The 242,562-nt window shown below is 47.8% G+C and overlaps 1 protein-coding gene across 2 annotated transcripts; it reads right to left on the bottom strand.

The window, feature by feature from the left end:
• Positions 1–11,857: 11,857 nt before the first annotated feature.
• On the bottom strand, positions 11,858–188,322 carry LOC144944286 (A disintegrin and metalloproteinase with thrombospondin motifs 9-like). 2 transcript variants are annotated; one of them, XM_078872311.1, is made up of 39 exons: positions 187,708–188,322; positions 181,755–182,140; positions 166,168–166,315; positions 123,032–123,384; positions 114,533–114,616; positions 113,507–113,631; positions 109,084–109,124; positions 103,462–103,567; positions 91,889–92,035; positions 87,054–87,195; positions 83,551–83,655; positions 79,045–79,190; positions 78,256–78,437; positions 75,527–75,663; positions 73,602–73,719; positions 72,048–72,143; positions 67,722–67,888; positions 65,039–65,168; positions 64,191–64,320; positions 60,676–60,949; positions 57,923–58,093; positions 56,984–57,148; positions 56,110–56,232; positions 54,373–54,474; positions 52,359–52,529; positions 50,918–51,235; positions 50,265–50,432; positions 47,593–47,775; positions 43,491–43,676; positions 30,627–30,797; positions 28,908–29,216; positions 28,394–28,523; positions 26,574–26,668; positions 25,748–25,842; positions 22,928–23,061; positions 22,152–22,243; positions 21,606–21,710; positions 20,402–20,525; positions 11,858–19,977 (listed from the first exon to the last, which is right to left on the bottom strand). In XM_078872311.1, the coding sequence occupies exons 1-38, from the start codon at positions 187,823–187,825 to the stop codon at positions 20,433–20,435; spliced, it is 5,946 nt and encodes a 1,981-aa protein (XP_078728437.1). In that variant the 5' UTR covers positions 187,826–188,322; the 3' UTR covers positions 11,858–19,977; positions 20,402–20,432. The 2 variants fall into 2 exon arrangements, with proteins under 2 accessions (XP_078728437.1, XP_078728438.1); XM_078872312.1 differs by lacking the exon at positions 47,593–47,775.
• Between the last annotated feature and the right edge of the window lie 54,240 nt (positions 188,323–242,562).

The following is a 242,562-nucleotide window of genomic DNA, read 5'->3' as shown; positions in this document are numbered from 1 at the left end:
CTTTGTCTTTGTCAAATCAATTTTGCAGCCGCAGCAGCGCATGCCAAACTTAGCGCTCTTTTCAGAGGTGTGCGCTGTGGACTGTTGATGCATCTGCTGGCCCCACAATTCCATCATCATCATCATCAGCGGGCCTTGGTCAATCCACTGCTGGATGAACGCCTCCCTAAGCAGCCGCAATCTCTCACGATCCCGCGATGTCACAATCCATCTAACGCATGCACACGCTCTGAATTCATGACTCCATCTCCTCCACGGCGGTGCGTGCCTGTGTTACATCACATTGTGCATGCGCATGTTGGTGGGTCACGTCGGTTTGTGAAGCTCACGAACTCCCTGGGACGTGAAGCGGCCAGGAGTTGGCAGTACAGCAAGTGGGTTTAGTTAGTTGTCCTTTCACCGCACCTCCGATGAGCACGGTTGGCTACGTACGGTGCCAATGAAGTTTTTACACACATCATATATCTTCTTGGTTCTTTCGGTAAAGTCACGTAGAATGGAAATAATAAACTAATAAAAATTAAACATCAAATAATTCTCACGACGTTTCGGCCACAACGCAAGCAGCCGTCCACAGGTGAAGAACAGGTCTGTCGAGAAGACAGTCAGACTCTGTTCTTCACCTGAGGACGGCTGCTTGCGTTGTGGCCGAAACGTCGTGAGAATTATTTTATAATGTTTTATTTTTATTATTTTATTATTTCCATTCTACGTGACTTTACCGAGAGAACCAAGAAGATGAATCCCTGCAGTCACGAAAGCTTTTAATCGAAAATTACACATCATATACTTGTGATGAACATGCAAACAAAACAACATGCTCTGTCAGTAGATGCATTGTCTTTGAAACTGATTGGTCCACACCAGACGGCTTCCTTTAGGCTTTAGAGCCTCGTCGAAAGCCGTGTTTTCTTTATTTGCATGTTCACCACGAGTCCGTGTAGTTCATGCAGACAGGATTCCTTGTACAAGGTTTCTGTTTGGTGTTTTAACCTCTAAACAACACCTGTTTTATTGCCAGAAAGGGTCAAACATTCTTATATTTACACACACAAACACATGTACGTGGTCGAGGACACATTCCATACATTGATTGGCAACTCAGTCGTTTCTCATGACCAGGTAAGTATGTCATGTTGAACTTCTTTTGCACCCTACGTAGCCAACCATGCTAATCGGAGGTGCGGGAACATCGGTCCTCATCCTGTTCACTCGCGCAGGCCCCAAGTCCGGGTAGCTTTCCTAGCAGCTTGAATTGTGTTGTTGGCCAGGAGTTAGGATGCGTGAATTATTGTTAGTGTATCTGTGTATAGTTATCAATTCTGCAGCATGTTATTGTAATAATTAGTGTCACGTGCATGTATATATACACACGCTCAATGTCTCTTAACGTGAGCTTTTGAATCGTAATCCTGCATAAACCGAGCTGTCACCATACTTAAGTTAAATGTATCGCTGTATATATAAAAAATATACATAGCTCTGTTGCAAGATAAATACATGTGCCTCACTGCAGCGCTTGCTGAGCTCGATAGATAATTTTTCGATTTAAAGCTTTCGTGACTGCAGGGATTCATATTCTTGGTTCTTTCGGTAAAGTCACGTAGAAGGGAAATAATAAAAATAAAACAATACCATTTTCACGACGTTTCGATTGCAACACAAGCAATCATCATCAGGTGTGAAAACCACAGGAACTTTTTTCAAAATTTATTGCCGTGGTTTTCACACCTGATGATTGTTTGTGTTGCAATCGAAACGTCGTGAGAATGTTATTGTTTAATTTTTATGATTTCCCTTCTACGTGACTTTACCGAAAGAACCAAGAATATAGATATATAATGTGTTTTGTGTATTGAGCTATTGTCTACAGAGGGGGCATTCGCCAATAGCATGTAGCATACCATATATATTTTGCTTCGCATCCTTGGCCCTGGCTGATGAGCCCGAGAAAGGACAAAACTGATCCACTGTTGGTACGTTTGCACGTTGAACTTCTTTCGCACCGCACGTAGCCAATCGTGCTAATCGGAGGTGTCCGGGAAGGACAACAGACTAAACACGCTTAAACAGATCCTGCTGGTTAGCAGGCGTCTGTGAGGTGAAGAGAGTAATAATATATTAAGTGGAGATACGGAGCAGAATGTGATTTATTTATCACTTCGTGTAAGCATCGTTGAGTTAAATCATGGACATGTGAATGTCCCGATACACAATGCATGATAAAAACAAATGAAGTGTTACAGCAGAAGTACGATTGCAGTGTTGTAAAAGGCACGTGCAGATCACAATGACCTTTGTTTTTGTACAAAGGTCAGTGGATGTTGGCTTGCTGGCGTTTGGCATCACTGAAGTTGTTGTCCTGCCCTGAAAGCTGACCCCAAAGCCAGCAAACTGTTAGTGCCAAATCGCAGGCCATGACTTCTTTCTCCACTAACAACAACACAACAGATGCATTCGTTGTGACGTGTGGCGCTTTAAACATCTGTCTGTATCTGCTCTCTCTCTCTGGCGTGGAGCAAGTAAACAATTCGATGTTAGCTTAGTTTCCAAAGCCATGGACTTTAAATAGATATTTCACAATACACTCTGATGTATGCACACAAATTATGCGATTGATTCCGCACAACTGTGAAGTGGAATTCAACGTCATGCTGTCCGCAGTGTCGTATTCATTGTCGCGCGGTACCCGAGAAATGTAACTGTGTTTTGGTGGTGTTCCAAAAGTGTTGTATCTTTCTACCAACAGAGGCCAGAGGATGAAGAGGTATCTTGGACGTAATGCCCAAGAGTTCCCCTGGTGCATTGACGCACGCCGCCTGCATTCATTATTTAGTCCACATTCTGTGCTATCGGTTGCGCCCCAGCTCGGTTGCATTGCAGCTGAATCGCTTGTACGTGTAAGTCTCTGCAACCGGTTTCGGGCGGTTGCATTGCCGGCTGCTTGCCAAATCTCTTCCGATAAATCCGTGCGTTTGCCATTAAACGGCGCGCGAACGGCGTCCGTGGAAAGCGACGTTTGCGTCGGAGAGGGAAAAGAGGCAGTCGATCTTTCCGACGCACATTTTACTGGAAGCGAGCAGCGTGTTGAATGATGCCACGCTCAAACGGATGAAGACAAACACATAAAATCGGTCATGAGAGTGCTTTTTGTTGTTGTTGTTGGCGAGTCCAGGTGACAAACTCGGGACGAGAGAGATTTCCGTTATTTTTCTTGGTTCTTTTGGTAAAGTCACGTAGAAGGGAAATAATAAAATAATAAAAATAAAACGTAGTGCAATTTTCTTTTAAAACATAATAAAATTCTATTTTATTATCTTTTATTATTTTATTATTTCCCTTCTACGTGACTTTACCGAAAGAACCAAGAATATGAATCCCTGCAGTCACGAAAGCTTTAAATCGAAAAATTTCCGTTCTTGTCAGAATATTGACCCGGTCACCTGCGATAAGTATGAAGGAATGTCTCATGACGCGCCAGCTATTTAAATAATGTACTGCTTCATTTCACATTTCCCAGTGGACGCGTGACGTTGGGTCAAAGTTGGCATGTGGTTGATACCGTTTGGTCCAACCAACGTTGGTTCATCGGCCCAACGTTTAAGGCGTTGATGTTTTTTTATTATTCTTCTTCAAGCGGTCTGCTCTGCGATTCCAGAGTCACGGAGTTGTATTGCGTGCTCATTCGCGGACTACTGTTGGATGTTACAGCTCGTGGCGTGGGAGCTTCATCGGAATGGACTTCAGCCACGTCGGACGTGTCCGTGCTGTGCAACTACTCGTTCAGATGTGGACAAAGCAGTTGCAAGGCGTGGATTTGCGTGCCGTCGTGATTTTGAGAGCGGTTTGGTTGCGCTGTAACAGGATAGCGTTTACTCCATTATACGGGCCTGAACATTAAACGTGTCGTGCCATTCGTTCTGTCGTGAATTAATTGTCGTGTTGCAACGCAAACTGATCGCTCGGCCGTAGAGAGATATATATGTCGTGCACAGCTTGCAAACGTTACGCTCTGCTACCTAAACGCTTTCCAATTAATGGTTAAATAAAATAAATACAAAGTACAACACGTTTTTTTTGTATTACTTGCTGCTCACGCTGCGATGCCACTGTGTGTTGCATACACATTTACCACTCTTCGAGTGCAGGCAGACGTGTGTTTGTGTGACACTTAAACGTTTATTTTGAGCGGTCTGCGCTGATGTTCACTTCTCAGCGTGCGTTCTCACGCGGGTGTTTTAGAGGCCTTGCCACAATTGACGTGGCGCCGTACATACTGCACACCGCTTGCCAACGCGGTGGCCTCGTGTATTTGCGTGCGGTTTTTTTTAAGCTCGTCTTGTTACTAAGCTGCATTAACAAACGGCCACATTTACGTAATGTAATTGGATCCAGTTTTAATGTTTGCATGATGTTATTCTTCTTGGTTCTTTCGGTAAAGTCACGTAGAAGGGAAATAATGAAATAATAAAAATAAAACATAATAAAATAATTCTCACGACGTTTCTTATTATTATTATTATGTTTTATCTTATTATTATATTTTATTATGTTTTATTTTTATTATTTTATTATTTCCCTTCTACGTGACTTTACCGAAAGAACCAAGCAGATGAATCCCTGCAGTCACGAAAGCTTTAAATCGAAACATGATGTTATTATTATGTTTGTCTTTAAGATGCTAATTTATTTCCCGTAAAATATATACCTTCGTGTGAATTGTTGTCTTGGGGCAGAGGGTTGCCATCTCCAACTGAAGCTATTCCGGATTTTTTTTTGTAATTGCATATTATTAAAATCTCCCGGATTGTTTTCAATGGTCAACGGGGGGGGGGGGGGGAGAACGATGCCAATTCCGATAGAGACTCGTGGCCAATCTGGTGGGAGAGTTGGCAACTGCACTTGGGCTTGCGAACAATGCCTTATCATGGCAGCGTGAGCTGGGTTGTGGGTTTTATCTTTTCCCACGGTTGAAGGGCACCAAGTCCGACAACCCGACTGACTGCCAATGCCACTCTCATCACCTGATCAAGCTCTCCAAATGAACTTTCGGGTTGTTCGGCGCGATGTCTCTGACTTTTCGCATCGCGTTACTGGCCGCGGTTTTTTTTTCCTTTAACTTCGCTTTCCTGAAGCAGCCTCCTAAAGTTTCAGCGAGCGCCGCCGCCCGAAGAAGAGGCCCCGCAGCAACGTGCAGCGAAACGTCGGACACCGCGCAAAACAACGCGCGGCACAACCCGGAGAGGCGTAACGGCACAAGCGCGGCAACACATGCAGTATTCATCTTATTGGTTCTTTCGGTAAAGTCACGTAGAAGGGAAATAATAAAATAATACAAATAAAACATAATAAAATAATTCTCACGACGTTTCGGCCACAACGCAAGCAGCCGTCCTCAGGTGAAGACCAGGTCTGTCGGGGAGACAGCGTCTCGTGACGTTTCGATTGCAACACAAGCGATCATCATCAGGTGTGAAAACCACAGCAAATGTTCTCACGTCGTGAGAATGTAATTGTTTTTTTTATTTTTATTATTTTATTATTTCCCTTCTACGTGACTTTACCGAAAGAACCAAGAAGATGAATCCCTGCAGTCACGAAAGCTTGAAATCGAAGCATGCAGTATTATTTGACTGAATTTGACAGATGTTATTGGGCCTAGAAAGCTAAGCAGGTACGGAACCTGGTTATTGGATTGGAGACTGCCTGAGGTTACCAGGTTGTTGTTGTTGTTGTTTGCTTTGTTTTCGAGGTGTGCACGTGGGTGACAGCATAGCAGTGAATGCTTGAATCTGTGTGGAGCTTTGTGTGCCCCGCCCTCGCCACATCTACTGGTGTGGCTTTTCACTGGGCACTCCACTCTCATAACACATCGAGTGAAACAAGGCATGGATGGTATTGGTCAAATATCCCAGTACAGGACGTTTGCTGCAACAAAAATAAGTATTATTGACAATCGTTGTGGTGTTCTTGAGGTAAGTAAATAAAAAAACAGGGCATTGTTATTCATGTATCTCCTGCTTCTGAGAGACAATGGTTATCCTCAATATGTCTTCAACGTTGCATCTTAATTTGCCTCTGCATACATACAGTCCTGCCCTGTTGCCGGTCCACTGTGGGATGAGGACACTCTCCATGCAGTTAATTTGACCGCGAGTAATCATGCCGCTCTGGGCGGGTTGGTGAATGTGGGAGGCATAGTACAGACGGGGGAGTGCTCTACATCAATGGACTGTATTTTTCTGCACTGCCCTTTGCTGCTCCGAACGTAGTCCCAGCCTGTAACACCGGTTTCATGCACGGCGGCCACCCATCCCAGCACGATGCAGGGGCAACGCCTGCATAGCTTCGGAGCTCTGACTAGAACGTTGCTCCGCATTCACGATGATTGAGTCATATTCAGCAAATGCTACAGGAACACAAACAATAATAATGTTGTAAATGACAAGGATAGTCACACTACTCACAAGGAAATTGCTGCCTGTTAGTGCCCATTGCAAAGGTGGTTCGCGTAGCGGAGATCCACGAATGAAACCAAGCGAATCGTGGACGACGCTACCCTACAGACATTTTCTGGCATGAAATGGCAAAGCTGTCAGTTTCAAAGGCAGCGAGTGACCTGGTGGGTCGGTGGGGTGTATTTTTCTTGGGGAAGGGGGGGATGCTCGCACACAAAAGGCTCGGTCCGTATGAGCTCTTGCACCAACATCTGGCCTGCTGGGCTCAATTGAGGATTTATTTTTAAAACCTCAACTCGAGCAGATTTGCAGAGCCAGGCTTGCTGCTCTCTTGTTCGTGAGACCGGAACACGGGAGCATCAGTTTGCTCGACCGAGCTTTAGTCGACATCGCTGTTGATAAACTCACACACGCATCCACGTATATGTGTATGCGTATATAATGATGTTATATTTATACGCAGTGTAGCGGTTAACGGCGCTGCGATACGAACCCGGCGACCCGAGTTTGATTCCCACTCACGGCCAATCAACACCAGTGACGGTTATCTGCAACCCGTCATGGGCCTCCCCGAGTTTAACTCGGTCTCAAGCAAGTACCTGCTGCGGTGCGAAATGAACATCGCCACCTTGAGAGACTAAAGCGGACTGGCCAAGTGCTGGCCACCCGAACCCCTAATTGTGGCGTGCCACGGCCATCAAGTGCTGCTGACTTAACGACACTCTGCTAAGGCTATACGGGGTATCTTTGTGGGAAGTAAGCGTGCTTTTTTGCAGTTGTTGACCGCGCTTTACATATTAAATGCCACATTATTTTCGATGCTCCAGTAAGCACATCATGCAAGAGTGATGGAAATTTCCGTGGCGGGCATATATAGCAGCTTGGCTGGAGGCGGAGAGACAAAGCAGTCGCTTATATAATGAGTGTTTGCAGCAGTTTTGGCAGCATGCCCTGCGTGTTTGCATTTCTCTTCACAGCTTGCTATGGCACTCCCTAATTGCACGGTATGAGCTTTAAACATTGCTAGTTACAGCACTGATGTCCTGAAAAAAAAAACACAAAACAATTACAGTTTATTATTCGAGTAATGAAGTCTTTGGGGGGTCAAAGCGCTTCGTGGTAAGTTTATCACACATTTCAGTGCGCCGCAATCGTGCGAGCCTTTGTCTATCACCGAGTGGTGGCGCAATGGTTAGCGCACTGCGCAGTGAAACCGAGCGACCTGAGTTCGATTTTTTCGGCCATAACGAAAGGTCAGCAGTGAGTTATATTTAACGGATCACCTTCACCTTGATAAAGGCATACAATATTGCTTGCATATTTAATATACAGATATATGCAAATGATACATACTGCATATGTGTACCAATTTTATACCGTATATGTAATATATACATTAATTATTTGTCTAGATATTTCGTACAATCTGTTATAAATGATAATTATATTAACCCAAAATTGTAGAAGTACTTGTGTTTGGTCAGTACATTACTATTGCAATGTCTCTTGGTAGACACTGCACTGCACGTCGATACCATTTGTATGGATTTGCAATAATTCCGATGGCAACAGACCAGACTTTCTGGCCAAGCTTGTTTGGTCTCCAGGAAACCCAAGGTCACCGCAGCTGCCCTAGTTTTGAATAAAAAATACGCGCGAGTGCTCGCAATTGATAGGGAGACCTGGCCAGCAGCCAGTTATAAGGCTGGGAAATACAGAGATGGAAATCAAGAGAGTCAGCATTTTTAGAGCTTTTTATGCGACGATATTTGAAGAGCTGGAATATGTTTTACTGTACTTATGTATTTTTTTCCCCTGGCTACTATGTTGCACTTTTATAAATGAAAGAAGAGGTAATGTATTCCTGCTTTTTATCATCATGTGCAGCAGCAGCAGCCAAGATCAGTCCACTCTGCTTGATGAAGGCCTTCCCAATCCACCGCCATTCTCCCACTATTTTGTGGGCTATTCGAGTTTGTTCTCCAATAAACTATGATTGCATTAAATTAATATTGCTCGTGTTTACACCATTGGAACCTCCTTTTCCAGTAGCAACATATGATAATTGTTTTTTTACCCTTTTATCTGCCAACAAAACTGATTTAGTCCAACACCATGTGAGACTAGGCTATAAGAAAAGCTGTCTCGGGTGTGGACCAATCAATTTCAAGGACAGTGCATACATTATCAGAGTTGTGTTTGTTGTTTGCATTCCGACCGCAGGTATTGTGGTCAATGCAAACATGACTCCTTGTAAAAAAAGGTGTCAGTTTTGTTGCAAGATAAAATGGTAAAAAAACAATTATCATTGCATATGGAGGCAAACGTTGAAGTAAGTGAGGGGGGATTCATAAGTTATATCCTGAGAACTAATATTCTGGAGGAGGTCAAGTTTGCCGAGACGTTGATGGTTTGGAATTGTGTTGAGTTGAGATACATAAGATGCAGGGAGAAGGACTGTGGAGATGAGAGACCCATATATATAGGGGCGCCACGGTGGCGAGATGTTAACAACCTCGCGAGGTATACAGGAGTTTGTGGGTTCGATGCCGACCAGAACGCTTGCATATTTGAAGTTTGCATGTCCTCCAAGTGGTCGCGTCGATTTTTCTCCGCGTCCTCCGGGTTTTCCCTCTACATTTTGAATCAACATCACGCGTTTCGATTATTTGGCTGCTGTACATTTCCACGTGATCAGCCACTTCGTTGAGCTATCGTTTGTGATGGCAAAGTCGTTTCTGAAAAATAGTTATATCGCTCGGTGGGCCTTACTTGGTGAAAAGAGCTTATAGCTCATCGGATTCCTCCAGTGTAAATAAATATTCAGATTATTTAAAAAAGTGTCGGTTTATACATTTATAGAGACCCATGGACTAACACAGCCCGACAAACTCACACAGATACCCACAGACTCGCATACAGACCCGCAGACTCGCATAGAGACCCGCAAAAAGGCATAGAGACCGGCAGATTCACGTAGGGCCCCGTAGACGAGGCGGTCTACGGGGATGCCACCGGTGCAGGGCAGGGAGGAGCAGAGGGAGCCTGCGGGATGAGGAGGGAGGATGGTGGTGGAACGTGATCTGAAGAGGCGCGCCATTTGAGTACACAGACAATGTGAACAGCCAACCCCGTGCAAGAATGAGAGTTTGGTCACGTGTGTTTCATCTTAGACTTAGATAACGGTAACATTTGTATGTGCAGTATTACACTATACAGTAACTGCAGTTAATAACAACAGCAACACAATACGTCCCTCTGCTATGTCAAGTCTGTAAAGGATATTATAAAACCGCATCGCCGTAGCAGAATAAGAGTGCGGAGCAGAACAGCACGAACGAGTTTCGAACAGCGCTGTTGTTGACCGATCACGACATCACTGCTGCTGTCACATTTGTCAAAGACAAGAGGACCACAATGCACTGCTAGTTTTGTTTTTGCGTAATGAGCAGCGGCTGTGTGATGTATTATGTCGCTGTTACACATTTGTGTGCCTGTTGTTTAAAAGCTCTCCGATGCGCTTTCAGGGGTTGCGCCGCGTGCCGCTTAACACGAAGTCCAACGTTTCGCAGCGCATGCTTGAGAGCTTCGTCAGAACGCCGCGTGGTTACAACCCCAAAGCCTCGGGCACCGGGGAGAGCCTTCAGGCACAAAACGCGAAACACCACCTACGCAGTTGTAAGGAAAGTAAAAAAAAGACAACCACATTGTAATGGGCATTTAATTAATTTTGTTTTATTGTTGTCTGCTGTCTTAATGGTTTTTTGTTTTTTTTGGCACGGTTTGAAAACACTTGCTGATTGCGGCGGCAGACATTAAGAGACTTATTGACGAGACTTTGGCTCTGCACGGCTTTTTTCTAATGCATCTGGAGACCGGATTAACGCATTTTTTTATCAAGTTACAAACAAAGCAACCATCTGCTTCTGATGCAAGTGACCTTCAGGAGTTTGAATGCGGCTCTCAGTTAATGTGTTCACATCAACGTCTGCAAATAAACTTAATGAATGGAGCTATATATATTGCTAATGCAGTGTGCGTATTTTGTCTATTTTTTTTCTCATCCCCAATTACAAGTGGCCCAATAATTGGTTTCAGTAGATTGTATGTATTCTTGGTTCTTTCGGTAAAGTCACGTAGAAGGGAAATAATAAAATAATAAAAATAAAACAATAAAATTCTCACGTTTCGATTGCAACACAAGCAATCATCATCAGGTGTGAAACCCACAACAAATTTTCTCACGTCGTGATAATTTAATTGTTTTATCTTTATTATTTTCCTTCTACATGACTTTACCGAAAGAACCAATAATATGAATCCCTGCAGTCACGAAAGCTTTAAATCAAAATTTAGATATTATGTCTTTCGCGCTTTGCGTGCGTGCATCACCCAATACACAAAACAATACGTTATTTATATATATAATAACGGCATTTATATATATACAGGGTTGCCCAAAAGTCAGGACACAGGGTTACATTCATTTCAACATCACATTCGGTTATTTAATTTATTTTATCAAATGTTCCAACTGACTGCCATTCATATTAATGCATGAATTATGTTGAAATTAATTCAGGACTTCTTTAAGTTACAGGTGTAATTGTTCATTCTAACACGATGGCATCTTTTCGAGACCATCAACTTACTACGGTTGAGAAACTGGTTTAATCTTCGGCGGGCTGAAACAACCATTTTATCTTTTATCGGAGGCACAAATGTTTCTCATCCTTCGGATCGATGTTCCCATCCCCTTTTATGACTGGGATCAACTGTGCTTATTCGGCCAATAGAGCTAATTCTAATCGTCCAGTGACAGGCATGTTGGTCAGTCAAAGGCTCCCATGTGCTCAAAGTTAGGTTCGCAGGGTGTGGAGGGGTGGAGTGGGTGGGGTGGGGTGTTAGCGGGGTGGGGGGTCGCGTGGGGTGGTGGGGGAGGGGTGGTGGTGGAGGGGGGTGGTCTTGACAAAGTCTTCATCTCGACGGGAACTGGAGGATGCAAAAGACCGAGAGTGGCTCCATATCTCCTGAGCGGTGGGGGCGAAGAGACAAAGACCCCCCGTGTAGCCTTAACACACTGTAGGGGCAAGTGCTGTTAGCGAGTAGAACCTATGAAGGCCGGAACGGCACCACGCCCGGCCGCCTTTGTCTCCCCAGTGGCGACGCTGAAACGCCACACCAGGTACAGCACTCAATTTGAGGCTGAGTCGACCGAGGAGAGACCCATGACCGGTTCAGATAACCATTACCGGTGGTGACCATGAGCGGGAATCGAACTGGGGCGGACCGGGGTTCGAGGCGCAGTGTGCGAACCACTGCACGACCGCACCCCAGCCCAGGGAACGAAGACACACACACAACCATGTAAAACAATCAGCCAAGGAGACACGATGACATGAGCGAATCACGTACGAACAGAGGCTTTATTTCGTCTTTTCACTTGAAGAAATGTAACACCAACACTGACACATAGCACCAGTTAAACAATTTGCTTCGTTTGCACCTAAATATTAAACATTGTCAAAATGGAGCACCCTTAAATGTCAGGAGGCGGGCACGGGCTACAAGTCGTAGCTTTTTCTGCCCCAAGCCTGCCCGTAGGGAAATATGAAATGTCATTTATTAATTTTCACAAGTAAAAAGTGAATACAAACATTTTAAAAAAAGACTCTTCACATTAAAAAAAAACTGAAATAATCACAAATAAAATTAAAATTCAATTACAAATTAAATGCAGGTAAGATACAGCATTTGATTAAAATTAAACTGGAAGGGTAGTATTATATTACACGGGAAACGCATATCTATTAAGCTCAATTCAGGGCCCCATGTTTATTTATCACAGGAGCCCTTTTTGTATAATATAACAATTTTTACATTGGAGAGTCGGACGGAGACGTGGGCATGAAATCATACCACACCCTGCATTTAATTTGCATGCAAATGCACTCTTCGCTGACTTATAATTTATAGATGATGAGCTGGACGAGGCTTGACAATGAAATTACAAGCTCGACAATTGACGTCGAGACATTTGGCCACGAGGCTGCATTACGCCCTCAAAATAAGTGAGCCAACGGGGAGCCGCCTCTGGCAGGGATCACTGGCGGTGAATATCAAGATCTGGGCCCTCTCCCCTTCGCCGATTCCCTCTCGATCAGAGATCATTCTCCCCGCGATGTGAATTAAACCATCGGACACTCCGTTCTCGCGCTCTCCTCTTCATCTATCCTCCTGGTGTACCCACAAAACGGAGGTTCCTTCAGTCGATCGAGAAGAGAAAGACGATTGTTCCTGGGGACAAGCGCCGCGGAAATCCGGAGACTGCCCGGAGAAGATGCTCTTTACTATTTGCATTGCTAACCCAACGATGGCGATCATCATCATCATCATACAACTCCGACGCATTGAACGTCAATGTCGCAAGGGCGCGACGGGTGTCAAGGGATAAGACGACGGCTCTTGTCGCTTTTGCCAAGGATCGGTCTCCCAGGAAAAGGTAGAAGTTGGATTGACGACGCCGCTGGGACAACTCGCGATGACTGCCGAAGGCAGAGACCCCGTGGTGAGCGAAGTCCATCTCACGGCCAAGCCTCGGGTCGCGGGAGGTTAGAAACTAAAACAAGAATCCACCTCCCTCTGCTTTATTACCCCTATTTAGCTTTACTCTCGACTTGCTAGATCATGGCCAAGGGGCGGAGCTGTTTTTACATGCTTGCAGATCACCGATTGAATTGTGTTACAGTAACGTCGGCCCTCTCCTGTTGTCAAAAAACGTGAATAAAGTATATACATATTTATACATAGAGAGCGGCACTTGGTGAACAGGAAGAGATTTTCAGGCATTTGTACAAACCGAAAACCATTGCGGTGGATTTAACATCATATACTTGAGCGGACTGCGCCATTTAACCGAGCTGAGCTTTGGCTTGAAAGTACAGGGGTGGGGAACGTCTTGGCAGGGCCAGACCAAATTGTTTAGCGGGCCTTATACGGCCCGCGAAACAATTTGGTCTGGCCCTGCCAAGGCAACCGCAGGCAGGACTCGAAATTCAATAAATCTAGGAGCAAACCTGGAAAATAAGTTGTGAGTAGCAACATCATCAATACCAGCTAACATCACACGCCTCACCAAAGAGAAGCAGTTCCAGCCATTGCATTAGGGGTGAGTTAATTAAATGTTTGATCAAATATAACGGGATAATTTTTAAGTTGATAATTTTGTATGGCCCGCAAATGATGTTATAAATATCCAAATGGCCCTTGGTAGATAAAAGGTTCCCCGCCCCTGTTTAAAACAACGGAAGGCGACAGAGAGAGGGGACTCTCACTCAGTATTGTCCGCTGATCAGACTCAGGCAGCTAAGTGTCCTAATTATCATAATTTACGTTTCCACAGGAATATCAAATCAACCAGAACAGCATTGCGAGCGGCCTTCTGCCTCCCAAAGGGGGCAAGTGTTCACGTACGTTTTTGGGGGGGGGGGTGGGTTTAAACCAGCGTGCCCCACCGAGTGATTGAAGGCACTTCAAGGATGATTCACGCTTCAATAAACAGACAAGTACAATGCTTAAACCGAAGGAGTCTGTCACGAGAGCACCCTCCACGCACTGCGTTCCTGACGGGCGGGGTAGTAGTTTACAGCGTGCCCCTGTGCCTTTTGAGCTTATCGACGAGAAACAACCCCGTGGTTGGAGTCAATGGAGCGGAACCCCAATTTTGAATCGCGATAGGAATGCGCTTCTGCAGAAGAGACGGAGACATTGTCTGGAGAAAGATGAAAGCGCAGAATAAAAGCACACGTGGCTTCGAAAAAGGGGCAATTATGGGATTGTGATGTGAAAATCGCGGTGACATGGCCATGCGGTACAGTAGCACATTCGCCCCTTGCTCGTGGTTCGAACCCTGGGGCGGCCCTGGTTAATAATACTGCAGGCGTTTAACTAAACATACCCCCACCCCGTCTGTCACTCAGCACTGCCTTCTCCTGGCCACCTTGCAGCCAGTCCCATACCTGCAACGCCTAGCAAGCTGCCAGCCAGGCTTAAGCCCTCCCTGACTTCTACAAGGCCTCACAAGGACGGATAAATTAGCGCGACGTGGCCACAGTAATTCCTCGCTCAATTCATCTTCAGCATTTGCTTGAATTGAGACGTTGGTTTGTGAGGACAACAGAAACTACTTTGCCAATGTATGTTTGCCAAATTAGCGTTAGTAGCACACAGTGCATGAATAACAATTTAATACAGACTGAATGCGTTATGTAACGTGTGTCAATGATGAGGCACGGCAGCTTCTTGACGGGAAATACAACCAACGCACCGTTGTCCCTTCGTAACTTTAAGTGCAAAAACAAATGACTGCTATAACTTATCATAACAATACTAAATGCACACTATGAAAGTGATTAATAATAAAGACAAATTTATAATATTACATATCTAACGTCGATTAGAGATCTTCAAAACATTGTTTTTGAAAAATCCCAGCACCGTACATCGGCTAAATTATATTTGCAAAGACAGTCTTCACTTGTAACAGCTGAGCTATTTCGCTTTACACATTATTAACTTTCTTTGAAAAAACACATCTCACTATCGTTTTATTTTTATTTATTTTAAAAGTGCAGCTAATTAACTTTTTTTTTAACCAAAGACAACCCCACCATTTAATACACCAGAAATTCAGAAAATGCACATATCATCGATGACGAACAAAACAGTCGACTTGTGCAACATTTGCCTGAACGTGAGAACGGGATCCAACGAAAGTTGTTGTAACAACAACAGACCCCCCCCCCCCAACAAAACCACAAGCACTGCGCGGCACCAGAGGGAAGTCAATACCTAGTCCAGCTCTGCACCCATTCACTGCTACGCGCGTGTGATTGCACCTCGCAGGACCCACCGCTGAATGGACCTTCACGGACGGGCTTGGAAGGCACGGTGGCTGTTCTGTTTGGTTTTGCGTGGGCGGGGAGGTGTTTGCCTCTCTTTATTTAATTCCAATTCCTTCCATTGATTGCTTTACCGACACCCCATGCCCCCCTCCACACAATGTAAAACTATGCTGTCATTTAAACGCTGCTGTTCTTTGCTGCTGCTGCTGCTGCTGTGATATTGCATTGGCAGTGCTGCACAGAAGCGCGGATTGCGACAAAAAACGCAACACAATTCGCCAATAACACCGCGGTCCCCTAAAAGGTAAATACATCTACATGATGTTCTGAAACGTAGCCTCTTAGAGCTGTTATTTACCTCGTTCATTTCAGTTAGCGTTCATAAATGTGATGTACGACTTGTTAAGGCTAAACCAAAGTTAAAATACGAACAAATCTATTAACATTTCGCCACGTAACTGGCAGTAATACACACAGCGATGCAGTGGCCTTAATCACCCAATTGCCGGTGGCATTTATCAGAGTGCTACGGTGTTGTGTTTTAACCATTACAAAGCGGTGGATATTGCAGCAAGTGAAGTCCATGCATGAATCCCGCCCTCCACGTACGCAACGGCCTAAACTCAAACCCTGGACGAGTCATCACTGTGCGTTAATTAAAGCTGGTGTGCTTTCGCGACCAATGTTTACAATTCATAATTGATTGTCGAATGAGATTGCTTGAGCTAAATGTGTGTCGTACACCCTCCTCCACCCGACACAGGAAATGAATAAAAACGTTCACGTGGAACAAACGTGCCAATGTATTGCCGCTTCACCACATCGGTAGTGTTGGAGAGAAATCCACAGCATTCAACAATTTGGCATGACGTCTCGCCGGTAGTCGCAGCCAGTGTCATCGATCAGTTGCCACAATTCTTACGTGATCCGACCCAAAAATCGATTATGAATCGGCGGCGCGCATAACCGACGGGACAGGTGAGAGTTACAGTACGCATTCTTACAGTACGCTTGCGTTTACACTCGAGCAGAGAGCCAGGTCTGCCGCTCTCCCACTGACACTCGTGCAGAGAGCCACAACAGGGCTTGAGGCGGTTTCCTAGCGAGGCAATCTCTAACACCCAGACAAACAAACAAAGTCAAGTCGGCGCGGTGCGTTCAGCTACTCAAATCCGTGATGAACACAGCCGAGGTACGCAAGTCAACACGGGGTAACTTGTTTCTTCTCACGGATGTTGCACACACAATTGAATTGCCACCCCCTTTAACGAGACGAGGTTTCATTTTTGCCATTCATCGCGAAGAATTTGCGCCGTGGACCTTCAAGAGTTTGTGACAGATCGAGCGGCGCTCAGGACAGAGCGGTGTAACGGCTGCCTGCTGCACGTTCCCAGGCGCCGGCATTTGAACATTTGAAATGCAGAGCTGCCACTCACCAGTCATCGCGTCATCTCCCGGCCAACAAAGTTGCACTTCGCCGCAGTTGGATATTGCCCTCGTCTTAAATCGCGCAAGCCACATTAGATTCGAATGTTTTGACAAGCATGGCTTGATCGCGGTCAGTGATTTGGATTACGTTACCATACAATGTTTAAAAATAACAGAACATTTAAACAAATAAACGAGTGAATTCGGCCGGTCGCCCAGAATCAATGAAACCCGTCTGCTGTGTCACAAAGCCTCCCCCCCCTAAATGGGCTGCTTCAACTTCCCATTTACGACCGCTGCCTGTTCTCATAGCAAGCAATAACGCAGCACCATGGGGGGGAAAAATACCATATAGAAGTACTCTGTGTGAACAGAAAGTATTCCATAAGCTTGTGCTTGGCTGCGCTAATTAAAACCCACACATTTTTTTATGACAGGCAAAGTGACCATTCAATCCGAAGCCACTGATATTACCAATAAAGCATCACCAGCTCGGACACTGAACGGGTAATTTCGGCCATTCTGCGCAGTGGTTCTCTCGAAATCCAATGATGTGAGGCACAGCCTATTCGTGCAATTTCATCAACGTTGATTTCAGTCACAATGTGCGTGCGCCACATGTAATGGTAGATGCGGCAGCACTAAACCACCGTGTATGATTCACTCTAAAGGCTTTGTCATTGGTTATTGTAAAAAAAAATCCAACGCGGACGGAGATATCACGGATCACATCTGATTAAAATACGCTTCACGCTTTACGTCGCTCTGTGCCTCTCGATGCCTCTCGGTGGCCCTAGCATTGTGTCACCTGCAACCCCGCATTTAATAGTTTAACCCACAATTATGCAAATCAAAAAATTCAATTTGCGGTGTAAGGGTCTCTGTTTTTTTTTACATCTCGTGAAGTCGCAACTTTCTCTTGCCCCCCCCCCCCCCCCCAGGGCTCAACACAGCCAATCTTTCAGGTCAACTAATCTTCTCCATTCGCTGACAAATTGGATAAAGGACGTTTGCACACGTTTCGACGCTTTTCATGCGAGAAGAATGTAATTTTGACCTGCATCATCGGGCGATGTACAACATCGGTTGCACAGCTGATTCGAGTCTAATGTCCACTCTGCTAGTCATAAAAAATATATATAATAACATATATTTCAAACAATCCGGCTCGAGGAGTTTGTGTTAATACTTGGAACTGTAAACCGTAAACTGATACGCAGAATGTATGGTTTGACTGCTCAGCATCAACCATAACATTGGCACTTAGATATAAACCAGGTTTACACACACACACACAGACACACACACACATACACACACACACACCCACACACCCACACACACACCCACACACCCACACACATACACACACACCCACGGACACACACACACCCACACACACACACAAACACAGACACACACACACACACACAGACACACACACACAGACACACACACACCCACAGTGGCAAAGGAGACAGTATTTATGGATTTCCGAACAAAAATAAAAGGCAAAAAAGGGAACGTCCAATATATATACAGTATGATTGTTATTAATTTGAATGCCTGACATAAAAGGGTAGGAGAATTTGGTACCGTCTGCACACCCACAGTACAATTTGGGTGTTTTCAGCGGAATGAGAAACCAGGTTTGAAAAGAAGTAACATTCGGCAACAGCAGATCATGAAAAGCACTGTCTGGTGTTTAATTTAATACCTTACGGCTGGCCTCTGCTAACCTTCGTTGTAAACACAGTTATCTGAATACATACACACACACAAAAAATCGAGTAAAAGGCAATAGGTAGTGTTGGTGAAGAGCTACTGAAACGACTGAGTTAATTCAAATAAAACTCAGTGGATTTCTTCAGGAAAATAAAATAAAAACCCACGAGCCGTTGGCAGTTTCAAACGCTGACAAAACATCCACAGTATCTTGTTATAGCTTAATATCTGTTAATATGATGGTAAGAAGACACAACACTACACTAGCGTTATTTATTTGTATCAAGCACCCTACTTTCAATAAAAATGTGCCACATCCACAATCTGAATATTGGTTAACTTGCCAAATGCAAAAAAAAGGCATGTTGCATTGATAGATAAATGAAATGTAAAGCAAGCAAAACTGACACACAAACAACAGTACAGCACCATTTGTTTGCAATCCAGGCCTTTGATCTTCACGTAGCAGCTGCACGATTGATAGACGCTCTAAGACCTTGCATGCTACGCATGTCTTATTGAATGTGAGTTCGCAATGGCTTGAAAAGTACAGGCCATTAAAATGTCTGCATAACGGAAGCATGACAAAAACGTTTTTTTTTTTTGCCACAATCGTATGAATGTTTAATATATATATAAAAAATATATCCCCTTTTGGTTGCGTAAGTTTTTTTTTTCAATTAGGAAAATGGCTCGCAAGCATTCGGAGCGTACTCCACCCCACATTGTGCTTGGCTTCGTTTGCATAAAAAAAAATCCGTTTTGTCAAATGCGAAGGCCCCACTTGGTTGGCTGGATTGTCCAGTTTGCTCGTAAAATTGTGCCACAAGCCTCGAGATTGGGCCAACACAGCCTGGCCGTGTCAATGTGGTAAATGAGTCTCGTAAAGAATAACTGGCAAAAGTGATAAAAAAAACCCCCAACTTGACGGAGAGAGACAGCCGCGTGCTTTTCGAGCATCAAGACGAGGCAATTTATCTGGCTTTGGTAAACAGCCCAAGTCTCAAACCGCGTGCGCACCTCCAATCGTTGCGTCAGATTCCTGCCCCCCCTACCGCCCCCGCTCAAAATTCTGAACAGAGACGTTTAATTATTAAATTATACCGAACAACAGCAGCCAACCTTACAAGGGAAGGCAATTAAATTTTACCTGTACAGATTAAAAAAACAAATAAAAGAGCACCGTATGAATACAAAGTCAAAATACGTCTGTGCGATAAGCGTTGGTATGTTACACTTGGGAGTATTTACACATGTACAGCTATAATTATTAATATTATATATATATATTTTTAAAGCTTACAATTGTTTCGTAAAAAAATATCAAAAGAAAATTACGACAACAAAACACATAAATAATTCAGCAAGAACCATTGCGTAGATTCACCAAAGGTCCCACTGTCGAGGTAGCATTGCTTCTGCAGGTGATTTTCTTTCCAGCTCAAGTTGCCACAGCTTCACTCCTGAAGACAACGAACAAAACAGAACAATCGGCCGCAGCTCATCGTTTGCGACTGATGCGGCCGGACCTCACAATACTCACCTTGCTCATTATAAAGACAAAGACACCCCCCTCTAGCCCCCCATTATGTACACATTTTTATTATTGTCTACCCAGTGCTGACATTTACGCGCCCTGAAACAATCGTTCTCAGGAGACAAATTATTTTGAAAAAAAAACGTTACGACATATTAAAAACATTCCTACAGAAGAGCAAGAAAAAGGAGGATATCAGAACTAAAGAGGACGAAACAAAGATCTAAACAAGAGGAGAAGAGAGGCAGAAGCGGGCGGGAGGCAGGAGCGGCGTTCCCCCTGCCAACTCGGAAGACAAGCGCTGTTTGTCGCCATTCATCTCGGTCGTTGGCTGGCAAGGCCCCACTCACCGTGGCCAGCAGTAGCAGGCCGGGCCGAGCGTCACGCTGCGACCCGTAGCCTGAGCCCCGTGCTGGAATGAGGGATGCACTTCCCACAGTAACCGCCACACCTGCCGTATATTTTCGTACCGTCCTGTCACAGGAGAGAGCGCGCAAACGGAGACAGCAAGAACCAGTGAGTACCTATCCGTCTGAAGACCCTTGCAAGAACACCACATTCAACAAAGACAAATATCTCTTCTATGGCCTTATCCTCTGTGTTAGAGAACAGGCTGCAAAAGGTGACATCACAGAACTACATCTGAGGTCCCTTCAAGAGACTGCTTTTTTATATATTTATACGCGCTCACTCGTGGATGCACTTTCTCACACACCGTGCTGCAAAGCAATGTTTGTGGGCTGGCAGTAAGACTGGCATTGTCAATTCTCAAGAGTTAGAATTCAGTTCCACAACCGGTACGACCTCAAAACACAGTGTGAAATCCGTACGGCACAACCGCGGAAAAAAGTGCATGGTAAAATTGACGAACAAAGAAAAAGATTCCCTGTGTAGCCTTAAAAGACTGTTGGGGCAAGTCCTGTTAGCCGTCATCTATTAGGGTCTGCATGGCACACGACGGGGAGGGTGGCCAACACCACGCCCGACCACCCTTGTCTACCCAGTGCTGCCATTTAAACGCTGAAATAGGTACCAATTTGAGGCTGAGTCTAGCAAGGGGGAGGTCTGGGACCAGTTCAGATATTCATCACTCGTTTTGTCAGTGGGGGAGAAATCGAACTTGGATGGCCAGGTTCGTAGCGCCAGTGCACTAACCACCGCACTCGCACTCCCCGCGCGCCACACGCACAGCGCACACAAACACCCAAACACACAGACCTGCGCACAGATCCGGTGGCAGAAGTCTCTACGTTCACCTCTGCGCAAGCCCCCCCCCCCCCATGTAGAGTGGGTGGCGTGGCCAGCACGGCACCCGGCTGCCTTCGTCCCCACCATCTCATGACGATGGCGGCAGCAGCGCGTGGCGGAAGCTCGAGAGGACGAATTCTCAAACACGCGGCCTTAGCCGGAACACCCCGCCCCCCACTACTGGGATGACGGAGCCCCGCGAAATCCTACACGCCACACGCCGCCTTGCTTGCTGCTGCCCGTGACGGTGGTCTGCGTGTCTGTGTCGCACGGGGGGGGGGGGGGTGCAGAGGCGGAGGAACTCGCCGGTGATCGGAGGACGTCGACGGTTGCGTAGTTTCCCTGCGACGCCCAGCGCGTCGCCTCCGACACCATGAGCCCCGTGCCCGACAGGTTGAGGCTGAAGCGGCCCTGCAACAAGAGTGACTTGCCATCGGCCGAGTGCTTGCGTAGCGAGCGGCGTACCGGGAATGGAGGCAGCAGGGACAATCGGGTCCTGTCACCTGGACAACTTTGTCTCCCCCAGTGCTCATGTCTAGACATTGCAGTAGGCACTCATGTAGAGCTCCGATGACCTTGGGGAGATTCAGGAGCGGGTTAGGCATTCGCGTTCGAAGTCTGCCGCGGCTGAGAATCGAACTCGGGTCTCCTGGGTCCGCAGGCGCAAGCGCGCGCCTCCAATTCAGCGCCACACACACATCGCGTACAAAAACCACTGCGCCACCGCTCCCTGTATACAACAACGACGCAGCGTAAGCGCGCGCGCTGTGTTCTCAGCCACCCGTCGGTCGGCCTGGACAACACCGGAGGCGAGCGTGCACGACGACTCCACGGGGTGCGCCGCCCCATTACCTGTGGGCAGCGGGCGGCGCTGTAGCAGTCCCCGGCCGTGGCAAAGGGCACGGGGCGTCCGTAAAGCGTCCGGGAGAACTGCAGATCGGTGGCTGTGGAAACACGGCAAGGGATGCGTGATCAGCCGGCGGTGGCCAACGGACGTTCCATTTACATCGTTGGCAGTATTCCCTCGTTGCTCGCGAGGGATACGTTCCGGAGACGCTCGTGAACGGCACATTTCACGGATAACGATATTGGCCTACGGAAGCCTATCGTTTCAAAGAATTGCCTTGAATAAATACATAAATAACACGTAAAAATTATCATAATCATACATCAGCTGTTATTATGAAGTGAGATCAGCTCGTGTGCATGTGCTAGGTAAGTTGTTGCAGTGTAGGGACGTGAGGGATCGGGAAGCCTGGGGAAGGCCTTGATTCAGCAGTGTAAAGATCAGCTGATGATAATAATGATGAAAGGTATTTAGGTTGCTTTGGCTCATGGGAAAAAGGAACACCCCCCCCCCCCCCACAATACCTCGTACGGTACACGCTGCACCAAAGTGCAAATCTGTGCGGATTAGCAATCTGATTTACGCACAACCGTCAACGTCCGAAAGCGCGACACGTGGCGTGATGGATCGACGCGGCGGTAGCGGCGGTGGTGGTGGTGGGGGAGGTTGAGCGGGCGACTTTGTTCCGCTCGTAGTCATCGTCGTCATCGTCGTCATCGTCATCGTCGTCGTCATCGTCGTCATCGTCGCGAGGGGACCGTTACGAACGCGGCGGGCGTACTGAGGATCTGCATGGTGCTGACGTCGAGGCGCACGCGGCTGAAGGCCGAGAAGCCGGCGGCCAGGTAGTCGTTGCGGCACGCGCAGTCCTCCCTGCGGCTGCCGTTGTAGGGGCACTCGTAGGGGTTGTGCAACCTGTGGGGGGGGGGGGGGGAGTGACGTGCCAGGAAGCGGCCGTTAGGGGGCCATCCATTGAGTTGGCAGGGGCCATGCAAGGAGTAGGTGCACAAAAATAAAAACTTGATCCCTCCCCCCCTCCCTGTACGCACGCATACTTTTTACACCCCCCCCCCCCCACCTGCGTACGTTCGCTTGATGCACCCCCCCCGCCCCGAATCCTATAGAACAGCCGAAATTTAATCCACGCAGAAACGATTAATAATATTAACGTGTTTAAGCATATTGTCCACCGCCAGCTGCATTAAATAATTAAAGTTGTGTACCTTGGCCACTTATTTTGCTGAGCCGCGTGATAGCTGCAGTCAGGTGGCAGACAAGTGACACCTCTCTCACAGTCTTACCTCTCTCACAGTCTTACCTCTCCCGTTAGTACTTGTCTGACAGCTGAAGAAACTGTGGCTTATTTAAAGGCCAATGTAGACAGATTGTTATTGAGCCTTCACCCCCCCCCCCCCGTTCCCTATGCGTACATTGTCAGTAGACCCCCCCCATATGCAAGCGTACGCATTTGGGTTAACCCTCCCTCCCCGCTCCATGCGTCAGTACTGAATGGATGGCCCCTTATTCGGTCGACCACCCCGATGACGATGACGCAGCGGTGCCACCGTACCAAGGGCCACAGGGGGGGCGGGCACGCGGGGGGGGGGGCATCTCGATGTGGGGTCGGAGGGGTTGGGAGGCGGGGGGGGGGCATCACCCGAATGTGTTGCCGGACTGTCTGAAACCAAGCAAGCAATCACGTGACCTCCCTTGCCAGTATCAAAATATAAGAATCGATTTTACCCTTTCTGGCAACGAAACAGGTGTGTTAAGACGTCAAAACTAGCACTGCTTGAGACTAGGCTCTAAAGATAGCTGTGTCTGGTGTGGCCCAATCAGTTTCAAAGATAACGCATATACTCGCAGAGCATGTTTTTTTTGTTGCATGTTCACCGCAAGTACGTGTGGTTAATGCAGACAGGATTCCTTGAAAAAGGTTTCTGTTTGGTGTTTTAACATCTTAACAACAACACCTGTTTCATTGCCAGAATGGGTTCAAACCTATTCTGAAACCAAGCAAGCAGTTTGGCGACTGGTGGCTCGCACAATTGGTGGGGGTAGTGCAACAGTAAGAGGGGAGAGTGGTGGGGGGCAGTCGGTGGGGGGCAGTCGGAGGGGGGGCAGAGGGAAACGGTGGCAGTCCCTAGCTATCGCCTTGCCCGCATTCTGCAGAGTGGCCTTGCAGAATGAGTAATGGTCCAATCTGTGTTTAGGAGGGCGGTTTTCAGTAGGGGACGGCTCGGCCCACTCAGGCCCATGCAGAAGGGACAAATGATATTTGTCAGCACTTTGCTGTACCGCCTTCTCCTGGCGATCAAGGGTATGGCATCTCGACGCGCACGGGGAAGGGAGTTTCACAACATCTGCGCGGTGATCTACCAACCCTCGCTGCCTCCACAGTGCTGGATTACAGGCAGCCACGTGTGTAGCCACCGCTGCTCGGCTGAATTTCAGCACACTGAACCTGGCCTCCTTAAGACGTGACCCAAAAAAAAGGAAAAACATCAAAGAGCTCGTATATTGCATTAAAAAAAACACATAAGAATAGCTTACACCCTTTCTGGCAATAAAACAGGTGTTAATTTGCTCAAACACCAAATGGAAACCTTTTGCAAGGAATCAAGTTCGCATTAACCACACGTACTTGTGGTGAACATGCAGACAAAACATGCTCTGATAATAGATGACATTGCCTTTGAAACTGATTTGAATACACCAGAGGCAGCTTTCTTTAGGGCCTTGTCTCTACCAGGGTCAGACCAGAGAGTGCTAAAAGGTGAACAGCACAAAGGAAATGCCACTATCAGGGCATTTATAGATCGGGGTGAGCAGCTACAAATATCAAAGTATGATAGTGGCAAAAACGGTTCCATCTTGTATATTGCGTTGTCATGATTCTGGGCCACAATTCAACGGTCTACAATGTTTCGCCTACATTCATTTTTTTTACCATCTAATTTTCATTGTTTGGCACACATTTCTATCGTTGTATTTACTCTGCTGACCTACGTGAAAAAAAAAAGCTTGTCATTTGCATCAGCTGTATAAAATCGATTCTCGTTTACACCATTCATGCATCACGAGCACGGAAATCAAATTTATATAAGTGAATTATGGCATCGTTACACAGCTACTTGACTTGATGCCCTGATTTGTCTGACTCCAGCTTAAAACGTCTTTAGTAAAGACTTAAAATTGACTTTCGAGTTCATAGCTGCAGCACTCTTGCAGACATCTTTGCAGTGTTGTATTGAAAGGTAGTCATAAAATATATTTAATTTCTCATTAACGAAGCTTCAAACTCACGGCAGGTGGCTTAGCGCACACGCACAGACAAAGTGTGTACCTCCCAAACCTGGAATCAATTACAGCTGTAATTGTGTCATTCGCAATGAAGTCCAATCATTATGTAATTGTAATTCCGGCTAACACTGCTGGCTGTAATTATAATCAATCCCAGGTCTGGTACCTACAAAACAAGATCTCGTTGTTTTTTTTGTGGTTAAGTCTTCATTTAATGGAGAAGGCACGGGCCACGCGGAGTTGACCGGGAATGGCCCCGCAGAAGGAACGAGTGGAGGCCGCACACGCAGCAACGCACCTGTATCCAAACACCTCCGAGTAGTTATCTGCCTCGCCGCTTGACAGCGTGATGTACTCCCTCGGACTGGCCGACTCCATGCCCCAGCAGTATATCTGAAGAAAAACAAAACCCAAGTCAATATGGCAATAGAGGAACGGCCAACCGGGGAGATGGAGCGATAAAACCAGGCCTGGTCCTGGGTGGATTATTGCATCGCAGGAGCATCAAAGGTGGCTTGGGACCCTCCATCAAGCAGTGAATAGACCATGGCTGATGATGATCGTGGCTTAAAAATCACAATGAAGTGCTTTCTCTTTTTCGCTTAGTATGGTTATACTTGCCTGGCACAAGCTTTTGATACGTCTTTAAAGTGAAATATTCCACCATAGTATGCAGAGAAAGATTCACTGCTGAGATTTTATACGTATTCTGTAACAGATGGATACACGGGAAATCAATACAATATCAGCAGACACGCCGGTTTGAGCTGATAAAACGGGCAAGTGCCTTAAAGTTGTCCCACGCACAGTGAATGGGGAGTGCAATTAGACCCAAGCTGCACGGAGTCCTTGCCGCCCCAGATGGTGAGCCGCGGATTACATTTCGTGGCCAGGTTCCCATCGCGACGGAATGCCTCGGTGATTTGCCCACGTCATTAGCGATGGATACGTCGGTGGGTTCTTGCAACAACAAAAAAATCTCACTAAAAAGGAACGCTCGCTTAAGATGACAACCGGTCCCCTCGGTATTCACGTACGCGCAGTGTTCAGGATTAATGAAGCGCGCAGACAAATTCAAGTTGTGCCGGTGTGTTGCCCGTCTTGCGACAAGGTAAATTGTGTACCTTCACGTCTCTGCCACCGATGCTAATGAGGTACTCCCCGTCATCCTTAGCCCCGTGCAGGATCTGTACGTGAGCACAGCTTGAAGCCTTCTCGCCTACACACAGACATAATGGTGAATTGTGTTAGCCGCCTGTGCCAGAGACACACATGCGACGCACACGCAAACACAACGGTTTAACACGCAGTAGGCTTTCACGACCAATATCAACCATAAGATATTTTTTTGGGTTAGATCGCGTAAATATATAAATGTGTCGTTAAAACCCGCCACCACCTGACACAGCCAACTAGTAAGGGTTGACACGTAAACAGAACATGCCAATTCGTTACTAGGACAGCACACCGGTGATTATGCAAGTTTTAATTACTGGAGAAACGTCGTACTCAGATTGAAAATGTTGTGGCTTAGCTCTCCAACACACCGATGTGCTGTACTATTGACGAATTGGCCACGTTCTGTTTACGTGACAACCCTTACTAGTTGGCTCTGTCGGGTGGTGGCGGGTTTTAACAACACATTTATATATTTACACGATCTAACCCAAAAAAAACTGCATTATGGACAAACACAACAGCTGCCACACTCCACTCTCACAGTGACATCGATGCAGCTCTTTTGCCAGGCTAGGTGAAAATTTGACACACGCACATATAGGATATGCACAATTTGCACAAGGTCAATCTCTACAGCCGTACGGAATGTTTGGGCAAACACTCTTAGTGAACACCTCTTTCAGGCCAACATTGCACGCGATGGGTGGTGTGAACAGCACCATACCCTTGCCCCCCGAGTGCTCATGTTTACGCACAGCATGAGGTACTCATTTAAGGTTGAGTTGACCTTAGCGGAGGCCACACTTGCCACTGATATTAACCTTGGCTTTGAATCAAGTTCAGGTCACCGGGTTCACGGTGCAGTGGATTAAATCAGTCACCACTTCCGCAAACAAGCACACGCAAAACGGGAAGTCATAATATCATTTTCCTGTCAGCTGGATTCACCCAACAGTTATAATCTCAACTTCCTTTACTTTTCCCAAAGTATCATTATATATACGTTATCTGGTGATACTGCGTTGGCAGTGGTTGCACAAATAACGGAGAAAAAAACCTCACATTTGTCAATAACACTGTGGCTTTAAAAGAAAACATATATATAATAGGTGACGTTTTGGGCAATGGCCCTTTCTTTGTCAATCGATATTATGAGTCACTTGAAGTTGCGAAGTTACCAACAACAAAACAATGTAGCACAATGCATATGGTGAGAATCCCATGATGATGAAATCATAGCACAGGACGCAGAAGCCGACGGTCACGACATTGAACAAAACCATTTGTTGTTCCCGAGGCGATGTAAGTGATGCATCAAAAGGATAACTTCTAAGCTGCGTTGTGCTTGCAATTCCATCAGGAAAAAACTTGTTGCTAATGTTTACGTTTCAAGTCCTTCCAAAATTCTATATTTGTCACATTTTCTTCATCTGAACTGGATAAATCGGGACGAAAGTTTGGAAATTCTAGGGGTGAAAATGTTCCGCCACAATTTTGTTTAACCTACGTCAAAAGTTATCCGTGCCTCAATCGGCATCAAGGCCACGGGCCCCAGCCAGTTGCGTCCAGTCACAGCGGGCCCCGCACCCTCTCTTGCCTCTTTACGTCAACAATTACTAATTGAATGACAGATGGACACATTACGTGTTTCATGATGTAGATGTACAAATGTGCCTCCTCCCCACCCCCCCCCCCACTACGGTACAGCGAGCTCCCTTCCCACGGTGGTAATCCACGGTTGCTGGCGGGGTCCCTGCCAACTTACAAGGCTGCCCGTGGCACTGCTGCCTTGTGGTGGGCCGAGATTCCGGGGGGCAGGCCTCGCTGGGACGCCCTTCGCCCGTCAGGCACCGCACCGGCCTCTCGGCCCAGCCGTCACCGCAAGACACCGAGCACTGTTGAAGAGGGGGGGGGGGCGTGGGGGGACATTGAGGGAATAAGGGGGCAGAGAGATCGGTGTGGGAGAGCACACAGCCCCCCAAGACGTCGCAGCTCGCCCACAGCGATGTTCACACGTACGAACGCCCCGCGCCTCTGATTAGCAGGGTTGGCACACGCACGGTGCGCAAGAAGTTCAACAAGCATGCATGAATTCTAGATTTGAAGCTTTCGTGACTGCAAGGATTCATACTCTTAGTTCTTTCGGTAAAGTCACGTAGGTAAAAAATGAAATTAAAATTAATAAAAATAAAACAATAAAATCACGACGTTTCAGAGGCAACACAATAGCACCTCCGGTTAGCTCGCGGTTGGCTACGGCTTCCCCCCCAGGCTCTCACCTGACTCCAGGCCCCGGTCCTCCACCGCACGGGCAGCGCCGCCTGTGGTGGCATCGGCGGCGGGGAGGAGCATTCGCGAATGTCGCACGGCCTCGTGCCGGGTGGCCGGGGGTGCGGGCAGGACGGGCGAGCATCCTGGCCCCCCACGATGGTGCCTTGGGGGGAGTGGGGGGCGCCCCCCACGGTGGCCGGGCGGGGCGGCTGGCTGTGGCTCCCGTAGCCGTAGGGGAAGTGTTCGCCGGTCGAGCCGTGAGTCTCGGAGCAGAACACGAGGCGTTGCTGGTAGCCTGGGCCGCACGACGCGGTGCACTGTAGGGGAGGGCCCAAGTGGGAGGACTTCTTCACAATTCTGGCAAATCGCCCCAATGAAGCTGGTTGTTGTGATTGACACAGAATTCAAATTGTAAATGTGGTGTGCGTTTACTCTCCGACACAAACCTGAGTAATTGGCTGTGTCGGGTGGTGGCGGGTTAACGACGCATTTATATTTACGCGATCTAACATGGAAAAAAACCTCCATTATGGATAATATTGGTCGCAAAAGCCTACGTGTTAAACTAACTGTTTAACTATTTTTTTTATTTTACTAGGTCAGGGCCCACTGAGCTATGTGGCTCTTTGTTCAGAAGTGACCTGGCCATCACAAATGATAGCTCAAACGAAGTGGCTTATCGCGTGGAGATTTTTCGCAGCCAAATACTTTAAATGCATGGCGTTGATTCCAAATGTGTAGGGAAAAAGCAGAGGACCCAGTTAAAATTCCACGCAACCACGGGGAGAACATGCAAACTCCAAATATACAGGCATTAGGGCCAGAATCGAACGGACGACATCCTGTAAACTAGACGAGGGAGTTAACATCTCACCACCATGGTGATGCATTGGTGTTCGGTGAATTATTAGTGTATGATTTGAGTGAATATGCAACAGTACTCGATAAATACGTGATCGAAGAGTGGGGGAGTGGTTTTTTTCATATTCCGTGAATGAACGGTGATCGTTTCTAATTGAGTGAATAAACATTGGGAGTTTATGACTTCAGAGAATAACATAGTGGAATTTTGATTTAAAGCTTTCGTGACTGCAGAGATTCATATGCTTCGTTCTTTCAGTAAAGTCACGTAGAAGGGAAATAATAAAAACAAAACAATAAAATTCTCACGACGTTTCGATTGAAACACAAGAAATCATAATCAGGTATGAAACCCAAAGCAAGACAATTTTCGATTTAAAATGTTCTTGCTATGGTTTTCTTGCTGTGGTTTGCAGTCACGAAAGCTTCAAATCTAGAACAAATTCTGTTAGCGAGCACCTACGAAGGCCGGCACCGCACAGGAGGGGTGGGTGGCCAGCACCACGCCAGGCCGCCTTTGTCTCCCTAGTTGAGATGTTTCCTGCACGAGTTACTTATTTTGAGGCTGAGTCGACCTAGAGGAGGCCCAGGATCGGTTCAGATAATCGTCGCTGGTATTGGCCGTGAGCGTGGAATCGAATTCGGGTCGCCGGGTTCATAGCACAGCGCACTAACCGCTAACAGCCAAGCACCCACACACACACATGCTGTGAGAGGTCACAGGGAAAGGGAGCCCGCTCGCTAATTAGCCAGTTAGCCAGTCAGCTCGCCAACTGGCGGCGGTGCGTGCAGAGCGACGCGGTGCGTGCAGAGCGACGCGGTGCGTGCAGAGCGACGCGGTGCGTGCAGAGCGACGCGACGCGTACCGCGCTCCAGTCGCCCGTGACCCAGATGAAGTCGCACGCGGCGGACGAGCAGCGCTCGTGGGCGGGAGGCCTCGCGTCGGCGCGGCACATCTCGTCCCGCACGGGCGCCTTGCCGCCCTCGGCGCAGACCACGTGGCGCGCGCGCACGCCCTCGCCGCACGTGCGGCTACACTGCAGCCGCACACACAGAGACAGACGGAGGGAGGTCCCCCCCCGCCGCGCGTAGCCTTCAAGCGGACCGTCGGGGGCAAGCGACGTTGGCGAGCGACCTACGATGGGTGGCACGGTGCCCATCAGTTGGTCGCTTCTGAAGAAAGAGCTGTATCGCGCCGTGGGCCTTCGCTGGTAAAAAAAATACACAAACAAAAGGGTGTATAGTGCGTTACAGCATCTGGCAATCCGGCGGCATTTGATCAGCAAGCGTCGCGATGCTGATGGAGACCCAAGAGGTGAAAACCAGTCCAGGGTTTACTGGATCATATTGGTCAGGAAAGACCCATAAAAGCTGATGAATTAATCACGAAATTATGATTTTTTTTTATATGCAGAGAGATAAATATCTTCATTTCTATAATTTATCAATCAATCAGTGAATTGGTCAATCACCCTATCAGCCATGCATTGAGTGATTTAATACGAATATTAACTAGCACGAGTCTGTCAGTCATTTAGTCAAGAAGTTAATTAGTTAACCAATAAATAAGTCGGTCAAATCGGTGAGTTAACCAAGTCATCTTTTAGTGGAGAAATACGTGAATTGGTAACTTACCAACAACAACAAAAACTCAAGTGAATCAGTGATATAATCAGTTAGACAGTGAACTACATTAATCAATCAATGAGGTAATTAATCAGCTATTCATTACCTTCATTAAAATATACCGGTGAGAATTCGACTGGGATGGAATACGTCACGTGGTGGAACCTTTGGAATTATATGAAGACAAACCTCTAACACAATGTTAATTACAAGAGCAAACATTTATATCAGGATTGTAATAACATTTCCACCAAGCAAATGAGGTCAAAATGATAGATAACACAATGACTAATTGTTACTAAAGTGATCAAATTTAATCAGCGAGCATAATATCATAACAACCATTCTGGCAAAAAAGAAGACCAGTATGGTAATTAGTGACTTGCACTAATTCGCCATCACTCTAAAGCACAGTGTTAAATTATGGAATGCATTTGATCAGCAGGTAGGAGAACATTGAGATCAGGAACCTCACTTTGAAGGCAGACGTGGATTTAGATGTGCGGCAAAAAATATCGCATTCCAACCGCGTTAAGCAATGCAGCAACAGCCGTCGTGTAATTAAAATTAGATTTTGTTTTGAATCATTAGACATTCATTGTGCACGCACGAGAACACGGCGTACAAACCCTAGCGTAGAAACCCCAGCGTAGAAACCCCAGCGTAGAAACCCCAGCGTAGAAACCCCAGCGTAGAAACCCCAGCGTAGAAACTCCAGCGTAGAAACCCCAGCGTAGAAACCCCAGCGTAGAAACCCCAGCGTAGAAACCCCAGCGTAGAAACCCCAGCGTAGAAACCCCAGAGTAGAAACCCCAGCGTAGAAACCCCAGCATAGAAACCCCAGCGTAGAAACCCCAGCGTAGAAACCCCAGCATAGAAACCCCAGCGTAGAAACCCCAGCGTAGAAACCCCAGAGTAGAAACCCCAGCGTAGAAACCCCAGCGTAGAAACCCCAGAGTAGAAACCCCAGCGTAGAAACCCCAGCGTAGAAACCCCAGCGTAGAAACCCCAGCGTAGAAACCCCAGAGTAGAAACCCCAGAGTAGAAACCCTAGCGTAGAAACCCCAGCGTAGAAACCCCAGCGTAGAAACCCCAGCGTAGAAACCCCAGCGTAGAAACCCCAGAGTAGAAACCCCAGCGTAGAAACCCCAGCGTAGAAACCCCAGCGTAGAAACCCCAGCGTAGAAACCCCAGAGTAGAAACCCCAGCGTAGAAACCCCAGCGTAGAAACCCCAGCGTAGAAACCCCAGCGTAGAAACCCCAGCGTAGAAACCCCAGCGTAGAAACCCCAGCGTAGAAACCCCAGAGTAGAAACCCCAGCGTAGAAACCCCAGAGTAGAAACCCCAGAGTAGAAACCCCAGCGTAGAAACCCCAGCGTAGAAACCCCAGCGTAGAAACCCCAGCGTAGAAACCCCAGTGTAGAAACCCCAGCGTAGAAACCCCAGAGTAGAAACCCCAGAGTAGAAACCCCAGCGTAGAAACCCCAGCGTAGAAACCCCAGCGTAGAAACCCCAGCGTAGAAACCCCAGCGTAGAAACCCCAGAGTAGAAACCCCAGCGTAGAAACCCCAGAGTAGAAACCCCAGCGTAGAAACCCCAGAGTAGAAACCCCAGCGTAGAAACCCCAGAGTAGAAACCCCAGCGTAGAAACCCCAGCGTAGAAACCCCAGCGTAGAAACCCCAGCGTAGAAACCCCAGCGTAGAAACCCCAGAGTAGAAACCCCAGAGTAGAAAACCCAGAGTAGAAACCCCAGCGTAGAAACCCCAGCGTAGAAACCCCAGCGTAGAAACCCCAGCGTAGAAACCCCAGCGTAGAAACCCCAGCGTAGAAACCCCAGCGTAGAAACCCCAGCGTAGAAACCCCAGCGTAGAAACCCCAGAGTAGAAACCCCAGAGTAGAAACCCCAGAGTAGAAACCCCAGCGTAGAAACCCCAGCGTAGAAACCCCAGCGTAGAAACCCCAGCGTAGAAACCCCAGCGTAGAAACCCCAGAGTAGAAACCCCAGCGTAGAAACCCCAGAGTAGAAACCCCAGAGTAGAAACCCTAGCGTAGAAACCCCAGCGTAGAAACCCCAGAGTAGAAACCCCAGCGTAGAAACCCCAGCGTAGAAACCCCAGAGTAGAAACCCCAGCGTAGAAACCCCAGCGTAGAAACCCCAGAGTAGAAACCCCAGCGTAGAAACCCCAGCGTAGAAACCCCAGCGTAGAAACCCCAGCGTAGAAACCCCAGAGTAGAAACCCCAGCGTAGAAACCCCAGCGTAGAAACCCCAGCGTAGAAACCCCAGCGTAGAAACCCCAGCGTAGAAACCCCAGCGTAGAAACCCCAGCGTAGAAACCCCAGAGTAGAAACCCCAGCGTAGAAACCCCAAAGTAGAAACCCCAGAGTAGAAACCCCAGCGTAGAAACCCCAGCGTAGAAACCCCAGCATAGAAACCCCAGCGTAGAAACCCCAGCGTAGAAACCCCAGAGTAGAAACCCCAGAGTAGAAACCCCAGAGTAGAAACCCCAGCGTAGAAACCCCAGCGTAGAAACCCCAGCGTAGAAACCCCAGCGTAGAAACCCCAGCGTAGAAACCCCAGCGTAGAAACCCCAGCGTAGAAACCCCAGAGTAGAAACCCCAGCGTAGAAACCCCAGAGTAGAAACCCCAGCGTAGAAACCCCAGAGTAGAAACCCCAGCGTAGAAACCCCAGAGTAGAAACCCCAGCGTAGAAACCCCAGCGTAGAAACCCCAGCGTAGAAACCCCAGCGTAGAAACCCCAGCGTAGAAACCCCAGCGTAGAAACCCCAGAGTAGAAACCCCAGAGTAGAAACCCCAGAGTAGAAACCCCAGCGTAGAAACCCCAGCGTAGAAACCCCAGCGTAGAAACCCCAGCGTAGAAACCCCAGCGTAGAAACCCCAGCGTAGAAACCCCAGCGTAGAAACCCCAGCGTAGAAACCCCAGAGTAGAAACCCCAGCGTAGAAACCCCAGAGTAGAAACCCCAGAGTAGAAACCCCAGAGTAGAAACCCCAGCGTAGAAACCCCAGAGTAGAAACCCCAGCGTAGAAACCCCAGCGTAGAAACCCCAGCGTAGAAACCCCAGAGTAGAAACCCCAGCGTAGAAACCCCAGCGTAGAAACCCCAGCGTAGAAACCCCAGCGTAGAAACCCCAGCGTAGAAACCCCAGAGTAGAAACCCCAGCGTAGAAACCCCAGCGTAGAAACCCCAGCGTAGAAACCCCAGCGTAGAAACCCCAGAGTAGAAACCCCAGCGTAGAAACCCCAGCGTAGAAACCCCAGCGTAGAAACCCCAGCGTAGAAACCCCAGCGTAGAAACCCCAGAGTAGAAACCCCAGCGTAGAAACCCCAGCGTAGAAACCCCAGCGTAGAAACCCCAGCGTAGAAACCCCAGCGTAGAAACCCCAGCGTAGAAACCCCAGAGTAGAAACCCCAGCGTAGAAACCCCAGAGTAGAAACCCCAGCGTAGAAACCCCAGCGTAGAAACCCCAGCGTAGAAACCCCAGAGTAGAAACCCCAGCGTAGAAACCCCAGCGTAGAAACCCCAGAGTAGAAACCCCAGAGTAGAAACCCCAGCGTAGAAACCCCAGCGTAGAAACCCCAGCGTAGAAACCCCAGCGTAGAAACCCCAGCGTGTAACCAAGACGACTTAGAACAACAGAAAAAAAATTTGACTTAAAACTTTCGTGACTGCGGGAATTCATATTCTTGGTTCTTTCGGTAAAGTATTGGTACGTGACTTTACCGGAAGAACCAAGAATATAAAAAAACAATTGCTCAAAAGATAAATATTTTAACTCACTACGAAAATAAAGCAAACCCTGAATTCTAATCATTCATTAAAAAAATCCTTGCCGTTTTCTTTTTAAATACGGATATGACACGATACTCTGGCCTTGCCAGTCGTGGGTAGCAAAGAGCGGTGCAGAAAAAAGATCATTGTTGTATTGTACTACGTATGCTCCCCCGCCTTCGTCAACGCGCATCCAGCCGTGCATTGACAAACCAGCCGTACCTGCACTCTGGCCTTCTCTTACTGCCCAACAAAACGTGAACGAACCGTTTTTACTGAACAAAATAGTTACGTTATGTACTAATAATGCTAAGTACAGTGATAACAGCCTATTATCTTTACACAGCGCCTGTCGTCCAAAGATCACAAAGCGCCGTACAGTAAATGTTAAAATGTCAACACTGTATGTAAAATAGAAAGAAAAAAACTCAACACATTAGTCAATAACACTGTTGTGGCCTTCAAAGGAAAATTCTATAATGGGTGACGATTGTGGCAACGGTCCTTCATCACAGCACATAAATGAAACGTCGCCAAACATATATTTTCTCTTTTAAGGGCCCTGTGTTGTTGACTAATGTATCGAGCGTTGCTCTGAGTTGTGCTGTGTGCACCGCTGCCAAATAATCACAAATAACATCAATTGGGGCAAACTAAACATTCAACTGGAAAGAAAAAATAATGAATGTCCAACGGACGTGCCTCTTTCGCGCGACTTTGGCCGTCCCTTCGTGCTACCAGACCCAACTTCAGCTCTCACGTTCACTCTTCTACGTTTGTTCCACGCCACGAAATACACAAGCAGGCAACGGCACCCAACTCACGTACCGCGAGCCACACAGCTCGCCGCACCGCCCATGAGCACGGTTGGCTACGTACGGTGCGAAAGAAGTTCAACGTACACAGCAGCGTTCTGATCGTGCTTGATTCCAGTCGCATTTGGTTCAACGCAAGCAAATACTGGACCGGATTCGACATTCAATGTCTCATTTGCAACGTGAGGCTTGCTTGAAACCAATGCTGGTGAACCAACAGCTGGTCGTGGTTGAGGACCCTCTCTGTTAGTTATGGGTCGACGCCAGGGCCGGATTCAGATTGTGTAGGCTCCTGGGCTACAGGTACTGTGAGGCACCCAGTAATATTTTCAAAAGGAAAAAAAAAGTTAAAGAAAAATGAAATTTTTTTTTTTTACAAAACTAACAACAAATAAAGGTCAGCATTTACAAAATGAAATAACTTTTCACTTCATCTCTGGAGGCCCCTCCTGCGGGCAGAGGCCTCTGGGCTGTAACCCCGAAAGTCCCCGCGCCTTAATCCGGCCCTGGTGGACGCTAATGATTATTTTGTATCATGTCTGTGGAAGAGCGTGGACCTTTTAAATCCTTCCACGGCCGCTTGCTTACAAGGCAATCCCATTTGTTGTATTGAATACCCCTATACAAGCGTAACTCCCCTTTGAACTGCCCTGTGGCCTGTGCACAGGAGATCTCCGAGGGGTTCATTGATAATCCTTTGTGCGGCTTCGCCGTGAATCTGTATGCAGCGCTTCCGCAAAGCAGCCTCATCTCTTTCCGAATGTGCCATTGCTATCCACCCTGCGTTGCTTGGCAATATATACTGCTCGTGACAGTGGTCCGAGACGTCCCACTCCTGCAAAGTGTGTTTCGAAGTGATTACTGAGCAGAGAGCAGTAGGGATATAGGCTCAGATATAGATCATTATGATTACGTATGTAATGTATGTATGTTGACGTTCTTTCGCACCGTACGTAGGCTGCCGCGCAAATCGGAGGTGCGAGGAAATCATTGTCAGCCGTGATCTATTTACTGCTGGATGAAGGCCCGCCCAAGCTGCCGTCATGAGCTGATTCCATCGCTCCATCTCTATGGTGGGCCACGCTGTCTTGGGCGCTTTCCCTCCCTTGTCTGCCACTCCATTTTCAGTCTCTAACATCGGCCATAATCCAATCAAGTGACACGTCCTGCCCAAGCCCACTTGCTTTTCTTGACAGTGAGGACGGTGTTTTAACCTTGCACGCATTCTCAAATACACGCGTCTCGTTTTGTCTCTCAGTGTATTTGTAAGCACGCACCCATCCATGTATATATTATAAATATGTGCACTCCACGCTGCTTTGATCTGTATTCCTATCCAAGCATGGCGAAGGATAGAGGGCGCCATGATGGTGAGATGTCAATTGCCTCGGTTGGTATGCAGGAGGTCGTGGGTTCGATCACAACCCTGACGCCTGCAGTGTATTGGGAGTCTGCGTGTTCTCCTCGTGGTCGTGTGGATTTATCTCCGGGTTCTCCGGGTTATCCGGATTTCCCCTCCACGTTAAGAATCAAGCGTGCATTTAGAGTATCTGGCTGCTATACATTTCCACACGATGAGCCACTTCGTTGAGCTATCATTTGTGGTGGCCAGGTCGCTTCTGACAAAGAGTTGCTGAAGATCAGCAGGCCTTACCTGGTTAAAATAAAAATACAACAGTTTGGTTTAGACACGATGGGGCCAAGCGGCCTCGGACGAACGGCCAAGCGAGTGGGACCCATGGCGTGCCCACACGCTGAGTGGTTTGCCAGCCACCCATGGCAGCAGCGTTCCTGTAATTCCTCCACTCCTCTCCCAGTCCTGCTCACGGCTGGACACAGCCCAAGTCCCGTCTGCCCGAAGTTTACTCATTCAAGATGTTATTCGAAGCTGTTATGCAATCGGCAGATGTGCGCAAAAGAAACCGTGCGAAATACGACTGCGTAGGTTTCATTTTTATTTTACGCGGCCTTGCCGTAGGGCTCTCCGATGTGTCCAACGTTCCGCTTCGGTTTCCGAAGAAGTTCTCGGCACGTGCGGCAGAACGTCGGGCGTTGTGTGGAACAACCCGCGGGCGTGACTGGACAACGCATAGCACAGCCAAACCTCGTGCAAGGTCCACGTGGTGGAAAAATAAAATATCATGATATTGCTTGGCCATTAATTAACCAGGGAAGGGACCACTGAGGCTCGAGAATCTATTTAAGCAGCATCCTGGATAGGAACGTTTGGTCAGCCTTGTTATGCATATTTTACACGTGGAAGGTAACTCGAGTAGAGAGTACACAAGAAGGGGACAGACCGAACGTTAATGACGGCACAAATCGTCGCACAGTGATCCGTGCTGTTACCTACTGGCCACCTCGTGACTCAGGAGGTTTCAAGTCACACACATGATGATGAGCACTGAGCGATCTGATTTCTGGTAAAGAGCAAAGATTCCTCTGGGCACGTGATGCAACCGAGCACAGCAACACGGACAACGATCTCTCACGCAAAAAAGGAGCGCAAACCCTTCCACAAGAGGGCAGTGCGATGCCATTCATCACGCAGAGTCGCCAAAGGTCCCGTTGGCACTGCTGGTGGGTCGTGTGACCTCCCGTCACGGCGGGAGTGTAGTAGCGGTCAGCGCGCTGCGCTTCGAATCTGGCGACCCGGGCTCGATTCCCGCTCGATTCCCAGCACCAATGACGATTATTTGAATCGGTCCTGGGCCTCCCCTAGGTCAACTCAGCCTCAAATGAGTATCTGGTGCGGCGTGTGAACATTGCCGCTCGGGAGACAAAGGCGGCCATCGCCTCGTGTGCCGTGCCGACCTTCACAGGCGCTACTCGCGAACAGCACTTGCTCCTACGGTCCGTGAAGGCTATACGGGGGATCTTTGTTTTTCGACGGCTTCAGCAGAGGCTTGCCTTGCTGCCAATCCGGTGCCGTGGGCAATTTGTCTGATCCAGTGCGATGGATCAGTGGAACGCCATGCATTCTTACCACCAGCACTGGGCGAATGCAAATACAAATTCCTTCTTCAGTATACTGTCCATGTTGACATGGAGAAATACTGTACGGTTAGAAGCTATTCCTCAGTGTCTGCATGGTATGAGGAGGCCCTCAGCTTGCAGTAGATTGACAAACTTAACCACGACAGTCCACACGAGTGCACCGATGCTGTATCGATTCTCACGTGGAAGTGACATCACAATGGTGGGACGTGAGGACCATGAGCGATGCACTTAATCACAAATGCAAAGCTTCTGTTTTTCCTCAACGAAGCTTCAAAGTCACGTGTGATGGCCCGGAACACACGTCCCATGCATGCATGTATGTTGAACTTCTTTCGCACCCTACGTAGCGCCAGCCGTGCTGATCGGAGGTGCGGTGGAAGGACAACAAACTAAACACACAAAGGAGTTCTAAAGAAATGAGTTGTCAATCTAGATTTAAAAGTGCATCGCTCCAGTGGCTTCCTCATATCAGAGGAGCTTTTGAGACGGCCGCAGGAGTGCACCTCAAAGCGTGCAATACAGTGACCTTCTTTGTTCGATGGCTGGACAAAAAGCCGCTCGGAGGATGCCCCTTCGCGTCATGGTTTATGCATCTACAGCGAAGACAACCGTTTCATGGACTGCATCTTCCTTTTTAATGCAGTGAATAAATGAGCTGTGACATTACCACACGACAGATTATTCGAGCCCTCTCTCTCTGTCTCTCTCCCAAATAGAGCCACGCGAACGTCTCTTGGCGGCTCGGCGAGGGAAAAAAAAAACCTCACAAATGGTGGCCGCGGCCACTTTGCGTCCACAATGACCGCGCGGACGCCTCACCAACCCTCGGAGAGGCTAAATTCCCACGCCGTGACTTCACCGTGACCTGGGGTGACCCGTCAGACAAGCGGGGGGGGGCGGGGGGGGGGAGCACGTCGTTTTTGCCGTACAAGGGAGGCACGCTCCTCTGGCTCGTCAAGCTCTCTCGCTCTTTCTCTCTGGCACGGACCGAGGGCCCACGCGGCGAAGGATTTTTGGAAATTGCATTTGCGGTGTAGAGTTTCCACTGCAGATTCAGCGCCAATTTTTTTTTGTTTGGGAGGGAGCTTAAACATACGGGATCGTTAAAAATAACAAACAAAAAATTGCATTGGCCGAGGTGATGCACGATTTGGAGCCTTATGTTGGAATTGATGTTGAATCAGTGCTGAATTGTTTGAAATGTTCTTGCTAGTAATGTGCCAAAAGCACGCTGCTGTTTTTATAATTGTTATGAAAGGAATATGTAAAGCTTTGGTGCCTACCGCACTGCATTACGACACTCATCCTAATACCAGAACCCTAACCCGTAAATCTGTGCATCAAGCCGTATAAGTTTATGAATCATGACTCAGACTACACTGCCAGTTTTCAACAATAATCCCATACTTTAAAGTATTTTTTTTTATATATAAAACGTATATCCTGTCATTTATTTTACAATGCCATCTATTTTACCAGAAAAAGCCTCGTCAGGTCTCGGTACATTGTTATCGGGAGAATTCTGCAATTCGGTTGCCGAGTTTCACAAATCTACACCGTCCACTCACGCTCACCTCCAAAGCGTTGCATTACAGGCGTGTGCGCTGCTGCTGCACCAGGCTAGCAGAGGTTAAAAGGCACAGGTGCAGTCCTGCAAAAGGCTGCTGGAGGAATGACCTCTGGAGGGCATTTGGCCTAATCTTCGACAGGACCCGCACGATAAACCACCACACGCGACCTGCCCATCGACCAAGGCCGATGTCATGGAGTCAACATTGGGGGGGGACCAAATCTTCCAGGGGGTGTGGGGGTTCCCCCCCAGACAAAAAAAAAATCTGAATTTGAAAACGAATCTCCTGCCATTTCCTGCCTAAAATATTAAAAAAATTCACTAACACACATAGGATGGATTTTTTTTTTTGCAATAATGTCTAATAGTGTATTGTATTACATTGCTCTGTTTCTTCTTATTTTACCTTTTCTTGTTTCATTGTATGTAATGGCAGAGATAAGGGATTAATAAAGTACAACCATAACCATAACCACAATCATATAAACAGAAATCTATTTCATAGCAATATGGGGGGGACATTTTGAGCATATTTTAATTATATTGGGGGGGGATGTGTAAATTGTGTCCCCCCCAATATATATTATAATTACGACCTTACGATCGACTAGCTGTGAGCGAGACCCATTCATACTTCAGGGTGGACAGAGACGTGGGGAAGATTTAAGAAACTTGCCCCATTGTTTCAACTGTCGAATCGGACAGCCCACCTCTGGTTCGCAAGTCCGGTGTGCTGACCATTACACCAAAACTGTCCGCCCTGCTATAAATTATTTTAGACGAAAGAAAAAACACCCCCAAAGCTACCCTACATTCCGATGATTTTGGGAAAAAAAGTGATTGATTAACCTGATGTCTGCATTGCAAAAATATTTATTTTAAGATACATTACTTTCATATAGATATTCAAGTCAATGTCTGAATTCCAGAAAATAAGAGAGAAAACAATACCATTTACCAGAGCCACATTGCCACGTGCCCCCGTGCCGTGGTTGGGCACACACCAATATACATATATATGTGTGTGTATAACAAATGATCCAGGATTTGGTTTATTTTAGTCCACGAGAAGCAGTGATGTTATTCCACATTCTTTTCTTGATGTACACACACGCACACACGTGTGGTGCACAAAATGACTCGCTCGCGTCTCAGGCCTTCCACTGTAATGCCCCTCAAAGGACGAGATAACCAGGAGGAAAAACAAACCCGTGCTATTTAATTTCGTTACTAAAGCACTATTGATCCATGACAGAGCTGCAGTTTAGATCTGCCTCTGTCATCAAACACTGCCCGTTCACCTCTTGAACTCTGTCTCATTGCCTCCTCCACCCAGCACGGCGGTTGTTCCCAATGTGTTATTGTCGTATTTCCTCCCCCCCCCCCCACTCTACTACGACTGTGTGTACCATGAGCACGGTATCGTGTACGTACCTACATGTGTAGAACTTCTTTCGCAACGTACGTAGCCAGCCGCGATAATCGGAGGTGCCGGATGAAGGACAACAATGTCCATTCCGGATTCTCATAGAGCACTTCTTATTCATAATCAACGTTTTCTTATGCCACGTGTTCGAGAATAGCCTGTGGAATGGGCTAACTCTGAACTACTTCCAAGTTCGCCTTCACGTACCCTTTTTCCCCACACAAGCGGGGGGTAATAGCCTCTACCGTTCTCGAGAGTAATGTTCATATCGTGCCAGTCAAACCGATGTTTCTAATTATTAGAGCTGGAACTCACCCAAATCACGTGAAGGACCAAAATTTAGTGCGATAGTTTATTTTTGTGCAGTCTTTGGCGACCAGGCTGAGAACGTTAGTGCATTACGGTTTGAGAACCAATGTTAATCATGGGAGGCAGGTGTCTGTATGTTGGACTTCCTTCGCTACCATACATAGCCAACCATGCTAATCAGAGGTACGGGGGAAGCACAACAAGATAAAGACATGATCTCAGGGATGCCAGCTCAGTCTTCTGAGCTGGCCACTCAACCATTACTGTTTTTCTTTAGTTCCTAGCATGCACTGATATTGACTTAACAGGTTCCCAAAAGGCTCTACACTTCAAAACTTACACGCGTTACAAGGTATGGCAATAACATTCAAGTCAACATCACTCGAGAGCAATGTGGTGGAACTCTTGAAGAACACAAGACCGTCACTTTAAAATCTTACTTCATCATTAGAGAAGATTCAAACTACAACAATTCCAGTATAGCCTAAATGTCTATTTGTGTTTACGTATAAAACTGCTTAATTTCCTTACATGGCTGCACTTTAAACTGAATATACAAAGAGCAACAGAGAACGCACAGTATGAATCTTCAAGTGATCCACCGACCCCAGCAAGCCACTTATTACTGTTGCTGTGACACGGGTTCAACAACGGCAGTGGTTTTTGTTGGACAGCCGCCGCAATGACAACAGTGGGATCAGGAAACCCTGGCTCCATGGTGTACTCCGCGCAAGCCGCACTCATGGCGACTAACCCTTTCCCGTTCACGTCATCGGAACGGAATCGATTCCGAAAGGGAATCGGATGTAAAAGGCCAATGTGGGAGGGGCTTGCGGCACAGTTTGGCGCCGGCTGTCGTAGAGTGCGTTCGTGTAGCTACAGTTCTCTGCCGTGAGTACGATGCCTTTAAAAACAGCAGCACTACGCCTCTCGAAATAAAATTAACGCGAACCGCTCACACGTTCCGAGATTCGGCGGAGTGATCAGGGACCCACCCCGCCGCTTGCAGACGTCACTGAATGGGGAAAGGGTTACTAAAGGATCAGGGAGGCAGGGCAGCGTCGGCCCAGTTCTAGCTCACCTCTAATCTCATCGACACCAAACAAGTTATCGGCAGACGGAGGCGACACGATTTCAGGCGTGCGAGCGACCGGGGGGGAGGGGGCGCAGGGTGCAGGTGCGCCGGTGTTTACCTGGCCCCAGGAGGACGCCCTCCACCGCGGGCAGCGACCGGCCCGGCACCGTCTCTGCTGCCGCGGCTTCTCCACGCGACCGCAGTCGGCAGGCGGCAGCAGCAGCAGCAGCGCGTCGCCCCGGCCGCCGTCGGCAAGGCAACGCACCTCCCGGTACTGCGTCCCGCGTCCACACGTCACGGAGCACTGCGCGAGCACGCACGCACGGAGGCACGCAATAAAGGCAGAGGTCCCCGCGGAAAGCCTTGAGCAGACTGTAAGGGGGCAAGCGAATGAGAATCCGGATCAGAATAGTTATTTATAGTGGAGGAATCTGATTTGAGCTATGAAGGTCTTTTTCGCAGAGGTCCAGTATGGGCATGGGCTCAGAACTTGACAACAACAAACAGTACAAAAACATGACAGGAGTGCAAAGAATAGGAAAGGTAAAACTAATCCTTAAAAAGTTGCAAATAAAACGAAACTATTTTTTTTTGTCTTACCATATCAATCTCCATTGAGCCATTCATTTATTTTTCAGAAGTGACCTGGCTATAACTGATAGCTCAACAAAGTGGCTTATCATGTGGTCCTTTATAGCAGAAAAATCATCTACATAATCTCAATGCAATAATCAATTAACACAATTTGGAAAGATATATAAGTAGACAACATGCAAATTAAATATTGTAACCAGTTACCAAATGTTTCTTTGAACTAATTGTTGCCAATTTACAATAATTCCTGGTCCTACACAGTGATACTTTATAGGGTAACATCAGCTCAGATGAAGAAGCTAACTGACTTCACACACCTGAGAAAAATGTAATACATTGGTGAGGCTTTACTAACACTGCAACATTAGATTGTAATTTACTTACACGATCCACTGGCACACGAGGGAAATAATGTCTACAAATAATAGAGTTTAACACGCAGGATTTCGTGACCAATATTATCCATAGGAGGTTTTTTGGGGGTTAGATCACATAAATATAAATTCGTCGTTAAACCCGCCACCACCCGACACAGCCGATTAGTAAGGTTTGTCACGTAAACAAAACGTGCCAGTTAGTTACTAGTACAGCACACAGGTGTGTTCGAAAGGTAGCCCAAAGTGGGTGTGTTGGAGTTGGTTTATATTTACGTGATCTGACCCCAAAAAAAAACTCATGGAAAATAATAGAGTGTGTACAGGCCTCAAATTTCATATATTTATATCATGCGGACTGTTTTGTGTTACAGTTGATGCTGTCAGAAACATGTGTGCGTGTTTTTCACGCAAATAAAGTATGAAGCATGTATGATGTTGGCACTGCGTACACGAGGCATTAAATACTGAAAACCTTCAACCACTGCGCTTGGCAACGGCGTATTCCCATCGCACGCACAGACACGCAACTAAAACAAGACCTGTCTGAGGGGGTGGGTGGCTAGCACCACGCCCGGCCGCCTTTGTCTCCCCAGTATTGATGTTTACACATCGCACCAGGTACGCATTTGAGGTTGAGTCGACCGAGGGGAGGCCCAGGAACGATACAGATAATCGTCACCGGTGTTGGCCGTGAGCGTGGCAAGTTAACTGCTGCACCACCGCTCCCCACCACACGCACGCGAGGACACTTTGCACAGGCAGAGAATCCCCGAAGCCTGAACAATCATCGATTCACAAGCCCTGCCATTGACCACTGCTCAGTGCTACTCACCGCTGCCAAGCCACGAACCAAAGCAAGTGCATGTACTTGTTTATAACAAAAAATGCAAAAAAGCTAAATAAATAAAAATGTGGTTGCTAAAAATGACAGCACAGTGGTTGAGCAGGGTCAGCGTAAAATGCTAAATGTCTTTAAAATATAACTTTAAACACTTACAAACATACAATCCCCATGATGAGTGAACCAAGTCATTTGCCACCATGGGAGAATGAGGGTAAATCCAATAGAAAGCCTGCAAAGGAGACTCGTATATATGTACCGGTACGTACGGTGCAAAAGAAGTTGAACACACGTAAGCACATTTCTGAAATGCATGCGCGTACATTACAAACTCTATGCACTTTTAAATCGTCCGAATTGAAAACTCATTCATGTAGAACTGCTTTTTGTGCTGAGTTCGTAGTCCTTACCCCCGGCACCTCCGATTATCACGGTTGGCTACGCGCGGTACGAAAGAAGTTCCACACACCGTACGTACATACGTGGACTTGCTTTAGACTTAATGACGCGTTCTCCACTGGCCTAGCACAAGGGGCGCTTGTGGTGCTGGCACGCCACCGATCTTGCCGCTACCGCTTCAGAAACGGACGGCGGAAGTTGACACCCAGTTCCCCCTGCCAGGGAAACCTGAGCCAGCGCCGCGGCCAGCTACAGGAGTGCCAGCGTTGTGTGAGAGCTGGCAGCGATGGATGCCGCTTAATCCTACTTAATGCACTGGCTGTTGTGATGGCCAGGCAGCAAGCCTTGCCCGCGGCAAGCAGCCGAGCAGACATATTCATCATCATAATCACCTGTCATTATCATCGTCATTACAGTCTCCACCATCACTGAATATCATCATCATCATCATCACCGCCGTCATCATAACAGTATTGCTTTGTGAACCGTCATCGTGCGCATTGCTATTTTCATTTGTATCGGCATTACGTTTAAACATCGTCTCCGTCATCATTTCTTTCATCAACAAAATCATAATTTGTAACCATATCCATTACCGTCATCATCGTTTTTTAAAAATAATTATCATCATTTAAAATTAAACCAATAAAACCAAGCACACTTTTAGACTTCATATGACCAAATGATGCCTGCTGTGTATAACAATACAGCTATTAAAACTTTGTTTCACTCCGATAATAAATGTTTAAAACATTTCAAAACTTCTACGTTAATTTAAATTCATCTTTGCGACTGTGCCACACACACACAGACAGACACATACACGCACACAGACACGCACGCGCACCCTTCGCTCTCTGCTCCTTTAAGAGATAAATCAAACAATGGGGGGTCACAGCAACGGGAGTCTTTCTGTCAGCTCGAACTCCTCCGCTCCCTGCTGCCATCCCATGACATTTCCATCGTGTGTCTAAAATTAACAGCGAGACGAAACGGAGGTGGGTGAGTGTGGGTGGGTAAAGGAGGGGGGGGGGCAAACCTTCCAGTGCCCAATCGCATCGGTGCCCCCTCGCAAGGGCAGTCAAAGCGGCAAGTGACATTTTCATCAACCCCTTTTGCGGTTGGCAGGAAACCTCCCCTGAGATCGTTATCTGCTATCGTGTATCCTGAATGCCAGGTTCGGTACAGAGCCTGCCGCACCCTCCCCCCAGCCTCCCACTGATAAAATGTGGATAAGGAAGGTTTAGCTTGTGAAGGGTGGGCCCAATGCCTCGGTGTCTCCCATTGTACGGCCCAAGATAACGGCAGGGCCCTTTGCATCCTGTGTCTGCACTCTGTGGGGCGAACTACTGCTGACATTCGTGGAAATGTTCATCAAGGTCAACGGTGGCATTTTAGAAATTGCTATTTTTTGTTGTTGCAGTGATTTGCATTTTTTCCCCCATCATCAACTGCAGATAACTCTGCAGTTTTATGTTTTACCACCACAGTTTTTTTTTTAAATATTACTCATGCATTACTGCTATCATGAATATTACTCTCTCACTACAGGAAAAACTTGGCCTTTGTTAAAAAGAGATCTCCAGTGAAAACGCCACGTGATGATATTAACTATATAATAACGAACAATATAATGACGTATCATATATAAACTATAAGACAATCATTGGTGCCATTGCATTTACGTAAAAAATAATCATCACAACCACTACTCAACACAATTGGCATATATTTGAATATTTACTCCAGTAAATCATTGTATCCCATTACCAAATGCCTGTAAACATATTCGAAAACGAAGGTGCTGTTCGTTACGATGACCTCTGCCCCACCGTATTCGCCCGATGTCTTACCACCTCTTTAAGGGCTATATTTGCTCACGGGGAGAGAAGGGGATATTGGGTATCCTCCACCCTTCCTGCCACTCCCTCTCGGAAATGCACTCCTCATTATCCGTGCACGCAGCCCCACAGCGGCCGTAACCAGGAGACCGGCGGCGTGGCTCGTACCGGGCTCCAGGACGAGCGGTGCCACACCCCGGGGCTCACGCAGGGAGACTCGTCGGCACAGGCTTCGGTCGGCTGCGGCCGCGTTGCCGCGTCGCACCGCGTCTCGGGGAGCGGCTGTCCCTCCGGAGACTGGCAGAGCACGAGGCGCGTCCGGAGGCCACCGCCCCCGCAGGATCGAGAGCACTGTGTCGCAAAGACAAGCGAGATCGCCGCCACCCCCCACAGAGCTGTTTAAGGCGCCGCCGTGGCGAGGTGTTAACTACCTCGCCTGATATGCAGGAGGTCGTGGGTTCAATCCTGACCCTGATGCCACCTGCGTATTTGGAGTTTGCGTGTTCTCCCCGTGGTCGCGTGGATTTTTCTCTGGGTCCTCCGGTTTTTCACTCCACATTTAGAAGCAACACGCATTGAGATTATTTGGCTGCTATGAATGTCCACGTGATAAGCCACTTCGTCGAGATGTCATTTATGGCCAGGTCACTTCTGAAAAAGAGCTATATAGCTCAATGGGCACACAATTGGGTGAGTGGCTAGAACTGAATCCGGCCGCCTTTGTCTTCCCAGTGCTGATGTTTACATACCGCGCCAGACACTCATTTAAGGCTGAGTCGACCTCGGGGAGGCCCAGGACTGGTTCAAATAATCGTGACTGGTGTTGGCTGGAAGCAGGGATTGAACTCAGGTTGCCGGGTTCGTAGCGCAGCGTTCCAACTGCTCACTACTGCTCTCGCTACAAAGACAAAGATCCCCCATATAGCCTTAACAGACTCTAGGGGCAAGTGCTGTTAGCGAGCACCTATGAAGGCCGGAACAGTACACGAGGGGGTGGGTGGCCAGGACCACGCGCGACCGCCTTTGTCTCCCCAGTGGCGATGTTTACACACTGCACCAGGTACTCATTTGAGGCTGAGTCGACCTAAGGGAGGCCCAGGACCGGTTCAGATAATCGTCACTGTTGTTGGCCGTGAGCGGGAATCATAGTGCAGCGCGCTAACCGCTGCACTACCGCTCCCGCTACACACACATGCGCTGCATCACACACATGCACACGTATAGCAGGATTGAGAGCAGTGCATCACAAAGACACACGCACAGCATGTGGCTAGAGACAGGGACCACCACCCCCAGAGTGAAACATTCCTGAATAAATAATCTGCGGTATATTAAAGTCTATCACATATTGGTGAAGGCCTTCCCATGCCATGTCAGTCATGGGGGTTATTTGATCGTCCTTCACGCTGGCTCGAGCGGTTTGTTGAAGAGGCAGCCCAGGAGCTGTTGAGACATCGCTTGGCACCAATGTTAGCTGTGGCTAGGAATTAAATTCGAGGGCACCACAGTAGCGAGATGTTAACTACCTCGCCTGGTATACGGGAGGTTCGTGGATTCGATCCCAACCCTGATGCTTGTTTTTTTCGAATGTCCGTCTCTCTCGCTGTGGTCGCGTGAATTGTTCTCCGGGTCCTCCGGTTTTGCTCTCCGCGTTTAGAATCAACGCGCGTTTAGAGGATTTGGCTGCTATAATTGTCCACACGATAAGCCACTTCGTTGAGCTATCATTTGTGATAGCCAAGTCACTTCTGAAAAAGAGCAATATAGCTCAGTGGGTCTTACCTGGCAAAATAAAACGCATAGCTTAGTAAATCAGGTTGCCAGGTTTGTAGGGCAGTACGCCCATACGATGTATTAATTTTCTTGTACTGGCCATATAAAGAGAACGGTGACATGAAAGCTTTACAGCCACAGGTGGCACTGATTTGTGCTCTGTTACATAAACGGCCAGATGTGTCTCCTGTTATGAAGGGCAAAGCCGCTGTGTTGAAAACGAGCGATGGAAAATGTCGTGGAACTGCCCTGGAACTAGCCGTGTTGATTGTGCCTTTCGTGCCACAGATGTGTTTGCAGAAAGGCTATTGTGAACACAGGGCCTCATCCTTGTCATGCTTTGTTGTTCTCGAGTTAAAAACTTAATGACAAAGATGTTTCAATACAATAACAGTGGCACAATGGAAAATACATCTATCAATAATTAAACATTGGTATAATTATGAGTAAAAAAAGATATCTTTAATTTATCAATACACGAATGTGTATCTCTCGTAAGCAATCATAACCAACCAATCACCTGCTGTCCAGGCCAGGTCACGCCCTCTCTTGGAAAATAAACTGGCGCTTTCAAAGGGGCATTTGTTTGCAAATTCTGCCACATTGTATCATCCTTGTATTTCTGCTGTTTATTGAGGTGTGAGTGGAATGATGGGGGGTGTTAATCGAAGATAGTTTACTCACCTTGGATGTGTGTGTCTTTCCGCCTATTATTTTTAGAGCAATGTTGTGCAATGAGATATTAACCTGCAATGAATATATACCAAGTTTCTTGGATAATTTGATTAGCCATAAACACACGTGTTCGATAATCCGGTAAGACTAAGTCATGTATGAGGCACACTCGGTGGTATCATGCTGTCCTTACTTGAATCTATTGGCTGTTTACTATGTCGCTCAGTGCTTGCTCTGTCACCCAGATTGCCTCTTTTGTTTAATGCTGTTACTGAGCAAGCCATTGTTTTAATTTATTGAACAGACGCCGTAAAAGCCATCGACGTGGCCGCCACGCCCTGCACAAGCGAGCGAGCGAGTGTGGGGAGCGGGTCCCACGTGCTCGCTCTCACCGCGCTCCACGTGCCGAAGTTCCACAGGGCGCATGGCTGCTGCTGCTGGCAGGGCCTCATCTCCGGCGGCCGTGAGTTTTGGTCGCAGCGATCGCCGGGCTCGCCGTCGGGGTCCTGGCAGACGACGAGGCGCCGCTGGACGCCGCCGTCGCCGCACGACTGCGAGCACTGCGGGGGGCGTGCGGGAGGTCGGGTCGGCGTGGCGACAGACAAACGTTTCAGAACGCAGGCCCGCAGTCTTTTTGCTCCGATTCACAATGTCCCTGGCGAACTGTGGACCCGCGGACTCAGAGCAAACGTTTGTATATATGTATGTTGAACTTCTTTGTTGGTGAAGGTTCATTTTTGCCACGTTTTTTATTGAAGCGAAAAACTCTGAAGTGCGTCACTACAACATCCAAGTGATGGTACTGTGACGTCAAACCCATCCGTCTTCGTACGATGCCAATGCAGTGATGTCACGAATGCCATGACACAGCACCTGACTGATTTTTCTTTTTAAAATAATGTTTTTCTTATTAATATTCTCATATTGTGTAGCTTGGGACACAGCCAAGGTATATGCATCTGCAAGCCAACATGCATTACGTACTACGCGCACACGCGCGCGGCCTTGCCGTTAGGGCCGCAGATGAAAAAACAAAAGAACTCACGGGTCCCCAAAGCCCAGTCCTCCAGCGGTCAGCGTCATCGATGTCATCAGCAGCAGGAGGAGACGGGAGAGCAGACGAGGGGGTCCCTGCGGGCGCCACCGAGCGTGGGCGCGCGACCCCCTCCCTCGAGACGTCCCCTCCGCTCCTACTCCTCGTCTCGGGCGGGCAGGCCTCCGGCGAGCACTCCCGCTCCGAGATGGGGCGCTCTTCCGACTGGCACTCGGTGACGGCGGCGACGGCGTGGACGCCCGTGGGGTCGTCAAGGGGAACGCAGGCCACGTGGCGCGACTCGACGCCGCGGCCGCACGTGGCGGAGCACTGAGCGGCGGGGGGGGGGGGGGGAGATAACGCGCAAGTCAACGGGGACCGTCACGTTTGGTCGCGTGGCAGTGCGGTACGCCGTTGGAGTGTCCGGCCGTCGCACATCTTCATCTCAGATCTTAAATCTTATCTATACAGTGGGGCACCACGATGGCGAGATGTTAACTACCTCGCCTGGTATGGAGGTCGTGGGTTCGATCCAGACCCTGACGACGCCTGCTGTATATGTGGAGTTTGCGTGTCTCTCTCTCCCCGTGGTCGTGTGGATTTATCCCGTGTATGAAATCAAAATGCGTTTAAAGTATTTGCCTGCTATTAAATTGCAGAGGATAAGCCACTTCGTTGAGCTATCATTTGTGGCCAGGTCGCTTCTAAAACATAACTAGATAGCTCAGTGGGCCTTACCTGGTAAAAAAAAAATACTTTCTAGTTGAGTTTGCAATGCATTTCTCATTGCGGTCATTAATGCAGGGCCCCGACGGTGAGCCCAGCGAACGCTGCGACCAAAATTCATCCTACTTCATCCAAGATGCCTAGCCAGCGTGGAAGAGTAGGCCAAACACTCTCTAGAGGGGCTATATATCACAGCCAGCGGAGACGAGGCCCTGCCAGCGGCAGCTGTGCACCCTGGGGAGTGGTGAGAGGGACCGCACGGAACCCGCTCTCCCGCGCACTTGCACAGGGCGTGGCGTCCGCGTTGATGGCTACACGGAATCTTCTTCTTGGTTCTTTCGGTAAAGTCACGTAGAAGGGAAATAATGAAATAAAAAAAATAAAACATAATAAAATAATTCTCACGACGTTTGGGCTACAACGCAAGCAGCCGTTCTCAGGTGAAGAGGACGACTGCTTGCGTTGTAGCCGAAACGTCGTGAGAATTATTTTATTCTGTTTTATTTTTATTATTTTATTATTTCCCTTCTACGTGACTTTACTGAAAGAACCAAGACGATGAATCCCTGCAGTCACGAAAGCTTTACATCGAAATTTACACGGAATCTGTTAATGAATGAACACGATGGTTTTGCCAGTAACATCATCGGGGTGGAGGGGGGGAGCGTAGTCGGATGCCGGGTGCGGCAAGAGGCGCATGGCTGGCGGAGAGCTCAGGGGGTCTCACCGGGCCCCAGGCGGAGGCCTGCCACCGCGTGCACGGCCCCGAGGAGCAAGCCTCGCGCTCGTGCGGCCGGGGCAGGTGGGCGCACGCCGCGGCCCCCTCGGCCACGTCGCCGTCCGCGTCGCGGCAGCTCACGTAGCGCTCGCGAACGCCCTCCCCGCATGAGCGCGAGCACTGGGGTGGGATGGGGGAAGTGGGGGGGGGGGTGCAGTGGGGGGGGGGGCAGTGGAAGGGGGGGCGCAGTGGGGGGAGGGCAAGCAGAACCTCCGATTAGCGCGGGCAGGCTGTGTATGGCACGTACATACATTACTGGACACCGTGGATCAGGGCCATCGGGCAGGACAAGGCCATTGAAAATAAACCATTGAAAATTGAGCCCTATGAAAATAAAGCGATGGATATCTGACCCGTGAAAAATAAGCCCGCGGCAAAGCATGTCTGTGACAGCAGACTTTTGAAAAATAAAACCAGGAATATTGAAGCTTTCAAAAACACAACTGTGAATACCCAACGCATGAATGCCAGATCCACGATTGCCATCCCATGAACAATAGTACTGTCCGAATACTTGAATCATGAAAACCAGACAGATGAAAACAACACCTACTTTTTTCGAAAAAGACTATGAAAACCATACCCATTAAAAACGGAACCATGAATATCAGACTGTTCACCATAGAGGCAAGGACACTCTCTGTTGAAAATGGGTCCTGGCATATCTTAGCGATCTCTTTTCCGCTTCTGTTTAAACAAGCCGACGGACTGTATAACATTCTGAATGGACTTGCCCAGGTCTATCTATCTCCCCTCACCCCATCCAGGGTACTTTGTTCATCCAGTCTGGAGCTGCTCATTCAGCCTAAAATGAAACGCAAGACAGTGGGGTCAGCGTGCCTAACAATCTGCAGCTCCCATGGAGTGGAACGCACTCCCACTCGACATTTGTCAACTTAAGTCCCTTACACTATTTAAGTCATATTTAAAAACAAAAAAAATGTGTTTACTACGGCCATTAATTGAGTTGACCTTGGTTTGGGGTGTGCGTTCAGATTATTTAGATGATTTGGCTGCTATAAATGTCCACATGATAAGCCACTTCGTTGAGCTATCATTCGTGTCCAGGTCGCTTCTCAAAAAGAAGCTCATAGCTCAGTGAGCTTTGCCTGGTATAAAACAAAAAACATTGTTTCGTTTAATTGTATATTTTTTTTAGTGATTCGTTTACCTTTTCTATACTTTGCACTGCTGTCGTGTTTTTGTACTGTTTGTTGTTGCCCTACTGGACATCTGTGAAAAAGAGCTTTATAACTCATCGGATTCCTCCAGCATAAACAAATATTCTGCGTCTGATGTGTCCTGCGAGGGGCATTTTCTGTTCGTTATAGCTGCTGCCTCGTACAGCATTGTGAGATGCAGTTTTGCATGAACGACGCTGCGGGAAAAATTGTGTAGTGGGCTCCAAAGAGGTGCACACTCGAACTTGGAGGCAACACGTTAATTCTTAATACAACGGGGTAACCATAGCGTAAGTACCGTCCTTCCCTAGGCACTGGCGCCACACCACAGAGACACGATACACGCCACTACAAATGTGTAAGAGTAATAATAATTATGATTAATGCAGCAGGGAAAGTGGCATCAAGGTGAGTACTAATCACATACCTGCATTTCCCATATCCCCTCCCTTTGATGCTGCTAATCCTGCATAATGCACGGGCATCAGTAGTACTAATCACATACCTGAATTTCCCATAAATATGCTAAATTCTTCTTGATATGCAAATTCCTTTGTCAAGGCGCTCTTCCCCCTCCAACCCAGCTTAAATATACGCTGCCAAGCCTGGTGGTGTTCATTCAGACGTTGTCTTTCTGACAGACCTGTTCTTCACCTGAGGACGGCTGCTTGCGTTGTGGCCGAAACGTCGTGAGAATAATTTTATAATGTTTTATTTTTTATTATTTTATTATTTCCATTATACGTGACTTTACCGAAAGAACCAAGAAGGTGAGTACTCACGTCGGTCCAAGAGCCGAACCTCCACTGCGTCTGGTCCGGGTGGGTCGGATGCCCTGGTGTGCTGGGCACCATGGGCAACGCACACTCTGCCACCGTGCATTCCTGTGTTGGGGCAGAAAGAGCGACGGGCCACTTAAATAAGTCCATCTGAAATAATTGACTTCTTTACAGTGACGGGATGGACATCATTATTGCGGCTGAAAATGCAACCCTGCCTGGATGTCTGTTGTGAAAATCTAGTGTGTGGGCCCAGCCAATATATTTCACTCTTCACTGCCACGTGACCAAAGCGTTTGTTCGAGCTCATCGAAGGTGCTTGCGTGATAAGCTCTTAAAATATCAGTGGGTTGTTTTGTGTCATTTAATCCGTACCAACAGAGTTTTTCCACATCAGGTGGTGAAAATTTATATTGAATTCCATGGGCTATTTAAAATTAAGCATTTGCTGGTTCTCATTTCCTTTATCAGTGGGAACCCTCTAACTCTAGCATTAATTGATATCCCAGGCAATCTTAAGTACGTACTCAATAATAATCAAGTGTCATTGTGTATCTTAACTTCACGTAGATTTGTTTATTGTTTTTTCCGCCCCCAATGTTGTCCCATCGACACGAGATGACGTATAAATGCAGATCTCTCGCAGCGCAACCCTACATGTCGTGACAGCTCCACAGGGAAGTGGATTTCGCAGAGCTGCCTCTGAGAGCCCTTCAAGTGACCCCTGGTCCACGCAGTGGTGGGCAGCACTTTCCCATCCGCGCCGTCACAACGAGTAATGTCCATCGCACGATCGTCAAACTGATTTTTTAAAAATAAATATCAAGAGTAAAACATTTAGACACACTCAGGGCAGAACCCCATCTCTTTTCACAACGTGTTTTTTTTCGTGTGCAGCCACTGTTAGCCTGGGCTGCCACCATCAACTCACGACGAATGAGAACCCACTTCAACCACAGGCAGTCGTTTGAATTCAACCCCAGGGTGTCTGCGGTGCCGGCTCAACGCTCTGATTCCCGAGCCACACCTGGCCACGTGGCACGCACGTTTAAAGGGGAGAGCACACCAACTGACGACGAGGCGGTGGGCACGCGCGTGCCTGTCAAGCTCCACCGCTGCTGGGGGAAGGGCCTCCGCTACAGAGGAGCTCGAAATCACCTCCCTACGGGGTCTTTTTGCCGACTCTTCCACGTCTCGACAGAAGTGGCAGTGCCCACACACACACCACTTTACGCCTGCTGGTCGACTGGCTGTGTGTGTACCCGTACGTGCTGCTGGTTGGACAGAAGCGAGTGGATTTCAGGAAGGCCGCATCAACTGCCGCGCCGGGAGATCGACTTGAACCGGTGGCCTCTGCATTGCAATTCCTGGTGGCATCTGTTCGTCAAAGGGCGCCCGTATATATTCGGGACTTCTGAGGAGGACGACTCCACTTGGCATGTGGAGGCTCCCCTTACTGTTGTCCCTTATCCCCCCCCCTACCTCCCCTCTATATAATAACCGGCTCTCCCTCGCTTGTAGTCCCCACGTGTGTGGGGCAGTGAGCACAATCTCCTCCACATCTACGGACCCAGGAGAGCATTGAGGCCGGGCCTCAGTCCGTGGGGTTATTTTACCCCCCCCCCCCCCGTCAACCCCCCCGTGACCCCCCTCCTTGTTGCGCTCGGTGCCTTACACTGGACTCTTGTTTTGTTACGAAGGAAAAACGATGATAAAAACAAAGGGGGGTCACGCGTATACCTGCGTGTGGCTGGGCCGGGCGGTGGCGGCGATGCACCGCTCCTCCGCCACCGCTTCCCCTCGCTCGCCCTCGATGCAGCGGATGGCACGCATCTGGTACCCGGCGCCGCACGTGGCGGAGCACTGGTGGCAGTTGGCACGCGGTGCCGTGCGTGTGCGTGTGTGTGCGTGTACGTGCGTGCGCGTGCGTGTATGTGGGCGTACGTGTGCGTGAGCGTGCGCGTGCGTGTACGTGGGTGTGCGTGTACGTGAGTGTACGTGGGCCGGTGACATTGCGTTGCGTGTCGAACGTAGGCACGTGCGTGCGCGTAGGTGCGTGTAGGTGTTTTAGAGAGTGTGCATTTGCGAATGAGTATAGGTGTGTGTGTGTGTGCACATGGAAGAACGTGCACAAATGAGAAATAAAACAACCACAGTTACAATCGGATATAAACAACACAAATTAAGCAAAGCGTGTTGTTTGTCATGTAATTGTTGGGTGCTCACTCATAGCACTTGCCCTCACAGTCTGTTAAAGGCTTTTGTATTTTGTTAATATGTTTGGGTAGTGGTGGAACAGTGATTGGGTGGCACGGTTGCAGAGGAGACAAGACGATCAACGGCACACTGCTCTTCTAATGTGCATTTGTGCAAGGGATGCCCCCTCCCCCACCATCCCCCATATTAGTTCGTACGACGTCTTGGCGTAGAGCATCCAAATCCGAGTCATACAAAAGTTGCACGGCCTATGGGGTGGTAAAAAAAGAAAAAGCCTGAAGGCCTAATCACACAAGCTACAGAAATTTTCGAACGTCTCTTCGCTCATAGGAATGCCCTCGAGCGCGTGGGCCGTTTGTGTGAGGGAGGAGGGGGGGGGGTGGTGGGTGGCCCGTACCGGTCCCCACGGTCCGTCCTGCCACGTGGAGCAAGGAGGCCCGAGGCAGGAGCGCACGGAGTCCGGCCGCCCGTCCGGGCCGCACATCTCCTCCGACAGCGCCGAGTCCCCGGCACGGCACTCGACGTGCCGCCTCGACACGCCACGCCCGCACGTCACCAGGCACTGCAACCCCGCAGCACGCGCGCAGACACGGCCGCCATCAGCCGTGTCTCGGACGCGTGTCCCGACTTCAGTCTGACGTTTTCTTTCTGTTTGTCTGGCTGCCTACATACTTAGGCATCCATCCATCCCTCCATCTTCGTGTCTGCCTGCCTATCTGCGTCTACACCTGCATGTCTATCTGGCTAACCGAACGACTTGTCCATCTACCCATCTATGTTTTGCATCCACTCATCCAACAGTGTGTCTGTCTGTCTGCTTCATACCAAGCTGCCTGTGTCTGTATATCTTTGTCTGTCAATCTGCTTGTATACCAGTTAGTCTTTGTCTCCATGTCTGTCGGTCTGCTTCTATGTCCCGACAGTCTGTTGATCTTTTTGTCTGTCTCTGTGTCTGTCTGTTTCTATATCAGTCAATCTGTCAGTCGTCCTGTCTATTTCCACGCCTGTCTGTTTGCTTCTGCACCAGTCAGTCTGCCTGTCTCTGTGTCTGTCTGTCTATCTGCTAGTTTATCTCCCCACTCAGTCCGCGTGGCTGTCCACAGTGTACGCGAGATGAGTGTATGTGTGTCCGTATGTTGAACTTCTTTCGCACCGTACGTAGCCAACCGTGCTAATTCAAGGTGCGGGGGAAGGTCAACAAACTAAACACAAAAGATCAGCTCCAAAGAAACGACTTTTCAATGCAGATCACTTAAAAGTGCACAGCTGCAGCGGCTTCCTAATATCATAAGGAAGAGCATTCCAGACGGCCGCAGAATAACGTCTGAAAGGGCACCTTGCTCCAGTCCCCGAGTGTCCAGGCCGGGCAGGGCTGGAGGCCGCACGGCTCCTCGCTGGCGAGCCGCTCCGTGAGGCCCGCACACTCCTCGGGCCGCAGTGGCCTGCCGGCGCCGCTGACGCACGCGGCCTCGCGCGCCCGCATGCCCCCGCCACAGCTCCGCGAGCACTGCCAAGCGGACAGCGCGCCATGGTGGCGTTGTTCGTGGATGGAGATGGTGGGTTTTTGTCGTTGGTTTGTGCTTGTACGTCAATGAGGTTGCTTTTTTATGTTAAACTTGCTACTACTGATGCTGCGCATGGTTGGGTAATGAAACCAAGTTGACCGAGATTCGAGCACAGAATGCGGACCATTAGACCACCAATCCCTCTTAAACCCTTAAGACAAAGATCCCGTGTATAGCTTCAACAGAATGTTGGGGCAAGTGCTGTTAGCGAGCACCTATGAAGGTCAGTACGGCACATGAGGGGGGTGCTGACCAGCACCACGCTGGGCCACCTTTGTCTCCCCAGTGGATTTTTTTTTTACACATCACACGAGGTACTCAATGGAGGCTGAGTCGACCTAGGGGACGCCCATAACCGATTCAGATAATCGCCACTGGTGTTGGTGGCCGTGAGAAGGAATCGAACTCGGGACCCCCACTCACACACTCACTCGCCTACACTAGCAACCACCAAACAAAGAAGTATGGGGCAGTGTGGGTTTGTGAGTGACACGAATGTGTGCGTGCGTGTGTGTGTCTCCATCAGAGAGCCCAAACAATAGGGGCGAACGCTCAATGTGAATGTCAGACCCATTTGTCATCAGCTGGGCGGGCTACAAATAACCGTAAGGATACAAGCCCTGGCTCCGGCAATTTGACTCCAAGCGTGACCAGAGGTAACATAATCCGTAGGCAGCTACTCCGGATCCAATTCTTTCCTTGTGTTTTGAAAACGTAATCCATTGCTGCGCCCAGAGCCCCCCTTTTGTGAATTGTGTTGAAAATGCAACACTATAACTGTTTGGATTTGCAGCTTGCTGGATTTGGAATGCACACAGGCATGCCAGTGTGTCCGTATCTCCACACACACACTAACTTACCCACCCATTAACTCACTAGCTCACAATTCACTCAATCCAGCATTGTCACAAACTCACTCTCCCACACTCACACATCAACTCACTCATTCACAAACGACTCACCCACTCTCAGTCAACCACTCACTCAACATTCACCCACTATCATTATCATCACGTACTCTCCCACACTCAGACACATCTACTCACTTACTCACGAATTACTTACCCACGCTCAGCCGACCACTAACTTGCTAAACAGTCACCCGTTTCGACAGCATCACACATTAACTCAACAACAATGCGTCGAGTGGTTGCGACATCACCACAGCACTTGTGCCAGGATAGGTGCACTTTGAGGTCACGTGAAGTGTCGAAGGCTCAATTGCGGGTCAGGGCCAGATGTTGTGGGTTAACTCACTGAGATCACTGCACACCATATACTCTCACACACACAAATACACGGATACCCCGTGTAGCCTTTAACAGCCCGTTGGTGAAAGTGCTGATCGTGAGCACCTGTGAAGTCCGGCACACCACACGAGGAGGTGGTGGACGGTCAAGATCACGCCCAGTCACCTTTGTCTCCCCAGTGCTGATGGTTACCCATCACCCCACTTACTCATTTAAGGCTGAGTAGACCTAGGGGAGGCCCAGGACTGGTTCAGATATTCGACATTGCTATTGGATCGTGAGCAGAAATTGAACTCAGGCCGCCGGGTTAATAGCGCATTGCGCAAACCACTACACTACCGCTCTGCACTGAATCAAACTCTCTCACACACACCGCACACACGCACACATGCACCATACACTCACACGTGACCCCGTGTTGTCACAACATGTGAGCCGTCCATGAATGATGAGAGATGCAGTTACGAATATATGCATTCGCAAAACATTGGACAAAGAAGCGACGTATCGTCTTTCTTGGTTGCTGGGGCAATACGAGCACTGTTAGCGAGCACCTATTAAGGTCGGCATGGCGCGCGAGGGGGGGCGGGGGGGGGGGTAGTGCCCAGCTACCTTTAGCTGCCAGGTATTGATGTGTATACATTGCAACAGGCAGGCCTACGCTCATTTCAGAGTTGAGTTGAACTAGGAAAGGCCTGGGTGAGCGGCAGCCAAGAAATGTAATGCGTCTCAGAGGGCGTCTTACAAGGAGATGCGAGCGATGGAATCAGTTCATGTGCAAGTGCTTCGGTGGGTTATTACACCATCCACCCACTATGACACGTACATAAACTCACTTATTCACTCACTGAGATATTGCCCACTCTCAATCACTCAATAACTCCGTCATGAACTCAATTGCGCACTCACTCACCCACCCACCCATCCACTCACTCACCCACCCATCCACTCACTCACCCACCCATCCACTCACTCACCCACCCATCCACTCACTCACCCATCCACTCACTCACACACCCATCCATTCACTCAGTCACCCACCCAAACACCCACCCATTCACTGAGCCAATACCCATACGCCCACTAACATACTCACTGAGCCAACCTCTCACCTACTCACTCTCTGAGCCAACCACTCACTCATCCAACCAATTCACTGCTCACTCACCCACCCATTCATTCGCTCGCTCACTCACCCACCCGCCCACTCGCTCACATGCTCACCGAGGCAACTACGCACTCGATCCGTCGCTCGCTCGCTGGCTCCCACCTACCTCTGACCACGGCGAGTATCTCCACGTCACCAGCTTGCACTGGCCGTAGCAGGCCTCCCGCGTGGACGGCTTGGGCTGGTCCCGGCAGTGCGCGTCGTCCGTTGGGTGAGAGGGGCTGCCCCTCCTCCCCGCGGGCCCCGCCGCGTCTCCTCCAGCCGCGGGCGGCTCCTCCGCGGCCGGCCCGCCGACGGAGTAGCGGACGCAGCGCACGTCCAGCGTGCGGTGACCCGAGCCGCACTCCGCCGAACAGTCGCTGCGGCCCAGCACGTGCCACCTGCGGGGAGTTGTGTGTTTGTGACTCTCCTCTCAGCCGCCCCCCCCCACGCCACCCCTGCAGCCACCGAGGCCTTGCTAACGCGTCGTACTGCACGGAGGCCATCGTTTGTCCCACCGCTGCGTGAAGGCCTTCCCACCCCCCCCCCCAGCAGCCATTGCGGCATCGTGCTGGTTATTCGGCCATACTTCCCCCCCCCCGTCCCTCACACTGACCAGCGTGGGGGGATACAGAGGTGGGGAGCGTTGAGGTGCAGAGCGACGATGGGTTTTGCTGCACTGCCATCAACGTAGCCTCCCCCACCACCTCCAGCCTTTAACGCCCACGGTGCACTGTGGTCACCCATTCTAGCGCTGGCCAGGCGTAACTCTCGAGAACTGATGAGAACGTGCCCATTCACGCTTATCTGGTCATAGGTGTTGGCTATAAAGTTAAGAAGAATGTAACATGAATTAGCGTAACATTTCCATGATGCCAAATATCAACACGGAACCCAGCAACATTTAATAGGCTACAACATGCTGATGAGAAGCAGAAAAATGAAACCAGTTGAGGGTTTGCCTGCTTAATCAATTGTTGCTGGAAATGCATCTGTGGAGACGCTCCTCTTGGCTGATGGACTTAAATGTGAGATATATTGCCAACGCAGGAGACCATTGGTTATGCATTGTTTCATAACAAGGAAAGATGTTTGTACTTATTCGTAATAATGCAACCTTGCAAAAACACCCATTTAAAGAAAGTCAGCACATTCACAGCAACGTATACAGAATGCAACTGTAAGCTGCTTGAACATTAACTTAGGTAAATTAATAAATAAAACGGACTTCTTTCTTTTACTGGAATGTTTTGGAAATAATGTAATAAGCATACAAATACACTTTTTAATGAAACAGCAGACACGTACTAATAACGAAAACTGCACCAGTGCCAATAAAATAAATATTAATTTTAAGGCCCAAAAAAGCCACACTTAATTGACCTGGATTTCACAGTGATTTCACAATAAGCCAAGAAGTCACTGATGCCACAAAAAAAAACCTTTTGAAAGCCGTAAGAGCTACGCTGATGAAGGCAGCGGTTGGAATAAGCACTCGTGCTTTGCTGCAAGTGAACATTTCTTCCCATTTCATTAACGACAGCAGCTTAGATCTGTCACGTACAATGTTGGTCCGATCTCAAAGCTGCCGATGCGTCATGAAATAGCAGCACACAGCCTTTGATGCCCCGTCTGCTGCAATTTGCTTTTTGTTCAACTGCATGTCAGAAAGACTGCGCACGTTAAATGTGAAATCCACCACGCTGCCTTTAACCTGCATAATGCACTGCAATGTGCAGTCCTTAGTCGCATCCACTGCTGGATGAGGGTCTACCCAGGCTGTGTGAGTTGTGGGTTTTGCTTAACCATACTTCACCACGCTGGTCAATGCGGATTGGTAAAGAGCTTTCCCAGGACCGGTTTCCTCACTTAATACGTAAGTGGGGTTTATTTTTTTTAATATTTTGTTGAGAACAGAAACTCCTGTGTGGGCTGAGACAATAAATTCGTCACACCAGAGAAAGCTGACTTAATCACGGGTGGCTGCAGCCCTAATTGGAAGCCGGGATCACAGAAGTGGAAGCTCGCTGCCCTGACAGCACGAACCACCCGGCCACCCCAACACGTTGATTCTAGATAGACTCATGAGGAAGAAAATGCCTCATCTTGTTCAGAGGGATGTCGCGTCTTCTAACACTGTTAACCCATTGCCCTCCCCGACTTGGATTTCTTGTCATTGTGTACTGCTTCCTCACACACTGAGCTTGCAATCCGGAGGTTGCCCGGTTTGATCTATCGATACAGCATTTTAAACAATGGGAAGTTTTCTTAAATCCCTCCGTCTCTGCCCACCCAACAATATAAAAATGGGTGCACCACAGTTTGCAGATTGCCAGATCGTGTGCGGTGCGGAAACATTACGTTACAACCAGCTCTTCCAAGACGTTTGGCCAGCGTGGACGAGTAGGCCAAAGGCCCTTTAGGCGAGGGCTCCCTGTGGATCTCACTGGTGGAGGCCTGTCCGCCAGCAGTGGCGTGAGCGAGCACACTTGCAGTGCTGCGCCTTTACCCCCTGATCAGCGTAAAAAAGAAAATATTTTTTATTTATTTTACCAGGTAAGGCCCACTGAGCTATATGGCTTTTTTCATAAGTGACCTGGTCATAAATTATAGCTCAATCAAACGCATACACTGAACACGTGGCACGGTGGGCATTAAAGTGAAGGACAGGAAGAGGAGGTGGGAGGGAGTGAGGGAGGGGGGGAAGGCAGATGAGGGAGAGAGGGAGAGGGAGGGACGGAGAGAGGGAGGGAGGGGAGGAGAGGGGAGGGGATGGAGGGAGGGGAGGGAGGGGAGGGAGGGGAGGGGATGGAGAGAGGGGAGGGGAGGGAGGGGAGGGGATGGAGGGAGGGGAGGGGAGGGAGGGGAGGAGATGCAAAGAGAGGGGAGGGGAGGGAGGGGAGGGGATGGAGGGAGGGGAGGAGAGGGGAGGGGATGGAGGGAGGGGATGGAGGGAGGGAGGGGATGGAGAGAGTGGAGGGGAAGGAGGGGAGGGGATGGAGAGAGGGGAGGGGAGGGAGGGGAGGGGATGGAGGGAGAGGAGGAGAGGGGAGGGGATGGAGGGAGGGGATGGAGGGAGGGGATGGAGGGAGGGAGGGGAGGGGATGGAGGGAGGGGAGGAGAGGGGAGGGGAGGGAGGGAGGGGATGGAGAGAGGGGAGGGGAGGGAGGGGAGGGGATGGAGGGAGGGGAGGAGAGGGGAGGGGATGGAGGGAGGGGATGGAGGGAGGGAGGGGATGGAGAGAGGGGAGGGGAGGGAGGGGAGGGGATGGACGAGGGGAGGAGAGGGGAGGGGATGGAGGGAGGGGATGGAGGGAGGGAGGGGATGGAGAGAGGGGAGGGAGGGGAGGGGATGGATGGAGGGGAGGAGAGGGGAGGGGATGGAGGGAGGGGATGGAGGGAATGAGGGGTTGGAGGGAGGTAGGGGAGGGAGGGGAGGGGATGGAGGGAGGGGATGGAGGGAGGGAGGGAGGGAGTGGAGGGAGGGGAGGGAGGGAGGGAGGGAGGGGAGGGAGGGGAGGGAGGGAGGGAGGGAGGGAGGGAGGGAGGGAGGGGAGGGAGGGAGGCAGGGAGGGAGGGGAGGGAGGGGAGGGAGGGAGGGGAGGCAGGGAGGGAGGGGGGGATGATCTCGGCACGGTGTTACCTTAACTCACACTCTGAGTTGCACGGCTCGGACAGGGACACCGCGGGCCTCGGCTGCCCCGCGCAGCGCTGCTCCGACACGGGGTGACGGTCTCCCTCGCGCACGCACGCCACGCGGCGAGAGCGCTCGCCTGGCGCGCCGGATCGGGGGGGGGGGGAAGACAAGCACGGTGGGGCGAGGCACGGTCACGGCTCTTAGGTAATAAACAAAAGCGTGTGTCCTGGGTCTTCCCTAGGTCGACTCAGCCTCAAATGAGCACCTGCTTGCGCTGTGCGGAGTGTAAAAACATCGCCACTGGGGTGTGGCGGCGGCCACCTAACCCCTTGTGAGATGTGCTCGGCCTTCAGGAGGTGTTCGCTAACAGCACTTGCCCCGACAGTCTGTTACGGCTATATGGGGGATCTTTGTACGTGAAATAAATAGTCACTTGAAGGGACCTCGGCAGTACTTCTGTGATATCACCTTCTGCGACCCGTTCTCTAACACATTGCTCCATCAACGGGCAGTTAGTCTCATGACAATTGGAATACGTCTGTAATTCAAACGAACAAAAAGGGTACACCTTAAGTTTGTCAGGAAATGCATGCATGTATTCTGTGTGTACGTTGAACTTCTTTCGCACCGTACGTAGCCGACCGTGCTAATCGGAGGTGCCACGGGAAAGACAACGAACCCAACGTCTCCTCACCTCAACCACAACCTCAGACCTAACCTTTAACCCGAGCCACTGAGGTGGCCTCGCACCTTAAGGGGTTCACAACTCTGTCCAGGGCCACTGTTGGACTTCTTTCGCCCCGTACGTAGCCAACACGTGCTCGAATTGGAGCGCGTGTTGACTTATAACGCACCTTGGCAAATGCGGCTGCAGTCCTGCCAGGGCCCGTACGGGTCCCAGACGAAGCGCTCGCTCTGCTCCTCCATGGGCACGTTGAAGGTGTAGTGCACGTCCGGGTTGTGCAGGCGGCCCACGGATAGCACCTGGGAGGGCGGGCACAGCAACGCGGCGACCGTCTTACTTCCCGTCGCGCGGCCGCTGACGTGGACGCGGAGCGACGGCTGCGATTTCGCATTCGGCTTGTCGAGGCAGACAACCGCGTGTCAGGAGCAGCGGAGGGGTTGTATCGCTGCGACGTCTCCTGCGCATTTGTCGATCGGGCATTGCGTCGTTACACGTTGTACGGCCTTGTTCTGGGTGACCACAGTCGCACACTACTGGAGAGTTTTTCATTTTCCATTTGTGCATCAGGTATCCGCATTTACTTACGTGGTGTGTGCAGTGGACGCGGTTTTAGGGTGGACCGTGAGCTGGAAGATGGCTGCGGCCTTCACGCGGCCTGCTCTGTTGAGTGGACGAATCATGACGAATGCCGCCCCCCAACGCGGCGAGCGAACATCGCCCATCGATCACCCGGTCTCCAGAGCAACAACGCAAGGCACGGTGACCGGAGGGTCGAGTGACGATGCGATCGTTAGCCTCGTATGGAACGAACGTGGACAAGCGTCGAGAAGCTAAGAGCTCGGTGGGCCTTACCCGATAAACAATTTTTTTTTTTTGTATACTTTTTTTGTGATTTACTTACCTTTCCTATACTTTGCACTCCCTTCGTGTTTTTGTGGTTTGTTGTTGTAACGTTCTGACCCGCCCCTACTGGAAATCGGTGAAAATTTGCTTCACAGCTCATCAGATTCGCTTCAGTATAAATGAATATTCTGATTCTGTGTTAACGTGTGTCATGAGCATCGGACGGTAGGCTGGGAATGTTCGCATCGTCTCGTTTGTGCATCTTTTTCGCTGCAGCGTCCCATGCTTCCCCACTGGCCTAAAAGTAAAATTTGAATATAAGTCTCGATACATGGTAAATAATTCAGTCTTGCAGATTTCAACGTAAGCTTCGCGAGCAACGAATCCACACACCGCAGCATTTCGATTGGATGGCGATTGCCTCCTATTTGTGATCTGAAGCCAGCGTTGGGAATTTCACCATTCCCATGCAGGAGAAAAGTCTATCAAACGGACAAAGTGCTTTGATTTCCACTAATGTGGTACTTATTTTGTCTGCTCAGGGTCTGCTATTTGCACCTGACTAACAACCCAAAGGTTGCGAGTTCAAGACTCATTTGCGGATCAATTCAGCCCATAATATATTGAGGGTCAATACTATAAATCATATGGAAAGTCAGTCACAGTTATTTTACTGAGAGATTTAGTCTCTGCCATAGTAACGTGGAATTTCCACTACTGGCTCAGTATGCCCAATTCAGGTGCGTATCAATGTTCGCTTTGCCAGTCCGAATTCACATATGAACTTGAATGCATTTCAAATTCTCTTGCTAGCAACATTACTACTAAACACCACCACTATTACCAACATCACCACCACCATAACCACTATCATCAATGCTAACATCACCATCACCACCACTAACACCACCACAAACACTATCATCACCACCACTATCGTCTTTACTCATAACATTGCCCAAGAGAAACACAGTTTTAAAGAGAAACGTACAACACTACAATGTCATTAACCAAGTGTCAATTGAACTGCCCACGCACAACACGACATTGATGTCGGCTACCGGGGCAGCTGGGACGAAGGGCTGATGAAGTAGTGACAGCTCGCGACAGATTGACACGTGCCGACAGCTCACGGATTCAAGTGTCACCGTGACATGAGGCTTGCCAAACCCTCGCCTTGCATGGCAGCAACAGGGACGTGATACGCGTTGAAGATTGGGCCATGACAGGCAGGGAACTTCAGCTACTTGGAGATGACAGGGTGAAGTGCAGAAGCTTACATGGTGCAAATCTCCCTGCCATCATTTAGTTGTCTATGTTCTGTTTCTCATAGGGCACAACGCAGGGGGAATACATCATTACGTGCATTATTATGTTAATTAATGACATTATTATGGGCACCACAGTGGTTAAATGTTAACTATCTCGCCAGGTATACAGGAGGTCGTGGGTTTGATCCCAACCCTGACGCCTGCTGCATGTTCTCCCTGTGGTCGCGTAGAATTTTCACCAGGTCCTCAGGTTTTTTCCTCCACAATTGTAATCAACGTGCAATTAGAGTATTTGGCAGCTATACATTTCCACATGATAAGCCACAAAGTTGAGCTATCATTTGTGGTCCAGGTCGCTTCTGAATAAGAAGCTAATAGCTCTGTGGGCCTTACCTTGTAAAATAAAAAAGTAAAAAAATGTTTTATATTAGTTTGTTTAAATAGTTCAATAGTTTAGTTTAGTTAGTTTTTCGAAAAAATTGAAGTAACTGGAAAGAGAGGACATAAGAGATTGGTGCCAGAAAGATGTTGCGCTACTTGAATAAATTGGCACAAGGACAGAGGAAATTGTAAGCAAATGACGAAATGTGCAGTGGACACCAACGAGTTTATCTGCCCCATGGCTCGTGATGATGATGAGGATGATGATTTTAACCAAGCGCGAGGCTGTCGAGACGACGCTACGTCTCGCGGGACCTCACGGCACGGGGACGGGTGGGGGGAAGGCCTGTGGCTTGCCTGCAGCACGACATCCTCGGGGATGCGGTCGGTGCAGTTGATGCGCTCCGTCGCGTGGTCCGAGCCGCTGTACTCGAGCACGGCCACGCCCACCTTGACCTCGCGCTTGAACATGCTCACCACGAAGTTCCCGTTCAGCAGGAAGTCGCCCTGTGCCCCGGTCAGTGCTGCGGACGGTGGGGAGAAAAAAGTGACGACGCAAAGCGATTGGCGGTCGTAAAGCCTTCATAGGCTCGTACGCCACGAGGGGTGGGGGTTGCTTAGCTTTTCCGCAGACCGACCCCGGATATATTTTCTCACTCGGCCTGAGTCTTTCGCACCAGTGACCCGTGCTCTGTCGTAAAGTTCAACGCAATGCCACCAGACGTCGGGGCAAATCGATTTCCTTACCATTCTTGGCACAGATGCCAAGACTGCAGAAAGTGTAATTGCAAAAGACTCCGCACGTCCGATTAGCACGGTTGGCTGCGTGCGCTGCGAAAGAAGTTCAACATGATACATATGGATAAAGTAGGGAAACGACTGTACATACAATATATTCAGGCACTTTTTGTAGCACAAACCAAAAACCTGCCTGTTACAAAAAATAAACAAACTGCTGCAGTTGTCAGTTGGAGTGATTTTGCACCCACGATTAGAGTGAAAAGCCATTATCATCATCAGTTTTTAGCACAAGGTTCCACAGCGGTTGGTATTCCAGCCCAGAGGGGCATGAGATTGCAGCAACTGAGCGATTACACTCTCGTAATAAAGGAGCGGCAATCGCTGAGAAATCTCCGCGTCAGCCGAATTAGCCATCGAGGTCCAAGAACGGCGCGCAGCCACACTTGGGAAAATAAGCAGGCGTGCAAAGGACTTAGGGAGGCTTTCGATAATGAACTGCAGATAATCATAATAATTCTGAGCTAATGCGGAAATTTCTGTACATGCCACGACTTGCCAGAGTTCAAAGCCTCCTATGTAATAAAAACAAAATGAAAATCCCTTTAGACAACAACGAAAAAAATCTCATTAACAAATGGGACAATCCCAGTCGTTGGACTTGTGCTGAGGGATCCAAAAAAATAAGGGCCTCGTTGTTCGCAAGCAATCAAAGCAGATTACAGTGGAAATAACGCAATACATTCCACCATGCACTGACGATGGCTATCAGTGAGAGTGAGTGCCAGGTACCAGGGATTATGTGCATTAGCGGTGACTGCACACACACGCACACACACACACACGCATTCACCGCTCAGTGGCAATAAAATATTGCGTCGTTAAGTTTGGTCGCGGAATTCCGAAATGCGAGCCAAATTGCTCTGGTGGGTTTATTTATTTTTTGCTCATTTCAGCAAGAATCCAGGACTCTTGACTGAGATGCACAGTGGGGGTGAAGGCAAAGTCGGGCGGATAACACGTAGACTCGAACATCCACACGGAGCACTGACGTTGACCTTCTGAGACACTTCTATTTAAAGCTTTCGTGACTGCAGGGATTCATCTTCTTGGTTCTTTCGGTAAAGTCACGTAGAAGGACTAGCAATCCGCATGTAACTCCAGTTCAGTCTCGTGATGTGGCAGTGGAAGCAGAGGGTGTGTCTCTTAAACACCGTCACCACCTCTGTACACCCCGCAGTATCAATGGGTTCACCACGTTCAGTCGATCCGCAGGTCGTGTGTGGCGGGGTAAAGCGTGGGGACTTCCACTTATCTGCTACACCTCAGGCCAGTGTGGAAGAGAAGGCCAAAATAGCTCTCTAGAGCTCCCTCGAGTGGAGTCTCTTCCGCCAGCAGTGGCATGAGCGGGCACTTGCAGGGCTGCACCTTTACCTTTGATATGCATGACAACAATAGCTACAGCGGCAATTTGCCACTCAGTGGCGGTGACGTAACCACAGCCCTTGTGCCAGGTTAGGTGCATTCATATACATTTATTTAACCAACTCATCACACAATATAGCCTCTGACGTATTCCATAAGGCTTCGTTATAACTGTCCTGGCTTTGTGTTTTTCCCATTATCTAACATCCAAAAAAATGTAAAGTCCCAAATCCACCGGATTAGGGTCGATGCCCCCCGGTTTAACGTTTTCCCACATCGAACATTTAATTCCGCTCATACCCACTGCCCCCCCCCACCTCCGCACCTCTGAAAACACGAAACCGAGATTTCACTCTATCGCACGTGGGTAAAGTCCACAATACAATTTAACTTGCATTGCATGGTTACATTACTACTCACTCACGAAGGGACTATGCAAATGTTCCACTGGGCTGTAGTTTTAGCTGAGCCTTTGTTAACACCTGACGCTGCTGGCCGTAATCTCCAGGGAAAGGTCGTGAAAAAAAACATTTGCCACAATACTGCTCGCTTTTCAAAGCGCTCCGGATTTTTCTGAGAAAAAAAAAACAATCGGCACGTTTGCCCGCGACGTGACACCCTGATTTGATTGGCTGCGAATTGGAATTACACCCGTGCGATCTGACCCGAAAGTAACTCATTACGAACCATAACGTTGGTCGTGAAAACCTTCGTATGATAAAAAATGAAAACAATTCTAACGTGCAAGTTTTCCCGGTTGTGCCGCAGTGGAGTTTGGCGACGGGCGAGTAACGTACAGCTTGAACTTTTATTTTTCTAAACAAAATTTCTCAACGAATTGTGGAGCCTATTTGGCTACCGTTGAATGCGCCATTCATAAACGACAATTAAATCAAGAGTTCCGTCGTGCCTAAAAATCCTCCACCCCCCCCACACACACACCTCATCCCACATCCATTCCCCAGGCACAGACTCGCTAACCAGCGGGGCATTCGATGTGCACTCGGCCAATGCTATCAGATTGCTTACAAATAAAACTGCCCCTTTTTCTCTGCAGAACCTTGGACATGCGCCCTGACTGGCACATTACAAAACACTCCTTTCCGTAATCACATTAAGCCTCAGAGAAATTAAGCCCCGCAAAGCTTTCCTTTCTGCCTCTCCTTTTTTTCCGCTGCCCCCTTATTATCTTGCACACATTTAGAGTCAATTCAATTGCTTTCGGGCTCCCGCTTTGATTCAGCAAGAAGAGGGCATGGGAGGTGTTTTCACGATGCTTGCCAAATCTTGGAGATCAGCGTGTAAGGTTACGTACGCTTGCTTTGTTTTGCTCCGCTTATTTTGAAAAGGAGGGGGGAAAAAATGGGGGGAGGAGGAGGGGGGAGGGGGTGTGGTGGGGGCGGCGGGAGTTTGGTGATGTTTTGCTTGGGAAAAAACAAGCTACGAAGAAGAGCGGGTACACTGCACTTACACGTTTATTTTTTATTTTTCGCCAACTTATTTCCTTCTCTCTTGCTCGTTCGGAAAGGAGGCTGGTGGTCCCAACTCAATCCCCTTGCGGCCAAACGGTCAGAGTGCACGAAATTTCAACATTTCCCAGCGGAAAAAAAAAATCCAAAATGATTGGATCAGAGGCAGTTTGTGACCTACTTCCAATGAACGCCGGACACTCGCTCCCTTCAGGACATTCTTGCGGTCGAATTGGCGAACGACACAGTGTCTGCAAATGTCATGGTGCAGTTTCGTGCAGGAAATGACAAAGGCAACAATCGGCGCGTCGCTGCTAACGCAGCCGAATAAAGACGCTTCGGAATGCCGATCACGACTCGCTTACAATGCAGCGTGTGAAGTGACTACAGCAATGTTCCACAGCTTGCCACACTTGTAACGGGGAATCAAGATTGCATCAGCCTCCCACCATTCTGCATGAATATCTACGTGTGTCCTGAACATAAGTGGGCACTGGAGTGGAGCATTTTGGGTGTTTCTGCAAATCTGTCTGTGCATATGTATACGAATCTGAGTGTGTGTGCCGTGCCGGCCTTCATAGATGCTCGCTGCCTTCCCCTACTCCTGTTTCCTTCCACTTGTGTTGATCACCAAGTAAGGGATTCTATCCGGACTCATTCTCGCAATGCGTCTCAACCACTGTAGACTTAATTCTGTACTTAACCACCTATCTCTCTCTCTCTCCGTCACTCTACAACTTGCTCATTCAAGCCACTTAATGGCCATCCTCCCGCTAAACGACAGTGTTGGATGAAAGGTACCTCAATGACATTGTATCAGAGAACACGGGCGCACAAAAAGCCCTACGGGCGCGCACGTGCAAGCAAATACGGCAGCCCCATTCATCCACACATCCGTCCACGCACCCACCGATCCGTCTGCCTGCACTCTCACACATCCAATCCATCCATCCATGCGCCCACACGTAATAGACTCAGCTGTCTGTCCGCCAGCCCACCCGCCTGCCTGCTCGCCCTCTCGCCCGCCTGTTCTCTGATCGTAGCCTCTCACCCAGGTAGTTGTCATCCTCAGGTTTCCCCGAGAAGCTGCGCTGCAGGACATCGATGCTGGTGGCTCCAGCTGGGATCCTGACCACTGTGTTGTAGCCTGGATGGTGGTGTAAGACACACACACACATGTACGCACACGCGCATATACAATTACGACGTCCACATGTGTTACACTCACAGGCATTTTATCAATCCACTGGATACTTGAGCACTGAACAGTGCGAGTTGGTGAAGGCGGGAACTGTGATTGTCGGAGCATAGAAGTACTGTGCAACTATGGGATTTGCTGCACTGCCATCTGCAGAACACCACGTAGCCCAAGCTGGCACGCATGGTGGCTAGCTATCGAATGACTATCTGGCTCAACCCTGAAATGTCAAGGAAGTAGTTTGCCGGTGATTTGATCATCGGCACATTTATAAATACACACGTATGTATTTAGAGACATTCATATTCATATATATGGTACATTCATGCACAGTGCCTACACTGAACTCCACGACACGTGGCCTTGCCGATCGAATACCTGGCTATGCTGTACCCATTTACACTGCTGTGTGGACAAAGGCAGTGGTGGTGGAGGATTGAAGAAACGTGCCCAAGCGTTTTAACTGCCACGCCGGAAGAGAACCAAATCGAACCGGCGACCTCTCGATTGCAAGTTCGGTTTCGCTGGTCGTCACGTCACGGTGGCAATCCACGTGTTAAGTAATCGTGCCATCCATTTGGACCTCTTCGCTTGGTTCACAATGCGGTTGCAGGAATACCATGCTATGTTTTGTTTTTGAAATAGCAGGGATGTTTTTCACACGCTATACGAGAATCACTCACAGGGAAGAAACTGCTGTGGCGAGCTTTACTTGCAAGCCAGTAGTCGACAAAAAGCGTATTTAATCATCTCCCTGCGACATTTTTACGTGTTTCCTACTGCCGGCGCAATCCACGAATTCTGAGAAAATGCCATGGGTCGATGCAAAGCGTGGTCATTCCACGCTGCTTTGTTAGGGATTCCGAACAAACCAGCAACGGCTGGGATTGTTGTCTGGGATGCGACCTCATGGACAGGCGTCAAGGGGCTCGGCATCGAACCCACGACCTCCCGTACAGCAGGCGAGGCGGTGAAACATCTCGCCACTACGCAACTTCGTTCTAGACTTGAAAGGCCGGAGGGAGCAATCGGCGGCGAGGGCGACGGCTTGGCCCTGAAACTGACACCTTTTTTTACAAGGAGTCGTGTTTGCATAGACCACAATACCTGCAGCCATAATGCAAACAAAAAACATAACTCTGATAATGTGCACTGTCCTTGAAGTTGATTGGTCCACACCCGAGACAGCTTTCCTTAGAGCCTAGTCTCACATGGGTTGGACCAGATGATGCCTTTTGGCGTCATCTGGCTGCAGGTATTGTGGTCTATGCAAAAACATGACTCCTTGTAAAAAAGGTGTCAGTTTTGTTGCCAGATAGAAGGGTAAAAAAACCAATTATCATATTTTGTTACTGGCAAATGAGGTTCCAATGGTGGCTTGGGCCTTGCTTGAGGGGCGCCGCGTACCGTACTGCACGCTGTGGAACGTCCCGCTCACGGTGCGGCACGACGAGTTGTCACCCCCGCACACCCCGCACTTGTCTCGCTTCGCCCTCGAGTTGAGGATGTGGTCGCAGCCCGCTTGCTGTGGTGGGGGGGGGGGCAGGCACGGCGCACCTCCGATGAGCGCGGTTGGCTACGTACGGTGCGAAAGAAGTTCAACGCGCGTGCATACAAAAACTCAAAAGCTAAGGGGTGGGCCCGACGCACTCTAACGTTAAACGAACCTTAAGTGAATGTTTCACCCGAAAACGATTCGCTTTTTTACGCCACGCATTCTGCTCTAGATCTCGCATTCTCTATGCAAGTAAATATAATTAAAACACTGCAAGAATTTAGATGGGGGATTGAGTCTTCAGCGTGAGGCATTAGGGGGGCTCCCCCCCCCCATCCAGGCACCCTCCCAGCCCCTGCCCCAGCCCCCCCCCCACTGCGTGTGGCCAATGGACTCAGCGGCCTCCTTCAAGGCTGGAAGGGAAATTGAATGAGAAGAGAAAGCAAGGTGGCTAACCGTCCCCAAGCTCAAGCGAGCGCCGGCCTTTTCTCACCGCTGCCGGTGACCCCGAGCTCTGAGCTCGTCGTGGAAGTTCCACATTCCTCTGACGGCGAGGGGGCAGGGGAGGCGGGGCGAATGTACCAGCCTCGTCCCACGTCCGCGCGCCGATTCCAGCGAAGCGCTTGGCTACCGGCATGGATGGCTTAACCGTCACGCCATCACCGCCCCCGCCCCCCCCCTCGTTCCCGCAGCCCAGCGCCGCCGCGCGTGATAATGGAGCGAGCGGGGAATGGCGCTATCAAAGAGTGAAACCGTCGCCCCGCGTGTCGTGCCGCCACCCACAGCTCACGGCATCTGGGGTTACAGCCGTCTCGCGAGGGGACGGCCGAGTTTCACCTGGTGTCAGAGCACCCTGTGGTGCGAACATGAAACTCGCGCGCGACAGAGGACAACTTGTAAACGCTTGGTTCTCACGCGCACTGTTTTGGAAATTGAATGCACGTAATACCCTATGTTTTACGTCTCTTCGATATTTTATTCTTTTTTTTTTGTACTTTATTTTTTCTTTCAACCGAGGGGGAGTTTCCCGTGCTTTCGTTGCCGGAGCGCCCCTTCTCAAAACAAAGCAAGACCGCCGAACGAAGAGCAATCGCTGGCTCTCCTCAAATATAAAGAGGGGGATGGAGGGGGGAGCGGGGGCGTGCTCCGTTTGATAGCGAAGGCACGCTCGCATGCACACTTCTTACGCGGCGTGTCCAGCGATGCGGTAAAGCGAGCGGCAAAAAAAGTGCTGCAATGACAGCGAGAGCCGTGTACGAGTGGAAAGTGCTGCCCGAAGCAACGGGGACTCTAAATGGCTCTTGAACGTGACAAAGGCTGCAGGAGCAGGTGAGACCAACACTGATCCATTTCCCAGCCCCACCCGCCCAGTGCTGACAACATTGAAACACTTTCTTCCCACCAAATGCCCCATCGGGCCCGACCGGACCCAACTGGGCCCCCCGTGCCCCAGCAGCCCGACCGGGCCTGCCCCCCCCTCAGGCCCCACTGGACCCGACTGGGTCCCCCAGCCCTACCAGGCCCCACCAGGCCCCACCCGTCTCCGACCGGCCTCGCCGGGCCTACTAGCCCCACGGGTCCCTAACGACGCGCGGCCACTGCCTCGTAGACCCACGGGTTGAGACCCAATTCAGAACGCACGGTGACAGACGGAAGCAGATCGCATCGTTTCTTACTCCATCTTACGCTGAACACTCAAGCTCAATTTATTTTCACATTAATAGTGTCACGTTCCGCCACCCCCCCCCTGCCTTTTCTATGCTCCCCACCCGGGGTGCGGCGAGTTGAGTGGTACCGTAGCGGGGCAAGGAGGGGGGGGGGGGGGTGATTGCCTCACCCTGCACAACCCCTGCACGCAGATGTCGCTGGAGTCAGGGCCGCAGGGCGTCCCGTCGACCACGCGCTCCTTCAGCTGGTAGTACACCGTGGAGCCGGCCGCGCGGCAGAACAGCTTGCAGCGATCCTTCATGAGGACTGCCGACGGCGGGGGGGGGGGGGGGGGGCAGTGGGGGCACCACAAGATGTACGGGGCAGCACGGGTAGCTGGCTCGGTATTACAGATTTTAACGAGGAGCCGGCTTACGTGTGGCGTGGAACAGAGGTGGTCCGGATGGGTCAGAGGTCGGATCACGACAGATTCTCTCAGATGCTCCAACACGTGCGACTCCAGTCTCGAATATTTTTTTTTTATAAATATTTAATTAAAATGTACTTGCACAAAACTTGTAGCTGTTACGGCGAGGCAGCACTCTGCATGAGCCTGCAGTGTGAACTATGTAATTGGTTTTGCAATTGTTTGTATGTTTGTATATTTATGTGTGCATTTGACTGGGTGTGATATTCATTGTGTAAACTCATACTCTTTAAGTTATAGATGTAGATGCTTGTGTACGCAGCATTATGTGTTTGCTATGTACGTATGGATAAATCAGCACCCTGGATACCCTTGAGAATGAGATGTTCCAATCTCAAGGGATTTGCCACGTGAAATATTTGAATTAATCTTTTTCAAACAGCTATTACCCTGTGTCTGGGCCTAGATTTCTGAAGTCATTTGAGGATGATAAATTTGGCAACATCTCCGCACCGAGAATTGAAACATAATATCGGTTTCACTGTCACTGGAAGGGATCTCTACTGATATATAGCTCTGTAATATATACTTCCACGGGCTGTTCTCTAACACGGAGGATTGCACTGCTTTGCGAGGGATCCAAGGAGATATTTATTTTCGCTCCATAACATGGCAACCATAACACAATGGAGATCAAATGGAGGAGTAGGGGGGGGGGAATGATGAACAATATTTTATAAGAAACAAAAAAAAGACTAGAATGTTGTGGCATGATGGATTGGTGTGTCTGGCACCACCATATCTGGCTAACTTTGTTTAGCCAGTGATGCTTTTTGCACGTGGCACCAAATACTCAGTCAAGGCTTAAGTAACCTGGTAGAAGCTCAGCACATGTTCAGATACCACTTGCCACTGATTTTATCCCTGCCTGGAAATAAAACCCACATGGCTGGGATCACAGCGCAGTGTACTAACCACAGTGCCACTGTGTGCCAAATGCATGCCGAGTCAAGCGCAGAGAGGCCCAGGCCAGGTTTGGATACATGTAACGTGGTGGTGGTCTGAGCAGTCACAATTAAAAAATTAGTTATTGGCATTACAGCGCTGTGCTATGAACAAAATGTAATTCTTTCCCAATTTTCTACATACAAATAAAACAATATATAGAAAACATGTAGATATCCAGACACAAGTACATGAACACACACAAATAAACAGCCACCACCAAGGCACAAAGACACCCAGATGCAAGTAGAAACACCCATATACACATATACACACAGACTCCCATATCTCCGTCAAAGCCAGATATCCCTTGTGTAGCCTATATAGGCATTTGGGGCTAGTGTAGTTATAGAATTCCAAACTATGGCCAGAATGGCACACAAAGGGGGTGGTGTGGCCAGCACCACGCCCGGCCACCTTTCTCTCCCAAGTGGCAACATTTACACATCGCACAAGGGACTCATTTCAGGCTGAGTCAACCTAGGGAATGCCCAGGACCGGTTCAGATAATCTCGTCACTCGTGTTGGTGGCCGTGAACGGGGAATGAAACTCGGGTCGCTGGGTTCATAGCGCAGCACACTAACCATTGCACTACTACTCCAAAGACAAAGATCTCCTGTGCAGCCTTGACAAACTGCAGAAGTGCATGGTGCTCGCTCACACACACAACCAACATTCACCACTAAATGGCGGTGACATCACCTCGGTCCTTGTGCCAGGCTATGTGCACTCTAGGGCCACGTGAAGTGTCGAATGCCCGCTGGCAGGTGGTCACGGGACAGAGCCAAGTGCCATGGGTTCACCGACTAAGATGACTGGCCGATGCACCACCTGTGCCCCCTACTGTGCCAAATTGCTGTGTTTTAGTCGCCTGGCGCTCCACTCGTTGTTGTGAGTGTTGCTCCTCTGCCCTCTGTTCTTGCTGGAGGGCAACTGCCCCAAAACTGCACAGTAGCAGCGTCCTTCACGAGCCTCCTCCACAGAGGCGAATCTTGACACCGCTGGTACCAATAATTGGCAAGACCACTCAACTCCATATCCTCTCATGCCACACCATTCCATCTCTCCTCCAGCCTGTGCGGCACCCGTTTACCCCTCTCTATCAAGCTGAACAAAATCTGCTTGGGCATGCGGTGGCTGGGCGTGCGGTGGCTGGGCATGCGGTGGCTGGGCATGCGGTGGCTGGGCATGCGGTGGCTGGGCATGCGGGCTACATGACCCAGCCAACGCAGCCTCGCCTGCGGGAGGAGCTCACCGATGGAATGTGTCCAAACCTTTCAAGGATTTGTGATTTCCTCACACAATCCAGCCTGGTTAAACCCGGGATGGATCGCAGGCAGGCCAGCCCTGAATGTTTCTAACTGGCGAAGATGTTCCATTGGGCAAGACACATGTCACACACGCCCACACAACGAGCATGAGCACGGAGATGCGCGCGCCCCCCCAAAACACAGAACGCACAATGCTGCAGTGGGGCGGCACTCACTGCCGCTGTACTTGGGCACCCAGTGCACGGTGGGCGAGAGGCCCTTGATGTTGAAGTGCCGCCCGTTGAACTCGCCGCACTGCTCCTCGCGGAAGTCCTTGCGCCCGCGTGGGCACAGCTCCGTGCTGCACGAGCGGAAACGCAGCCTCCGACCCACGCAGTAGCGGCCCCCGTTCTTCGGTCTGAAGCAAGCAACGGCAGCGGCAGCAGCAACAACAACAGTAGTAGCAACAGCAGCAGCAATGCCGGCAGCAACAGGGCCCTGTATTTTAATCGGCCGGTCAAAACAAATCAAATCTTTGGTCCACGTGGTAGCTGTGCCATTCTCGTAGCGCAAGGCGACACGAGGGCACTCTGCTTCACGCTTGTGTAGAGTCTGCAGTCATTGCGCAGGTCGGGTGCAAACGTTGCGAAGCGGGTTCATCCAATTAGGAAATTATGAAATCACTTTGTAACTTTGTAATTTAGCAAAAATACTTACCGCTATGCTATTGGCATGAATGGCGCTATATAAAATGAAGGTATTATTAATACGTGTGTGTACTGTGTGAGTACCATAGCGGTCCTGGGCCTCCCCTAGGTCGACCCAGCCTCAAATGAGTACCTGGTGCGGTGTGTAAACATCACCACTGGGGAGACAAACGCGGTCAGGCGTGGTGTTGGCCACCCACCCTCTCGTGCTTGCTAACAGCACTTGCCCCTACAGTCTGTTACAGGCTCTACGAGGGATCTTTGTCTTTGTGTGAGAAGTAGCGTCCTGGGGGGGGGGGGGGGGTGGGGGGGGCTTACTCTGGATGGGAGCACTCCCTTGCCGCCTGGCGGATGCCGCCCCCGCAAGAGCGTGAGCAGGGCCCAAACGGCCCCCAGGAGCCCCACTCTCCATCCACGGCGCGGTCGTCCAGCTCGCGCACCACGCACAGGCCCTGCCGGCACACCTGGAGGGCACGCGCGGTCCCCCAAGTGGACAAAGATCCCCATTAGAGCCTTGACCGACCGTCGGGACAAGTGCTGTTGGCATACTGTGTCAACCCATACGGTTTATACCCCGTTTTCTTGTACAGGGAAAAAGAGTTTTCATGTCCATACGGCATACAGCCGTTTCAATACGGGACAAAAAAATCAACGTCTATTTGTTTGTGTTTCTCCCTCGTGATGGGACTTTGTAGGATGAACGTTGAGATTTATAAGTGCACGGGGTGACCAATAAGGTCTGAATTGGTCTGTAATAAGATAGGCGCTGATAAGGGGTTGACGGGTATGTGTTGGCGAGTAGCACCTGTGAAGGCCGGAGCAGCACACGAGAGGGTGGGCGGCCAGCACCACGCCCGACCGCCTTTGTCTCTCCGGTGATGATGTTGACACATCGCACCAGGTACTAATGTTTCAGACTGAGCCGATCTAGACGAGACGCAGAACTGGTTCAGATAATCGTCCCTGGCGTCGGCCGTGAGCGGGAATTGACCTCGGGTCGACGGGTTCGTAGCGCGGCGTGCGCACTCGCTAACAGACACAAACGCAATCTGTGATGCTTTGCAAAATTAATAGTTTGATTTTGGAGGAGAGGCCACGTAACGATCTGGCCAGATATATGTCACAAGAACCTCCAAATCCACAATAATCTGAAACCCACGCGTTAAGCTGATTGTTGCAAACGAATCATATTATCCGTTTGCGAGAATGTCATTTGTTGATTCTCTGCACGTCGTAGTAGCACGAGGAGATGCCGGTATTTGTGGGGATGCCGCCTGCCATGGTGCACAGACAATCGTTTGGCAGTTTGAATATGGCGGGGTAAAGTGTTGGTACTCCCATTTCTTCCAGTGCTAATTAAGACCTAAATGTCAAACAAGTGGGTGACATGTCCAGCCAACGTTATCCAAATTGCTTTCGCATCCCCAGCATTAATGGTTACACACCACACCAGGTAGTCATTTCTGGTTCGGTAAAACTATGGGAGGCCCAGGACTGTCTGAGACATCACTCACTACTGATGATAGCCATGGCTGGTAATCTAGCTCAGGTTATCGGTTTTATAGCGCAGTGTGCTAACCACCCCACCAGCGCTCCCCACACATGTACACACGAGTTATCAGACTCTGTTTTTATCCTGGAGAAATACGACGAGCTATGAAGCTTGTTTTCACACAGGATGTCCAGTACAAATATACGCACACGCAGATTTCAGCCCTGCCATGAGTACATTGGCTGGAAGTGTTCCGAGTTTCGCACAACCGAGTCTGAGTTGCATGATGGTGGCTTACAGTTGCACGGGCACGTTTCCAATCCGGGATGGGTTACCCAATCTGTTGGGGGGAATTCTGTTTTGAGTTAGCGTAGTGAATACAAATAAATAAACAAGCCAAAATCTACTCCCATGTCAGGGTCAGTCAGCTCTTGGCAGCTTCTTGCTCGGAGAGTGCGGGAGTTATATCCGCAGTTCACGGAGTGGGAGGATTTAGTTTGAGGAGCGCGCTGTGAGTATCACGCAGTCACCCTCTATAATTTACTCCGCAGGAACACGGCAATCATCGCGCTCCCCCCCCACCCCACCATGCTCATGCAAAAATACTTGGCAGCACCCTCCTGAAAATGAGCCACGAGACCCGGTGAAGCTTCCCGAGTAAACATGTCTAGTACGTGAGAATTGTTTTATTATGTTTTATTTTTATTATTTTATTACTTCCCTTCTACGTGACTTTACCGAAAGAACCAAGAAGATGTCTAGTACGGTACAATTAATATACAAAAATAGCTTTAGTTTCACTGTAACATCATTTCATTAGAACTACTCTCTGTGGTCAGTTTGTTGTCCTTCCCCTGTACCTCCGATGAGCACGGTTGGCCACGTACGGTGCGAAAGAAGCTCAGCATACACACGTTATTTGTTATGCATTGACATGTTACATAAAATACACATATGGTATGATTACATTGCAAAATTATGATAGGTGGGTGGCAGATTGGGGAGACCTTTGTCCAGCAGTGGATTGGCCATGGCTGATAATGATGATGATTATGAGGATACGTGTGGTCTTTTCCACAGTAACGGAATTACAGCAAATACATTTAAAAAAATATATTTCTGACACAACCCATCAGCCGCACGGCCTTCTGGAAGTGCCGAACTTCAGCAGCATTGATTCAAGACAAGCAACCTCTGGAGCGGTGTCGACACACACAGTGTCTCATCAGCAGAGTCAGGCTTGCTTGAATCAGTGGATTGAGGCAGGCCTACTGATGATGGTAACGTCTCGTTATTGACGGAGAGCCGAGGACACGCAGCCTCAGTACGTGACTGCACGAGCTCAACTGTGTTGCTTCCTCCATTAAATGGTGCTTATCGCACGCAGACTGCAACAGGGGCAAATTAAATGATTAATATCAAGATCTTTGTTCAACAGCCTGCGTCATTATAAAAGACATAAATGTACACGTAGACATTAACACTCTTAAATTATGTTGCTGCTTCTTATAGAAATATTTCCATCAGCATCACAATCATCATCATCGTATTATGGAAGGACCCTAAAGATTGTAAACGTAATGCTTCTGAAAGTGATCTCACTTTGTAAACAAGTCAGCACATTCCCAATGGTTTGTCAGATGAATGAGTGCTTCTGTTATGCAAAGCCATAAAAAAATATTGAAAAAATTCATGTAAATGCCAAAATCTGCAAAACGCATTTGCGTGCCTATTGGGAGAGTGTACACACATATATATATCAAACAACAAACATAGTTCACAGCTCAAATGAACATGGGGGAGGGGTCATGTCTTGTCTACAGCCCTTGAGTCAGTTCTGGAAATTCCACATTCCTTCAGGGTGGGAACGCGTTATGTATGGATGTACATTATGTTGAACTTCTCTCGCACCGTACGTAGCCATCCATCCTTATTAGAGGTGCGTTACTCCATAGTACAACAGCTGTCGAACTCCCACAAAATGGTGCACTACCCACTTCATCAACTCCAAAGGGGTGAGCAGCTAAGTTGACCCTCTGGTCAGATTATCAACCTTCGTACTGGTCCACTCCGTGCATTGTACGCAATTTAATTCATTAAAGCCACTTCGGACTGATGGATGCGAATCAAGGCTTGAGTCCTACCTACAACTGAGCTTCCTCTCAGTGCACATTGGCAGACATCTGTTGTTCTGTCATGGTGATGACGCATGCGCCCGTGCGCATTAAAGCAGCTGTCCGCAGATCTCATAACACAGCGCGGATAAGCGGGTCAGCTTGTCCCAACGTTACGGCCAAATAGCATGACCCCAAGCTCAGCGGCCCGGCAGCATTCGCGGCGTAAATTTAGAAACGCGCCGCATCCTTAAAAGCGCCCCGCTGTCGCGAACTGCGATGGCCACATTCTTCCGACAGCCGTGGCAGACGCAGGAGTGAAATGAGATGAATGAGCCTCCCCGCTCACCTCATCTCATCCCCTTTTATCCTCACGTGCTCTTTCCGCTCGGGGCGTGCGGTGGTTGTAGGGGCCGAGAAAACCGGTTCAGAGGTATCACTCGCCGCCGATGTTGGCCGTGGCCAGACATCAAACTCATAATGCAGCGCGACGGCAACGGCGCCACCGTCCAATCCCAATTCGTATGTGAACAGCGTAAACAAGCAGGCAACGTGCTTCCTACACACGTTGTCTTTTTTGCACGCGAATCAAAAAACATTTTCTCTTACCCAAACCATAAGCTTCGCTCTCGGTCGTCTGGGAGTGCATCACGTCAACAGAGTTGATTTAATACAAGCAGACTCTGTGCACCGGTTTTTGACGTGCCTACTCTCATAAACAGTCCAGAACTGCGATTCGAACTTGGTGATGCCTCATTAGTCCACTGCAACAACATTAACAATAGTGCACACTATTGGATACACCACTGCAACGCGTAACGCGCACAGGTGGATGCTTTGCGTATGTACACGCACCCACATACTACCCGCATACTACCCAGCAGTGTCGCTAGAGTGGAGCTCGAAATCCATTGCCCTTTAGCCCAGTGCCCCTGTTAGCTTCCTTTTAACGCTACACATCCGTGACCACATGAAAATAAAATAAAGCAGAGAAAATAAAAAAAACGTCCACATTTTTTTAAACGTCCCCTCCGCGATTAAAACACAAAGTACAGCAACTCATGTGTGCACCGATTCTTTTTTTTTTGTTGTTGAGTGCTTGCTTGCTTTAAATTGGCATTCCTAATTGCTAACTCATGGGCATGAAGGTGAACTCGCACAACTCGTGCCAAGTGCCCGGTTGGGGACGAGGGGGGGCGTGGGGTGTGCGGTTATTACCATGCCCTGGCCGCAGTCCGTGCCGTCTGCCAGGGGCATGTGCTGCGTGCGGCAGCCCATGTTCACGTCCTCGGCGCTGGTGCACCAGAGACGCCTGCACTGCCTCTGCACGCGGCGGCGGGCGGGCGTCGTGTCCCACAGCGGCAGGGGGACGGTGGTGGGGCGGCGGCGGGCGGGCGATGGTGGGCGCGGGGGGGGGGTGAAGGGGGAGAGGAGACGGCGGTCAGGAGGTCGGGCGAGGAGCAGGCGGCACAAGGCAGCATAACTGTGATAGTTGTCATTGTGAGAGTATTCATGCATACCGGAGGGATACGATGAGCTACGAAGCTCTTTTCGCAGATGTCCAGGAGACATTACCATGATTCCTACAATGTTATAATCATCATTGTCATTATCTTATTCTTAGGTTTTTTCGGTAAAGTCACGTAGGTAAAACCTGAAGATGGAGGCTTGTGTTGCCTCCGAAACGTCGTGATTTTTATTTAATTTTTATTTAACTTTTGTTAATTTTAATTTTTTACCTACGTGACCTTACCGAAAAAACGTAAGAATATGAATCCTTGCAGTCACGAAAGCTTCAAATCTAGAATTGTCATTATCTCTCCATTGTCGAGTGAAGGTGTTCCCTTGCATTGGCACCACTGCTTTTGGTCCTGAGATGCCATGAGCCACCTCGCTCTTCTTGCACATGAGTGCCAATCCTATAAACAGACTCTGCTACTGGCCATCATCCCTTCTAGATGATGGCTCCTGCTCAAGCCCACTTGTTTTCTTTTCCGAGTCTTATCAACATTTGTACATTAACCCTCATGCTCCTCTTTCTGTCACTCAACGTAACTCTGGGCACGCATTTTTCCCATGCTTATGTTGCCAATTTTCAGCTTTTATTTCATACCCCGTAATTACAAAGCACTATATTTGCACGTACATTCAAGCGCATTGATATTTACAGTATATAGCGTTGTGCATTGTTACGCACATATTAAATATACGCACATGCACAAATGTATCGTTTGAGTGTACACCCAAGATGTTTGAGAGAGCACGTGGTAAGCTCGTGCAGTCTACCACGCAATATCGCACCCATCAGGGTGACCCAATCCAGAATCAAACTGTGAGCATAGTGTAGCAAACCTTGTGTTTGAAACACGCCACGGGTCAAGAGTTCACAAACAAACGGAGAGCTCCTTCTTACTCGTAATCTACGGTGACTACGAGTTAAAGTTATCTTTCGACAGACTAAAGTTCTCTACCGTCGTCTAAATACGTCAAGATATTCGCTTGAAGATAACAAAAAGCAAAATTCGTGGGTTCCTTCCAACTCAACGGATAATCAAATATCAGACACTGAAGAGGTGGCTTCCCACAAAGCCACTCTATGTGTGCCCCAAAATCAACTCACCCGCTGTGGTTAATTGGGCGGAAATAAAGCGGCCTACGTGTTCGGCCACCAAAAATAATGCTTAGAAACCCCCCAACCCCCAAAAAAATCCTTTCAAAGTTGCATGGACAATTTCATAAATTAAAGCCACTGCAACTCATACCTTGCCATCAAAGAGGAGCTGCTTTAATTTTATATTTGAACAGGAAGGCATTCATCATGCACGGTCCCAGGAAAAGCTGTGCATTGGACAAACAAAAGGCTACAGTCTCCAGTTTCGATTCTCACTGCCCTCCCCTTGTGCTGCGTGGGCTTCATAATTAGAGGTGGTGCATGTGAGGTGTCTTTGTTAGCATGGCAGCGTATGTATGCATTGGACGCGTGCAATTAAACGTGAATGTCTGCATGAGTGTGTTAGGGACATGCGGAGCGGTGGCATTGTGGTTAGCACTGCACTGCACGAGGAACCAGCGAGCCGAGTTTGATTCCTAGTCAACGGCAAACATGGGGCACGCATGTGGTATCAAAACCCCGTCCCGAGACTCGCCTAAGTCGATGATGCCTCCAAATAAATACCTGGTGTCGCGTGTGTGAACACGGTGGTGCTGCACACCACCATCGTATAGCGGACAAAGTGAGACATAGTACGATGGCGCATTGCGAGCACAACTCGTTACCACCGAAACGTAGCATTGTATTGAGAGAATGCTTCTCCAAATGTGCGATTCCAGCTGTCCAATGCGTGCATGCAGAGCCGCGTGGCGGATACAGTGATGCCTTGCCCGGGTGTGGCTGTTACTTCTCCTTGCCTGAAGTGATCGCCACAATACCCCAGTGACTCCATTCATTGTCATCATTCGGAGACAAATTGCATTCAAGGATTCATTCTCTCTTGTATCTATTTCCCGTGTCCATCGCAATTAAAATCACTGAACTTCGAGCCCTTTTGTCAATCCAACTCAGGATGAATGCCTCACCATGCACGTGTTGGTTATGGGGATTGTTTTGACCGTACTTCGCCACGCATGTCAACGCAGGTTAGTGACGGGGGTATGTTGGCGACCCAGGACTGATTGTGACGTCACACGCCGTCAATCAGAGGTCGCAACCGGGTACCCGATACCCGTAACCTACCCGATACCCGGCTACCTGTACCCGGCCGGGTACGGGTACCCGTTTGCGACCCTGGTGCGGCCGGGTACGGGTACGGGTAGGCCGTGAGTCACCAGTGAGTCACCGTTTGTCACTCATTTCGGGTAGGGTACGGGTAGCGTACAGGTACCCATACCCGGCCGGGTACGGGTACCCGTTTGCGACCCTGGTGCGGCCGGGTACGGGTACGGGTAAGGAATCAAAACCCGTTTGCGACCTCTGCCGTCAATGTTAGCCGTGGCCGGGATTCAAACTCAGGTTACCGTGCTTTGGAGCACAGTGCGCTAACTGCCGTGCTTACCACATTGCAACTCTCGTTGTTATTTCTCTCCCGCTGTACAGTTTGCTCACTGCAGCAGCCTACATTGAACGTGAGCGTGCAATTTGCACACACCATAAAATAACTGAATCTCGCACGCGCAGTTCCATGCACGTCTCATGAGCGGAGCGACACATTTTCACCTCTGAACGATGCAATGCTCCTCGTCCGCTGGCTAGCGGTGGAGCCCAGGAGCGAGTGCCGCAATGTGCCCACCGTGTTTGTAAATATTGTTTTGGCTGTTAAGGGTGTGTAGGAGCGCCGCGGTGGTGAAATGTTAACTATCTCGCCCGGTATAAGGGAGGTCATAGGTCCGATCCTGACTCTGATGCCTGCTGTATATTTCGAGTTCGTGATATCTCTCTCTCCCCGTGGTCACGTGGATTTTTCTCCGGGTCCTACGGATTTTCCCCTCCACATTTCGAATCAACATGTGTTTGGAGTGTTTGGCTGCTATAAATGTACACATGATGGGAAGCCACTTCATTGAGCTATTATTTGTGATGTCCAGGTCGCTCCTGAAAAAAAGAGCTACTCAGCTCAGTGGGCCTTACCTGGTAAAATAAAAAATAGTTGAAATAGTGTTGTCAGTATGTTGAACGTGTAAGGATTGTTTTGGCCGACCGTCGTGCTAATCGGAGCGCCACTCACCATGTACGGGCACACCTGGGTGCCCGGCCCAAACACCAGCTCGCACTGACGGTTGGCGTTGTACAGGTGACCCGGCGACACCTGGGGCAGGTCATAGCGCTGGGCCGCCGGCTCGTCCAGCAGACACTCGCCATACCCTGCGCTGCAGATTCATTCATCGATCGTCATCATCATCATCGGCTCACGATTGTCACGGCGTCGCCGCGGGGTCTGGCGTCGCGACGTCTCGGCAGCCCCGCAATACATCACACCCACCCACACCCACACATTCACCCACCTCCACCAACCCCCCCACCAACCCCCCACCAGCGGCAACACAGCTTTGTATGGGCGACGTAGTTTTTATTCGCGTGCTCTCACCATGTGGTCATTTAACAGACTAAGCTTGGGTCCAGAATAGCTAGCGGACACGTGCGGGTGCCACTCCGCACGCGGGCGCCACTCATTCGTACATCACCCACAGCTGTGGGCGCGGCGAATGGTCCAGCTTGCACTCCGTGAACGTCGCTCAGCCCCTGGTGCTATTCCTCGAGTCTGTCCCCCTTCCAAGGGAGCGTGCTATGCCACCGGTGATTCCTTGTTGATCAATAGCGCCCAAAAACACGAGCAGTGCGGTGCACTTCACAATGAAGATGGTAGTTATTCCTATATCCATTAACGAGCAGTGTTGACTTAGACACACCGCAACCACACTGATCAGCGTGGTGACGCACGATCAAGCAACTACGATGACCAACACGCTATGGGGAGGCCTTCCTTCAGCAATGGATTGATAAAGGGCTGCTAATTATTCTCATTGTTTTATTTTTTTCTAAGTACTGTCTCGAAATTTAAAGTTCCATCGACTGTTTTAATGAAATAAAAACGAACTATTTAAACTGCTGTACATTCAAACAAGTTACGTAAGTTATTTATTTGAAAAAAAAATCACAGTGTGCTCTTATCACTTGGTTTAGTGGGGACAAAAAACGACGTATTTTAAATTTTGTTTATTAAAGTAACTATATCAATCTTCGTTAAATCGAACCAAAACTAATCCTTCTAGAATTTCCCTTTTTTGAAATATGCACCCGCAGGGCATTTATGAAATTCTCCAGAATGGATTTAATAATCATCGCCTGATTGAACACAATTAAACCCATACCTTACGCGGCGTGCGTCCGTGGCCTTCGGGCAATATTAAACGCCCCCCTTTGAAAAAATTAAATTTAAATGGAACATTCCGTGGAGTGGTCCTTACATGTGTTGTGGCTGCCACATCAAAGGGGGGGCAAGCGTTCGTCACAGAGGGTTACATCTACACTGTAGGGGAGGGGGGTGGTGGGTGTTGTTACATGTCAGGGGTAGAACACAAGGGTCAATTTATTTCCCATGCCCCCATTTCAAAATGAATTGCCCTCCTATGTAGCAAGGATAGACACAAACAAAGACAAAGATCACCCATATGGCCTTAACAGACTGTTGGGGCAAGTGATATTAGGGAGCACCTATGAAGGCCGGCACGGCACACGAGGGGGTGGGTGGCCAACACCACGCCTTCGTCTCCCCAGTGGCGATGTTTACACACACCGCACCAGGTACTCATTTGAGGCTGAGTCGACCTAGGGGAGGCCCAGGACCAGTTCAAATGATGATGCCCGTGAGTGGGAATCGAACCCCGGGGCGCCGGGTTTGTAGTGGAGTGCGCAAACCGCGACACTGCAGCACATATGCACTCATGTCGATTAATCGCAAATTAAACCCAAATGATTTAATTTGTCCTCTAAGGGGGCTTGAACGACTGCATAGCGATCCCCACGCCGCGTTGGAATTGAGTTGATAGGAATGCCGCAGAATGTACTTGACAAGCAATGTACTATCATGATGGGTTTATGGCGCACTCTCCGCCTCATAGCGGTAATTTTACACTTCCAGCCACCCCCAATCACATGCCGTGTCACGACCGGCCCTTGCGTCAACCCTGCGTGACAATGCGGACACAGTGTGGCAGTGCAAAGCGATCTGCTGGAGGGCTTACGAACGGGCATATGAGGTTGTACGTAGAGAGGCCGTATGCCCGAGTAGTACTTGTGAAGTTGGAAAAGTAAAAGAAAGGACAATGATGTATATATGTGTACATTTTCTTGGTTCTTTCGGTAAAGTCACATAGAAGGGAAATAATAAAATAATAAAAATAAAACATAATAAAATTACGTGTACATTTCCATTGAAAAGCGAACTGAAACGGTCAACGTTGATAAGGATGTGGACTGTATCATCACCACTTGCCATTTTGCATACCCGCTGCTAGATGAAGGCCTCCCATACCATCGCCATCCCTCACCGCACGGTGATGCCGCGCACCACGTCGCCACCTGGGCTTGAGCTGATCTTAGCGCTCCATCTCCACCCTTGCACACGTTTCTCCCATTGGCTGCTCTTCCTTCACGAGTCACTGTCCAATCGGCTGTCATCACAGCTCGCCACCCGTCTTGCCCAAGACCGCTTACCTTTCCCATGAATTAGCGGGTTAACATGACCTTTCGATTTCAAGCTTTCGTGACTGCAGGGATTCATCTTCTTGGTTCTTTCGGTAAAGTCACGTATAAGGGAAATAATAAAAATAAAACTAAATGAAATACAATTCTCACAACGTTTCGGCCACAACGCAAGCAGCCGTCCTCAGGTGAAGTCCATTCAGACGCTGTCTTTCCGACAGACCTGTTCTTCACCTGAGGACGACTGCTTGTGTTGTGGCCGAAACGTCGTGAGAATTGTGTTTTATTATGTTTAATTTTTATTATTTTATTATTTCCCTTCTAGGTGACTTTACCGAAAGAACCACGAAGATTAACATGACCTTTCTGATTTTCATTTGCTCCCTTATCCATATGTTCCTATGTCTGTTGCTCGATGGATAAATAAAAAACTAAACCAAGTTTTTTTTTCTTAATTGTATGCACAATTATTGATGTCTGCTTGCTGAGTCACCTTTGAAGAAGAGTTTCCTTAGCACAATGGGAATTACTTGGGACATCAACTTCAGAGTATGATTGTACTCAGATAATTTGCATAAATTAACATAATGATATGCACGTTTATTATCCCGTATTTTTAATAAATGACAAAAAAACTGAGATAATGAATTCAAATTTGTTTTGCAAGTCAACAGTGCATGGCCTCTGGACAGCCTAACCCTTGCCATAGGAACGCAGAATTTCCATCACGAGTTCAGAACCATCAATGGAAAAACGTGGACTGCCAAACGCTCGTTTGAGAAAGCAGTAACTTTTACGTTGATAAATATAAAGGAAATAGAATGAATGTTTATATATGACATGTAAGATATATGCAAGTTAAAATGTGGGAGCTCCAACACACACACACACAAACCGTTGCACATAATACTACAATAACATAATTCACAGGGAAGTAACGAACAAAGTCCACAAAATCGGACCAGTTGATCAGCAATATGACTACCAGGCTTCACACCCACATTCATAAACAAGACCATATCACTCCGATGTTCAGATCTCTGCGCTGGCTCCCAATCCGATGGCAGATTAATCACGAGACCACCCTCTGTGTTTTCAAAATCAACCATGGTGTCACCCCTCCCATCCGCCTCCCCCCCCCTCTCCCCTCTCATCTCGTTCTACTTCCCTACCCTGGGCTCTCCGCTCCGGCAACCACAGCCCTCCTCTCTCGATACCTCGAGCTCAACGTGTGGTCACAATCCCCCTACTTACTTCTCTGCAACCCCCTTGATGAAATGCCCTGCCCCAAAGCAGTCCAAGTTGCCAGCTCTGCTCTCCTCTTCAAGTTCACGCACGCGCACACAATGTGACTGAGCAGGTCAATTGAAGTGACTACAGAAATACCTCTTTGGCATCGTCGTTCGGGGCAAGTTCGCTAATATACTCGGTGAGCTGCTTGCTGCGAGAGTTCTAAATGCAAATGACGTCCGCTTCATATATTGGGGAGAACGAGGAAAAACGAATTAAAAGTTTAGGATCAAGACCTTTCTCTCCTCCTCCTCCTCCTGAAATTGCCTTTCCCTCATAAAAAAAATGTCTTCTGAGCCACTACCATCCAGATGCCCTCGACAGCTTCATCAAATACATCCCCCCCGCCAGGACCTATTCCCCATTTTCCCACCCACCACCGTACACCGCCGCACGCATCTCTTTTTGCTCACTTAAATCTTCCCGAGAATGATAAATTAAAAAAATCCTTTTAAAGAGCAGCAACACACAACTAAGCGTGCCGGAGGGAATAGACGGCGACAACGATGCGAGGCTACCGTGCGAGGTCAAGTCGAGGAAACTGTGATGTTCATGACACGCAACCGGGATGGACGGTGTGACGGGAGGCAGATGATCAAAGCACGCTGATGGAAGGTGCTCAGGGAAGAGGAAGACCACGATCTGATTGGACGTCAAACATCAAACGCCAGACGGGATGGACATTGCCTCTGTTGAAAGACGCAGGGCGACTGGCAGAGAGAAGTGGGAGTGAGAGAGAGAGAGAGAGCACTGCACGGGGATATCAGTGCAGGAGATGGTTGTGCCCCAACAGGAAGAAGAAGAAACGTGTGGTTAGATTTAAGTGCTTTGTAAATCCACAATTTGTACGTGTGCATGTTGGACTACTTTTGCACCGTACGTAGCCAACCGTGCTAATCAGAGGCGCGGCGGGGGACAAAGAAACTAAACACAAAAAGCAGTTCTTAAGCAATGAGTTTTCAATCGAGATTTGAAAGTGCATCCCTCCGGTGGCTTCCTAATGTTAATAAAATAACATAAACGCATCGCAGAGTGAATGCTGAAGTGAAAACGTGCGTCGGTTCTTACTCCAGGAATTCGGTGATGTACTTGCGGCTGCATTTGGACCAGGTCCACGGGTGGGTCTCGTAGTTGAGGGTGGGAGCCATCACGTTGAACTGGCCGTTGGAGAGGAGGTCCTTGCACTTGGGGCTGTCATCGTGGGGCATGTTTAACCTGCCCAAGGAAAACGCAGCGCAAAAAAAGAAAAATCAGTTCACTTCACACGCGGGTTTTTTTCGCACCCAATATTACGATTCCTGATCCGCTTTTTGGACTAGGCGGCACAACGATCTGGCCCAGTTTTTGACAGATTATTGCAAGACGTACAGGCAATTATGATCCGACTCAAGTTTTCTTTCTCCAAAAACTGAATCTACAAAACTGACGGAACCCTATTTTACACCAAATTATATCAGAAAATACACGTTCGATGAATTTGACGAGCAGGCGTAAACCATCCTCTTATGTTTCTTACCTGCGCATTTACACACATGCAGTAGAAATTGCAAATATGTAAATGTGAGCGCGTGAGCGACAGACACTAAGGATTTGAGAGCTATACGACGTATTCATAACAGCTTACAAAAAATCTTGACTTACAGCTTTCGTGACTGCAGGAATTCATATTCTTTGGGTCTTTCGGTAAAGTCATGTAGATAGGTTAAAAAAAAATAACAAAAAAAGTACGACGTTTCGATCGCAACACAAGCGTTCTTCCTGATGACGACCGCTTGTTTTGCGATCGAAACGCCGTAGTTCTTTTTGTTATTTTGTTATTTTATTTGAACCTATCCTCGTGACTTTACCGAAAAACCCAAAGAATATGAATAAGCTATCAAAAACCTTGTAAAAGTGCTTTGATTCGTTTATTTAAAACTCCACTCTAAATATCCGTTGACCGTCAGTCATCGCATACAGGATGGACACGTATATCACAACTTCAGAGAGAGAGAGAGAGAGGTTGGCAGTTGCCTAAGTGAGTAGTAGTGTGCTGTTCATGTCAGGCAGGTTATCTTCGCGAACTGCATGGGCCAGCCTGGTGAGGCACGGTCACGCATATTTCAAGCGACGACGGTTTATGGTGGAGGCAGGCAAGAGGGTGGCTCTGATAAGAGGGAACGCACACTAGAGGACGTCCTCCATGGACATGAAGCAGCCAAGTTTGCTCGCGCGCCGGAGATAGTTAGATTCCTGTGTCGCGAGACCATTTTCATCCAGCAGTGCAAACATCATGTGCCGATGAAGATGTATGCATGCATGTATGTTGAGCTTTTTTTCACACCGTACATAGCCAACTGTGCTAATTGGACGTCCAGGGAAAGGACAGCAAACTAAACACAAAAAGGAGTTCTAAAGAAATGAGTTTTCAATCGAGCTCCAGTGGCTTCCTAATATCGGATGGAAGAGCGTTCCAGTCGGCCGCAGAAGCGCAACTGAAAGCGCGCGATGCGGTGATCGCCTCGTTGGATGGCCAGCCAAAAGCCGATGGCTAGCCATTGGATGATAAATAAATGCATTACAAAACTATGAACGTTACATTCTTTTTACAGGGACTACACTGACGAGAAGATCCAGAGATGTGATGCAACTGCAGTTCTTCTATGTTGGCACGAAACAACAACAGCAACCACTGTTCGCCACTAACTGGCGGTGACATCACCGCCGCGCTTGTGCCAGGCCCTGCACACTTTGAGTGTGTGTACATATAAACACACGCACGCACACAATGCGCACGGGTATACTGTGAACGAGCAAATACATTTTTTTTCCCTTTCAAGATAATAAGGTAAGCCGATCTACGGGTTTAGACTAAGCTTAATCTGGGCTGGAGGTGCTGGGGTTTGGCCATGAGCCTAACAGCAGTGGACAGCATCGGGACCACAGGGAGGCAAATAGGTGCACAGTTAAACAACACGCAAAAAAAAACAAGGGTTGCATGCCTCCGGTTTTTCGGAGCCGGCGTGTCTGGAATTTTTCACATGATTTTCTGCGAGCACAATCTCCGATCGGAACGGCTTTAAAACAAAGCTCCTCTGTCAGTGTTTTTAAATCTGCTGGCCGGCAAGCTCCGCACGGGGGCAGAGGTCAGATGCTGATTTGACGTGACAAAAGCACACACAAAATGCCTCACGTGGACGGACCAGACTTGCTAACTGCTCTGCAGCGAAACCCAAACGGAGAAAAGGAAGGAAAAAAATCAACCAACAACCTCTTGTAATCCTGGTTGATTTTTCGTGGCAAGAATGGGAATTGCCAAAATTATTGCTAAACCTGTTTTTAATAGAATAATGTGTTCTCTAATAGTCCTGAGATGGCCACAATAGATCAAGTGGTCAGAGTGGTCTGTGTAGCTGTCAGAGCAATTTGTTTATTTAACAAACAACAACTAGAAAAAACTTCTCTCCAATTTGGCAGAAGAAGCTGAGTTTCATGTGGTGGGCAGCTGATGCATTCCCGAACGATAAACATCACCCCAAAGCATTGTTTACCCTCTTTAGTTCTTGTCTGTTTCACAATTGTATTGCAATTATACTATGTGTGTCATGTCATGAGATTATGAAATACAAGGTGCTTCAAATTTGTTTTAACATTTACGTGGGACGATCGTTTTTAATGGTAAAAGAACGGATACTACACTGTGACATGATAACAAATGTGTGTTGATAGCTTGAAAAAGTCAAATTCTCCACTTTCTCGCCATCATAGTCAAAGCGTTGCCTGGAATCTTCTCCAGGTGGTCTCCAGAGCCCGGATGCACATTTCTTGTGGCGTTGTTGCAAATTCTCCGAAGTGTTAACATTTTTTTGAAGCACGCTGTATTGAATATGAACTCTATCGAGCTCGGTGCCCTTGCTCATTTGGGAAATTTAGAGAATGGCTCACAGAAGGCGATGATAAAGATCCACTTCTTTAATCGCTTCAAAGCGATATTTCAATCCACGAGAGGGGAGCCGCACTGTTTCCAACACGCTCCGCTATCGAGACGTCCGTCTCGTAGCAAGTAAAAAAAAAGAAAAATCAAAACTTAACTGTCGTCAAATTAACTGAATCAAAATTGATGATTTCTGTGCCGTCATTTGTGACTGGGTGGAGTCTACCAAACGGTCACACTTGACGACCTGGTTTGATCACAAGGGGCTGACACCTGGACTCGATCCCAACTGTCAGCGTCACTGGCTCATCGCTCTGACCGCTGGCCTTGTTGATGCTCTACGAAGTGATCAGCAAGCACGGGGATATATTTAACGGAGATATTCTCTGCCTCTTGCCCACAAGACAGCATTTTCTTTTACCTACAAATGAGTTTCGTTGAAGAAGTCACACACGGGGTCATATTGATCCGTAGCAGGATTTTAACTTTGACCCCGAGGCTAATATCCTGCTCTTATCAAAGTGCATCCTGGAATTTGATATTGTCCTCTGGATAGATAAGACCTCTGTTTAATAAGTGTTCCAAAAGGGAACATTTTGTACTGCACATTACATATTGGCATCATGCCTTCTGTAAAGCACATCTAATTTCTAATAACACAGTAATTATAGTGGTCACTGTTACTCAATGATACAATTACGATGTGCGCTCAGTTTGAAAGACAAGGGTGATGCATTGAACTGTTGTGAAAGGCGTCTAGAGGAGGGGAACATGCCGGAGAGGACGACATTCACGGAGATGGAGCGACGAGATCGCCCCATAGAGCAGGAGCGAGAGGGGGCCTTAGCATCGCGAGGATGGATAAAATGTGGGGAGACCTTCACCCAACAGTGGATAGATACTGGCTGCTGCTGATGATTTACATCATAAGCCTGGTCTCCCATAGTTAAAGAGAGTGGGTGGTGGGGGGGGGGGTTATTCCCAGTAGCTGCTTCTGCAAAGACCTCTGGAGCCTACGTCGGAGGGCAGGAGCTCCGTGTTGATGCTTTCCCTCCTGTTTGCCCTTAATTAGACGTGCGCCTCTGCTCTTGTTTGTCAGCAAATGTTGCCCACAAAACACAGAGGGGGCCTCTGGCCTGCCCCTGGCCAACATCCCGGGCCCCGGATTAGCACAGGTGTGTTTGTGTCCCAAATAAAGCACATCAGACCATTCCAGCTCCCACACGACCACTGCCACGATCCCATTCCTGCCCCCGCAGCAATGTTAACTTTGGGGAGGCGCGACTGATGTGACACTCATGAATGACCATGGGTACAAAGAACCCCTGTATACTATTAAATTAAAATTTGTATTTTATGTTACCAGGCAAGGCCCACTGAGCTGTATAGCTCCTTTTCAGAAGCGACCTGGCCACACATGACAGCTCAACAGAGTGGCATATCACGTGGAAATATATAGCAGCATTACAATACTCTCAATGCATGTTGATTCTAAGTGTGGAGGGAAAACCCGGAGGATCCGGAGAAAAATCCACACGACCACGGGGAGAGAGACATGCAAACTCCAAATATGCAACAGGTATAATCAGGGTCGCGTTCAAACCCACGACCTCCTGTTTACCGGGTGAGGTAGTTAGCATCTCGCCACCGTGGTACCCACAGCCGTAGCATTAATGTCAGGGGTTACATTGAAAATAATGTACCGCTGCATGAGCGTGACCCTAAGAGAATGACATCGATTTTTCAAGCTTCCCTGGTGCGATGGTCAGCAAACTGGACTTGATGGCGCACGTTTCTGAAATCCCACCCCGCCTCCGTCCACTCAGTGTGTGATCCCACAGCTAGTCGGTCAGCAGATCGTCGTGCGGTGGGGTAAAGTGTGGTGGGGTAGAGAGTGGTGGGGTAGAGTGTAAAGTGTGGTGGGGTAAAGTGTGGTGGGGTAGAGAGTGGTGGGGTAGAGTGTGGTGGGGTAGAGTGTGGTGGGGTAGAGTGCGGGTGGGGTAGAGTGTGGTGGGGTAGAGAGTGGTGGGGTAGAGAGTGGTGGGGTAGAGAGTGGTGGGGTAAAGTGCGGTGGGGTAAAGTGTGGTGGGGTAGAAAGTGGTGGTGTACAGAGTGGTGGGGTAAAGTGTGGTGGGGTAAAGTGTGGTGGGGTAAAGTGTGGTGGGGTAGAGTGTGGTGGGGTAGAGTGTGGTGGGGTAGAGTGTGGTGGGGTAGAGTGTGGGTGGGGTAGAGTGTGGGTGGGGTAGAGTGTGGTGGGGTAGAGTGCGGGTGGGGTAGAGTGTGGTGGGGTAGAGTGTGGGTGGGGTAGAGTGTGGGTGGGGTAGAGTGTGGTGGGGTAGAGTGCGGGTGGGGTAGAGTGTGGTGGGGTAGAGTGTGGGTGGGGTAGAGTGTGGTGGGGTAGAGTGTGGGTGGGGTAGAGTGTGGTGGGGTAGAGTGTGGGTGGGGTAGAGTGTGGTGGGGTAGAGTGTGGTGGGGTAGAGTGTGGGTGGGGTAGAGTGTGGGTGGGGTAGAGTGTGGTGGGGTAGAGTGTGGGTGGGGTAGAGTGTGGTGGGGTAGAGTGTGGGTGGGGTAGAGTGTGGTGGGGTAGAGTGTGGTGGGGTAGAGTGTGGTGGGGTAGAGTGTGGGTGGGGTAGAGTGGGTGGGGTAGAGTGTGGTGGGGTAGAGTGTGGTGGGGTAGAGTGTGGTGGGGTAGAGTGTGGTGGGGTAGAGTGTGGGTGGGGTAGAGTGTGGGTGGGGTAGAGTGCGGGTGGGGTAGAGTGTGGTGGGGTAGAGTGTGGTGGGGTAGAGTGTGGTGGGGTAGAGTGTGGGTGGGGTAGAGTGTGGGTGGGGTAGAGTGCGGGTGGGGTAGAGTGCGGGTGGGGTAGAGTGTGGTGGGGTAGAGTGTGGGTGGGGTAGAGTGTGGTGGGGTAGAGTGTGGGTGGGGTAGAGTGTGGTGGGGTAGAGTGCGGGTGGGGTAGAGTGTGGTGGGGTAGAGTGTGGTGGGGTAGAGTGTGGTGGGGTAGAGTGTGGGTGGGGTAGAGTGTGGTGGGGTAGAGTGTGGTGGGGTAAAGTGTGGTGGGGTAGAGTGTGGGTGGGGTAGAGTGTGGGTGGGGTAGAGTGTGGGTGGGGTAGAGTGTGGGTGGGGTAGAGTGTGGTGGGGTAGAGTGTGGGTGGGGTAGAGTGTGGTGGGGTAGAGTGTGGGTGGGGTAGAGTGCGGGTGGGGTAGAGTGTGGTGGGGTAGAGTGTGGTGGGGTAGAGTGTGGTGGGGTAGAGTGTGGTGGGGTAGAGTGTGGGTGGGGTAGAGTGTGGGTGGGGTAGAGTGTGGGTGGGGTAGAGTGTGGGTGGGGTAGAGTGTGGTGGGGTAGAGTGTGGGTGGGGTAGAGTGTGGTGGGGTAGAGTGTGGGTGGGGTAGAGTGTGGGTGGGGTAGAGTGTGGTGGGGTAGAGTGTGGGTGGGGTAGAGTGTGGTGGGGTAGAGTGTGGGTGGGGTAGAGTGCGGGTGGGGTAGAGTGTGGTGGGGTAGAGTGTGGGTGGGGTAGAGTGTGGGTGGGGTAGAGTGTGGGTGGGGTAGAGTGTGGGTGGGGTAGAGTGTGGGTGGGGTAGAGTGTGGGTGGGGTAGAGTGCGGGTGGGGTAGAGTGTGGGTGGGGTAGAGTGTGGTGGGGTAGAGTGTGGGTGGGGTAGAGTGCGGTGGGGTAGAGTGTGGTGGGGTAGAGTGTGGTGGGGTAGAGTGTGGGTGGGGTAGAGTGTGGGTGGGGTAGAGTGTGGTGGGGTAGAGTGTGGTGGGGTAGAGTGTGGTGGGGTAGAGTGTGGGTGGGGTAGAGTGCGGGTGGGGTAGAGTGTGGGTGGGGTAGAGTGTGGTGGGGTAGAGTGTGGGTGGGGTAGAGTGTGGTGGGGTAGAGTGTGGTGGGGTAGAGTGTGGGTGGGGTAGAGTGTGGTGGGGTAGAGTGTGGTGGGGTAGAGTGTGGTGGGGTAAAGTGCGGTGGTTCTCCCATCACTCCCGATGCTGTCTGGCCAGTGCGGAAGAGTAGGCCAAATACCCTCCTCAGGGGCTCTCTGGAGCTCCCTCTCGCTGTCAGCTGCAAGATCATTGGTTAATACCGTGAGTATTAATATTAAGGAATGAATAACATTTAGTTTGCACTTGGAAACATTGGAATTATAGTTTTAAAATTATATTGGCTTCTAGAAAATGATAAAAGCCAAGGCTTACAAAAAAAAATCACTTGGTTTGTCATCCCACCCCACCTCTGTCCACTCATCACCATGTTTGCCTTGTAACAAAACAATAAACAGTTGTCCAACAATTTAGACGTCAGGCCTTTTTGAGGAAACAGGGAGAGGTGGTATAGAGGTTGAGTTGGCGGTCACACTTCACACTGCGGTGCCCTTATCACGAGGCAGTGCCTGGAAATGTGAGCCTATTATATGTACGAATATAATCTCGTGATGCTAGCTGGAACGGTCCAATTCGCGTCATTTAGGACACAGACACACCGCGCCATTGGCTGTTAAGAAGGTACGTGGCCTTGGGAAGGACGCATCGGTAGAAGGGATGGTAAGCAGATGGACAAGACTGGTGATAAGCATGGAAGTCAATGGTTATATAATGTTAACTTATACGATCACCAATAAAAGTGCTAAGCAGGTTCAACCCTGCCTGGCTTCTGATATTAAAAGATTTGTCATGTGTACGTTTGTTTTGAGTGAATTTAGGATGTTCTGTCACAGGCGGTAGAGGGAGGAACACAAATGCAACAAAAACACGTGCGTATTTTTCAGCTCGTTCAGACATTGTTATTGTAAAAAAAAAACCTCGTTATAATTGGAAACAAAGCAATTGTTGGGCAAGAGTTATTCATTACGCGTGCACGATATCCTAAACATCCCCATTTACTGAGAATTGCACCCCCACTTATGCCTGTGCGTCTTTTTTCCCAGAAGTTCTTTTTTTTCAAAAGTCTTTGAAGCTCTTCTTGACAAGGCATTATTGGTGTCCTTTCATCTCCATAAGGTGCCTGGAAGAACGCTACTTTACATGCCTCCTCAAGCTTCCTCATCACCATTCTCATCAGCAGAAGCAGCAGCAGCAGCAGCCCTTTGCGAGTGCACTGTGGTGCAACAAGCTCCGCTGTTGCAATAGCCAGTGGTCCAGTGCGAGATATCACCCAGTGCTGCCACGTGTCTCCTGCTTTTCACCTCTCCCATCACCCATTAGACCCGTTAGCCAAATGCGTTGGTAGCTGTGCACAGGCACAAATGGTAAAGTAAAAAAAAAATCAACACATTTGTCGATAACGCTGTGGTCTTAACAGGAAATATATAATAATATTAGACAAGGTTTCAGGCATTGGCCCTTTTCATTGCGCAGAGAAGGTGCCTATGTGCTACCTAAGGTGCATATGTGCTCCGCTAGCACGTGAGGTCACTGATGTATATATATATTTTATATTTTAAGGCCACAGTGTTATCACCCAGGAGGCCTGTCTCCTCTTGGCTGCTTCCACGCCCCTCTCTTTCCCGCATGTAGCATGTTGAACTTCTTTCGCACCGCACATAGCCAACCGTGCCAATCGGAGGTGCGGGCGAAGGACAACGAACTGAACACAAGAAGCAGTTCTAAAGAAATGCGTTTTCGATCTGAATTGAAAAGTGCATAGCACACTCTCAACACTCCGTGCCGTGCAATGTGAGGTGGTCAAGTGGCTGCGGGGCAGGGGGTGGCATGGGTTTCTGGACACCCCTCAATATGTTTTGCGATGGCTAACGAAACAACCACAAAAAAGATGTCACTTTTTGCTTTGATTCATATTTGCTTCATTATACTGGCTGTTTCCTTTTTGACGTCGCTGGTTTGTCATTTTGGCGACCCAGCTCACATGTGAAGATGGGACTCATCCCTGGTCTCTCGAATTCTCGCTTGGTTAAGACAAAATAAACCAGATACGGCTACATATTCTTAGGTTTTTTCGGTAAAGTCACGTAGGTAAAAAAATAATTTTAATGTTTTACCTACGTGACTTTACCGAAAAAACCTAAGAATATGAATCCTTGCAGTCACAAAAGCTTCAAATCTAGAACAGATACGGCTAACAGACTCACTCAAAAAAGTTGGATAAAATATCACGTTTTTTTATGACTCCACATGTTTCTCCATCCAACAAGGTGTCAGAAATGTTGATCGTGCTGACGATGGAACCTTTATTATGCGCACCGGCACACGGACAGCAGGGTTAAGTATTGAGTCGGCAGCTAATATGTGCGTAGATTCAATGTAATTAAAGGTACAGTGGAACCCTGCGGCAGAAGTTGAGAAGTCTCTCTTTTGTATGGCGGGCGGAAAGCAACAACAACGCGTCATAGTTGAATGCTAAGTTGTTTTTCAACCAATCCAAGGAGGCGGTAGACGCCACGTGGGTTGCAGGACACTGACGCTGTATAGGGGCAGTGAGTGAAGATTTTCCACAGACCCTATCTGCAATCTCACCAACAAAAAAACCACCTGGCACCATTCACCATTAGGGCACTCCCGACTTCCTAAACGTGGTGGCTGTGCCCCTGGCTAAGGGGGGCTCGTAAAGTCTAAATCAGAGAACCGGGATGAGCCCACTGTGGTACTGGGTTTGTATCTGGGCAGCCCAAGCCTGATCATTATACCACCAGATGCTATTTGTGGTCTCAGCCCAGCAACCAATGACTGGACAAAGAAAAACTTAATCGTTAATTGAGTTTTTGTCCATTTTACATATCCAATCTCTTGAGAATAAATTTGGTATAATCTGTCATACAATACATATTCAGCAATCTTTGTAGTGCCGTCTATTGCTGGATAAGAGATGTCGCAGCTGGGAATTATAAGCACTCCCCTTTGACAGCAAGGCCAGCTGTCCTTATACGTGAAGTCGTGTGCTTGTAACAGGAGTTGCCCTCCGCCTTCTTCCCACCAGTGCGATGTAAGCATGTGTTACTTGTCTCAGAACTGTGCTCTTACAAGGCGTCCTTATGTCCTGATTCCGCTGCTTTACCAGAACTTCTGGAGAAGTTACGCGGCAGCTTCGGGATAGCTGTGCTGAACATAAGACTGGCAGAAGGATATCTGTTCAGCCCATGACTCCACCATCTGGTGATGTTGTCTCCCTCGCCTGGTATGCAGGAGTTTGTGGGTTCTATCCCAGATCCTGGCGATTCTCTCTCCCCTTGGTGATCAGAGTGGATATACCTCGGGGTTCCTCCAGTTTTGTCCTCCACATTTAGAAATGTAACTCCGCCTCATTTAGATTAATTGGCTGCTGTTATACATTCGCACATCTGATGGTATAAGCTGCTTCGTTGAGTTATCATGTGTGGCCAGGTCACCTTCGAAAAAGAGATAATATAGCTCAGTGGGCTTTACCTGATAAATAAAAAATATATATGTTTTTATAAAAATATAATTAACAATACAAGCAGTAGAAGAATATTTTGGGACTTTTTTGCCATTATAGAAACATTTATCCATTATAAACTCAAGATATAAAATCTGAAAACGATCCAGCTAACACATGTAACAACTCCAATTGAACTCCTCTGCTACAAATCACTAGGACTTTTTTTTTTGTTATCCCACTTTTGTGTTGTTGCCATTAACTTGGAAACATCGGGCTGAGTTATGGAGGGTATTTTGTGGTCACATAACCCCACTGTAGGGTCCAATGGTAATGCGGCACACGAGGTAACAACGGAGGTCAGGCAAACCTGTACGATTTGCCGTGCATAAAAACCCAACGTGACGGGACACATCGGTAATTTCCACTGCAGTGTGGCTTCTGGTTAAAAAAAAAAATCCTCAAGCGATCGGGGAACGATCTTTAGTGGAGAGCTGGGGTTTTGTTACGGATTGCCAAGATCTACCCGCTCGCACCGCAGTTGTAAAACCGTGGCTGAATTCATCGCGCCGTGGAATTCACTCAGGCACACCCATTCTGAAAGATCAGTATGTACGGCACCCCGGGCTATCCTCCGCTATGGAAACAGCAATCACAATATTAGCACAGTTTTTTTTTGTTTATGTTTCCACGTGCATCGACTAATGTCCTGAGAATTTGTAAGGTTGGTTTTAATGCCCTCCCCCCCCCCACCACTTACCCTGCCCTACCTCAAAGTGTGGGATCAATTGTGAATTCAGGGTCAATGATGTCCAGGGTGACGTGAATTATGAATCAATGGAGTTCAGGGTCAATATTGTCCAGGGCCATTTGAGGTCAGAGTCCATCGTGCTCACGGTCAATGGCATTCAGAGTTAATGGCCAATGATAATGGGAGTTGAGAGTGATGGTAAAACAGTAAAGGCCCGGCCACGCAATCGCTCGTTGACGCCACTGCTGGCGGAAGATCCTCTGCTAGAGGGAGCTCTAGGAGCCCCTCTCGAGGGTATTTGGCCTACTCTTCCACGCTGGCGAGACGTCTTGGAAGAGGTGAGAGTACCCACACTTTACTCCACCACACACTGCCAACTAGTTGTGGTGAACCCGTTTTTACCCCTGGATGGACAGAGGCGGGGAGATTTAAGAAACTTGCACCGCTGTTCACACGGCGAGATCGAAATGCAAGTCCAGCGTGCCGACCATTGCACCACGGGCAAGCATCCCACGGGGTTCATGGTAAATGACTGAAACCACTCGGGGTCGGTCAACGACCGATGGGAGTTTCGTGATAAACTGATGTCCCCGGTGTAAGAGTGGCTGTTAGAAATCGTAATGTGTAGGTTCACTTACACGTGGCCCAGCTCGTGGGAGATGGTGAACGCCGTGCTGAGGCCGCTGTCCTCGCTGATGGAGCAGCTGCGGTACTGATCGCACACCGTGCCGATCTCCGCCAGTCCTGCGGAGGCCAACATCCCACAGGGGAACGACGCGTGAACGCCGGGCACGCGGCACGCGCCCGACGCGTCTCGTAACCGGCACATCGCAACACTCCGTGCCAACGACACGTTGCGCATACACACTACACGGTGGCAGACACACGCGGTACGCGCGACACAAAAACGTCACACACGGTGTGCAGACGTGCTATAAGCTGACGTATCATGCACTGATAGATAATTTATGGACGCATAATACGCTTTATGCTCATACGCTGACGGATTATACACTATCAGCCCCAAGAGAACATAGACCAGATGCATCATATAATATATGGTTACATAGGAAAATCCATAACATGTACTGCTACATTATACACTATACGGTGACATTATATACTGGATGGTGACATATACAGTGATCATATCATACACCATACACATCATACACTATACACATCATACACTATACACATCATCAACTATACACATCATACACTATACACATCATACACCACACACATCATACACTATATACACTAATGCATTGCATACTCTACAATAATAGACCGTACACCATACACAGATATCGTGGACATGATAAGATTAAGCTCAGTGCATCTCACACCGATATATTAAACACTCGACAAAGCACCAAACACTGAAGGATTATAAGCCAGACACTGACACATCATTATAATAAACGACGGATCATAACTCGGCACATTTAGTATTTGCGCTATTCTTACAGTGCAAGGCTATATCAGAATTGCGCTATGTTTCAGAGGCACACACATCATACACTATACACAAACACATTAGGAACCTATGATAAAAAAATGAGCCGTCTCAATAGATAATAGGTGATGAAGACGTACAATAAACAGCTGCAGGGTCTGTTTAATATCGAAAATTAAACAAGATTAATGTTCGTGAACGAGCAGACTTTATTGAGTCTAGACAATGATTTTTTTTCCCAGCAGTCGTAAACCACACCCCTTCACTCTATCAACCTGGGTATGATACCTGAGACAATCGGCATTTGAACCTCACTAGATCTTCTCCTAGGTTGACTTAGCCTAAAATGAGAAGCTGGCTCAATATGGCAACGTTTGCATTCGTGGGGGCAACAGTGGCTGGCATGAATAGAGTGGTCCTCTTTGTGGGTGGTCAACACCAGTGACGACAATTATCTAAACCGCTGCTGGACCTCCTCTAGGTCAACTCAGCCTTAAATGACTACCTGGTGCGGTGTGTACACACCGCCACCGGCCGGACGTGGTGCCGGTCACCCACCGGCGTTCGTAGACGCTCGCTGAGAGCACTTGTCCCAAAACGTATCTTAAGGCTATACGGGGGATGTTTGTCTTGTGTATGTGTGGCAGTCTGCTCAAAAGTGTTAAATAGGATGTAAGACTTTTCCAACAAATCAATAAGTGTTGGACCGTTGGAACTGTATAAAAAACAAAAACTACAAATAAAACATCACTGTTCCTGAAAAACCTTTTATAATATTACGAAATAATTTATCTTCAGTTTTATCTGCATCTATCAGCTTGAGTGCACAAAGATAATACAGAAAATATGTGTATCATTTAAAGCATAAAGAAACCGTATAACTCATGCTTTGAAAACATTATGTTATCTTGTTTTTCTAAGATACCGCATGCACATAAAAGCTTAAAGTGTTGAATTCAGCAAAATATCAGGAGTTGAGAACATTGATCCCACATGAATATTACGAATTCTTGGAGTTTATTTTCACGGGACAAAGTTCCACTCATCATTCCCCAAACGCCGTGTTTCTATATAATAGTTCCTGTGAAATATTCATGGCGTAACTTTAGGCACAGGCCACGATTTTTTCACAGTCTTGGTGTTTTCCAAAAGCAATTTCACAATTCCCAGAGTGCCAGAAATGTACACAGGGACATCGTCAAATATCTCTGCCTTGTTTAAATGTGATCATGCTACGGGAACATTTCTTAAAAAATCTCAGGTGAATCTCCACTTTGACATTTCAGATATTAAAACAGGAACGTAGATGTCAATTGAATGCTTTGTAATCCAGAACAATGTGTGCTAAACAACACATTTCACAAGAGTAATACATCCTTTAGATACGCCTTAACACGGCTATGTGCGTGTATATGCAGAATAAATATTATTAATATCTTATTTTGATTATTATTGGGATGTCTGATCAAGGGCACGTTCCCTGGCTCAACTTGCCTCTGTCTTGTTCAATTTGGGCCACCCGTTTCACAACACCAAGCTCAACTCTTTGATTCTCGAGCCATAACTTCCACAACAAGGTTGTTTGGGTTACAACCATCATCGGGATGTTGTTTACCCAAGACAGACACCAAAATTAGTCCTCAAAAAACAATTGAATTTCCACAGCTTAGCTTGGTAAGAATAATAATGATGGTAACGTCTTTATTTAGCTAGGAAAGCATCAAATACGCTTTAAGATCATTGCAGGAGATTCCTGTTTGCGATGTTTAAGGTTAATCTATTTTTTTAGCAATGTATTTCACAATCGTGGGAAGAAGCCAGGGTATCCAGAGCAAACCCAAACAAACAAGGGAATGGAATACAATTGTAAAATGTGAACCAACAGGCCAGCAGCCTACTTGCCGTGCTGCTGTTTAACCATCACCTCTTTGTCCCTGCAAGTTTGGAGTCGCATGACGGTCTCTGGGTGGCCCACCAACCCCAAGTGTGAGTTATACATTCATGGGTGTGCGCACCACTAAATTCGCGGTGTTCGTAATGAAAAGTTTAGTGAAGTGCTGGCCTTACGACCAATTTTGGCACCCGGTGATAAACAACCAGGTAGAAGGCATTGCGGACGCATTCAGAAAGATGAGTTTCACTGGAGCACGCACATGGATGGAGGTGGGCAGATGACTTACGTGCACATTGCTGTGGCACCTATAGGTCAGCCGCCAATGGGAAGACCTGAAGCCAGATGGTCGGATGACTGTAAGAGCAGACTTCGCAGGTCACGTTGAATTTGCAACGACTTAGGGGGTTGTAATAGAAGGTGGAGAGTGATCATGAGGTGCGGTGGGTGCCGTCAACAAGCAATGGGCTTGATGACCTCTTGACCTTGAGTAAAAGCAAGTTCAAGATCTCTCTTGAACAAAAAAAAAGCGAAATTTGTCGTCTCGATTGCGTCTGAAACGGTGATCGATATTTGGAAGTACGATATGGCTTGATTCTTTTTTTGAGCAAATACTAGCATCTTCATAAATGCACCGATGAACACACACTGATTAAAGAGCTTCAAGGTAACAGCTTAGATTAACTGACGAGACACAAAGCAGAAACTTCTCACATCTCACACACACAGTCGAGGCAAGGCTTCATGTCTAGACATGTGGGTGGTGCCTGCTTTATTCTAACTCATGAAACATTGAGAATCAACGGTGCAATGCAAAGCTCTGGCACATAGTAATGAATCGTACATACATCGGTTAATATCAGTATGAATCCGCAGAGCTCCAACTGGTCTTGAGAGTGTAACACTTCAAAGGAACGAGACTGTCATCTCGTGAAAAAATACACAATAAGCAAATGTATGAGTCCAGCTTTGTGGATCTAGCATTAGTCTGGGAAGTAGGATTTTCCAACATCAGCTCCTGTCACATTAATGCTCGGCAGGGCCAGATGTCTCGATGTAGAACTGAAACAGGCGCCGCTGCTGCAAGATAGTAGTCTATAAACGAAAATAGATCATTGTACGATTCGTGCCCAAACGCATATTCGTCATACTTCAATGAGTTGGGTGAATTTGTTTTTTTGTCGAAACGAATAAATCGGTGCCCTGCTTTAAAACCGACGGGAGTGCCCGTTGAGACGATACTAACATTGCACCATATTTATTCTGGAAAAAATACTAAAGAGAGAAAAGAGAAAAAAACTAAAATAAAAAATATACGAACAGATAAATAAATGGTTGAGAGACTGCAGGGAGTAGCGCATATTTTTTGGTGAGTGGCACATCAGATAAAGCTTGTACCCCTCCCACGCCTACCTGCATGATCTATTTTCAAGTTGTCCACCCAAATTAGCCAAGCCAGGTCCCATTGTGGCTCCCGCCCAGGGGGCAGGAATCCCAACGGTTCCGTGCGAGCCGGCCAGCCGCTAACCCCAGCAGACAGCTTCCGTGAGTGATTACCGAGGCTCGCGGCAACTCGCTCCGATCGATTACCGCTGTGTGGTCTCTAGCACGGCTTCGCGACTTTGAGTCACCGCGGCGGCGGCTGGACAAAGCCGACCCGCCCGACCGTCACTCCGCTTCCCGAGACAAAAGGCAGGGAGAGGATGAGACGCGTGACCCTCATTGTCGTTCATTTTCGTCACCGCTAGCAGCTGTCTCTCAGTGGCAGCTCATAGGACGTTGAGGCGTCATGTATTTATACACATTTTATTCACATGTGAGTGAATACATTTTGAATGGGACATTTTTGGAACTATACAAACTATATAAACCTCATAATTTACTTCTTGTGAAGCCCCATTAATGATGCAATTATATGTATGATCATTATCACATGCCTAATTGTGATTGCGGCTACATGTTTCAAAGGATTGAACGCATGTGTAGTCAATGCTCTGTGATATCTATCAACGGAGGAATTTAGCTGAAGTGCACTCGTCTAGTGAAAACGCCATCAACCGGCTAAAAATACTGGACCTAAATACTTACATTACTCTTTAACTTAATATAACCGCACACGAGAAGAAGAATCATTATCATTGTGAAAATAATTATCACTTAATGCACAATTTAGAAAAGTGGTAAAGGCAGCCACGTGGTAAGCCAGTGCCAAATCCCACCACCCTTCCAAGTTCTGCGGTCCTCTATATATTAAGGCGTTTGTGGCCAATTGAGTGTTGACATGTGGGAGGAAACCGGACCACCAGGAGAAAACCAACGCACGCAAGGGACAATGCTGTATCCCATACAGAAGGAAGACAGTTGGGGTCAACATTTCGTTGCACTGCATTCTCCTTGCGAGCCGGGGCATGGCACTATCTCGAAGCCCACGGGAAGGGAGCTTTACTGAATTTGTGTGGCGATCCAACAACCGCCGCCTGTTCCGCAGCGCTGGATCGCAGGCGTGCGCCACGACCACAGTTCACAGAATCGCAACCTCGAAGGCACATTTGCGGATGTGCGTTCATTGAATGAGCGACGGGCATTTAACCATCGCGGTTACAAACATTGAAAAATATCATGATGAATCAAGTGCCGCCTCTGTTGTCCCCCTCTTGAAACAGGCTTTCATTGCACAAAATTGAGAATTGGCAATGACAGTCTGTTTGGTGAATTAATTATATTCAATGTATGTTATTTGTACAATTCTTAGTTTTTTTAAGGAAAGTGCTTAGCTGACATGCAATGTCTTGCCCGGAATGTAGGCAGCTTGATTGACAGGTATTTACCTAAAACAGAATTCAGAACATGTTCATATTTCAACAAATTGTAGGTGCGTTGACATGTAATGGAAAATAAATTACTCACCTAATGTGTCACATTTGTTCAGCGCCCTACAAATATCTTCCCTGCAACGCAAAGGAAAACAACAAAATGACAAATTCAGATAACAATGGTTTGACGCTTGTGCCACAAACAAAAATATTGATACGTATTTGTTAACATGATTCATTCTACTCCATGCGGTTCCTCTTAATGACCTATGGCAATTACAGCCAGCCAGGTGGACATTTAGTGACCACAGGGTGGAGAATGAAGGCCATAGAAGGAACATTCTTACTTAGAGGCGTGTCATTTAGAAGTCCATTGGAGTACTTTTATAAACATATACACGTACACATATTAAGAGACACATACCAATCCCATGTAGCCAGATAGACTGTTGGGGCAAGTTCTATCATTGAGAGCAGATTCAGGACGGAAAGGTGCACAAGTGAATTGGCGTGGCCAGCACCACACCCAGCCAACTGTGTTTCCCACGTGTGCTCGTTCAAGGCTGAGTCGATCTAAGGTAGGCCCATAATAAGTTCTAATACTACTTTGCACTGATGTTAGTAATGGCTGGAAAATGGAATTCGATTTGCTGGTTTCATAGTTTCATAATCATAACTGCTGAAAAATACAAAGATCCCCCGTATAGCCTTAACAGAGAGTTGGGGCAAGTGCTGTTAGCGAGTAGCACCTATGAAGGTCGGCACAGCACATGAGGGGATGGGTGGCCAGCACTACACCCGACCGCATTTGTCTCCCTAGTGGTGATGTTTACACACCTCAACAAGTGCTCATTTAAGGCTGAGTCGACTTAGGAGAGGCTCCGGACAGGTTCAGATATTCACAATTGTTATTGGCCATGAGCGAGAATCGAATTCGGGGTTTGGAGGAGTGTGGCCCAGTGTGTTAACCACGACGCTACCACTCCCCCAAACTGTTCCACCACTGCTCACACACATGCATATATATAAATAATTGTTGTGGGAGAATGACCTCATTGCATCTGCCTTACGTGCAATAACAAGAACAGACTTCTGAATTATTTAATTAGGGAACATCTAAAATAGTAACTACTACTAAAAGTCAGCAATGGTTGTTATATGGATTGTTTGGCCCCTGCTACTGCATCTCCACCACTGGTTCAGTGGCATAGCAGGGGTCAGCACGGATCCACGCTCGTTTCAGTGGGAACATCTTTAAGTTTATATTTATCACTTGAATAAAAAAAAACATTAAGAAATTAATTATATTGCTTAAGTGATTTTGTAATTAGGCCTTCCATATTTTTTTTGGGTGGGGCGGGGGTATTCACTAGCCGAGTCTCCGAATTATTTGACATTCCATTAAATCCGCCTATATATATGCTCCGCTGAAACAATGTTTTCCTTCTTACAACCATTATTTTACAAATAATCCCAAGACAGACGTTATTCACCGAACACGCCTAAAAAACGGCAAATTAAATTAACTTGTGTTAAAAAATAAGAACTACGCGTCTATACACGGGACAGGTATCTGACATGGAACCAATCGACCACGACCTCTGCCGTGCCGCGGGCCGACGCGGTGCCACCCTGCAGGAGGGTGCAGAGCACCCAACATCCCACCTCGACCCCCACGGCTCTCAGCCGCTGATCAGTGGGCAACGACGGCGCCTCGGATTCTTTTGACAATCGGCAAAAACAGCCACCGCCAAACACCCGGGCGGCCAGCCGTGAAAGACGACCGCGTGAGCCCTCTCCCGATGGCGACGGGGGGGGGGGGACGACGCGTGGGCAAACCCGGCCCAGCCGCGTGCGGGCAGAGCCCCCTTTAAAGTCGCCCCCCACCACTAACTCCACCCTCGACCCCCCCTGCCCCCTCCCGGCGCTGTAAACAGAGAGGGCTTTTAAACTTTAACTGCTTCGACTTTTGACATCTTAATGAAGACGCCGGGGCGGCGCTCCCGTGCTGCTGACACAGGTGCCTCCCGACGTGAAATGAGCTCCGGACAATAAAACACCCTGCCCCCCCCCCCCGTATCCCACCCGCCCCCCCCCCTTCGCAAATAAACACGGGCTCGCGTTGAGAGACTAAATTGCTTCGGGAACGGAGGAGAGGACAAACACACGCACGCACGGGCACGGCCGTGCCCTCCCAACCCTTTCAAGTGCGCCCATATCTCACTATCTTAGCGCTCACTCAACCCACGCCTTGCTGCCCACAGAGGCACCGTGTGTCTCTCCGTCGTCTCTACGCGGATATTTCCCGGCAGCAGATTTGCCGCGGGGACAACTCTTACATCAGCAATGATAGGGTGTCTGCTAATAAACGTCTCCGCTAATAAAAGTCTCTGCTAATAGAAGGCACGGGTTTGTTTTGTGAGCGGGATATTTATTTATTTATTGGGGGGGAGATATATTTAAATATATAATGTATTAGATTATGTTGTTAAGATGTGCGTAGCATGGTGTGGTGCAGGTTATTCAATGTATCAGGCAGGCCACTTAAAAATAAATTGTAAATGTTGTGGTTTCACGCTTCAACATACCGGTGGGCTAAAGCAGTGAACTATTTGTCTTTTGTCAACGTGACACTATTTTACTGATTGGCCGTGTCGGGTGGTGGAGGGTTACGACTCATTTATAAATAACGCGATCTAAACCCAAAAACGTTGATTATGAATAATATTGGTCGCGAAAGCCTACGTGTTAAACAGGCCACTTAGCATGGCTTTTTCCGTGTGTTGAGTGTAAATAAAATAATATTGTCGAATCCATTGTAAATCCACAGCTGGATGAAGACTTCTTGGTTTCTGGGGCTGTTTGATCATATTTGACCACGCTAGTCAATGTGGGTTGGTGAAAGGGGCCACCAGGACCGGTTCAGGTATCACTCGCCACTGATCTTACCCGTGGCTGCTAATCGCAATCAGGTCACCGGGTACACAGAGCAGTGTGCTCACCACTACGCTGTCGTTATGCTGTGGCGTGGTGAGTAGCCATATCAGGTTGTCGGATTGGTGATGCATTGGCGTGATGTGGTGAGAGGCTGTTTCCTATTTAATGGGCATATACGACTTAACCCCCCTTTGAAGTTTGGTGAATTGGTATGATTTGGGGGTCACCAGTCAATTCAAGAATTTATCCTTTTTTTTCATCCACAATGTGGTACACGCAGTGACTCGAGTTGCTGCAGGGTTCGCATGAACCAATTTTGCACAACATAATCAAAATACATGTTATAGACCCGTATATGCGTGATTCTATGAGCACATATCCCGAACGTGACAATCACTGTCCGTGTACGAACGATCCATCGCTATGTACGCGTTGTTTACCCCTTGGCAGTTCCACAAATTAGGTTATCACACACTTCATATTTTAATAGCTTCCCAAAAACAACAATGAATGTGAATTGTTGCTTTGCGAGCATGAGTTAACGGTTTTGATAGATACATGAAAGTGAATGCCCCTTCGCAATCCCAGAGTGGATGACAAATACGCTTGTTGGCGTGCGTCTGACACCGTGGTATTTTAAAAGCGCCTCTCCCTTACCAAGAATGGGGGGCAAAAACATTATTTCTGAATGGCATCATTTTTATTTCATTGACATACTGTACCCATGTAAAAAGCCAGCAGTGTGATTGTTCTAATGAATACGCACATCCTGTAAGTATGTTGAACTTAATTTGTACCGCACGGAGCCAACCGTGCTAATCGAAGGTGCGGGGGAAGGACAACAAACGAAATACAAAAGGCAGTTCTCAAGAAGATTTTCAATTTAGATTTAAAAGTGCACAGCTCCAGTGGCTTCTTAATACTAAAGTGTCTAATGTAGTGTTCTTCTCAACGTTTCAGAAGGGGGGTGCCACTTTGGAAAATTCGGTCACAGTTCCTATGATCACTGTTTCATTGCTTTTATGGCTTTATTTTGGTGATTTTTGAAAAGTTTTTCGGTTTGGCCATGTTTGTTTGTTGTAGTACAGAGTTAGACTGATGGCCTTAATCTAAGTTGTCTTGTGGTTGTTGTTGTTTGACTTGCATCCCACTGGGATTTTTGCACACAGTGTTGGTGTACGGTGCTTTTTCTGCAATATTTTGCTGTATTTTCTTGGATTTTCTGTTTGCACTTAGTCACATAGTCACTTTAAGATGTTTTCTTGTTCATGTTTTTTTTTGTTTGTTGCGGTTGCACCTGATTCAAGACCCGAATGGCTCACTGGGCTATACCTAATAAATGAAACTTGAAACTTGAAACACATTTGAAACCATTGGGTTTGACAGCACCATGATGGGCGGTGTTTTCACATTTGTGTATTGTTGGGAGGCCGTACATCAGGGGCCACCAGGGGCTTCCAGTGGCCTGCAGACCTTGCGACGAAGAACGCTGATCCAATGTGCACGTCCGTAATCTTTAACGAACCCCCCGTGGTATCCGCCCCCCACCCCCCCCAGTGCCGTGGGCAGTTGTGGCTTACCGGGTTATCAGGATGGCCGTGTCGTGGTGGAGAGGGTGGCTGTCGTCCAGTAAGTTCCGGCCCTGCTGCCACAAGCAGAAGTTGCGGAGCGTCGTCTCGGCGTTGAAGGAGATCGATGGGCCATCCTGTAATGAGACACAAGTATTGACGGGACCATTTAATCCCAGAGATGATTTCAGACCGGACTCTGACTCGTATACCAATGCAAACGGCTTAAATATCAATACATTCAACACTTTCTGTAAAACATAAGGAACTGGTCAGGCAGGAGAGTATGGTGTGGTGATGTCACGTGACATGCAAAAGCATTGTGGGAAGACTGGTCCTTAAGTCACAATTTTACCTTCAGGTGTACATACATCACAATTTGTGAGTATCGTTACACATATTGGCTGTTAAAATCTACAAAAGTCAAGAAATAGGTTTTTAAAATAATTTTATTATCTATATGCAATGGAAATATTTGATGACAAAATTGTGAATAATGGAAAGATTCTTAAAAAAATACTGCATATATTTTTTCAGAAACAATAGTGAAAACGACTTGAAAATGAAACTCTCTGAAACAATTTACCAACATGTTAGTCTTTATAGTCTTAGGATAATATTTATCGCACTTGAATGTGATTTCATACAAATTTAGGATTAATGGGCTGAAACACAAGATGAGTGATCCCATTCGCCCATTATAAACTAATTGACTGCCTCGAATAAAAAAAAAACACAATTTAACAACTCAAACATTTATCATTTCATTTCAGTTTATTTATACAACCCGAGCATAATTATACGTCATGATCACTTACAACAACAGACCATTCGGTGACTTCATCTAACGTAAGGGCCTTCTATTTTCTCTGGCCGGGGTCCCGACACGTGGGCTTGGAAATCGCCGCCGTTAATTTAAAAACCCCATCGCGTTAAGTAGGGCCAACCCGCAGAGACTTGGCAGCCACCACGACGAGCCGTGACGCCGAGTGCCCGGCTCAATGTGAACACGGCGGCACGATGGCGATCGCCACTGACCTTGTCGTCTTGAACGATGACCAATTTCACGAGGACGATGTTGATTTGATTACCGATGCTTGAGTCTTTGAAGATGGCGGCCACCTTCGAAAAAACAACAACCAAAAGCAAAGCAATCACAGGGCGTAACTCGTTTTCCTGCAAACTTGTGCACGCTTACGAATATGCATTCCGCTATCTGGTCCCACGCTAGATTGTCAAAGTTTATAAAGTGGCAGCCCTGTAATGTCTTGCTCGTGCCACTGATGGCAGGAAAGGGCCTCCACCAGAGTGAGTTCTGGGTAACCCCCTCTGGATGGTATTTTGGCCTAAATCTTTCAGGCTGGCCAAGATATCTCAGAAGAAATAGGGGCACCCACATTTGACCCCACCTGCGATATGGAACCGGTGAACTCTGAAATATTCCCTACTAAATATAATGACTATTCATTATATGCCCAAAAAATGTAAGATTTCATATCATACGGATTAGCCAAACACCAGTGAGGTCAAAAACATATTTCCACACCAACAACCGTTTGTCTATACGTATTTAACTATACACTATTCCTTCTATTTTATCAGGTAAGGCCCACTGAGCTCTGTATCTCTTTTTTAGAAGTGACCTGGCCACAAACGATAGCCCAACGAAATGGCTACTCACAGGGAAATTTCTGACAGCCAAATACTTTAAAAGTTTGTATTTAATAACCACAATAAATTAAGTGTCTTCTCGGTGGAATGATGGCCCAGTGGTTAGTGATCTGTGCTTCGAACATGGACACCTGTGCTCGATACCCGGTTATCTTGAACATCCACGCGGAGTGATATCTGAGCCAGCGTTGGCGAAGTATAGTCAAACAGCCTCCCGTAAATAATCCGGAATGGCTTACGCAGCCTTCGTCAGACAGTGGATCGATAAAACGTCCGCAAATTATCATCGGTATACATTTCTTTTATACCCAACCGTTTAAAAAAAGACGAAGACGAAAAAAGCTTCCCTGTATAAAATTCTGCAGAAAGCGATAAATACGAACGCGTCTGCACACATTGTGCGAGGCACGTTGCATCACTTGTGATTTAGCAATTGTATCTGGCCCTGCCTTGGCCACCCACTTTTTCGGAAAGGCGCTTTGTGCGCGCGAGCGAAACCTCATACGGCGCAGCGACGCAGCGCACAATGCAGCCGCTTGTTGGGTGGGCATTAGGGGCTATAATTAGGTTTACAGTATTCATACACAACTCTCCGTGTCGTGCCATTTCCCTGAACCCCCCCCCCCGCCTCCATGCCACACACCCTCACCCACGTTCACTACCAGAGCCAGTCCCCCGCTTTGCCCCCCCCTCCCCTCTCCATCCTCAATGCAGCACAATAACTGCCCACCCACAACTCTGGTCAAAAGCCACCCCCTCGTTCCCTTCCCCGTCTCCATTTTTGCAAGGAATGCAATTGGCAATGGTGATACAAAGACCCCACCAAAGCAAACCAGGGAGCAACAGAAAATATGTCATTGGCAGACAAGGCGCATGATGTAAGCGTGTCATGGGCAGCAGGGAACACGACGAGACCGTCAATAGGAATACTTAGAGAAAGGAAAGTTAGAGATCTTGGACATTTAATGAGAAAACAGGAGACTGAAAATAACATGTTTTGAACTAGACACATGTTATTTTTATTTGTATGATGTTTTAAGTATCCCTTCATGGAAAGTTTCACAGTGGGGTTTTCATGGATGGACTTGGTCCAGGAGAGGAATGTAGAGTTTCCAGCACTGGCTCAAGACAGGCAGTAAACTGGAGATGTTTGCTGTGTCGTGCTCATCCGACTCTGATTTCTTATACCACTTTGACTTTGAATCTTTAATTTGTGGGAATTGTAACGTTTTTTTTCACTTATAGGATTATAAGATTAATTGGATTAAAATTTAAATAAAATTATCATAAATAGGCCCGATCTCATTACACCTCAGTATCTAAGCAGGCTTGAGCATGGTTAGTGGGTGGCCATTAGGGCTTTCCAGGTAGCGAATTGCAGTGCTCAGTCATCCCTCGTATCCATGGGTTTAATCTGCGTACTCTGAGTTTCCTCCTGGGTTTTCTCCCACATGAAGCTGAGCACTCATTAACGTTATCGCCCAAACATCCAAATCCAGAACCATTCGACTGCTATTAAAAGCCACGGCACCTGCACACAATTTGCTTACGCTCGCAGATCATGTCACAGGTTGTGAAAAAAATCAACTTCTCAGCTTATAAAGAAGGCACACTCTACCCCAATGGCCTGTAAACACTAGCAGACAAGAGATACAAAAGCCCCTTAATAATTTCCCGGTTGGGTAAGCGTGCTTAGCACTGAGCTGCACAGTTGACAGTTGCCAAAGAACCGCTCCGTGCCACCGTGGTTTTGGCAGGACTCTTTGCCCTAATCACGCTCGGAGCACCTTCGTGCGTTCCCATCCCACACGCCACTCATCGTTTATCCGACTTCCGCCCCAAAAGCCGGACGTCTCCAGGCCTCCCTCGCATCACAGCGCGTCTCTGGCACTCGCGCGCACGGACGCGTGCACACGTGCGCGGCGACCTGCAAATCCAGCTCTGCCAAAAGCAGTGCAGACCCATGCTGCTTGGACTGCAGAGCTCCGCAAAACCGTCCACTTGTAGTGAAGCGAAATTCTGATGCGCTACAAGACAACCACGGTGGACTTCCCACGAAGGGCTTCTTGCTTTCTGTGGACTCGAGAGGGTTGAAGGTTAAAGAGGAAGAGTTAACACCTGACCAGAATGTGAACTTGGAACATTCCGATTACTCACCGCACAAAGAATTGAAGGTCATAAAATGTTAGCCACTAAACCTTATTCTGAGATATTTACCTGTCATAGCTATGATATGGAAGTCAAGAAAGTTATTTTCAGTGTGAGATAATGAAGCATGCATATTACAAATGCAGCCCTATATATCTCTCTATTTACTAAACCGGTCACATCTGCACATTTTTAAAGAGTTGTTACTTTTTTGTTGACATTATCTTTAAAACCCAGTCCACTGTTAGGTCGGGACAACAATCTTTATTGTCACATTCTCGTAAAACGTTTCGTTGTTATCGCCGCCAATATATCAGACTCCGTTTGTACTGTTATTATTATTTTATTCACAACAGTTAATCGCGTTACACGTGAGGCATGTGTGGGCGTGCGAGCTAGATTTTGTTTTTTTAAAGGAGCTAGAGCATACTAATAGGGGTTTTCCCCTTTTTTCTGGCAACAAAACTGACACCTTTTGCAAGGAATCATGCTTACATTAACCACAACACTTGCAGTCAAATACAAACAAAAAACAAGACTGATAATTTATGCATTGTCTTTGAAACTGATTGGTCCACACCAGAGCCACTGTGCCACGGCTCCCCCTGTAGTGACCAATGTGGTGAAGTATGGTCAAACAAACCCTAATGACTGACTAAGCGTGGGGAGTCCTTCATCCAGCGGTGGACTAGCAAAGGGCAGTTCATTTTTGTAATAATATATTATGATTAATAGCAAATACGCACACCCACATCCATAACTTCTGTTTCACCATATATTTCTCTATTCTAAGGTGTATTTCTAGCTAAATAGACACGATTTAACCATACCGAATGTTTGCATAATCACACACGTGCTCGAATGCAGTATTATCACGGCCGTGATTTGACAAGACCACTAACGTGAAGTGAAATGTGTGAAATTGTAAAAAAAAATCTCTTTTGGCCGTCAGAAATTGAAGAGTGGCCTTGTCCGCCAAACGCCGCCAAAAAAAGCCATACCGTTGAGTTTGATAAATGAACGTGCACGTTTTAACGTACTACGTAAAGCTCTGCACATGCGGGTGTCATCCGCCAAGCACGGACACATAACTTGGCAATTCTAAACGGCCTGGCTCGTTTGCACATATCAGCCCTTATCACTTCTCACGGCCTGCATTTTGTTAGAAGATGCTATTTTGGCTTTAAAATCTTCTTTTTTTTACATCACACCTTGAAACAATCACGTGGCATTTTTAGCAGAGATGTTTTTCATGCCATCCTATGGTGATAACCCCCCCCCATGTTTGAAGCTACATCTAGCATCTCATTGCCAAACTGCTTCAAGCCAAAAAAGTGGTTAGCAGAGAATGGAGAAGATGTAGGTGCAGCCCCGCAACTCTTTGCTCACGCCACTGCTGGCGGAACGGCACCCACTGGAAGGCACTCTGAAAAGCCCTTTCTCGAGGGTAGTTGGCCTACTATTCCACACTAGATTGAAAACGAATTTCTTTAGAACTGATTTTTGTATTTAGTTTGTCCTTCCCCCGCACCTCCGATTAGCGCGGTTGGCTACGTGCAGAGCGAAAGAAGTTCCACATTCATACTTGCATTACCAGACTCTTAGAAGAGGTGGGAGTGCCCACGCCTGACCCCAACACATTTGACTTGCCGGTTGACTAACTGTGGCGCGCACATTTAAACTTCTTGGATGGACAAAACCGTGGAGATTTAAGGAACTTGTCCAATTTGTTTTTGTTACTGCACGATTTATTTACGTGTTTCGTTTTTATTGGGGAATTCCATTGTAATGAAATGACAAAAGTGTTGAATAAATGCGCAATTAAAATTAGCTCTTCGATGTCCAGCACCAAACTGATCCGTAAGCACTATGATACATTCTCAAAACCAAAATGATAATATGTTAAATTTGTGTTACACAAGTTATGTTCAACGCTGTAATTCTACGGAACTGACCATGTGTATACAACATGTAGTAGAATATATAATATATATAAATGAATGATTGTATTTTAAATTATTGTCATATGTAAGTTAGAAAGATTCCACCAAGCAAGCAGAGTGCAAAGCACAATTGACAACAGATATAATCTACAACATGCTCAAGCAAAGTGTGTTAAAAAAAAAACACGAATATCTGTTGTTCCCATTAAAATAGTTTTTGAGTTCATCGGTCTGTTATCCTCCCAGACAAACTTTTACAGAAGTATTTGTTTCAGCACACACGCGGATTTTGACTATCTGAGTCTCTTTAGAAAGCCAGGCGAGTTAAAGACATGCTGCTGTGTTGCCACAAGTTCCATAATACAAGTTTTTTGGGGTTAGCTCGTGTAAATATATAAAAGTGTGAATAAAACAGGAGGATTTCTCCACAAATCTGGATATTGTCTGATGAAGCTAGTTGTAATTATTGGCGAAACGTCATACTCAGATTGTAAATCTTGTGGCTTTGCTCTCCAACACACCGGTGTGCTGTTCTAGTAACGAATTGGCACGTTCTGTTTACGTGACAAACCTTTACTAACTGGCTGTGTCGGGTGGTGGCGGGTTTAACGACACATTTATATATTTACGCGATCTAACCAAAAAAGAACCTGTATTATGGATTATCTTGATCGCGAAAGCCTACGCGTTAAACTTACCACGTGTTATTGGCAAGAGCACTCCACTTACGCAGTGGGAACCATCAGCGTGGAACAACAAGGCAACTGAAGGCTGTGCATATTATCGCGCTTGTGCTGTACGCCACACCGATGCGTTATCGGGTCGTACTGCGTATCGTGCGGTGTAAACAAAGACGGTCACTGCATAGCGCGCTTCCAGATGCGCTTCTGTAGCTGTCTAGAATGCTCTTCCTTCCGAGACTGGAGTACTGGCAGGGGACTTAGAAATGTAAATTGAAAACGTATTTCTTTCTAACTGCTTTTTGTCTCTAGTTTCCCCCCCACCTCCGATTGACATAGTTGGCTACGTACGGTGCGGATGAAGTTCATTGTTCGACGTTCCTGATGTGCGGAGTTCATGAAGAGTTCATGAAGAAGCTCCCAGCAGATGCGGTGGACCGTCGGGAATCACGCCGAACAATGCACGGCACGACCTGAGATCACCTCGGAGAGCCGCAGGCTTTCATTAAAGTGTAAAAACGATAAAGATTGGCTCGTGGCCATCGGCGACCCTGAACCCATCTTGAGCTGGGAGACTCGTCGCATGCACCGCAAATAGAGGAGGAATATGTTTCAAATCACGACTGTAAATGTCAAGGATAGCAGCGCGTTGCAATGAGCGGGACCGGTCCCCGTGGGGCCACGTCACGCCAGGCGCCGTGACGTGGCCCCATCCTGAGTGGAGCGCCGCACGCATCGCTTGCGCCTGCCGCTGCTGAGCTCATTCGAAATAACTCCACGACGCCTCGCTATTTGAGTACGGGGCCTTTGCAGTCTAATGCAAGGCCAGTGCACTCCAAATCCCTCGGTTCAAGGCCAGTGGTTATTTTCGGAGCATCCCCGCTAGCTGTGGCTTTTTTTTTGTTTTAGTTTCCAGACAGAAAGGCATCAGGGCCCTTCTTCGTGACTGCACCGCGGTAAGCTCCTGGGAAATCAGAGCTATTGTGTGTCGCCTAACCTATCTCATCTCCCCCCTTATCTTTAGTAAACTGTGAAAAGGATACCCGCTTGCTATAATTGTCCTCTGTAGCATTTGCAGTCACTTTGAAGTTCACTGTCCTCTTACTAACAGACGTGATCCGTGGCTTCGACTACTTTGCTTCATATAACGGTGAGTGGATGCTGCCCCGGTGTTAACGGTTGGCACACTCGACTCATTGGTCCGGAGGTCGCCGGTTCGATCTCTCCAGTGCGGTAGCTGAAACGATGGGCGACTTTCTCAAATCTCCCCCCAGCAATACAACACAGTTCGTCGATTTGCAGGTCATGTGCGGTGAGGGCCAGGGTGGGTACTCCCACTCCTTTCAAGACCCTCCCAGAGGGACTCTCCCGGGGGCACATCAGTGAAGGGCAATTTTTGCCAGCAGTAGCACGAGTAAACACTTGCAGACCTGCACCTTTATCTATGCCAGGGGTGGGGAACATTTTTTCTGCCAAGGGCTATGTGGATATTTATAACATTATTCGAGGGCCATACTAAATTATCAACTTAACAATTAGCCTGTTATTGTGGTCAAACATTTAATCAACTCACCCCTAATGTGATGGCTGGAACTGCTTCTCTTTGGCGAGGCGTAGTGATGTTGGCTGGTGTTGATGATGTTGCTACTCGCAACTGCTTTTCCAGGTTTGCTCCTAGAATTATTAAATTTCGAGTCCCACCTGCGGTTGCCTTGGCAGGGCCAGACCAAATGATTTTGCGGGGCCTTATATGGCCCGCGGGTCGGACGTTCCCCCACCCCTGATCTATGCCATCTCATGTAATGGTTAGTTAATGTACCGGTATGTAATTTTCTGTGTGCATGATAAATGGATCATAGGTTGAAGCTCGGCTAATTGGTTTCTTCCAGCCTGAGTAAAGATTCTGATTCTTCGAGCAGAAAGCTCCCAATGCTGCGAGTTCAACTTCCGGTCAGGATGGTCTCCACGCATCATCCATCCGAGGGTGAATAAAATTGACACAAACTTGTTCAGGAATAAATTGGAGGGAAGTTGACCACGATACCCATCACAGAGAGTTGTCACCCTGCCATGACAATGAGCAATTTCCACCAATGGATATTAATTGGCAAATATGGACGACAATGCCAGCACACAGTGGCAAACTCTCTCGTGAACGTCCACTATGATGCAGGCGGTGTCTGAGTTGACGGTTAATACACCACAGTATTAACCAGGGCAACCACTGGATTCGAATCATGAATCTCACTTATAATGGCATAGAAAGTGCATGTAAAATAATCTATTTTAATACGTCGTTCTATATATATATTACTAACCCCACAGTATGGATTGTATGCTTACAATAATCTAAAACTATGTAATAGGTTTACCCAATTCTGGCAATAAAACAGGTGTCAAGATGTTAAAACACCAAACTAATACTAAATAGTTTCTCCAAGTAAGTCCCACTGAGCTATGTAGCTCTTTTTCATAAGCGACCTGGCCACAAATGAAAGCTCAATGAAGTGGCTTATCATGTGGAACTTTAGAGTTGCCAAATGTGACTCTAAATGTGAAGGGAAAAACCAGATGACTCGGAAAACAATCCACATGACCATGGGGACAACATGAAAACTCCAAATATACAGGCCCTCTGGTTCGAGATAGCACCTCCTGTAAACAAGGCAAGGGAGTTAACTTCTCACCACCGTGAAGTCTCTACACACCACTTCCTGCCAAGACAGTCCTTTTACATACAAACCAATTAATGTGATTCATCTATCTATGAGAGCCTCCATGAGTTCCAAGGCTCTTATCAAGAGGGTCGTGCCTTGGGTTTATTGTCAAATGAATGTTTAACGAACGATCTGCATTTGTAAACAAATCAGAGTGCCCAGAGAAAACCAACACTCAAAGGGGAGGTAACCTTCAAAGGTCTGCACAGATGGTCCACAGTTCTACTTATTGTACTGCCACCGCCCGGTAACCTCACAGCTCAAAGTGTTTGGGAATTTCAAAATGTGCGATCCACCAAAACCTTCGCCTCCAGCTCAGCTGAAGGGATGACATATTTTGCGGTAGCCGCGCGTGACGACCGGACCGGGCGACGTTACCATGGACATGAGCGTGAGGACGTAGTGCTCCAGCGACTCCCCGTGGTAGCGCACCATCTTCCTGTCGGCCACCACCATCACCTCCACGTGCCGGGGGTACGACAGGAACCGCTTGCGTCGCGCCCTGCTGGTACCCTCCCCCGGCCCGTGCCGGTCGCCCCCTCGACTCCGCCAATCGCCGCTGGTTCCGTTGGCCGCCATCGGAGGCCGGTCGCCCGCCGCGCCGGCATCGCCGCCGCTGCCCTCGCGTTCCGCCGCCCGTCCGTCCAGGTCGCGCCGGGCCCTCTTCAGGTCGTCGACCAGCGACGGGCCGCCAGCGGGCCACGGCCGAGATGCGTTCGTCGATCGATGGGCTGCGGCGGGGGAGGAAACGGACACGGCAGACGCCTCGCGGTGAATTGTTGTGGTCACGATTAAATTCGGAGACGTTTCATCGCTCAAACGAGCGATGAGCCCACGCGTTTCGATTTAGTGGCCCTGATCGGGTGGTGTAGATTCCACATTGCCATGGCAGGTGGTAGGTTCTCCATAGTATGACCACTATTGAGGTTGTATCAAGCCGATAGGGACGATAGGCCGGCTTAAACCCGAACCAGAATTAGAATCGACGACCCTCCAATTGTATTTTATATTACATACAATTATTGCAGAATATTATTAGGTCATCATCAGCAATGATCAATCCACTGCTGGATGAATGCCTCCCCAAGCCGCCGCTGACTCTCACAGTTCTGCGATGTGACAATGCCCCCAAATGCCTGTCCAGGAGCTGAATTAATCGCCCGATAAGCTGATTAATTTTGTACAGCCACACTTCTATTAATTGTACTCATTTCCATTTCAGCGTTTTATGACACACTAAACCTCGAGATAATAATCTTTGAACGATGCCGTACGTGACTCTATCACGTGCTGCACATCAAAGGTGCTACGAAGACCGACGCTTACATCCAGTGCCGTGAAACATTTATTAGCAATGCTGATTAAAAAAAAAAGTCACGTATAGAAACTCTGAGATGCATTCGTAACAATGTAAATCGCTGCCGGAATGCTTTCTTGTGACATCGTGCGACGCGGACACGGAGATCGGGGCTGAATGGGTCAGCGGAAGCTTTATCGGAATGCCATTCTCAACATTCCCCGAGAGCCACTTGTCTGTGCACACGTGAAGTCCTCGTCACGTGTGGTGCTCGGACCACCAAAACACAACCTGGCCATGAGAACACACCAACGAGGTGGACAAACTAAAAGCGTGTATAATTAACGTATCTAAGTCATCGTCTTGGTTCTTTCAGTAAAGTCACGTGACTTTACCGGTAAAGTCACGTGACTTTACCGAAAGAACCAAGAAGATGAATCCCTGCAGTCACGAAAGCTTTCAATCGAAAAGTATCTAAGTCATTTTATTATATTTCGTGACTTGCTTACCTGCTTTGCACTGCTTATCGTGTTTTGTTTGTACCATTTGCTGTTGTAACTCGACTGACCCACCCATGCCGGACATCTGTGGGAAAGAGAGCTGCATAATTGCTCATCGGATTCCTCCTGCAGTCGAAATAGAGACGCTGATTCTGATCCTGATCCTGAAAGCGCACCAGCGGTAAGTCGCCGCCACAGTGCGCGTGTTTCCGCATTGCTGCAACCTTGTTGATGTACTGCCGCGTGCGTGCAGCTCCGGCCGTGGCCTGAGGGTGCCATTACCAGCACCATTGAGTCTTAGACGAACACAGCCTTAAGTGCTTTCTACTTTAACAACCCTTTCCTACTTCAAAGCCACAGTGTGGACAGAGCGAGAGAGACAAAGAGCGGGGAGAGTACAAAAAGGGGATCTACATTTTTTTTCTTTTAACAAGCCTAAGCCCACATTTGCTGTTTTTGCACAAATTGAGGTCCACAAAGACATCTTTTCTTTCCAGGATTGCCGGTATCATTCCCCCACGATAATAAGGCCACTGCCTGAGGTCAGCCTTGCGCAGCAGATAAACATCGCCAATTGTCGCACCGCAGCCGCGTGTCACTCTGCCTGGTGCCTGTGCAGCAGTCCCATTCACAACACCGGGTCGGTCCTGGCTCTTTGCTGCCGTATCGGTTCGCAGCAAACGGCGCCTTGTATGTATGTTTAACTTCTTTCGCACCTTACGCAGCCAACCACGCTAATCGGAGGGCCATGCAATCCAGAGGTGGCCGGCTCGATCCGATCTCTCGGCGTGGCAGTTGAAACAATGCTGCAAGTTTCTTAAAATCCCCCCCCCCCACCACCACCACCAATCCCGCCTGAAAGAGTAGGCCAAACATTGAACCCTTCGACAGCGGACATGTAGAGATGCCTCTAGTGGTGGCCCTTCTGCCAGCAGTGGCACGAGCAAGCAATTGCAGGGCTGCGCCTTTAACGTCTTGTCTGCCGTCTGCACCAATTATAAACAGCTCTCAGGAAGAGGTGGGGGGGAGGGCATACAAGCAAAAAGCACCCATCACGTGCCCCTTTGCAGGACTTCTCACCTTTACCTTTACTTAGATCTATTACCTGTAATCCCGACCCCTTCCCCCACCCCACTTCTCTAAACCGAACGCGGAGACTGAGAGTCTTTTGTGGGGAAAGGCCAGGGGCGTTGCCTCTGTTGTTCCTGCAGTGCGTTGCAGCGGGCACCGGGCGTTGTGCAATGCGGTGCACGGCGGCCACGTGGTTCACATTTGCGGAGAGATCCGGCAGCGCGCCGGCCCCAAGGTGCAACTCGTCTTCATATGGCGCTCGCTCAAGTGCACAAAAATAACCCCCCCCCCCCCCCGAATAAAATGTTTTGAATGCTCCTGGTTTGACCAGAATGACTTAAAATAATTGACGATAACCCACTTAATGAAGACGTTTTCAGAACGATGTTTTTGTATACCGCTGCCAACACAGTCCCTTGTTTGTTTTATTTTGACAGTAAAAAAATTATGCAGACGATTTAGAAGAATTCATAAATTACGCTCACGTACGTAGCTTTATTTAACATGGATATAGATCAAATTTGGCAGAGCGGTGGTACCGTAGTTAGTGCCACTAGAACCTGTCGAACTGAGTTTGAATGCCAGCCTTGTCTAACCTCGGCAGCGGGCAATACCTGAGCTGGTCCCAGAGTGCTGCATTCACAAAGGTACTCCCGGCAAGTGCGGTGAAATATGGTTAAACGGCCCCTAGAGTCGAGGGGCGTGGGGAGGCCTTCATCCAGCAGGAAATTGAAAAGGGGGCTCCTTATTGATTTTTGGGACGGATCAAGCAATAGATGACCCAAAAGTCAATTTTGAATCATAACACTTTTCTCAAAAGCCTACCTGTAAAAGGGCTGTAACTTTTTATTATTATGTTACATTTTGAATAGGACGATATCGTACATAGGAGCAATCCAACATAACTAATTAACGTACAATTCACTCGATTTTAAGTACAAAAATATATAATTTACAGTCCAAAGAAACTGAAATATTTTTTTCGTTTTAAATGTGACACCGTAAACAATAACATTTTCTGCAGAAATTACGTTTTCAATGCCTCTCCCTTGCTTAAGCGAGATGACATCAATGTCACCGCATGCCTTAGGCAACGTGTCGGGGCTCTGCTTATTATTATTATTATGACAGGAATTGTTAGAGCATGGAAGAGCACACGCTTTGACAAATTGATCAAATTCAGCGGACGCTTAACACAGTGCCCCAAGGATAATGGTTTCACCAAAGGAACACAGAAGGTAACGTGTTGTATTATCAACCTTCATAGCTAACACTTTGAGCCTACGTCACGTTTTGGAAACGAATACATTTCGTCTTATTTTAAATATATTTTTTTTAAACGCGAACCGTAACCATAAACCGCATGCTTCAACAATTCACACAAACCATATTAATCGTTGGAAGAAAAAAAATCCTCCGCGTCAAATATACTTCTACCATTTGTTTTGGAGCGAAAATAAACACGTATGAATGTTGCCAAAGATTTTTTTTTTCTTCCTCTCATACAAGCGCACCGCCAGTTTCTTTTAGTGAGCTGTAATATGGAAATAAATAAATATCTAACCACAAAAATGCGAGAGTCCTGGCATGTGAAAAGGAGAACCATAAAGCGGCCCTTGAGATAAAGTGACTTCCTCTGCCATTGTCTCTGGAGAGAAGGTCAAATTGTTAATTATTGGGAACAGCTCCTAGCCTAACCCCCCACCCACAAACCTACTGCCGAAAAACCCTGATAACCTTTTAGGCAAAGTGAACCGACTCTACCCTAATGCCTGGGGGATATGGGTGCTCTGCAAACTTTCCCAGGGAAAATAAACGCACGGATACATTATTAAACAAACGTGCGAGAATCCCGGCAATAGGCCGTACATGTACAGGACATGAATCACATCACCCTTCGTTTGAATGCATTATGCAAGAACAATCGACAACTTTCCACATTTCCCGGAATTAAATTGGCCCTCCATGCTGTTTGAAACGCTCAACGAGGTATTGGCCAAAACTATTGAATGCAGGTTCCACCCAAAAATATATTTTGATTCTCAATGATTATAAGGATTAACGGTCATCTTAAATGGTATTATTTCAACGTGTTTTTATTCACCAACAAGCATAATTCCCAACAATTCCCAACATTGATTTGTAATGTTTAAGTTAATGCCATTCGTTACATGTTATTGAATATAACCGGGGATTAATTTCAACCACGTCTGTCTGGAGTAATTGACCCCAACAATATACCTGCAACCAGCACCGCACATCCAGTGAAAGCTATCCCTAGGTAAATAAATGTGTTCGGTAAAATGTAGGCATGAAGAGGCAGTAAATGATTACATTCATGAAATATATATCCTAGTGAACGAGTACATGATTAACTTTCAAAACATCCCCAAATTCAGTTTGAGAATACATTTTTTAAGTGTCATAAATACCCAGAGCATAGTACAAGATGGTGTCTTCATTAATCGAGCACGGGATGGTGCTCATCCCTTTAGCACCCTTAAAGTCAGTGGTAGAAAGTCTTCATTCCTTTAGTGGGGGGTGAGACTTCCTTAGGACAACCACTTCTCACTTCCCCACAAATTGATACTGATTTTATCTACCCTGCAGAGAGATGAAAGGCTGAGTCGGCGCCTGACCCGCGTTTGAACTCCCAACCTCCAAACTGTGTGCCACGCACCCCGCTGATGTGTGGGGTGGAAAATATTGAGGATAAATTATGAGCGAGCTATTTTAACGATTTTAGTTTTACTAGGCAAGGCCCATTGAGCGATATAGACCTTTTTCAGAAGTGACCAGGCCACAAACGATAGTTTATCACGTAAACATTTATAGCAGCCAAATACTCAAGAAGCACGTTGATTCTAAATTTGGAGGGAAAAAACAGAGGACCCTAAGAAAATCCACTAGATCACGTGGAGAAAACGCAAACTCAAAATATACAGCAGGCATCCGGGTCGGGATGGAACCAATGACCTCCTGTATTCCAGGCGAGGTAATTAACATCTCATCACCGTGGCACCCATAATTAAGAATGTTTTCTATCAAATAGTTTGTAAAGGTAAAGGTGCAGCCCTGCAATGTCTTGCTCACGCCACTGCTGTTGGAAGGGCCTTCACTTGAAGCAGCTAACGACGCCCTCTGAAGGCTATTGTGGCCTTGAGTTGGGAGTACTCACAATTCACCACGCAAGACTTGCCGACCAATTAATTGATAATGATGCACATTTGAGATATTTAACACGAAGTTCATAATTAAATAACAAATATTTAAACTAAAAAAAACTTTTGCTGGTATATTTTATGGTTCCTTCAAACAACCATATTTGTATGCATTTTGAAGGCACTTTAGCTTCCATAAAAGTGTGCCATTTATTTGCTGTTAGTGTTTAATTAGAATCATGAATGAAAATATATGTGTGTGTGTGTACATAGTAATGCTGTGTGGAATTTTCTTGGCATGTTACACATCGGGTCACCTCGGACACAGTTATGCCCTTCCTTCTCTATGCTTGTGAATTGTCGACCCCTCTACCTGAACATAGTCACTGGATTGAAACATGCAGGCTGACCTGTCCATGATCTATCCTGAGTTTCACCAGGATGGATTGTGTGAGGAGCTCACAGATCCTTGAAACATCTGGACACAATCCCATCAGTGAGCTCCTCCGGCAGGCGAGGCTGCATTGTCTGGGTCATGTATGTGGCTTGCACGCCCACCCACCCAACAAATTTCTGTTTAGCTAAATGGGTGCGGCATGGGATAGATAAGAGATGTAGTATGGGAGGATTTGTGGCTGATAAGACTTTCAGATGACCGGTACCAGCGGTGTCAAATTCGACCACTGTGGAGGATGCTTATGAAGGATACTAATGGGCAGTAAAGGCAGTCATCCTCCAGCAATAACAGCTGGAAGAGCGACGCTCAGAACAACAAGCAGAGGACGAAGCCGCTAAAATATTGCTTGTGGGCAGAGTGGGGAGCATAGGCGTTGCATCTGCGATTCATCTCAGTCAGTTAACCCATAACATCTGAGTCTGTTCAATGACCTCCTGCCAGCGAACTCTTCAATACTTCATGTGGCCTCAAAGCGCACCAAACCTGACACAAGCACTGTGGTGACATCACAATCGCTCAGTGGCAAACGGAGGTTGTTGTTTGTGTGTAGAAATAATGAAAACAATTTACAGTGCTCTATCAACCGACTGTTGAAATAAAGTTTCCACATGCCGTCAATTGATTAATTCAATAAATGATGCAGTGAATACTATTGGATCGTGCAAATGTGTGAACATATTAATGATTGTGTATACTTTGAGGTCACTTGCATACACAAATACACAACAAATATAATCCATTGCTGGTTTATGAGCATCGCATGCAGCATTCATTCCACCTCCTCGTTCACGATGCCACACCTCATTTAAACTGCTCCTGCCTGGAGACCATAAACGAGCCAATCCCCCGCGATTTTGGTGCAGGAATCCGAATTATCACGCGGGACACTTGTGCAATCCCATGGGGATTTTGAATTGACAGGGCAGCTCCTCCCACCGAGAGCAGGCACACACCCCCCAATGACACTTGCGATGGTTCTGTGGCTCTGATGCCCTAACCCTGCCCGGCCCAGTTGAACCCAATCCCAGTCACCATTGGCCCAAAACATCCTCATCAATACCACCGAGGGTGGAGGGGGGGGGGTGCATAGAATATCTCGATCACAAATATATCTGATATCAATGCCACCATCGTGGCTTTACACGAGTAACAAGGTCATTAAAGAAAGGAAATTCTGTCTCTTTGATGTAGATATTGTTTCAGCAGCAAGCAGGCAATGGTGATATGAAACATCTGTGGAATACGAATATCAGGAACAGAATCAGAATCTTTACTTGGACTGGAGGATTCCGCTGAGCTATGAAGCTTTTACGTAATAGAGTTTGTTTTTTGGGTTAGATCGCGTAAATATATAAATGTGTCGTTAAAACCGCCACCACCCGACACAGCCAATTAGTAAGGTTTGTCACGTAAACAAAACATGCCAATGTATTACTAGTACAGCACACCGGTGTGTTGGAGAGACAAGCCACAACATTTCAAATCTGAGTACGACGTTTCACCAGTAATTACCACTAGCTTCACCAAAAACAGAATGAAGATCTTATTTTCCACAGATGTCTAGTATGAAGTGTGTCTATAAATCAGACAGCATGTGGCAAGCTAAGCTTTACGCTAACGGTGGACACTGGCAGCATTCGCAACCCCAGGTGGTTACCAATCGACCTCACTTGGCTCATGGGGCTACATAGTCCATACAGAGAGTGCGCGCGCAAAGAGCAGATTACGGGAGGTGGTGCCTCTGTGACCCTACCCACACCCCGCCCCTTGACCTGGAGAACCTGACCCCGGCACTCCGGCACCCACACCTTTGCCGAGGAGTATCCCGGGCGACCGACTGGGGGTTTATTTTATTAATGGGGGCGGCTCTTGCCGCCAAAACCCCGAAGTCACTTGTTCGCAACCTTAAGCGGTCCCATTAGCGGGGGTCGGGAGGCGGGGGGGGCTGGCGGGTGTGACGCTACTGTTCAAACGACCCCCGAGTGGCTGAGCACACAGTTGCGTCCTTTGTTAGGGGGGCAGGAGAGGGGTTAATGCAGTGGACCCGATGGAATTCTTTTTTCGTTGCGAGGCCGGTACACAAGGCCACCCAGAGACGTGGCCATTCGCAGTAGAATATGGAACAAAAAACTGAAAAACAAAAAAAATGCGTCAGAGAAACGTGAATGGATAGACGATTGGAGAGCCGCCGTTGAGACAAACGCAGCGGGTCGAGAAACTTGAGCAGGTTGATAATATCATCATCATCATCAGACAAACTTAATAGGAGCGGGGTTGAGCAGAACAGATGCCAACGAATGGAACGCTCCAATGATTACGCACGCCACGGAGATGGAGCGATGAATTCGGTTAATTCACGGCTCGGAACGGGAGCAGGGGGTTGAGTAGGCCAGAGCAGTGGCGAGTGTCAAGAGATGTGACGGACTGTTGAGAGAAGTGACCGTGCTTGGCAGGATGCATCACTCAATCTCTGTGCCCTCTGCTCCGAGGAAGGACAGCTGCCAAAAGGAGTCAGCCGAATGATGATTGTGGTTGGGTGTTTTTGCTGTTGCGTCCAGCGTAGTGTGCAGTGATGTTTGTTTTCTCTTGCCATTCATAACGAAGTCAAAATCACCGGTTCAAGTTCCGAGCTTTAACCTCACACATGCAAAATGCCTTGCTCTTTAACAAATAACATCTTTGCGAGCCGCCTGTTTTGTTGTTGTTGTAGCTGAGTGGCACTTTTGCTTCGGAGCGAGACGCTACGAGCCGACGTCTCGTCGTACCCACGTGTATCAGCACGTGACTGCACGAAAACGCACCCGTTGCCTATCGCACTTTTTTTTTTCTTCAAAATATAGGCTCCGGCATGCGAAGGCGAGTGAAACTTAACATTAAAGTGAGTGGAAACAAGTCGTTCGCCAAACGCTGGGGCATGTTTTGGTGGGGCCGCATCGAGATGTTGACGAGAGGCATATGCGTCATGTGGGGCCCATAAGGATCGCCGATTGTGCAATGTTGTGGAAAGCGAAAAAGGCATTTAATCAATCTTGTCCCAAAGACCCATTGACATGACTACTAGCGCCAACTAAAGGTACTCAAACACTTGTTTTCTTACAAACATAATTGTCTTAAAGTGCTGGTGCTTTCGGGAACATTGTTTTATCTCGAAATAACGTGAGCAGGCTGCCTTTCTATAATGGTTAGCACAGCGGGCTTGCAATCCAGAGGTCACCAGTTCAATTCGACCTCCCAACGTGGCAGCTAAAACGACGGTGCAAGTTTCTTAAAAATGCCCTCCTCTGTCCACAGAGCAGTGTGAATGAATGTAGCGCAGTGAATCAAGTGGCAGATCGTGTACAGCGGGGTAAAGTGTGGGTACCCCCACCTCTTCCGATACGTCTGGTCAGCGTGGAAGAGTAGGTCACGAATCTTCTACGTGGGCTGTCTAGATCTCCCTCTAGTGGAGAACCTTCTGCCAGCAGCATAACGTGCATACCTATGGGTTACTTAAAGGAGCCCATAGGATTCCACACATCCGATCAGCAAGGTTGGCTGCGTACAGTGCGAAAGAAGTTCAATATACATCGTTAATGGCCCACATTTTACAATTTCCTGCATTCAAATTCCTAATAGTGAAAATAAAAAAGATAAAAATGCATGACGCAGTGTAACTCTGTCTGGTATTGATGATTCATAGTTGCATCTTGATGGGCTCTCCACTGCTTGAAGAAGGCACATACATACAAAGACAAATATACCCTGTATAGCCTGTAACAGAATGTTTGGGCAAGTGCTGTTAGCGAGCACCTATGAAGGACGGCACAGCACACGAGGGGATGGGTGGCCAACACCACTCATAAACACAACATAGATAAACACACGCGCGTAGCGGACAAACACGTTGATGGAGTGGTGTTTGGCAGCCGACTTCCAATTTACCCGACTGATAATAGTGAGTGCGCGTTATTGCATTGCGAATCTGACGTGCGGCTGACATGCGACATGACATAACCCAAACGTAATTAACCTGTTCAACTCGCAAGACCATTCCACGAAAGAACACATTCCTGACACACGCGCGTGCACACACACAACACACACAACACACACAAGCACACCCAACTCTACTCTTGACAATCACAGCTGCTTCTCTAGGACAATATGGCTCAGAAATAGCCAGGTTCCAATGACAGTTATTAATGCATCTTGTGTTTACCAATGGCGTGTAATTAAATCCATTTTCTGGTGATGTAATCTTGTGGCTCTGATTCCTTCACAATGACAAATGGCCATAAACGTGAGGCTCCCAACACACATTACGCACGGAATGCAAAGTAATTGGAGCGGGGCTCCATTGGCCTACAGAAGAGCATTTCCCCCATTATGCCAATTACACGCATTCCAGGAGACGTTATGCAACAACCCGGCCGAAGGTTGGGTCTCCCTCAAGGTGTCCCACCACGAGGATTACCGTAGTGGCACGGGACACACCTGGGGTTTGCGGAGCGGCAAGCGTGAAGCGCATTGCAGGCCCCCACCCCACGCCTCATTTTCAGATTACGATCGACCCCCCCCCCCTTCGCTTAATGTCCCGAGCGAGCGAGCCTGTGTGTGGCCCCGACGCCATGCCCGGTTAACACCGGGTGGGTGGAACGCGCTAAAGAACGAAAGCCCCTTTCTCAAATGCGTGGCCCAAGTTAAATGTGTAATAAACGACTGGACCACGATGTCTGGCTCAGTGTCCTTTATTATTCGGTTCGTGCTGTACACCCACACGGCTGTCTTTACTCTGTAGCTTCTCCACGGTGCTGACTCCAATGTCGGCCCGATCCACAACAGCAGCTCCGCTGCTGTTTCTCTCACACAGCCCCCCTTGGCTGTACTCTCTGCTGCTCTTCTCCCTCCGCAGCTCTCACAGCTTCTTGCTCTCTCTCTCTCTCTCCGCAGCTCCTCCTGGCAGCCACACCGCTGCCTCTAACACGCAGCCCTCCTGGCTGTCTCCTCCCCAGCTGCACACCACTCCGCAGCTTCCTCTTATCTTCGGGGTTGGCTCCCGATCGCCGTCGGCGCCCCCCCTCTCCACACTTGCCCGCGTGGCCTCACTCTTTTCCGCTCACACCCCGACTACCTTCCCCTTCCGGTTTACCCGCTTAAAGCCCAGAACCTTACCCCCACGTCACATGACTCCACCCCCCGTGACGTCACCTCCGGAAGGTCGCTTACGCCCGCATTACACCACCCTCCCCCGTAGAAAAATCCCAGCCGACCTCGGCTGACCAATAGCAATCGTAATGCGGCGAACCGAGCTTCCCCCCCTAAAGGACACTAAGCATATAATGTAACAACAAGAACAACAACAACGCAATGAACATCAACGATCGTACAAAAGCATGCAATAAATACAACTGTAAGAAAAAAATAACAAGACAGCAACAATCAACGAAACGTAAGCGATTTGGAACGTGTGCGGGTCGCCGGCCCGTCCCGGACGGTCGGCGGCCCACTCGCAGAACGGGAACGCGATGAAGGTCGAGGAATGACAGGGGGTAATCCCCCTGTCGCAGCTGGAAGTCCACCGACGTCCCGTGTCCCTAAAGAGTTAGTCTTGGGCTTGTCCTGTGACCGTGCCCGCAGCTGGGTCGGAAGGGCTGCAGGGCTCGAAGGTCCCGCAGACCTGGCAGGCGTCCTCCGAGCAGGGCCCCTCGTCCCCCGCAATGTCACGGCCGGCCTGTCTGGAACAGGTACGACAGGCGCTCCAGCGAGATCAATGGACGCAGGCAGGGGAGAGTCAGCAGCAACAGACCCCGGCAAGGCAACATTGGGGGATGACGCATCATGTAAGGGAGCAACATATGGTTTCAAGCGCGACGTATGCACAACCCAGCGACGAGACCCAATCTGGACGCGTGCTGTCTGTGGGTTGGGAACCGCAATGAGGCGTACGGGACCATGCCAGGGTTTGTGCAATTTCGGCGAGGTCCCCGGACGTACCTGTGGACAATGAAGCCAGGCTAGGTCCCCAACCTTCCAAGGGCACTCCCCCTCAGACCGTCGCGCATATCGCTCGTTCCGGGCCTGGGCTTTGGCCGTAGCCATGCGGGCATTCTCCCGCGCCTCCGTGACTCGGCGAACCGTGTCCTGAATGTATTCAGGAAGTGGTTTACGAGGTCCCTTCACCCCAGTTCCCAATTGCACATCCACCGGCGGCACGTTTTCCCGACCATACATAAGGTAAAACGGCGAATATCCTGTAGCCGCATGAGGCGTCATCCTGTACGCCGAAAGCACCCCGGGGATGTGCAGATCCCAATCTGATTGTTGTTCACTCACGGTGTGGCAAAGCATGGCAGACAATGTCCTGTTCAGCCGTTCAACCATACCATCCGTCTGCGGATGGTATGGGGATGTCCGTACTTTCTTAGTCCCAAGGCCCGCGCACACTTCCGCCAATAATTTAGAAGAGAAATTCCTGCCCTGGTCCGTGAGGAGTCTCTCAGGCGCCCCCTTATCCATAATATACCCAAACAAAAAGGCGTCGGTAATGGCCGCGGCCGACTGATCGGGCAACGGCCAGGCCATCGGCCAACGGGAGAGGTACTCAACCCCTACCAGCAAATATTTATTACCCCTCGCCGATGGTGGAAAAGGTCCCAATATGTCCAGTGCCACCAATTCATTGACTCGAGACACCTGAATCGACTGGAGAGGCGGCACGTAAGGATGTTTCGGCGGCTTACGTTGTGCACACGCAGGGCACGCGCGCACGTGCCCTACGACATCTGTCGCCATGCCGTGCCAAAAATAATGACGTTGCAACGTCAACAAGGTCTTCTGCACCCCTAAATGTAAGAGAGTGTCACAATGGAGGGTTCTAATCAACTCGAACCGCAAGGACGTTGGTACCACCAGGCGCCAACGTTCCTGGAACCCCTCCCGCCACATAAGCAGACCATCTCGGAGAGCGGTTTGCGGCCCCACAGCCGTACTCGGACTCCCATCGTCCTTAGCAGACCGCTTCCGCAAGGACACCAATGACTCATCCATCATCTGTTCCCGGATCCAGACAGACCGCGGCAGATTCAAAACCCCGTCAGCCGGTCCCGGTTCCATCGGAGTGTCCGACTTCTCGACGGCCAACGTGAGCGGCTGAGGGGGGTTTGGAATCGGCGAACACCTATGCGTCCCCGACTCACATTTACAAGGGGCGCGCCGCGGTAATCTGGAAAGTGCGTCAGCGTTCGCATGGCGCACTCCCTTCCGATGTTGAATTTGGAAGGAAAATTCCTGTAGCGTGTCCAACCAACGTGCCAACTGTCCGGATGGCTGGTCAATTTTAAGGGCATATTGCAAGGCCGCATGATCCGTACGCACAATAAAAGAACGACCGTAGAGGTATGGTCGAAATTGCCGTAGGAAAAAAACAACCGCCAATAGTTCTCTGCGAGTGACACAGTAGCGGGTTTCCGCAGGAGACAAGACTCGGCTACCATACGCCACGACACGCTCTACACCCCCTTTAGACTGTGATAACACCGCCCCAATACCTGTGTCACTCGCGTCCGTATCAAGAATGAATGGGTGATCGAAATCGGGATAATCCAATGTTGGGGCCGTGGCCAATAGATCACGCAGACTCCGAAAGGCCGCCTCCTCCGGCTGTCCCCAAACAAACTTCCGTCCTTTACCCGTAAGGAGATGCAAAGGCCTCGCAATCGTCGCAAAACCCGGCACGAATCTTCGGTAATACGAGGCAAATCCCAAAAACCGCCGAACATCCCCCACGGTGGCCGGAGTCGGCCAATCCCGGACGCACGCCGTCTTTTCCGGATCCGTGGACACTCCCTCAGCGCTCACAATGTGCCCCAAATAGCGGACGGACCGTTGCAGTAGGTGACATTTCTTTGGTTTGAATTTCAATTTGGCAGAACGCATCCTCGTGAACACTGTCTCCAGCCGCGTCAAATGTTCATCGAATGTGCGGCTGAAGACAATGATATCGTCCAAATATATAAGACATGTCTCCCACTGCAACCCCGTCAAAACGAGCTCCATCAATCTTTGAAATGTAGCAGGGGCCGCATTCAATCCCATCGGGAGACAGTTGAATTGAAACAACCCCTGCGGCGTACGGAATGCGGTTTTCTCCCGTGAGGACTCGTCAAGGGGAAGCTGCCAAAATCCCGAAGAGAGGTCCAGTGTGGAAAAGAACTTAGCCCCCGACAATGCGTCGAGGGAGTCATCCATACGCGGCAGGGGGTACGCATCTGCCACCGATATCTTATTCAATTTGCGGAAATCAACACAAAATCGCAATTTGCCATCCTTCTTCTTAACCAAGACGACTGGAGCGCCCCATGGGCTGTTAGATGGCGATATAATGTCCGCAGCCAACATGTCTTCCACTGCCCCCCGTACGTGTTCTCGCTCCGCAGGACTCATCCGATGCGAATTTAATCGAATAGGGGCAGCATCGCCCGTCTCAATGTGATGGTAAAGCAAGGAAGTGCGGCCCAAATCCAAATCATCGGAGCTGAACACGTCGGAATATGTCAACAACAATTTACGCAGCGCACCACGTTGCTCCATGGACAGGGAAGAATTTTCGTCACATAATTGAGCAACCCAACGATCATCCGAACTCCTTGGCTCGGAAACCCCAGCAACAACTCCCCGGCTATGTGGACAATCATGGGTCGCAAACGCTGTAGTGGCATGTGCCACAACCGTACCGGCCGGGACACGGACGTTTTCTCCCCCCGCATTAAGCACCTGTAAAAACGGTAATTGATCCGGCCGGACGATGGTCTGTGCCCCCACTAACGCCAACCCGGTTGTTATCGTGGCGGACGGTGACAACAAGACCCCTACTGCTCCTAGCCGATCAGGCAGGGGCTTCCGATACCGCAAGGGTATAAGCATCTGTGTACCAGGTGGGATGTCCACAGATGCGACGGACAGCGCCTGCACTTGTACGGCCGAAGCAGGTCGCCCCCAGGGCGACGGCAGAAACGAGATTTGACGGCCCCCCGGCAGTTCAATACAATTCTCATTGATTTTGATCAAAATGGGCATCTTAGCCAAAAAATCGGTGCCTAACAAACAAGGAACCGCCAAAGATCTCGATATCAACACAACACCCGAGGCCGACACATCCCCAATAGATATCTTAGCATCCACCTGACCCACGATACCCATGCTACCCCCGTTCGCAGCGACGCACGACCCATAAACCGGACGCACAGCCCGCGACGGAATGCCCAACAGATGGAAAATGACATCCGATATAATAGTCGCAGACGCGCCCGAGTCGACCAAAATGCGCACGTCCACACCTTGTATGGACCCCGGTACAGTGGACGAACCCGTAGCGGCCGCGACAACTCTCCGTGCCAATTTGCGCCACTGCGTAACTGAATGACAAGGCCCCGTCGATGGCCTTTCTTTAACAACAACAATAGGATCGCGCAACACAGGTGGTGGGTGAGGTGGAAAGCCTTGCCGAGTGTCTGGTGCGTGCCGACATGCCTGTTTCGGAGGATCTTTAGCCGACTTGACCGGTGCCGAGGCCTCCTGCTGCGGCGGAGCCGGGAAGCGGGCCCAGCAGTCTCTGGCGTAGTGGCCCCTACGCCCGCAGCGGAAACATTCGGCCTCGTTGCGCCGAAGCGCAGGCCTCGCCTCCTGACGGCCCCGTTCTGGTAGCACCGCGCGCGGTCTCGGCCCGCCGCGTCCCGTCCATGGAGCGGAGGCGGCCGTCAGTTGTTGAGGGCCCCGGTCATCCGGAACATAGACGGCCTGCGCAGGGTTCCACCCCAGCGCCTCCTCTTCTTTGACGGGCTCCCCCGTCCACGCCGTCACTTGTTTCCAGCGACGGAGGTTGAATTGCGCATCGAGACACTTAGCAGCCATCCGGGAAGTTAGCTTCTCATGCCCACACACAGGCATGGGGATCCCTAGATCCCGAGACAGCTCCAATATTTTCCCTAATATGAGAGGCTCCAGCAGGTCCTGTGGCGTCTCAGGATAAGCTGCCATGGCCAGCTCCAGCACCGCACCCCTGAACGCCACGGGCGACTCCTCTGGTGCTCGTTGTCGTTGAGCGAATCGCCGATGCGCATCATCTGGTGGCTCATAAGCATCGGCCATTTCTTGAAAAACACCACGTAAAGTTGCCTTCTTATCGGTCGCTATGGAACGGAAGAATCGGACAGATTCGTCGTCCAGGAGAGTCGGCAACACCTCCAAAGCCTCCGCATCGGTCCATCTTGCTGTGCGTACCGCCGCCAAGAAGCGGCAGGCGAACGCGCTCCAGTCCCCACCGACGGAAAATTCTTTAACTGTTGTAAGGTGGCGACTCCGACTCCTCTTCCCGCCGTCTTCCAATGGTGGTGGTTGTGATGGCAAATTCAAAATGGCGTCGGCCCGCGGCGTGGCCAAGATGGCGGTTTGGCGCCACGGAGCGCGCAAAATGGCGGCCTCTTGCCGCGTGGGCAATGGCGGCGGCAGGACAGGCAACGTGGCGGCCCGCGGAGCACCACTTGCATCATCCATCGTCCCTGGCGCGACGAGATGGCATAGATGCGCCAGGACGTCCTTAAGTGCCTCCAGTTGTACCGCCATCGCTTGCCATCGTTGATCCGCGTCTGATGATGTCGACGGACCCGCCACCGCGCCAACATCCTCCACTCCCGTTCCCGTGGTCTCCTCAGCCGGGCTCTCCTCCACCACCCCAACAGGATCCGCGGTTGGAGGGAGTTCGTCGTCGTCGGACGAAGAAGCCGATGCAGGCGCCGGATTAACTTTCTTCCTCACTTGTTTCGACATGCCGTTGCACTTCCGACACCAGTGTAATAAACGACTGGACCACGATGTCTGGCTCAGTGTCCTTTATTATTCGGTTCGTGCTGTACACCCACACGGCTGTCTTTACTCTGTAGCTTCTCCACGGTGCTGACTCCAATGTCGGCCCGATCCACAACAGCAGCTCCGCTGCTGTTTCTCTCACACAGCCCCCCTTGGCTGTACTCTCTGCTGCTCTTCTCCCTCCGCAGCTCTCACAGCTTCTTGCTCTCTCTCTCTCTCTCCGCAGCTCCTCCTGGCAGCCACACCGCTGCCTCTAACACGCAGCCCTCCTGGCTGTCTCCTCCCCAGCTGCACACCACTCCGCAGCTTCCTCTTATCTTCGGGGTTGGCTCCCGATCGCCGTCGGCGCCCCCCCTCTCCACACTTGCCCGCGTGGCCTCACTCTTTTCCGCTCACACCCCGACTACCTTCCCCTTCCGGTTTACCCGCTTAAAGCCCCGAACCTTACCCCCACGTCACATGACTCCACCCCCCGTGACGTCACCTCCGGAAGGTCGCTTACGCCCGCATTACAAATGTCTGGAAATTATGGTGGCTGTGGCCTAACGCGCCGTCCCGTTCGCTTATCTGGGTCAAATCGGAGCCAAAACTAGCATCGCGTTGCTGTGGACAGAGGCGCCACCAGTCATGCCACCCCTTTGCTCGATTTCGCCGACACAAAAAGGTCGTTTCACCAGCTGCATTTGCTTAATTGTTTTCATCGGAGATCATCTTTGCCGCATTGCTATTTACGTTTCAAGTAAACACTGTATTCAGTTTCAGCCTTGATTAATTTTTAATAGGCATTTTCAGTGGAGTTTCTGCCTCGTATGTTCACTCTGCTCTCGCGTTATGCTCCCTCACACCATGGTGTCTCCGCTCAGTTTCCACGACGCTCCGTCACAGAAACTCCGATCAGTGGCTACGTACTGTGCGAAAGAAGTTCAACAGACGTACGTGCAAGCAAATACATATCGAACGTGTAGCTCGTCCAACGTAGTCGCCAGTCACAGGCAAACTCGATTTGCTTCACAAATCGGACAGATCGGTGTTGATGTAGAAAGCAGAAACTACCAATGAAGTGAAACCCTCTCAAAGTGGCAGCAAATATTACAAATAATTCACAGGCCCTTGTCAATCCATTGCTCGATGAAGGCCTCCCCATACGCTGTTGTTGATGGGGATTGTTTGGCCATACTTCACCACACTGGCGAGTGTGCATTAGGGGGACCAAGAGCTGAATGGGATATCACTCGCCATCGATGTTAGCCATGGCTGGGAATTGAACTCAGACAACCGGGTTGATAGCGTAGTGCGCTAACTACTGCGCAAGTGTGAGTCAGAGCATGAAGCCTATTATTTTTTTCTACGAATTTGTTTTGCCTTTCATTTAAATATGTTCAGTTAAAATGATGTTCAAGTCTTTATTGAAAAAAGAAAGAAAGTTTAGATGTTTGAAGCAGAATTGTCCCGTGAATGCTCTGTCATAGATGCACATTCGACTCATGGGATAGAACAAACGGGTGCATGGCTGAGTATTACAAGGGGGAGTTACCCTTGCGTTTTTGGAATTCGTAAAGTAGAACACACTCTGTCGATATTCTTAGTTTTTTTCGGTAAAGTCACGTAGGTAAAAAATTAAAATTAATAAAAGTAAAATAAAAATAAAATAAAAATCACGACGTTTCGGAGGCAACACAAGTCTCCGTCATCAGGTGGGACCATCACAGCTAGATCAGGTGGGACCGTCACAGCTAGATTTGCTTGATACAGCAAATCTAGCTGTGATGGCCCCACCTGATGACGGAGACCGAAAAAACCTAAGAATATGAATCCTTGCAGTCACGAAAGCTTCAAATCTAGAAACACTCTATCGAGTTAATTTTCAAAGCTTTCGTTCCTGTTTACGGGCACAAGTTTAGCAAAACATTCCTCTTCCTTGGAAAGCAAACGGGTGACTGCTGTGAAACTCGAGGCAGTTTAACATTTGGCAATGTTTCTGTCGATTTCGTGTTTTTAATTGACCCTCCGAGTAAGTGAAAGAAAATGCGAAAGGTCATCACGGAAATGAGAAAATGGCTTTGCACTCACAACCTGAGCCACACACGCACACAGATGAAGATCACCGGAAAGACGCAACGCATTACGAGGGGTACAACGACAGCCATAGATAGAAACATTTAAAATATACATTTATTAACTAAATTTACCATGGTCATAATTGCCCTGGAAATGACATGCAGCTGAATGTATGGATATTGATGAGAGAAAATCCATCCACAATTGTATTCAAAATTACAAAATAATGTAAAGTTGATGGTAGGGTTCTTTAGAAAACTGAACTTAATAATGAAAAGCAACACTCTCTTGTCCCTGAAGAGGAAAGTTTTCAATCAGTGCAAGTTCAACAGCTGTGACCCGCAGATTTGAAACATGGACGGCTGCAGAGAAAATTGTACAAATTCTGCAAAGTTGTGCAGAGATGCCTGGAGAGGGACATTCTTTGCATTACACGGAGATACGGAGCAAACAACACGTGGATCAGAGAACAAACGCAAACTAGAGACATATTGACTTCAGAAAACTAAGCGGGCCTGGCAGGGGTTATATGGCCAGAAGGAATGTTGGGCAATGGATGAGGTTGGCAATGGAATGGCAGGCAAAGGACAGAACATGCCCAAGAAGAAGTAGACAACGAAGGGGGCAAGGAACAATGAGATCTGCACATGTGCAGGAACAAGACGGAGTGTGGCATCGTGGGCCCATAATTATTTTAACGAGGTGGATGCTGATGACATGGGGAGGACTTCATACAGCAGTGAATTGATGACGATGATGATGTTTAAAAAACAAAACGAAGTATGATTGAAGAGCACAAGGGTGCACAGGATTCATATTTAGTGGAATATCCTTTCTCCACGTGGAAAGTGGTACAACACTGTCATGTTCTGTCACATTTTCTCCACAAAATACATATTGAGACTGTTGTTTGCAGCGTATTTAAGCCGTGGTGGCATTGAGATGCTATCAAAATACTAATAGCAATATACTATTACATTTTATGACAGCCTTTGTCAAACTACTGCAGGATGAAGGCCTTCCAACGCTGTGTTTGTCACTGGGGTTGTTGTTTGCCACACATCACCAAGCTTGTCCATGTCGGCTGGTGCATTGTAGGCCCCAGGAATGGTGCAGATGTAGGGGGTGTTTGAGAATTGTTTATGTATGACTTATGAATAATACAATGAGAACGAGGTGCTCATGTTACATTTAGGCTCATGGAGCGAACAACATTTTAAGAAAAGAGGCAGAAATTATGGAAAACATTACAAACGAGATGAAAAACAAAATATTTATTTAATCAAATTGTTATTCTGAATAACGATTATTAATGAAATGATAATTAGTTATCGAGGTGGGAGGGAATGATCAGATATCCAGTTTTTCAGTGTTTTTTGAAAGTTTAAACATACAACTTAGAATTATGTAATTGAAGGCTGACACAGTTGTACTGTATACGGATGACTCCACGTCTGCGCATCCTACCTTTACGAACATACCCAGACCAACATGGTGAGGTATGCTGATATAATCCCCGTGACTCGCATGGTATGGAGATGCCTTGTGTGTGTGTATGCATGTTGAACTTCTTTCGCACTATACGTAGCCAACTGCTCTAATCGGAGGTGCGGGTGAAGGACAATAAACTGAATAAGTCGATGGGAAAAAGGACTGTAAATGCACACGAACGTAAGACACGCACATAGATATTTACAAATGATCAAATATGCTCTACCGTTTGATGTCATAGTGTACATCATCTGGGTTAAAGGTTCAATGAAAATTGGGAAGTGAGGGACCCAAAAGCACGCTCAATAACCGCTGGGCCATCCAACCGACGGATGAACTGAATAATAATAATGAACGAGCCAAAGATAACGAACAAACCAAAATAAATGTTGCCTTGCCGATCTTTTACGTGTGTCAAAAAACATCCTAAACCCTCACGGACTGCTTAACCTTTGCCAAATGTTTTTGCTTACATTTCACAATTTTTTTTCTACAAGGCAGCTCCATTTATCTACCCAATATTTATTTTACAAATAGCCTTTGTACCTTCTGCAACTGGCCAGTGGAGCAGACACAAAGAAAAGTCATTTTTTCCCCCCTCAATACAGTTTATCAAATTTCAGCTGCGGTGGTAACATCGTTCGGCACACTGGACTTGCAATCCAGAGGTCACCCGTTCAACCTCCCGGTGCGGCAGTTGAGACAATGAGGCAAGTTTTTCAAGTTTCCCCGCCTCTGTCCACCCATCAGTGTATGTGGTTGCATCACTGCTAGTGAATCGGCTGTTCACACGTGGTAGAACAAGCTGTGAGTGCTCCCACCTCTACTAAGATGCCTTGCCCAGTGTGCAAGAGAAAACGAAATACCCTCCAAGACCAGTGATTACCAGCCTTTACTAGACCCGTGGATCTGTCAACCATAAATAAATAAAGATTAGTGGACTTCCATGCTGTAAAAAATATATATACTGATTTTTGTAAACAAAAAAATGTCTCCAACAATGCCACAGACCACCAATGAGTTTCTGGAAGATTTTTTGCTGGTTTCTCCTGGAAGTTTCTGTTGCGAAACGTCACTTTAAGATATTCTTTGTTCATGCATGATGTGTTTGTTGCGGTTGCACCCGAGTCAAGAGCCTCATGGCTCACAGGGCTATACCTAATCAATTAAACTGAAACTGAAAAACTGAAATCGCCAGACCAGAGGGTGGGTCCCACTGCTCTAGCGGTCCTCTCTAGAACTTCTCCTAGCGGGGGCCCCATCTGCCAACAGTGGCATAAACAAGAGATTTCTGGGCTGCATCTTTACCGTTTACCCATTAGCACCCAGCAGCCAGCTCTCATAAATCACGCCATCGGACCTCTTGAAGGTCTTTGCGGTAGCAGGCAGGATGTTGAATTAAAATGTTTGTGCGTTGATGTGAAATGTTCTCAACACACCATCGCTTGCCACCGTAGGCCAAGGGGTTTGAATGAGGTCACATTCGAGTTGACCTTGAATGTAGAGGTAAGCAGCGCACCCATTACACCGGACCACCCATCTGCAATAATGTGCCTCGATTGATGTTTATGCATACTGCCACAGTAAACAAACACCAGCACGTACAAGCACACATGCACACACTCGCGCGCACACAAACAAACAAATAAACCTATTGAGGCTTTGCAAATGAAATGGAGTCACGAATTACTGTCTTACAGAGGCACGGGGGTGTGGGGGAATGTTAATCAAAGTTTGTTGAACTTCCATAACATAGGTTTTTTTGGGGGTTAGATCGCATAAATATATAAATGTGTCTTCAAAACCGCCACCACCCGACACAGCCAATTAGTAAGGTTCGGTCATGTAAAAATAACATGCCTGCCAAAACGTTACTAGTCCAGCATATTGGTATGTTAGAGAGCAAATGTAATTACAACTAATTACAAATCTGGCTGTTGCCTGATGAAGCTGGTTGTAATTACTGGCGAAACTTCGTACTCAGATTGTAAATATTGTGGATTTGCTCTCCAACACGCAACTAGTGTGCTGTACTAGTGACGAATTGGTCACGTTCTGTTCACGTGAAAAACTTTACTAATTGGCCGTGTCGGGTCGTGGCGGGTTTAACGCCACATTTATATTTACGCGAGCTAACCCAAAAACCTCTATTAAGGATGATATTGGTCACGAAAGCCTACGCGTTAAACAGGTTGAACTTAGTTCGCACCGTACGTAGCCAACCGTGATAATCAGAGGTGCTGCTCATCCCACTGGCAAGCGGACCGAGGTATAGGAGCGCGTGTGAAGAGGTCATTTGCGTGACTATCTATAGGGAATGACAGCTGCAACGTGCGCAAATAGTTTCCTGGGTGACACTAAAGCGCAAACTGCTTTAAATGCGGAGAATGCTTGACTGTACTCGAGAGGTGCATGATTGTACGTGAGATTTTAGGGAATGCTACCGTTTGTGAATTGTCATATTCGTGCACATCTATAAAAAAAAAAACATTGCGCGGAATTTTGACGGTCGGACACACGACATCACGCTGCGTCTCCGACGTCTGTGCCAGGCCTCACCACGTGAGCCCCTGGCAACGCCGTGATTTTTCGGGCAACTTTTGCAGATGTGTGGCGTTGCGCTTTGATTCTATGATGCTCGAAAACTCGTTTCTTTAGAATCGCTTCTTGCGTTTAGTTTGTTGTCCTTCTCCCGCACCTCCGATTTAGCACGGTCGGCTACGTACTTTGCGCATACTTCGACGTGACCACATTGCATGAGACATTGGCAGGGCCAAGCGCCAGTGTGAGCCTTTGATAGCGCTGTCAAGAAACCCCCAGCGCCACTGCGGCGGGTTTATTGTTCCTTAGCTATCGGCGCTAATCGCAGGGGCGATTGCATCGGCCACGCAAGTCGTCAGTGCAAACAGGAAACAATAAGCACTGGGCCCGAATGAGACAATTAGAGCCACATTACGCAGCCCAGGGTCAGCGCTGTGTCACGGACGTAGTAGTCGTAGCGTGGCACGGCGCGCATCTCTTATTTATTTATGCATTGACTCTGTACGTGGAGGTACGGAGATGACGTCGAGTGACCGGCATGCGTGTGTGTGTGTGCAGACGTGTTGTATGTAGGGCGCCGCGGCTGTGAGATGTTAACTACCTCGCCTGGTATGCGGGAGGTCGTGGGTTCGATCCCGACCCTGACGCCTGCTGCTGTATATTTGGAGTTTGTGTGTCTCTCTCCCCGTGGTCGCGTGGATTTTTCTCTGGGTGCTCTGTTTTTTCCCCTCCACATTTAGAATCAACGTGCATTTAGAGTATTTGGCTGCTGTACATTTCCACACGATAAGCCTCTTTGTCGAGCTATTTGTGGCCAGGCCGCTTCGGAACAAAGAGCTACATAGCTCAGTCGCCTTATCTGGTGAAAAAAATAAGTTTAGTTTAGTATGTTGAACTTCTTTCGCACCATACATAGCCAACCGTGTTAATCGGAGGTGCAGCAGGAAGGACACCAACCTAAACTTGCGGGATAGACGTTAAAGGATTGGGTATTGAGTATTGTCAGCAGTGCAAATAACAATAATCATCATCACCCTACTATAATGGAGCAAGTGTGAGTTGTTTGTCTGTTACTCTGTCGATCCCAAATGTTTTTTTTTTTAAGAAAAAACAATTACCACGTCAATTGTGTGAAAAATATGTTCACAATTAGATAGTGATTGCATGTGTTTTTAATGTTAGTAAAAATGTTGATAAAAAATTTGGGAAACATTACATTTGGTTTAAGATGGTCCGGATTGACGTCCCACATTGACGACACATCTTCTGATATGACTCCGAACACATTTGAACGGTGCTGTTTCTACTGGGAAACGTGGTAGAAAGTCAGTGAGTTTTATTTTAAAAAGGTCAAGTCACTTAATCAGAGGAAGGAAGGGAAAAAAATGCACTTGTGTCAATGTTGATAAAAAAAAACTGTTTGTTCTCTACTGTACTGTTCCTGAATGGTATTGTCAATTAATTTCTCACTGCGAGTAGTTCTAATTTTACTCTTGCATATAAGTACATTAAGTTAGGCTTCATAGGATAGAATTGAAGCCCAAAGGACCCTCAAGCCCTGCGCAGGACGTAGGAGATTGCCTGAAGGGCCCAACATCTTCCAATAATGACTAGGGTGGCCTCACTGAGTCTCAAGACTCGTTTTCAGACGGGACCTGCAATGGGAAATTCGGGTTAATTCCGTGAATGAGTGTTGAGGCTTGCTCCACACAGAACATTGGTGTGCCCAGCATAAAACCCATCCACACGAGGGGGTGACATGGGAGCACTGCCTTCTCCTGGTCACCTTCATGCCTAGATTACTTGGCCTACACTGGCAGTCGTCCATGCCAAGTCGCATGTAGGTTCAATCTGCTTAGCTTCCGAGGTCTGACAAAAGTCGGGCAAATTTAGAGTGATCTGGTTATAGCCCTATCTATGAAATGCCCATGGATAAAACTCCACACGAGATCTTGGACAGCGTGCATTTATATTCGCAGAATGATCTTCACAATTGTGATAGACAACGTTAAGGTATTTGCCGGTCCAATTTAGGTATGACAGATATATATTAAACTTTTATCTGTTTTGCCTTTAGTGTCCACATTGCAAAACCCTCGTATCGCTGAGTTTATCCTTGTACTGTAGATCATCAAAAGTCTGCCTTGTAATGATGATGTGTTATTTTAACATTCAGCACATTGTCCCTAGACGTAACATGAATTAAACCATGAGGTATTTATCATCATACAGACCCTCAAGCAGAAAGCACAGCACTCCTCTCTGCGAGAGTCATAAAATTGGTCTAGCTGAGTAAGGTTTTCACACGCATAGAAGGCATTTAACGCCCTCTGAATGGAGCCAGTGTTAAAACCCTGATGCCGTTACGATAGCGGCTGACAATAGTTTACAGCTAACAATGTGGTAGATTACACTTCTCCTTATCCTATGAGTATGTGACTGTGTTGCCATGAGTTAGCTTATCGCTGCTCTGTTGAGGGCGTATTTATTTTTGAAGGTTCTTTCTTCTCAATGTGAAACTAATTGCTCTGTCGGCTTCATTGTACGATACATGAGGAAATGTCCACTCCGATAACTCGCGCAGAAGGTGATGTCACTGAACTGTTGCTGAGATTCCTTCAAAGTGACCGCTTATCCATGCTATGGGCTCTGCCCCCTTCCGCATCTCCCTGCTATGGAGATGCTCGTTGCACGGCAGTCTAAGCACAAGTTTTTTTTAGTTCTCGGAGTTGTAACTTTTCCAAAATGAGATAAAAAAAAAAATTTGATATGACTATATTTTGTTTGCACAGTCAATGGATGACTGGGCTGAATTTATCAACTTGCTACACTTGAGCACCTGCTATAGACATGCCGGGGGGGGGCTTCCTGGATCCAAACCCAGGTCCTCAACGTTGCTGGCTCAGTGGCAAGTCAACTGAACCACAGGGCCACTTCAAACTTAATACCACAATTGTTAAACCTGCCATGAATCAACAGAATATGTATTTACATTGGAAAGAAGCCTACGTGTTAAACTGGAGAAATCCGATTAACTATAACGCGTTTTTTTCACAGATTTCTAGTAGGGGCAGGTCAACGCGTGACAACAACAAACGATACAGAAACACGATAGGAGTGCAAAGAATAGAAAATGTAAACAAATCACTTACAAATATACAATGAAAATGAAACTATTTACTTTTTCGTTATCTTACCAGGTAAAGCCGACTGAGGTATTAACTTATATTTCAGAAGCGACCTGGCCAACAATGATAGCTCAACAAAGTGGCTTACCACGTGGACATTTATAGCAGCAAAATAATCAAAATAATCTCAATGCATATTTATAAATAAAATGTTCCACATCAAGCTGGTCCACGATAGCATCAATTGTAGTGGCACACGAGATGTGGCACAAGGATCTTACAGAAATGCATCGTTGATGACATTAACTTTAACCCTCCGCACGAAATGCCACATCCAGTTCAGTCCAATATTTTGACAACACTACAATACATGCGGAAATAAATAAACCGATCAGGAAGTTACAACATTCCTGCCAGCGCGGATCAATGATTCAGATTGTGTAACGGTTGCCGTGAAAGCAATCTGGAATCTTAAGAGTCCACGAGCAAGGACGTGCCCTTAATTATTTAGTAAATTTCCGATCCATGGCAACTGAGCGCTAGAGTGGGTGGCACGAAGTAGAAATTGACGTCAGACAATGCCGCATATGTATCACGCTATCGGGGCATCTGCACAAGCTACCCACTACAAGTTTGCCTTCCACAAGAGTTGGCCACACAACCCATGTGGAAATAAATTCTTATAAACATTAAAGTTTCTGCCAGGATCTGGTCTTGTTGAAAGCCGCGCTTTTTTTTGTGTTTGATTTAATTATTTGTGCTGACTATTTTGTCTTTTAATCCAAAACAGGATGTCGGGATATATTTTTAACTTTTATTTTCGCTTCATCCTGAATCCTGAATAAACATTGTATGGTCGGATAGGCGTTGCGTGTCTAATCATTGTCAATATGTGACATCAATAGGGTTGATAAAGAAGTTTTACATTTTGAGGTTGATGGTCAATGTCATCACTGATAAACGCTGCCCAGTTTTGAAGCTCGTTTACAGGGATTGCGGTACAACATGCATTCACATCGACAATCGTATGCCAGTACAAATAAAGAACAACACAAAGGACCCCCACATGGCTTTGAACAGACTGTTGGGGCAAAGTACTGTGAGAGATCACCAATGAAGGCCTGCACAGCACACGAGGGGGAGGGTGGCCAGCACCACGTTCGGCCACGTTTGTCTCCCCAGTGCTGATGTTGACACCCCATGCCAGGTGCTCATTTATGGCTGAGTCGAACTAGGGGAGGTCCAGAACCGGTTAAATTATTTGCCACTGTTTTTGGTCGTGAGTGGGAATTGAACTCGGGTCGCAGGGTTCGTAGCGCACTGCTCCCCACAAATAAAACAACAGCACAGACACACGCACATAGGGACACGTGTGCACAGCCAGATATATTCACAAGCTCACATGAAACCAGCATGTCGCTTATATAAAGCACCCATCCGAGCTCAATAAAGAAAAACACTGCATGTTTAAACCGCTCAGAGTGTTAACTTTGTTTCCTAACTTTCCCTTTTATCCCAGAGCAGCTCCGTTATCAATAGAATGTCAAGGCCGCGGCCACCATGTTCACATGGACATTTTTTTTTTCTTCTTCCTATAACAAAGTCACAATCTTAGCTGGAACGGGGAAAAAAACCACGGCAAAACGCACACACACACACACGGCAAAACAAACAAAATCCCCATCAACATCTGTGTGGCGCGCTGAGGTGGCACTTTCACGCAGACAAATGTTCGCGCGGACGATAAGAGGAGAAGTACGGAAAAATGTGTACCTGATGCTTCAGGTGAGTGTTACGTGAACGCATCTTGTCATTGCCGCAATAAGGGGGGGGGGGGGCTGGCACGGTCGTGTGTGTGCTGATGAGAAAGCACTTGCTAATTCGTTATTACGGTTTTTATTGAAATTAGCCTAAGTTACATAATTTTATTTTTTGTAAATGCAAGATCAAAGCTTCGCTTGGCTGCTACCTGGAAATGGACTTTAACACTAAAATCAATGAGTTATGCCCACCTATTAATCATTTGCTGCCACTGGGTTTTCATTTATCCCCCTGTGTTTTTCATCTCTGATGTTACTCAGTTACTCGGTTATTCTCTCACCAGTAGCAAAATGCTGATTTGTTACGCAAAGCATGAACGTGATTAATTGTTGTTGAGTATAATTCACCACCGGCGGTGGATGATATCTGCACTTGTGCAGCTCAGTCTTTTCGGTAGACTCAGCCTTAAATGTGAAAACATTGCCGATGGGGAGGGCCGCCACCACCACTCTATCGCTTGCCATGCCGGCCATAATAGGTGCTCACTAATGGCACCTGTCCCTGGATTGTCTGCGAGGCGAAACAAGGGATATTTTCCTTTGGCGGACACGTGTGCGCAAAAAGGGGTTACCAAAGAAGAGATGGATTTATGCAAGCGGCCGCAACGCAATGTGCAATTGCAATATTCACCGCAGCTGCTCGGAATCCTAAGGCTGTGGCATCCTCTCTCTCAGCGGTGATTGTGGAATTGCCGATGAAGAGCGGGAACTACATTGTGCACAAAAAAACGATTCAGTGTGCCCGAGCGGTTCCGTTTGTGAGCCTGGCAGTGTTTGGTAAAGGTCTTGTACCACTAAACACCCTTGCAGCTTGCGTGCTTGAAATCCTGCCATTACGAAAACACTATTGAACATGCTACGGCCAGTTACAGCACCCCTCCTCCCCCCCCCCCCCCCAATTCCACTCCACGTTATGCGTTCTGGAAAATATGTAACCACGAACAGCACGCCCATTGTGGGCAAAAAAAGTTTCGGCGAATTTCACTGCAAATGAAATCACCCGGAGAGAGAGAGAGAGAGCGAGCGAGCGACAGAGAGATTCGAAACAAAACTATGCCGCTCGCGAGAATAAACTCTAAAACATTCCTGAATCCAAGCACAAGATCTGCATTTATACAAGAGAATAGACCGCATTTATGAACGATTGCATTGTTTCTGTCGTGTGCATCATGCGCTGCATGGGTCCCCATTCCAACTATCAAAGTCAGCAGATGATGACAGTAGCAGCAAACCATCAGCTCTGGTCTTACACCGAAGTAAACTTGTACAAAGTGGCTAATGCGCATCAACGTAATTATTTACCAACACTGTATATATACCCATGTGCAATTTAAACTATGTCCGCGCTCACCTTCCGATGGAAATTACTAATCATTTTGAATCACTACCCATTTTTGTGCGTGTATAATGTTCATATAGATATGAAAGTAAATTATACGCATACAATTTTCATTTTTTTTCAATTAGATGAGTGTGTTGGCAGGCACATTGCTCACCTATTGTTGAGAGGCTTGATCAACTGATATAGATTCTACATTCCTATGGCAGGAACAAGTTAAGCCTGAGGACAACTGCTGTGAACTTACCGGAAAGTGTTACTCATCCTACTGATCCCCGAGGAATGACTGGGTGAGTCGACCCACGACCAGGAAATGAACTCGCAACCTTCCACATCGCGAGACGAAAATTTCAATCATATTTCCAGATTTTCCCAGCTTACACACACACACAATGATAATTACGGTGGTAATTCACAGCTCTTTTGCAACTCCACTGCTGGATGAAGGTCTCCACATGCCAAGTCAGCGATGAGGACTTTCTTTGGCCATACCTGCAGAGGCAGGTGACCAGGACCCGTTCTGACTTCACTCGCCATTGATGTCAGCCACGACCGGTAATCAAACTCGGGTGTGCGGGTTCGCAGCACCGTGCGCTAAGCGATGCGCCACCGTTCCGACAAAAATTAATAATAAAGTGATACGCGCATAACACGGCTTCACGTGGATCACACGTTGTACTTATTAACAAGCATATGAACGTGGCATGTGTTTGAACGTAATGAATATACACGGGAAGCACAAAAACACAGCACGTGTTATCGTGGTTTTAAAACTACGGGGATTTTTTTCTCTTTCTCCCTCCTCTTTGTATATAACAATGAGCTACACGCGGTCCAATTTGTGTGTCATTGTTCCGAACGACGCTGCGTCCAAGAGAAACCACACCCTTTCAAAAGGTCGCAGGGATTTGGTGGAAGGAAGTTTCACAGGGAAGTTTGTTCCTTTCTGGGGGGCTTTTTCAATGTCGCAGGGCCAACTGCTGTAGGTTCGCATCAGACCGACTTTCACACCAAAATCTGCAGCCGATTGAAGCTCGCGGGGTCACCGAGGTTTGATTCCCATGAGATTTGAGCCCCAGACTTCCGTACTCATTAACTAATGTTAGCTATTTGAACCGCAGCTCTCAGCAGCTGACGTGGGAGCTATAAAGCAACAGATTGTATTCGGTGACACTGCACTTGCAGTGGTGCACGAGATAAAGACAACAACAAAAAAACCTCGACACATTCGTCGACAACACGGTGGCCTTAGAGAGAAAATATATCTAATAGCCGACGTTTCGGGCAATGGCCCTTCCTCACAACATCATAAAGAGGCCAGAGAGGTAGAGACAGGTGTAGAATTATATCGAATAACAGGTGTGGTTAAAAAGATATGGGAAGAACAATACGCAAGGCAAATAATTATTTTAAAAAATGCGCACACGACTTACCATAGTAATGTGCACATCTTCTTGGTTCTTTCGGTAAAGTCACGTAGAAGGGAAATAATAAAATAATACAAATAAAACATAATAAAATAATTCTCACGACGTTTCGGCCACAATGCAAGCAGCCGTCCTCAGGTGAAGAACAGGTCTGTCTGAAAGACAGCGTCATTCAGACGTCATTCAGACGCTGTCTTTCCGACAGACCTGTTCTTCACCTGAGGACGGCTGCTTGCGTTGTGGCCGAAACGTGGTGAGAATTTAATTTAATTATGTTTTATTTTTATTATTTTATTATTTCCCTTCTACGTGACTTTACCGAAAGAACCAAGAAGATGAATCCCTGCAGTCACGAAAGCTTTAAATCGAAATGTGCACATCATCATAATTTGAGATGCGAGAGTATAAATGCGAGATTGTAGTACACGTGTGTGTGTGTGTGTGTCTATACGTAGTGGAGGTTTGTGTTGTGGTGGTCAGCGCACACTTCACTCTGAACCCCCCCGGGCAAACACGAGGGTCGATTTCTGGTGCAAGCCCCAGTCAGCCAACCCGAGCGGCGGGTGACATCTGAACAGGTGCCATGGTCTTCTTGGTTCTTTCGGTAAAGTCACGTAGAATGGAAATAATAAAATAATAAAAATAAAACATAATAAAATAATTCTCACGATGTTTCGGCCACAACGCAAGTAGCCGTCCTCAGGTGGAGAACAGGTCTGTCGAGAAGACAGAGTCTGAATGACACGCCCCAGGCTTGGAGCGACTATTTAAGCTGGGATGGAGGGGCGAAGAGCGCCTTGACAAAATAATTTTTTAAAGCTTAAAATCGAAATTTAAAAGTGCCATGGTGGTGGAGTGGCAGAATGATGTGGGCTTTATCGCTTCAAGCGCACATATAACTGAAGTACATGCGTACAGGACAAGCTTCAAAAATAGTCCCGAAATCGAGCGTGGGTAAACATTTTTCAAAGTGTCATGCGAAATCGTGTGATCTGCTTTGCATACTTTATTATAGGCATTGTATATTTATGTACGTATGTTGAACTTCTTTCGCACCGTACGTAGCCAACGGCGCTAATCGGAGGTATAAACAGATGTATTCAATAAAAAAATATTCAACTTTTTCCCAATCAACTGAGTGTGGAGGAACACTCGTCACATGTTTAGAGTCCTGAGCCAGTGGTAGCAATTACACATTACTATGGCAGGGGTGAGTCTATCCATAGGACTAACTCTGCTTGCTGATTTGCTCACACAATGGTACTGATTTTATCAACCACAGAGCGACGAATGGCCGTGCATTTGCTCACACAATGGTACTGATTTTATCAACCACAGAGCGACGAATGGCCGTGTAGAAACATTGACCAGGATTTGATCCCGCACACTCCAAGGCTGTGCCTCTCGGACAGATTACATAACTTACTAAGTGCACAATAAAATAGTGCACACTGAGACTCCAACAGACATCTCTTGTTTTGCAGAACTCTATTAAGCGCATCTGTTATGCGGTATTTTTTATGCTTCCTTCAAACGACCTTTTTTTCGTATGATCTTGGAAGGCACTTAAAACAGTTCTTTCGACATTAGCTTCCATTCTGCTTGCCGTCATTTCTCAATTACATTGATGGAGGGAAATGCGTGTGGGCCTCTACTTGGCCGGATAAACCTCAAATCAGTGCCTGCTATGATGTGTAAATATCGTCACTACGGAGACAAAGGTGGCAAGGCGTGCTGCTGGCCACCCACCCCCTCGTGTGCCGTGCGGGCCTTTATAGGTGCTCGCTAACAGCACTTGCCCCAACAGTCTGTTAAAGGCCATATGGTGAAATGAAAAAAAATATTTTTTTTATTTCACCAGGTAAGGCCCACTGAGCTATGTAGCTCGATATTCTTAGGTTTTTTCGGTAAAGTCACGTAGGTAAAAAAAATGAAATTAATAAAAGTAAAATAAAAATAAAATAAAACTCACGACGTTTCGGAGGCAATACAAGCTTCCGTCTTCAGATCTAGAACATGTAGCTCGATTTCAGAAGCGACTTGGCCACAAATGATAGCTCAAGGCGCTTATTTCAGCCAAATACTCTAAACACATGCTACGAAATGTGGAGGGGAAAACCGGAGGACCTGGAGAAAAATTCACATCACCATGCGGGAGATAGACACGCAAACTCCAAATATACAGGCGTCAGGGTCAGGATCGAATCCACGACCCCGTGTATACGAGGCGAGGGAGTTAACATCTCGTCACCGCGGGGCCCCCAGAAACCTGCCCACTGTTTCCAACTGCCACTCCAGGAAATTAGAATCGAACCGGCAACGTCTGGATTGCAAGCCCAGTGTGCTTACCATTACAGCTCTGCAGCATCACTACTACCACCAGAGAATGTGAGTGTCCCTTAATAAGCAAGCTGTGGAGCAGCAGTGCCTCGTCAAACCCAACAAGAGGAGGGATTAGACCAGGGGTCGGCAACCAAAATAACAAGAAGAGCCATTTCTTTCCAATTCGGTACAAAATTCAGTATTTCAAGAGCCGCAATGCATCTATGTACATACGTACATATCGTCAAGAAGCAGCCCGTAAAGAGCCGCATGCGGCTCCGGAGCCGTAGGTTGCCGACCCCTGGATTAGACCAAGGGTTAAGTCAATGTCCCTGTCCGCATTGGAATTCGCAGTGCCCCACGAATGCAGGTTTTTTTAATGTGACATCGAGTCATCCGTTTTGCCAACATTCTCTCACTGCGACATCACATTACACCATCGCTGATACCATGTTGTTTTCGTGCTTGAGGTGGTGCAAAGTTATAGAAAATGCAGAATCATAATCTGGCACAGCGCTCACGCGAAAAAGAAAGTGTGTGAGCAAATATAATATACACACACATAGAAAAATGCGAATGAGTAAATTAAACAAATGAGACAAAAATAAAATGTCCTACGATTGAGGCCCATGAACTTACAGACTTTCTGGACCAATTTTGTTTTGAGTAGAATTTGTCCAGTCCAAGCGACTCTTGTGCTGGTGTCAACTTTCACGAGTAGAGTCAGGCCCAAAAGTAAATGCTGTTAGGCTCCCTCATGCTATGGGCAATAGTTATGTATGAACTCTTTGTGAGCCGTTCAATGCAGACTAGTACAGACATTTGCTTGACTGTCATCATCATCATCATTCTGTATGTTGAACTTCTCTTGCACCATACTTAGCGAACCATGCCAATCGGAGCTGCGATCATCAGCCATGGGGCAAGCCACGGTTAGATGAAGGCCTTTCAAATTGGCTGCCACCTCACGAAATTTTGCGATGTAATAATCCTCTTCGCAACCGCACATCAAATGATTTCATCGCTCCGTATCTTCATTGGACGTTCTCTCTGACACTTTAGATTCATTGGTTGCCACTCCATTATTCTTGACATCTGGTCATCCTCGCAGCGGATTTTCACTTTGCCATCAAATAAAACGTGGTGACCTGCATCGCGCACTTTCACATGTGCTTCTGCGGCCGTCTGGAACGCTCTTCCTTCCGACATAAGGAAGCAACTGGAGCTATGCACTTAAAAATCTAAATTGAAAACTAATTTCTTTAGAACTGCTTTGTGATATATATAGTGATGTTGTCCTTCCCCCGCACCTCCAATGAGCACGGTTGGCTTCGTACGATGCTAAATAAGTTCAACAAACATAGATATATGCATCACTAAGAGTCAACATTTTACAATTACCTGCATCCACAGTGAAAAATATATAACGCACGTTGCAGTAGAACTATAGGCAGCGAGGTCTCTTATTGATGAATAATACTTGCGTCTTGGTGGGCGCTTTCCTTCCTGATGACAGCACCCAACCCAAGTGAATGGAATTGTGAGTCAGAACTTGCTTTAACATGACATTTTCTTACCACAAGCAGATGACGCAAGCGCTCATTCTTTTGAGGTGGGGGATTTGTTTTAGCCGTGAAGGACACAATTGTGATGCGAGTCAATGCAGTACTTAAGAGTACGTTCGGTTCAATAGGTCGTGCCTAACAGGGTGAATGATTGAACAAGACAAGAGAGAGCCGGAGAGACTCTGTTTCTCTTCTGCATGTCGGGGGATGCAATACGCAAAATGTTTCGGTGCGTGGTCATGATGATTCATAAATTGGTGGCGTATTTTACGATTAGGCAGAATGTCAAGCTTCTAAATGAGCACAGCTAATGTCACCAAGGGTTGTTTCGCCATCCGGATTAGTATTGCCCACGAGCACCGGGGGATAATAATAATAATAATCCAGGGGCTGCTTCATTCATTCTCCCGGCACGCCAATTAATGGCGCAAGAGCAGGGAAGCGAAGCAAAATCTATTACGGAAATTCACGGTTTACTCAAATCACGCCATAACATATTTTTCTTAATTTATGTGGTTTTGTGTTTTGGGAGTATAGGAGGGTATTTGTAGCTGTGGTTAAATCATGAGCCTGCGTGGCTTATATTCGGTTTTAGAATAGCTTGAGTGCTTGAGTTAATTACGTGCTTGCTTTAGCTCTGTGCAGCATCTTGATACTGCCCCCTACCATCACCAATCCACAAGGACCACCAGCGTGATGAAGTATGGTCAAACAACCCCTTACGACCCGCACAGCATGGGGAGGTTCTCATCCAGCGGTGGATTTACATAGCGCTGTGCACGTGCTGACGCATGCATGTATGTTGAACTTCTTTCACACCATACACAGCCAACCGTGCTAATCGGGGGTGCGAGGGAAGGGCAACAAACTAAAACACAAAGCAGTTCTAAAGAAATGGGTTTTCAAGATACATGTTAAAGTGCCACAGCTCCAGTGGCTTCCCAATATAGGAAGGAAGAGCGTTCCAGACGGCCGCCAAAGGCGCACCTGAAAGCGCCGCGCGTTGCGGTGACCGCCGTCTTTGCCGGATGGCGAGCCAAAAGCCTCCGCTGCGAGGACGGCCGGAGCTCGCGTGATGATGGCTTATGCTCCTTGACGAAACCAGCACAACTATTGTGCATTATTTGTTTCTTTCGGTTAAGTCACGTCTAAAGATAAAATAACAAATTAAATTAAATAATAGAATACGACGTTTCGATTGCAACACAAGCAATCATCATCAGGTATAATGAAATAGCGACATAAAATCTAACCAGAAAACTATAGACAGACATATTAGCAGACAGATATCACCAAGATACATAGCGAGATCAATGAGTGGTCAACAGACGTGGTGCTGCGAATGCGATGGCACGGCAAGCAAGCCTGAAAATCAGGCATCGCATTCGCAGCACCACGTCTGTTGACCACTCATTGATCTCGCTATGTATCTTGGTGATATCTGTCTGCTAATATGTCTGTCTATAGTTTTCTGGTTAGATTTTATGTCGCTATTTCATTATACCTGATGATGATTGCTTGTGTTGCAATCGAAACGTCGTATTCTATTATTTAATTTAATTTGTTATTTTATCTTTAGACGTGACTTAACCGAAAGAAACAAATCATAATTCCTGCAGTCACGAAAGTTCTAAAATTAAGATTGAACTATTGTGCATTATGAGCTGCGACGTCGAAACGTCTTCGTTCGGCCAACCGGAAGCCAATGCAGCTCAGTGAGCACCGGTCGGGCACGGTCGTATCTCGCTATACAATTCTGCCGGCGGACTGGCGTGCATTGGCAGAACCCACCGCGTTGGCTAACCGAAGCCAAGGCAGGAAAGGCCGGAGTGTGAACAGCCTTCCCACCCACTTTTCTCCCCGCATTGGAACCTCAACGAGCCTCTGCTGCGCGAAGCTCCTAACAGTGGCTTGGTTTGCGAGGGCAGGAAACCGAACGAGGCTCCACCCAGATCAGCCCCAGAAATGACGAACTCCCTTCATTCATGTCTCCCCCAACAGGCGCGTCTCAGGTGTGGCCTCGAAGACTCGAGTGGGGATTTGCAACGGAGGAACTAATTAATCATCGGCCACTTCAATGTGCGGGCCACGCCGATTGTGCACTTGAGCCCCATTGTGTTTGAATCGTGTGAAAAAACATTTTTTACCGGGCTGACTCGTACGGTTTAACGGGTGCCTGCTTATCGACACTTAAATGTTCCCCTGAAATGTATTCCACGTCAGAGAAACGGTCTGAAAACCCCACATTCGTTTGCAGGCCGAGTGGTATTGCGTGAGCAAATTGACGGTGAAAAGGCCACTCATCTTTTAAGGCCAGCGGTGAGTCTCACCCGGCGAGACTAGTTTTTGTAAATTAGACATCGTCCGTCAGCTGTTGGGTTAACGCCACGAGGCCTCTGTCCACCCAGCAGTACAATGGTTACGCCGGTTAGTCAATTGGAAAGTCGCCCGTGGTGGGGTAAAGTGTGGGTGCTTCCACTTCTCCCAAGTCGCCTGGCCAGCTTGCAAGAGAAGGCCAAAATGACCCTCACGGTGAGCTCTCTAAAGCAATTGGAGCCCTTCTAGAAATTGCAGGGCTGCACCTGTACCTTTAAGTCGAATACACAAATTTCGTCAAAAACCTTTTTCCCATTGGTCGGAGATGAGGGATGAGGCGGTGGGGTTAGTGTGTGTTTAAGCATCAATAATGGCATTCTCCATAATAGAGGTGATTTGGGTTTGAACGCATAAGTATGAATGTGTCGTTATACCCGCCACCACCCGACAAAAATGTGTAAGGTTTGTTGGAGAGTAAACCCACACACCGGTGTGCTGGACTAGTAACGAATCGGCATGTTCTGTTTACGTGACAAACCTCGGCTGTGTCGGGTGGTGGCGGTTACAACGACGCATTTATATTTCCGCAATCTCACCCAAAAAAAACTCTAATGTATCATATTGGTCGCGAAAGCCTACGTGTTAAAATGGCATTCTCACTTGCACTACTCAACCTGAGCTGCAGGCTACTGCACAGAGATTGTCTGAGACCCAAGGCGTTGTCCCGCACTCCCGCCGCACTGCTCGTCGTCATTTACATTGGGGCCAATTTAAACACGTGGCAGGCAGCCCACCACTGCTCACAGACATTGCCATAGCAATCGCAGCCACTACCGCTGCGTTTTTTTTTGTATTTACACTGCGGCAAGTGTCACAGCCCTCCCTCCACCCGCTTGCTCCCACCAACGCCAGCCAACCCAACTTACAGCAACACCAATCCCAGCCAGCCCAACTTATACCAACGGCAGCCCAGCCCAGCCCAACTTACACGGCTTCTCGCCCTTGCCCTCCCGGTGTTTCCCACGCCGTGAGTGAGGGTTTAGCAGAGCTCCTCCGCAAGACTGCTCGGAACAATAAAGTGGAGGCAGGCGATGGGTTGTTATTGTTTTGATTGTATGCCCAGTCGATGTTTGTAATTGGTCGAGAGGTGGCAAGCCCTTGTTTGCGTTGGCTTGCACATCTCGCTATTTATTTGTTTGCTAAAACACAAAGGTAAAGGAGAAGCCCTGCAATTGCTTGCTCAAACCATTGCCGGCAGAAGCACTTCCGCTGTACGGGGTCGTACAGATATATTGTGACCCCCTCCAATAAATTGACCCTTAACATGTTTTATCCTTTGCATATTCATTTCTGTTTGAAATAAACCTTACTTTTCAATCAATATTGAGTAGTAGCACATTAAATGGGTGTCACAAGATATCTGGACCACCCCACAGAGAGATAACTCCAAAGCGCCCCTCTAGAGGGTATTTGGCCTACTTTTCCATTGCTGGCCAGACATCTAGGAAGAGGTGGGAGTCCCCACACTTTACCACACCACACCACGTGACCTCCTGATCAACTAACTGTGGTTAGCTATTTGTACTTCTGGGTTGACAGATGTGCGGGGGGGGACATTTAAGAAATGTGCCCATTGCTTCTACTGCCACGCCGGGAGGTCGAACGACTAACCTCTGGGTTGCAAGTCCAGCCCGCTAGCTGTCAAACCAGTTTGATAAAAACAAATTCACTGCAAACACCGATAGACCTGATCACTGAGACACATGGCAAGGCAAAGTATGTTAATTCCAATTGTTAGAGAGATAGGTGTACATACTAGATACAGACTCACTCGTTTTTTTTTGTTACGTAAAAAAAACCTCACATATGCATGTGCATTTGTCCGTACCGGAATGCACCGTTCATGTCTGGGATAAGGTTTGTACTGTTGGAATGAATTAGCTTGCACGATGGACAAATCTACTGACAACTAACAGATGCAACGTGTGTGCTACCCACTCAGCGATTATCCAGCGGGCATCCCGGAAATTGAACAATGCAGGAAGGAGAAAATTAAAGATGAACATGATGTTCTTCCAAATAATAAATACACGCATGTAATGCGCAAAGGGGAAACTCGCTGATTCAAAATTGGTTTATTTTTGGGGTTAGAGCGTGCGGGATAATCTCAATTACAACTACAAAGCCCCACTACCCGACAAAGCTAAACAATTACATTCGTCTCGTGGGCAAAACGTGCAAGTGTGATCCTGTTTTTCAGCGAAACCGGTCATGTTGAATAGCGAGCGACGTTGCGACGATTGTGTCCGAAGTTTCGCTGGAGAGTACATCCAGCACTGAGGTGTTGGGCGGCAAAGGCTCAGATCTGGGTGCTTCAGGAGGTGTCACTACATCACCTGAGCAGCCACGTGGATGAACCGGATTTTACAGATATGAACAATGTTCCACACTGCCCACCAGGGATTATTTGTCTGTCTGTCTATCGTGCATAAATAAATATATAATACAAACAGCTCTTTGATTGGTGGAGACCTACTGCCGGGTACGGAGAGGGGAGGGGCCTAAGGGAAGGGGGGTCAGGGGAGGGGCATAAGGATATGTGGGGGGGTTGGTCAGGGGAGGGGCCTAAGGGAGGGGGGGTCAGCAGAGGGGCCTGAGGGAGGGGGGTAAGGGGAGGTGCCTAAGCAAGGGGGAGGGGCCGATAGTTAAGGGGGTTGAGGATGTCGGGGAGGGTGGGGGGAAGGTAAACACGCCCACTCATCCAACTGCCCCCCCCCCCCGAACGCCGCGCTGTCCAACCAAGTTCCTACCTGCCCACTCCGAAGGAACGTGTTGATAGCCAGCCTTGATTGCTGATTGATTGGCTGTCATTTGCAGGGTAAAGCCATGGGGGGCGGAGTTTGCAGGTGGACACGGGGGTGGGGGCAACGCCCCCGCCCAAACTGGACACCTTTATGAATTAAATTTCAGTTTACAATTACGATGAAAAAATAATTAATCATATGCACTTGAGATTCCTAATGTGAGTGACAAAGCAACCCCCCCTCCCCCACAATATAGACGTGAAACTCCGCCTATGGGTAAAGCTATCCCATTATTGTAAAGCTTATAATTATCAGGTGTTATTTATTATAATTGGTTAACGTGGTAGAGAGACGGACAGAGAGATCTGTGCATAATGTGGGCCACGATAACGCTCACAGACATGATTCTAAATACAACTTTAGCGAATAGTGGTGTTTCTATTAAAGACGTGTCCGATTAAAAACTGTGACCAAAGGAATTCCCACAACTTGGAAACACAAACTACAGTAAAAAAAAGTATGTTAGAAAGTGTCAGATAATTCATACGTATGCATAATTTTTCTTCCTTGCTGTTGTATATATTATCAGGTTTATCAGGTTGCTCACAAATACACACAGACACAAATATGCATATGGGTGATTGCACAGTATTGGAAATCCAAGGGCAATGCGGGCATGTGATGGGCCGTTTAATGTATCACACCAACCTGCTGTGTGAAAACATCGGGGGGCCGATTCACTGTACATTTTGCTTTCACGCTTTGACGGAATTCTGGCATTCGTGTTGAGCGAAGGCGACTCAATGTTGGAAGTAAGCGAGTCGAATTCAAAGGTCAGGCACCGTCGGTACTGAATGTGTTGCCGAGTGGTGGTGCACGTATGTGGGATAATTGTCAGGTTCGGTGAAAACCTGCGGGCCTACCAACACCTTTCCATGAACCTTTGCGTGCTCTTTGAAGTTAAGATGATAACAGTTATTTCCCGTCCAAAATTCTTGTAAATGTGTGAACCTTTGCGTGGCTTTATATTTCATCTGATGGACTAAAAAAGAAAAATAGACACCGTGGTGAAAATTCAAAATCTCTGTGGTGGCAACCAATCTCTCCAGAGCCACTATCGATTTCCTTGGGAGAGATATTGAATAACATACTCGCATGAGTACGATCACATAGCCTGGGACCAATGCTGGCAGAGTATATACATGAGACCAGGCGGATGCTTCCAATTTAATTCTAGACCCAAAGAGCACTGCCCACCCTCTAAACTGCCACCTGCCTCCCTACCTTTTAACGTGATCTAGGGCAATGCGTTGGCCGGTCTTGCGTTAAAAATCCTGCAGCTATAAGTCAATACCAAATGCGATACGGTGGGTGGAACGGTGGGACACAGTGATTTCCACTCTAAGCTGTTGACCTCAGTTTGATTTCCAGCCACAGCTGACATCAGTGGTGAGTAAAATCTGAGCCAGTCACCGTCTCCTCCCTCCATTCACCAACCTTCATCCAGCAGTATATTGCGAAGGGTAGCAATTATTATTATTTAGATTCTGTACGTGTATTGGCTTCGTCAAAAAGCCAGCCTACGAACTAAGGCCAAGTGGTGTGGGGAGCGATACGATCTACTAACCCTTTCTGACGACCCACCAACTCAACAAACTTGTGACATTGCACACACAAGTCAATGACTGCATAACAGCCGTTCCAGCAATCCCTCAATGAGATACCGTTCATTTCTCGCCGAGAAATGAACACGATCTCCGTGAAGAACGTCAGAGAAGAACCCACAGAGGGGGGCATCACGTGGCTTCGAGCACTCTTACCCACACTGCATTGCGCACATCTACCAGGAGTTCCCTTGGTTCTTGTTGATGAATCGGCTAGACTGTGTCAACAAAATAGAACTGTAATTCAAAGATAATAAACATTTTCCGGTCGACCCCCCCTGGAACTCTACCGGGCACATCCCACTGGGCGAAGACCCCGGGGCTGGCCCAGGACACGCTGATGGGACGATGTCGCTCAGTTGGTCTGGGAAAGGGAGGTGTGGACCGTCCTACTCAACACGCTATTGCCGCGACCCTCACCAGGACAAGCAGACTGAGAAATGAACGCAAGGACACGTTTCCAACTTCCTTAATGAGAGAGAAATGCTCATAAAATACCACGATTTTGGATACACTCAAATGAAGCACCTTTTTAATTCACACTGCGATAGCGATGGCGCACTGAGTTGTGTGTATGTGCTGAACCATCGGCTCGCGAGGGTGGCTTTCACATTTGTGTTTCATAGCTTTCGGAAGAATGAACTGAATAAGCTCCCAGCACGCAAAGTCAAACGTTAGATATCGTGCTGAATAACACGGCGCATGATTTCTCAATTACACTATACAAATGCAATTACACCCACTGTATAATTTTAGGACAATTTTTTAATTGTGACTGTTAGGTTGGCCAAACTCGTGGGTCGACCAAGTTGCTGAGCACAGCCCTGAAAACATAGAACATTGGCCCAAGGTTGGCTCAAGGTTTGCCCAACGTTGGGCGAATGGTTCCAACCACATGCCAACGTTGCGCCTCTACGTTGCACGGTGACTGGGAGGTCCAAAGGCCCACAGTGTCAAAATCGCAGGCAACAAAACCATAATCCCAAAACAGGAATTGAACCTCGACTGCCGGGACCGTCGCACCAGCATGCCACCACTGAGTCATGATGACCTGCCAACAACCACATAACACTGCGCACCACATGCAGTTCATAATGAAATGTAAGATGTGCTGTGTGCTGTATGTAGAAATGGGCATAGAGTAACCTGGCAATGTGGATGTGAGCGTTGGCTAATTCTGGCTTCGAAATGATGACAGTGGAATGGTGATGCATGCCCGTATGTATTATTCACGCGGCGAAAATAACGGAGGAACTTGCAAGATTTATCGTGCTGGTGTTATTGCGTTTTGAGTTGTATTTTCAAGTGTGGTCCTGGGCACGTTTTCACTGTGACAGAGGGTAACGGATCAAAATGAACGAACACGCTTCTCACACGTGTGCGTGCGTGCGTGCATGCCGGAGAACGGTAGTGCCGTGGTGAGCGCACTGCGCTACGAACCCAGCGACCCGACATCAGTGGCGATTATTTGAACCGATCCTGGGCCTTCCCTAGGTCGACTCAGCCTCAAATGAGCACCTTGTGCGATGTGTAAACATCGCCACTGGGAGACAAAGGCGGCCGGGCGTGGTGCCGGCCACCAAACCCCTCGTGCGCCGTGTGGACCTTCATAGGCGCACGCTAACCACACTTTCCCCAACAGCCTGCCACAGGCTATACGGGTGATCTTTGTCTTTGTGCATGCCGTGGCATTTGGTGGCCGCCCTCTCACCGGCGGTGCCGCAGGAGGCGTTGACGCGCGGCGTGGCAGTGCGCCCCGCGTCCCGCAGGTAGATGAAGTGCGGCCGTCGGTGGACGCCCTCCCCGTCCGGCGCGGGCTCCATGAAGTACTCGCCCTCGCGCGTGCGGAAGGTGCCCACCTGCCATGCGGGGCGATGCAGGGAGGGGCCGGGCGGTCAATGCAACACCGCTCACTTGTTTGCATGAGTGCGCGCGCTTGTGTGTGTGTGTGTGAGTGAGTTGAGCGAGCAGTGCTGGCCACCCATCATCTCGTGCGCCGTGCCGGCCTTCATAGGTGCTCGCTAGCAGCACTTGCCCAAACAGTCTGTTAAAGTCTTTACGGGGTGATTGTTGTCTGTGTGTGTGCGTGCCAGTGCGTGAGCCACTGCTATCGGATGTATGTACATATGTATGTACGTATGTTGAACTTTTTTCAAACCGTACATAGCCAATCATGATAATAGAAGGTGCCAATAAAGTCGACGTCAAGGTGGCTAGTGTCCAAATGGGGGAAATTCCAAATTCCTCTGGCGAATTCTTATTACGTGGTGGGCCATTCCAATGCTGGCAATTGTTCCTGTGTAGGGTCATGTCAAGGGGCTGTCCTACTCAAGCCAACATGGGGTGGTTCTCTTCTCACAGGCTCCACTTGTCCCCAGCAAGTGTTATGGATGTTTCTCAATGTTACAAAACAATTCTGAAATCTCAACTCAAAAAGAAAATGTAAAATCCCATGAGATTAGCACGTTAGCCAAAGGTCACACGCGCGCATACATATCTCGTAATTAATATCACGGGTCCCTGGTTCCTCCAGTCGGAATGATCCCTTCTTTATTCAACCTTCCAGCGTAAATATATAAATGTGTCGTTAAACCAGCCACACTTCGTCACTAGTACAGGACACCGGTGTGTTGGAGAGAAAATCAACAACATTTACAATTTGAGTACGACTTTTTGGCAGTAATTACAACGAGCATTATCAGGCGGACAGCCAGATCTGGATGTCCACCTGATCAGATTGTAAATGTTGTGGACTTGCTCTCCAACACACCGGTGTGCTGCACTGATAACGAATTGGCACGTTCTGTTTACGTGACAAACCTCACTAATTGACATTGTTGGGTGGAGACGGGTTTAACGACGCATTTATATTTATTGCATCTAACCCAAAAAGAACATGTGTTATGGATGATATCGGTCGCAAAAGCCTACTCCGTGTTAAACGTACTCAATCTTGTCCAACACAAAAAATAAGTGAGTGCTGTGACCGACTGACTATGATCCACAAACAGACAAACCGAGTTTCTGAATGAGGACCCATAGGCAAGAGTGTCGAGAAAAGAAAACAAAAACACACAATCCCAAAGCATGGACCTCCTCGAGCAGGGATTGAACCCAGACGATCGGGACTGTAACCCCCGGCATGCTACCACTGCATCGGGGTGACCCGCCAATAATCACATAATCCCACGTATCACCCGTAATTCATGCTGAAACATAAGATGTGCTTTGTGCTATAGCAATGTCCAGAGAGTTAGCTGGCTTTGCGTATGTGAGCATTGGCTAATGCTGGCTTCCAGATGATGACAGTGGAATGGCGATGCATGCCCACGTGTGTGTGTGTGTGTTTTTTTTCATACCGAACAATAAACGAATAAACTTGCAGTGAGTACTGCTGCTTATTTTGGATGTCGTTGGGTTTTTTTTTTCAGGGGGCACTGGATACGTATTTCAGAAGCCTCAATAAACTGTAATACAACGCTGCTGTATTTTATGGGAAAATATAATACGTACATTTTATAACGGTCTATTTCTACAGCCCAAAAAAAGTCAAATCATATTTGGGTCTATCATCCAATGGATCGTTTGGGCCAAAGTTTTCCAGCAGCATTTGTTTAAGCAGGCAATAATAATCATTCCAGTGTTCGTTTTTTTGACACTAAATCAAAGAAACATCACAATAATACGATGTTAATTAATTTCCAGAACCACAAAGATTTATTTCAACCGCCTGAGAAAGCATTTCTCAAAATACTATTTTCAGCTGTTGCTCCCCTGTGAACACAACGTGCTGAGCTGCGCTTTCTTTAAGACCACGTGTGCTTGATAGAGGTGGCCAGGAGGCTCCGAAATTTGATTTACCAGTTCCCAGTTAAAAGCCCATTGAGCGATTTGCTCTTTTGCAGAGGCAACCAACCTGGCCACACATGACAGCGCATCCAAGTGGCATACGACATGTGGGAGATGTTATAAAAGCAGTCAAATAATCTTCAGAGCGCTGAGCTGGTTATTGCTGCTATCCTGATATCCTGGCTTTGAACCGGGTCCTCAAGTGTCGTGAGTTGACGGTCACAGCCCAGTCACCAATGAGTGCACGAGAGAACAATTACACTACAATTGGTTTCGCACTTAATTTTACTAAATGTGAAGCTTTTAGAATTTAATATCTAAATCTAAAAACAGTTTTTTTATTTTCACCAGGTAAGACCCACTGAACTGCGTAGCTCTTTTTAAGAAGCGGCCTGGCCTCACATTATAGCTCAACGAAGTGGCTTATCACGTGGAAATGTATAGCAGCCAAAAACTCCAAACGGATGTTGATTCTAAATGTGGAGGGACAAACCAGAGGACCCTGAGAAAAAATCCACGTGACCACAGGGAGGACATGCATACTCAAAATATGCATGCGTGAGGGTTGGGATTGAACACATGACCTCCTGTATACCAGGCGAAGTAGTTAACATCTCGCCACCATGGTGAGATGTTAACTTAGATGAACATTACGCTTTGGTTCTTTCGGGAAAGTCACATAGGTAAAATAATAATAAAATAAAACAAAACAAAAAATAATAAATCACGACGTTTCGATCGCAAGACAAGCGGTGGTCCTCAAGCGGAAAAAATAATCCAGCAGTGCAACTGCTGAACCAGCGAGCCTGAGGACGATCGCTTGTGTTGCGATCGAAACGTCGTGATATATTATTATTTTTTTACCTACGTGACTTTACCGAAAGAACCAAAGAGTGTGGGTTCCTGCAGTCACGAAAGCTCCAAATCAAGATTAGATGAACATTACTCTCACATGCACAGCGGGTGCGAAAGCGCTCCCCTCTACTTGTGTCGACCAGAGGTCACGTGAAGGGAACTCGGAGGGAGCTCTGTGATATCTTCAGTGCTTCCGTGGGCCGACCTCTAAAACGAAGCGTGGCACTGCTCTACGAAAGATTTGCCTGGATATTTTGTCTCCTGATATTACAGTTTCAGTGTAGGGGAATTGACAAATGTTAAAGAGAGTAAATGCGCTTATTAATTTGCACGTACTATTTCCGATAGCGTTACAACATTCAATTAATAATACGCCTCTGCATGTAACCACATCTCAAGAAGCTGTTACAAAAATGGCATCACAATGTCATGGCTGAACAACTTTTGAAATCTAAACTATATTTGTGTCCATTGCATGATGGTTGATAACACACGATGCATTTTCTAACGCCTCATATCACACGGAAAATTCTCCTGGCATCATCATGCCTGGATTTTTCACGAGTGTGTATCACAAAAAAACCCAGGTTAGATATAAATCACCAGCCAGGGTCAAACACCCGGTACCTCACGGATTGGCAGAAAAACAGGTTAGAATGACATGGCATTGTGTGGTGGCGTCTACTCTGAGAGTGAATATATAATGCTTTACGGTCGAAAAATGCACCCACATATTGTCCATAACACTTTCTGTCATGACGTATAATTTAAAAGTACTTTAAAAATATTGATATATGAAGTAAACTTGACAATTAAAAAGTGAATAAATAAATACACACGTAGGCTTTGGCGACCAATATCATCCATAATAGAGCTTTTTTTGGGTTAGATCGCATAAACATATAAATGTGTCGTTAAAACCGCCACCACCCGACACAGCCAACTCGTAAAGGTTGTCACGTAAACAGAACAAGGCGGGTTTTAACGACACATTTAAATATTTCCGCGATCTAACCCAAACAACCTCTATTATGAAGTAAATACACGCTTGGACACCGCTACCATCACCGTTTTAAGCATGTGACGGTTCTGTGCGTGTTTGTTGTGTGTCTACACTGTATACATGGCGATCTTACATGATGCTATATCGCGAGCATCTGTGGCGTAGCGCTTAGCGCACCGCGCTATGAAAGATCAGTCGCAAACATCCTGGGCCTTGCCTAGATCGACTCAGCTTTAAATGAGTATAAACATCATCCATGGGCAGATATCGGTGGCCCGGTGTTGTTCCAGCCACACCACCAAACCCTTGTGTGCCGTGCTGGCCTTAATAGGCGCTCGCCAACAGCACTTGCCCCCAAGGATCTGTATGCCTATGGGGGGATCTTTGTCTTTGTACATGTGTGGAGGTATATATCGGCTGTTTTGAACTCTGCTGTAACTTATCTACAGCAGGCATCAAAGCTGCAAGTGTGACTGGCCGAGCCGTTTCTGCTTCACTCATATTAGCTTATCTTCAACAGGAGAAAAAAAATGACAATCCCCACGTGACAAAGAGAGAGCGCGTTATTTGTTTTCTTTTACAAAAGACGAACGCAAAAAGAGATTAATGGGAGCCGGGCGTCCCAACAGAAAAGAGGCCTGCATCTCGGACACGAGGCGATCCTACTCCCTTTAGATGTTGGGGGGAATTCACATCTGAAAAGGTGACCAGGGTGGGTGGGCGGGCGGGCAGGTGGAGCGAGCGGATCTACTGGCCACCACAGCCACCTACCTGGACAGCCAACCACCCAGAGAGACATCCTCTCATGCAGGGGTCAGCAACAAAAACAACAATAAAAGCAATTTTTATCGAATTCGGTGAAACAAATATATGTATAAAACTCAATATTTCAAAGGCCCCGACGCCACGTGAATGCAAGACACAGGCTGCCCACCGCTTGCCCTCACGAACTCAAGGACACAAAACAAATCGTGTCATATCCTGCGGTAGAGAATGCACACTCCACTGCTGGATGAAGGCATCCGCGCTTCTTATCGCTCACCGTGCCACTCAGTCCGCGTTGGTGAAGGGAGAGGGAGTCAGGAGATACGACCGGCTCAACCCTTGCTTAGCTTCTGAGATTCGAGGTGTTTTGGACGCGCTGAGGACAATGTGGTCATAGGCCTTTCGCATTTTAAATATGCCTCTTCGAAAACGAGCTGTGATGCTATCCACGGCTCGTATTTGAACTCGCCAGGTTCAGAGAGCTGCACACCACGCCGCCACTGCACCTCGAAGTTACATTGAACCCTCAGCACACCACAATTAGAGCCTTGTCCACAACTCTTGGTCAAATCCATTCGTTCATATTTCTCTCCATGTACGGGAGGAAACCTACGTGCCAGGAGAAAGTCCATATTTGTGAGAAAATCGTGCTTCAGCTCCTCAGATAAGTCTGAAACCGACCTTCTGTGCTTTTTCTTAGAAGCAGCTTTCAGCTGTTAGGCTCATGTTCCACATGCTTGATGGCTCCATCCATGTGTGATCCACCAACCCTGCCTCCAATAATTCTAACTAACAAGCATGCAACCAACACACTGGGCAACATGTGTGACTTTCTGCATAACATTTTAGATTTTTATTTTTATTTTTTGAGCAACAGCCACCTGAAAACTGGCAAAAAAATGTCCAATTGTGGCCAATGTAACTTGAAGCTTCATATGTTTATCTTGGTTCATTCCATTGCATAAGAGGCATAAATTACACGGCACATATATATGTAAATGTCTTATAAATATCCCAGTTATAAATTATGCGTTCCGCACCATGCGTGATGTGAACAAACCAGAAAGGAATACATAGAATTACAATCGCAAGAAGAGGTTCAGGAATTCCTTAAGAGCCTGCGTTTGACGTGGTGTTCGTGAACAACACTTGGCTAAACGGCCTGCACGGCTAAACAGAAGGCCTTTTCGTACAAACTTACGCACAAAATTAACTGCTGCCCGGCTGCGTGATAAATTTTACCAGATTATACTCTGGCCCTTGAAAAAATATGCAACGCCCGTGGCTACTGTGCATCGGTTCAATTCCTGGCGTGACTTTGTCCGCAGGAGAAACAAAACTAAAAGTATGTTTGCATGTGCACGTCTGGAAAGCTGTGATGTGGTCTGCGCAACAAACCCAGCGACCTGGCTTAGATTCTCACCCACAGGTGATGTCAGCGGCGTGTGCTATCAGCAGCTGTCATGAGCATTCGCCGAGTTGGGTGAGCCGTAAGATCAGCTCCTGGTTGCAATGTGTCAACATCACCAATGACAAAACCAGGCCGTTAAGACACCATCCTAGCCACATCACCGCTCCACTAATAGGTCGCTAACAAAAAAAACTCTGCCAAACGGCCAGCACGGCCCTTCTGCACAGTTTTACGCATAAACGATTAACTGCTGCCCAGTCGTACGGTGACTTCAGCAGGATTGTGCCCTTGCCCTTGAACTTTTGACCTTTCTTTTGACCCCCTCCCCCCCCGCGAGGAGGACAAACAACGTTAACAGTAAGCAGACAGCTCTCAAAAGCGGCGGAGCAGACGGCGGCGAGTCAACCCGGGCGCAGAGACACGCCGTTCAGAGTTGTGCAACGTGTGTGGGACCCCGTTCGGATGCTGCGATAATTTAAAACATGAGCGGTTCACATTGATTTTGCGCAACGTTTTGTATGCACGTGTGTATGTATGTATGTTGAACTTGTTTCGCACCGTGTGTAGCCAATCGTGCTCATCAGAGGTGCTGGGGCAAGGACAACAAACTAATAAAAAATGAGTTGCCAACCTAGAAGATTATTTAAAAGTGCATAGCTCCAGTGGCTTCCTAATATCGTAGGGAAGAGCGTTCCAGACGGACGCAGACGCACATCTGAAAGCACGCCATGGGGTGACCGTCTTTGTTCGACGGCTAGCCAAACGCCGCTGCAAGGATGACCGGAGTTTGTGTGATGGCTGATGCTCCTTGACGTTATCATCGAGATGTCGTGGTTCGTTTGTGTGTGGCAGGCAAGTCAATTGTGGCAAGCGCTGCCACACGAGCGTTTTATTACTTCACGTCCAACTCCTGCTGACCTCTGCTTTTGGTTTTAATGCATCGTAGGATAAAATACTACACCGGCATGCCTCTCTCTACTTTACACCGAGCCGTATTAATAAATAGCTGCAAAGTGAGACGTCCGAAAAAAAATATAAACTCAATTTAGAATTAACGGCCTGGCCTACGTGGCGTTTCGCATTTGTTGTGGTTAGCACGTACAAACATAATGAAAGTGAATGCTAATTTAAAAATAGTACTCATGAATGCAACATGCACTTCAGCGTTCATTAGTGCATTTAATAGTCAGGTGAAAATAATACAATTTAAAACCCGTACGTTTGAAAGCCACGCTTTTAAAGGCACGCAAGTTATGGGGTTGCTCTGCCAACCTCAAATCGCTTGCGTGTGGATTGACTTTCAACTCTGCAAACCATACACTCAAGCAATAAGTGTGCCAACCAAGATACTGCCTTACCTACTTCCATTTAAAGAGGCATGCGATATCTCTTCGGGCCAAAAGACGTAGCGCTGAAATTTTGCTCAAAGAGAATCAGGCACAAATGTTTAGGCCACGTTTCACAATAAAAAATAAAATATTTGTGTTGCCTCTGGCACACCACGAGCAGGGAAGTAGAGTCAAGGAAATAATGTATGGAGGGGACAAAAAGAAACCGCAGAGAAGAGAAGCAATGGGAAAAAAGGAGCAAAAGGAAAGAAAGGACACCGACAAATGTAACCAAAGGGGATGAGGGCAAGAGGGAATGACTGCGCCAAGCTGTCGGGGAGGAGAGGGTCATTGCCTTAGTGCCTCCGTTCAATGGGCTGGGTGGCCACTCAGCCGTTGTCCATGTGCTCCGTAGTTCCTTCCGCTCCACACTCGCAGGTAGAACTCTCTTTGACCTTCCGCTTTGCGGTGAACGTGAGCGCATCGGGCGCGCGGTGTCCGAGTGCCGTCCGCAGTTTTGCGGGTAAGCATGTACGTGTGAATGTATTAGCTACGTACGGTGCGAAAGAAGTTCAACGTAGAACTTCTTTCGCACCGTACGCAGCCAACCGTGCTAATCGGAGGTGCAGGGGGCAGGGGGGAGGGGGGCAACAAAAACTAAACACGAAAATAAGTTCGAACGAAATTAGTTTTGAATCTCGATAACGTGAGAAGCCTGGACGGGGATAGGTTGGTGTGGAATATCCAATAAATCGCTCGTTGGCGTAGTTTAAACCCCGCGAATATATATGGGGGGTGGGGGGGCAGGACCTCTCTCCAAGGTACCATGCCCAAAAAGCGAAGGCAGTGGACTGGAAACGCGAGAGGCTGGCCCCGGACGATTGGGCCCTGTGCCCCGCGGTTGTGGGGGGCGGGATTTGTGTGTCCGCTCAACTCCACCCTGCCAGACTCGTGCCCGTGGCAGGGATCGGTGGAGCTGGAAACGGCCAACATCAGCGGCGAGCGGCGTCTGAACCAGTGCTTAGTCGACCACTGCCTGTTGCTTTGTCTGCAAACATAAATCACTGGGGAGACAAAGGTGGCCTTTCGTTCACTGCGCCGGCCGTGATAGGTAATCGCTAACAGCGCCTGCCCCTAGAGTCGATGTCGGCCATATGGGGGATCTTTGTCTGTGTGTGTCTTTGCAAGCGTGCATATCAATCCGTGTGTTTATCTGAATCGGTGGTATAATGGTTTTCACACTGCGCTGTCATGTATATAGAGAACGGGTTCTCTAACAGTAGATACAAAAAATCAAGTGTCTGTGCCTTGCGGAAACTACAAACTCTTGCTTTTCAGAGTGAGGTGAAACGTGCAGGTGAATGATATGACTGCAAAGACAGGTAATTCTTTCTTCACCAGATGGGAGTGTGCAGTGCATTCAGCTACCCAGGTAAACTGGCCTTCTGGGTGCTGAACACTGCTGAGTGCTGAACACTGGTTAACTTTTGCTTATTGCCTTCGTATGGAAAACCCCAAGCGGAGTCTGTAGCCTGCTCAAACCAAGTGCAGGCAGCTGAATTCATGCTGTAGTCTGTTACGCACCAACGCGGAGGGCACAACTTTGGTCGTGTGCGATGCTGGACACACCACCACCCTACTTGCGTGCCAAGCTGCCATTACCCCTTTCCCATTCCGACGATGGACGTGTGGCTCATCAGTTTTTATTCCAATTCCGTTCCGACGACGTAGGGCATCGGAACAGAGTCGGAACGTCTTCAGGTCAGAAGACGTAACTCCCACAAGGCCATGCGGGAGGGCGTGCGTGTGGCACAGCTTGGTGCCAGCTATCGTAGAGTGCGGAGGCTGTGTCGCTGCAGTTATTTGCGGGGAGTACAATGTCTTTGCAAGCCACGGTGGCGCTACGCCTCTCTAAATAAAATGAACGCTGTGGCGCTCGCGCGTTCCGAGATTCATCGGTGAACGAGACACCCACCCTGCAACTTGTAGACGTCTCGGAATGGGAATTGAGGTTAACAGGTGTTTGCTAACCGTACACACGATGATTCAGCTTCACGCTTGTACGCTACACGTGTTCATATGTCAGTCTGTGAGCAAAAGCAAAGTCTGCCTCATAGGCAAAGTACGTTTGTCGAAGTGGAAAATGACTGCTTGGATGGCAGCGTGAGGCCAACAAATTAATAGGAATCCACGATGCATAGCAAAACGCACGTATGAAATTGAAGCGATGCGACTATTGTTGCAAGACATTCTGTTTGTGGAAATGTGATTGCATCTCCCTCCTTTGGTATGATAAATAGCCAAGGATACAATTAAGTGTTCAACTTATTGTGTTCACAGTCATAATTGGCATCGCTATGAACTAATTGGTACATTCTAATCGCTGCTAATTAAACGCATCCGCCAACACAGCCCTCCGCACGCCTTGCAGCAACCGTTCAGTGTCAAACACAGGGTCGGCTGAAGCGATACAGACGAAATTGTTTTAATTCCACTACGTAGAGTTAGCCGTATTCTCTTATAAAGTTCTAGGTATTTCATGCCTAGATGCACAAATATTCTCCATTTATATTGTATGAGTCTTTCGGTAAAGCCACGTAGATTTGAAAAAAAAATGAAAATAATAACAATATCACGACGTTTCGATCGCAACACAAGCAATCGTCTCTTTGTTCACCTGACGACGATTGCTTGTGTTGCAATCGAAACGTCGTGATATTGTTATTATTTTCATTCTTTTTTAATAAATCGACGTGGCTTTACCGAAAGACCCAAAGAATATGAATTCTTGCAGTCACGAAAGCTTTAGGTCAAGATTTATTCTCCATACATTTCCTATGTTGATGTAGAGCAAATGCATGAAATTTAACATTGGAGATAATTGGACATCCTACTGGACATCTGTGAAAAAAAGCTTCATAGCTCATCGGATTCCTCCAGCATGAAGATAATATTCCGATTCTGATTCTGAATTGTGTCCGGGGCAGCGGAGTGGATGTGTCGCCGTGATGATGTCTCCTCCTTCGTATTCGTGAACCGGCCATTGAGTCGTTAGGCGTTCCACGCTCTGTTCCAGGTGACCAAAGTCGCACGCCGGATATGTTGTTCATTTTCCATTTGCGGGTAAATTATCCGTATCTGCCACGTTTCGTGCCAATGATGTATATACGCATTTGTAAAAAGAGCTGTTTGCAAAAAAACAAAAAGGAGAGAAAGAAAATCAGCTGAAATAAAACAAAATTTAAACCGCCTTTGGCGTGGGCAACTTTCGCGACTCCTGACAATGTCACGCAGGGGCCACGTGCAGAGCCCTGGACACAAGACTTCGCCGAAGCAGTGAATTCCGTTCGATTCAAAAGCCATTAGATTGCTCGGGAGTTGTCAGACACTTACGAGTGCTGACACCCCCCACGAGCCACTTCTGGATTCCGTTGGCTGACGTGTGACTGTGCCAGACATTGCAACACACTTGCCTCCGCCAATGTGTTTCATATTACGTGAGGGTTATGGCTTAAACGTCAGGATTTTGGCTCCGGTAAGGCACGCATTCCCGTCGTATTGTAAACGCAAGAGCGGGGACACTTACTCGGCGTTTAACTGGTACCACTCTGATCCTTGAATCTTATTCCAAAGGAATGTGTTTTTTTCTTTCCTTTTAAATCTTAAGCCAAAAGCTTTCAGAGTCTGGCCCGTACTTCTCGTCAGGCTTTTTTTCTCCGTATAAATCTTGACAATCAAGCGCCCTGCGCATGTCCTGTCTGCGTGGACGCAAAACGCACGCTGAAGCAAGTGGATATGCGTAAAGTCGACTTACACATAACCGACGGGGCCGCATAATAACATTGCAAATATGAGTGCGTCTTTTTTGCTCTTCTGGTCCTGGTAAGCTAGCGACGACTCGGGAGGAGGGGAAATGTTGTGACCTCCACTTGCGCGCAATAATGAGCGCGCACTTCTATTTGTTATCTTGTTCAAGAAATCGTGAAACTTGGCGCCTTCAAAAAGACTGCTCTGTACGTACAGAAATTGTTCTTGAATGCCTCTGCACATGTACGCACGTGACTGTGGATGCAAGCCCCATTCTTGTTTTTTTTCCTTCTTCCCATTAATAAAAAATCGACTCATCTCGACGAGTTGTACAAGATGCACCACTACGGTGCGTACGAGCGTTTAGGGTTTCGGCGCAATCGTCCTCGCTGCGTTTCGACATCGCGGAGTGGCGCTGATTTCCGATTGATTGGTACCCCAGTCGCGGAGTTAAGTACACCCCTGGGAAAAGATAGTGTCCCAGAAATAAAATATTTAATTGCCTCGGCTATTTAGTATTAATTGGTACCCCGGGGTATCGCCATAAGGATCATTTACTCTTCTTCGGATTTCATCATTTCGAATGATATTGAAATTCAGCCGTTTGTTGAGTTGTATTTTAATTGTCACTGCTCAGCCTTGTGAGTCTTTAATGAGTGCACAAACTCTGGAAATGTGCTGCAGCATTCGCAAGTGGCCACAATACAGAAATGACTTAGAGAGCTTCCATCGGAAAAGCAATAAAAACATATTCATACAAAAGCATAAAAGACTGAAACCTCATTGTAGCTCCTGCAGTTGTATAAACCTTTCGTTTACATTTTAAAATTGCTAGGCTCGAGTTCACTTGGTAAATTAGCAGGCCTTCGAACCCTAGAAAACATGACTTTCACTTCCGGCCAGGGTCAACTCATTCCATCATCCCTCAGGGGTGAGCAAAGTACCGTAAAAAACGTGGGCAGGGATTGTCCTTTCAACAGTCTGTTCCTATCGTGACGGATCTGTTGAGTTGTTTGCTTCTGTCCCGTAAATTCCACCAATGACTAAAGACTGCAAATGGACATGGGCACCATCCAATGTTTATTTGTTGCAGGGGAAGACACTTTGAATTGGACTTCAGTTAAAAAATATTTCACAATTTTAAGGTCAGCCAGTGGCTAATGCCATGGCGGCTTGTGAAATCATTATACCTCCGATGGACTTCGTGTGCTAACCCTGCCCTGAGAGCAACGCGGTGGACTTTCAAGTGACGAGTTCAGCGCAGGACTTTTGAGTGCACTGTACGAGGGTACAATGCAGTGTGCACGGAGTGGCGCACAGCAACGCAAAGCTTGTCTACGATCTCGGAGCGCTATAATTAAGCAGCACCAAATATACAACAGCGGGTCTTTGGGGAGTCTTGGGTGGCTGCAACACAAAATGATCCAGCAACCCACTTACGCCCATTCCACCCTCCTTCCCTGCAAAATAAAGAAACATACCAAATGGAATGCTCCACCCTTTATATTAACCATGCATGCCAACAGGTGATCCTCGTTTCAAGATCACCTGCGGAATGTACGATTTTTCATCCGGGGGGTGCGGGGTCTTGGATCATTCATTTGGCCCGCGCGTTGATCTATTGTGCCATCCTCCTCCTGACCAACGATGAAAATAAAGGCCCCGACTATCGCGTGTCTGGCACCTATGTATATACACTGGCGCTGTGCGTCTTATGCCAGGCACGTGCGGTCACTGCATAAATCAAGCGTGGAATGCGAGCCATCAGAGTGGAGTTTACGGGCTCCGCGACGTTATGTAATGCGATGTTCTCGAGATGCCCATGCCAGGTATTCTGAACGTAATTTACCGTTTCGATGGCCTTGCGCTCGTTGCACATATGTGGCGTAAAACATGCAGCCTTAATGAGGGGCGCAGGGTCCCCTAAAGGTTCGGGGCCTCTCTCGCAAATGTGACACCAAAATAGTCGCCCAAAGTAGACGACGCTTTGGGCCACAATGGAAACGTGCGATAAGGCCATGCACCGCAGCACTATATATTCAGATCCAATTACACCGCATTGCCATTTGAATTCCACCGCTGGTGTAGGAGCCATGGGCTATTTAAAGCTCCTGCGTATAGACTGTCTTGTCAAAGTGCAGCGCTTGCGTGCAAATGCTTCCCCACTATCGTACTGTCGGGAAAGTTCTCCAGATGTCTCCTTGGGATGACACTCAGATGGTTGACATGCATGGCTTCTCTCCATTGCTGCCTGCCTGCACTCAGTAAAAGTCAAACTTCACGCATCCCTTACTCACCCACTCCCCTCACCCCCTCCCCCCCTTTGCAACAGCATGGGATAGCCCACACCTGTGCGATCACAGCACTGGCTCCTGGGTGACTATAAAATCTGCCATGTTTTTGTCGGAGTGGAACTGGCAATACAATTCCATTTAATGATTAAACATTGACATCTTTAATATACCTCCATAAAAAAGATGCCTATTGTAGGAGTAAGTCGGGGGGGGGGGGGTTACAAATGCATATACTCAAACCAAAATAATACGCCCGATACGATTGGAACATCTGTTTAATTGCAGAGGAACATTTTGAAAGAAAAAAAAACTTAATGGGAGACAGCTGTGGAAATTCTATACAACTGTATACAGCAGACATTGAACTACAGTGGGTGAACCATGGCAGGGTGGCTTAGTTGGCTAAAGCCTTTTTATTGGTGGCCTGCGCATGAAGCCATGCAAGGTCGTAGGTTCAGCCCCAACACAGACAGGAATGACGGGTGAATTCCCCACGTGCCAGTCTCCGCACTGTGTGGTTCAATGGCACTGACCCACTCGTGTGAAAGGGACACGGGATTTGTCATCTCAAGAGACACTGGATTCGGTGAGAATTCGATGGGAAAGAAATCATTTTAATCGCCGGCGTCGAGGGACAACGGGTGTCGCTCCTCCTTGGCACAAGAACGGCGGGCATTCAGCTCAAACTAAAAACTCTTTTTTTACCAGGTAAGACCCGCTGAGCGATATAGCTCGTTTTCAAAAGCGACCTGGCCACTAATCATAGCCCAATGGAGTGGCTTATCTCGTGGACATTTATGCGTGACGCAACACAGAGCAGATCGTGTGCTGGAAACACTGTGCTGCAATAAATCGGATATCAGATGGCCAGCTGGGCAGACAATATAAAAGTCACGGCGTTAGACTGACTACCATTCACCCAACTATTGTATCTAGAATTTAAATGATACATAAAAAGCACGTACGACTAAATTTAGGCGAATTGGTGGAGAAAAAAAACATTATTTGTGGAAAATGTCTAAAACGTAAAATTAAGAACTAACCAAGAAGACAAAACCAACCAACGAGACGAACTGACCAGCACCAGGCCTAGCGCCAGAATGGTGGCAAAAGGAGGGAACGCCACGAAGCTATAGCGACAAAATGACCTCATGACCAAGTGCTAGATGGATTGTTACATCGTTGGACCGTGAGAGATGTTGACAGCTTGCAGATGTCTTCATCCAGCAGTGGATTGATAATGGCTGATGATGGTGGTCATCGCAACATTTTGAGCCATTCCTCTGCACTCTTTTCTCCACACTTATCATAATTTATAGCATTTTTCTGGGTGATGTTTTGGCCAGGAGAAGCCTGTGACCTAACAAAGGTTAGCATTACTATTTCAGAGGTGCACTTTCTAACAGTGTGCTTGCACATGACCACCTATTTTAAAACAAATGATCCAAATGCACACACGCACTTATCTGTCAGCAAATCTGTCGTCGCATGGCCTTATCTTAATTTAACTGTTGGCAAATTTCAATTTTCTGATTTTAGCCATGACTGTGGAAAGCATTGGGATAATCTTGTCGATGATGTCATAGGGTATTCTAACATCCATTCGACAGGAAAAGGCGCTCGCTAATGATGATACACAGCAGACTTACGACAGGTGGCAGTAGTATCTGAAATCTTGAACATTAATAAAAATGACACGATTAAGTTCCGACTACGTTTCCCAAGAACTGGCTCCACGCCATCTATAAGTACAAAAAAAGCGTTTTCTATGGTCTTTTTTACTTGTGCCCTACTGCAAACGCAGTATCACCCGAACAAATGTGCACCTACAATAAGCCAAAACGTCGTGCTGTCAAGTTTCTACGCCACATTGAGTTGACTGTAATTGTAATAATGGCCCTGGCACGGCTCGGCTGCACAGCGGTGTTTAGGTGTTCGCGGTCATCTCTGCGGCCAAATCGGCTCGGAGCAAGTTGCACGACTCACCAGGCCGGAGCACAGGCTGAGCACGGCCGTGTGTTCGCGCACGCCGTTCACGTGCCCCGTGTAGAAACAGTGACGCAGCCCCTTCCGCTCCGCACCGCCGGCACCGCCGGCACCGCCGCCGTCTCCACCGCCGCCCAGCCGCAACACCGTGTATCCCGGCGCCAGGAACGACGAGTCGGCCGTCAGGTCCAGGCGAAAGTCCTTGCCGAAGGCGGCGAGGCGGTAGTGCGCGCGCGGCGCGGGAGGCTCGGGGCTGCGGCGGCGACGGCCGCCGGATGCCCCGTCGGCATCCGTGGCGGCCGGAGCGATGGCCTCACCCAGGTCGTTCACGCGCACGGGGAAGGTGACCTCGTAGTGGGACCCGGGAAGGTCGCGATGGACAATGCCTGGCAAAGGGGACAGGAAGGGGGGGGGGCGCAAGAGATCGTTCTTTTACGACAGTCACAGTCACTGTCATCAGGCAGGTGATCAATCCACTGCTGGATGAAAGCCTGCCCCCCGGCCGTCGACGTCTCCGTGACCTGCCCGGCACCTGCGCGTGAGATGATTGTGCTGGGAAGAGTTCGAGTCAAGTTGGCTGCCCTGAACTACTGGTGGGAATTCCACACCCCTTTGGCTGCGTTGGCCAGAGTGGCTCTTTGCTGATGGTGAAACGGGCCGTGGCCCAAGATTAGTTTAGATGTCGCTCGCCACGAATGTTAGATAGCCATGACCGGGAATTGAATGCATGTCACCAAGTTCGTAGTGCGGTGCCGTTCACCACCTAGCCGCTACACCACTGCTCTACCCCTGTAGAAATGCACGTTTGCATATTAATCGACACGCTTCCCATAACCATCGTCGGTTCCCCTGCTCCAACGATCAATTGGCAGGTGCTCATAGTCGTCAGTGTCCCAAAGTCAATGATGGCAATTGCTCATTCCGATGGTAGCAGGCAGTCTCTCCACAGCGTGTCCACTGTGAACTCTTTAGAAAGCGGCACTATTTTTACCTAGCACTCTTTTTATCGCCCCGTGGTGGGTGTAGAGGGATGAGATGTGAAGTGAACTTCATGATGAAGGAGAAGAGCCTCGAAATTATTGAAAATAAATTCTTAAAGTAACGTCAAATGGTCGTTATCTGACTACTGTAAACGATTTAGGGGATTTTTCTTCCCACTGGATACACCGCAAATAACAATGTGCGCTTGCGAAAGTCTGCGCAAGATATGTGAAAGTTACTTACGAATGACAAGTAGCGTGTACAATTTCCCAAAATGCGTGCTTTTGCACCGCAATGCTTACAGACGAAGACCGCGGTTACTGTAATGACATCATCTTGATTTTTGTTTTATATGACCTAAAAAAAAACGGTATCTATGATACCACTAATGCACGCAAACAGGGAATACCAAGAAAAAACCCACTAGACGCCTCATTAAACTTGCAGACATTTGACCCCAATCCAAATAATTTTCAGCAGCACTCAGTGTCTGCCAACGGGCAATGGAAACCCTCGCCCGGTTTCAGTGGCTCCACAGAAATTGGGACGCCGCTATTATTATGAGGGCCTGACGAAAACAAGACAAGGCAAACGCATTTGTCAATTCCTCTGCGAGACTTTTATCTTTGAAGCAGCGCTCCCCCCATGAAAGCACACGTGGCTATGCGTGAGGGCAGTCGGACAGACGTCCATTCACAAGTTAACTTTTACTAATTTTCATCAGCGTCAGCAACGTTAAATAAACGCATGTATTTTTTGCATGCATGTTGAACTTCTTTCGCATCGTACGTAGCCAACCGTGCTAATCGGTTTCGCTTTCAAAGGTTCCCTGCAATGGTTAGGCAGGTTGGCCCTTCAATCATCAACCAGCATTTGTCAATTTTACCCATTTCCCAAAAAGCAGGGCTTTAATGCTGTTTAATACCAACAACTCAAACGAATGCTGCACTGGTGTAAGTGTGAGGACACGAGATTTACAATCCAGAGGTCACTGGTTTGTTTTGATCTCCCAGCTTGGCAGGTTTAAACCAGTGGCCAAGTATTTAAAATATTGCCGAGTCCGACTATCCGGCAGTTTAAATGGACATGCCGCCGTTATTGGATAGGCAGGTTATGCGCGGTCGGGTAAAGTGTGGGTGCTCCCACCTCTTCACCGTCACCGTGTACATTAACAGCTCAAAATCACACTGACCCAAGTTCGCGATGCCATGTACCGTGCTATGAAGCAGCTGAGAGTCCACCGCTATAAAAGACGTATCTCTTTCAGCAGGAGAACACCTAAATGCCCATTTTGAGATAATGTAGTGTGCTTATCCAGATTCTCAAGACTGCTTTTCAAGAGGGTTCTGCATCGGGAATGTTTGGCCAAGTGATGTTTTTATGAGTGTCTGTAGGAGGAAACCACAGTAACTGGAGAAAACCCACACACACACACGACGGGATGAACACTCAAAGGTCGTGACAGATGGGGGGGTCATGAACCCACTTTCTGTACTGCCATACCCTGAGCACCTCGCTCACAGAGGCTGTGGGAGTCTTGCATACCTTTGTTATCCACACACCCTTGCATCCCAAGCGCTGGATTACAGGCACGCACCGCTACGCACAAGCGCCATAGATATGATCGGGCGTAGTACCCAGGTTATACTATGGCCTTGATTTGAATATGAATGCGCACAGGTTAAATCGCATTCCTTAGAAATGCTCTCACGTGAAATAAACATTACCGCACACGACATTCACGGCCACGGCTCACATCTGTGGCGAGCGATATCTGACTCGGTCCTGGACCCCAACCACCTTCACCAACCCGCATTGACCAGCGTGGTGAAGTATGGTCAAACGACCTCTGTGACTGACAGGACAGGGCAGGCTTTTATTCGCCACCTGGTTGCCAAGGGTTACAGATAAAGGTGCAGCTCTGAAACAACTTGCTAATGCCACTGCTGGCATAAGGGCATCCAATAGAGGGAGCACCAGAGAGCCCCACCCCCTCACCCACCTGAAGATAGTACGTTGGCCTACTCTTTCACGCTCTCCACGCGTCTTGGAAGCGGTGGGATTACCAACACTTTACCTGAACATTATTAATCATCAGGCACAGCGTGGGCTCATACGCACGCACGCACGACGCTGAGTCACGCCACGTAAGAGACCTTGTTAATGTATATTTCCCAGTTAACTCACCGAATCATTGGTAAAATAAACACGGCATTCAGAAACAACTCTGGGAAGAGAGAGAGAGAGAGAGAAAACCTTCAAACTCCATGTGCAGCATGGCCCCGAGCCATACCACTTGAAAAGGGCCTGATCTTGTCAGACGTCAGAGTGTGTGAGTGTGTGGGGCCAGGGTCGTTTAGAAAATAAGCAGGTTGGCTGCAGGAAGTGGTGCCTGTTGTTCAACACAAGACACAGCGTGCTGCTGCTGCTGCTGTGTTAAGGCTGGACTGCAAGTGCTGTCGTCCTACAGGGTGGCCCATGGCTTAGTTTACCAAGAGAAGAAACACACACACACGTAATTTTTTGCTAACAAATAATAATACTACTTTCAGCCCACCAGGTATATATATATATGTTGACCTTCATGTTAACAGGGAATGCTGCTGCGGTGTAACGGTGAGAACGCTGGACTTGCAATCCAGAGGTCATCGGTTGGATTACATCTCCCGGATCGTGCAAAAAATGTTACATTTTTCTAACCTCCCACCTCCCCCCCGGAGTTTGGCCACCCAGAAGCACAAATGAGCACACCACAGTTAGTCGAAAAGGCAGGCGTGTGTGCTGGGGTAAAGTGTGGGTACTCACACCTTCTGCAAGGCCAGAGTTACCCTTGAGAGGACCTTCCTAGAGCTCCTTCTGGAAGAGGACTTTCTGTGCTGCAGTGGAATGAGCAAACGATTACAGGGCTGCGTCTTGTTTGCAATAAAGATGCTGGGACATCAGTCCAGATCCTGGCAGTGTTAATCTCAGTGTCCACACTGTAAACGTCACTTCAAGAGTATAAACAACCAGAAGAACATGTAAATAATGCGCTGATATTATTTTCCTGTGGGTGTTGGGGCAACGACATAAAACATTCGTGCATCCGTTACAGATTATATATAAAAAAGTGAACCCAGCAATAGTAACAATGACCTTATGGTAACAATAACCCTATGATTCGAATACATGATAACAATGACCCTATGTTTCAAATCAATGGAAACAATGACCCTATGGTAACATTGACCCTATGATTCAAATCAATAGTAGCATTGACCCTTTGATTCAAATCAATGGTAACAATGACCCTATAATTCAAATCAATGGTAACATTGACCCTATGATTCAAATCAATGGTAACAATGACCCTTTGGTAACGATTACCCTATAGTAGCAATGACCCTATGATTAAACTCTGGAACAAATATTAAACATCTCCATCAATCTCTCGTGGTGCTACGGAGAGAATGGCCCCTGCCATGGTAATATGGAATTTCCCACGACGGGCTTGGAAAAAAACTTTAACTTGACAATAGTGTAAGCCGAGCGTAGCAGCGAGAATACAGGGCAACTTTCAAGTCTCTCTCCTGCTTCTTTTGTTCTCTCTCTCTCTCTCAGGTACCGTCACTTCCTCTACTTGAGCTCAGAGCTGAGCGAGAAATTGCTGAGCAAGGATTTAGACAATGGAAGTGCATATCCCTGTACACCTTTGTGTGCGTGATCCCCCCCTCCCCCCCAATGAACGTAACTTTTACATTGATCCCCCCGAGGTGGATACAATGTATGGCTATAGCCCCTGGTCCAGGACACGAAGACCACACGTTTAAAGGGCCGTGACAGCTTGCGATGCTTGTTTACTTCGAACAGAAAAACCCACGACCGTGATTTGGGAGCTTTCATCTCCACTTACTGTACCTGCACAGGTCCCCAAAAATGAAACCCTTGTGATACGGCTCCCAAGAGGGGCGACATTTAATGTCATTATCTGATTGCTAAAACTCTAGGGGGTAGTGCGGTGGCGCAAGTGATTAGCACACAGAGGTGTGAAGTTGGCCATCTGAGTTTGACTCCGGGGCATCGCTAACACCGCTGGTGAGTGGCATTTTAACCCGACCAGCACCCACCCCCTCACCAATCCGCACTAACCAGCGTGGTGAAGCGTGATTAACCGGCTCAGCATCCAGTGGCAGATTGTAAAAAGGGTCGAGTTTTTTCCATATAAATCTATAGCCTACTTCAAATGAACTTTCATCCGACCACAAATGCTTGCAAATGCGCCAATAGTAGCACGGCCAATGAGTATCTGCAAAGGCAATTCAGTCTTTGCACAGACTCTTCTATTAGCTGCAATTCAGTCTTTGCACAGACTCTTCTATCAGCTGTACGAGTGAGTAGACAGTCATGTGATGGCAGTACACAATTACCAGGTTTGAAACATAAAACAAAGTCTACTTGTTACTCAATGGAATTATTTATCCATTCGTTGACAGAATAAAATAGTCCACGAGTTCCAGCCGGTTATTTATACCGTTAGCAGACAACGCAGTACAACAATCTGAATACACTCGACACAGAAGGCGCAGTCAAACGCGAGGCTGTGCCCGGAGCACATTGTTACGATGGGTGATCCCAGTAGCACTCGCAACTCTGCCATAAGCGAGCAGCAATCCTGGGTGGCAAATAGCAGCAGCAGCAGCAGCGGCGGCAAGCGGCAAGGGCATGGGGTAACCCCACATCTCTTGCATTCGCCAATGAGAAGCGCTGGCGCGATCGATAGTACGCCGAACATCACGCACGCAGCATCCGCCCGGTCAAACGAGCCGACCGGTCAGCCGCCGGCCGGTCAGCTTGCCGGTCATTCCGGGCGGCCACGATTCGAGCACGATAAGCGAACGGAGCGAGGGGAATGCCCGCGGGTGGTGGTAGGGGGGCGGGGGGGTGTGTAGCGTGCCCGGGTGTCGACAGGAGGAGTACGAGGAGGGGTACTCACGTTCGGCAGAGGCTGCAACGCGGTGCATTTGACCCGGCAGAGTAGGAGGCAGCAGCAGCAGCCACAAGTGCGACAGTATTCCAATACTGCTGAAGGCAGAAGGCATGGCTAACCACATCCAAGCCCAGCAAGCCAGCCAGCCAGTACTGCTCGTAGCCCGGGTGCAAAAGCAGAGGGGGTTTCTCTCTCTCTCTCTCTCCGCTTCCTAAAGTTAAGGCGAGAGAGAGAGCGGTGTCGGGAGGAGGTGGTCTCCCTCGACTCTCAGCAGCGAAGCCGGCACGTCCTCGAGACGGACACCGTAGAGCAGGCGCACGTTTTCAGAGACTCGCGTATGCACGCATATTTATACATCCAATCAAAGTGAGCAGTGACTTGAGTGGACGTCAGCGCGGCTGCGGTGTCGCTTGATTCATTCATCCGTGGCGCGTTGTGCAGGGGACTGCGCGAAGTTGCAGCGCGTGCAAGTAGCGACTTTCAAACTCCGCTGCTATGAAACTCGCGTCTGCGCTCCAAGCCGCTCTTCCTCTCTCAACTCGCTACCTCGCTCTCCCGCTCCTCTCTGGCAGCGATCTACATTTCTATGACAAGCTCGCCCTAACCGCTTTGCCTGTGGGGGTTGGGTGGTGTAAAGGGTGGGGTATGAGAGTGTGTGTGTGTGGTTGGTAGGAGGGGTGGGTGGGTTTACAGATTGGGTGGGTGGGCTGTTGAGAGAAGGAACCATTGGCAGTTCTTGTGTGTGGATGCGCGTGCGTGCGTGTGTATGCGCGTGTGCATGCGTGCGTGTCTCTATGTGTGTGTGTGTTGCGTGATCACGCTAACAGCACTTGCCCCAATAGTCTGTCGAAGTTTATACGGGGGATCTTTGTCTTTGATGTGGGAAACAGTGATGCACAGCTGTAGTTGTTAGCACGCTGCACTACGATCCAAAGCAACGTGGGTTCGAATTCTCGTCCATACACATCAGTGGCACGTGCTGTGCGAACCTTGTGCTGGGCCTCCCCTAGGTTTACTGAGTCTTAAATAAGTGCAGTATCTGTAGATCGTCACAGGCGTGGCGCTAGTTCCACCACCGCTTGTATGTGTTTGGTGGCAGCCTCTGTCCCCAACAGTTTACAGGGTTAAATGGGCCATCTGAATTCTTTGCAAGAAGAGCAAGGCATGCGTCCGTGTTATTGCGTGACCATCCACTGTATACCTATGTGTGTAGACGCAAGTGCGTTACACATACCGTAAAAGAAAACAAATCGAAACATTACGACCATTAGATGTTAAAAAGTTGTCGTGATGAAGTGCCAGTCTTGTTTGCCATGGCATACATTTCGGGTTCTGATTGTGTACGTGAGAGACACTAATAATAATCGCACACCATTTTCAGGAGAGCGGTTTAAAAGGCACGGATGAAGCTCGGCTACCTTGACATTAAAACATCCCATTGTTAAAAAGTTATGACCCTCCACCCCTCCTGTGTATGAATGAATTCCTGCGGGCATGTTTGTGAAGTTTGTAGAGTTTTTTTCCTTAACGCACACTGCAGATACATTACAACATGAGAACACACACAAGCATATATAGAGTACAGCAGCCGTCCTTCGCTCTCAAGTGGCGGTGACACGACCACTGTGCTTATGCCAAGCTAGGTGCACCTTGAGGCCACGTGAAGTGTGGAAGGCTCGCTGACAGGTCACGCCACAGAGCTGACTGGGAAGACTTACAGATGCACCACTTGTGCTGCATTTCAGCCGTCCCGCGAATACACCCACACGTACATAGACTCATCTCAAAAACTACCGCAGAGCTCAAACAGAAAGAGATATTTAATATGAACCAAAGTAAAGTCCGAAACTCTTCTCAAGCACGTGTACATACAGTACCTTGAACAGTCTGGTGTGCGTGTGGTGCATCTGTCAGTCATCTCAGTCAACCCATGGCACTTGGGTCTGTCCCGTGGCCTCCTGCCAGCGAGGCTCCGATGCCTCACGCGGAATTAGAGGTGGACCTAGCCTGGTGCAAGCGCCCTGGTAACGTCACCGCCACTTGGTGGCGAACGACGGTTGTTACTGCCTGGGTGTCCACGCGTATCTGTGTGTGTGCTGATGATTATCTGAACGGGTCCTGTGCCTCCCCCCTTAGGTCGATTCAGCCTTAAATGAGTACCCCGGTACGGTGAGAGACAAAGGCGTCCGGGCGTGGTGCTGGCCACCCACGCCGAGTTGCTCCTCGCTAACAGCACTGCTACACCCCCTGTTAAAGTCTACACGCGGGGGGGGGGCATGTTTATCTTTGGGCTGGGCTGGGCCAAGCCGTGAGATGCGATGTTGGGAGGTAGAGCGGAGTGGGGCCGTGTTTGGGAAGGGGACGGAGAGAAGAGAGAGAGATGCCGTGCGCGTTGTTACATGGGGAGCGGGGTTGGGTTGGGGCGGGGTGGGGGTGAGGAGGCAGGCAGGGGGGGGTGAGAGTAGGAGGCAGGCAGAGGAAGAGGGAGGGAGGGAAGGGAGTGGGTGGGCCGTCATTTGAAGGCGGCTGGCCTCCACTTACGTCATCGCTACACTCGTCGCAGGAGATCCCGAAGCCGTTCGAGAGCCGAGACAATTATAGCCTTAGGAGACGACTTTTTGGGGTCACCACCATCACGCCCGGCCGCCTTTGTCTCCCCAGTGGCGTGTTTTTACACACCGCGCCAGATGCTATTGTTTTAGGCTGAGTCGACCTAGGGGAGGCCCATGACCGGTTCAGATAATCTGTATCACTGGTGATGGTCGTGATATGTAATCGAACTCGGACTACCGTTGTTCGTAGCGCGGCGCGCTATCCGCTACACGATCACCCCAAGTCATAACACAGAACAGCGAGGTTATTGCAGGGAGTGTCTGATAGTACATAATCAACCATAATACTGGTAGGAACCTCTTGGTTACACCAGCCCACAAGGGATTATTGTGTCCGTCCGGCCGTCGGGCATCCAAAAATTGGAGGGGTGTGGCTGGGTGGAGAGGGGAGGGTGGGGAGGGGCTGGGTGGGGTGGGGAGGGTGGGGAGGGGCTGGGTGGGGAGAGGCTGGGTGGGGAGTGGGAGAGGTGGGGCTGGGTGGGGAGGGGCTGGTCACCCCGTGGTGCCCTTATAAAACTCAACGTTTAACCAACTCACGCCGGCTTGTGCCCGCCCTCACAGTCGGCCATATTTGCGGAATACACCACGCCGCCGTTGACCCTGGCAATTGACCGAGCAACCCAACGTTCCTACCAGCTTCCTCCACTGGAATGTGTTGTTGTATTGGGTGCATGACCATGTATCTGAACCATGTGCATCACCGGTCTTGGACACGGATTCATTGTTCTTCTGTCGGCATGTTTGTGTGATGCATGCGTGGAATTACATTTATATAAACAGAATCAGGAGCACACGGTTTAGCGAACGTTACACATGTTTATTTACATAATGAAAACTTCTGGGAAAAGCAAGTGGGGCTTTGGCCGGGACGCATGGCGAGAAGGGTTTGATACCGATGGGCAGCGATAATAACGGAATGGCAGTCAGGGAATGGAACGCATCTTGAGAGGAGGTCCAGCAAGAAGATGAACGACGAAATTCGTGCAAGTGCAGGATCACGAGAGATGGCAGCAGCTTCGAAACACATTCATCCAGCAGTGGATTGTCCATGGCTGATGATGATGAAGCTCCAAGTGAAAGGCATATACCACTAGCCAAACAGTACTGGACAGCGTGTAACATATATACTGTACTGCACCGACACGCTTTTGCATATATTTGTTTTATTGAGTATTATTATTTTAAACCATTGTATTGCGCAGGATTTTGGGGCAGGGCGCACAGAACAGTAATTGCACGGATCTCTTGTCCGAGGTCAAATTTAATAAATCCCAATTGAAATGGCCACGCCTGTGAACTTGTCCCAGGACGACATTAACAGCGTCCGCCTGTGGCCTTCGTTAATGACTCGACGGCAGCAAGATTTATGAGGCTAAATTAGATCGCCATTAATTGGCCTTGATCATGTGCCGGTTGGGGTCATATCGCTGCTATCAATCAAAGCAGCAGCAGCAGCTGCGACTCGCTCTGCACTCTTTTCATTCAGTGTCAGCGTGGGAATCAGCGCCGTCACTCGGGAGCGATGCTATTATTATTTAAAGATATCCGCTATATAAAAATAGTTTTAAAAAATATGAAAAGAGATGGGCTACACGAACAATAAAATTCGCCTTCGATGTCGAGATAAGTTCTTGCAAACAGTTTTTCCACATCTTCTTGGTTCTTTCGGTAAACTCACGTAGAAGGAAAATAATAAAATTATAAAAATAAAACATAATAAAATAATTCTCACGACGTTTCGGCCACAACGCAAGCAGCCGTCTTCATGCGTTGTGGCCGAAACGTCGTGAGAATTATTTTATTATGTTTTATTTTTATTATTTTTTATTATTTTCCTTCCGCGTGACTTTACCGAAACAACCAAGAAGATGAATCCCTGCAGTCACGAAAGCTTTAAATCGAAAAAGTTTTTCCACACTCCATCGACACGGTGTTTCAAAACGCACCACGCGCACTCGCGCACAATTGAATGTTCGACCCAAAACGCGACAACGTTTAACGGAGAGCGCTGCGCGCATTCCGACGACAACGACACGCGCACGCTCCTCGACATGGCGACGGTGACGCAGGCGCCGTGTAACAGGAGCGCGCGCGGTAGCCCCGCGGTGCTTCGCGTTACATAAAGCGGAGGGGGGGGGGAGCCCACAGGCACGCCGGGCAGGGCTTACGTAACGCGCGCGCGCACGCACGGCCCCCTCGGCTCGTCTCATACACGGCCACCACCACGGCTCGACGCCGTCTGGGCGAGCAAGCCGCGTGCGTCTCGACGAGTTCGCTGGCGTACCGACTCGATATTAAGCAGGGGACCGGGACGGATGGTCGTTACACAACCTCCTCCTCTTTGTCCTCCCTCCCTCCCCGCTTACGTTGTTGCGCCTACTCAACTCAACACGTTCGTCAATAACACAGTGGCCTTAATAGAAAACAGATGGCATGGGTGACCTTTTCTGGAAATTATCCGATGAGCACGGTTGGCTCTGTACGGTGCGAAAGAAGTTCAACATACATATATGCCATGAGCCTTCTTCATAACACGCACATATGAGCACGGCATATGTCCTATGAAACATTGTAAATGTGCTCTGAAGAAGGATACTGGCCTAAACGTCACCTATTGTATTTTATACTTTTAAGGCCAGTGTTTTTTTTTGTTTTGCCGAATGTGATGAGTGTTAACTGTGTTTGTACACCACTGCCAATGCAGCAGCATCACCAAATCATTTGTTTTCTTTCTGATACAAGTCATCCCATATGAACTCGGACGGGAGTACGATGAACATGGATTGGTGTTGTTGGTGTTGTGGCTTTGGACATCCAGCTCAGCTCATAATTTTCATCCATTCTCAATCCACAGCGGGATGAACCACCTCTCCACTGTTGACACCATCGCATAATCCCATGCAGTTGCAGTCCGAATTAACCCCACTTGCATTTCATGCGCAAGATCACCTGTAGTTGGTGATTCCTGTTAAAACAAAGACATCTGCATTAAAGGGCAGTAAAGATTAAACAACAGCAAAGCAATCACTCGCTCCAGTTTTAATGTCAGAGTAATGTTAAAAGTGGTCTGCAGATGGTGGGGTGGAGGGTTTGCTGATTTAATGATAGGTCCCTTAACGCTGCTTGGCCAAATTGATTGTTCGTTCAAGTATACATTATCCCATTATTAAGCTCCCCCTAATGGCTCTAAGAGCTGGCAGTTTAGCAATAGCAGATAACGTGTATATATTTGATGTACGTGGCAATCGCGGGTGGTGATGGCAGCACGAATGTGTGCGCGTGACATGTAACTGCGTGCGCTGGAAATGATCGCTCGGCCCCAAAAAAATCCAAAGCTGCGTTTACACGAGATTAGGTGTGGGGTTGGTCAGCTAAGAGACAAGCCTGAGCACAGGTCTGAATTCTCGTTTTTTTGTACGATTTTTTTTGTCAACTACGGTCCTACGTTAGAGCATAGAGTCATAATTTCTGAGTAGGGTTTCATGGTTGTTCTGTGGAGCCCTCTGAAGGGCGGTCTGGTTGTATCGTAGTCTCAGGCACCACGGTGGTGTGATGTTAACTCCCTCGCCTGGTATGCAGGAGACCGTGGGTGCGATCCCAATCCCGACCCTGACGCCTGCATATTTGTGGTTTGCTTGTTCTCCCCGTGGTCTTGTCGATTTTTTTCCGGGTCCTCCGGTTTTTGTTTTTACCCCTTCACATTTATAAACATGCATTTCGAGTATTTGACTGCTGTACATTTCCACGCGATAAGCCACTTCGTTGAGCTATCATTTGTGGCCAAGTCGCTTCTGAAAAAAATAGCTATATAGCTCAGTGGGCCTTAATTGGTAAAAAAAAAACGTAGTTTACAGTTTGCTTGACGCGATGTCTTGACGTTTCGCTGCGTTTGCCGGGACCTTAATTCAGTGTTTGGAATCGAGTCGCCCAAGAAGCTCCCAGCAGACGGAACGACACGATCAAGCCGAAGGTCATGCAGCACCACCTGACAACCCGAATGGTAGCGCCATTGGGTTGGCCGCATGAATGACATTTACAGAAAAACGGTGCTTAAATGGAAAATGTTCCCACTCGAGAGTGACACAGTTTTAAGATTTTTGGGGATTTATTTAAACGTTTATGAGGTCCCGTCAACTGGCAGGGGATGACGGAGCTCGAGCTTGGTCGGGAAAAAAAAAACATATTCAGGACCGGGTGAGAGCCCAATAAGGATACACGTTTGTTAAAAGGAGACCCCGGTAGGGAAAGTAAAGACAACACTGGGGTGTCGTGTGGCGACGAATGTAAACCGTGGACGTTTTCAGAACACAATCAAAACGTCAGTTCTCACACACACAAAATAACTTCGTGAGTTAGACGCGATTACACTCCGACAGTAGATATTCATACAAATAAGACCAAAAGGCGTTTACATTCACATTGTCCGATGAATTAAATCAGCTTACCATTGTTGACCGTCATTAAGTTGTTACATTTTCTTATCCCCTTTGTGTACAAATTGACCTTAAATCAATGAACTCAATACGCTAAACACACCCTCCGAAACTACGCCTATTATATATATATTTATATATGTTTTCCTTTTAAGGCAGTGTCATCGACGAACATGTGCTTGTCTGCCACTCCCAATGCAGCATCACCAAAGAGTAGATTTAAATTCACGTCGATTAACTTTGTCCGTTGACACGATGACCGACGTTTCGCTCCACGTTCAGCTCCTACAAAGAACAAGCATGAATATACGCGTGGCAAAAGGGGAATTATAGTGCCATTATTTCCCATCAAATGTACGAGTAAGATACATTGCACGTGTGAAATAAAAACAGACAACCGTTGCAATACCAATGTGCTGGTAATGTTTGTTTGCTACCGATAACGATAACAACCCACATCATCACCATAAATAATCCACTCCCACCTATGAAAGTTTCACAAAGTAGGCTGCGTGCATTTTGCGCTTCGTGTTTGTTTTCGTTTGTTCACGAGTGTTTGTGTCATCTCGGTGGCTTGAACCCTGCCTGGGGGTCTCCCTATTGTCCGCTCGGTACTTAGGCTGCTTACAAAAGGTGCGTCAACTCATCAAGCGCCGGCTCTGCACAGAGGCCTTAACGGACGTTACTCAATGGGAGAAAAGAAGCGCTGCATGCAACAACGTATCTGTCACACCGCACTTTCCTCGCACGTCAGCAGCGTCATTTCGATACCAAGAAGCTTGATTTGGACGTGCGAGCCTCGACAATTGAGATCCACCAGACACCAACCGTCGTAAGATAATTCTAGATTTGAAGCTTTCGTGACTGCAAGGATTCATATTCTTAGGTTTTTTTCGGTAAAGTCACGTAGGTAAAAAAAATTAAAATTAATAAAAGTAAAATAAAAAAAATCACGACGTTTCGGAGGCAACACAAGCTTCCGTCTTCAGGTGGAACCGTCATAGCACGATAGCTATCGTGAATTTTATTTTATTATACCTTTATCAATTTTAATTTTAATTTTTTACCTACGCGACTTTGCCGAAAAAACCTAAGAATACGTCGTAAGATAATAATGCAAGCACGTGTTGAAACCTCTGCTGCTGTTGTTGTTGTTGTTGCAAAACGCCGATCCACGTGAGGATGTTACCAGTCAAGCGACACGAAAACCATCGTTTGGCCTAGAAGCAGGAAACGCGCCCCGTGCCCGTAGACGTGTTTTTATGATGCTCTGTTGGAAAACACACCGCAAATGAGTCTTAAGAACCTCATTATTACATTGCCAGAGCCTATGAAAGACGAAACATTGTGAACACATGCACGAAGTATGTTGGCAATGTGAGAAAAGGCTGTTGTCAACATCCGCATATATTCACACGAGCATTGGACGGGGTGTTTAATAACTAGTATCTAACCATCATAACACCGTACATTCATAAAATGTGCAAACTTTCACGGTGAATGTTATTTGCTATCTCAATGATTTTTGTTGTCTCTATAAACACACAGCAAATATATTTAAGTCACCAGGAAATGGAGAACAGTTCCATTGAGATGTTGAATTAGTTAGTGTAATAAGACGTCATGTGACAATTGAGCATCAACAACTGCATACGATGACCTAATATTTCAAACAATGCCACATAGTCTTCAATAACCTCATGCAATGAACTACACTGCCATTCTTGAAGACGTAACAATTACAATTAATCCCTACGTCCACGGTACATGCATCGATTAATGGTATTTAAGAATCACATCATTGATGATCTATGCTCGACGCTTCCTACACCAAGACCTTTTATATCCTCTGCGAGCCCATGGTCTGGAAATTCCTTCCCACAGCCATTCATGCTATCGACTCCCTGCCACTGTTCAAGTCCCAGCTCAAGACCTCCCGTAATTTTTTCTGCTAACAACCGACTCACTGCCTCTCTCTACGACGTAAATATTCCCACATCGTCGTGAGATGCCGTCACATTAGGACGCTCTGTACATCTAAATGGTTAATGTGTGGCGTGCGGCAGAGGAAACACAGCCAAGAGACTCTGTGTGGTGAACTCACCGAACACCAGGCTGCATGAGCCACTTTAATCTCGCAGATGAATGCCGCTACAAATCTGGCGTGTTCGTTGCCAGACAGATGCGTGGATACGAGCCACCAAACTGCTCACAACTCGTTCATCTTTGAATAATAACGGATGGGCAGCAAGACACTTCAAAGTTGTATATTTTTTGTTCACGACTTGCCCTGACCTCCCATACACACGATTGCTCATGAGGCGCACGCGAATGCTGTATCAGAGCACCGAGGCGGTAGGGCGGAGAGCCTGGGTTCGAGTCCAGGCATCCACTGATGAGTCAACTGGGTACTTGAGCTGATGGCCTCAGCATAATATAACTGGTTTTAAACGATGCAAAATATTGCTTTCACTCACATGTGAAAAACACTCGTTGCTGTAAGTGTATAAAGGTGTGACCCTAATGTGGATGCATAGGCCGAATGGATTGTATTCAGATGTAGTTCTGTAATTCCATCTTCAAAAGCTGTTCTCTCACGCAAGTTGTAGCACAATACAATTCCACGACATTCTGTACATACTATTTCATTATTGACCATGGATATATGTATTGACTAATCTACGTAACGATAACTTGGCTTGGTATGCCGTGAAATGCTCGCTATAACATTTGTCGACAATTCATGAAACACGTCCATCCGTTTCTCACGTTCACCCCTTGTTTCCACCAGCAATGGCCTTTGTTTTGTTCACTAATGTGCGTGCGCGTGCTTGCGCGTGCGTGCGTCACGACGCAGAACGAACTGTAACCGCGTCCTATGTTTGGGTATACCAGCTTGACAGCGTGCGCTATTAACATTCCTGTAAACTCGCGTGTTATATTTGTCCCTTCTGAGAACGTCGGTTCGTTGAACACAGTCAGGAGGGAGGCGATTCACGCTTCGAGCTTCACTGTTGGAAAAGAAACATCGCTCTTCTTCAATGTCAGTCGAGCTGCACACTGCGTTCGATTGATTAAGACGAAGGCGTAGCAATGCTTCTCGGCACGGCTTCTCTTCAATTCCTAAAGTTTTGCGGGGCTCACGTGGAACTGTGGCCTCCACTAGCAGCTGCTCGTCGTGGGCAATCACAGCGCGGATGCGATGGCTTCAGTGCCACGGTTAGAATTGAGTTTCATTGGCCACTTATTTTAATTTCCTTAATTGGGAATTTGGTTTCAACCTTCTGGATGGCAGCTGCGTTCCCCCCTCCCGCCCTCCCCCAGCACACATTGCGAAGTGGAACCGGGTGATTAAAATTACGCAGAAATAAAGGACAACTTAAATTTCGATTTAGACTCTGTCTTCTCGACAGACCTGTTCTTCATCTGAGGACGGCTGCTTGCGTTGTGGACGAAATGTCGTGAGAATTATTTTATTATGTTTTTTATTTCCATTCTACGTGACTTTACCGAAAGAACCAAGAAGAAAAAAAGGACAACTTATATAATATGCCGACGGTTCGAGCAAAGGCCCTTCTTCGTAGCAAAAAATACGAATGTGTTATGGAAAAAATGGCAACTGCCTTAAATTCCCACCTTCTAATGCAGCTTTAATGATGCATGTGTTGAGTTTGTTGTTGTTGTTGTTGTTTGTTTGTCCATCACTGCCAACGCAGCAGCAGCATTACCGAACAATTGGTTGAAAGGAATATCTGGCCGACAAGTTCTTCGCCCTCTAGACTCAAGCCTGCTTGCTTGTGAGATCTGACCATTCCGAGTATTATAGCATGAGTACAAAAAAGCACGTGTTGTTAGTTTGGTATGACTTCATATGTATGTTAAGTACTTGCTTTTTGTGTTTGATTGACTGAATTTGGGACGAAACATTGCTAATTCATGTTCAACGATTCGTTTGCAGTCCTTATCCCGCACCTCCGATTATACCGTACATACATTGAATGCACGTGTGTACCTATTGTATGTTGCGCGTGTGTGTGTGTGTCTAAGAATCACAATGGATTTTACCTCCTAGAAGGAGAAACTTAAAAAAAAAGAGATTAAATCATTACATCACCGTAAACACAACTGGAGTGTTCGGAATGGCCTTGGCCAACTCTGCACCTTTGGAAGCTCTTTGAAATCAGATCGCGGCACACAGAAAATTCCACCGCAACTCGTTTAGCTCCAGCCGGCTTAATGCACCCTCGCCACACACGTACACATGCACACAGAGACAAAGATCCCCCGTATAACCTCAAATAGACTTTTTGGGGCAAGTGCCGTTCGTTAGCACCGATAAAGGCCAGCATGGCATACGAGGGCACCCGGTGGCCTGCACCACTCCTGACCATCTTAGTCTCCCCAGTGGGATGTTTAGACACCCATTTGAGGCTGAGTCGACCTAGGGGAGGAGGGGGGGGGCAGAACCGTTTAAGGTAATCACCACAAGTGTTGGCCACGAGCGGGAATCGAACTCGGGTCGTCGGGTTCGTTGCGCAGCGCCACTAATCACTGTGCCACCGCTCCCCATAAAGAAAAAGATCCCCCGTATAGCCTATAACATTCTATAGGGGCAAGCGCTGTGAGCGAGTAGCAACCGCTCCCTCCACAAGTACAACAACCGCCATTCGCCACTAAGTGGCGGTGACGTCACCACGACGCTTGTGCCAGGCCATGTGCACCTTGAGGCCACGTGAAGTGTCGAACGCCCGCTGGCAGGAGGTCACGGGGCAGACCCAGGTGCCACGGGTCGACTGACCGAGATGACCGAGATGACCGGCTGATGCACCACCTGTGCCCCCTACTGTGCCAACTTGCTGTGCTTTAGCCACCCGGCGCTCCGCTCGTTGTTGTGAGCGTCGCTCCTCCCCCCTCCGTTGTTGTTGGAGGGCGACTGCCTCCAACTGCCCAGTAGCGTCCTTCACGAGCCTCCTCCACTGAGGCCGATCTTGACACCGCTGGTACCAGTCATCGGCAAGTCCACTCAGCTCCACGTCCTCCTGTGCCACATCACTCCATCTCTTCTCTAGCCCGTGCCGCGCCCGTTTAGCCCCCTCGATCCGGCCGAACAAAAGCTGTTTAGGCATGCGGTGGCTGGGCATGCGGGCTACATGACCCAGCCAACGCAGCCTTGCCTGCCGGAGGAGCTCACTGATGGGACTTTGCCCAGATCTTTCAAGGACTTGTGAGCTCCTCACACAATCCAGCCTGGTTAAACCCAGGATGGATCGTAGGCGGGCCAGCCTAAATGTTTCCAACCGGCGAAGATGCTCCACTAGGGGGGTCCACGTTTCGCAAGCATAGAGAAGGGAGGGAATGACCGTGGCCGAGAAGACCTGAAGCTTCGTGCGGAGCGACAGACCAGGTAGCTTCCACACAGCGTTACGCAACCGATGAAAAGATATTGCCGCTCGACTGATTCGGAGTGAGACCTCTGCTGATAAACTGGAGCCGGTCATGAGCACACTGCCCAGGTATGGGAAACTCTCTACTCTCTCCACAACTGCCCCATCACCGATTGGGAGTTGTGGGGGCGGAGTGCCCGATGGTACAAAATACCCAGGCAGGTGCTTAGTTTTGGTGGGGCTGATGGTAAGGCCCCACCTCTTAGTGGCACACTCCAGTCTCAGCAGCAGCGTCTCCAACTCCTCTTCTGAATGAGCAGCTATTACCAGATCATCGGCATACATAACGTGGTTGACCAATAGGGAGCCATCCCTTGATCGCACCCGGGCGTCGATCAGCCTCCCATTATATCTGTACCAAATGGTAATTCCCCCGGTACAGCTATTGAAGGCTTCACGAACTACGCAGTCGAAATAGATGTTAAATAATGTGGGAGCCAGAGGACATCCCTGTCGCACCCCACAAGTACACACACACACACACAGGCGTGCTCACACGCACACACACACACACACAGGCGTGCTCACACGCACACACACACACACACACAGGCGTGCTCACACGCACACACACGCACAGGCGTGCTCACACGCACACACACGCACACACAGGCGTGCTCACACGCACACACACACACGCACAGGCGTGCTCACACACACACACACACACAGGCGTGCTCACACGCACACACACACACACACAGGCGTGCTCACACGCACACACACACACACACAGGCGTGCTCACACGCACACACACGCACAGGCGTGCTCACACGCACACACACGCACACACAGGCGTGCTCACACGCACACACACACACGCACAGGCGTGCTCACACACACACACACACACAGGCGTGCTCACACGCACACACACACACACACACAGGCGTGCTCACACGCACACACACACACAGGCGTGCTCACACGCACACACACACACACAGGCGTGCTCACACGCACACACACACACACACAGGCGTGCTCACACGCACACACACACACACACAGGCGTGCTCACACGCACACACACACACACACACGCGCTCACACGCACACACACACACACACAGGCGTGCTCACACGCACACACACACACACACAGGCGTGCTCACACGCACACACACACACACACACGCGCTCACACGCACACACACACACACGCGCTCACCTCAGAGCCTTTGAACATGACTGGTGGCTGGTTTGTCATTAAAAACCGCTTTAAAAAAACAAGAATCCAAGCGAAGAAAATCTCTAAGAAATCCAACAGGGGTGCCATTTGTCCTCGGTCACTTCAGCATTAACTTTGGGCTGACCTAATTTGATTCGGAGATCAGCTCCGCTGCTCAAAGTATCACCTGAGATGGCCGTGGAATGCATGATCTCACCAAAGAGCTGCAACATTCCTTCCCGCTGTCCCAATATGTACGAAATTACAGCGTGTCACTCAAGGGGGCTTGCGGGTCAGGAGGAAACCCACGGGAGGATTCGGGGGGGGGGGCGAAGGACCGAGTACAGGGGGTTGATGGCTGTGTGGCCGAGGATGGGTACCGGGAATAGGTGAGCCATGGACGCCTTTAAATGAGGGATCGCCATGAGCGGAAGGTTGTTATTACCTTTTTATTCACGCAGAACCATTTTAGTTTGTTTGTTCTAAGACACTCGAATGTGTACATTGTGCATTTTTGAGAACCGTTGTTGAATATAAAAAGGTGCAGTCCTGCAGTTGCTTGCTCGTGCACATTGCTGGCAGAAGGGCCTCCACCTCTCGAGGGTATTTGACCTACTCTTCTGCACTGGTCAGATGTCTTGGAAGACTTGCGACCTGCCCGATTGAATGTGGTGCACGCACTTCTGCTGGATGAATACGGTCCCGGGAGTGGAATTCTGGAGGAATTTGCCCATTGTTGAAAGTGTCTTGCCGCGAGATGACATTAAAGCAAAAACCGCTGGATTTCCCGCTCGCTAACCATTACACCACGGCAGGATAATCAGTTGCACTGGTATTTAATTTGGTGGTGTTAAAAAAAACACAGCCCATTGAGAGGGAATGTTTAAAGCCATGTTGGGTAACTCGAAAACCTCATCCGATCGGTTTGTGACCCTTAAAAGGGCATTTTCTTTGGCGTTTAGCTCCACCGATCATATCTGGATGTGAATTAATGACATTCATTTCGCCCAGATGGCGGTAATAGTCGCGTTCAAGGTAGAAAACATTCAACAGGTGGGCTGTGAGAAGGGGCGACCGTCTACGAGGTCAACTAGTTAAGGACTCTCGAAGCGTGCACACAACCCACTGTGGCAGTCTGTCCTCCTTCAAGGGAGGGGCAGCAAAACCACACGAACTCTCATCTGAAGGCCCTCTCGTGGCATGCTGACCTCGCCATTGGCGTTAATCTCCTCAACATTTTGCCATCATACGCCAGGATACAAAGCCATGTTCGGTATACAGGACTTGTACACGTCACCTTTGAATGACGGCTCATATCCTCCACGAGGTTGTGTTTGTATCATTCTGTTGTACCATTACTCTGGAGCGGCGTTCTTCATTGCAAGGCCGCAAGGGGCCACAGGCGGACCCCTGGTGACCTTGAGTGCGGCCCATGGCGTGCGGCCCCCCGACAAGGCACTAACAGAGTGAAAAACTCCCCATCGTGCTGTCAAACCCCAATGGTTTCCATTGCGTGGCGGACCCACGCACCGATGATGTCTTATCGGCAAAAGTGCTCCCCGCCCCTCCGATGAAAACTAGTGAAGAACACTGCTCTCGCGTGAGGATATGACTTGTAGCCAATGGTTAGCACTGCTGTATTCGTCGAAGAACAATGCACATTTCTGCAGTGGTTGCATTGAGCTGTAATAGGTATGGCATTCATGATGAATAAAGTACTAATGTATGTATACTCTTAGATTTTTCAGTAAAGTCACGTAGGTAAAAAATGATATTAAAATTAATGAAAATAATAAAAATCACGACGTTTCGGAGGCAACAAAAGTCTCCATCATCAGGTCGAACCGTCACAGCCAGATTTGCTGTATCAAGTGAGGTAAAAAATAATAAAAGTGAAAAAAAAAAGAATTAAATTTTTTTTAATTTTTTACCTTTATTATTTTTTACCTACGTGACTTTACCGAAAGAACCAAAGAGTATGGAAACAAATCACCATGGAAGTCGTGGAAATTCACCTCTATTGGACCTAACAAAATCGATAAGCAAACCGTAAGTGTCTGTCTCTCCGCACGCACAATGAACGTGTGTCTTACACAGCCCATCAACTCCACGGCCTTCCGGTAGTGCATACGTTTACCAGTATTGCTTCGAGACAAGCAAACTCTGGTGGACCGGCAGAATCGGGCTTACCTGAATTAATGCCGGTGAACTGCCATTCTAACAGGCAAAGACTCTGCTCCTGCGTTATGGGGTCCATGTTGGGACAACGCTCGAGGCTGCAAGGATTGGTGGATCACACAGAAACGTTGTGAAACTTCCATCCCGGGGGAGTCGAGGAGGTGCCATAACCCTGATTCACCAGGAGAGGGCAGTACAGCCGGTGGACACATGTCTATCTGTTTGCATCTGTACGGGCATAGCGCTTTGGCCCATCGCGCAAGGCTTGCGCTGTCTGCTCCCACACGTATAATAATAAACACAACTCATCATTCATTTGCTCAACATATCTTTAAAATAAAATAAAAACGCAATGCAGCACTCTCCTGAAAAGAGTCCTAGGACTTACCCTGGATACATGAGCAAATATTTAATTCGTATTATGATTCTATACTACATAACTCGACCTAGGTGGGGAAGGTGGTGGCGGCGGGAAGAAGAGTTTGTTTACATGAACGCGATCGTCATCGTGGACACGATCCCTGTTGGCGTGGCCTCCGGTGTAGTAGGAAGGTCTCCCTGGCGTGACAACTTTGCTTCACGCGCGCATAACCTCACGGCAGACCTTGCCACTGTCCGCGTGCGGTTGAACCGGTGTCAAAATGGTACGTTCACATTATTCACGATCGGTGCGCTAATCCCAGACCGTGCTAATCGAAGGTAATGCCACTTTGACGTCTGGACAGGTCGGCCGAAACACGTTTGCTTTTGCGGTTTTTTGCCCACTGTTGGTAATCGATATATATATTGATGCATTTTAACTAAAACGTCGGAGAGGATAAATCACCTTTGGATGAATCTGGCCACGTAAGTAAATTATGTCACACTACAGTTTAATTAGTTGTACGCCTCTAAATGCCACCACACAAACTGTTTTAATTTAGCTGACGTAACACACAATACAAATTAAATAAATATTCTGTAAGTAGCTTGACTCCGACATGCTATTTTCAGCCTCTTTTGAATGTCCTTTGTAAGTTTAGAAACTGGGATTTGGTAGAGAGTTAAGTGTTAGGTTTAGAGTCGGCATTTAAGGCTCGGCTCAGCCTGTATTAGGGCTTAGGTGTTCAGTTAGGAGATAATGTCCAAGCAAGGCAAGAGTGTTAGAATTAGCAATTCAATTCCAGGGTATGTTTAAAGATAAGGGATGCAGCTAAGGGGTTGGGATTTATGTAAGGTATGTGTTAAGCTTAACGGAATAGTTAGAAATTATGGTTTTTAAATATAAAAACGGCTGAGTGCCATATTGGCCACTCGCAGTCAATACAGTGGGACTTGACTCACTACTTCAACCCTCGAATTGACGATGACGCCCTGCCACATAAATGTGGAGTTTCCACCACTTACTCGGGGTTGTAAGCAAGCAAAAGATAAGTAACCACCGCATGCTTGCGAGTGTGGAAAATCTCTTCGCATTATTTTTGTTTTTACAGTTCGGGGCTAGAGCTTAGTAAAATCCTGATAGGTTTTAATGATTAGGCTCAGTTTAATAGCTACACTATGAAAGAATAATAATAATGAATAATTCACACACCCCTTTGTAAATCTATTGCTGCATGAAGGCCTCCTAGCATTGCATCAGGCGTGGGGCTTGTTTGACCATACTTCGTCGTGCCGGTCAGTGTGAGTGAGTAAAGAGGGAACCCAAGACCAGTCGAAGATAGAATTCGCCACTGATCTTAGACGTGACCAGGACTCGAACTCAGCTAGCTGGCGAACCATTGTGTCATCACTCCCTCCGTCCCCAGCTATACTGCAGCGGTGCTTGTAATTCAATACCAGATCATTGGTTAAATTGGAGCATTTAATATGCAATTAAATTTGCACGGTTGCCATACACCCCATCTGCTGGTGTACCCAACAGCTATTATCGTGAAACGCGCCAGCAGCAGCCACAGCAATGACACGATGCAATCTCGGGGTCAGCCACTTACGAGGTAAAGAGGCCAGACCAGGCATGGCAGGAGAAAGACGTTTCTTTTGGCAGCGGAACAGATGGTTTCGGAATGCCGCTGATGCAAATCGACAGGCATTCCACCTTTGTACCAAGCCAGTTGACTGGACACATTTGAATGAATAGACAGATGATGGCTATGAATAACACTCTTAATAAAAGACCGCTGCTGGTTGGCATTTGAATGAACGAATTAAATGGTTAATTAAGGAGCAGGTGGAAGTCAATTAAGGTACAATATTTATTTATAAATGAAGAGTTTTAAATAGATGCAGGGGAAAATGTTTTTCCTGCGTTATTTAAAAATGGTGTTACTTCTAAGCAGCATAAGCGTGTTGTATGGAAGAATATATCTGCAATCAAGTCTGAAAGAAGCGCTTTTGTAGGAGCGTGAGCTCTACGGCAATGAGCATAGCAAGCAGAATGGAGGGCTGGCTCATATCTGCAGAGTTTTTTTTGTGATCTTGTCTTAAATCCATGGGTTTTCTCCGATAACTCCAGTTCCTTCCAACACAAATATAATCATATGGCCAGACATTTTGAGCAGTACGAGGTTTCGGAGGGAGAACAGTCTTTGATACTCATTCAGGCTTTTGCGGGTAGATTTTTTTCCTTCAAGCCAGATTAGCTCTGTGTTTGAGCGATGTGTGTTGTGTCTTTTGTCACTAGACGCCGGTTATAATGGTCTTCCGTTTGGCTCTGCCCATGATATTAGTCGATAACTTTGCATGAGATATTCCCAGTTGCATCCAATTGTTCAAATTGCCCACGCAACTTAATGCTTTGTCTTCCCCGGCTTCGAGTTGCACCGATACTTTTCCCAGTCCAAATATCACATTCATTCTGGTGCTTCCTCAACTTTCCTCTCTATAATTACTCCTATTAATGGTTTTAGTGGACCTACTGTTGTCCATAATACATTCATGTTCGTCAATTTATCTATCCACGTTTTTTTTTACATCCTTTATATGAAAAAAACTACATCTAATTTATGTTGCTTCTTATTTCCTCTGTATGGACTTTGTAATTGTTCAGCTTTGACACCCATACAGGAGAACAGACCATATGTAACAATGCATAATAATACATATTTTCGACCTTTTAAAAAAGTTACTTCAATAAAGTGAAGTTAACAAGACAACGAAAACTGCTCATAGTCCAACTTCAATGTCTACAATTGGTTTAAAGACCGAAATTGTGCATCGTTCAATGTGCCAGGAATTGCAGCGATGACTCAATGACTGCATAGGTCACTGGTAAGCCAAGGGGATGACTAGGCAGACAGCATCATGAACACTTTGGGATAAAATATAATTGTAAAATGCCAATTACAAAATACTGTCCACACTTCATGGGAAGCACCTCTCAATTCTAGAAAATCATAAATCTTTCCCTCCCTACGCTACTCGCTGCCCTGGCACTGCACCAAATTAAACAAATACAAAATATTCTTCATACTTATTAGGCCATGCGGCATGACTCGGTGATGTGGGTATCATGCCAGTCGCATTGACTCATACAATGTGTTGATGTTTTCGTTTGTTGACGTTCTTTAGCTTGGTTCACCGAGTCTCTAATGTGGCGCAATGAATTCGATAATCACAAATGACGCTGGGCCCTGCAAAGGTAACTTTGTACTTGGAATGAACCTTCCACCCTAGCACCGAGTTTGTTGTTCGGGACGATGCCTCTTGACATTTTGCTCCCACGTGGGGAGGAGTGAGAGATCGGACGTCATGCAGAAGAACGCCGTGGTGCGCCCAGAACACGCGCAGCAGAGTTCCACGCAGACCCTGCACGGACATCCGAGCAGCAGGAACTTCCCGTTCTCATCTCTTATCACCGCTTGCTTGTGTTCGAACGTATGCACTGCTAAGTGTTGAGGGGTGTTAGATTCATCGATTCACCAAAGTAAAATCTTTAGTTCACGATACATGCACCGAAACGCGTGTATGTATAACATTTTTTTCCGATTCGTATGCTGTACGTAATGGGGTTACGTGGTCTATACAGCCACTAGAGGCCGCTACATAAATCACAATGTAAAATAATAGTAATTCTTCAATTTAATCACAACCCCGAATGGCAAAAACATAAACGAAATGCCCGTGAGGAGCAGCGAGAGACAATTGATGGCTATGTTCATATTCCGACAATGTGCGTCTGTGCGTGCGGTAAATTTATGGACTCGGCACTCTTAAATGAGCACCTTTGGTCGAGGTTCAAAACATCGATGCTTAGAAGGGTGAGCGACAGAGGCAAGCTGGGTGCGGTGCTGAATCCACCAGACATTCGCGGAGCAAGCACACCAGCCTTCGCCAGGTGCTCGCTTAAAACGCTCACCCCGACAATCCGCACGCCCGCGGGTGAGACGCAAGATGCTTTTGCCTCTGTGCTCGCGAGCGCGTCCATCCTGTCTCGATTCACTTCTCAGAGCACGGGGGGTAAGAGAGCCACACGCCTGTAAGAAATCATATCGACAATCATCGTCTCGGGCACCGTCCGCGATGACGCACCACGATAGCACGCAGGAGCCCCCCCCCCCCCCACCCACAGAAACGCGTAGCGTGAGTAGCAGGAGCGCGCAGAATCCCGCTCACTTGAAGGTGGTCTACAAGCGCAGTGCTTTCGCAGTTGCACTGTGTGCCTCTCCCGAGTGTCTTCGAGTGGTGCGGCGTTTCTGTTGCATTGGGGTGAATGTATGTGTATGCATGCCTTTGTATGCTGAAGGTGCCCGCTAACAACACTTCCCCCAACAGTCTGTTAAGGTTATACGGGGAGTCTTTGTATGTTGAACTAAACATCGCCATTGGGGGAGACAAAAGCGGCTGGGCGTGGTGGTGGCCACCCATCCCCACTCGTACCGTGTCGGCCTAAATAGGTGCTCGCTAACAGCACTTGCCCCAAAAGCATGTTCAGGCTATGGGGGGTGGTCTTTGTCTTTGTTTGATGAACTTCTTTCGCACCGTACATAACCACCCATGCGAATCGCACCTCCGATGAGCACGGTTGGCGAGGTACGGGGCGAAATAAGTTCAGCACACATACATAATAATCGGAGGTGCGTGAAATTGGTACGAAAATATGATACCTTAAATTGGTACATGAGAAGGTGATCCACTTTCGGATGTGTGACAATGTGCACGTGGGGTGTTTTCTGAAGGAGCAGCAGCTGCTCCTGCTGCTGCCCGGTGAGTGACTTTGATCTCAAGGCAAATCATTGCGCGGAGCGTGTGAGATTAAACGTTGTTGTGCGACTCGATTGACGATTCATTGCAAGGCCGTAATTATAATATAAATTGGGGGGGACATACCCCCTCCAATATTCAAATATGCTTAAAATGTCCCCCCCCCCCCCCCAATATATTGCTATAAAATATATTTCTGTTTATATGATTGTGGTTATGATTGTACTTAATTAATCCCTAATCTCTGCCATTACATACAATGAAACAATAAAAGGTAAAAAATAGAAAAAAACTGAGCAATGTAATACAATAAACTATTAGACATTATTGTAAAAAATAGATAAAAGTCCATCCCATGTGTTAGTGAATTTTTAATATTTTAGGCAGGAAATGCGTTTTCAAATTTAGATTCTTTTCTGGGGGGGGGGACCCCCGGACCCCCTGGAAAATTTGGTCCCCCCCAATGTTGACTCCATGGCTACGGCCTTGCTTCATTGGAGCGTCGCACTAGCCCGCCCACTGGCAGCATCTTCGGTGAAAAACCATCTAAGCAAATGCCAGGTACAAAATAAATCAAAGCGTCTACCCTTATACACCGCGCGTCCTGGAGACAACGCCGGATAAATGGGTCGCACCTGCGTTGGCACATCGAAGGCATTAGCGGCGGCGTTCAACAGCGGGGTATGCGCCGGTGATGGAGGTGACGCGGATACGCGAAAGGGCTTTGAGACAGATGTGCTATGCGCTGCGTCAAAGGGTTGGTGCCGTGACTTGGCCACGGCACATGTGGAACGGCGACGGGGACCTCCTGCGCTTTGGTTGGGCAACGGGGCAGCCACGGGTCAAGGCGCTCGCTCCCCACGAACGCTTCGCAACTCCCAAGCGCAACATCGCGCGAGCGCTATCGGGAACACGTGGGGGGTGGGGGGGGGCTTTGGTTGTTGTTGCCCTGTGCACGGGCAGGCGTCGCTGGCTCGGCGAGGGAGCTTCGTGAGTGAATGCTGCAATGACGAAGACGTTCATTGGACTATGCTCGAACGCGTTGTTTTAAATACACGTGCGTGTGTGTGTACATTTGTGGGGAGCGGTAGTGTAGCGGTTAGCGCGCTGCACTACGAACCTGGCGACCCGGGTTCGATTCTCGCTCACTGTTGGGACAAGTGCTGTTAGCGAGCACCTATGAAGGCCAGAACGGCACACGAGGGGGTGGGTGGCCAGCACCACGCGCGGCCGCCTTTGTCTCCCCAGTGGTGATGTTTACACACCGCACCAGGTACTCATTTTAGGCTGAGTCGACCTAGGGGAGCCCAGAACCGGTTCAGATAATCGTCACCGGTGTCGGCCGTGAGCGGGAATCGAACCCGGGTCGCACGGTTCGTAGCGCAGCACGCTAACCGCTACACCACCGCTCCCCACACACACACACGCGCACACACACACCGACACACACACAGACACACACGCGCACACAGCCCAGAGCCGTACAGCACAACCACGGAAACAATTTCGAGGCGGTAACATTTTCCCTTCCCATGGGTGCGTGCCCGACTGAACAAGCCACCCAATTGGCCTTATTAGAGACGAGCCCATGCCTAATAAGAGGCGCATCCTACACGTGGCGACACCTGGGTTAGCGGTGTGTGCCCGGGGCATTGGCGAGGCCGAGCGCTTTGTCTGTCCTTCATCTTTTGTGGGAACGCCTTTGTTGGGCCCTAATTGTTATGGGGCGGTGTGCCAATTTCAGCCTTTGAAGATTACAACCAGGAACGAAAAAGCAGTAGAGAAAAAATGTAGAAAAATGCTTGTTTGTTTGTTTATATGATTTTATATATTGCGCACGCACTCATTATAATGCGCATATGTGCATGCACAGAGGCATTGGTGTGTGTGTGTATAATGTCTACTTCGAGGGAGACCACAACATATTTTGAAAGACAGATATTCATGTAAATTATATCAACAAATTCTGGGTTCTTTTGGCTAAAGTCACGTAGAAGGGAAATAATAAAAATACGTCCCTTCTATTTCCCTTCTACGTGACTTTACCGAAAGAACCAAGAATATGAATCCCTGCAGTCACGAAAGCTTTAAATCGAAATATATCAACATAGTTTAATCATCGTCATCATCATTATCATCAGCCATGGTCAATCCACTGTTGCATGCAGGTGTTCACCAAAGTCGCCCGCTACCTCTCCTGATCCTGTGATGTTGACAATCCACCCAGCTGATTCCATTGCTCCATCTCCTCCTGTTCGCGTCCACTCGGTCGCGTTCCCTTCCGCGGCTGTGGCTACCCCCCTCATCATTCCTGACCGTCAGCCATCGGTTCCCTCTTAACAGTGACGCGTCCTGCCCGGACCCAGTTTCTTTTCTTAACACTTTGAATGTGCAAATCTTGACTTAAAGCTATCGTGACTGCAGGGATTCATATTCGTTGGGTCTTTCGGTAAAGTCACGTAGATAGGTTCAAAGAAAATAACAACAAACAAAAACTACGACGTTTCGATCGCAACACAAGCGGTCGTCTTCAGGAAAACATCTTTCAAAATACTTTACCGAAAGCCCCAAAGAATACTTTGAATGTGTGTTTGACCTTTAATAAACCTAGTTTATGGCTTTAAACAAAAACCCACCCCTAAAACTAACGTTCCTCTTCAAAGGGTATTGTGGTAATTACAGTAAGACAAACGTAACACAGAGCAAGTTACGCATCGATGTCTTCTCATGAATACTCTACTATATTACGTTTATTTTTTGTTATTTCAAAAGGTGCTTTGCAAGTTTTAAATCAAAGCATGTATGTATTAATCACACACAGTGATAGAACTGGTACACTGGGATTAAATGCTAATATGATGAGGCGTTATAAACACATATTACGGTCTAAGCATACACTGTAAAATGTTATACAGTCATAAATCATGCAGGAAATACAAACCTCCAATGTGTTGTTAAGTTGTACTGCGTGTTGTTCGGCATGGTGTCCGACGTTTCGCTCCACGTGCTAGGAGCTTCTTCGGGTATTGAATGGAGTTGAGTTGCTGAGTAAACTTCCGGCATGTGCGGTGTAAACATTGGACACCGTGCCCGCACGTGGCACAACACCCTCCAGCAGTACACCAAAGAGCTACACGGCACAAAGGTGTAGACCTACACAGTAGTAATGTACAAAGTCAATAGGATTAATTGCATCGCTTGACTATCTCCATTAGTTGAGAACCCAATGAGACGACAAGTGACAATACAAACCAGTTCACATTGAAAGACACAGGGCTATGCCACCTACATGAGAACCTCAGTTGAGTATTAGCAATCGACGCAGATATTAAAATCATACACGACGAATCTATGCAAATTTAGGCAATAAAAAAAACACACACTTAAGCCAACACTACAAAAACAATACTACTAAACATATTGTACAAACATCTCGAAGGATTTTTTTTTCTATGACACAGAACCTTACAGAAAAAATAAACTGTGATTCAGTCACAGTACAATTATCGCAATGTGTGCACACTGAACCAAAGCATGGTCCACTATTTAAATTCAAAGTTGAAAAGACACTTGTAGAGTAGAACACAACTAATAAGAGGCATTAATATCAGAGGCAAGATCGCCTTCCTTATATTCAGGAAGTAATTTGCCTTTGAAAGCAGGCCAGAGGATTTTTTTTCTAATCGTTTGTGGAAAACAGATTTCCATCTTGTACGGCTTCCCCAATGCGCATGCTCATGATTTCCAGGGTCATCAGAAATCTGAGGAAGCACCCATTTCCGTTTAAAAACGTCGTTTATTTTTGGAGCGATAGCAAAAATATTACGTGGAGAAAAAAAATTGTACCTAAGAAAATGCCTGCGTGAATAATTAAATCGCTTTACAGTTTTTTTTTTCTGGGAAATGCTAAAATGTGCAGGTTTTCCTGTTCTTGTGCAGAATATTCCATGTAGGACGTGGAAAAGGATATGGTCTAGCTACGCCCATACATACGTACACACACACTCACAAGTGCGCACGCTTCATTGTCCACGTGTCAATTATTGTCTTTAAATAATCAAGACACAACAAATAGCTGTCGAAGCAATGGTGCAGATTTCTTAAATCCCGCCGTCTCTGTTCACCCGGCCGTATAAATTGGTGTACCGCAGTTAGTCCATGGGGAGGTCACGTGGTGGTGGGGCAAACTGTGGATACTCCCACCTCTTCCAAGACTTAGTATTAATTTTAATTATTTTGCACCCCACAGAGCCAACGGTGCATATCTGCAGTGGCTTCCTAATATCGGAAGGAAGGGGGGTTCCAGACGGCCGCAGAAGAGCATCTGCATAGACTATTAGGCCCAATATGCTCTAGAGAGGGGCCTTCTAGGGGTCTTTCTCGTGGAAGCCCTTGAGCCAGCAGTGGCATGACCAAGCAGTTGTAGGGCTGCACCTTTATCTCTCATATGGAATGAGAAACAATGCCACTTTTGCTTGGGAGTCCTCCGTCGCCATACAAGGGGAGTTGTTAACAGAGGTGGGACAAAGTCATTGTTATGCAAGTCCAAGTCGAGTCGCAAGTCATCAAATTCATGACTCGAGTCTGACTCGAGTCCAAGTCACATGACTCGAGTCCACATCTCATAGGTGGGACAAAGTCATTGTTATGCAAGTCCAAGTCGAGTCGCAAGTCATCAAATTCATGACTCGAGTCTGACTCGAGTCCAAGTCACATGACTCGAGTCCACACCTCTGGTTGTTAATAGTATTAGTCATGTGGAATTCGGGCTGCGACACTGGCAACAACGTTTGTCCCACAGGAGCAGGAACCCTGCCTGCTAAGCAGGGAGGCATCACCCTGTGTGTGGCTGGCATGCGTGACGTCACAGACCCAGTCACTTAGTCCACGAGAGAACATTTACAATGTGGCCTGGATACAAGCCACGCGGTGGTCAAATCTTGGGAACGTCATCACAGGATCGTATGTCTCGATACAAACCAGCACAATGCAATGCTTATTAAATTAGCTGATGACGCTGCGACACTGGATTGTGATAGGGGAGATTATTATCGCGTATTATTTACGGTTGAATTACCCAGGAAAACCTCACTGGGTCTCAGCTCTTTTTCAGCAGAGTTCTACTGAGTTTTCACAGTCAATGGCGATGTTGCTGTTTGTAATCCCAATTGAGCAACTTGCAAGTAACATTCCAGCATTGGGATGTTTGGCCAATATCAGTTACACTGTGTATATATAAGCTATGGAGAAGAAACCTGGAGAACCCAGAGGAAACTCATGCAGGGCAAGGGGGAGAACATACAAACGCCGCACTGATCGGCAGCCGAGTTAGCGATCGAACCCAGGCCCTTCTTGCCATGAGGCACATCCGTTTGGGCTGTGCTACTTTATAGAGTAATCTTTGGTTCTTTTGGTAAAGTCACGTAGGTATAGAATCAAATAAATCACGACGTTTCGGGCGCAACAAAAGCGTCCATCATGAGGTGGGAAAGCACCTGATGAAAGCACCTGATGATGGACGCTTGTGTTTCGCCCGAAACGTCGTGATTTATTTTATTTTATACTTACGTGACTTTACCGAAAGAACAAAAAGAGTATGGATTCCTGCAGTCACGAAAGCTTCAAATCAAGACACTTTAGAATAGTTGAATGCTGTACTTTGCACGTGATAAACTACTTCGCTAAGCTATCATTTGTGGTCAGATCGCCTCTGATATAAAGCGCTATAGCTCAGTGGGCCTTACCTGATAAAAAAAAAAATGTTTCATTTAACTTTTCCGTCCAATGCGATTTCATTTTAACACGTGAAGCATTTGGGCAAAACAAGGACCACCGAAAATATTATATTTACTATTAATAATAATTAAATATATGTGTAGCCCCGTTAAGTGACGACACATCTCAGAGAGCAGTTCGTTCGATGACGGAACCCTCTACATGGCAGTCTGACCCTGCGCTGCACCCGGTCACTCAGCGCCAGCCTCCAAGTTGGCATGGGTTTGCCAGTAAGGGGGTCATCATTACAATAGCGAGAAGAAATACACACACGTGTAAAACAGGAGCAGCAATTTATGAAATCAGTGGACTAAAAAATAATATAAATAATGTGATTTGTATTGCATCATAATCAATGGCAAAGGTAAAGGTGCAGCTATGCAATTTCCTGCTCACACCACTGCTGGAGGAAGGGCCTCCACGAGAGGAGCTCTATTGCCAATGCCGACCAGATGACTTGGGAGAGGTTGGAGTACCCACACTTCTGCCCCACCACACAGGGCCTGTCGACCAACCAACTACCCGTAGTTTAGCCTATCATACTGCTGGAAGAACAGCAACATGAATGGAAATGCGCCGTTCTTTTTACTGGCGCGCCAGGAGATCGCATTGAACCGGCGACCTCTGGATTGCAGCCCGGTGTGTTAACCATTACGCCATGGCAGCGTCCCATTTATGAGTAAACCTAAATTTAAACTTCGCAGGCAAACGTGGAAGCTTTCCGTGCATGTCCGAATTCCCCCAGAGACCACTGCGCTGTGTGGTCGAAACATCTCAGCGGTATCATAATCAAGTATCCGGCTCTTTTTATTTTTTTTACGCAGCGGATCCTCTAGTATGCTAACAATTACCCAGTGAGAAATAAAATCCCAAGGCCTCAGCATATTTGCAACAAGGTCAGATGCCTTGATGCAATTTACATACTCTGCTCACTGGAGGGTAGGGGAAAATGTGCTTGTTTTGAAGTTTTTTTTTAAAGTTATCAAGTTATGAGGCACTAGATTAAAACGATCTATCTTCACCTGACCATAAAATTACTGTAAGTCGCATTTCACAGTCTACTGGCTATAAATTATACCACATCCCCAAATGAATGCCTTAACCAGCACATTCTCTGGACTCTGAGATGCTCCGGAAAGTAAGAAGTATCCAAAACTTATGCCAGGTGCTCATAAAGTCACACAAATATAAAATTATACAAAACTGGTAACACACACACACGTACATGTTGCTCCCCCCTCCCCTCCAAACAATTTCCTTTACCTTCTTGGTTCTTTCGGTAAAGTCACGTAGAAGGGAAGTAATAAAATAATAAAAATAAAACATAAACATTTATTATTTTATTACTTCCCTTCTACGTGACTTTACCGAAAGAACCAAAAAGATGAATCCCTGCAGTCACGAAAGCTTTAAATCGAAATTTCCTTTACATTAAAGTAAATTATTTTTGTAAGGGTTCTAATCCATAGAATACGGTTAATATCTAAACATTACACTTGTGATGCTCTATGCTTGTTTTTGAAACCCTCGAAAATTGAATTGCGCCTAATATTTATGAGAATTGTACTCCTGAAGGAGTCGTGAAAAGAAAAAGCTGTAAGTTGTCAGGCGTGACCCTGACATTGTACAGCAATTGCCTTCTCGCCAAGAACTGTTGCTTCCTATTGGCAGCTAATTGTGTTCAACCCACTGACCTTGCCAGAGCCCTGCGGAACGCGAGGCCTTATCACGGTCCATTGTGGCCTGACCTCCGCGAAAGGTTTGTTAACAGTGGCAAGGGGTTAAAGGGCGACGCATACAGTTATTGGCAATTCAGTGGACGCCTATTTCGTTATGTATTTAATCACTGGGGGCACTATGCTGTGAAAGCGATGTACGTATGTATGTTGGACTTCCTTCAGCAATAAAACGCAACATATGGCACGTTTTCATGACTGCGTGGATTCATCTTCTTGGTTCTTTCGGTAAAGTCACGTATAATGGAAAAAAAAAACATAATAAAATAATTCTCACGACGTTTCGGCCACAACGCAAGCAGCCGAAACGTCGTGAGAATTATTTTATGTTTTATTTTTATTATTTTATTATTTCCATTCTACGTGACTTTACCGAAAGAACCAAGAAGATGTGGCAGGTTTCTGAAATCAAGCCGCCACTGTTCACCGGGCTGCTCCATCGGGAGGTCGCATGCGGTGGGGAAAACTGTGGGTACTCCAACCTCTTCCAAGACGTCTTCTTCTTCGTTTGACTTATTTCTCTTCGTACATATCCAACCGCGCTCATTAGAGGTGCGGGGGAAGGACAACAAACTGAACACAAAAAGGCAGTTTTGAAGAAATGAGTAAAATTCTGAAATGATGATCCGAGTTGAATTCCCAGCCACGGCCAACATCAACGGCAAGTGACATCTGGGCCAGTCCTGGGCTGCCCCTTCACTAACCCACACTGACCAACCAACGGTGAAGTATGGTCAGTGGTGAAGTATGGTCAAACAACCTCCACACCCAACACGGTGCGTGGGATGCCTTCGTCCAACAGTGGACTTTGAATAAAGGCTCAAGTTATCATCATGTACAAAAGGTTCTGCAAATCACACTGGATTGTGCAAGGGAGTTGCACAAATGCAGTTGTTATGAACATATCGATGTGTAAGTGTGTGCATATACAAAGTGTGTGTGTGTATATACAAAGCCATATACTTGCTGACCCGCCCATACTGGACATCTGTGAAAAAAGAGCTTCCTCCGGTCTGAATAAAAATTCTGATTGTGACATACATACACTTGCATATTCTGTCATTTGTAAATTGAATCAAACATAGAAAAATAAACAAAGCAAAGATCCTTTGCAACAAACACAAAACAAGTATTGCATGTTATTGATAAATATATAGAAGCATGAACAACTGAGAGCTGCACTTTGAGCTCATGAAAAGACACAAATATAAAGATAAACATCTTCAAACACACAAGTATAAAGATACACGTTTCAAGCCGCAGTCCTGCCACCCCTTGCTCACGTGACTGCTGGCCGAGTGGCCTCCATTCGAGCGAACTTGGAGCTGGGCAGACATCTCGGAAGACGTAGAGATACCCACACTTTTCCCCACCACATGCAACCTGCCGTTGTGACTAAACTGTGGTGTTGCCCATTCATGGGTGACACGGTGGCGAGATGTTAACTGCGTCACCTGGTATACAGGAGGTCGTGGGTTCGATCCCGACCCTGACGCCTGCTGTATATTTGGAGTTTACTTGTTTTCCCTGTGGTCCTGTGGAATTTTTTCACGGTCGTCCGTATCTTCCCTCCACATTTAGAATCAACGTACTTTGAGAGTCATTGGTTACTATACATTTCCACGTGATAAGCCACTCCATTGAGATATCATTTGTGTCCAGGTCGCTTCTAAAAAAGACCTATTTAAACCACTGTGCCTTCAGAATATAACATAATCTAATATTTATGTATACTGGAGGAATCCGATGAGGCTTTTTTTTTCACACATGCCTTTTACCTGTGTGTCTATGTTGTGTGTGTGTCTTTCTGTCTCTGTGTTGTCTCGCTCTGCTTGTGTGTCTGTCTGTGTGTCTCCGTGTTTGTGTTTTTTGTCTCTCTCTCAAATGTAGTTCTACCTGATGGCGATTGCTTGTGTTGCAATCGAAACGTTGTATTCTATTATTTAATTTATCTTCTTTCTACGTCACTTTACCGAAAGAACCAAAGAGTAATTCCTGCAGTCACGAAAGCTTCAAATCATGTTTAAAAAGAAAAAGAGTTAAACATAGTCATTACTGGTGGGTGGACAGAGGAGGGAAGAATTCAACAAACTTTCGTGGGATTTTCAAGTCCAGCGTGCGAACCATGACACCAGGGGAAACCCATTGGTAGCATTAACCAGGACGACGAGTCCTGTACGATTTGGCAGCGCTGTGTTTACACCGCTGGCAGTGCTACACAGTCTCGGTTTCATGTTCCTCGGATGACACACTCATCAACACGTGGCTGCACTGGCCGTGTTTCCTGTTGTGTGTTGTAACAACTTAAACCCGCATCGGAGTACTTTGCGAACCGGTAGCGACAACGACACGTTTTGTCCTTGACGGCATAACCATCACCGGCATCAGAACATCAACGTGCCGAATGCGCACATGGCAGATTAAAGACACGAGTCACACACATCGCGAATGTGGCCCAGGCAACACAAACTGTGGATCACGTGGAAAGCCTCCGTAGTCTGCGCCCTTTACATTGTGGAGGTGGACACAGTCGCACCGAAATGCACGGGTGCTTTTCATTGCTCGTGGATGAGATTTGACACTTGCCAGACATCCCTGTTCATTGCTTTTTTTTGTCGTCCCGTGTGCTTGTAAACCTTGACACTTTCCAATGAGATTTGACGTCAGACAATTCCAACCCTGGTCGCAAGGTCACTCCTCCGAGCCCAAATTTCGGGACGATGCATTTACTTTAGATGGTGTTATGCCGCCCGATAATTTGTACGCTAATGGACAATGTGTTTAGGACCATTGCGGACACGTAATGGTCAACACTGGGAAAGCATTTCGATTTATAGCTTTCGTGACTGCAGGGATTCATCTTCTTGGTTCTTTCGGTAAATTCACGTAGAAGGGAAGTAATCTTCACCTGAGGACGGCTGCTTGCTTTGTGGACGAAACGACGTGAGAATTATTTTATTATGTTTTATTTTTATTATTTTATTACTTCCCTTCTACGTGACTTTACCGAAAGAACCAAGAAGACTGGGAAAGCATTGTCCTTTTTTGGTTCCCTTGGGAAAGCACGGACCCATGCTGAAGCCAATCTGTCATAGAAGGGGCAACCCCAATTGCGTGTAGGTCTTCGGGGTTGCGCTGTGAATCTTTTCTGTGTGTGTTTCAGGTTGTCCCACGTGTTGTTCGGCAACACGTGAGCGCCACGTGGAGATAAACACCAGCCATCTGGCTGAACAACACGCGTGGCACAACCCGAAGCAAGATCCATCGGAGGGCGAAGGACTGCCCCCGTCTAAACAAACACAATGTGAGCGTCACGTGACTGGTCACTGGGCGGCTGTGTGGCTGTCAGAATGCCGGCCATTGAGCCTGGTGCACAGCAAGGCTGAGATTAAACACAAACAAACCCTGTACTGGTAACGCATAGACTGGATCGTAAGTGTACTTTGATTATCAGCCCCTCTTAGGGGCCTCCATAAATGACGTCACGCACTTGGGGGAGGGGGGGTCAGACATTTGTGACGATGTGCGACGAGGTGGGGGGGGGGGGTTTGAGTAATTTGACGTTACATCAAAATGCGCAAATTTTAATAAATATAGACAACACGTTCTATTTAATTAAATAGACTTTTTAATACATGTTTTCTCCTACAACATCAGAGTGCAGCGGCACATTAAATGCGCACTACAATGACAATAGTTTAAAGCGATTTGAAGCATGTTTTATTTTGAGGGGGGGGGGGGGCAGAATTTTGTGACGTCATATTTGAGGGGGGGGGTCTGACTTTTTGTGACGCCGTGTGACGAGGAGGGGGGTGGGTCAAAAATCGTCCAAAATCGCGTGACGTCATTTATGGACGGCCCCTTATGCAAAGGTATTGTCCGGCTACTCCGGTTGCCTTCCACGAGCAAAACACACTCAACAAAGTGAAATTGGCCACACATCCCAACGCAGGATCTTCCTGAAACATGGTCTTCAGTCTCGGCGAGGCTTCCCTGGGGCACATAACGGGCAGTCTTAGACCTGCAGCTAACACACACACACACAATGTCCTCCCTCGCAACACGATAACGCGGCCGGAACGGTCCGTATTGGGCGGAACGGCAAGTGCGTAAGTCTCAATTGCAAATTCCAATGTGTTGGCAGCAGCATAACACTTGTCACTGCTTTTACGTCACAGCGCTCCGGGTGATGTCATCGGCGATGCGCGACCATGTGGGAGGGCCGGGCGTCTTTGCACACCCGCTACAGCTCGTTCCAATCGCCCCCCTGCTGAGATAATCTCGTATCGCTTCCCCCTCCGGGTGGGTGCGTCCATGGGGAGAGGTGGTGTAGAGTCCAGGGGTGGGGAAGCTTTTTTCTGCCAAGGGCCGTTTGGATATTTTTTACATTATTCGCGGGCCATACAAAATCATCAACTTAAAAATTAGCCTGTTATTGTGGTCAAACATTTAATTAACTCACCCCTAATGCGATGGCTGGAACTGCTTCTCTCTGGCGAGGCGTGTGATGTTAGCTGGCTATTGATGATGTTGCTGCTACTCGCAACTGCTTTTCCAGGTTTGCTCCGAGATTTATTGAATTTCGAGTCCCGCCTGCGGTTGCCTTGGCAGGGCCAGACCAAATGATTTCGCGTGGCCTTATACGGCCCGCGAGCCGGACGTTCCCCACCCCTGTGTGTAGAGGGTGGAGGGGGTGGGGAGCGGTGGTGTAGCGGTTAGCGCTACGCAGCGCCACGAACCTGGCGACCCGGGTTCGATTCCCGCTCACGGCCAACACCAGTGACGATTATCTGAACCGGTCCTGGGCCTCCCCGAGGTCGACTCAGCCTCAAATGAGTACCTGGTGCGGTGTGTTGTAAACATCGCCACTGGGGAGACAAAGGCTGCCGGGCGTGGTGCTGGCCACCCACCCCCTCGTGTGCCGTGCCGCTCTTCATAAGTGCTTCTTGCTTCACCATTGGAACCTCATTTGCCAGTAAAAATATGATAATTGTTTTTTTACCCTTCTACCTGGCAACAAAACTGACACCTTTTTTACAAGGAGTCATGTTTACATAGACCACAATACCTGCAGTCGTAAATGCAAACAAAAAACATAACTCTGATAATGTGCACTGTCCTTGAAGTTGTCTCGGGTGTGGACCAATCAACTTCAAGGACAGTGCACATTATCAGAGTTATGCTTTTTGTTTGCATTTACGACTGCAGGTATTGTGGTCTATGCAAACATGACTCCTTGTAAAAAAGGTGTCTGTTTTGTTGCCAGGTAGAAGGGTAAAAAAACAATTTTCATGCTTCTCGCTTAACAGCACTCAGTCCTAACAGCCTGTTACGGGCTATGAGTGGGAGAGGAGTTTTATTTTTTTTAGTCCGAGTGGGGGTTGCGGCACGGTGGGAGGCGTGAAAGATTCACGACGATCAGGGCTGTCCGCTGGGTCCTTGTGGGGACGCGAACGGATAAACTCCTCGTTCCATCGCAGCGCCACGCTGCTCTTCCGCTGTGCGTTGAGAGCGGCGGAACTCAAGCGCGGTCGGAGGCGCGGAACGGCCTCGGACCCCCCCCCCCCCCCCCGCGTTTGGCCCGTCTGGGTTTGTCGCAAGCGCGTAACGCTTCTCCTGTGCCCCTTCGGTTAATCGCGCGGGGGGTGGTGGTCTAGATAATTAAATAAAGCCACCTCGCCCCGCCGCTCCATAGTGTTTACGCTGCGTCGGTGCCACGATAGGGAATTGGCAAGGAGGGCTTGCTTCGTTAATGTCATCTTCAGCATTTGGTCGCAATGTGGAGATTGCGAATACTGTGCAGTTGTTCCCTGGAGAGAGCGGCATTCTTGCCCTCTGATGGAGTGGTGATTCCACGCTCATAGTCGCGACAGCGGACGAATAATTGTTCACTGCATCGCACGGATATGATTTGAAATGCATACGAGAAGACTCCCCTTTGCAGTTATATTAGCGTTGTCGATGGCTGCTTGATTGATTTATTTAAATCCAGACACTGCCAAGCCATCGCCTTTCACAAATGCATTATCTTCTCTGTCCCATCTGTGGCACTGATAACAAACCAGACTCTAGAACGATACGATTGGTTTCATGAACAATGCAACCCAGGGAAGGGCCTCACAGTAAAATAAATCTGAACAACTGCCCAGCGCGGGTTTAATGATGTCCAACTAAGGATGAAGGTACGCATGGACTAGCTCTGTCCGTCCGTGATAGGGGGAGGGGTGGGGGGACTGGGGTGTGGGGTTAAGGATAATCCCATAAAGAGGATCCGATCACAACCAAGGATCTGTGTAAAGTTGTGTTGATGTTATTAACGACTCACCGGATCGGTTGATAAAGGAGTTGCTCAAAACTGGGGAGCTAGAAATATACAAAACAATCGTTACCCGACAGCTTTCCGTCAGCTTCCACACTGCATATTTAACGTATGTGTGCATGTTGAACTTCTTTCGCACCGTACGTAGCCTACCGTGCTAATCGGAGGAGCGGAGGACGAACAACAGACTGGGCACACAATACAGTGACCATCTTTATTTGATAGCCAGCCAAAAGCCGCTGCGAGGATGACCGGAATGGCATTCTTCCGAAGAAACAACACGCGTTTGAATCCATTCCATAATCCATGCGCACAGACGCATTTTCTCCCCTTTGTTACGCGATCCAATTAATTATTCAAGACTGCCACGTAACTGAAACTAAACTATAAACTACTTTATCTTACCAGGTAAGGCCCGCTGAGCGACATAGCTTTTTTTTCAGAAGCGACCTATCCGCAAATGATAGCTCAATCAAATGGCGTATTACGTGGAAATGTACAGCATCCAAATATTCTCAGCGGATATTTCTAAATGTGGAGGGAAAACAGGAGGACCCGGAGAAAAATCCACACGACCACGAGGAGAACATGCAAACTCCAAATATACAGCAGCCGTCAGGGTCGGGATCGAACCCACGCTCTCCTGCATACCATGCGATGTAGTTAACATCTTGCCACCGTGGATTTTGCAAAGAGCAACTCAGTGATCAGTCACCGTGCAACCATAATTCCTAGACACTAGGAAATCGAGGCGTCTGGAATGGCGTCTCGGGTCTGAAGTGTCCTTCACACTCCGTCCCGCCTTCCTGCAGCTTCGCAACAAATCTCCGTGAAGGCCAATCAGCCCCTTCAGGCGCGGGAAAGATAAAACAACAATCGTGGCCGGAACCGCTTCCTGTTTTCAAATGGAGTTCAAATGAAGCGTCTCCAGTTGCTTGGGCGACATGGACCGGCGGTCGTGTGTATTTTAACACGTAGGCTTTCGCGACCAATGTTATTCATAATCAACGTTTTTGGGTTTAGATCGCGTTTTTATAAATGTGTCGTAACCCTCCACCACCCGACACGGCCAATCAGTAAAAATGTGTCACGTTGCCGCTTGCTATCGATGGGGGGTTCGCGGTTCGAATTTCCAGCGGCCACCCTGGATATTACTGCGGGTCCTTTCAGGTTTTTCTCTCCACATTTCGAATCGACGCGCACTCATAGAGTATTTCGCTGCTATATATTTTCACGTGATAAGCCACTTCGTTGAGTTATCATTTGTGGCCAGATCGCTGCTGAAAAATAACTGTGTAGCTCAATTGGCCTTAACTGGTAAAACATATATTTAGTGTTTGTACTGCGAATGTAATTGACAAAAATTATACAGTACCGTACGTTCTGTCTGCTTCAGAGGGGACGTTAACGATAACCCCGACATCATTCGCAAAGCGTAGGCCATTGCGTTCCGTCAGGGTCCAAATATTCCACAAATTTGACAACAAAAATTCGCCCCCCCCCCCCCCAAACATCACTCAGTCGCGATTATGGCACAGCAGCAGCAACAACATCAACATCGTCAATGGTAAATTGACTATAACCTCTATGGCGAGGATATTTTTCTTCAAACCATAAAATTGGAGAAATGTTTAAGACCGGAAGCAGGTGGATGGCTTCACTATTCTGCCAAATCGCCCGATGCTGCTGTTTGATGTCATTACCAGCGAAACGTGGTACTACTCAAATTGAAAATGTTGTGGGTTTACTCTCCAACACACCGGTGGGCTGAAGTAGTAACTTATTAGCGCGTTGTTTACGTGACAAACCTTACTGTGTCGAGTGCTGGAGGGTTACGACACATTCATATTCCTTCTAGATTTGAAGCTTTCGTGACTGCAAGGATTCATATTCTTAGGTTTTTCGGTAAAGTCACGTAGGTAAAAAATTAAAAGTAAAATAAAAATGTAATAAAAATAAAAATTCACACATTCATACTCAGGCGATCTAACCCCAAAAACCTTCATTGTGAACATAATCGTCTCCTGCTGCTGCGAAAACACCGTCAGGACAACTCCTGAAAGAAAATAGAAAAAATAAGTCACGATACTCTCGTGGGTAAACAAAGCGCAATTCGGATAAACAACGATTGCCCCATCGATTACGTTCAGCCGCAGTGGAAGTCAAACGCGTGCGGGACGCATCAACTCTGCGCGCACAACAAAAACAACGCCCTTGGCCGCGGTCCGCGCAGCCCGGGGTTTCTGGCCGCCCAAGTTTGTTTACAAGACGGGAGTGTTGACGCAAACACCAAGCTAGCAAAGACAAAGTTCCTCCCCCCCCCCCCCGTATAGCCTTTAACAGACTGTCGGGGCAAGTGCTGTTCGCGTGCACCTATGAAGGCCAGCACAGCACACGAGGGAGTGGGCGGCCAGCACCACGCCCGTTCGCCTTTGTCTCCCCAGTGGCGATGTTTTTACACACCGCACCAGGTACTCATTTGAGGCTGAGTCGACCTAGGTGGAGGATGCCCACGACCGGTTCAGATAATCGCCGTGAGTGGTAATCGGCCAGCTTCGTAGCGCAGCGAGATAACCGCGTACACATTACCGCTCCCCGCGCTACACAGTCGTCCTCCGATGCTGTACACAGATCCATGTCGTCTCCGCTTGGCAAATACAAACACGGCTGGGGGGGGGTGGAGCAAGGGATGGGAACGGGTGAGGTCCACATGGGGGGGGGGGGGGGGCTCCAGGAAGCATGCCATGAGAAATTAATCCATGGAGAGAAACTCTGTCCACATATTGCTAACTCCCGCACATGTGCTTCAAGCATATTTTGAATTAACTTTCATGACACATGTTATGCAATAAGTATATTATAATTATACAATATAGCTCGTGCTGTACACAGTTCAGCATCCAAAGCAGCTGCTTCGTGGAGGGTCGGGGGTTGCAGAGTCCTGACCAGCCTCGGCGTTCGGGCACTGCGAATTAAAACAGTGGCCGCAACAATTCAACGTGTGACACGTGCGTTTCTCCAGTCGACGAATGATGTGTACTCGCCACGGCCGCGTTGAAGTGTCGCGCGCACGGCGGCTGGTAGGGCTGTGATTGCGCGTGCACGCGAACACCGTCAACACCGGTGGTGGATGCTGTCCTCTGCTCGAACTTTCATCGGCACTGGGCACTGCTGTTGCGGGAGTTATGTATACGACCCGGATGTCGTGGTGTGTGCCCACAGTGCCCTTTCAAGTTAAGTGCAATTCCTTTTTCAATAGGACACCCCGTTTACAAGTGTGCTGTGCAAAATTGGTTTGGCAAAGAGCAAGTGGCAATGAAACAACGCAAACACGTAACAAATGGATTGAACCGTAGAGCGTGTCATTCGCTTTTGGAAGAATTATTGCCTCGAAGAAGCTCTGGCCAAGTACGAGTTTCGTGGCTTAGCAACTCGTATTTCGCAGTGCAGTGAGATATTGGACATTTCATTGTATGATAATCAATCGATGAATTGCAAACTGTTTTAAAACGGGACAATGGTACTCATGGCCTACCACTGGCACCGATCGACGCACTCCGCCGTGATCCGAGTGGCACGGTTGGCTACGTACGGTGCGAAAAAAGTCCCACGTGCATCTGGCTCAACCACCTCAATGAAAAATCGCAGCTCTGTTGTTCTGCATCTGCAACGGCAGCTACACGACGGAGGTTGCCACCGATTATTTACGTAATCTCTGTGCATGTTGGTCACGCGTCAGGGGCAATCCTTAATATCCACCGTGATGCACAATAATACAAAAACGCAAATATATTGAACGTGGAGGTCAGTAAAAAAAAAAATTTCAATCGCATCATGAGCAGTCGTGAAGAAGGTATCACTCGCATCGGTACAATTCGAACGGTCCTACCATAATCACAACAAGATTTCAGCCCTTTGTCAATCCACTTTTTGGGTGACGGCTATGATGGCTTGATGGGCATACTTCACCGCATTGTGAAGTGTATGTTTGTGGTCAAGACGGGTGGACAGAGAACCGGCTCAGGCATCACTCCCCTTCCATGTGCGTTGAACTTCTTTCGCACCGTCCGCAGCCAAACGTGCTAATCGGAGGTGCGGGTGCTTAGCCATGTCTTGACGCTAGCTATGGGCTGGAAATGAAACTCACTCGGGCCGCTAGGTTCATGGCGGAGTGAGAGAGTCAATGGCTCCGTCGTCGCGTGAATTACGGCATTGGCGTGTGTGATTCCAGCTGATGAGACGCGCATTACGGAAATGAGACTGCGAAACCCTCGTTTATTTATCCTCAATGAAGCCTTGAACTGTGCACACTCAGCGCTTATGTTTAATCAGCGTTCACCCAAACTTCACTTTTACGCACGCTGTCAAGATGCCAGCTGTATTTTCATTACCGCTCACTTTCCCAGCGCACATTTTCACACAACGCGTTTAAACGTTGCACGTGACGACAGAAACCTTAACTGAGGACTATTTCTTTATGATGAACGAGAAGATAATTTGGAGTTTCGACTGCATTACAGGGAAAGCTAAATATCGGGGGGGTCTAAGAAGACATTACGGAGAGTGGTGGTGAATTGGTTCACGCACGACGAAACTGGCCACTATCGGCAGGCTCTGATATACTTTTTGCAATGTGTACGTTTTACTTTATTCACTTACATATTATTATAATGACTTGCTTACCTCTTCTGTACGTTTCACTCCTATTGGTGTTTGCATTGTTTCGATTTAAAGCTTTCGTGACTGCAGGGATTCATCTTCTTGGTTCTTTCGGTAAAGTCACGTAGAAGGGAAATATTAAAAATATAATGTTCTTCACCTGAGGACGGCTGCTTGCGTTGTGGCCGAAACGTCGTGAGAATTATTTTATTATGTTTTATTTTATTATTTTATTATTTCCCTTCTACGTGACTTTACCGAAATAACCAAGAAGGTTTGCATTGTTGTTGTTTACTTCCGACCCACAACAACTGGACATCTGTGATGAAAGAGCTTCCTAGCTCATCGGATTCATCCCGCGGTATGAATAATGGTTCTGGTTCTGACTTGAGCTCAGTTGTTGGCGACGGCTGACGTCACTGGCGCGAGTGATCGCTGATCCAGTCCTGGGCCTGCACCCTTCACCAACCCACGATCGATAACACCGGTCAACAACAACAAAAACATTTTTTTCTGGCCTGGACTTTTGCAGCTGGTTTAGACTAATTTCAGGGTGCCGATTCCAAATCTGATCTCAGATTTGCTCTATCACATCTCATTTTTATGCTATCGGCATACCCTATTTTCATTGATTTTACCCGAAATTAACTCTGTCACTTATGATTGCAAGTTGTTGCGAGTCAGTGACTGCTTCAGTGTTAAAATATGGTGCTGTATTTTTAGGATAGTGTGTTTATAATATCATTTTATGTAGATATCCACATTTATTTAATATATTTCTTCTGCAGTTTTTATTGAAATTGCAATATTTGATATCTCAATCTGATGTGATAGACAAAAACTGATGCCAGATTTGGAATCAGCACCCCAAAATTACATTCAAACTGTTGGAATACCTTATGCCAGAAAAAGTGTGTTGACCAGTGAAATCAAACAACCCCAAATGACCCGCACAGCATGTGGATAACTTCACCCAGCGGTGAGTTGACAAAAGGTCGCATATTCATGTTATGAATACAAAAAATCCTTTACATGTTTTGATGATAGGCGATATTCCTGTTATCAATAACTTGTAAAGTATATTTGTGAGTGGCACTACTGAGTACCAGATTTTTGAAGCATGGATACTTTCACGTGATTTCAAACAAGACTAGAACACCTTACGTACAAGTTGCTCAACGTATCATCCAGCACTTTGTAAACATTGACAGCGATTCAACGTGTTCACCAAATGGAGCGCCCCACAATGGCAGAGTGCATTAAAGGATTCCGTATTGCAAAAACGCGCCACCTTAATTGAGAAACAATCTCGCATCTAACAGGCCTGACTTTTGCTGCACACTCGCGCGTGGTAATGACTGCAGGCCCCATTGTTATAAGAGATGATCTCATACACCTCCCTGCGTCTACACACTGGCCACTCATGCCTAACAGCTTAACAGCCAAGGCATTCATCAAGGGTTTTTTTTTCTTTCCAACTGGCGAAGGGGAGAGGTTTACACTCCATGAGATAAAGTGATCATTTGAAAGCGCCTCTTCATTCCACACCACTCGTCTCGTATTTTCCCAAAGGCCGGTGATGTCACCCACCTCCCACTGTTTGCACTTGCCGCGCGCGCCGACAGAGGCATTGAAAATCCGCGAAATCCCGAATCCTAGCAACCACATCCACGTGGCGCTTCTACACGCACGACACGAACAAGCAGCAACACGTTTAGCACCTCGCGTTCAGCCAGACCAGGGGGTCGGATCTTTAACGACCGCTTCGTGACGTTATTTATTAAGGATCGCCCTCCCATATTCGCACGCATTGCTGCTCTTGAAATATTGTGTGTTTTACCGAATCCGAATGAAAAAAAAATTACTCTTCCTATTGTTGTCGTTGCCCACCACTGAGTCAGACGACGGCGCGGAAACTGCCGACAATTTCGGGCGCACGAAATCGATCTCGACTTCATTTGCCTCCACGAAGCGAGGGCTTCCGATGATTTCTTCCGACTCTCGATGCGGTTGAGTGGAGAGCCTTCTTCTTCAAGCGGGGGCGACGGCGGCGGCGTACAGCCTCTCCAGGGGAGGCCCGGCGAGAAAACTCCCACGGGAGGCTCATAAACCCGAGCACGTCCTGACACTCGGCGTGACATCTATCTGCTGCAACCCCAAACCTCCCACGGGGTGGAAAGAAATCGTGCCCCATGCACTCCCCACGCGCCCTGCCCGCCGGCACTCCCTCGCTCGCTCGCTCGCCCACCAGCCAGCCCCAACCTCGGGCCTGAAGAGGCTGAAAAGGCCATGGGAACAGTTTTTTGTTTGACTCTCGTGAAACGAAATTCACAACCGTGATATTCGTCAAATAAAGTGTCGGTTTATTCTTAGGCAACGATGATGACGGCTATGGCTATACTCGCTGAAGATCAAAGCATGAGTGGCTGTGACAATGCAAAATTAACCAATCTGAAGGTGGATGCAGACTAAGAGTCGTAATGTCATTAGAGATAGTGAAGCACTCATGAAGGGCCACGTGGGAAATCAAGAGCAGTCAAGTGCCACGGAAAGTCTCGTTTCCAAGCGTGACCTGTAATTAACTATTCGCGTAAAAATGTATTCATCTCGTTCACTTATTTGGCTGAGCTGATCATATTGGGGATGGCCATGGAGTTAATTGCATGCCCCTCACCCCAATATTTAATCACTCGGAGTGGTCCTCTTCTCTTCATGCTTTAGTCGACTGGACTGAGAGAACGATTCAATGACATCCACAGACTATCGTCACCTAGACTAAAACTACGACTAAAATAAGATAACATGATAACTAAATTAATACTGTGTGTGAAACGCCCTGGTGCCCGATGCATCTTTTCCTCCTCAGATCCTTGCTGAGTTATCCATACCCTCCCTTAGCCCAGCCACAGACTTTGTCGTGCTTTCGGGTCCGACATATGACCACGTGCGCTTCCTCTCGGAGTCTCAAGGCTGCGGAGCCAGACGTGAGCATCACCCAAAAGTCAACGCGAATGAACCACGGCCACGTTGGCCAAGCGTCAGATTTAAGCAAGAGGGACGCCGAGGACAAGCTGGTGGCCTTCGTGTTTGTTGATACGAGCGCGTTGCGTCGTTACACGCCCTAAGGTCTGTTCGCGATGACCACAGTCGCAGACTGGAGAGAGATTTTCTATTTGTGCATCTGCCATGGTGTGTGCGAATGCAGACTTGGGTGGTCCATGAGCTTCGTGGAAGATCAAACCCGGGGATCATCTGCGTTGGGTGTTTGTGGTCGTGAACGCCACCGTCAATGCAGCGTCACATGTATTTGTTCACATTTTAAATAAAGTAAGGCAAATCCCGCAGGCGACAGTCCAATGACCTCTACGTGGAAGTCTGACCTTTACCTTGTTTCCCCCCCCCCCTTCCCTCTAGCTCCTGCTGTGGGCAGAAGACAGCACCAAGGTCCGATCTCCATTCTCACCCTCCGCTCGCGCGATGTGGACGCGCCGGGGCCGGGCCTTAGGAACGACGGCGTCGCTCGAAATAGAACGGCAAACACTTGATCCGCTGGTGTGTGTGTGTGGCCTCCGCGAGGCTGTGCCCCCTCGTCGTTGCGATGCAGAGCCTCGCGGAGGAGTGAGAGCCACAATCTTGACTCACGGTTTTCAAAACACTCGTAGCCCTGCTATGGGAACCGTTGCGAGTCCAGGATTACCATTCGCGCTTTCACTACTTGCGCGTGCGCATGACCAGCGCGGCACTTAGCGCTAAGAGTCACGCTTGAGAAAAACCAGACCGAAATCCATTTCAATTCCTTTTTTTTTTACCCCCCGTCTACGTGTCTCTCCAGGGTTCAGTGGGCGGATGGGGACACCGCTGTTCACTGGGATGCCACTCTGCTTTGGAAATGTCCCCAAAATTTTGTTTAACGGCTTAGCCTTTGCAAACACTCTGCCGGTGACACCATATTTTGCGAGGTTTAAGTGGGGCCTAAAATGAATGAAGAGCGGCTACCTCGCTGAAATTTCTCTGGAAACGTAGCTCTAACTTATTGTTCAGGGCTATATCGACGCATCCATTCACGGGATGACAGCGATTCTTAGAGCACATGATACGTGCGTAGCAAATTGCACGTGAACTATTCTTCTGCTTTCATTTATAATATACGTAGTAGGTCCAACGTCAATAAATGTCGGGAGTTGATTGACTTCATTCGCAAATCCCACAATCGCATCACACGGTCGCATTTACATGCCTGGAAGATAAAATTAGCGCCGGAGGTTTGTTTTGTTTTCCATTGGATGTTAACAGCTCACAGGAAAGACTTCATATTGGAGAGTGGGTGTCTGGGGATTTACATGCTGTCAGCTGTTCAACCGTAATCTTCCTGGAATTGTAAAACGAATGTGAGAAATCGTATCAAGCCACCTGCTTTTTATAATTTATCTTAAATGAAAAACATCCAGCTTAGTTACACACTTGTCAATGTGGGCTTCATACCCCATAAATATATAATCATTTGCATGCCTTCATTCCACGTTAGTCATGGGTTTATTTGACCATACTCCATCCTGCTGGTCATTGCTAGTTAGTAAAGGGGGGTCCATGACTGCTGTACATATTACTTACAGCAAATGTTAGCCATGCTCAGGAATTGAACTCAGAGGACTGGGTCCATAGGCTTGTGTGCTAACCCACTGCACCACAGCTCCATCACGTGCACAGATTCATATGTGAATGGAGCAAATCATTTGGATTTAATTGCATTGTCTATTTGCTTTAGCAGGTGATATCCCGCCAACGTTAAGTATTCATTGCAGTGGAGATGTTGGAGAGTGTAAAGAAAAAGCATTTAAGTAATGCATTCGTAAGTAATTTCAAACATTACGTAAATATCGGTTTTAGCTGTTGTCATCATTAACATGGCATTATAACAGACGCACACATGTAGTAGGCTCATTGTCTAGGTAACAACCTACGCATGTTAGACGGCACGGTTATTGACACAGCTAAAGGATACTTGTACACAGGAGACTCCGAGGAGGACAGCAGATGGCAGTGCAGCAAATACACTGTTGTATTGCACTTCTATGCCCCCACATCTATGCTCCCCCGCATTCACTAACGCGCTATTTACGAGCGCGGTGAAATATGCTCAAGTAACCCCAGCGTCTCGCACGGCATAACGAGATCCTCATCCAGCAGTGGATTGACAAAAGGGGCAATTGCGCGCACATGTTTACCACTGCTGCAGCCGTCCGTTGCCAAATGTGTTTTTTTGGCATGTTGATATTTTGGTCAGGGCGACATGGATGCAAAGCCCAGCGTGGGAAGGTCGCAAGGGATGGATCTGGAGAATTAATTCCGCTGATTGCAACCCTGTATTCCCAGTCAACTGCAACACAACATAGGACAACAACAACAACAGACACACGGGGCATAATTCAAAACAAAGTCAGAGCTCAGATTTGTGGGGCAAGTGCTCTTAGCGAGCACCGATGAAGGACGGCACGGTACACGAGGGGGTGGGTGGCCACCACTATGCCCGACCGCCTTTGTTTCTCCAGTGGCGAAGTTAACACACAGTACCAGGTACAGTACTCGTTTGCGGCTGATTCGACCGAGGGGAGACCCAGCACCGGTTCAGATCGTAAGCACTGGTCTGGGCCATGAGCGGGAATCGAACTCGGGCAGCCGGGTTCGTAGTGCAGCGTGTGTTAACCGCTGCAATACCGCTCCCCACTCTGCAGCATCACACAAAGACAGCATCACACACCCACGCACACGCACGGGTTGGCATTGCTGCTACGGGAGCGGCAAGGGAGGGCAGGAAGGGGTTGGGGGCGAAATGCGTACGTGCACGACTCCCTGCTGATAAAGGGCAAGCTCCCTCTGAGCAAGGGTCCCGCCACATTCCTTTGCATCGACGCTCTCCAGTCGGTTACCAACAATTAAGCGCACATAAGCAGTGAAACAAATTTACGAAAAGATTCCAACCCCAAAATAGTGAGCATGTCGTAGCGACCGGGCAGATTTACTGCACGGCTTGTGCATGCGTGGTGGTGGTGGTGGTGATGGTGAGAGGCAGAGTTGGATCCAAAGTGCTGACGAGAAAACGTCTGCTGCTCCTACGAACGTTGTCAATGTTTGGGAGATGACTTCGAGGGCAAACACTCCACGGGGAACGGCGCTCATTATCTGCCCTCCATTTACTTTCAGCGCGCATTCGATACGATGTCACTCACAATAAGTTGCCTGGCGCAATTAAGTTATCGTGGTCACGATTGAATGATGTAAAAATTAGCCACCGATTTGTCAACTTTTCAATGAAGCCCAGGGGTGTGGAGGAATTTTTTTTACGTTTTTTGTTTTGTTTGTTTCCACGATGGATGGACAAAAAAAAAACTTTCGCTTCCAGATTTCTGATGACAGAGTGGCAGCGGTGAGGTTTTTGTTTGGTCCTCTCGATCAAGTCAGCGCTTGCACCTTTGAACTTGGGCGCTTGCAGTTAATGGTGTTGGGAATGCACGCATGGACACAATGAGGGGTCACGAGGGCACCCATCCCCTCGCACAAGGGAGTGCAGGGGACTGATTGTGCACACACGCCCAGGCTCTGGGTGTACATGCTCTGTGTAAATATCCATAATAAAGGGGGGGTTGGGTTAGAGCACGTAAATATAAATGTGTCGTTAAACCCACCGCCACCCGACAAAGGTAATTAGTGAGGTTTGTCACGTAAACAAAACGTGGCAATTAGCTGATACTTCAGCACACCGGTGTGTTGGAGAGTAAACCCACAACATTTACAATTCTGTCTGATCTTGATTTGAAGCTTCTGTTTGAATACATTTTGGCCCAAAAGTCAGGACACATAAGGTTATTATATTTATTTTAGCCGTACCGTACACGATTTGTTAAAACAAATCTAACCCCGTGTCCTGACTTTGGGCCACCCTCTATAAGTGTATGTGGCCGGACATTGTTTGTATTCATAAATAAATTACTACATTAATACAAAATGGCCAGTGCACTTAGGAATGAGTAAGTTTTCGAGATTTTAATTGTTAGAAATATTCTGTCTCTATGTGCAGTGATTAGTGTACTACGACCTGAGTTAGAGTCTTGACCGCTTTTGCTACAGGGACTCATCAGCTGCAAATTGTGTGCGATGGCAATTGCAAAAGCGAATCTCCTCGGTCCAATTCAAAATCAGAATGTGCCGTCTTATACAAAAGTTTCCCCTGGCCAAACATGGAAAATGTTAATGGTCAGTGAAAGTCATGAGTGTTTCCCTGCTCGAACGAGTCGTCCTGTAGCATTGGGCTCCACTGGCGGACCTGAGGCACTGGTGAGAATTCCACTTTCCTATGGCAGGGTCCAGTATCTCTGTGGGACAAATGTTGGTAGCTTTTGAACAAGTAGCACTAATTTAATCATTGACACTGAAGTAATAAAAGTCGACACCTACTCAAACATTTGAACTTGCAACATTCTGATTGCAATTCGTGCACTGAAAAATACAACCACCAGGCTGTATAATATTATATCCATTCTGTAACAATAATAACATTGATACATTTCAGCCGCTGTCAATCCACTGCTGAATGAAGATCCCCCCCCCATGGCATGTGGAGGCATGAGATTTAGATTTTTTTTATCATGCACCACTGCCATTGATAAATGCGTGTTCGTGAAGGGAGGCCAGAGCAAGTTTGGATATCATCTGTCACTGCTCTTACTTGTGACCTGCAGTTCATTGGATTAATAGCGGAGTATGTTAACCACTGCGCCACTGCTCCTCCCAACATATGTTGTTTGTATATATATATCATACACATACAGCAGCATGAATGCAACATTTATTTAATATCAGTCCGTGCATTTTTTTACACTTTCCAAACCTCACGTGCAAAGACGGGGATGTTTCCCCCAAGAGCAACACTACCAGGAGGCAAACACTCGCCACACATGAACATGATGGAAGTAAAACATACGCACGTGCACTCTCTGATCAAATGCATGCCGTTGCATACGCATGCTCATGGCAGTTTGGCCAAAGGGGAACCCTTCCCCGAACGTCTCGTTCGGCCAACGACATTAAAGGAATCACGGCGCGCCATCGGCGGGAAGGAACGCGCCACGGCACGCAACGCGAGCGCCCACCGAGCAAAGCGGGCACGGAACACGACGCCACTTTGGGACAATTACGTCCGGGCGGGCAGGCGGTGGTGGTGGTGGCGGTGGCTATACTGCACGTGGCTGTGGTGGTGGCGGTGGTGGTGGTGGTGGCGGTGGTAGTGGTGGCGGTGGTGCCGTTGGCTATACTGCACGTGGCTGTGGTGGTGGTGGTGGCGGTGGTGGTGGTGGTGGCGGTGGCTACGCTGCACGAGGCTGCCTGTAATCCAGCACTGTGGAGGCAGCCGCAGGGAAGGGTCGGGTGGGGCGCCACGGTGGCGAGATGTTCACTATAGCTCGCCTGATATACAGGAGGTCGTGAGTTCGATCCCGACCCTGTACGTACGTAAGTACGTACGTATGTTGAACTTCTTTCGCACAAAATGTAGCCAACCGTGCTAATCGAAGGTGCGACCCTGATGCCTGTATATTTGGCGTTTGCGTTTTTCTCTCCCTATGATGGTCGCGTGCATTTTTCTCCGGGCCCTCCAGTGTGTCCCTCCAAATTTATAAACAACGTGCTTTCAGAGTATTTGGCTGCTATCAATTTGCACGTGAATAGCTACTTCGTTGAGATATAATTTGTGACCAGGTCTCTTCGGAAAAAGAACTATCCAGCTCAGTGGACCTTACCTGGTGAAACAAAAATAGTGTATTGTGTAGTGTAAATGGCAATATGTTGTGAAATTCCATGCCCGTGGGCATTTAGGTGCCGTAGCCTGACTCGTCAGCAGAATGCAGTACAGCAAAGTGTGGAATTATGTCACCTGGAATAGAGCGTTCTACCCTCGCATGAGTGGGTTTTCTCCGGGCTCTCCAGTTTTCTCCCACATGCATAAACACTCACTAATTGGCTGAAAACATCTTAATATATAGAGAACCGCAGAGCAATTGTTGGTGCCGGTTCACCGCCTAGCGGCGTTGCAGCTTATCTGTAGTTCCTCGGCGATCGTGAGATGCAATTCGCGTAAAAAATCGTGATTAAACTAATCATCAGATGTTTTTATTCCGCAATTTAGGTTGAATCAAAGCGAGTCGTGGGAAAATCACCCTGCCAACCCCCCCCCCCAGATTTAACATGGGCTTAGCATCACTGGCATCTCTAGGACGTAAAGTAATTGCTAAATCAACCCTTTAAAACGTGGAACAAAATGCCTTCCATCTAATTGCTAGCACATGCCGTGCACTGCGTCATTGATGCTTCTGCTGCTGCTGCTGATAATGCCGCCACCACCGCAACACGTGCAGGTATAACCCGCAGTCACGGGATGATCTACTTCTGCCACAAGTTCAGCCTTCCACCTCTACCTCCGCCGGAGTTTGCGGACCACTGTTGCGGTGATTGATCTGCTGAGTACCGTAGCGGGTTTCCGCTCCTCGTGGTCGGGGCTCGCCTGAAGGTGAGCGAGATTACGTCTTGCCTGCTTCACGTGCCCATTAATAAACAACAGACGGCGCGTGCTGACCAGCTGCTAATAAGCATGCATCTCTAGAGCCGTTGAAAAAGGCAGCTACATCAATCTAAATGTCTTCGGTTTCCTCGTGTGCATGCATGTAGTGGGGATCGGTGTCGTAGTTGTTCAGACAACTGCGCTACTAACTTGACGGCGTCCCTGAGTTTGAATCCTGGCCACAGCTAACATCGGTGACCCGTGATATATTTACAGGTTCTGGGCCTCCTCTAGGTCACCTAAGCCTTAAATGAGTACCTGGTGCAGTGTGTTAAATATCAGTCCTGGAGACACAAAGGTTTCTGGGAATGCTTCTGGCCATACCACCACATTAAGTGCCATGGTGCGTAAGTGGCTCTGGTTAGCACACTGCGCTACGAACCCGGTGACCCGAGTTCGATTCCTGCTCACGGCCAAAACCATGGGCCTCTCCTAGGTCGACTCAGCCTCAAACGAGTATCTGGTGCGATGTGTGAACATTTCCGCTTAGGAGACAAAGGTCATGGTGCTGGTCACCCACCCCATCGTGTGCCATATCGGCCTTCATAGGTGCTCACGGACAGCACTTGCCCCCAATAGACTGTTATGTCTATATGGGGGATCTTTGTCTTTGTGTTTGTGTATATATATATAATGTGGGGAGCGGTAGTGTAGCGGTTAGCGCACTGCGCTACGAACCTGGCGACCCGGGTTCGATTCCCGCTCAACGGCCAACACCAGTGACGATTATCTGAACCGGTCCTGGGCCTCCCCTAGGTCGACTCAGCCTCAAATGAGTACCTGGTGCGATGTGTAAACATCGCCACTGGGGAGACAAAGACGGCCGGGCGTGGTGTTGGTCACCCACCCCCTCGTGTGCTGTGCTGGCCTTCATAGGTGCTCGCTAAGAGCACTTGCCCCTACAGTCTGTTAAGGCTATACGGGGGATCTTTATACATATATAAACACTGTGAAGTGGCAGTGTGGTGGTCAGTGCACTGCTGTGTTATGTGTTGGCGCACATCTTTAATGGTGGCTCTGAGCCTGTCGTGGGAATGTCACATTCCCACGATTAGGTTCCAGTCTCTCCGACGTGTGGTCGCTCGTCTTATTGTCGATCTCTGTGAGATGATGAGCTCATTCGACACCCAACTAGTGCGACATTCTGAACGTACGCCACGCACTCTACACACAGCAATGCTTGTTGCGTAATAAAATGGATGAAATAAAACAACTTACAGCCGGTGTCAATAAACTGATTCTATGAAGATCTCACCACTCACCGTGTAAGTCACAGGGGATTGTTTGACCATACTTCACCACCCTGGTCAGTGCGGGCGCCTCTAAGTATCTGGCTGGAATGGGTTCCCCGATCCTGTACGATGATTATTATTTGGCGTTATTGCTGCGTTGCATGCGGGGCACAATTATAATTGACAACAAAACTCAACATACCGTGGTCTTGATATGAAAAAAGTATATAAAAGGTGACGTTTCAGGTAATGGCTCTTCATCATGGCACCTATGACCCTTCATCATAGCACGTAGGAATGCCTTTACTCACATTTTATTTAGTATTTTTCTTTTATTTAAAAATATATATTTACGTGACTTTACCGAAAGAACCAATAATATGTAGTTACTCAAATCTCAAAGCTTCTAAACCGTTTAGACACATTAAGATAGTCTTATTTTTTCACGTGGCAATGTCAAATTTGCGCACGTTATATGTGTATATCAATGTTATTAAGTCATTGCATAGCTTCTGTGCAGGCTTGGTGGATGGAGACTTGATCGAGGTCGTGGCCCAAACATACTTCAATATGCGTGTGTACATTATGTACACATACACGCAGCATAATGATTGCAATGACTTATGGCATTTAGGTCAAAGTGAAACCCTCTTATGCTCAGTACATGTGTTATTGTAGGCAACATAATTAACTGACAAATGATAAAGTAAATAAATGGAAATAGGTTTGATGATAGGAATTTTTGCAAAAAACAATATTAATACAGTAGTTAAATGAAAATTGCTGTAAAGCATTTCCATGTTATTTTAATATGCAGCAGATTTGGCTGGAGGGATCGTGCCTGCAGCTGAAACGGGCGTCCAATACCAGAAAGCTCAACTCGTGGTGGACATTTGTTAAATTCAACGTGAATTCCACTCGCACACGCACACACACACACAGTATTTCTTTGTAGACGAGGCATGAGCCAGGGATTTAACATTTCACTCTTTCCATAATTTAATAAAACTGTCGCAATTTGCAGTCACAATTTGATTCACAAATCTCTTTATTGATTTGCTCGTTTTTTTACTTCTTCTTTTTTTGCACCAGTAATGCATGCATGTGTTGCAGTGATGTGACTGTATTCGGTGTACTCGAGCCGGGGGATAATCATGATTCCCATCCTGGAACCGCGATCCTTTTCTTCAAATATTATAAAATCCAATATGATCCGTCAATGGAATGGTGGGATTGGTGGAATCTTGGAATTTTGGGGAAGGAGTGGCGACGGTGGGGGGCGGGGGGGTGAGGACGAACTGGAGATTGGCATGACATTCAGGTAAGAAGGGAGGGTGCATGGCCTAGTAAATACAGGGGGGTAGCTATGACGGTCAATGTCGTCTTGGCTATATATTGGCATATACACGGGGCGGCCATGGAAAAACACTGGTGCTCTGTGCATGCTGACTGTGCATGGGTGGAGGGTAAGCACCATGCCTGGACTGGGCTGGCCTCCATTAGGTCAGCCGTGCCCTGAGGGTCCACCCATCTTGCTTGAATGCAGCGGTTCTTAACCTTTACTGCAGCCTTGCACCCCTTTGGTTCTCAATCGATAAAAAACGTCTATAATACTAGTAAATACATAGGTTTGATGGAACAAAGTAGTTACACTTACATGCCCGTGCTAAACTTGTTTTTCGATGATTTACCTTCAAACAAAAGGGCATCTCGCACACCCAGGGGACGGCGTACATCCCAGGTTAAGAGCCACTGCTTTAATGCCACACTTACCAGCGGAAATGCATTGCAGTGGTGATGCTGGTCACATGGAATTGGACCGATTCACCATCATGGCCATCCAGAATAGCATATATTTAACTTCGTAAAAAGTAATTGAAGTAATAGCACTGCAAAGAAATTCAATTATGTTGCCCGATTCTTCGAAGGGAGAATTTCTATCGGAATTCCATTGAATTGAACTGAGATCTTGACATGAGAATTGCACAAGGAATATTTCGTGATTGCTGTAAGAATTGCCAAGCTCTTGCATACCAAATCGGGGTCTCAACGCACTTATAGGTTAACATCTATTTTCACGCTAACAATAGATTGCTTGCTATCTTGGGAGGAAGAGTCATCGACTTAATATTCACACATGTTGCATGTAATTAGTTCAGGGGATATGCGTATTTTTTCAATGGTATGCAAAAAGACTCATCAACCCTTCGATCGTCTCGTAACTCAAAATAATGACAATCCATCAAATCAGACGGGGGTGAATCGTAGCGGGCCGAGGAAACTTTACGAATAAAAAACAATGGACTTTGTTTTACACGCACGGTTTCACGCACGGATCGCAAATCTAAGAATCTGTGTAATTCAAAACAATCACCAAACCATTACATCTTTACATTATACAATGTAGTAGAGAATATAAAATGCAGCACTGTATTCTATTTATTTTAGAATCAGGCTCTGTAATTCCCTCTCTCTTTAGTTCTAAACTAAAACTATTAAAACAATGTTTAACAAGGTAAGGCCCACTGAGCTACATAGCTCTTTTTCAGAAGCGACCTGGCCACAAATGATAGCCCAACGAAGTGGCTTATCACGTGGAAATGTATAGCAGTCAAATACTCGAAAAGCGCGTTCATTATAAATGTGGTGGGAAAACTCGGAGAGGTCGGAGAAAAATCCACGCGTACACGGGGAGAACATGCACACTGCAAATATACAGCAGGCATCAGGGTCGGGATCGAATCCACAACCTCCTGCATACCAGGCGAGGGAGTTAACATCTCGCCACCGCGGCACCCCAGTTCTCTGTTGGGTCTGTTTAGTCTTTCTCTCCCAGGTTAAAAGGATTAAAAAAACAATTATCACTCCTCGATTTGTATTCCTTTGCACGCACGGCTCTCTGAGCTCGATTGTTTAATTGCGCCTCGTAATATCAATGAATTTCTATTTTTTTTCATTAAAAAAAAAACCTCTTGAAGAAACCAGTTGACGATAATTGTTTTTTTACCCTTTTATCTGGCAACAAAACTGACACCTTCTTTACGAGAAGTCATGTTTGCATAGACCACAATACCTGCAGTCATAATGCAAACAAAAAACATAACTCTGATAATCTATGCACTGTCCTTGAAGTTGATTGGTCCACACCCGAGACAGCTTTCCTTAGAGCCTAGTCTCACATGGTGTTGGACCAGATGACGCCAAAAGGCGCACAACTCAAAGACAATGCACCATCAGAATATGAGAGCTCGGGGTAAGCATTTACACCATTGGTACCTCATTACTGGCAAATAAGGTACCAATGGTGTAAACCAGTTCACATTTCGGGCATCGCCTGTGCGCCTGTGCACTGCAGCGTCCGCTGTCACACGGTGCACGAGTTACGTTGCAAGCTGCGGACAAGACGCACATTTGTTTTGCGGTATGGCAATCGCCGCGCGGGACAGGAAGCAGAGCCATCCTGAGGGCGGCACTCAAAAGAGCCCCCCTCGTGTTTGCGCTACGATCCGCAAACATTCCAGCCGAAGTCACAAGTTCCCCCTGTGAAGGGAATTTTTCACGCAAGCACAAAGACCCTTGTTCTCGGCGACACTAATTGGTGGCGATTTGCCATGTCACTAACCGAGGTGGCGGCAGAAAATTCAAGGCTGGCTTCAATACTCGACACGTACGTGAATAACTCTGCCTTGAAAATAAAATGAAAAATATGTAAGACGCAATGTTTCAGGCAATGGGCGGCCATTCTTCATTTGTTTTACGTGTTATGTAGAAGGGCAATTGCCTGAAACGTTGCCTATTATATGTTTTCATTTAAAGCCAAAGTGTTTTTGTTGTTGTTGTTAATTGTGCTTGCATACCACTCCTAACAGAGCAGCAGCATTACCAAATAAATTATTTAATTTTAAGGTTGAGTTTAAATTGTTTGAAAGTTTGCAGTGTAAATGCCTACCAATGAACACTTCATTGTGCCTGTGAATATTTCAGAACTGGAAAGGTGGCATTCGTTAAAAAAATTGCAGTCTTTGTCTTTTTTTTAGACACGTCATTTGTAAAATGTGCGCTGCTGAGAAGAGACTTTAAACTTGGGATAAAGTTACTGTGAAGTTTCTTTTAAATGGAGAAAAACTGGCGAATACTGTGTAAGAATGTTTCTACAAATTCAATGCCAGAGTTTCATTTGAATGGATATCAGCAGCTGAACGTGCAATTTGTGTTTGCGGTCAAATAACTGATTTTCATCACGCATTCCAAGTGTGACCTCAATGGCGGTGATGTGGTTGGGGTGTGAACTTTTTATTTTCTTCACAAACATTCTTAGGAATCTCCATTTGCAAGTCAAATGAGCTTCACAAAAAAAAAAGTATGACCAGCCCATAAAAGGCAGTAAGATACAGCTTGGTATTACACGGTGTATCGCTAGTACACTATAACACAACGCTGTATCTTAAAATCATAAAATATCAAGAATTACATGTGCTCAAGATGATGAAGATGTGTGATGCAGCTGACA

Source organism: Lampetra fluviatilis, chromosome 34 (genome assembly GCF_964198595.1).
Source record: "Lampetra fluviatilis chromosome 34, kcLamFluv1.1, whole genome shotgun sequence".
In the NCBI taxonomy this organism is placed as follows: Eukaryota; Metazoa; Chordata; class Hyperoartia; order Petromyzontiformes; family Petromyzontidae; genus Lampetra; species Lampetra fluviatilis.
The sequence above is the reverse complement of the archived record's forward strand: the minus strand, read 5'-3'. Positions and strand labels throughout refer to the sequence as shown.

Bases quoted from the DNA above. Each gene is read 5' to 3' on its own strand.
- LOC144944286 (XM_078872311.1), bottom strand. From the start codon at position 187,825: ATGTGGTTAGCCATGCCTTCTGCCTTCAGCAGTATTGGAATACTGTCG. The intron at 73,720-75,526 runs GTGAGGCAATCA...CCCCCACCACAG, and splicing joins GCGTGCAGGGGTTGTGCAGG to CAAGCGGGCTGCGACCACAT. The intron at 52,530-54,372 runs GTGAGTACTCAC...ATCCCACCCCAG, and splicing joins GGTTCGGCTCTTGGACCGAC to TGCTCGCGCTCATGCGGGGA.